The sequence below is a fragment of the Muntiacus reevesi genome, chromosome 1 (genome assembly GCF_963930625.1).
Source record: "Muntiacus reevesi chromosome 1, mMunRee1.1, whole genome shotgun sequence".
In the NCBI taxonomy this organism is placed as follows: Eukaryota; Metazoa; Chordata; class Mammalia; order Artiodactyla; family Cervidae; genus Muntiacus; species Muntiacus reevesi.
In genome coordinates, this window is record NC_089249.1 from 90,978,535 (window position 1) to 91,266,892 (window position 288,358).

Genomic DNA, 288,358 nt, shown 5'->3' on the forward strand with positions numbered 1-288,358 from the left:
ATGAGGGTCTTTTCCAATGAGCCAACTCTTCGCATGAGATGGCCAAAGTATTGGAGTTTCAGCTTCAGCATCAGTCCTTCCAATGAACACCCAGGACTTATCTCCTTTAGGATTGCCTGGTTGGATCTCCTTGCAGTCCAAGGGACTCTCAAGAGTCTTCTCTAACACCATAGTTCAAAAGCATCAATTTTTTGGTGCTCAGCTTTCTTCACAGTCCAACTCTCACATCCATACATGACCACTGGAAAAACCATAGCCTTGACTAGACAGACCTTTGTTGGCAAAGTAATGTCTCTGCTTTTTAATATGCTATCTAGGTTAGTCATGACTTTCCTTCCAAGGAGTAAGCATCTTTTAATTTCATGGCTGCACTCACCATCTGCAGAGACTTTGGAGCCCAAAAAACAAGTCAGCCACTGTTTCCGCTGTCTCCCCATCTCTTTCCCATGACGTGATGGGACCGGATGCCATGATCTTAGTTTTCTGAATGTTAAGCTTTAAGCCAGCTTTTTCACTCTCCTCTTTCACTTTCATCAAGAGGCTTTTTAGTTCCTCTTCACTTTCTGCCCATAAGGGTGGTGTCATCTGCATATCTGAGGTTATTGATATTTCTCACGGCAATCTTGATTCCAGCTTGGGCTTCTTCCAGCCCAGCGTTTCTCATGATGTACTCTGCATATAAGTTAAAAAAGGAGGGTGACAATATACAGCCTTGACGTACTCCTTTTCCTATTTGGAACCAGTCTGTTGTTCCCTGTTTAGTTCTAACTGTTGCTTCCTGACCGGCATATAGGTTTCTCAAGAGGCAGATCAGGTGGCCTGGTATTCCCATCTCTTGAAGAATTTTCCACAGTTTATTGTGATTCACACAGTCAAAGGCTTTGGCATAGTCAATAAAGCAGAAATAGATGTTTTTCTAGAACTCTTGCTTTTTTGATGATCCAGCGGATGTTGGCAATTTGATCTCTGGTTCCTCTGCCTTTTCTAAAACCAGCTTGAACATCTGGAAGTTCACAGTTCACGTACTGTTGAAGCCTGGCTTGGAGAATTTTGAGCATTACTTTACTAGTGTGGGAGATGAGTGCAATTGTGTGGTAGTTCGAGCATTCTTTGGCATTGCCTTTCTTTGGGATTGGAATGAAAACTGACCTTTTCCAGTCCCGTGGCCACTGCTGAGTTTTCCAAATTTGCTGGCATATTGAGTGCAGCATTTTCACAGCATCATCTTTCAGGATTTGAAATAACTCAACTGGAATCCATTACCTCCACTAGTTTTGTTTGCGGTGATGCTTTCTAAGGCCCACTTGACTTCACATTCCAGGATGTCTGGCTCTAGATGAGTGATCACACCATCGTGATTATCTAGGTCGTGAAGATCTTTTTTGTACATTCTTCTGTGTATTCTTGCCATGTCTTCTTAATACCTTCTGCTTTTGTTAGGTCCATACCATTTCTATCCTTTATCGAACCCATCTTTGCATAAAATGTTCCCTTGGTATCTCTAATTTTCTCGAAGAGATCTCTAGTCTTTCCCATTCTGTTGTTTTCCTCTATTTCTTTGCATTGATCACCGAGGAAGGCTTTCTTATCTCTCCTTTCTATTCTTCAGAACTCTGAATTCAAATGAGAATATCTTTCCTTTTCTCCTTTGCCTTTTGCTTCTCTTCTTTCACAGCTATTTGTAAGGCCTCCTCTGACAACCATTTTGCCTTATTTCCATTTCTTTTTCTTGGGGGTAGTCTTGATCACTGCCTCCTGCATAGTGTTACAAACTTTTGTCCATAGTTTTTCAGGCACTCTGTCTATCAGATCTAATCCCTTGAATCTGTTTGTCACTTCCACTGTATAATCATAAGGGATTTGATTTATGTCATACATGAATGGTCCAGTGGTTTTCCCTACTTTCTTCAATTTAAGTCTGAATTTTGAAATAAGGAGTTCATGATCTGAGCCACAGTCAGCTCCTAGTCTTATTTTTTGCTGAGTGTATGGAGTTTCTCCATCTGTGGCTGCAAAGAATATCTGAATTCAGTGTAGTCTGAATTCAGTGTCGACCATCTATCTGGTGATGTCCATGTGTAGAGTCTTCTCTGGTGTTGTTGGAAAAGGGTGTTTGCTATGACCAGTGTGTTCTCTTGGCAAAGCTCTATTAGCCTTTGCCCTGCTTCATTTTGTACTCTAAGGCCAAACGTGCCTGATACTCCAGGTATCTCTTGACTTCCCCCTTTTTCACTCCAGTCCCCTATGATGAAAAGGACATCTTTTTTTGATGTTAGTTCTTGAAGGTTTTTTAGATCATCTTCAGTTCAGTTCAGTTCAGTCGCTCAGTCGTGTCCGACTCTTTGTGACCCCATGAATCACAGCACACCAGGCCTCCCTGTCCATCACCAACTCCCGGAGTTTACTCAAACACATGCCCATCAAGTCGATGATGCCATCCAGCCATCTCATCCTCTGTCGTCCCCTTCTCCTCCTGCCCTCCTAGCATCAGGGTCTTTTCCAATGAGTCAACTCTTCGCATGAGATGGCCAAAGTATTGGAGTTTCAGCTTCAGCATCAGTCCTTCCAATGAACACCCAGGACTTATCTCCTTCAGGATGGACTGGTTGGATCTCCTTACAGTCCAAGGGACTCTCAAGAGTCTTCTCCAACACCACAGTCAAAAGCATCAATTTTTCAGTGCTCAGCTTTCTTCACAGTCCAACTCTCACATCCATACATGACTACTAGAAAAACTATAGCCTTGACCAGACAGACCTTTGTTGGCAAAGTAATGTCTCTGCTTTTTGATATACTGTCTAGATTAGTCATAACTTTCCTTCCAAGGAGTAAGCATCTTTTAATTTCATGGCTGCACTCACCATCTGCAGTCATTTTTGAGCCCCCCAAAATAAAGTCTGACACTATTTCCACTGTCTCCCCATCTATTTCCCATGAGGTGATGGGAACAGATGCCATGATCTTAGTTTTCTGAATGTTAAGCTTTAAGCCAACTTTTTCACTCTCCTCTTTCACTTTCATCAAGAGGCTTTTTAGTTCCTCTTCACTTTCTGCCATAAGGGTGGTGTCATCTGCATATCTGAGGTTATTGATATTTCTCCCGGCAATCTTAATTCCAGTTTGTGGCTAGAAAACTAGCCAACTTGATCACAGGACCACAGTCTTGTGTAACTCAATGAAACTAAGCCATCCCATGTGGGGCCACCCAAGACGGTCGGGTCATGGTGGAGAGGTCTGACAGAATGTGGTCCACTGGAGAAGGGAATAGCAAACCACTTCAGTATTCTTGCCTTGAGAACCCCATGAACAGTATGAGAAGGCAAAATGGATACTGAAAGAGAAACTCCCCAGGTCAGTAGGTGCCCAATATGCTACTGGAGATCAGTGGAGAACTAAGTCCAGAAAGAATGAAGAGGTGGAGCCAAAGCAAAAACAGTAACCAGTTGTGGATGGGACTGGTGATAGAAGCAAGGTTTGATGCTGTAAAGAGCAATATTGCATAGATCATCTTAAAACTGTTCAACTTCAGCTTCTTTGGCATTAGGGGGTTGGGGCATAGACTTGGTTTACTGTGATATTGAATGGTTTGCTTTGGAAGCCAGCTGAGATCATTCTGTTGTTTTTGAAATTGCACCCAAGTACAGCATTTCAGACTCTTTTGTTGACTATGATGGATACTCCATTTCTTCTTAGGGATTCTTGCCCACAGTAAAAACAGACTATAATTATGGAATATTGAGAATGGGGAAAGTGTGTGTTTTGGTGGGTGTTGAAGGGGATGGGATATAAGTTAACTAAAACCTCATTGTCCCAAAAGTCAAAGTGTTAGTTGCTCAGTTGTATCTCCCTCTTTGCAACCCCATGGCCCTCCAGGTTTCTCTGTCCATGGAATTCTCCAGGCAAAACACTGGAGTGGGTAGCTAGTCCCTTCTCCAAGGGTTCTTCCTGTCCCAGGGACTGAGCCTGGGTCTCTTGCAATGCAGACAGATTCTTTAGTGTCTGAGCCACCAGGGAAGCCTCAGCAGTAAATCAGGGATGCATTTGAGTTTTGTAGAGTCAGAGGAACCCATGATGTGAGGGGTGCTCTTTAAGTAAAATAATACAAACTTACATGTTTGAGTTAAGAATGGGGCCTTTAAAAGATCTAAGCAAGTGAGGTAATCAAACTCAAACTGTATTAGTATAAGAAAAAATTTCCGTCTATGGTCAATGGAAACCATCTAAAATTGGAAAATTAAGAAATAAGAGTTTAGGGAATCCCCAGATGGTCCAGTGCTTAGGACTCTATGCTTTCACGGCTGATGGCCTGGGTTGAAATCCTGGTTGGGGAACTAAGGTCTTAGAAGCTGTGTGGTGCAGCCAAAGAAAAAAAGAACTTAAAAAAAAAAAAAAAAAGAAGAAGAAGAAGAAATAAGAGCTTTAAACTTTTTTTTAGAAATACAAGATAAGTACCAGAAGAAAAATCTGAAAGAATTGAATGCTCGAGATTGTGGAAATTGCAGTAGAGTGTAATGTGGCAAGAAATTAGTATTTTTAATGATAAAATTCAGAGTACTGTGTGGCTTTTTGTCCCATTCAAAACCCCTTTCCTGTTTAATTTATTTATTCATTCATTCCCTTTAAATTCCATCACCCAGCCCCAACTCCCCTTTTCTCACATTCTAATGTGTTTAATAGCGTCTTTTGACAGATACGGTGAAATAGATAGGCTGTTGGCTCTTACTCTTGGGATTAACCTTGGAGAAACGATGGGTTTCCAGGGAATAACAGCAAATCATAAGAACCCCCTGAGCAGATAAAAGGTTGTTTTGAACTTTTCATAGGTGTGTACGTTGGGAAGGTGGTGTGATCCACTCGCTTTGTAGTACCTATGGCTCTGCATCCTAAGACTTCTCCATTTCTATCTCCTTATATTTCTTTGGCTTGACAAAAACTGTGACCTGGCTTTCCAACCTTTCCAACAGGCAGCTTCAAAAAGACTTGCCAACACACTCAGGGAAATACATACTCACAGGTTAAAATAAAAAGTACAGAGCTGACCCAAAAGGAAGGAAAAGTAGGGAAGGAAAACACACCTATCAAAAGAAGCAGAGGAATTACAACAGATGCTAAATAATCTAAATAAATATTTTGAAAAGTGCATCTTTGTAGTTGTTTTTACAAAATGTATACAGCTTTTTAGTATGAGCAACAAAGAGAATCATGGATGGTCATACCTCTGATTTCATTTTTTTATTGTGGTAAAAAAAATTCACTGTCTTCACTATTTAAAAGTGTATAGTATCATTCAGTTTCTTACAACTGTTTACTTAGAAATGTGTTTTTAAGAACCATCCATGTTGCTAATTATATATTTAGACTATTGCTACCAAGTTCTACACAGATCTTCATGGTGAGTAACCCGTCTCCCAGCCAGGGACATCCAGACAGCCTCCAGTTATTCATGATCACAAATAACACTGCAGTGAATATCTTTGTTTATTTCCTTGCATAGTCCCATGGGACAATTTGAGATACACACACACACACACACACACACACACACACACACATATATACACACCCCAGAGGGAACCTGTTGGAGGGTGGATATCCTTAGTTTGGCTAATTTGAGCAAACATACTCTCCACGAGTGTGCACCAGGCTACATTCTCCACCAGCAGGGCATGGAGTTCCTGGTTAATACAATAACTAAAAAGACATACCTATTTTGTTTCAAATTAAATGTGTCGGATCATCAATGAATCTGAGCATTTCTTCATATACTCAGTAGCCTTCTGAGTTTCCTTTTCTCTGAATTATCTCTTCATATCCTTTGTTCATTCTTCTGTTGGAGTTACCGATGTTGTTCCCTGTTGCTTTACCAGAGTTTACTTATATTCTAGATGTTTATCCCTTATTGAATTTAAATTGCAAATATCTCATTAAGTCATTTGTTAAATTTGTCTGTGGTGGGCTTCTGCGAACAAAATTGTTTACCTAAAAAAAAGTACTTATTTTGAAGTATTGGGTTGGCCAAGAAGTTTGTTCAGGTTTTCCCATAAGATCTTATAGAAAACCCTAAATGAACATTTTAGCCTACCCAATAATATTGGACTTACAGAAAAATATATTTCAAGTATATAGCAAAAATGCTTCAGAAAACTTTCATTTGAGCCTATGATGCACAACTCTCCTAAATAGATTAGCATGTGATTCCTACAAACAGGATGTTCTCCAATATAATGACATTGCAATAATCAAAATCAGGAAATTAATGCTATGTAAACCCCAGGCCCCATTCAAATTTAACCAGTTGTCCCAATAATATACTTTATAAAAAAATAATCCAACCCAAGAGCATACATTGCTAATGGAAGGGAATTTCCTCAACCTAATAAAGGATATTTATAAAGTCTGAGATCTAGCATCGTACTCAATGGTAAAAGACTGGAATATTTTCCCTCTAAGATCAGGAACAATTCAAGGATACTTGTTGTCACTTCTATTCAGACTTGTACTGGAAGTTCCAGCCGAAGAAATTAGGTAAGAGGAAGAAATAAAAGGCATCCAAATCGGAAAGGCAGAAGTAAATTTGCAGATGACTTGATCTTATGTGTAGAAAATCCTAAAGTATCCACAGGAAAACTTTTACGCTAATAAATGATTTCAGTAAAGTTGCAGGATACAAGATCAATACACAAAAATCTGTTGTATTTCTATATATCAGAAATAAACAATCTGAAGAGAAAATTAAGAAAACAATTTCATTTATAATATCATTCAAAAGAATAAAATTCCAGGGAATAAATTTAACTAAAGAGGTAAAAGGCTTATACTGTGAAAACTAGAGAACACTGCATAAAATAATCTCCTCTGCTGTCCCTTTTCCTCTTCCCTGCTTTATTTCCCATATGGCTCTTAAAATAATCATGAGTTATGTATTTTAAATATTTGGGGGTCTGGCTCCCTCAGGTTAGCATATAAATTCTACAAGAGTGAGGATTTTTGTCTTTTGTATTTATTACTAGAACAGTGCCTAGCACAGAATAAGCAGAAGATATAAATTGTCACAAGTTGGTTAAATTTGTAATGTTCTACCATCTTATAAAGATAACATGTTCTTGTATTACTTGTCAATAAATATTAATTTTAGGAAAAGAAACGCATGGCTGTGTAATGAGGCCTTAAGGAACTCATATCTTAAGAACATATATTGATTGCTTTACAGTGAGTTAAAAGAGAACTCTGGTTCTCTTTTAATATGAACCTAACTAGAGAACTGCTGAACAGCATGGAAAATGAACTTGAAGCTGGGGTAAGATGAACCTGCACAGAACCAGATCAGGAAGGAACTGTGTCATTGGTAACCATGGACCTGTGGTATTCATTGCCTTCTGTAGTAGAAACAATAATTTAATTAAGGATTCTTAGAATTAATGGCAGCTATTCTGAGCAACTAACAAAACGTGGTCCACTGGACAAGGGAATGGCAAACCACTTCAGTAATCTTGCCTTGAGAACCCCATAAACAGTATGAACAGGCAAAAAGATAGGACACTGAAAGATGAACTCCCCAGGTTGGTAGGTGCCCAGTATGCTACTGGAGATCAGTGGAGAACTAACTCCAGAAAGAAAGAAGAGGTGGAGCCAAAGCAAAAACAAAAACCAGTTGTGGATGTGACTGGTGATGGAAGTAAATTCCGATGCTGTAAAGAGCAATATTGCATAGAAACCTGGAATGTTAGGTCCACAAATCAAGGCAAATTGGAAGTGGTCAAAAAGGAGATGGCAAGAGTGAACATCAACATTTTAGGAATCAGTGAACTAAAATGGACTGGAATGGGTGAATTTAACTCAGATGACCATTATATCTATTACTGTGGGCAAGAATCCCTTAGAAGAAATGGAGTAGCCATCATAATCAAGAAAGAGTCGAAATGCAGTACTTGGATGCAATCTCAAAAACGACAGAATGATCTCTGTTCATTTCCATGGCAAACCATTCAATATCACAGTAATTCAAGTCTACGCCCCGACCAGTAATGATGAAGAAGCTGAAGTTGAACAGTTCTATGAAGATCTACAAGATCTTCTAGAACTAACACCCAAAAAAGATGTCCTTTTCATTATAGGGGACTGGAATGCATAAGTAGGAAGTAAAGAAATACCTGGAATAACGGGCAATTTGGCCTTGGAGTATAGAATGAAACAGAGCAAAAGCTAACAGAGTTTTGCTGAGAGAATGCACTGGTCATAGCAAACACCCTCTTCCAACAACATAAGAGAAGACTCTACACATGGACATCACCAGATGGTCAATACTGAAATCAGTTTGATTGTATTCTTTGCAGACGAAGATGGAAAAGCTCTATACAGTCAGCAAAAAATAAGACCAGAGCTGACTGTAGCTCAAATCATGAACTCCTTATTGCCAAATTCACACTTAAATTGAAGAAAGTAGGGAAAACGACTTGACCATTCAGGTATGACCGCAATCAAATCCCTTACAACTATACAATGGAAGTGACAAATAGATTCAAGGGATTATATCTGATAGACAGACTGCCTGAAGAATGATGGATGGAGGTTTGTCTCATTGTACAGGAGGCAGTAATCAAGACCATCCCCAAGAAAAAGAGATGTAAAAAGGCAAAAGGGTTGTTTGAGGAGGCCTTATAAACAGTTATGAAAAGAAAAGAAGTGAAAGGCAAAGGAGAAAAGGAAAGATATACCCATTTGAATACAGAATTCCAAAGAAAAGCAAGGGGAGATAAGAAAGCCTTCCTCAGTGATCAATGCAAAGAAATAGAAGAAAACAATAGAATTGGAAAGACTAGAGATCTCTTCAAGAAAATTAGAGCTACCAAGGGAACTTTTCATGCAAAGATGGGCACAATAAAGGACAGAAATGGTATGGACCTAACAGAAGCAGAAGATATTAAGAAGAGATGGCAAGAATACACACCAGAACTATACAAAAAAGATCTTCATGACCCAGATAATCATGATGGTGTGATCCCTCAGCTAGAACCAGACATCCTGGAATGTGAATCAAGGGGGCCTTAGGAAGCATCACTATGAACAAAGCTAGTGGAGGTGATGGAATTCCAGTTGAGCTATTTCAAATCCTAAAAGAAGATGCTGTGAAAGTGCTGCACTCAATATGCCAGCAAATTTGGAAAACTCAGCAGTGATCACAGGACTGGAAAATGTCAGTTTTCATTCCAATCCCAAAGAAAGGCAATGCCAAAGAATGCTCAAACCACTGCACAATTGCACTCATCTCACATGCTAGCAAAGTAATGCTCAAAATTCTCCAAGCCAGGCTTCAACAGTACATGAACCATGAACTTCCAGATGTTCAAGCTGTATTTAGGAAAGGTAGAGGAACCAGAGATCAAATTGCCAACATCTGTTGGACCATTGAAAAAACAAGAGTTCCATAAAAACATCTACTTTGACTTTATTGACTATGCCAAAGTTTTTGACTGTGGGGATCACAACAAACTGTGGAAAATTCTTCAAGAGATAGGAATACCAGACACCTGACCTGCCTCCTGAGAAATCTGTATGCAGGTCAAGAAGCAACAGTTAGAACAGGACATGGAACAACAGACTGGTTCCAAATAGGAAAAGGAGTATGTCAAGGCTGTATATTGTCATCCTGTTTATTTAACTTCTATGCAGAGTATATCATGAGAAATGCTGGACTGGATGAAACACAAGCTGGAATCAAGATTGCTGGGAGATACATCAATAGCCTCAGATATGCGGATAACACCACCTTTATGGCAGAAAGTGAAGAAAAACTAAGGAGCCTCTTGATGAAAGTGAAAGGGGAAAGTGAAAAGTTGGCTTAAAGCTCAACATGCAGGAAACTAAGATCATGGCATCCGGTCCCATCACTTCATGGCAAATAGATGGGGAAACAGTGGAAACTTGACATACTTTATTTTGGGGGGCTCCAAAATCACTTCAGATGGTGACTGCAGCCATGAAATTAAAAGATGCTTGCTCCTTGGACGAAAAGTTATGACCAACATATACAGCTATTTAAAAAACAGAGACATTAATTTGCCAACAAAGTTCTGTCTAGTCAAAGCTATGGTTTTCCCAGTAGTCATGTATGGATGTGAGAGCTGGACTATAAAGAAAGCTGAGCGATGAAAAATTGATGCTTTTGAGTGTGGTGTTGGAGAAGACTCTTGAGAGTCCCTTGGACTGCAAGGAGTTCCAACCAGTCCATCCTACAGGAAATCAACCCTAAATATTCATTTGAAGGACTGATGCTGAAGCTGAAACCCCAATACTGTGTCTACCTGATGTGAAGAACTGACTCATTGGAAAACACTCTGATGCTGGGAAAGATTGAAGGCGGGAGGAGAAGGGGACGATAGAAGATGAGATGGCTGGATGGCATCACCAACTCAATGGACATGAGTTTGAGTAAACTCCCTGAGTTGGTGATGGACAGGGAGGGCTGACGTGCTGCAGTCCATGGGGTCGCAGAGTCAGACACAACTAAGCGACTGAACTGAACTGATTCTAAGCAACTATTTAAGGGTATAAAAATAATGCATAAAATATATTCATAATACTGAAACATTAGAAATGACCTAGAACCTTTTAAGAGGAGTGGTCAAGAAGTACGGCAAACATTTTATTAAAGTCCTAGAATTCTGCATCATAGAGCATGAAAGAAATGACACATTGGCCTGGGAGACTTGGAGTAAAGGCATTCACAGGGATCCATTTTTCCACTTTGACAACAAAAAACCACATTCATACGGCTTCTGTGTAATAGTTAACTCAGTTCTTTTTTTTAATTTCAAACCTATTGAAAAGTTGAAAGAATAGCACAATGAACATTTTTCACCTAGATTCACCAGTTGCTAATATTTTGCCACACTTGCCTTATTTAAAAAATTTTAATCTATGTATTATTTTTCAAACTCTGTATTACTTCATTTATTATTGCTAAGCCTTTTGGAAGTAATTTATAGATATTATGTTACTTTATTCCTAAGTTAATGGAGTAAAAAATCCTTTTCCTTGGAATAAGGAGATTCTCCTACCACCACATTGCTTTTATCACTTTTAGAAAAACGAACAATAAATAGTGTCTAATCATCTAATATTAGGTTCATATTTAAATATTCACAATTGTCTATAAAATATCTTTTCTACAGCTGCTTTTTTTTCAAGGTTCACAATTTGCATCTGGTGTTATGTCTCTTCACTTTTGAAAATTTTTAGAACGGTTCTCCTGGCTTTTTAAAAATAATTATACTGTTTGAAGAGTCTGGGGCAGTTTTCTTGTAGAATGTTCCACATTCAGGATTTATTTCTTGCATAACATTAGAAGGTACATAATGTCAGTTTGCTCAACTATTGTGATGTTAAGTGTGACCTCAGGTGAATGCACTGAATTTTGTTCCACCAGAATTCATAAGTTGTGACTTCCTTGGTGGTCCAGTGCTTAAGAATCCACCTCCCCCCCACACACAAAAAAAAATCTACCTCCCAATGCAGGGGACATGGGTTTGATCCCTGGTGCAGGAAGATTCCACATTCCAAGGGACAACTAAGCCGGTGTGCGGCAACTATTGAACCCATGTGATGCAACTACTGAAGCCCCAACTCCTAGAACCCGAGCTCTGCAACAAGAGAAGCCTGTGCACCACAACTAGAGAGTAGCTCCTGCTCCCTGCAACTAGAGAAAGCCCATGTGCAGTAACCAAGACCCAGCATAGTCAAAAGTAAACAAATAAAACTTACTTAAAATGCATAAATTAAAGCCCTAACCCCTAAACTGATGGTATTTGAAGAGGTAGTTAGATTTAGATAAGTTCATGAATGTGAAGTCCTTATTGTGGGATTAGTGTCATTAAAAAACGAAACATCCAAAGTTAGTCACAGTCTCTGTCTCTCCCCGTCATGTGAGGATAGAGGATACATCAAGCAGGTGACCATGTGCAAGTCAGGAAAAGAGGTCTGACCAGGAACCAAATTGGCCAGAACCTTCATTTTGACTTCCCAGCCTGCAGAACGGTGAAGGTAAATTTCTGTTGTTCAAGCTACCCAATCTATGGTATTTTGTTATAGCAGCCTCAGCAGACCAATACATTTGTTAGAAGTGGTGACCAGTCCCTCCACATAACACGTATATCTCCTTGTAATCATTAAGTAAACTGAGGGGTGATATTTTGAGACTGTGTGGATATCTTGTTCTCCATTAACCTTTCATAACAATATAAATATAAATTAATAATAGTTCTTGCCTGAATCAAATTTTAATTTGAGGTTGCAAAATGGTGATTTTCCCAATTCTATTATTCCTTTTATATGTATTAGCAGGCATTCTTTTATAAAGCAAAGTTACCCTGTCCCCCTTTATCTAGCCCCTTTAACTCTTTTACTTTTTGTATCTTTCAAAGCAGTCTCTGACACAGGAACTTGGTTGTCAGTAGTTTATTTGGGAGATGATACTGGAGGAACAGAGAAAATAGGGATAGTTAGGGTAAGGAGAAAAGTTAGTAAACAGTGTATCAATGAACAGTTCTGCTGTATATAATTGAGGTCCTGTCCCATGGAGAAACCACATGGAATGCTTTAGAATTGTCTCACTACCCCAACACCCGTTACTTAAGACATGTCCTGGAGGTATTAGTGACCCCACCTTCCTCATCCCTCAGAAACCATGTACTTTAAGTGGTCCCTGAGAAAGATCTCAAGAAGAGGATAAAGAAAACGGGCAAGAAGATGGGAATTGTCAGGGTGATGTGAATTGTGGCTAGAATAAAAATGTAAGTGGGTTGTGAGGGTAAGGTGAACAGGGATTCAGCAGCATCTGCTTTTCTCCCTCTTGCTCTCATATCACTGTGAACTTGTGGAATTAAAAAATAATCTCAGTATATTATAACCCTTTCCCATCATTATGCTGTTTGACTCCCGTATTGCCTCAAATCTGGACAGTGGGAGACCCTTCACATTGGTTCCTTTGACCTTTTGTTCCCAGTAGTCTTTGAACAGTTCCTTGCTTTCTGGCACAACCAAACTTTGCAGGCTTATCTTGTGCTTTCTCTGCCCCAGACCTGAATTCAGCCATTTCTCTAAGGAGTTCTGGTTCTTCATAGTGGAGATAATACATAGAAACTGTTCTGAGTTGTCATTGCTTCTAGGCCTTTTCAGTGGCCTTTTCAAAAGCTAGGAAAAGAACTTAAAACAGGGGCTTCCCTGGTGGCTCAGTGGTAAAGAATCTGCCTGCCAATGCGGAGGACAACAGGTTCAATCCCTGGTCCAGGAAGATCCCACGTGCCGCGGAGCAACTAAATCTGTTCGCCATAAAAATTGAACCTGTACTCTGGAGCCTGGGAATCACAACTACTGAGCCCAGACGTTCCAACTACTGAAGCCCGGGTCCCGCAGCAAGAGAGGCCGTGGACACGAGAAGCCTGTGCACTCAACTAGAGGGTACGTAGCCCCTGCTCACTGAACTAGAGAAAAGCCTGCGAAGCAACGAAGACCTAGTTCAGCTAAAAATAGATAAATACATAAAATTATAAAAAATAAATAAAACAAAACAAAAACCATCGGTTTACATAGACCCCTCCAATTTAATCAAACATCACAAGGTCTTTCCTCACTTTCCCCCATTCCATATTTCCTTTTCCTTCTCTTGCAGAGAAAACTCTGGATTTCAGTCTCAGTTATTTTCTCTTCCCTATGTCACACACAAGAGTTTCAGAGTTACAACACCAATATCACTACCAACAACAAATCTTCTAAGTGAAATTTTAAGATTTCATTGTAGTTCTGTTTGTCTTCAAATCATATCCCACTAAATGTATACAGTGAGAAATGTGTACTCAAAATTACTTGAATTCTTTTTCTCTCCGAGGTTATATCATTGGTATACAATTAAGTTTTTCTTTTTCAAAATTTTATTGAAGTATAGATGATTTACAATGTTGTGTTTAATTTCCGCTGTACAGCAAAATAACTTATTTATACATATATATATGTATATATTCTTTTCCATTATGGTTTATCACAGGATATTGAATATACTTCCCTGTGTTATACTGTGGGACTTCATTGTTTATCCATCCTGTATATAGTAATAGTTTGCTCCTGCTAATCCCAAACTTCCAGTCCTTCCAGGGGTGGGAGAGGGAAGGACTAGAAGTTTGTTTTTCTCTCTATTAAAAATTGAGGTTTGCTTTTAAAGTTCAGGCAATGGAATAATATGTGGCCATTAAAAAGAATAAAGAAGATCTCTATGTACTAACAAGGAGAGAAATTGTAAGCCACAAGGTAATATATATGGTGTGCTAAGTTTTGTATAATAAAAAAGGAGAAATATGAATAAATACAAATTTCCCCCCCCAAAAAAAACAAAACCAACACACATATGCAGCAGGAAGAAAACAGTTCCTAGCTGTCCTATTTCTGCTTTCTTACTAATGAATACTGTGCATCAAATATTTTATACATTCCGAATAGGAAGAAGGAAAAAAAAGAAGCAGCAGCAGACTTCCACTTAAATTTCATTAGCCTGAATTGAGTTGCACCCTCACACTCAGCAACAACAGGGTCTGGGAGCACAAGCCTCTACAGTTAGATGAAGGAAAGCAAAAAGAGTTCAAAAAGAAGGCTGAATGAGCCAACCTATTGTATCTGCCACTCCTTCCCTTTTAGATTTTAAAATATGTAAAAGTAAAACTGAGGATGGTTATTAGTTAAATCTATTAAATTATAATTTGTTTGTCTAGTAAATAGTAAATTATAATCTGTCTTCACTGATCAAGCTTGCAAAACTGCATACTCTTCAAGCTTCACGTAGCTTGGACAATGAATTATAAGACTCACTTCACCGCCTGCTACAGATAGCGTCTCTGGCATGATGTGTGCTCAAGTTGTTTTTCAGGAACTCTGAGTCAGCTTTTGTCCAGTTCTAGCCGGTTGAGACCATGGACCCATTAACTGGGCCTGCTCATGTGCTCCATAGGTGACCTTTTGAGTCAGAAGGCTAAAAATTCCAGCCTTGGATCATACCAAAACTGATATTTTCTGAACACACATCTTATGAAGGAGCATGAAGCCCAGCTGCACCTGTGCAGAGCAACAGTTATTTTGCTTCCTTTTTTCTTACCTCCAATCACCTTCCCCTGCACTTCTGACCATCCTATGCCCTCTACCCATAAATATTTGAAAACTTTCGTCTTTGAAAGAGTTGGATTTGAGATTTATTCCCCTGCCTCCTTTCTTGACTGTCAGGTGAATAAAACCCTATCTCTGCTGCAGACCTCAGCATCTACCTGGCAAATGAACCTGGTTCAGTGACAGAAGGATAAGGATTTAAATAACTAGCAACAGCATTTTTCAAAATTGTAAAGGTAGTTATAATAAAACCAGCCTATTTGTGAGGCAGAAACCAGGTGAGAAGCAAATTTACTGGACTATATTACAAAATAAGATGGATATCTATTAAAATTTATTGTGCCATGTGTCTCTATATCTTTCACAAGTCAATCAATATCTATTTCTCTAGCTGAGGTAGCTGTCTATCCGATTTGTGTTTCAATTTACATCCAATAATATCTGCAGTCAATTAGACCTGTTTCCCCACCCCCCCCAAACATGGCAAAATCGTATGGTGTATAAATAGTTTCTCAGGACAATCACAGCATAATTATTAATAGCATCCCCTTTCATCATCAAGTATTTTGGTTTAGATGATAAATTATATAGTTTATACATAAAGAACAAGGGCATATGAACTGATCCAAGTGGAGCTGTTAGTAATGACCTGAAAAGGGTCAGTAAAGAGTCTACCTTCTAGAAATGATTAAATCATACTTATATTTCATGTGAAGCCCAGTACAATTTCCCTCGTGTTAGTACAAAAGACCTTTAGTTCCTTATAGCCACAATCAAAGTCAAAATTTTTAGACTGAGAAATCCCAGTTCTTCCTGTTACCAAACCAAGTTCCTTTGCCTGACACACAGCAAACCAAACACTGCAATTAGAAATAAGGAAAATATCAGGTAATTGTTCTACACAGGTGAAGGTAAACTACAGATTTCTTTATGGAACAAATGTTCAGAAAATGTTGGCATTAGCCATGTTCTAAGGGTGGAGTTTGGGGCCCTCTGTCATCAAAACGTCATCAGTTGGACGCTTGTACTTGCCTAGTTGGAGGACCCGTGGTCTCAGCCAGTATTAACCAGCTCAAAATGGACAACAGCTGACTCCAAGTTCCTGAAAAACAAACTTGGGCAAACATTTTAAGACTCAGGACATTGTTTAGGCTACATGATGCTTGGAGGATATGCAAGTTTTTGTAAAAACAAAGTGAGCTTGATCAGTGAGAGCAGGTTATTTTATTACTTATTTAGCAAGTTATCATTTAATAGAACTGATGATTACTCTTGGTTTCACCCTCTTTTCTTTCCTTCTTATTCAACTTTGATACTTTCTTTTGTTCTTATCAAAAACAGCTGACAGGATTTCCAGCAAATTAGGCATAGTTGGGGGTAGGACTTGGTAGTGGATGGCAGTGAATGAGTTTCCAATAATATAGACATTACACAGAAGGGAAATCTTAGGACTCTCATAAACTTGGAAAGCATTGTACCAATCTCTTTTATTGAATTGAACTCAACTCCAAGACATAGACTAATCTATTGTACTTGTGAATTGTGTATATTATCTAACAATGCTGCAACAAATGTTCTCATATCTTTGGCTGCTTGTCCAATTACTTCCTTAGAAATCCCTCTTCTATGTATTTTCTAAAATTAAACAAATATACATATTATTTATTTATACTTAATAACAACTTGTACCTCTTGACTTATACATGGGAATACATATATTTTTTCACATCTACAACACTGAATAATATCTCCTTGAACTATCTGATCTGTGACAAATAATGTCACTTTTTATTTGTACAGTTTTCTTTTTTTTTGATTACCAGTGCACCTTAAACATTTTTCATGCACTTAATATGCATTTATTTTTGTTCTTAAATAATTGGTTAATCATGCTTTTTGTCTATTCTACATTGAATGCTTTCTCCTTAATTTTTTTTTTTTTTTTGAGGGGGGACTCTCAGTGGCCTTTTAAAAAAATTTTAGACTTCTTTTTTTATATTCATACTCTTTTTCTTTATGGTTTATCACAGGATATTGAATATAGTTCCCTGTGATATACAGTAGTGTTAAAGGAAGGGGGAGCCCTGCCAGGGCCCAAGAGTGGGCTCTTGTCTAACACTCAGAAACGAACTGTCCAAGGAGACACATGTGCTGACTAAACAAGAGACTTTGTAGTGTAGAGACATCTGAGTGGAGAGAAGCAGGGTAAAGGAACCCAGGAGAGCAGCTCCGCCACATGGCTCACAGACTCGGGATTTATGATGGTGGAGTTAGTTTCTGGGTTGTCTCTGGCCAATCAGTCTGACTCAGGGGCCTTCCTGGTGGTGTGCGCATCACTCAGCCTAGGTGGAATCCAGCAAGAAGGATTCTGGGAGGTTGGTAGGACATACAGGCTAACGTTTCCTCTCTCCTTTAGACCTCTCCCGAATTGCTCTGGTTGGTAGTAGCTGGTTTGTTCTGCTTTCCTTACTGGTACCTTCCATTGTAAAGATAACTCATGCAAGTGGTTTCTATCTTGCCTGGCCAGGACAGGTGGTTTCAGTCAGTGTTTCCCTAACAATAGCACCATTCTTCTTGATTTTTAAGAGTTCTTTCTATATTAGTGTAAATAGTATGATCTGCTCCACAAACTCAAGATAAAAGTGTGGTCAGTTACATGCATAAATTTTCTCTGTTGCTGTTAAGGTTTTCCACGTGCTCTATTGGGGCTTCTCTGATGACTCAGCAGTAAAGAATCCGCCATCAATTGAGGAGCCACAGGAGACAAGGGTTTAATCCCTGGGTTGGAAAGATCTAATGGAGAAGGGAATGGCTACTCACTCCAGTATTCTTGCCTGGGAAATCCCATGGACAGAGAAGCTCAGCAGGCTACAGTACATGTGTTGGGGCCAGTGTGAGAGAAGCAAGAGAGACTCCATCTTGAAGCCTGTCATCCATCTTAAAGACAAGGTGTGATCTGGGCATGAACTTTGCCCAAGAGTGAGGAAACTCTTGCTCATGAAAGCCAGGTCTCCTGGAGACTTCCTTCCCTACAGATGACAAACGGAGATTGTAGTTGAGGTCAGGCTGCCCCTGTTAGATCAACCATGGAGACATCCCCCCTTGATGTATAATCATTGTTCCCCCCACTTTAACCTTAATTGTTTGTTCTCCTAACACCTATTTGTTGTAAAACTCAGTCATATACAACAAAGGGGTTGCTAACATGTAGCCAGTCACTAGCAGCGGAGTATAAACCTGGGCCTCTCAGAAATATCAGGGTCCTTGTTGGGAACTGATTCCCCTTGGACTCACTGGCATGATAAACTGTATTCCACTGTCTTGAGTATCCTCTGGGGTGTATTTTGTGACTCCAGATTCCACAACACATGGGGTCACAAAGCGTTGGACTTGATTGAGCGACTACACTTTCACTTTCGCATGCTCTATTTGAAGACAGTTCAACATCCACTGTTGTCGTTTTCCCTCCTCTCCCTGTTGTCCAAGAATCCTGAAGGAGGCTTACTCAGCCAAAGGGCAACAGATTTCTCTTTTAGTAGTCAAATACAGAGAGAGTTAGATCTCTGGGTCAGGAAGATGCCCTGGAGGAGGAAATGGCAACCCACTCCAGTATTCCTGCTGGGAAATTCCATGGACAGAGGAGCCTGGCAGGCTACAGTCTGTCCATGGGGTCACAAAGAGTCAGACACAACTGAGCATGCACATACACGCACACACACACACACACAGAACTAGAACTGGTATCTACTCAGTCCTCCTTCGCCATTGGGTCTTTGCACATCCACACAAATTCTCCTTAACTTCAGATCTTGATGCGTATAAGGTTTTCTTGGTCTCCTCTTTTCAATAAGTACCAGGCTTTTAAGGCAAACTGCTTTACCTCCTCCTCAGTGACTCACTAGGCAAAACTAAGGTGACACAAGTTGCTAACTGGGGAAGACACACACACAGAAGAGTTTTGTTAGAAACTTCCTGTGGGACAATCTTGCCTTTGCCAATTACATTTGCATAACTGAACCAGACACTTAATTAACTATTTATAGAACAAAGAATACTAACTTCATCTGATTAAAATTTTACAAATAAACAATAGGAAATACTGTGATGTTAAGAGATACTATCCCAGCCATTTATTGTGTATGTTGTACAGATATTTTTCATTTGTGAATTGCTTTTTAGCCTTGAATAATTTTTTTTTTTTTTTTAAGGACAGGAGGGCTATACCTCTTCCAAATGTTTTTGTTTGGTCAAAGATACAGCCTCAACTTTTGTTTGTCAAATCTTCATCAAGATTCAAAAGACATTTCTCATCCCAAATTTATAAAAGACATTTATCCAAACTTTCTTTTGGTACTTTAATGTTTTCATTCTCTCATATTTAAGACTTTCATTTATGCACAGTTATTAGGCAAAGAAGTGAGGGGTGACCTAATTTTCTTTTCGATGTATATGACTGGCCTTTTGCACAAACATCACCTATAACGATTCTAACTCTTTCCCATGATTTGAACTGTCCATTTATTATATATGGGCAGTTTCCACAGCAATTATTTCAAAACTTTACAGCTACTTTATCTCCTACAGACACTTTTCCATCACTCTCAGCAGATAACACTTCACAAATAATTAAGTCTGTAAAGGACACCAACTTTTGCTGCAACTTCATTCTTCATATGAACATAGACCATTACATACCTCTAGAACAGGGCTCAGCAAACATTTCTATAAAGGGAAGGTAGTAAATATTTCAGACTTTGATGGCCAAGAGGCAAAATCAAGGATATAATGTGGGCTATGAAAAAAAAAGTGAAAGGCAAAGGAGAAAAGGAAAGATATACCCATTTGAATGCAGAGTTCCAAAGAATAGCAAGGAGATATAAGAAAGCCTTCCTCAGAGATCAATGCAAAGAAACAGAGGAAAACAATAGAAGAAAGACTAGAGATCTCTTCAAGAAAATCAGAGATACCAAGGGAACTTTTCATGCAAAGATGGGCACAATAAAGGACAGAAATGGTATGGACCTAACAGAAGCAGAAGATATTGAGGAGAGATGGCAAGAATACACAACAGAACTATACAAAAAAGATCTTCATGACCCAGATAATCATGATGGTGTGATCACTCAGCTAGAACCAGACATCCTGGAATGTGAATCAAGTGGGCCTTAGGAAGCATCACTATGAACAAAGCTAGTGGAGGTGATGGAATTCCAGTTGAGCTATTTCAAATCCTAAAAGAAGATGCTGTGAAAGTGCTGCACTCAGTATGCCAGCAAATTTGGAAAACTCAGCAGTGGTCACAGGACTGGAAAATGTCAGTTTTCATTCCAATCCCAAAGAAAGGCAATGCCAAAGAATGCTCAAACCACCACACAATTGCACTCGTCTCACACGCCAGCAAAGTAATGCTCAAAATTCTCCAAGCCAGGCTTCAACAGTACATGAACCATGAACTTCCAGATGTTCAAGCTGGATTTAGAAAAGGTAGAGGAACCAGAGATCAAATTGCCGACATCTGTTGGATCATCGAAAAAGCAAGAGAATTCCAGAAAACATCTATTTCTGCTTTATTGACTATGCCAAAGCCTTTGACTGTGTGGATCGCAACAAACTGTGGAAAATTCTTCAAGAAATGGGAATATCAGACCATCTGACCTGCCTCCTGAGAAATCTGTATGCAGGTCAAGAAGAAACAGTTAGAACAGGACATGGAACAACAGACTGGTTCCAAATCAGGAAAAGTGTACATAAAGGCTGTATATTGTCACCCTGTTTATTTAACGTCTATGCAGAGTACATCATGAGAAATACTGGACTGGATGAAGCACAAACTAGAATCAAGATTGCCAGGAGAAATATCAATAACCTCACATATGCGGATAACACCACCCTTATGGCAGAAAGTGAAGAGGAGCTAAAGAGCCTCTTGATAAAAGTGAAAGAGAAGAGTGAAAAAGTTGGCTTAAAGCTCAACATTCAGAAAACTAAGATCATGGAATCTGGTCCCATCACTTACTTCATGGCAAATAGATGGGGAAACAGTGGAAACTTTGACAGACTTTATTTTTGTGGGCTCCAGAATCAACGCAGATGGTGACTACAGCCATGAAATTAAAAGACGCTTGCTCCTTGGATGAAAAGTTATCACCAACCTAGATAGCTCATTAAAAAGCAGAGACATTAGTTTGCCAACAAAGGTCCATCTAGTCAAAGCTATGGTTTTCCCAGTAGTCATGTATGGATGTGAGAGCTGGACTATAAAGAAAGCTGAGCAATGAAAAATTGATGGCTTTACTGTGGTGCTGGAGAAGACTCTTGAGAGTCCATTGGACTGCAAGGAGATCCAACCAGTCCATCCAAAGGAAATCAGTCCTGAATATTCATTGGAAGGACTAATGCTGAAGCTGAAACTCCAATACTTTGGCCACCTGATGCGAAGAACTGACTCATTGGAAAAGACCCTGATGCTGGGAAAGATTGAAGGTGGGAGGAGAAAGGGATAGATGGCATCACCAATGCAATGGACATGAGTTTGAGTAAACTCCGTGAGCTGGTGAGGAACAGGAAGGCCTGGCATGTTGCAGTCTGCAAAGAGTCGGACATGACTGAGCGACTGAACTGAACTGAATGAGAGTTTTTATATAAAAAGTTTACCTTTTTTCTTTTTTTAGGAATAACATTTTCCTTAATTGAGGGCTCAGGTCAGTTCATCCATTAAATATTCACCCATTAAAATTATTTTTACCTTCTGGGACCATGCAAAAACAGGCCAGATTTGGTCCTGACCTTTGACATCTTACCTTTGTACATTAAAGAGCTGCCTCAGAACACCCCACCTACCCACCAAGGCCATTAAGGATCTCAGTTCTTCCCTGCTTCTTCCATGACATTAGCCATCAATCTACTTAACAATTCTATTTCAATCCCAACTGAACTTCCTGGACCATTCCTTTCAGTAATTAATTTGTATGTTTACGTAATAAAAGATAGTCGTTGAGTTTTTTTAAGGCCAAATAAAATGTAAAAGTAATTTAAAATAGATAGGCTGCACTTTCTGTTTGAAGATATCATATTTACAACTAAGGAAAGTTATTTGTAACCAACTTCTTGTAGTAAATCCACACATTTCTGTGACAACTACAATGCAAAATAACAAAAAAGTTAAAAATCACTGGTAATTAGTCTTAGAATACAGACAGAGTCTTTGGTACATCAGCCTTGCTTTCCTATTTCCATTGTCTTTTCCTTATTATTAACTTATGACTATCTTTCCTAAGGATACATTGTCTGGAGGATGGTGACTCATAACACAATAATGTGCCAAGTAGTTAGAAAAAGCCAACCTTTAACAAATAAAACCCAATATATATAAAAATACATACTTGGAGTCTTTATTATATTAACACTGTATTGACTATGTGCCAAAGTGCTCCAAGACTGTAATCCAGGAGACATGTGCTTAAATCCTGAAGTGAAAACTAACCCAACACTCATTTTTCTCAACTGTATCACAGATGACTGCTCCATTTAAATTTTACCTTTAAATTTTTTAGAGAAATAATCTTAAGTTTTTTGAAGAGTTCACAACACAAAAATGTTTTTCCCTGGATCATTGAGAGCAAACAGAGATGCCTCTTCATTCTGAAACATTTTCATGTATTTCCTACAAACAAGGATATTTTCATGAGTAGCCCTAGGTCAACTGTCAAGACCTGGAAATTAATATTCGTGTATCCCTACTACCTCAGACCCATTCAAGTTTTACTGATCAGTATACTTGCTAATAAAGTTCCAGAAATGTCTTTTACATCAAAACAAATTTATCATTTTAACCACTTTTAAATATTTACATTTAGCCGTTTTAAATATACACAGTGGCATGAGTACATTCACATTGTCATGCAACCATTGCCACCATCGATCTCTAGATCTCCTTCATCTTTCCAAAATGAAACTCCTCCCCATGTTTTTCCTTCCCACACCATGACAACCACCATTCTTTCTGTCTATGAATTTGATTACTCTAGGTACTTCATATAAGTAGAATCATATAGTATTTGTCTTTTTCTGTCTGTTTTTTTTCCACTTAGTATTATTATGTCTTCAAGGTCCATCTATGCTTTTGCATGTGTCAGAGTTTCCTTTCTTCTAAAGGCTAAATAATATTCCCTGATATGTATATACCACATTTTATGTATACCTTCATTCATCAGTGGAGTTCTTTCCACCTTATAGGTATTGTGAACAATGCTGCTATGAAAATTAGTGCACAAATATCTATTAGAGCTCCTGCTTTCAATTCTTTTGGATATATACCCAGAAGTAGTACTGCTGGATCACATGGTAATTCAAAGTACACTTTTTTGAGGAACTGCCATATTGTTTTCCAGAGCAGTTACATCATTTTACATTCTCATCAGCAATGAACAAAGGTTCTAATTTCTCTACATAATAGCCAACATTGTTCCTTTCTTTTCCTTTCTTTTGATAATAGATACCCTAATGTAAGGGCCTTCTCTGGTGGCTCAAAAAGTAGAGTCTGCTGGCAGTGTGGGAGACCGAGGTTAAATCCCTGGGTCTGGAAGATCCCCTGGAGAAGAACATGGCAACCTGTACGTGAAGTGATATCTCCTTGCAGTTTTGATTTGCATTTTGTCACGTCTTTTAGTCTTCTTCAATATGGAATGGCTTCTCAGTCTTTTCTTGATGTTCATGACCTTGATGCTTTTCCTTTTGTTCCTCCAAATGGATATTGGCTCAGGCAGAAATTTAATTATCACTCCCATAAATTCCAAAAACAATCTTCATAATCAGTAGATAGTGATTCAAAATCCAAGGTTTCTTCCATCTTGTAGTTTGCCATCTTCTTAATGTGGTTCCACATGACTGTGAGCCTTTTGAAAATTGGAGACATGCTATTTTGTAGACTGTTTCTCAGTTTGGGTTTATCTGATGTTTCCTCATGACTGGAGGCAGGTTATTCTATTTTAGCAGAAATGTGAAAGAATTGTGTTCTGTTCTCTCGCGCCTTCCTAATACGGTTTTGATTTGTCTCATTATTACATTCAATTTCTTATTAAGGTAGTGTTTACTACTCTCCTCCGCTAAAAAGTTATTCCTTTTTTCTTTGTAAAAAACAAGTACTTTGTGAGTAATATTTTGGTACTTTGGAATTATATAAAAGAAATATTAAATTATGCAAATATATAAACTTGGAGGCTATGTTAATAAAATTTCCTCAACAAACTTTCGATCCATTTACTTATTTTCATCAGTTTGGATTCATGGTTTCCTGTTTTATTCAGCAGGTTATAATCTGTTCCTAAGGAAATGGCAACCAACTCAAGTATTCTTGCCTGGGAAATCCCATGGACAAAGGAGCCTGGCGGGCTATAGTCCATGGGGTCACAAAGAGTCAGTCACAATTTAGCAACTAAATAAGAATAGCAATCATTACTTATTTTGATATTTCAATTGTTTCAGATTTGGTTATTGGAAGCTTATTCAAGCTGGCTTTTCTTACCTTTTTAATGTGTTTCCACCATTTATGTGAACTTCCTTAACTGCAACAGTAAGATGTTACAGGCTCATAATATCTGTTTCTGTTTTCTCATCGGTAGCCTTGGAATCCGGAAAAGGCAATGGCAACTCACTCCAGAACTCTTGCATGGGAAATCCCATGGATGGAGGAGCCTGGTAGGCTACAGTCCATGGATCGCAAAGAGTCGGACATGACTGAGCGACTTCACTTTCACTTTTCACTTTCATGCACTGGAGAAGGAAATGGTAAACCACTCCAGTATTCCTGCCTGGAGAATCCCGGGAACAGAGGAGCTTGGTGGGGTGCCATCTATGGGGTCGCACAGAGTCGGACGCGACTGACGAGACTTAGCAGCAGCAGAAGCAGCCGCCTTGGAATCAGTCATTTCACCAAGAGGCCCTGCGTGCGAGCATCCATGCTAAGTCACTTCAGTAGTGACCCTATGGGCTATACCCCGCCAGGCTCCTCTGTCCATGGGATTCTCCAGGCAAGAACACTGGAGTGGGTTGTCATGCCCTCCTCCAGGGCATCTTCCTGATACAGGGATTGAACCCGTATCTCTTATGTCTCCTGCATTGGCAGTCAGGTTCTTTACCATTAGCTCCACGTGGGAAGCTCCAAGGATCTCTAGTTCTGTTTCAAAAGGGAAGAGTATTTAAGAACTAAGATCTGGGTGCTAAGTGTTTTAACAAAAACTTCTGATTTTCAAAATCTGTAGTTTTAGAATTGTAAATGAGAGGCTGTGAATCTGTAACATCGACTTTTTTATTGTCTTCATGTAATATTTATTATTTGTTTGGGTATTTATTTTTGGCTACATTGGGTCTTCATTGCTGCATACCAGTTTTCTCTGGTTGCAGCAGGGGTTACTCTCTAGTTGCGGTACATGAGTTTCTCATTGTGGGGGCCTCTCGTGGAGCACAGGCTCTAATGCTCGCTGGCTTCAGTAGTTGCAGCATGTGGGCTCAGTAGTTGTGACTCTGGGGCTTAGTTGCCCTGTAGCATGTGGAATCAAACCTGTGTTTGATTCCAGGGATCAAACCTGTGTCTTCTGCATCGTAGGCAGATTCTTATCCATTGGACCACTAGGGAAGTCCTTAATGTACTGTTTAAAGTATTATTGAAGTACAATATGTGCTAGGTGTATTTGTTGCTATTAGGGTATTGTTGCTATGAAGCCTCTCAGTGGACAGGCCTAAGGAAAATAGGTTCTATGTATACACATTATATTAATATACACATAAATATATATAAAGAGCAGCAGAATGTGTCACCCTAAAACATGGTAATAAGGCCTAAAGACTATTTTGAACAAAATATTTTTAAGAAACAGTAGGTGAAGGATTCTGACTTCCCCTTTTCTACCTGAAAGCAGATGAAACTCCCATGTGAAAGATGTCTTTACACCAAGAGGAAGGAAACATTTTCATCACCAGAGATGGGGAGTTGAGGTTGAGAGAATTTTATATAAATAGATCTTGCTAAAATAACTCTTATCTGGGATTCCACGGCCATCCAGTGGTTAGGACTCTGCTTTTCCAATGCAGGTGGCACAGGTCAATCTCTGGTCAGGCAACATAAATTCCACATGCCATGTGGTAAGGCCCCAAAAATAAACAAATAACTCTTATCTTCCTTTAGTCTCCCTCATATTTTTTAGTTACTTTTTCACAATTGCCTCTCTTTGTTCTACCTAATATATAAGCCCTTTCATTGCTATGGGTCTTCATTTCTTCATGAGGGCTCCCATTTCATGTAAAACTTACATTAGATAAATCTGTATGCTTTTCTCCTCTTAATCGGTTTTATATCAATTTAATTCTCAGGCCCAGCCAGAGATCTTTTTTTTTTTTCCAGTCAGAGATCTTAAGAGGATGGAGGTAAATGTTTTGATTTCCTTGTAGATACATGGGCTTCCCTGATAGCTCAGTTGGTAAAGAATCCACCTGCAATGCGGGAGACCCTGGTTTGATTCCTGGGTTGGGAAGATCCCCTGGAGAAGGAATAGGCTACCCACCCCAGTATTCTGGCCTGGAGAATTCCATGGACTGCATAGTCCACGGGGTTGCAAAGAGTAGGACATGACTGAGCGGTTTTCACTTTCACCTGCATTTATTTCTGCAAGTGTATTTATTATTCTCTATCCATTGACACTCACTGGGACACACAGATACAATTCCAACCCAGCATGGCAGAGTTCTGTCTAATTTTCTCTTTCCATATTTGTAACTGAGAAGAATGCCCTCACCCCATCAAGGCTCTGACACATTATGGCAGGCTCCTTTCCTGCACCGATGCCCTCCTTAACCCACCTAGGCTACCCCATGTTGGGCTAACCCCTGCCCATGCAAGGTGGTTCTCCCATTAGATGTCTTCCTTACCCCACTCAGACTCAGAGTTCAATACCCTGCACTGGGTCTTCTTTCTACACAGATGCCTTCCTCATCCATCCTGAGCTCTGATACCAGAGACGGGCCACCCTCCTCACACTGTGTGGGCTCTGAGTCCATGCTAGCTGCCCCCACCCTGGCTTTGACTGTCTGTGGCTGGGAATTCCCAGCATGGAAACCCTTGTCATGCTTCTTGTTCTCCAGACTCCTGATTCCCACCCCCCTACTCCAGCATGGAGAAGCCTTTCTCCCCATCCTGCAGAGGCTGACCCCTGTCCCCATGGGAAAACTCTGCTCTGTCTTGACTCTGCACTGGAGCACAGCTCTTCTCTGCCTCAGGCACAGAACTGCACTTTTGATCCCACTTAATGGCTTCTGGGCACAATTGCTAGGGAAGGGAAAAAGGAAGGGTAAGAAGAAGACGGTTTTTAATAGTTATCGGTTGTAACACACAACACTGATTGCCTTCTCAATAACCATTCTCTCCATCATCTTTCGATACTTATAGCCAAAAGAATTCTGACTGCCCAGCAAAACTTACTGATGCCCCTCTAAGCACGCAGCTTTGCTTCTTCCTCAGAGGATACATAAACTTTTCCTACTCTTCTATCCACACCCCTCAAGGGAAAAAATTACCTACATCTCTACAGTTCTCTATCTTCTTTCCCATAATTTCCAGGCAATGATAGTCTTTCTCTTGCGTGTATGTGTGCTTGCTAAGTTGCTTATTTGTGTCCAACTCGGTATGACCCACTGTAGCCCGCCAGGCTCCTCTGTCCATGGGATTTTCCAGGTAAGAATACTGGAGTGGCTTGCCATGCCCTCCTCCAGGGAATTTTCCGAACCCAGGGATTGAACTTGCATCTATGTCTGCTGCTCAGCTGTGTTCTATATCCTATCTTCTCCCAGATTCTCAGGGAGTCAGCTTCGTTAAAAGTTTTCATTCTTCCCTTTATTTGCAAATTCTGAATTATTATTAGTTCTTTCCTTTAAGCAGAAACATGGTCAAGTCTCTCTTATAAACAAAGGTAACTCTTCCTCTATCAGAAAACATTTACTATATATAATTTTTTGGATCCAATATAATTCTAAGAATCACTTATTAATTTATCAAATTATGAGTACCTATGTACCAGGCACTATGAATAACACAAGCAGAAACAGCTATCATCCCAGCTTTCATGGAGCTTAATGAGAGAGACAAGTATCAATCAGATAATCACACAAATGCATTATTACAAATTGAGACCCTAATGATAAAATGAAAACTTATGTACTTATACTCACTGGAACCCATTCTAAATTCTTTCCATACATTAATTTAATTATAAAATAATGTATTATATGTACTATGCTACATACATACATACATGCTACATACATACTTACATGCTACACATGTGCAGTCATCCAACTCTTTGCAACCCTTTAGGCTGTAGCCCACCAGGTTCCGCTGTTCATGAAATTTCCCAGGCAAGAATACTAGAGTGGGTTATCCTTTCTTCCTCCAGGAGATCTTCTTGACCCAGGGATCAAACCCCACATAGTCTGTGTCTCTTGCATTGCAGGCAGCTTCTTTACCCCCTGAACTATCATGGAAGCTCAATATGTACTATAATATATATATATATATGAAAGTCACTCAGTCATGTCTGACTCTTTGAGACCCCATGGACTGTAGCCTGCCTGGCTCCTCTGTCCATGGGGATTCTCCAGGCAAGAATACTGGAGTAGCTTGCCATGCCCTCTTCCAGGGAATTTTTCCAACCCAGGGATCGAACCCAGGTATCCTGCATTGCAAGCAGATTCTTTACTACCTGAGCCACCATGGAAGCTCAAGAATACTGGAGTGGGTAGCCTATCCCTTCTCTAGGGCATCTTCCTAACCCAGGAATCAAACTGGGGTCTCCTGCATTGAAGGTGGATTCTTTACCAGCTGAGTTACCAGGGAAGCATATATATATATATATGTAATTTTATTATACCCACCACTAATATACACATTTGCAGACAATGAAACTGAGTCAGAGAGAGGTTAAGTAACTTGTCCAATGTTGCACAGTCAATAAGTGATAGAGCTGGAATTCAAACCTGGATAACTTGGCCCCTGCTTTTAACCATTATGCTGTACTGGTTCTCACTAGTAGCTATGAAGGAAAGAAAGAGAGATCAATGGGAATATCCAGCAAAGAAAACTGATCTAGACAGGAGCTCTCTGAGAAAGCAATACTTGAGCTCAGACCCCAAGGTTAAATAGGCATTAACTCTACAAACTGGGTGGTGGTGGTAGGAGAAACAATCATTTCACCTAGAGAGCAGAATGTGCAAAGGCCCTGAGGTGAGAGGGGGCAGAGAACAGGGAAGAAATTGAAAGGCCAGTGGAGCTAGAATGTAGAAAGCAAGGGGGAAGTGGGGTATTATATGGCTAGTGAAGTAGTCCAGGCCATATTAGACATATGAAACAGGGCCTCTTTGACCTTGAGGATATTGTTTTTCATCCTAAGAGCAAGAGAAAGTCATGAAGATAAGGATTGGGGAAGAAAGGATCAGTTTCCTTTGAAAAGACTAACTGCAGTTTAAATATTTATTTTTATTTATTTACTTGGCTGCACTAGGTCTTAGTTACAGCATGTGGAGTCTAGTTCCCCAAGCAGGGATCAAACCTGGGCCCTTTCATTGGAAGCTTAGAGTCTTAGCCTCAAAGTCACTGGACCAGCAGGGGAGTCCCTAACTGCAATTTAGACACTGGATTACAGGGGAGTCATACTGCATGCAGAAATGAGGATTGTGGTATCTTATGGGTGGTAGGCTGATTTAGGGTGGTGACAGTGGAAATGAAGAACAGTGGAGGAATTTGGGGATATACTTAGAAAGTCAAATTGGCAGGACTGGGTAACAGACTGAATATGAATGGTAAGAAGTTGTAGGTTTTAAGGATGACCCTCTTCTGTATCTAATCTGTCAATATGAATGTATCTTCTAAAATCTTCCATTCTAGTGCAAAACACCATTTATTGAGATAGGGAATGTGGAGAAGAAAAGGAAGTTTGGAGAAAAGAGGATTGAGTCTTGGACAGGCTGACTTTGAGGTGCCTTTGAGACATTCTTATTGAGATATTAACTGATCTGGTCTAAAGTCATATACTTGGGAGTTATCATTGTATGGATGGCAAATGAAGGTACAGCATGATGAGTTTTCCCAGGGAAACAAAAATTGATTGAGAAGGGGGTCTAGAGCATATTTCAGAAAGCCCAGCATTGAGTAAGTCTGAGTGTAGCAAACGGCTAACTTAGTAGGCCTGTATCACTCAAACCGTGCACATTTCAAAAGAAGGGCTTGTTTTTAGAATTAGTCCTTGACTGACTCCTGGGAGATAACCCCTGAGCCCTTGAAATAATCTGGCCAACAAGAGTCCTTGGTATACCTGAGGCCTTGGGCCATACTCTATTACTTTGGCTGAATTAGTGTGATTTATGCTAAATGCCTGTTTTAGTATGCTTGAGGCCTTGGGCTATGATGTATCAGTTTGACCTCTGTAGGTTGGAAATCAAACAGCTGAGGTCAGTTAGGTGGGTGATCCCATACCTATGGGACAAACTCTCCCCCACAGTAAAAACCCTGTATACCAAGGCTTGGGTGAACTTCCTGTTTGGTAACACTTCACAAAGGTATCACAAATCATTGCTGGGAGAATTAGTGCATGCAACTTCACTGGGAGGAGACACGTGGAACTTGTGCCTGTTTTCCTGTGGACTTTTCTCCACGCACCTTTTACCTTTGCTGATTTTAATTTGTTCATTTTACTGTAATATACCATAACCATGAGTATACCAGCTTTTTTGAGTCCTGTGAGTTCTTCTAGTCTGTTCTTAGACTAGACCCCAACACATTTGTAAAAGAAAAACAGCAGAAGAGGTATGAGTGTGGTGTCATGAAAACCATGGGAGAAAGTGATTCTAGAAGAGAGAATGGTCGAAGATATGAAATCCCACTGAAAAGACAAATATGGTTAGGAACGAAATACATCTACTGGATTTAAAAAAACATGGAGGTCCTTGATGACCATAGCAAGAGCTGTTGGAAATGGAAGCCATGCCAGAGACTGAGCAGTAAGTGGGATGTGAGGAAACAGAATTTTAGAAACAAATTAGAAACAAATTTGAAAAACAGATTGCACACTAATTTATCTTTATTTGTAGTGGCAAAAACATCAAGCACAATCTAGTTATTTAATAACCTAATAACTTATTTACATATTAAATTTTTTTACAATGGCTGTACTTGTGGAATCAGCAATTCTAGCTTTAGGAATATTCGGAAAAAAATAACTATAGACATCCAAAGTATTATTCATCACAATGCTTATCACAGTATTATTTATAATAGCAAAAATTGAAAACAACCTTATTGTGTAACAACAGAGAGCTAATACACTACAGTACACGCACACTATGAAGTCTGTTTATTATCTAAATTGGAATGTATCTTACTGGTTGCAAGAAATAAAGATAATGTGTGTGAAATCACTTTACAAATTGTAAACTGCTATTTAAATGTTGTTTTTATTACTGGGATTAACCATGTGCCTTGGAAGGCTTTAGAAATATAGAAAAGCCAAAGAGCTAGCAATTAGAATTCTGTCATTTGTCTCTCTTTTCTTGGTACTCTGCGCATGAGGGCTAAGTCGCTTGTTGTATCAGAGTTTTTGCGACCATATGGATTATAGCTGACCTGTCCTTGGAATTCTCCAGGTAAGAATACTGGAGTGGGTTGCTATGCCGTTCTCCAGGGGATCTTCCAAACCCAGGGATCAAACTTACATCTCTTATGTCTCCTGCATTGGCAGGCAGGTACTTTACCACTAGCACCACCTGGGAAGATTTTACTTGGTATTAGCGGTTCTCAAACTCAGAAAACAGAGCACCAGGAAATCAAACTGCACTTTGCCCAACATCTTTTGCCCAAATCTTTTTCTAAGATTTTGTTTTTAATTATCTTAAGCCTTATAATGACATAAGTTACAAATTAGTGCTGATGGCACTGAATTCTGGTATATGCAATCAATTTAAATGTTACACATAAAAGAAGTTGAGATTTCTGTTTTGAAGAAATAAGGAAGTGGGTCAACTAACTACTCATTAGAAGCTCTGAGATAAGCTATCAAGTCTGCCCTTTCTGCCTTCTTAACTAGCAAAGATTATTTTTGTTCCAGGGGTGTACTTCTTGGGATTTTCCAAATACCTTTCTCTCAGGTGATGCCTTTGTTCTTGTTGGCATCATTGTAAGGGAATCCAGGGGCCTCACCTGTCTTCCATCCAGACCATTCCTGTACTTGCTTTGCCTTTCCATGGTGGAGCACTGGGCATGTTTCTGAACAAAAATCTTGTCCTTCTCAACATCACCGATTTAAATTTCAATCTTTTGACATGTGCATTAGGAAGGTCCTTGCTGTGAAACTGAACTTTCTGATTAAGTCCAAAGACATGCTAAACCAAGGTACATGTGCTTATGTACCCCTGTGTTCCGAGAAGTGAACTGTAAATCACAAAATGTCACCTTTATATCCCCTAGTCTCACCCACTCATGATTGTAAGCATGGTGCATTAACAGAAATGCCCCAAATCTTAACTGCGGTTCAGCATTCCTCTGCTAGTCTTTGTGAATTGCTTCCAATCCTGCTGACAACCAAAGCTGCTCTGTCCAAGAGTGGCAGAACTGGCCATTGCAAACCTTCAAGGTACTCTTGGGCTACTCTGCCTCACTGCTGCCAACCTCTTGTACCTAGCTCATGAATTATGGTCTCACCATTGCTCACTCCCAGTGCTCTTTCTCTTTTCTGGATAGCTGGAAAGTTCTTTCCTCTTCTGGTTACCAGCAACATTAGGGCAGTTTCCACCACAGCCAGAGCTACTAGGCACTGATGGATAATCTCTCTTCATTTCAGAACTGTGTTTTTCTTACAATGTTCTTGCAAGGCAGTTGGCATAGAAGATAGCCAACATCAGGGAAATGGCAAGATCCTTACACCCACTGCTCAGTTCAGTCCATAGTATGGTTTCTTTTGAGATTTTTCTCTCGGGTACCTTTGTTTCTACCTCCAGTTGTGTTCCCTTCATGAACCTTTGGGTCTACTTTTACATTCATTTCATGTTTACCACGTGCCAGGTACTGTTTTTCGTTGTTCAGTCACTAAGTTGTGTCCCAACTCTTTGTTACCCTATAAACTGCAGCACACCAGGCTTCCTTGTCCTCTCGGAGTTTGCTCAAACTCATGTCCATTGAGTTGGTGATGTTACCCAACCATCTTATCTTCTGTCACCCATTTTTCCTCCTGCCCTCAATCTTGGAGCTTCAGCATCAGTCCTTGCAGTGAGCATTCAGGACTGATTTCCTTTAGGATTGACTGGTTTGATCTCCTTGCAGTCCAAGGGACTCTCAAGAATTTTCTCTTGAGTTTGAAAGCATCAATTCTTCGGTACTCAGCCCTCTTTACGATCCGATTCTCATATATATATATATGTATACATATACACACTTCTTTTTTAAACGCAGTGACTTAGGTCAATAAAAATGTGATACAGGACTGTATCTCCTCCTAATAATGTTATATACATCTATGTCTACACAAGCTAAAAAAAAAAACCCACTACCTGTCATCTCATTAAGAGGCACTCCCAATTAACATTTTACTTTTCATGTTTAATATTATTTAAGTGGAACACTTTTGATTATGTACTTTTTAAATGGATGATGCTTGTTAAACCACCTGTTTACCTTTCCACTGGGTAGATTTAAAATTAATGTGACAACTGAAAAATGTTAGTAATGCAAAATGTCAGAAATGGCAGTCTCTGCCAACTATTTACACTCTTGATGAAAACTTTTAAGGATCATCTTAAATTGTTTTGAGGCGAGAAAGCAGTTTTTCAAAGTTCTTTTCCAAGACACAAAAGTTTAGCAAGTTGAAGGCCATCTCTGTATGTGACCAGCTCCTTTAATTCTTTAATCTCCTACTTCTCTTTGCCTCTGTCAAGTCACGCCAGTCACACAGACTCTAACAAGCCAAGAATCTGTCTACCTCAGGCCCTTTGAACTTACTGCTTGTTCCTGATTAGAACACTTCACTGCAAGAGAACCAAAGCTTGATAACAGAGGACTTCCCCAATCATCTCTAATCTGAATTTTTTTCCCCTTCACAGCTTTTTTCATTCCCTGCATATATTTACATCACTCTTCCCCCAGACTGCAAACTCCTTGAAAGTCAAGGGTCTCCTTTGTTCCCTGCTGCAATCCTAGCATCTCTAAAACATTACCTGTCACATAGTAAGAGGTCACTGTTTTGAACGAATAAGTGAAAAATGTTTCGAGGTGGCTTATTGTTAAGGACTTACACCAGCTCAAGAATAACAGTTTCTTGGGAACATTGTCAAAAGAGGAAAGTACTTCATGATCTGAACATTAAAACAGCCAGAGTACTTGTTTCCCAAATAAAGACAACCCTTCCTGAAAGCTGCTATTACCTACACTGGTTAGAGTATTTGCGACTCAACTCACGCCAGGATACTAAGTGGGACTCTGAGAACATAATATTGGTTAAGGCGTGACTTCTCAAACCGACGCCCATCAGTCAGTCAAAGCGCTTTCAACATTCATCAGCTCACCCCCACTTCCTGATGCAGGTCTGGGGTGTGGTCCTGGCACATCTCCGCTCTGAAAAAGCCTCTCGGTTGATTGGTTTTCTGATGCGTAGCAACGGCAGAGAAACAATCACCTTAAGAAGCTAAAAATAGCGGTTAAAGTTTTTTTTTCTTCACTGAGTTTTTTCAGCCTATTTCTGGTACGCCGCCAGTTAAAAACAAAAATCCTCTCTTTACTGCTCCCGAGAGATACAATCATCCAAAGGAACGCGGCCAATTAAAGCACAGAGACCCAGGAGGCCTGGGAGTCTAACCCCGCGCGGAGGGAGGTTTCCGCGGAGATGCGCCCACCCTGGGAACCGCGCCACCCGAGAGTCGCTCGTTCCGCGAGAAGCAGCCCCGGCCTTCCACCCTTTCCCGCTCTTCCCCGTATAGTGGCCGCGTCCGAGCTCTTAACCACCGCGACTAAAGGTAGTTCAGCGTCAACAGTCTCTGGCTTTAAGGGCTCACTGTGAACGGAACTGCAGCGGGGCGAAATCTTACGTGCGGGCCCCAGAGGTCGGGAGGGGCAACCTGGACGGCTGCGCGCCCGCGCCCGGAGTTCCCGCCTCCCTCCGGAGGACGTCCGTGCGTACGTGCGCGCGCCGCGCCCGCCCTCCAGCAACCGCGCGACGCGAGGGTGGGGGTGCTGCGTGCGCGCGCGCTCTCGTTCGTTCGTTCTCTAGCTTGCTCGTTCTCGGCGGCCGCTCTCGCTGCGGCTGCGGCTGGGGCTGGGGGCGGCGGCGGCGGCGGCGGCGGCGGCGGGCGGCGCGGGGCGGTCCGGCGGGTTCAAAGAGGAAAACATGGCGGAAAACAAAGGCGGCGGCGAGGCTGAGAGCGGCGGCGGGGGCAGCGGTAGCGCGCCGGTAACTGCCGGGGCCGCCGGGCCCGCGGCGCAGGAGGCGGAGCCGCCTCTCGCCGCGGTGCTGGTGGAGGAGGAGGAGGAGGAAGGCGGCAGGGCCGGCGCGGAGAGTGGCGCGGCCGGGCCCGACGACGGGGGGGTGGCCGCGGCCTCCTCGGGCTCGGCCCCAGCTGCTTCAGCCCCTGCAGCCTCAGTGGGCCCTGGAGTTCCCGGGGGGGCGGTATCGACGCCAGCCCCAGCTCCGGCCTCGGCTCCTGCTCCGGGTCCCTCGGCGGGGCCGCCTCCTGGACCGCCAGCCTCGCTCCTGGACACCTGCGCCGTGTGTCAGCAGAGCCTGCAGAGCCGGCGTGAGGCGGAGCCCAAGCTGTTGCCCTGTCTTCACTCCTTCTGCCTGCGCTGCCTGCCTGAGCCCGAGCGCCAACTCAACGTGCCCATCCCGGGGGGCAGCAACGGCGACATCCAGCAAGGTGAGCGGGAGGCCCGGCCCGAATTCTGGGCCGAAGGGGCTTTGCTGTGCCGAGGAGGATCTGGTGTCCTCTGAGAGTACTCGGGTGCGGGGCTGCTCTGACCGGCGTGATCCTGAGGAGTCTCAGAGGTGAAAGGCACGGCTCCTGGGACAGTTCTCAGAGAAACTGAACCTCCAGAGAGACGGGGAGGGTGAAGGGAGGGGTGCCGGCTGCGAGAGGCTGGGGGAGGGGACGCCGGCTGCAGGGGAGGTTCGTGGTGTGCAGATACGGGCCGGGAAGGCGTGGACTCGGGCCGAGCGCTGGTTCGGGAGCTGATGGAGGAATGGATTGTGGGCGAAGAGAGGGTCTGGGAATCCGCCTGTGAGAAGCGTTTTCAAGGGAGGGCCCGGCCCCGAAAGGTGTTGAGGAGGGAGTAGGTAAGAGATAAGGGCAGTGAGGATGGATTGCCTTAGAGGGAGACCTGTTCAAAGCTTGGGGAAAGAAGGACCAGGAAGGTTAAAGGGCATTGGAGAATTTGGGGCTAAGAAAAGGCGTCTGGTAGAAAGTAACTTTAGAATGACATTGAGAAGAAGGAACTCAGCAAACAAAACTGCTTGAGGGGCCTGCATGGCTAGGGAAAAAAAAACCTTAGGTTTAGGGGTAAAGGAGAGCTGAACTTTAAAGGGAATTGGGTGTTAGGGAGAGTTGGGATGAATTTCAGTTCTTGGACATTAATGGACCCTTAGTGTTTCGGATACCGTGCTGCGATTGGATAAAATGCTCAGTGTGGAGTCGGTTCACTGCCCAACATAGGGGAAACAGACGTATAAGATACAGCAGTGGAGGTGGATGCAGTGGTTGTGGCACAGTCAAGACAAGGTCAGGAAAACTTCACTGAAAAGCAATCCTTGCGTAGGTTTCTTGAAGGGTGAGTAGGTCACTGAGTTGTAGAGTTTTCAGAACACAGGTTTTCTTATACATTCCTAGGACGGATCAGGTCATCACCGGAAATTAAGTTGGTTTGATGGGCTGAGTAGGTAAGAAGTTGCAATCCCTTACCTGAAGCTCTTGGGACCAGGTGTGTTTTAGAGGTCAGAATACTTTGAAAATTTTTCTTTTTCCTGCTGAGGTCTTCAATACTCCAGCGGGGTCTGGGTTAACAATTCATTAAGTGTTAATGTTTCTGTAGTAAGGCATATGAATATCACTAATGGGATAGAGAAATAACCCCTCACAGTTCAGGGTGGGTTTTGTTGCAGACTCATGAAAAATCTTTAAAATTTCAAAGCTTTTGAAGTTTGGGGCTGAAGGTAAGGGATCGTCGACTTGTACTAAAGGGTTTTGGATACATCCTGTGGAATGTATCCTGGCACATTGTAGATAGACTAAAGGGAGTCTCTCACAGACTTTTTTTTTTTTTTTTTAAATATTTATTTCTCCTGCAAGAGTCTTCCTTGCAGCATGCGGGGTGTTTTAGTTGTGGCATGTTGGATCTAGTTCCCTGACCAGGGATTGAACCTGGGCCTCCTGCATTGGGAGTGCTGCATCTTAGCCACTGGACCACAAGGGAAGTCACCTCACAGACTTTTGTATTAGGATAAAAGGATGACATTTGTGATCTACCAGGATTGCTTGAGGCACATTGAAAGGTAAGGGAAGAAAAAAACCTGAGGCAGGACTAGTTAGGAGAATCCTGGCAGTAATCTAGGAGAGAAATTAGCTGGTAAAGGACTGTTGTCAGCTGTTGAAGAAGGAAGTGTTTTGTTATGGGGGAAAGGTATGGACTTCTGGAGAAAACGTTTTTCTTACATGCCTACTTGGTCACTTCTTGCCTAGTTGGACAGATTAATTTTACAAGGACAAAAATTATCTACCTCATAAAGTTATTGATAGAATGAAGTGACTTAACAAAGTGACCAGTACATGGTGCTAGTACATGTAACAAAATGACTGGTACATGGTAGTTATTAGTGAAATGGCAGCTAGTTTATCATGGATGGTAACTAGTTGTAAGTAGCACTGAGAATGGAGATGAGGGGCCAGTTGAGATTGGTGTGAGAGACACAGGTGTCTAGGCCAAGTTCCAGGTTTCTTGTTTGGTGGGTGGCAGTGCTATTAATGCAAAATCAGATAATTCAGGCATAGAAACAGGTGTGTGTGTGTGTGTGTGTGTGTGTGTGTGTGTGTGTGTGTTTTGGAGGGACAATATGATGATTTCAGTTTTGGATTTGAAGTATTATTGAGACGTGTGTGTATGTGTGTGTGTGTTTTGGAGGGACAATATGATGATTTCAGTTTTGGATCTGAATTATTATTGAGACGTGTGTGTGTGTGTGTGTGTGTGTGTGTGTGTGTGTGTTTTGGAGGGACAATATGATGATTTCAGTTTTGGATTTGAAGTATTATTGAGACCTGCAGGGAAGAGTGTTAAAAGTGAGGGTTTAATTGGTGGAGAAGATACTAAATGATAATGGGTATAGGGAGGGTGGATAATGGGTGTATAACTAACTGCTGAGGGCCTCATGAGTATAGTTAAGACTTGTGAGATTCAGTGTTCTTGTGGGAACCTGGATTAGGTGAGAGATTTAGAGGGGATACAAGATGAAAGTTGTGTTTGATTGATGTGGCTGAGGGACTGAGGTTATGAAATTAGTTCTGTTTTATTTATGCAAGACAGAATAATTGTGCGTAAATATCCTCTTCACTTCTTCATCGTTTGTTTTTGAACTAGGAGAAATAAGCAAATGAGACTAAATACTGTCAGTCTTAAGGTAGTGTTGCTTTCTAACCAGTGTCTAGAACAAATTAAGTCTGGAAGCCACCATATTTTTAGGCAGCAGAGTCTAGAGAATGACTTAGTATTACGTCCTGTGTGTATCTTTTGCTTTGCTTTTCAAAAAAAAAATCAAACTTGCCGTCTGGAAGGAACACTGGATTGAAGTTAGGGAACATAGTTCTGCCCTTTGTTTTCTGGTTCCCTCAGGTTCATCATGTTTCTGTCTGTTGGTTTCTTTATCTCTAAAATGTAGCTTATAGTTCTTCACTTATATCTCATTAAATCAAATTAAGTAATAAAAGTGAAAATACTTTCTTAAACTGTGAAATGCTTACCTAGATGCCCATCAGCAGACGAATGGGTAAGGAAGCTGTGGTACATATACATCATGGAATATTACTCAGCCGTTAAAAAGAATTCATTTGAATCAGCTCTAATGAGATGGATGAAACTGGAGCCCATTATACAGAGTGAAGTAAGCCAGAAAGATAAAGAACATTACAGCATACTAACAGATATATATGGAATTTAGAAAGATGGTAATGATAACCCTATACGCAAAACAGAAAAAGAGACACAGATGTACAGAACAGACTTTTGGACTCTGTGGGAGAAGGCGAGGGTGGGATGTTTCGAGAGAACAGCATGTATATTATCTATGGTGAAACAGATCACCAGTCCAGGTGGGATGCATGAGACAAGTGCTCGGGCCTGGTGCACTGGGAAGACCCAGAGGAGTCGGGTGGAGAGGGAGGTGGGAGGGGGGATCGGGATGGGGAATACGTGTAACTCCATGGCTGATTCATGTCAATGTATGACAAAGCCCACTGAAATGTTGTGAAGTAATTAGCCTCCAACTAATAAAAATAAATGAAAAAAAAAACAAACAAACTGTGAAATGCTTTGCAATTGTAAGGTATTATTGAACAGCCTGTGATCCTATCTCTGGTCTGGATAGGCGTGGTTGGTAGTTTGATTTACTCTCTTAAGTGGTTCCGAAGCAATGACATTACCCTCCCTTCTAATGGCCTTGTTTTCCTCTTTTTTCTAACACACCAAAGTTATTCAAAACCTTTAGCTGTTCCTTTTAGATCCATCATTCTCCAAGTGTGGTTTCTGGACTAGCAACATCAACATTATCTGCACTCTTGTTAGGAATGGGCCCCACTCAAGACCATCTAACCAGAAATCATTTTCAGTAAGTCCACCAGGTGATTTTGATGCACACTAAATTTGAGAACCACTATTCTTAAGTGAAGGGCTACTCACTTCAAATGTTGCCTCTGCAGAAAGACCTTCTGACTTTTATTTTTTCTTAAGGTTTTATTTTTAAAGAGCAATTTTAGGTTTATAGCAATATTAAGAAAGATACAGAAAGATAAGGAAACTTCCCATATAACTCTTCCCCCCCAGACCTAAATAGTATCTCCCATCATCAACATCCCTCACCAGAGTGGTACATTTTTGAGAGTTGATGGCCCTACATCATAATCACCCAGAGTCCATAGTTTATGTCAGGGTTTCACGCTTATACATTCTGAGGGTTTGAGCAAATGTAGTATAATAACATGGATTTGTCATAATATCATGCAGCATATTTTCACTGCCCTGAAAAGTCTGTGTCTGGTTGCTCCTTAAAGTACTGTTACTTGGCTATCCCATATCTGACGGGGGTGTTGGAACCAATCCCTTGAGATTACTAAAGGACAATTGTAGTCTTCCAGGTTGCTCTTTGACATATTACCTTTATTTCTTCATTGCACAGATAAAATCCAAAATGTTTTCTTGTTTTTGTTTACTTGTTTGTTCCTTGTTTCCCACTGGACTATTGTAGAGTGAATGTTCAATAAATTGATTTTGGATGAATAAGAATCATATGGAGAGCTTTTTAAAATACCATTTTGGGAGTTTAAGAGATTGTTTCAGTTTAATTGGGGGTGACACTGGGAATTTAAATTTTTAATAAGTATATTGTTAATTCTGATTCTGGAACCTTTCACGCTTTGAGAGGCATGGATTTAAATATTTTGAGGAGAAAAACTGATTTATGTGCTTTTGAAGTATTTGGAAAATCAAAATAGATTAGTTAATATTTGTTGAATCTCAGTAGTCAGCTTTTAAAAGTGCTTTTGTGTTTATTTTTTTAGGTTTGTTTCAGGTTGAGTCAGAATAGGTATCAGTAGTGGGTATGTGCAAATCTAATAATGTATCAATAAAAGTACAAATATGCATTGATGCATCTGAATAGCCTCTCAGATGAACTCTTGAAGGAGTTGAGACTTTTGTAGTAGGGCATAGACAGCATGGTGATGTGGATGGAGATCTGATTTGGGAGTAACTTGCATTCGGTTCTGCTATTAATTTACTGTGTAGCTTTGGGTGGGTCAGCTAGACAGCCTCTCCAGGTCTGCAATATGAATTAGTTGAGTTCTTATCCAGTAAAATTCTGATTCTGTTATTGTTTTTAATGCTAACGTTTCATGTCTACATAAGTTTAATATACTTAACTTTTGTGGGGAATAATGGAAGAATCAACATGGGAAAATGATTCTGTTTACGAATCTCCAACATTTTGTGAAAAGTCTGAGAAGGCAACATCCACGTTGTAAGTGAGAGAGAATACGTCTGGATATAGTGTGAAGAGCTCTTCCTCAAAATGGCTTTATCACTGAGCATGGGCTTCCCAAGTGGTTCTAGCGGTAAAGAACCCTCCTGCCAATGCAGAAGACATAAGAGACGTGGATTTGATCCCTGGGTCGGTAACATTCCCTGGAGGAGGAAATGGCAACCCACTCCGGTGTTCTTGCCTGGAGAATTCCTTGGACACAGGAGCCTGGCGGGCTGTAGTCCACGGGGTCGCAGAGTCGGACATGGCTGGAGGGACTTAGCACAGCACACGGTGAACCACTAGGGGAATCTGCGGTTAGAGCTCTGGAAGTTTTTTCCCCAGCAGTATGTGTAATAAATGACAGTTGGCTAGTTCTGGGTGTGACTTATCTGAGAATTTTTTTAGGTCCTACTTGAGTTTTTGAATGATTATATAGTCATCAGCAATCAGTCATTAAAGATGTATCAAACAAAAGCATTTTAACAACTTCTAGCTTTGTGGTTGGTTAAATGTACACAATTCAGGAATCAGAATGCAGTCAGAATGTCTGCATTTATTTTTGAGCTCTATTATTTACTACTTGAATGACTGTGGGTTTGTTACTTAGCGTCCGTAAATTGAGAAGAGTAATAATACCTGTTTCATAGTGTTATTGTGAGGATTAAATGGGTTAGTACACTGTAAATTGCTTCATATAGTACCCGGCACCTGGTAAGCCCCCAATAAATTGTACTGCTCTTATTTCTGTTGACTTCCAGTTGTCACCCATTGCCTTTGTGATTAACTTCTGTCTCATGATAAGCAGAAAGAAGAGGCAGGAAGGCAAATTGTTGGTGTTTTTCTGACATTTGATGAAATAGAGCACACCTGACAGTTATTTACATTCCAAATCTCTCCAGCTGCCTAAAACTTAGGTAAATTCATATTCTAAATCCAAAGTCTTTACGACGTCTAATATCTCTACACCAAAAGTTTTAGTTAGGAAAATCTGATTGCTTTTCATTTCCTTATGTATACTCCTCTTAACAGACTCTTAAGTGAGAATAGTAACTTAAAGTAGTTTCTCCAAGTTGGTCTTCGGAACTGAGGTGGGGGCTGACTGTGGGCAGAAGATTGTCTCTGATACACTTTCAGGTGTTGGCAGAGTTGAAACTGTTTTCATTGCAACACTGATTCATTATTTGCCTTATTCACTGTTCTGATGTTTGTATTAATAATAGGAAATCAATGAGGGATAAAATTGCTTGACACCTTAGCAGGAATAAAGAGTACCTCCAGACCCCTCTTAAAAGTTATTCTATCTCTACCATCACATAGTTAGAGTAAAACTACCGCCACCAACAGAATCACGTTAGTTTTACTTTTATGTTCTTGAAGCAGTAAAAATTACTTTTAAAATCTTGATCCTTAGTATTGTGTGTGATAAAATGTGATAATGCAAAGTGCTTCTGCAGACTGAAGTGTGGTAAGACAAGTACTCGTGCAGTTGTTTGAATTCCAAGCTGGATTAGCTGCTTTTTTTTCTTGGAAAATAATTTTTACTTGAAAGAACGATTAACAAACTTTGGTGTGGATATATGGCAGCCATTTTCTTAAAAATGAATGAACTGAGCTCTATCACTTTAAGGAAAGCAACTGACATTGTTTTATGTTGCCAGTGATAAAAATTGAGCTTTTAAATGAAAATTAGGATTTTGGGAAACTTGTATCTTATCAATATTTAAAGGCTTTTCTGATAAGGCTGGTAGTGATACTAACATTTTTGTTTTTTTGGTACTGTACGATGAAGTGTCAACATTTGGAAGATCTACATAGTGAGCCAATATTTTCCAAATGACCAATGCATGATATTACAATATCATGCGTAGAATTACAATATCATGCATAGAAAAAAGATTCAAAGTGCAAAATAGACCAATACATTTTAATGTAAGGGAGCAGTAAAAGTTCATCACTGTGGTAAATTTCACATTGCAACTGATGTTTAAGAAATAAAACTCTGCAATTTTCAAATATATTAAAGAAGAGTATCCACACATTGTCTGAAAAGACTATTAAAATACTTTTCCCTTTTCTTAAAATGCTTGTATGAGGCCAGGTTTTCCTTTTATTCTTCAAACAAAATAACCTGTCACAACAGGTTAAATGCAAAAACTATATTCAGACATCTATTAAACTAGATATTCAAGAGATTTAAAAAAAATATGAATCATTGTCACTCTTTACTAAAACTTTTTGTTTTGGAAATTATTTCTGATAAATATTTTACTTCAGCATTCTGTATGTTTATTTTTAAATGAATTAATATTCATTTTAATGAAACATTATTATTAACAATAATTTACTGTTAGCTATACCCCAATACAAAATGTTTTTGGTGTTAAATAAAAATTTTAGCTGGAAATAGAACTGCCATATGACCCAGTGTATGCCACTGCTGGTCATACACACCGAGGAAACCATAATTGAAAGAGACACGTAAAAAAAAAAGAGAGACACGTGTACCCCAGTGTTCATCGCAGCACTGTTTACAATAGCCAGGACATGGAAGCAAGCTAGATGTGCATCGACAGATGAATGGATAAGGAAGCTGTGGTACATGCACACAGTGCAGTATTAATCAGCTATTAAGAAGAAGTTTCTCAATGATTGAGTGTAAGAGGGATTCTGAGAACAAAAGTTTTAGACTTGCTTCTTTAAAGGGGCTATAACAAAGTGATAATATAGAGTCATTAGAAAGAGTGTCAGACCATGGAGTAGCGGAAGACGGCAGATTCATACATGTATAGTCCTTAATTTTGGGGTACCCATCACGATTCATAAAGAGCTTATCCCCAAAAGAATGTAAAGAGGAAAACAGTACTTAATAACTTATAGAGTTGGACCTTTTGTAAATAGCTTGCTGTGGATCTTTTAATTTTGTTTTTTTCCTATTTATGACTGGTCGACTGAGTTCTATCTTATTTTTCAGAGTACAAGTTCTGAGGTTGGGCTCATGGTGTTGGATACATTAATTTTGTCTCCTCTGTGGTCACAGATTATATCACCTTCTTCCCTAGCCAGCTTCTAGAATGGACATCAGTCCCAAGGGGGAGTGAGAAAAAACAAGGATGAAGGAACATAAATGCACCATTTTTAGAAAAATATTTAAAATCTATATCTTAATGATGTGTAAATAGCATGAATTATGTGGTACTAGGGAAAAATACTTTTTGAATGCTTGTTACGTGCAGTTTTTTATTGTTCCTGTGAATAACATGTCCATATGTCTTCTATTTCTCTTTAGTTTGCTAACATTTTAGAAAATTTTTTGATTTGTAAGAATTCTTGAAAAGTTCTGTATACTGATACTTTGTTGGTTATGTAAATTGAAGATTTATGGCTTGGTGTGATAGCCAACCTCTAAGATGGCCCCGGTGTTCTCTTTAGTATTTATACGTGTTTTTAGTCATTGCTCACAGTTCTTGTTTGGGTGACCAACAGAATATAGCAGAATTAACAGTGACTTCTGAGGCTTCATTAAAGGTATACCGCTTTTTTCCTTATCCTTTGGATTCCTTGTTCTGAGTGAAAACAAGCTGTCACTCTGCTGCTGCTGCTGTCGCTCAGTCGTGTCCAGCTCTTCGCTACCCCATGGACTGCAACCTACCAGGCTCCTCCGTCCAAGGGATTTTCCAGGCAAGAGTCCTGGAGTGGGTTGCCATTGCCTTTTCCGGCTGTCACTCTAGCAGTTCTGAAAGAACTGGGGTCTGCTAGCATCCAGGACCAACTTGCCAGCTATGTAAACGAGCCACTTTGGAGGTGGATCTTCCAACATGATCAGGCTTTTAGATAACTGCAGTCCTGGCTGACATCTGACTGCAGCCTCTTTAGAGCATAGAGAGAACCACTTGCCATGTCACTCCCAGATTCCTGATTCAAAGAAACTGAAAGATAATGAAATTGTTTTACTCCACTAAGTTGTGGGATAATTTGTTACACAACAATAAACTAATATACTAGAGTTTTTCTTTTTAGAAAGCCGTGGAGAAGGAAATGACGACCCACTCCAGTATTCTTGCCTGGAGAATTCCATGGACAGAGAAGCCTGGCGAGCTACAGTTCACGGGGTCACAAAGAGTCAAATTCGACTGAGCGACTAACACTTAGAAAGCTGTGTTTTGATAGATGAGAGGTTTTTTAAAAATCAATTTCCCCCCTTTTTTCTACCTTTAGTGCTTTTCATAAAGCTACAGTAAACCTTGCTATACATTAATTTCATCCGCCTCCATATATACCTTGTTCATCCTAAAGATTGTCCTGACTGATCTAGACTTTCAGCTCTTATATTAGAATCATCTTGTGAAAGTTCATTTTAAAAACTTGTCTGTATGTTGGAATTGCTTTGAATATATAGATTAATTTGGGAGAAAAATGCTATCTTTACAGTATGGTGTCTGCCTGTTCAGAAATATTCTATGGTTTTCTATTTGCTTAAATGTTTTGTTTTTGAATATTAATAGTTTTTTCCCCTAGAAAAGTCTTTCACATCCATTATGAGTTGTTCTTATATACTTATATTTTGTTTTTACTGTAAATCTTTCCCTTGAATTATATTTAATTGTGTTTGCTTTGTTTTTCTTGTTTTTCATTTTACTTTTTAAATATCCGAAGTGTATTGATTCATATTTATATTGAAATAATTTCACCTGATAATTCCATTATCTGAAGTTCCTGAAGTCCTGTTTTACTATTACTTGCTTCTGGCTGTTCGTGATTATGGTAGATGGTGTCTCCCAGTGTTTCATAGTTTTGAATTTTGAGCATATGTATACTAGGGCTTTTCTAATTGTGAATCCTGCCAGACCTGGTTTTTGGGAGCAAGTCTCCAAACAGTAGAAAAGAGACTTTGCTTCTGTCTGGTGCCACCATTGAAAAGTCACAGAAGTAAATTTTTAGTTTGGTGTTTCTTAGAACCTGCAAATGTTGATTTAGAGTTTTTATAGGCTGACTTGTATTTGGAACTTCTCAGAAGAAAACTTACTCCTTTACTCTGAAATCAGGGAGTGGCAGTTTTTTCCTTATGCTATTGGTCTGATTTAAAGTTTTACTGCCTTGATTATTTGCTGGTCTGATTTAAAGTTTTACTATCTTGATTATTTGCTTTGGTGCTCTTCTGAGGATGTAATGCTTCAAGCCTCCCTTATGAAGAGAGTCTTGGTTCTAATTACATAGGCTTCCCTATTCTTTGTTTACTCCCTTGTTTGCACATCCCAAGAAAGAATAAGAATAAAATTTCTGAGCCTTTGCATTTTTGAAGTTCTCTTTATTTTATTCTTTTCTTTCAATGATAGCTTTGATACAGAATTCTAGGTTAAAATCTTTTTCTCAGAACTTTAAGCTGTCTCTCCCAGAGTTTTCAAGTGGACAGTGTTGCTGGTGCTAGTTTGATTTTGCTCCTCTGTATGACCCCAATTAGATTTTTTTTTGTTTTATTTATTTCCTCTTGGCACTTTTCAGTGTTTCTTCATCCTTTTCTGAAATAGTGATGTGTCTCTTTTTTCCTTCCGTTGTTTTTAAAGTTCCCCATGCTCTGTTTTGCGCTGTTCCTTTCTAGTGAACAAAGGATAAGCTTGGGAAAGGTTTTGCAAGGACCCTCCCCACGCGCCTCCCCTCACTGTTTTTGGAGTTGTTACTGTTTGAATGTCTGCATTACTGGCTTCATGCTGTCTCCTACCTTTTCTCTTATGCTTTCCTTCTCCTTTTTTTGACCATGCTCCATAGGTTGTGAAATCTTAGTTTTCCAACCAGGAATTGAACCCAGGCTCTCCACAGTGAAAGCATTGAGTCTTAATCACTGGTTACTCAGTTGACATTTTGAAAGCTCTACTTGACTTTATTTTTAATCTTGTTTTTTCCTTTTTATATTGATCTCTTTTTGTTTCAGAGGGGCTTCCTCATACAGTGGATAATCCTTGGTTCTCTTCCTACTGGGTTGGCCAAAAGTTCCTTTAGTTTTTTAAAGTAAAAATTTAAGACACATTTTTCATTTTTGCGAAGAACTTCATTGAACAACATATTCCCCGTTTTGTTCCACTACATTCTGCTATTTTTCAGGCAACTTCATAACTTCATCTTCCCAAAACTTTTATCATTCTGAGCAAAGAACTGTTCCAGGTACCTTTTACAGTCTTCCAGGGAATTGAAATTTTTTCCATTAAGAGAATTTTTAAAAGACCAAACTAAATGGACGTCTGAAGGTGCAATGTCTGGTAAACACAGCAGATGAATCAGAACTTCCCAGTCAAGCTGTAGCAGTTTTGTCTGGTCATCAGAGAAGCGTGTGCTCTGGCGTTACTCTGATGAGAGCGTGTGTCTTCTGCCAGCTAATCCTGGGCGGGCGCTTTCTGTGGTGCGCTGCCTTCAGCTGCTCTAAGTAGGAGCAGTATGAGTTGGGATTCATTGTTTAGATTTTCAGAAGGAGCTCATCTTAGAGAACTCTTTTCCAATCCCGCCATATACACGTCATCGCCTTCCTTGGATGAAGAGCAGCTTTGGTGTGGTTGGTGCTAGCTCATGTCGTTTGTCCCACAGTCTCTTCCATTGCATGTTATTGTACAGTATCCACTTTTCATCGCCTATCACAGTTGGTTTTATTTTTATTTATTTATTTATTGACAATTGGTTTTAAAAATGGAACATTTTTGTTATCTTTAAGCAGACAATTGCATGTGGAAATACGGTCAAGAAGGGTTTTTTTTTTCACTTAACGTGGAATCCTAGCATCAAAACAATTTAACATAGTGAAGCTGGTGCAGATGATTTTTCAGTGCTTGATTTGGCTATTTTGAGTATGTTGGTGAGTTCCTGTGTAGTATACTGTTGATTGTTCTCAGTTAATGTCTTGATTTAATCTCTATCAACTTCAACTGCTTTACCTGACCATGGAGCATGGTCCAGCAAGAAATCTCCAGCACAAAACTTTATAAACTATTTTTGACACATTCGATCGATCTCATAGTACCTTCTCCATACACTGCACAAATCTTTTCTTACACTTCAGTTGTGTTTTTACTTTTCTTGAAATAGTAAAGCATAATATGCTGAAAATGTTGCTTTTTCCTTCTATTTTCAATATTAAAATGGCTACACAATTCACCATTTTAATAAGCTTTTTTTAATGCACACTGATAAGACAGCTGTCACAGCACAATCTGACAAAATTATTTTGAATGAAGTTAAAGACAAGTAAGCATGCTCCTAGAACCATCTTACAGAAAAAAACCAAACGAACTTTTTGCACCACTCAGTATTTGAGTGAGGCAGTAAAATTCTGATCGGAAGTTCAGTGTTCGATCTTACTGTAGATAAGGGGTTGACAATATACTTCCCATGGACCACATCTAGCCTGCTGACTGGTATTTAACGACTTGTGATTTTTACATTTTTAAATCATTGAACAAAAAAGAATATTTTGTGATGTGAAAATTTTATGTTTTCATGAGTTAAACTTTTGGAGCACAGTTATGCCCGTTTGTTACGTATATGACTGCTTTCATGCTACAGTGGCAAAATGAGTAGTTGTGACAGATTGTATGTGGTATTGATTACTTTGTACTGCATTTTGGTGTACTACAAATTGCAGTGATGCAGTTATAACTTGATAGGCACATGTATAACTGTAGCATGATATTTGCAAAAATTTCAGTTATCCATGCATACCTGTCTTTTCAAACAAGAAAAGAGTGGATTTTAAATATCACACTTTTAAGGGACAATGGAATGTGGGTTATTTTGTTTTGAATTAGATGGCAAGGTATTTATTATGCATTTTTACTATAGCTCTGTTAAAGAGTACAACATATGTGGATAATACCAGACTTTAGTATTGGACATGATATTCCCAATTCACAGGAAAGCAATGGGCAGAGAAATTAGAAACTTTAGAATGAAATATTTCATCATGGCAGAATTTCTTAAAAATAAAATAATGAAACCAACATTTTTTTAACTTTCAAATATGGTTCAGAAGTAGACATTAGTCATGGTTAAAATTTACAGTTTTCACTTTTAATGTTGGTTGGGAGGGGTCACGGTCTCCCTTCTCATGTGTATGAGGTGACTGATTTTGGCTCTTAATGCTTTTGACTGTAATCCAGGCTGTCTTAATATTGATTCTGTTTTCTAGCCCCTGTGCTGTCATGTGATTTGAAGGTAGGGTATCTGAATTAGTAATAGCAGGATAGAATTAGATATGGGTAGGTTTATTTGAATCTGACTAAACTTCATGTACCTTATCTGTAAAATAACATCAGCTTCAGGTTAAATTTTTTCATGTTGTTTGCATATAAGAAATCTCTCAAGTAATATTCTCAGGTTTTTTTTTTTTTTTTTAAATAAAGAAACAAACCCACTGAGGCAGAAAGGTAAAATTTTACCTAACTGTGGCTCTCCCATATGGAGGTTAATAGACCAGCCTCAAATAGGTGCCTTTAGAGACCAGGCAGGTAACAAGTATAAGACATACAGAGTATCAAAGCTTGCCTTGCCTAGAAGTAGTAAAATTTAGACTTAAAAAATACTCCAAAAAAAAAAAAAATACTCCTTCCTGACCAGATAATACCTGATTATCAGTTTTCTACCTTTGCCCTTATTCAGAATCTGATTAGTCACTTTTATTTGAGTTGGACATATTAGCAATTTATAATTAGTTTGATATCATAGTTTTAAAAGCTTAACCACTTATGTAGACTTTTTCTTTTAGAGTGTCTCAGTAAGTGATATTGTAATGTTTTAATAAGAATTAAGCATTATTAGAATGATTAGTATTGTTTTTACTATTTAGTTAGATAAGAAAATGGGACAAAAATGTCAAAGTATGAATTGTCTAGTCAAATTGGTAAATTGATTGAAATGCAAGTTCATTTGATTAGCAAGTTCACAGAAGTCTAACTGGTGATATAGATGCCTTCAGAACTTCACTAATTCTGTACCAAGCCATGTTGTAACATACATCTGAAATTTACCTACCTGTTCTTCCTACTTCTGAAAACACTCAAGATTTTGCATGTTAAAAAGGGAGTTAGATGAACGGTTCTCAGCTGATGTGTTGTAGCAGCATATTACACTAGAGCAGTTCACAGGTCTGCTGCCAAATTCTGAACAGCGTGAAATTAATTTTTATTACAGTGGCACATTTGATGTCTGTTCAATCTACTGTTGAGTCCAATGGGTCATTTAATGTGGCATGATGAAACTTGGGGAAAAGGCAATATCATGTCGAAAAGTTGTTTGAAAACTGTCTTTTCAGTAGAGAGCATTGTCCCGGTAGTAATCAGTTTTGCTTATAGAGTAGTTTTGTGATGGGGACTAAAATAACTGGTTTATTTTTAATGATACATAGTTTTTAAGTAAATGTTCTATTGAAATATAGAGGTGTAAAAATCTAAAGCATATAGTTCAGTCAGTATGCATAAAGTAAACACACTTGTAAATTCGACAACCAGAATGAGAAAAGGACATTATTACCCTATAGGCCTGTACTCTCTGAGTCTCCTTCCAGTTATTATATACTACCTGTGAACCTAACTTCTAACAACATAGGTTAATATGCCTGTTTTAAATTTTTATTTATTTATTTGGCTGTGCTGGGTCTTCGTTGCTGGAGAGGCTATTCTCTACTTGTAGTGCAAAGGCTCCTCTTGTTGCAGAGCATGGGCTGCAGGGCTTCAGCAGTCACGGCCCATGGGCTCAGCAGTTGCAGCTCCAGAGTACAGGCTCAGTAGTTGTGGACCACAGGCCTAGTTGCCCCTCAGCCTGTGGGATCCTCCTGCACCAGGGATCGAACCTGTCTCTCCTGCATTGGCAGACAGATTCTTTACCACTGAGCCACAAGGGAAGCCCCCAAATTTTATTTAAATAGAACCATACAGTATGTACTAGTTTGTGACTGACTGCTTTTGCTCAACATTGTGAGATTGTTCACGTTGCTTTTGATTGTAGTTTGTTCATTGTCTCCACAGCATTCATTGTGTGAATGTACTAAAATTTATCCATTCAAATATTGGTGGACATTTGAGTTGTTTATAGTGTGTTTTACTATTATGAAGATGTTTATTTAACTTGTCTCTTGGGGAACATATGCACACATTCTGTTGCTTACATCCTTATTTTAGAGTGGACTTGCCGAGTTTATAAGTTGCACATGAGTTCACCTTTGCTAGATAATGCCAAACAGATTTCTAAAATGGTTGTATCAAGTTATACTACTGCCAGTAGTGTTTTGAGATTTTTAATTGCTTTGTATTCTTAGTAATACTTGATATTATCTGTCTTTGACATTTTAGCCAGTATCCATATCTTGGGGTTTCACATCTATGGATTCAACCAACTACAGATAGAAAATACTCGGAAAAAAATTTTCAGAGTTCTAAAGAGCAAAGCCACCCTCACAACTATTTACATACCATTTACGTTGTGTTAGGTATTAAATGTAATCTTAAGATGATTTAAAGTATATGGAAGAAAAAAAAAGTTTATAGACAGCTGTGTGTAAGTTATATACAAATATTTCACTTATGTAAGGATTTTTATATCTATAGGGGTCCTGGAACCATTCCCCCATGAATACTGGGTGATGACTGTTTATGTGCATCCTTATGCCTGTACCAAATTGTCTTGCTTATTATAGTTTTGTGGTAAGATTTAAAGTTGGTAGTAAGTCTCCATCTTTGTTCTTTTTTGAGATTATTTTAGTTATTCTCTTATAGGTCCCTTGATTTTCTACATGAGTTTTAGCATTGGCCTGTTGATTTCTACAAAAAAATCAGCTGGGAATTTGATAGAAATTATGTTGAGTTTGTAAGCCAGTTCTGAGGAGTATTGCCATCCTAACAACATCAAACCTTCTGATTCATGAACTTAGGACATCTTTACATTTGTAGGCTACCTTGCTTTTGCTGTGCTTTGCAGCTGCTGTGTTTTTTACAAATGCAGGTTTTGTGGTGACTGCATCAAGCAGATCAGCGCCATTTTTCCAGCAGCATTTGCTCACTACATATATCTGTCACATTTTGGTAACTCTTGAAATATTTCAAACTCTCCGCCAGCAAAAAGATTACATCTTGTTGAAGGTTCAGATGATGATTAACATTTTTTAATTGTAAAGTATTTTTAAATTAAGGTATGTGTATGTATATATTTTTGTGCACAGTGCTGTTGCACACTTGCCAGGCTACAGTGTAGTATAAGTGTAACTTACCTGTACTGGGAAACCAAAACATTTGTGTGACTTGCTTTATTGTGAAACTCAATTTATTGTGATGGTCTGGAACCAGCCCCACAAAATCTCCAGGGTATGCCTATATTTAGGAATTCTCTAATTTCTTTCAACAGTATTTTACAGGTTTCGGAATATAGGTTTTACATGTTAAGAAATTTATTTCTAAGTACAGTTTGCCCTTGAACATTGTCGAGGTTGGGATGCCAACCTTCTGAGCAGACAAAGCAAAAATCTGTGTATAATTTACAGCCATTTCTCTGTATATACAATTTGGTTCCTCCATACCTGTGACTCTGCATCCATAGATAAAACCAACCATGAATTGTGTGATACTGTAGTATTAAAAAGTGTAGTTGCTCAGTTGTGTCCTACTCTTTGCAACCCTATGGACTGTAGCCTGCCAGGGTCCTCCATTCATGGGATTTTCTGGCAAGAATACTGGAGTGGGTTGCCATTTCCTTCTCCAGAGGATCTTCCAAACCCAGGGATTGAACCTGGATCTCCTGCACTGCAGGCAGACTCTCTACCGTCTGAAGCACCAGGGAAGCCCACTGTAGTATTTACTATTGGAGAATACTGATGTATAGGTTTACCTGTGCTATTCAGACCCATGCTGTTCAGGGTCAACTGTACTGTATTCTTTCTAATGCTATTATAAATGAGAATATCTTCTTAATTTCATTTTTTTGGATTGTCTATTCATATTCATTATTTACTGCATAAAAATACAACTGAGTTTTATACATTAGTCTTTCATTCTTCCATGTATTCTGGGGACTAGGAAGTACTTTAATTAGTATAACCATTATCTTACTGTTGCTGTTTGTATATCTTTTCTTACCTTCCATTGTTGTTCAGTTGCTCAGTCCTGTCTGACTCTTTGTGACTACATTTGAATCTATTTGTGTATTTGAATATTAATTGTATCTTTTGTATTTTTGTAACCAAAAAAGGTTATTTTTGGTTTTGTTTTTAATCCAGTTTAACAGTCGCTGTCTTTTGGTTGGCTTGTTTATTCTATTTACACTTAATATTACTGTTGATATAGTTGGACTTAGGCCTGCCATTTTGCTTTTTCTTTTCTTTATATATCACATAACCTTTGTTCTTTCATTTTTCCATTTCTGCCTTCTTTTGTAATGCTTATCTCCCCAACCCCCAAGACTGCCAATTGTTTGTTTGTTTAGTGACTTGACTGGATCATTTTAACGAAGTCAAGTTTATATTCCACTTCAAAAGAACTGGACTTACCAAGGGAACATTTCATGGAAGGTTGGGCACAATAAAGGATAGAAACGGTAAGGACCTAACAGAAGCGGGAGAATTTAAGAAAAAGTGGCAAGAAAGCACAGAAGAACCATACAGAAAAGGTCTTAGTGACCTGGGTAGCCATGATGGTGTGGTCTCTCACCTAGAGCCGGACATCCTGGAGTATGAAGTCAGGTGGGTCTTAGGAAGCATTACTATGATCAAAACTAGTAGAGGTGACCAAGGCTAGTGGAGGTGACAGATTTCAAGTTGAGCTATTTCAAATTGTACAAGATGATGCTGTTAAAGTGCTGTGCTCAATGTGTCAGCAGATTTGGAAAACTCAGCAGTGGCTACCGGACTGGAAAAGGTCAGTTTTCATTCCAATCCCAAAGAAGGGCAATGCCAAAGAAAGTTTAAACTTCTGTACAATTGCACTCATTTCACAAAGCAAGGTTATGCCAAAAATCCTTCAAGTTAGACTTCAGCAGTATGTGAACTGAGAACTTTCAGATGTACAAGTTGGGTTTTGAAGAGGCAGAGGAACCAGAGATCAAATTGCCAACATCTGTTGGATCATGGAGAAAGCAAGGGAATTCCAGGAAAACATCTACTTCTGCTTCATTAACTGTGCTAAAGCCTTTGATTGTGTGGATCACAACAAACTGGAAAATTCTTAAAAGAGATGAGAACACTAGACCACCTTACCTGTCTCCTGAGAAACCTGTATGTATGTGGGTCAAGAAGCAACAGTTAGAACCAGACGTGAAACAACTGACTAGTTGTAAATTGGAAAAGGAATGTCAAGGCTGTATGTTGTTACCATGTTTATTTAACCTGCATACGTGGTACATCATGCAAAATACTGGGCTGGATGAAAGATAAACTAAAATTAAGATTCAGTTCAGTTTAGTCCCTCAGTCGTGTCCTATTCTTTGTGACCCCATGAATCGCAGCACGCCACGCCTCCCTGTCCATCACAAACTCCCGGAGTCCACCCAAACCCATGTCCATTGAGTCGGTGATGCCATCCAACCATCTAATCCTCTGTCGTCCCCTTCTCCTCCTGTCCTCAGTCTTTCCCAGCATCCGGGTCTTTTCCATTGAGTCTTTTTCATTGTGTTCTTCACATCAGGTGGCCAAAGTATTGGAGTTTCAGCTTCAACATTGGTCCTTCCAATGAACACCCAGGACTGGTCTCCTTTAGGATGGGCTGGTTGGATCTCCTTGCAGTCCAAGGGATTCTCAAGAGTCTTCTCCAACACCACAGTTCAAAAGCATCAATTCTTTGGCACTCAGCCTTCCTTATAGTCCAACTCTTACATCCATACATGACTACTGGAAAAATCACAACCTTGACTAGACGGACCTTCGTTGACAAAGTAATGTCTCTGCTTTTTAATATGCTGTCTAGGTTGGTCATAGCTTTCCTTCCAAGGAGTAAGTGCCTTTTAATTTCTTGGCTGCAGTCACCATCTACAATGATTTTGGAGCCTCAAAAAATAAAGTCTGACACTGTTTCCACTGTTTCCACTGTTTCCCCATCTATGAAGTGATGGGACTAGATGCTATGATCTTAGTTTTCTGAATGTTGAGCTTTAAGTCAGCTTTTTCACTCTCCTCTTTCACTTTCATCAAGAGGCTCTTTAGTTCTTCTTCACTTCCTGCCATAAGGGTGGTGTCATCTGCATATCTGAGGTTATTGATATGTCTCCCAGCAATCTTGATTCCAGCTTGTGCTTCCTCCAGCTCAGCGTTTCTCATGATGTACTCTGCATATAAGTTAAATAAGCAGGGTGACAATATACAGCCTTGACATACCTCTTTTCCTATTTGGAACCAGTCTGTTGCTCCATGTCCAGTTCTAACTGTTGCTTCCTGACCTGCATGCAGGTTTCTCAAGAGGCAGATCAGGTGGTCTGGTGTTCCCATCTCTTTCAGAATTTTCCAAAGTTTATTGTGATCCACAGAGTCAAAGGCTTTGGCATAACCAATAAAGCAGAAATAGATGTTTTTCTGGAACTCTCTTGCTTTTTAATATCAACAACCTCACATGTGCAGATGATATCACTGTAATGGCAGAAAGTGAAGAGGAACTGTTGAGCCTCTTGATGAGGGTGAAGGAGAGTGAAAAAGCTGACTTGAAACTTGTTAGAAAAACTAAGACCGTGGCATCTGGTCCCATCACTTTATGGCAAATACATGGGGAAAAAGTGGAAACAGTGACAGATTTTATTTTCATGAGCTACAGAATCACTGTGGACAGTGACTGCAGCCGTGAAATTGAAGACACTTGCTCCTTGGAAGGAAAGCTATGATAAACCTATACAGAATATTAAAAAGCAGAAACATCACTTTGCAGACAAAAATCCACATAGTAAAAGATGTATGGTTTTTCCATTAGTCACGTATGTTTATGATAGTTGGGCCACAAAGAAGACTGAGTGCCGAAGATTTGATGCTTTTGAATTGTTACGCTGGAGAAGACTCTTGAGAGTCCCTTGGACTGTTATGAGGTCAATCTAGTCAATCCTAAAGGAAATCAGCTCTGAATATTCTTTGGAAGAGTGTTGCTGAAGCTCTAATTCTATAGCCACCTGAAGAGCTCACTCATTGGAAAAGATCCTGATGCTGGGAAGGATTGAGGGCAAGGGGAGAAGGGGGCGACAGAGGATGAGCTGGTTAGATAGCATTTCCAACTCAGTGGACAAGAATTTGAACAAACCCTGGGAGATAGAGGACAGAGGAGCCTGGCATGCTGCAGTCATGGGGTGGCAGAGTTGGACACAACTTAGTAATTGAGCAGTATGAAGGCTCTGATATTTCTTATCAGAGGGCTTAATCTTGGGCTTATTAGTCATCCTGGCATATCATGATTTTAGGTGTGTTCTGTTTATATTTTTGATCTGTTATGAAATCTACCTCTTTTGATATCACACCAGGCTATGCCTTGGGATATAACTTTTCCCATAGTCCTTTGTAATGAAATTCAGACCCTGTTCCAAGATAGTTTTTGAGATTGTCTTTGAGATTTGTCATGATCCCAGGTGGGTTCCTTTTTAGGTTCCTTGGGTCTCTGATAAACAGTTGACTTGTAGTTTAGCTTATTGTTCTCAAGAAGGTATCAACTTCCTCTTGTTTACCATCAAAATCTTCTGTTTCAGGAAGTGCTCTTAGTTTTGAACTTTTGCATATTCTGTTCCAAGTAAAGTCAGTTGTTTGGGGAAGTACTTCAGAGCTCTCTGTTCTTAAAGTCTGCCTCTTCCCCTGGGTAAAGTCTCTGAGCTGCTGCTCTGGAGCTGTCAGTCAGTTCAGTCACTCAGTCGTGTCTGACTCTTTGCGACCCCATCGACCGCAGCACGCCAGGCCTCCCTGTCCATCATCAACTCCTGGAGTTTTCCCAAACTCATGTCATCGAGTCGGTGTTGCCATCCAACCATCTCATCCTCTGTCGTCCCCTTCTCCTGCCCTCAATCTTTTCCAGCATCAGGGTCTTTTCCAGTGAATTGGCTCTTTGTATCAGGTGGCCAAAGAATTGAAGTTTCAGCTTCAGCATCAGTCCTTCCAATAAATATTCAGGACTGATTTCTTTAGGATTGACTGTTTTGATCTCCTTGCAGTCCAAGGGACTCTCAAGAGTCTTCTCCAACACCACAGTTCAAAAGCATCAATTCTTTGGTGCTCAGCTTTCTTTCTGATCCAACTCAAAACCATAGCTTAGACTAGATGGACATTTGTCCGCAAAGTAATGTCTCTGCCTTTTAATATGCTGTGTAGGTTGGTCATAGCTTTCTTTCAAGGAGCAAGCGTCTTTTAATTTCACGGCTGCAGTCACCATCTGCAGTGATTTTTGGAGCCCAAGAAAATAAAGTCTTATTATTTCCATTGTTTCCCCAACTATTTGCCTTGAAGTGATGGGACTGGATGCCTTGATCTTCGTTTTTTGAATGTTGAGTTTTAAGCCAGCTTTTTCACTTTCAAGAGGCTCTTCAGTTCCTCTTTGCTTTCTGCCATAAGGGTGGTGTCATCTGCATATCCGAGTATTGATACTTCTCCTGGCAATCTTGATTCCAGCTTGCTTCATCCAGCCCAGCATTTCACATGATATACTCCACATGTAAGTTAAATAAGCAGGGTGACAATAAGCAGAATGTCTGGATCTAGGTGAGTGATCACACCATTGTGGTTATCTGGGTCATTAAAATCTTTTTGGTATAGTTCTGTGTATTCTTGCCACCTCTTACTATCTTCTGATTCTGTTAGGTCCATACTGTTTCTGTCTTATTGTGCCCATCTTTGCATGAAATGTTCCCTTGGTATCTCTAATATTATTGAAGAGTTCTCTAGTCTTTCCAATTGTATTGTTTTCCTCCATTTTTTTGCATTGATCACTAAGGAAGGCTTTCTTATTTCCTTGCTCGTCTTTGGAACACTGCATTCTAATGGGTATATCTTTCCTTTTCTCCTTTGCCTTTTGCGTCTCTTCTTTTCTCAGCTATTTGTAAGACCTCCTCAGACAACCATTTTGCCTTTTTGCATTTCTTTTCCTTGGGGATGGTCTTGATCACTGCCTCCTGTACAATGTTACAGTCCTCCATCCATAGCTCTTTAGGCACTCTGTCGGTCTAATCCCTTGAATCTGTTTGTCATTTCCACTGTATAATCATAAGGGATTTGATTTAGGTCATACCTGAACAGTCTAGTGATTTTCCCTACTTTCTTCAATTTAAGTCTGAATTTTGCAATAAGGAGTTCATGATCTGAGCCACAGTCAGCTCCCAGTCTTGATTTTCCTGACTGTATAGAGCTTTTCCATCTTCGGCTGCAAAGAATATAATCAGTTTCAATTCGGTATTGACCATCTGATGATGTCCATGTGTGGAGTCGTCTCTTGTGTTTTTGGGAGAGCTGTAGGTGGGGCTGATGGCTCACTTCTTGAGGTGACTTCCCTACTGTGTGAGCAGAATACTAGGTGGAGTACAGTTGTCTTACTGACTTTGCTCTTCTTAGGCATGCAACCTGTGCATTACAAGCAAATGAACCAGTTGGCCCCAGAATTTTTGTTCTACTGTGTCTAGGGTAGAGTTGTGTCTTATGTTTTGGGGCTGTGTGGAGGAAGGGAGTTTCTGACCTCTTGGTTGCGCTGCCTTGAGTTGAGCATCTGCAGTCCAGAGCTGTCTGTGCAGGATGAGAAACACTGATGGCCTACCCTTGACTTGGAGCCTGTGGGGAAGGTCTTTTTAGTCCTGTCTACCTGGAGTTGTGGGAGGTGGAGAGTGGGTTGTAGCTTCAATGCCACAGACTTGCTGTTTTTTTCCACCAAGCTTTAGTAACTTTCCCTAAATGTTTGTTTGTTCTTTTTTTTTTTTTTTTTTAAACTGTATGGTCTGAGGACAATTGTCAGAGATTTCAAGTGGTTATTAAAACAAAAATTTCCCCAGTTATAGTTATTTCCCTATGAAGGCATCTGCAGAGCTCCTTCCACTACCTTTTCAAAAATTGTTCCTGTTCTGTTTTTTAAGAAAATCAGTATCTTCATGGTGTATCTTCTTTTCCTGTCTTTTTGCCTTAAACAAAAGAGTACTTAACGTCTTTTGTTTGAAGTGGGTTTCTTTTAGAGAATGTATTGTTGGAGCATGTTTTAATTTTATCCATTCTGCCAACTTCTGTCTTTTAATATGTGTATTTAGACCATTTATATTTTAAGTCAGTTATTGATATGCTAGGTATTAAATCTCTTACTGTTTGATTCCTCTGTTTTTCTTTTCTTGCCTTCATGTGGGCTATGTCAACATTTTTTTAAAAAATTCTATCTTAATATTTATTTTTATTTATTATTTGGCTGCACTGGGTCTTAGTTGTGATATGTGGTATCTTTAGTTGCTGCATGTCCGATCTAGTTTCCAAACCAGGGATGAACCTGGGCCCCTTGCATTGGGAGAGTGAGTCTTAGCTGCTGGACTATCAGGAAGTTCTAAGATTCCATCTTTTTTTATAGTGTTTTTATATAGTTTTATATAGCGCTTGAATAGTTTCTTAATGATTGTTTTAGATCTTGTATTATTCATTTTTAACTTACAGTCTATACTGATGATTTATTATTTGGAGTTGAGTATAGAAAATATTCAGATCCTTTTACGCTTTCCTGTTGTAAACTAGGATTATCTTTAAATATTTCCTCTATATATAGCACCTTATGAGATATTGTTATAATTTTTACATCAGCCATCACGTAAGATTTAAGGTACCCATGAGGAAACGTATTGTTTACCCTCATTCTTAGCCATCACAGTGTTCTTTTCTGAAGATTGATGTTCATTCTGTTAACACATCTTCTTTGGGAAGATCCCCTGGAGAAGGCAATGGCACCCCACTCCAGTGCTCTTGCCTGGAAACTCCCGTGGATGGAGGAGCCTGGTGGGCTGCAGTCCACGGGGTCACAGAGTCGGACAGGACTGGGCGACTTCACTTCCTCTGTTTAGCAAACTTCTTTAATCATACATTTAAGGATAGGTTTGCCAGTGATAAAGTTTTGTTTGCTTTGTGAGAATATCTTTTTGATTGGCTTTCTTGCTTGAAGGATATTTCTTTTTGAGTACAGGACTTGTTGATGTTTTTTTCTTTTCTTCTTTGAACAACTTTGTTCCACTTCCTTATGTCCCTCATTGAGAAATCCATTGTTGTTGGAATTGATGTTCTTTGTAACGCAATTACATTGGCTCCTTTCAAGGCTTTTCTGTGTCTGTAAGCTTTCAGAACTCAATGATGGGTCTTGGTGTGGATTTCTTTGGATTTATTCTGTAAATCCTTTAGATTTATCCCTCTAATTCCATTCTTAAGGGTTTTGCATCTGTACGTTTATATCTTGGCAAGTTTGGGAGATTTTTAGTCATTATTTGTTAAAATACTTTTTGAGTTCCAGTGCTCCTCCTAGGATGGCAGTGGTATGAATGTTAGCCGTTTTCTTATTTTCCCACAGGTTCTTGAGACTGTTAAATATTTTTTCATCTATTTTGGGTAAATTATATTGATTTGGTCTGAAGTTCAGTGATTCTGTTCTCTGTCATTTTCACTTTACTATTGAGGTAATTTATCAAGTTTTTTAGTTATTTTAATTTGGTATTGTATAGACTTCCCAGATGGCTCTGCGGTAAAGAATCCACCTGCCAGTGCAGGAGATGCAAAAGATTTGGGTTCAGTCCCTGGGTCAGAAAGATTCCTTGGAGTAGGAAGTGGCAACCCACTCCATGTTCTTGCCTGGAAAATCCCCTGGACAGAGGAGCCTGGTGGGCCACAGTCTGTGGGATCACAAAGAGTCAGACACGACTATGTACCCATGTATGTATGTTAATTTCTTTAAATTCTTTGTCACATCGTTCTAAGATCTGATTCTCTTGAACATATGTCCGTTGTTTTTTCTCATTTAAATTAGAATGTTCCTGGTTGTTAGCTTGGCTGATTTTTGAGTGTTTTGTGATATTGTGGACATTATATTCTGATACTCAGGGTCATATTTAATCCTTTTTATCAAGCAGTTTTCCTATGGAATGACATGATAGCTAAATGGGTTTTGGCTTCTCCTTGGGCCCTGATGTCACCATTTCAGCAGAAGTGGAGTGCTGACTCTTAACTGCCTTGTTGCAAATGAATGAGCTGAAATTTCAGTTTCCACTTGCTCTTTCCTTACAAAAATGGGATATACTAACTTATAAATTTGTTGCCGACTCATTGGAAAAGATCCTGATGCTGGGAAAGGTTTGAGGGCAGGAGAAGGGGGCAACAGAGGCTTAGATGATTGGATGACATCACCAACTCAGTGGACATAAGTTTGAGCAAACTCTGGGAGATAGTGAAGGACAGGGAAGCCTGCAGTCCATATGGTCGCAAAGAGTCAGACACGACTCAGCGACTGGACGACGTATATTGGCGGCTCAGTGGTAAAGAATCTGCCTACAATGCAGGAGACAGGCGTTTCGGTTCCTGGGTTGGGTTGATCCCCTGGAGAAAGAAATGACAACCCACTCCAGTATTCTTGCCTGGGAAAAGCAAGAGTCAGGCTGGACTTGGCAACTAAACAACAATGCTCAATTCCACTGAGCTTCCCTGACACAGGGGAAGAGAAAGCCTAGGGCTGACTCACCCCACTTTTTTGCTGTAGGTTAAGGGTGGAATCTCAGCTTCCCCTGAACTTCAGCATACCAGAGACTGGGAGTAGAGTGATGACTTGCCTCACTTTCCACCATGTTATTCTGTCTTGTCATTGTCTATTGGGGGTAGACATTCAGCTCCCTGTTACTACCCTCTGACCCGGAGGGCAAGATTTAGTAGTTTAGGTAAGAAAGAATATTGGCTTCAATTAAAATGTCCTGTATTTAAGATCACGACAGTGGAAATACTGAGGATTTTTTCCTTTTTTTTCAGCTCTGTTGAGATATCCTCGTGAAGTGATGTCAAAGTTGCTCAGTTGTGTCTGACTTTTTGCGATTCGATAGACTGTAGAGGAGCCTGCCAGGCTCCTCTGTCCATGGAATTCTCTGGGCCAGAATACTGAAGTGAGTAGCCATTCCCAGGTCTCCTGCATCGCAGGTGGATTCTTTACCATTTGAGCCACCAGGGAAGCCCTGGTGAAGTATAGTTGACAAAATTGTAAGGTATTTGAAATGTACATCATGATGTTTTGATACATAGTGTGAAAGGATTCCTCCATGTCTATTCAGTTAACCCATCCATCACCTTGTGTTTTTGTATATATCGGTGAGAATGTTTAAGTTCTAATCCCTAAGGAAATTTCAGCTGTATAATACATCAACTATGGTCACCATGTTGTACATTAGATTTTTCAGTCATTATTCATCTTAGAGCAGAGAATTTGTATCCTTTTATCATAAGCTTCTCTCTCTTCTTCTATTCCCCCCTCCCGCCCCCCCCCCCCAACCCCTGGCAACCACTTCTAGTGTTTCTTTGAGTTTTTGACTTTTAAGGTTGGTTTTTTTTTTTTTTTTTTCCCCAGCTTCCACATGTAAGTGACACCATGCAGTATTTGTCTTTGTCTGGCTTATTTCATTTAGATCCATCTGTGTTGTCACAAATGGCAGGGTTTCCTTTTTCCTCGTGGCTGAACACTGTCCCGTTTTTTGTCTGTGTGACTGTATGCAGGTATGCATCATGCATCCACACCACGTCGTCTTCTTTTTTTTTTCCATTTATTTTTATTAGTTGGAGGCTAATTACTTTACAGTACTGTAGTGGTTTTTGCCATACATTGACATGAATCAGCCATGGATTTACATGTGTTCCCCATCCTGAACCCCCCCTCCCACCTCCCTCCCCATCCCATCCCTCTGGGTCTTCCCAGTGCACCAGCCCTGAGCACTTGTCTCATGCATCCAACCTGGGCTGGCGATGTTTCACACTTGATAATATACATGTTTCAATGCTATTCTCTCAGATCATCACACCCTCACGTTCTCCCACAGAGTCCAAAAGTCTGTTCTATACATCTGTGTCTCTTTTTCTGTCCTGCATATAGGGTTATCGTTACCATCTTTTAAAATTCCATATATATGAGTTAGTATACTGCATTGGTGTTTATCTTTCTGGCTTGCTTCACTCTGTATAATGGGCTCCAGTTTCATCCATCTCATTAGAACTGCTTCAAATGAATTCTTTTTAATGGCTGAGTAATACTTCATTGTGTATGTGGACTATAGCTTTCTTTTTTTTTTTTTTTTTGGTTTGGACTATAGCTTTCTTATCCATTCATCTGCTGATGGGCATCTAGGTTGCTTCCATGTTCTGGCTATTATAAACAGTGCTGTGATGAACATTGGGGTGCACGTGTCTCTTTCACATCTGGTTTCCTCGGCGTGTATGCCCAGGCCTGGGATTGCTGGGTCATATGGCAGTTCTATTTCCAGTTTTTTAAGGAATTTCCACACTGTTCTCCATAGTGGCTGTACTAGTTTGCATTCCCACCAACAGTGTAAGAGGGTTCCCTTTTCTCCACACCCTCTCCAGCATTTATTGCTTGAAGACTCTTGGATAGCAGCCATCCTGACTGGCGTGTAATGGTACCTCACTGTGGTTTTGATTTGCATTTCTCTGATGATGAGTGACGTTGAGCATCTTTTCATGTGTTTGTTAGCCATCTGTATGTCTTCTTTGGAGAAATGTCTGTTTAGTTCTTTGACCCATTTTTTGACTGGGTCATTTATTTTTCTGGAATTGAACTGTAGGAGTTGCTTGTATATTTTTGAGATTAGTCCTTTGTCTGTTGCTTCATTTGCTATTATTTTCTCCCATTCTGAAGTCCGTCTTTTCACCTTGCTTATAGTTTCCTTTGTTGTGCAAAAGTTTTTAATTTTCATTAGGTCCCATTTGTTTATTTTTGCTTTTATTTCCGTTACTCTGGGAGGTGGGTCATAGAGGATCCTGCTGTGGTTTATGTCACAGAGTGTTTTGCCTATGTTCTCCGCTAGGAGTTTTATAGTTTCTGGTCTTACATTTAGATCTTTAATCTATTTTGAGTTTATTTTTGTGTATGGTGTTAGAAAGTGTTCTAGTTTCATTCTTTTACAAGTGGTTGACCAGTTTTCCCAGCACCACTTGTTAAAGAGGTTGTCTTTTTTTCCATTGTATATCCTTGCCTCCTTTGTTGAAGATAAGGTGTCCATAGGTATGTGGATTTATCTCTGGGCTTTCTGTTCTGTTCCATTGATCTATATTTCTGTCTTTGTGCCAGTACCATGCTGTCTTGATGACTGTGGCTTTGTAGTAGAGCCTGAAGTCAGGCAGGTTGATTCCTCCAGTTCCATTCTTCTTTCTCAGAATTGCTTTGGCTATTTGAGGTTTTCTGTATTTCCATACAAATTGTGAAATTATTTGTTCTAGTTCTGTGAAAAATACCTTTGGTAGCTTGATAGGGTTTGCATTGAATCTATAGATTGCTTTGGGTAGTATACTCATTTTCACAATATTGATTCTTCCAATCCATGAACACGGTGTATTTCTCCATCGATTTGTGTCCCCTTTGATTTCTTTCATTAGTGTTTTATAGTTTTCTATATATAGGTCTTTTGTTTCTTTAGGTAGATATGCTCCTAAGTAAGTATATTCTTTTCGTTGCAGTGGTGAATGGTATTGTTTCCTTAATTTCTCTTTTTGTTTTCTCATTGTTTGTGTATAGGAATGCAAAGGATTTCTGTGTGTTAATTTTATATCCTGCAACTTTGCTATATTCATTGATTAGCTCTAGTAATTTTCTGGTAGAGTCTTTAGGGTTTTCTATGTAGAGGCTCATGTTGTCTGCAAACAGTGAGAGTTTTACTTCTTTTCCTATCTGGATTCCTTTTATTTCTTTTTCTGCTCTGATTGCTGTGGCCAACACTTCCAAAACTATGTCGAACAGTAGCACCACGCCTTCTTTAAGCGTTTATCTGTTGATGGACACTTGGGTTGTTTCCATGTCTGGTTATTGTGAATAATGCCATGAACACGGGAGTGCAGTGTCTCTTTGACATCTTGTTTTCTTTCTTTTTTTGGATATATACCCAGAAGTGGAATTGCTGGGTCATATATCAGTTCTCATTTTTTTAAGAAACCTTTGTACTGTTTTTCATAATGGCTGTGCCAGTTTACATTCCCACCATCAGTACACAACTATTTGCTTTTCTCCACATCCTCTCTACTTGTTTGTTATCTTTTTGTTGTTTTTCCAGCCAGGAACAGGTCATGATAGAAAAAAATCAGAATAAGATAAAATATTCTATATTGAGAACAGCTGAGAAAACATTTTTGACTATTACAATTATTTAACAAAAAAGTTCAGTAAGAAAATGTACACAACCCAATTTTTCTCATAAAATGTGGAAAGGGGATGCATGGAAGCAGTTGATTCCTTTGGTGAGCACAGCCATTGTTCATACTCGTTCTAAGGCTTCTAACATGATTATGCTATTTCCTTGTATTACCACCATTCCAATATTGTTCTGTTGCCACTGGTTGTCATCTACACATTCATCTACCACAAGATTCATAAAGGGATCAAATCCCCACAATAGTCCTTGGACATATCTGCCACCATTTAATTTCAATAACTTCTTGTCCATAAATATCTTCAACTCAGGAGAATGAGCTTTGCTCATCATGTCTCCTCTGCTGGTATCTGTCTTTTTGTTGAAAGCCTTTCTTACAGATTTGAGATGATATCTCATTGTGGTTTTGGTTTCTGTTCCCTGATGGATAGTGATGTTGAGCACCTTTGCATGTACCTGTTGGCCAGTTGTATTTCTTCTTTGCAAAAATGTCTATTCCATTTCTTTGTCCATTTTTAAATTGGATTTTATTGAGTTACGTGAGTTCTTTATGTATTTTGGTTATTAACTTCTTACCAGATAATGACTTGCAAATATTTTCTTCCATTCTGTAGCTTGCCTTTTCATTTTGTTGATATTTTCCTTTACTGTGCAAAAGCTTTTTAGTTTGATGTTTCCTACCTGTTTATTTTTGTTTTGTTACATTTGCTCATGGCATCAAACTGAAAAAACTATTGTCAAGACTGATGTCAAAGCGCTTATCCCCTTTGTATCCTTCTAGGAGTTTTATAGTTTCTGGTTTTTGATTTTTGTATATGGTGTAAGATGGGGGTTCGGTTTCATTCTTTCATTCCACATTGCATGTGGCACTTCAGTTTTCCCAACACTATTTGTTGAAGTGGCTATATTGAGGATTTCTTTAGGTCCTGACATTTGACACTTTATAAGTGTGAAATTATAGAATCATGGTTCATTGAATTCTTGCTTCAATTCCTGTTCTATGAAAGGCAGTATTAGGATGATTTCTGCTATTAGGATATCATGCAGTGGTTTGGAAGACCTAAATAAGCACTTAACTTTAACTGTTAAAGGGATGATCGGTATAATTTATTATTTAATTATCTGTATATTTGTATTTATTTTTTTGGTCATGCCATGCACCTTGTGGGATTTTAGTTCCTTGATGAGGCTTTGAACCTGTGACTCTCGGCAGGAGAGCCTGGAGTCCTAACCAACCCTGGATGCGCAGGGAATTTCCAATATGATTTATTTTTTGCAAATTAGAAAATTTGCAGGTCAGAGGGTCTTGGTCAAGGTTATTTAGCTCTGTTTTCCCACTATTTAATGTTTTATAATTATTTTGAAAAAGTAAAACATGGACATGGTTAAAATTTTGAACAAGATAAATGATTATATAATAACTCATTGAAACCCAGAAATCACTAACATATAAAATGCTAGTTATATTATTTTTACCAGAAATTGTAAAACAACTAAGAAGCTATTAAGAGTAGAAGTCATCTTATCTGGTAGGACATATCAGAATAAAACATTTTATTATCATTATGCAGTCTCACTCAAGTACAGTTTTAACACAACTGCCTCTTTAATATTTCTTCTTGAATGACCCAGATGCATCTCAAACTTACCATATCTAAAACTGAACTTGTCTCGAAAATTTTAAGATGTACTCTTTGTAAGCTCTTATTCTTCTTATTCCTAAAGCAAGAAACTTGGGAATGATCCTTGTCTCTCTGTTCCCCAATATAATTTTCTTAGAATACTTTTTTCTGTGATGTCTTTGTCATCTTATGTCTTTGGTAATATTGGCCTCTTAAAATGAGTTGTTAATTGTTCTCTTTTCCTTGGTTTTTAATTTTTTAAGACGTTATTTTTTTCCGTTTTGATTGCATTGGATCTTCCTTGCTGCACATGGGGTTTCTCTAGTTGTGGCGAGCAGTATCTGTTCTTTGTTGTGGTGCATGGGCTTCTTACTGCAGTGGCTTCTCTTGTTGCAGAGCATGGGCTTTAGGTTCTCAGGCTTCAGTAGTTACTGCCCCTGGGGTCAGTAGTTGTGGCCTCTGGGCCCAATTACTCCGAGGCATGTGGAATTCTGGTAAACTCTGATCCAGTCACTGTACCATCGGGGAGGTTCTTCCTCCTCTGTTTTTTAAAGAGTTTGTGTAAGGTTTGTATTATTTTTTTTCTTGAGAGAATTTATCATTGAAAAAACCCAGCAGGCCTGGACTTTCTTTTGTAGAAGATTTTAATTACAAATTTAGTTTCTTTACTGCATAATTAGTGTGTTCAGTTTCTTTGTTTCCTTGAGCCAGTTTTTGGTAGCTTGTATTTTCTAGGAACTTTCTAGTGGTTTATATTTTCTAGGAATTTGACTTGTTTGTTTATGGCTGCACCACTTGGCTTGTGGGAACTTAGTTTCTCAAGTGAAAGTGAAGTCGTTCAGTTGTGTCCCACTCTTTGCCACCCCATTAACTGTAGCGTACCAGGCTCCTCCCTCCATGGGATTTTCCAGGCAAGAATACTGGACTGGGTTGCCATTTCCTTCTCCAGGAGATCTTCCCCACCCAGGGATCGAACCCGGGTCTCCCACATTGTTGACAGACGCTTTACCGTCTGAGCCACCAGGGAAGTCTCTAACCAGGGATCAAATCTGTGCCCCCCTGCAGTGGGAGCATGGAGTCTTAACTACTGGATGGCTGAGGAAGCTTCTTTGACGCATTTAAATTGTCTATCTTGTTGGTATAAAAACTTTTATAAGTCCCTTTGCTGCTCACCTGAAATTATCGCAACATTGTTAATCAGCTATACCCCCAATACAAAATAAAAAGGTTAAAAAAAAAGATGAACATTTTAAATTAAGATCTTTGTTATCAGGAAAAAAGCCTTTCATAATATTCCCTTAATTCTTTTGATTTCTATACGGTTTGTTGTTAAGTCCTCTTTCACTCCTATATTATTGATTTTCATATTCTTTGTTTTCTTTTTTAACCTCTGAATCAATCTCAGTGTGTTTCCGCACACCCATAGCCCCGTCTCTTCCCTTCCCCGTTCCTTTCATTACCTGCACCTTATCTCCCATCCTGCTAATTATCAATTTTGTTGATCTTTTCAAAGAATCACCTTTGAGTTTTATCCCCCTTCCCTCCATTGATACCTACTCTGATCTTTATTTTATTCTACTTAATTTGGGTTTGATTTTCAGAATCACATGATCAGATTATTAGTTACAATTTTTGTTGTTGTTTTCTAGTATATTTTTAAAGCTCTAACTTTCTAAGCCTGTGCTGTCAAATGTGTTAGGTAACTCCCATATGTGGCTGTTAATGCTAAAGTTAAATACTAGATTGAGTTCTTCAGTCATTCTAGTCACATTTCAAGTGTTCTCTGATCTCATGTGCCTAATGGCTACCCCATTTGACTTTGCAGATGTAGAACATTTTATGGCAGAATTTCTTTTGGACTCTATGTATTGCTTTAACTGTATCCAGTGAATCTGTATATATTAATTTTAACAAATATTCAGTTCAAGGTATTTTCTATTTGTTCTCATGGTATCTTCTTTTACCTGTTGGTTAATTAGAATTTGGTTTTTAAACTTTCCAAAATTTGGGCTTTTCAGATTTCTTTCTGTTGTTACCTTCTAATTTAATTGTGGTAGGAGAACATACCATGAATGATCTAAACCCTTTCAAATTATTGAGATTTGTTTTATTAACTAGCACTGCTGCTGCTATTTACTAACTAGGTCGTGTCTGACTCTGCGACCCCAGGGACTGTAGCCCGCCAGACCTCCTCTGTCCATGGGATTTCCCAGGCAAGAATACTGAAGTGGGTTGCCATCTCCTTCTCCAGGGCATCTCCCTGACCCAGGGATTGAACCAGCATCTCCTGCTTGGTCGGCAGATCCTTTACCACTGAGCTACCTGGGAAGCCCATTAATTAGCAAAGGAGTTGGCAAACTATTTCGTTAAAGGGCCAGGTAATAACTATTTTAGGCTCTGTACCCGGCACAAGCTCTCTGACATAGCTTATTTCCTCTTCCTCACAGATACTATAAGTTATGTGTTTTATCTTTGTCCCTGGTTCTGGACAGAACTTGTAAGACTGAGAGATAGGGATGATAAATGCATCTTTTCATTATTAATAAGAGATCTCTTTTCACCACACCTGGGTTCCATCCCTGGGTTGGAAAGAGCCATTGGAGAAGGGTGTGGTAACCCACTCAAGTATTCTTGCCTGGAGAATTCCATGGACAGAGCAGCCTGGCAGGCTACAGTCTCCATGGGGTCACAAAGAGTCGGACATGACTGAGCAACTGAACTGAACTGATCTTTGTATGGAATGTTCTGAGTAGATCAGTTACATCAAGTTGGTTGCTATGTTGTTTAAGGCTTTTATATTTTATTAAGACAGTTTTTATCAATTTCTGCAAAATGAGTATTGAAATCTCCATCTGCAATAGTTTAATTATCCCTTTCTCCTTTCATTCTGTTAGTTTTGCTTCATGTATTTTTTTAGGTACATATGCATTTATAATTGTTAGCTATTTTTGATGTATTGGTTCTTTAGCATATAAAATATTTATCTTTATGTCTAGTGAGTAATCTTTCTTATCTAAGAGTCTTTTTCCTCCACCTTTCATGATTTTTTTCATGGTATATCTTTTTCCTTTTTTTTTTTCACTTTCAGTCTATTGTGTCTTTATATCTAGAAATGTTTCTTTTAGACCCCGTATAGTTGGATTTTGTCTTTTATCCAGGTTGACAATCTCTACCTTTACATTGGAGTACTTTGTCCATTTTTTCCTCATCACTTCATGGCAGATAGATGGGGAAAAGTGGAAACAGTGACAGATTTTATTTTCTTGGGCTCCAGAATCACTGCGGATGGTGACTGCAGCCATGAAATTAAAAGATGCTTGCTCCTTGGAAGGAAAGGTATGACAAATCTAGACAGCATGTTAAAAAGCAGAGATCAATTTTCTGACAAAGGTCCTTATAGTCAAAGCTATGGTTTTTCCAGCAGTCATACATGGATGTGAGAGTTGGACCATAAAGGATGCTGAGCACTGAAGCTTTCAAACTGTGGTGTAAGAAAAGACTCTTGAAAGTCCTTTGGACAGGAAGGCGATCAAAGCAGTCCATCCTAAAGGAAATCAGTCCTGAATATTTATTGGAAGGACTGATGCTGAAGCTGAAACTCTACTACTTTGGCCACCTGATGCAAAGAGTCGACTCATTTGAAATGACCCTGATGCTGGGAAAGATAGAAGGCGGGAGGAGAACAGGACAATAGAGGATGAGATGGTTTGGATGGCCTCACTGACTCAATGGACATGAGTTTGAGCAAATTCTGGGAGATGGTGAAGGACAGGGAACCCTGAGGTGCTGCAGTCCATGGGGTCTCAAAGAGTCGGACACGACTTAGGGACTGAACAGCAACAGCAGTTGTGTGGTTGGATTTAGGTAGCCATTCCCTTCTCCCGGAGATCTTCCCGACCCAGGGATCAAAACCAGGTCTCCTGCACTGCAGGCAGATTCTTTACCATCTGAGCCACCAGGGAAGCCCTGGTTGAACTTAGGATGTTTGTTTTCTCTTTTCATGTCGGGTTTTGGTTCCTTTCTCTTACTAAGCCTTTTGTGTCCAGTATTTTTAATGTTCTTTAAAATTTTCTCTCTTTTTGTTTTTACTTTGTTTTTGTCTTAGTTTTTCCTCTAGCAGTTATATGTCTAATTTAATACAAGCCATTTCAAGGTAATTTTATATTTATTTTGTTAAAATCTAGCAACTTTGCTATAGATCCATTCCTCTCCTTTGTAACTGGGGCTTCCCTGATAGCTCAGATGGTAAAGAATCTGCCTGCAATGTGGGAGACCTGGGTTGGGAAAATCCCCTGGAGAAGGGAATACCTACTCCAACATTCTGGCCTGGACAATTCCATGGACAGAGGAGCCTGGCATTCTGCAGTCCATGGAGTTGCAAAGAGTTGGATACGACTGAGCGACTTTCACTTCTCTTCTCACTTCTTCTCCTTTGTAACTATTGTATTATTCTGTTTATATGTTTAAAAAACTTTATTCTGACTATCAGTTTAAACAATCTTATGTTTTTTGTTTTTTTTTAAAAAGAAATTAAGAGGAAAACAGTCTTTTTTATGTCTTCCATGTTTACCCTTTCTAATGCTTCTATTTTTCATTCTGTGGATCCAGGGTATTGTCTGATTGCAGTTTTTTCAGCCTGAATGAACTTCATTTAGTATTTCTTTTGTGGTAGAGATATGCTCATGACATTCTATTAATTTTTGTTTATCTGAGGATTTCTTTACTTTGCTTTCAGATTGAAGACTATTTTTGCTTTATAAAGAATTCTTGGTTCTACAGTCTTTCAGTTACTTTAAATATGTCACTTCATTGCTTTCTGGCCTCTGTTGTTTCTGATGAAAAGTCAGATGTTAATGTTGTTCCCCTGTGGGTGATGAATTGTTTTTCTGTTGCTGCTTTCAGGATTTTCATTGAAAAATCTTGGCCTTTCAGTAGTTTGAGCATGATAAATCAAGGTTTGATTCTCTTTGTTTTATTATAGTTGAATTTTTCCAACTTTTTGACTCTTCAGATTAATGTATTTTATTGAGTTTGGGACATTTTCTCAAAACACTTTTCTTACTCCGTACACTCATCTTCTGAGACTTCCACTACATTCATTTTGAGATCTTGATGTCTCCCTGGCTGTTCCTCCTCCTCCCCCCATTTTTTTGATCTTTCTGCCTTTTAAGGATTGAATACTTAGATTATCTACAGGTCCACTAAGTCTGCTATTCAGCCTAGATATATGGTTTAATTTTTATTTTGGATGTTCTACTTTTTATCTTATGGATTGTTGTTATAATACCTAGTTCTCTCTTCAGACTTCCTATATGTTGAGTGCTGTCATCGTATTTTACTGTATTCTTAGGAGTATTTTATAATAGCTGCTTTGAAATCTGTTTATTAACTCCAGTGTTTGGACTCAGTTGATTAGTTGACTGATTTCTGCCCCCCCACCCCCCACCCCAGGTTAAGTCACACGTCTCTGTTTCTTTATGATTTCCTATATTATAGCAACTCTGAGTTCTGGTTTATTTTTCTGCAGGTTGTTGCTATTTTGTAGTAACTTGCTTAGTCTTAAGAGTATGAAATTTGTGCAGCTGACAGGCATAGATACCTCCTTTCAGTTATTTTTATTTTTATTATTTAGCTTGGCTTTCTAGGCTTTCTAACTTCTGTTAGTATGTCTGCATAGCTTGGTGGTCAGTCAGGGCTTTAGGGTGGAATTTTTGATCAAATATCTTGAGTTTATCAGCCTCAAACCATTAGTGATCCATCTTTGTTTAGTTTGGGAAACACACTAAAAGTTGCAGCCAGTTTTTAGTCTCATTTGGCCTTTTATTTTTGCTGAGCTTTCTTGAGTATCTCTTTTAGTTAGCCAGGTGTGTGTAGAAGGTTTTATCTTAATTCTGTGACTCTCTGATTTTAAGTGTCTTGTGTTTTCCCAGGGGCCTGCTGCCTGCTTTAGCTGTGACCCAGACTTCAGTGTGTACAGGGTGTTCTTTCCAAACTGGAATACCTACCATTATTAGCTGGCAAATCTGTTCACATTGGCTCTCCTGACCTAATTGATCCTGCTTCATATGGCAGCAAAGCTGCTTTTTTGTTTTTTAAGTTGAAGTATAGTTGATTAACAGTGTTACATTAGTTTCAGGTGTACAACAGAGTGAGCCAGTATTTTTATATATTATACTCCATTTAAAGTTATTATATGAAGAAAAACAAGGAACAGAAAATAAAAAATACAGAAGTTATTATATAAGATTGGCTATATTCTCTGTGCTGTAACTATATCCTTGTAGCTTATTTATCTTATGCCTACTAGTTTGTGCCTCATAATCTTGTGCAACCTTTATCTTGTGCCTCCTCTTTCCCTCTCACTATTGATGTTTTCTGTTTTTGTGTCGGTTTCTGCTTTGTTACATTCATTCGTTTGTTTTAGTTTTTAGATTCTGCATGTAAGTTTAACATAAAGTATTTGTCTTTCTTTGTTTGACTTTATTTCACTAAGCATAATACTCTCCAGGTCCATCCGTGTTGTTTTAAATGGCAGAATTTCATTCTTTTTTTTTTTTTAATGGCTGAATAATATTCTCTATGTATATATATACTTCTTTATCCATCTGTTGATGGTCACTTAGGTTGCTTCCATATCCTGGCCATTGTAAATAATGCTGCTATGAACATTGGGGTGCATATATCTTTTTGAGTTAGCATTTCACTTTCTTTAATTTTATTCCAGTAGAATTGCTGGATGATGATGTGGTAGTTCTATTTTTAGTTTTTTTTTTTTTTTTTTTTTAAGGAACCTCCATATTGTTCTCCAAAGTGGGTGCAGCAGTTACATTCCCACGAACAGTGTAGGAGTGTTCCCTTTTCTCCACGTCCTCACCAACATTTGTCATTGTGGTCTTTTGGTCACAGCCATTCGGATGGATGTGAGGACATATTTTAAAAATAGTATTTCTTTATTGATTTGCCTTGGTCAGGTCTTGGTTGGGACACTCGGAACCTTGGTTGTGTCGTGTAGCATCTTTCGTCGCAGCGCAGACTCCAGCTCTGGCACGTGACTCTCTAGCTGTGGTGCACGCCCTCAGTTGCCCCACAGCACGTGGGACCTGGTTCCTGACCAGTGACTGAACCTGAGTGCCTCAGATTTCAAGGCGGATTGTTAGCTACTGGACCACCAGGAAAGTCCTTCATTGTGGTTTTGATATGCATTTCTCTTATGATTAGCAGTGATGAGCACTGTCAGTCATCTGTATGTCTTGTTTGGGAAAATGTCTATTCAGTTCCTCTGCCTATTTTTTAATTGTTTTTTTTTTTCCTTTAATACTGAGTTACATGAGCTTTATGGGACTTACCTGGTGGCTCAGTGGTAAAGAATCCGCCTGCCATGCAGGAGACTTGCATTCATTCCTTGGGTTGGGAAGATCCCCTGGAGAAGGAAATGACTACCCACTCCAGTAGCCTTGTCTGAGAAATCCCATGGACAGAGGAGCCTGGCAGGCTGTAGTCCATGGAGTCACAAAAGAATCGGACACGACTTCGTGACTAAACAACAGTATATATTTTGGGTATTATTGGTCATATCATTTGCAAATGTTTTCTCCCACTCAGTAGGTTGTCTTTTTGTTTGTTCCTGGTTTCTTTTGCTGTGCAGAAGCTTTTGAGTTAAATCAGGTCCCATTTTTAAATTAAAATTTTTATTTATTTTATTTTTGGCTGCACTGGGTCTTTATTGCTGTGTGTGGGCTTTCTCTTGTGATGAGTAGGGGCTACTTGCTGGTTGCAGTGTGTGGGCTTCTAATTGCAGTGGCTTCTCTTATTACAGAGCATGGACTCTAGGCACTCGGCTTCAGTAGTTGCAGCCCAGGGGCTCATTTGCGGCTCTTGGGTTCCAGAGCGCAGGCTCAGTAGTTGTAGCACACGGGCTTAGTTGTGGTATCTTCCTGGACCAGGGATAAGTGGTGTCTCCTGCATTGATCACCAAGGAAGCCCAACATTTGTTTGTTTTTGGTTTTGTTTCCTTTACCTTAGGAGACAGATCCAGAAATATTGCTACCATTTATGTCAAGAGTGTTCTGTCTACGTTTTGTTTTAGTTTTATGGTTTCTGGTCTTACATTCAGGTCTTTAATCCATCTTGAGTTTATTTTTGTATATGGTATGAGAACAGAGCTCCTGTTTTTTGTGGTCACCCTCACTCTAGTAAAACTACTGATGGTGCATACTAGAATTTTCGAGTGGAAGTAGGGATCGTAGGCTCATGCTCAGGCAAGAAGGCCAATGCCTTCCACTGTTTTTACGACAGCATATTTTTGTAGAATAAGTACTTCTCATTTTGTCTGATAATGATTGTTTCCCAGTGCTTTGAAATGGATGGGTTCTTTTGTTTGTGACAGTTTTGTAAAGTTTTATATCTGCACTTTGAGGGGAGGGTTCACTTTTCATTCTTCCATTAGTGGAAGTTAGCTAGCAGTTGATTTGTGTGTGTGTGTGTGTGTGTGTGTGTGTAATTCCATTTTCTCAAAAAATTAAAAAGTTAATGTATTTTTTTAAAGTAATATCTCAAATATTTTCCTAGGTCTGAATTCCTAGGAACTTCCTAGGTCTTGTACCATTGCACTAGTTAGTTGTGGCTATTTAAATTTTAGTTAACTAAAATTCCCTGGCTATCCATTGGTTCAGACTCTGCTTCCACTGCAGGGGTCACAGGTTTTACCCCTGGTCAGGGAACTAAGATCCCACATGCTGTGTGGCAGGGGTCAAAAAATAAACTTCCCTCAAAAAATTTCTTGAAGAGTTTTTTTTTTAATTCCATTCAGAAGTGTACTGAAAAGTTTCATTATACTTTTGTCTTTGTTATGGTCTCCATTTATTTTAAATTTATTACTTAGCTGTTTTTGTTTCTAGGTTTTTGTTCTTTTTAAAATCTGTTTTTGTATTTTCCTTTGGTCATAGTTAATGCCATTCTGTTTTGAATACATTAGACATTCGTTTTATATTTATGCACTAATTCTGCATCAGTAATCTCTGCTGTTTGTTTTCTCCCCTGTAGTTTGTCATTTCATTTGGTTTGTTGATTCATGTGTCTGTTTTTTGCTTTTACTGCTTTAAAGATGGCATTCCATTAACAACTTCTGGCTTAAAAAATTATATATTTTGGCTGCACTGTGTCTTAGTTGTAGCATGCAGAATATTTTAGTTATGGCATGTAGGATCTAGTTCCCTGGTCAGGGATAGAACCTGGCTTTGGGAACATGGAATCTTAGCTACTGGACCACAAGGGAAGTCCCATGGATTTATAGTTTCTGATGAAAAGTCTGCTGTCATTGTTATCTTTGTTCCTTTGTGTGTAATACGTTCGTACCCACCTCTCCCACTGCTTACTCTTTATTATTAGTTTTTAGCAATTGATTTTATGATGTGCTTTGGTATGGTTTTATTTAGAGGTGTAATCCTCAGGGATTATTGAGATTCTTGATTTTGGATTATTTTTGTTCAAGTTGGAGAAAATTTGGCCATTTTCTCTTAAAATATTTTTCTGATCTTTAAAAATATTGGTATATTTTATTTAAATATTTAAAAATATTTCCTTTCTGAAATACCAATTACACATATATTTAGCCACTTGATAATGTCTCACATTTAGTGAGCCTGTGTATTTTATTCCCCCACTCATTCATTCATCTTCATGCTTTTATTTGTTTACTTTCAGTTTTAGCAGGTTTTTCTTTTAGATTTTGAAGCAGTCTTGCTAGGTACACATATGCTTATAATTATATCTTCCTTAGAATTGCCATTTTTATAATTATAAAATGTTCAGTTTGTGTCTAGTAACTTTTTTCTCAAAAACTATTTTATCGTATATTAGTATAGCTACTCCAGCTCTTTCATAGTTAACAGTTTCCGTGACATATTTTTTCCATATTTTTTCTTTCATCCTATTTATGTTTTTGATCTCTGTGTCTCTTGTAAGTAGCAGTCCTATCTGTTGACTGGAGTATTTATTTCATTCTCATTTACCGTCATCATTTATATCAGCAAATCTTTGTTGGTTTTCTATGCAACATGTTTTTTTTGTTGTTGTTGTTCCTTGGTTCTTTATTTGCCTTCTCTTGTAATACATAGGTAATTCCTAGTATTCTATTTTAATTCCTTTGTTAGCAGTTGCTCTAGGGATTCCAGCATGTATCTTGGTTTATCACAGTCTACTTTAGATTACTACTAACTTGATTTCGGTAAAATACAGAAACTAATATCAGATAAAATAGTTTTTGAGAAAAAAGTTACTAGACACAAACTGAAAATTTTATAATTATGAAAATGGCAATTATAAGGAAGATATTATTATAACCATATGTGCACCTAACAAGACTGCTTCAAAATATATAAGAAAAACCTGGTAAGGGCGTCTTTGTGCTACTTTTGTTTCATACATTGCATCTATATGTTATAAACCCAACAATATTGTTAGTCATTGCTTATACACTGATGGTTTTTAAAGAAGTTAAAGACAAGAATAGGAAAAATATGTAAGAGCTTGTCATATTAACCTGCATTTATTTACCATTTCTGGCATTCTCTAGTTTTTTCTGGGTTTGTGTCATGGTTTGGTGTTGTGTCCTGGCACCAGTGTAAGTCCATTTTCTATCTCCTTTGTGCTATTATTGTTTTATGCAACTTTTTAAATCAATTAAGGGAAGAGAATAAATAAGATTTATATTCTGTGATACATTTATCAGTATAGTTAGCCTTGTTGTTCAGTCCCTGAGTCGTGTCCTACTCTTTAAGACCCCATGGACTGCAGCACGCCAGACTTCCCTGTCATTCACCATCTCCCGGAGCTTTCTCAGACTCGAGCATTGAGTCGGTGATGCCACCCAGCCATCTCGTCCTCTGTCATCCCCTTCTCCTGCTTTCAATCTTTCCTAGCATCAGGGTCTTTTCAAATGAGTCGGCTCTTTGTGTCAGGTGGCCGTAGTTTTGGAGCTTCAGCCTCAGTCCTTCCAATAAATATTCAGGGTTGATTGACTGGTTTAATCTTGCAGTAAGGTTAACAAGGGTTAATGTTACTTGTGCTGTTTATCTCCGTATGCTTTTGAGTTACATCTGAGGTCACTTCCTTTCAACTTGAGGACCTTCTTTGAAGGCAGGTCAGTTTGAAATGAATTCTCTACATTCATGATTATATGAGGATTTATTTATTTCATTTTCACAGGTTAGTTTTGATGAGTATAGAGTCCTTTGTTGGTGATTTTTTCTTTCACCACTCTGAATTGTGTCACCCCACTGGTTTTTGACCTCTGTTGTTCTGCAAAGTCTAATGTAAATCTTACTGTCATTCAATTGTACAAGCCCTCACAGCACTGAAAAATACCCAGCACAACTATAAATAAATAAATAAAAAGAAGGAAGAAAAAAAGAGTTGTACATCAGAAGTTTCTTTTTTCTTTCTTTGTATTTATTTATTTATAGCTGTGCTGGGTCTTTTGCTGCTGTGAGGGCTTTTCCTCTAATTGCGGACAAAACAGGGGCTACACTCTAGTTGTGGTGCTTGGGCTTCTCGTGGCTTTTCTTAGTGTAGAACATGGACTCTCAGGCTTTCGGGTCTCAGTAGTTTCCGCCCGTGGGCTCAGTAGTTGCAGTTCCTGGGCTCTAGAGCATAGGCTTAGCAGTTGTGGCACACGGCCTTAGTTGTTCCATGGCACGTGGGATCTTGCCAGATCGCAGATCGAACCCATGTCTCCTGTATTGGCAGATGGATTTTTTTTATCACTGAGCCACCTGGGAAGAAGCCCCATTTTCTTACTACTTTCAAAAATTTTTTGATTTTCAGTAGTTTAACTGTAACTGTATATATCTTTAATTGTTACAATAAATGCCACATAGGCCAAATATTTTTTCCTTTTGTATTTTACTATGTAGTAATTTGTTATGAAGTAAAATGTAGTTATAAAGTATTTTCCATTTTAGTAATTTTTTTCACTTAAAAATTTCCTGTTTGAATCCAGAATATCATTTCTTTGAGTTTTCTTTTTTGGCTGCACCACAGACATGGAGAGTCTGAGTTCCCCACCCTGGGTGGGACCCGTGCTCCCTACAGTGGAGACAAGGGCTTTCAACCAGTGGGCTGCCGGGGGATCCTCTACCATGTCTTATATATTTTTTTCCCATTTATTTTTATTAGTTGGAAGCTAATTACTTTACAATATTGTAGTGGGTTTTGTCATACATTGACATGAATCAGCCATGGAGTTCCATGTATTCCCCATCCCGATCCCCCCTCCCACCTCCCTCTCCACCCGATCCCTCTAGGTCTTCCCAGTGCACCAGCCCCGAGCACTTGTCTCATGCATCCAACCTGGGCTGGTGATCTGTTTCACCATAGATAATATACATGTTTCAGTGCTGTTCTCTCGAAACATCCCACCCTCGCCTTCTCCCACAGAGTCCAAAAGTCTGTTCTGTACATCTGTGTCTCTTTTTCTGTTTTGCATATAGGGTTATCGTTACCATCTTTCTAAATTCCATATATATCTGTTAGTATGCTGTAATGTTCTTTATCTTTCTGGCTTACTTCACTCTGTATAATAGGCTCCAGTTTCATCCATCTCAGAACTGATTCAAATGAATTCTTTTTAATGGCTGAGTAATATTCCATGGTGTATATGTACCACAGCTTCCTTATCAATTCGTCTGCTGATGGGCATCTAGGTTGCTTCCATGTCCTGGCTATTATAAACAGTGCTGCGATGAACATTGGGGTGCACGTGTCTCTTTCAAATCTGGTTTCCTTGGCGTGTATGCCCAGAAGTGGTATTGCTGGGTCATATGGCAGTTCTACTTCCAGTGTTTTAAGAAATCTCCACACTGTTTTCCATAGTGGCTATACTAGTTTGCATTCCCACCAACAGTGTAAGAGGGTTCCCTTTTCTCCACACCCTCTCCAGCATTTATTGCTTGTAGACTTTTGGATAGCAGCCATCCTGACTGGCGTGTAATGGTACCTCATTGTGGTTTTGATTTGCATTTCTCTGATGATGTGTGACGTTGAGCATCTTTTCATGTGTTTGTTAGCCATCTGTATGTCTTCTTTGGAGAAATGTCTGTTTAGTTCTTTGGCCCATTTTTTGATTGGGTCATTTATTTTTCTGGAATTGAGCTGCAGGAGTTGCTTGTTTTTTGAGATTAGTCCTTTGTCTGTTGCTTCGTTTGCTATTATTTTCTCCCAATCTGAGGGCTGTCTTTTCACCTTGCTTATAGTTTCCTTTGTAGTGCAGAAGCTTTTAAGTTTCATTAGGTCCCATTTGTTTATTTTTGCTTTTATTTCCAATATTCTGGGAGGTGGGTCATAGAGGATCCTGCTGTGGTTTATGTCAGAGAGTGTCTTGCCTGTGTTCTCTGCTAGGAGTTTTATAGTTTCTGGTCTTACATTTAGATCTTTAATCTATTTTGAATTTATTTTTGTGTATGGTGTTAGAAAGTGTTCTAGTTTCATTCTTTTACAAGTGGTTGACCAGTTTTCCCAGCACCACTTGTTAAAGAGGTTGTCTTTTTTTCCATTGTATATCCTTGCCTCCTCTGTTGAAGATAAGGTGTCCATAGGTTCGTGGATTTATCTCTGGGCTTTCTGTTCTGTTCTGTTCCATTGATCTATATTTCTGTCTTTGTGCCAGTACCATACTGTCTTGATGACTGTGGCTTTGTAGTGGAGTCTGAAGTCAGGCAGGTTGATTCCTCCAGTTCCATTCTTCTTTCTCAGAATTGCTTTGGCTATTCGAGGTTTTTTGTATTTCCATACAAATTGAGAAATCATTTGCTCTAGTTCTGTGAAAAATACCATTGGTAGCTTGATAAGGATTGCATTGAATCTATAGATTGCTTTGGGTAGAATAGCCATTTTGACAATATTGATTCTTCCAATCCATGAACAAGGTATGTTTCTCCATCTGTTTGTGTCCTCTTTGATTTCTTTCATCAATTTTTTATAGTTTTCTATGTATAGGTCTTTTGTACCATGTCTTAGTTAGGAATCATTTCACTTTTTTGGGAGGGGTGGAGAATTTATATTTTATTTAATTAATTTGTTTATTTTTAGAGTTAATTGGATTGTGTCCATACATATGGTCAGTAAAACCTTTTACTTCCCGCCTCCCCCCCGCCCCCATCATGGCCAAGTTACATGGTTAAAGTTTTATGGATGTAGGAAAACAAAAATATTTTATTGTTTTAAGTTAAAAGATTTCTGTCATGGATTCAGCTTGGTGTCAGGTGCACTTTGGGATGCATAAATTTTCGTTTTAGAGAGGAAAGATAGTACTTAACCTTTCAGCAGGGTTTGTGATAGTATCTGTGTAAATTGAATAGTTTAGTGTTTTGCAGCAGTATTTACATTAAGCAGGGTAACTAAAGATGTAAATAGTTTCATGCCAGTTCAGATCAGGTCTTTTTCACTGTGTGTTTTGAAACTAAACTTTAATCAAAATTTTCTGGATTTCACAATTCAGATAAAGAAGTTCAGTTCAGTTGTTCAGTTGTGTCCAACTCTTTGTGATCTGCAGCACACCAGGCCTCCCTGTCCATCACCAACTCCCGGACTGCACCCAAACCTGTGTCCACTGAGTCGGTGATGCCGTCCAACCATCTCATCCTCTGTCATCCCCTTCTCCTCCTGTCCTCAATCTTTCCCAGCATCAGGGTCTTTTCAAATGAGTCAGCTCTTCACATTAGGTGGCCAAAATATTGGAGTTTCAACTTCAACACCAGTCCTTCCAATGAACACCCAGGACTGGTCTCCTTTAGGATAGACTGGTTGGATCTCCTTGCAGTCCAAGGGACTCTCGAGAGTCTTCTCCAACACCACAGTTCAAAAGCATCAATTCTTCGGTGCTCAGTTTTTTTAATAGTCCAACTCTCACATCCGTACATGACCACTGGGAAAACCATAGCCTTGACCAGATGGACCTTTGTTGACAAAGTAATGTCTCTGCTTTTTAATATGCTATCTAGGTTGGTCATAACTTTCCTTCCCAAGGAGTAAGCGTCTTTTAATTTCATGGCTGCAAGTCACCATCTGCAGTCATTTTGGAGCCCCCCAAAATAAAATCTGACACTGTTTCCACTGTTTCCCTAGATATTTGCCATGAAGTGATGGCCCCGGATGCTTAGTTTCCTGATCTTAGTTTCCTGAATGTTGAACTTTAAGCCAGTTTTTTCACTCTCCTCTTTCATCAAGAGGTTCTTTAGTTCTTCACTTTCTGCTATAAGGGTGGTGTCATCTGCATATCTGAGGTTATTGATATTTCTCCCGGCAATCTTGATTCCAGCTTGTGCTTCCTCCACCCCAGCGTTTCTCATGATGTACTCTGCATATAAGTTAAAATAAGCAGGGTGACAATATACAGCCTTGATGTACTCCTTTTCCTATTTGGAACCAGTCTGTTGTTCCATGTCCAGGTCTAACTGTTGCTTCCTGACCTGCATACAGGTTTCTCAAGAGGCAGGTCAGGTGGTATTGGTATTCCCATCTCTTTCAGAATTTACCACAGTTTATTATGATCCACACAGTCAAAGGCTTTGGCATAGTCAATAAGGCAGAAATAGATGTTTTTCTGGAATTCTTTTGCTTTTTTGATGATCCAACAGATGTTGGCAATTTGATCTCTGGTTCCTCTGCCTTTTCTAAAACCAGCTTGAACATCTGGAAGTTCACAGTTCACGTATTCCTGAAGCCTGGCTTGGAGAATTTTGAGCATTACTTTACTAGTGTGAGATGAGTGAAATTGTGCAGTAGTTTGAGCATTCTTTGGCATTGCCTTTCTTTGGGATTGGAACGAAAACTGACCTTTTCCAGTTCTGTGACCACTGCTGAGTTTTCCAAATTTGCTGATAGAGTTGAGTGCAGCCCTTTCACAGCATCATCTTTCAGGATTTGAAACAGCTTAATTGGAATTCCATCACCTCCACTATCTTTGTTCATAGTCAAGAGCCACTAAATTTTATATTTTACCATTTTATTTGTGTATATGCATATATTTTTACTTTTTGTTTGTGGGGTGTCATCTCGTGTGTTGCATAAACCTTGACGGTTTTTGAATTGTATCTTTCACTGTTAAATAAAATTTCTCCTTGTCCTGTTTAATACTTTTTGAGGTCAGATTAGGTTTATATAATGCTATTGGGTTGGCCAAAAAGTTCATATGATGTTGTGGAAAAACCCAAAAGAACTTTTTGGGCAAGCTGAAAATACTCTTTTCCTTTTTTCTCTTTGTTTTTTTGTTTGCTCTTTCTCCTGCCACCCATCCCCATTTGCTGGTATTTATTTATCCTTTTCTTTTAAAATCTTTTAAGTATGTTTCTTGATTTGATTAATTTGCTTTTTTCCCCCAGGTCTTCTATTTTTTTTTTAATGAAAATCATGCTTATTTAATTCTAGCAGAACTCATTTCCGTATATGTGTGATATATATTCTAATTCATTTCTCTTCAGAGTTCTTAGTTGGTTTTTTTGTTTTTGTCCTGAAGTTCTCTTTCGTTCCTTCTATTAGTCCTGCCTCTATAGAAGTCAGTCAGCTGGTTCCGATTGTTCACATTGGTCTCCCTCAAGTTACTGAACTTCCTCAAATGGAACACATACACTTGGTCTTTGCCTGTACATGAGTGCGGCTCCCTTTACAGGGTCGATTTTATGGGACTTGTTACTGGTCAGTGGTGAACTGTAAACCATGGAAGACATGATAAACTTTGTTTCAGTGGCTTGTTCTAATATTTTCAAGTTAATTACCTTATCCCAAGAGTAGTAAACCCTTACTGTTTCCCTGCTCAGCTTGTACAGCTGGGATTGGAGCAGTCCTCAGGATCCAAGGACTGACTGACTGACTGTGCCTCCCAGGGGGCCTCCTAGAGTAGGCAGTTAATGAGCAGATGCATTGTACCAGGCAGCTGTGGGAATCCTGGCTCTTCATGGTCAAGGCTTCAGATCCACTGGGCCTTTCCAGTTCCGTGAAGAGAGAGTGGAGAAAACCTAGGTGCATACAAGTTTACTCACATTAGCATATATGTGTATATACCCCTCTCTCCTATGAGCTATATATATCCACAAAGAAGACTCAGATTTCCTGTAGTTTCGGATTTGAGTAGTTCAAGAACCATCTTGAAATTCCCGAGTTAGTGAAAAATCATTCATTCAAACAAGATGTTCAGTACTTTTTTTGCAAAGGACTAGATAGTATCAATATATATATATATACCTTGTGCTTTGTAGTCCAAATACTATCCCTGTAGCTTTTTCCTCCTTCTTTGCTCTTAAAAGTATAAAAGTCATTCTTAATAAATCATTGGCTGAACTGTTTATTTTTTTTTATTGTTTATTCTTTTTTAAACTGGAATTTTAAATAGCTACTAGGCTATAAGCTGAATTACCAATTTAAAAGTATGTTATTTTTCACATAAGTTTAATATTAAAACTTTGGCAACTTTATGTCAAATAATTAGAGTATTGAAATTAGATTGCTTTATTTGATAATGAACTTATAACTTTCTGAGTATGTTAGATTTTTAAATTTTAATTTAAAGATTTATCTTTAAGTATTAGGAAGCTTAAAGAATATCAATAAGCTTTATAGTAACATCTGTGCTTGTTGCTGTGTTTCCTAAACATATTTTGTTATATTTGATAATCGATTTCAGGTCTTGTATGATCATTTGTGCACTTAAGTGGCCATCTATGACTTCAGCTTAAGCCAGTTTTATGTTTAGTGGTAAAAAATACTTTTTTTTTTTTGACTTTTCAAATTTTTGTTTTACTGTGCTTAACCTGCCTATGTGTTATTATTTTTTGTACAAGTATTTAATTTTTTAATTGAATGCAGCATATTAATTTCCAGTGTACAACGTAGTGATTTGATTTTTTATACATTACAGTGATCGCCACAGTGGTAAAACTGAGCTGTGTGATTTATAGGATGCTTACTGATAATTTAAATACATGTTCTCTGTGGTAATTTTTTGTAGGGTTAAGCCAATTTGATTGTAAGTTACTTTAGTTTTCTAATGTAACTCCAGTTTTCTCCTGTATAAAGCAGTATACTTCTTTATTCTGCCTCTCCTAGCAAATCATTCTCTTTACCTCTCTATTGACAATGTCTTTGCTAAGAATAGGCAGCATATTTATCATTTCACATTTCCAGCTCCCCAGTACTCACACACAAATCTTTTTGTTGCTACCTTCACTGTTACCAAATTTCTGTAGAAAAAAATCAGTGACTTGTTGCTTCAGAATCTGGTTATTTTTTCCTTCCTCCTCCTCAGCAGGTGTGTACTGCTTCCTAGCTGCCTGTTATGGTGTACACACAGGGAAGGAATAGAGATGAACAAGAGGTATGTGCAAGGTGAAGGGAGGAATTAGCATTGGGAATGCATATACCTTTCTAACTTGGAACTTTTGACACTACCTGATAATGTTATTCTCTCCAGATTCTTTTTCCTGTTCCCTGAATTATTCAGTGTGGACTTTTAGCACTTAGCTCACAAGACTCACTCTTATCATTTAATCTGGCCTCCCACTTAAGTGATTAGAGGCTGGCTGTAGGTGTAAATTCCCTTCCATTCCCTTTTCCACCTGAAAAACATGTCTGTATTTATTCATTTAGAATTACTTTCTAAGGGGAAGGGAATTGATGATTAAAGATTTGGACTAACTGCTCCCGGGCAAGGGAAAGAAAAGCTGGGGCTGAATAAAAAGATTGTTCGGTCATGCCCGGGTCAGCTGACATTTAAGGATAGTGTGTAATTCTTTTTTAAATGACTAATTTTGCTGTGCTGGGTCTTCATTGCTGCCTAGACTCTTCTCTCGTTGAGCTGAAAGGCAGCTTCTCTCGTGGTGACGCATGGGCCACTTGTTATGGTGGCTTCTTTGGTAGAGCACAGGCTCTTCAGTACTGTGGCTCCCAGGCTCGTGAGCACGGGCTGAGTAGTTGTGGCACACAGGCTTAGTTGTCCTGCAACGTGGGATCTTCCCGGGCCAGGGGTAGAACCCATGTCTCCTGCATTGGCAGGCAGATTTGTTACCACTGAGTCACCAGGGAAGCCCGATAATGTGTAATTCTAAAAGTAAATTGGTACAGTAATGACTAGATTATGAGTAATTAATGGAAAAAGTAGTTGACTCTTGTTTGACTCTCTCCCCCCCCCCCCCGCCCACGTTTGTATACTGGGTTTTAATGTAAAATGTACTTACTGTGATTTGCAAGTTGAAAATGTTTAAATCTGTCCCCTAAATCTGAGACCTCCTTTTCTTTTGTTTGATGAGTAAAGATTGATGTACAAAGGGATATATATTGTCCTTGATCCTATACTCTCTCACTAATCGTAATTGTGCTTCAGAGTTGAACTACTTGTATGCTGGTGGCTATATGTATATGCTAAACACAGTCTACCCAAAACTTACTCATTACATCCTGGCTAAAATTACTTTTCCCTCATTTTGAGTAATTGTGTAATTATCCATGAATTACCCTTGCAGAAACTTGCAAATCATTTAGAATTTTAAATTTCTTCCCTTGATGTAACTGTTAGCTCTCTATTTACATATATGCATTCAATAACTCAATCAATTCTGCCTATAATTTATCCTCTGAAAAGTGAAAGTGAAAATTGCTCAGTCATGTCCGACTCTTTGCGACCACATGGACTATACAGTCCAAGGACTTCTCCAGGCCAGAATACTGGCCTGCTTCCTTCTCCAGGGGATCGTCCCAACCCAGGGATCGAACCCAGGTCCCCTGCGAAGATTCTTTACCAGCTGAGCCACAGCGAAGCCCAAGAATACTGGAGTGGGTAGTCTCTCCTTTCTCCGGGGGATCTTCCCGACCCATGGACCGACCCGGGGTCTCATGCATTGCAGGTGGATTCTTAACCAGCTGAGCTACCAGAGAAGCCATTTATATTATGACTGCCTTAGTTTAATAGACCAGTCTTTTAATTTGAAGGCTAGTTTAGCATAGATTTTTAAAAAGAGTATGGGCTGTAGGCTCATACATTTTAGTTTCGACCTTGGTTTCCTCTCCCTTCCACTTAGATTGTCCTGTGACTTGAGAACATTATCTAATCTCTCTGAACCTCAGTTTGCTCACTTTTGAAATGGATGTAGTAATTGAGATCCTACTTTACAGAGCTGTTACGAGGACTGGATAAACTAAAACAAATAAATTTCTCAGTAAATACTAACTGATCTTACAGTGAAACCTTGTACAAATGCAAATATAGATATAATTTGATATGATTATTTCCTGTCCCCAGCATAGCCTGTATTTTCAAGTAGTCACTTTAAAAATCTTACTGGGATGAGGGCAGAAGTACAAGGTAGAGCAGAGTTGGGCTGGGAAACATCTGATAAAGAATGTGGGCTGGCAGAGTACCTATGTCCCCAATGTTTTTTGAGCCAGTTTATGTGAATCAGACTGAAAAAAAGATGCCAACTAATAGAGGTTCTTTCTTGGAATTTCTGAAACTTGACTCTGGTTTGTGTGATTGAATTTCAAGGCCCTTGCTTATTTTATTAAGGAAAGATTTTATCTTATTTTAATTGACATAATTTTAATCATATCTCAATTTTTCTTTCATGTTTTAATTAGAATAATTTTTAAAGCTGGAGTTTAATTATAATAGAAGAGATCATTATATTTTAGTATTTTATGTTTTTTTAATCTGTCATAGTTATATTTACTTTTAGCCCATGCATGTTAAGATATCAATGTTTTAATTGATGCCTTTGCTAATTACTTTTTGCATCTCACTTCTAAATATTTTCCATGTTCTCAGATACCATATTGAGCTGTATAAAACTGGCATATTTGCAGGTCCTAAGTGGTTGAATACTGGCAGTTTTATATGGTGCAGCCCAATGCTTTATTAGTTCTTAAGCAGTGAATAGTACTGTTTTGTGTCTGGTAATTTGATTTGCTCTTATTGTAGAATAATAACTACCAGGATATAGATTGCCAGTTGACTTTTATTTTCTCCAGCAGTTTTCAAGATAATTATTCCTGTTATTGTTTGGCAGTTTCTTTTTTTTTTTAACTGATGAGATAAGCTCTAAGTCTGATTTTCTTCTATTACTAGTAGTTATTAAGAGTTTTTTGAGGGGTTTCCTAGTGGCCTAGTGGTTAGGATTGTGGGCTTTCACTGCTGTGGCCTGGGTTTAATCCCTGGTGAGAGAACTGAGATCCCACAGTTACATGACATGGCCATAAAAAGAAAACAAAAATTTCTTCTTCATCTTGGCTGATGTTTAGGTGCAGAGGTATTTTTATCTTGCTTAAGAGTTGGATTGCAGTCTGAGGGCTCATTTCTTTAGGTCTGAAATTTCCAGCCTTTATCTCTTCAGCATCTCTACTTTATTTTCTTAATGAACTTCTTTTAACATATGGTGGAGTTTCTCATTTAGTTCCTTTTTTTTTTTTTTTTTTGGATGTCCAGAATGTGTTTATTGGGACAGTTTCCCAGTCATCTTGATTCAGGGTGCTTTTAATGCTGCTTCTAAGGAACATTGTCCTTAAGTCTTGCTTTTCCTCCTATAGGTTGACAGAGGGTAGTAGAGCAGCCTGCTCACAAAACTATTTGTGCATGGCCAAAGATGGTGGTGATTTTATAGCATCTTAGGCATTTCACATCCATGAAAATCGGGGAATTTAGGGCTCCGCACCAGGCACTCCTTATGTTTCCTCTTCTTTTATGGAGAGGGATGAAGGAGATCCTTTGTGAGAGGCTTGTTCTTGTGGGGAGGTTGTCACTGCCAGAAAGGCTCATTGAATTCTTTAGCTTGCTTCTTCTCTTTTGCATTCTCTCTCTCCTTCTCTCTGTTGAATTCTATATAATTTCTTCATATCTGTCTTCTATCTTAATAGTTTCCTTAACAGTTACCACTTGCTTATTAATTAGTGTTTTAAGTTTATTCAATTTCATTTTCTTTTTCATATCTACCCATTTTCATAGATTCCACTTGTCCTTTATCTCTGTGAACGTTTTACACATATTTGAAGTCTATCAAACTGTTTTGTTTTCTGTGGGTTTAGGTTTTTACTTCTTGGTTTCTTGTGTTTGTCTACTTATTCTAACAGTATTGGGTTTCTTCATGTGCATTGTAGTTTTTTTTATGAGCTAGTTTTATTTATGAGCTTATCTTCAGTGGGAGTTCCTCTTGTGCCTTGGGTTGGAAGGAGTTCTAATGAGATGGTTTTTTGTTTATAAGAGTCCAGAAAAGTTTCTTTTGGTTGTTGTTGAATGAATATGTGAATTTACCTAAGTAGAAATCCCAGGAAAAGAAGTAGCTATTGGGCAAAAATAATGACTTCTACTTTGTGAACATTTTGCTTGGAGTTATGAGCTGATTAAAGAGGAGATTTTAAATAAGAACTTGAGCTTAGGATAGAGGACAGAAGAGAAATGTTGACTTCACCCTTTGAGAAGATGACTAGTGTGATGGACTGGGTTCCTTCTGGTTCATAATAGATTTACTTCTAATTTTCCATTCAGTGTTTCTGACATTGCGGAAGAACTGGTGCCAGGACATGAAGCTTCAGGACTGGAGGTTGCATCACTATGTGAACTTCCCTTAAGTCATCCAGCATTACCTCCCGGTTTATTATAAAAGGCCATAGCTCAGGAGTAGTCAGATAGAAGTGATGCATAGGGCAGGGTGTGTGGGAAGAGGTATGGAGTGTCCATGCTTCCTGAATCTCTACCCGTTCACCAACCTGGAAGCTACTAGCATACTAGGCAAGCTTCTTAGTTTCTTGACTTGGCCTGTCTGTGTACTGTGCAAATAGTACATACTTTGTTTACGTATCTATGCATGAAGCTTATTTAGTGTTGAGATTGCTTGTGGGTGACTCCAGGGCTGGTGAGGAATTTTGTTTGTAGAGTGCTTAAAGATTGCCCCATGGCTTTATTGAGGCAGTTCAGCTTCACCTTTTGACCTTTATCTTACTTCCTATTCCCAACAGTGGTAATGACAGCCCCTGAGGCTCACTTATTTCACTGCCTCACCACTTAGGCTTTGAGTGCCCTGTTTTGTTTTTGGCACTTCAGAATTTTGCGTTCTTGGGTGTAGACTTGGTAATTTTTGAGTTTACACTTTAATTTGTTATATGTTAGCTATTTCTGTATTTGAGTTGGGGGTCATGTGGTCTTTTCACATCTGCTTAATGATCCGTCTTGAATGGAAGTCCATCAGTCAATTTACTGAAACTAAATTCCACTTAACAACACTGTGGAGATAAACTAGTTTGTAGACTTGTCTATTTTAGCCTTTAACCCCCTCCCATCCTCCACCCCAATGATTATACATTCTAGTAAATTAACACTTAAAGGAAATTAGTAAGTAAGTATGAATGAGTCTCTCAGAACTGGAGCTCTGAAGTAATGAAATCAGTTCTAGGAACACTATGTGTAAAACTGGCCACTGACTTTGGGTTTGGCTTTGAAGTTTGGGTTTCGGTTTTGTGTAATACTGAAAACAGCATGAGAGCTGGTACTGAGTGACAGACTCAGGAGCACACTCACTTGATCACTCATTATAGGGGATACTTACAAACTCAAAAGATTCTCATTTTCAACAAAGACATTTATATAATCTAAAAATTTATTTATGAATATAGAATACCAAAAAGATCCCTAAAGAAACTTCAGCTCTTTTTGTTTTGGTGATGAGATTCTTTGCTGGGTAATCTGACAGGAATAAGTAGTCAGCATAGGAATGGGGTTTGTTGATGTCTGCCAACTTAAATTTTCCTGTGTCTCTTTCGGAGTTCTTTCATGTTTCAAATTCTGAATTTCAAGCTTCTCTGAAAATCTTTATGAAAAAAGTCTTTCTCAAATGTATCCCCCTACGCTTTGTGTACTTTGGGTTGTGTTTCTTCTGTGGTATTCAGTGTCCTTTTGCTATCTACATTTTTTGAAAAGATGAAGAGTCATAAACTGTGATGTCAGCTTGCTAGGTGGAAATAGAAATTTTAAGAATCTGAGCTTATTGAATTCAGAAATCAAAATCTAGTATGATTTGCATCAAATCATTCTTTTACACAGATATAATGGATGCTTTTATAATAGTGTTTCTTGCTCAGAACAGAATGCCCTTTGAAAGATACTCCTTTAGATGTCACAAATTTCTTAACTTTCTCAATATTTTAGATATATACCTATATATCTGCTAATACATACAGATAGTTTTCTATCTATAGGCTCCTGTTCTTTTCTTTTTTTCTGTTTGTGAACTTTGCTTCTGCTGTTCTTGGTTTGCACACTGTTTCTTTCTTTCTTAGTTTTTTTGGGGTCCCCAAGACCACACTGAGATTTGTGATTTGCTGGAAGGACTTAGAATTAAGAATGCCCCTTATGCTCCTGGTACGTGGTGTGAAGTCCGGGAGGAAGCAGGCGCACACTTCCAGGCGTCTTCCTTCAGTAGAGTTAGACGTGCAGACGCTTTATTCTCCCAGTTACAGTGTGTGATGGTATTCACAAAGAGTGTCACCAACCAGGGAAGCTCACCTGAGCCTCTGTGTCTCTGGTTTTTATTGGGGAATCAGTCATATAGGTGTAGAACCTCCACAGAACTGATACCACCTGCTTGACCTCCAGTCAAATCCAGAGGTCAAACTGAATACTGATGGCCTCAGGCAAACAGAAACTTTTTATGTCTTTTGGGGGGAGGTACCTTTATCAGGCATAATTAATATTCCAAGAGTTCAGAAGGCATCTCCCTATGCCCATCAAGGGCTAGTATTGAAGGCTTTCCTTAGAAATGTGCAGGGTTTAATAAACCCAGACCAACCAAATATACTCTTGCTTGCACATTAGTGAATGCAGTTGATTCTTCAAGATCGTGTGTAACTGTCACCTTCTCAGTGAAGACTTACCTTATTCACTGTAGGAAGTTAATTGCCCATGTATTTTTGCTCCTTACTTATACTTTTCTCCTTTGTAGTTATGCTGTATGTTTCTTGAATGACTTTTTTAACTCATGCCATCTTAGATGTAAAAATATTTGTATTCATTTTTCCATTTCACCTGACCGTACTGTTTCTTCCTTTGCTTTCATGAATTGTTTTATGCATTTCCTTTGAGGGGGATCTCTGTATGCATTTTGTAGTATAAACACAATATTTTGTTTCATATACATATAATTGTAAAATTCTGTGTAGCAAAGTATACATGTTTGCTGAGAGACTGATATTCCTACTTTGATTTATTTTTTAACTTTTATTGTAGCATGGTTGCTTTACAGTGTTGTGTTATAGCAAGATGAATAAGTCGTACATAGATACATGTGTCCCCTGCTTGTTGCACTTTCTTCCCCTTCACATTACTACAGTGCTGATACTCCTTTTAGCGTGACGTTCCATCACAGTTACTATATAAGCTTCTGTAGTTTGTATATGTACAACTCTTTGCAGTCAAATGTTCTACCACTGAGCTATACTTCTTGTATGTACAGCTCTTTGTGTATATCCTTGTCTCTGTAAGTTGTGCATGATATAAACTGTAAAAATTAAATACTAGTCTTAAACCCTTTTTAAAATATATATTGCAGTTTATTTTAGTCGCACATATGAAGTTAGTGTGTAGGAAATTTAAATGAAACAGTATGGTAAAAACAGAGAACCAAAAAATCTAAAGAGGAAGTATACCTAAAGCCTGAGAGCTCAACATTCATTAGTGTTTCATCTTCAATTTTGATTGACACTTGATGCTTACAAATGTTGAAACAAACCTTGATATCATGGTGACTATTCTGAAGAGATTTCAGCACCAGCACTAAGATTTGTACATTCAGTTGGTTTATAATGGACTTCTTAGCAATTTACATAGTGTATAGTACGGATTTGTTACAGGTCAGATCACAGCGTTGAAAGAAGTAATTAGGATCCTTTAAACTGCACTCAGCCTAAGACATTCTGTGTACAAGAGCATGAAAGCCATCATAATAATGTGGCTCCAAGGAACATAGTTTTGAGAAGGAAAATAACCTAAGCTTCTCTTTCCCATTTTAATTACTGAATCTCTTAACAGTGACAAAACTGTCACATAGGACAGTAAATGTATTCAATAAGTCAGACTTCTTGGAAAGCACACGTTTAGCAACCTGGGATAATGTGGAATGTCAGGAAATATAACATGATTCAACACTGGTTATTTTTGTCATTCTACACAGACATCATTTTTCAATGACAGGACTTTTGTTTTTTAAGTTTTTGACCACGTGGGGCAGCTTGAGTGATCTCAGTTCTCCCACCAGGGATCAAACCTGTGCCCCCTGCTGTGGAAGCATGGACTCTGAACCACTGAACTGCCAGGGAATTTGTGACATCATGTTAATGTTTGACCAAGGCACAAAACTTATAAATCATAAAGTTTCTTTTTTTTTTTTAAATTATTTATTTTAATTGGAGGATAATTACTTTACAATATTGTGATGATTTTTGGCACACATCGACATGAATCAGCCATGGGTGCAATGTGTCCCCCCCATCCTGAACCCGTCACCCACCTCCTTCCCTACTCCCAGTTTCTTTTTTAAGATCTAGCATTCTTACTGTAGGCTTCTATCTTACTTTGGACCACTGTGTACCCAGTACCCTGCCTGCCTACAGACTGTTTCACTTAACAAAATCAAAATTGATTTCTGACCAGATTTCTGACCAGACATAAACATTTCTGTTACCAGAGTGTTTGCATAACCAGAAGTAGAATAATAAAGATGAAGATGCCTCCTATTTCTTTTAGAAAATAGTACTTTATAAGCTTGCTGTATCTTTAATGTCATTACTGTTGAATGACAATGAGTAGTTCATAGAAAAAAAAGAACTATATACTTGCATTATGATAACTCATCTATCACAGATTTAAAAAATGAAATTTCTACAGAAATAGGAACTAATTTAACAAGGGAAAATTTTTTCCTTATTCAGACTTCTTTGAAGTGGTAATGGCTGCAAACCTGCAACATTTAAAAAACTGCTATCAAAGAGCTCTGTCTTATGAATTTAGATTCAGTAACTTAAAAAACAGATGAAAGTGGATTATTTCTTAAACAATTTAGGCAAACTATGGATAATCAAAGATTTCAAAGCAACTATGGCACGTAACTCAAGCATAAATCAAGATGGAGAGCTCAAAGACTTTTTAATTTCCTAAAATTAAAAAAAAAACTATCATTGCAACATATAGGATTTCCTCCCTATTTTAATCTTAGGAATTTCAAAGAAAAGGCAGTGGATTACATACACACATGAGTCCCCACACAAAAATGCAAACATGGACACACATAGTGGTAAGTAGAGTGTCTAGTTCCTTCTTCCTACCACCTAACCCTCACTACCGCTGAGCTGTACTTCCTCTATGTACCACTCTTTGGACTGTTTATATCCTTGTCTTTGTATGGTGCTTCCTACAATTGTACATGGTATAAACTGTAAAAATGCTAGTCTTCAGCCCTTTCTTAAAAGCAAGGATTGTGTCATTCTATGTTTTTCAGTTTTATGGCTGGCATATAGTAGTCACTCTGTTGTGTTGACTATGCTGCTGTTTTCTCATTTTTAAGTAACCTGAACTTTCATTTCTTACCTTGGCAGGTTTATTTCTTCTTATAGATGCTAGAACACTGGCAGGTTAAGTCTCAGATGATCTTTCTCCCCACATTATACATTAGGATGAATTTAGGTCGCTCTTAATCAACTCAGAATTCATAAGATGAAGATTGTGTATTTCTATTTCTGCTATAACAGAATTGCCATAAACTTGTGTTTTAGAACAACATACATTTTATTCTCTTACTGTTCTTAAAGGTTAAAGTTTGCAGTCAGTTTTACTAGATTAGAGTCAAAGTGTCGGCATGTCTTGATCCTTCTGGAGGCTCTGAGGAGAGAATCCATTTTCTTTTTTCAGCTTATAGTAGCCTCCTGTATTCCTTGGCTTGTGTCTGTATCTCCAAAGCACATTACTCTAATCTCTGCTTTTATTATCAGTTGCCTTCTCATCTTCTTGTAGTCTAATCTTCCCTGCCTGCCTCTTGTTAGACCACTTGTGATTTTAAGACCTTTTAGAGCTAATACCCAAGAAAGATGTCCTTTTCATTGTAGGGGACTGGAATGCAAAAGTAGGAAGTCAAGAAACACCTGGAGTAACAGGCAAATTTGGAGTACAGAATGAAGCAGGGCAAAGGCTAGCAGAGTTTTGCCAAGAGAACGCACTGGTCATAGCAAACACCCTCTTCCAACAACACAAGAGAAAACTCTACATATGGACATCATCATATGGCCAACACCGAAATCAGATTGATTATATTCTTTGCAGCCAAAGATGGAGAAGCTCTATACAGTCAGCAAAAAACAAGACCGGGAGCCAACTGTGGCTCACATCATTAACTCCTTATTGCCAAATTCAGACATAAATTGAAGAAAGTAGGGAAAACCACTTGACCATTCAGGTATGACCTAAATCAAACCCCTTACAATTATACAGTGGAAGTGACAAATAGAGTCAGGGGATTAAATCTGATAGTGTCTGATGAACTGTGGACGGAGGTTTGTGACATTGTACGGGAGACAGGGACCAAGACCATCTCCAAGAAAAAGAAATGCAAAAAAGCAAAATGACTGTCTGAGGAGGCCTTACAAATAGCTGAGAAAAGAAGAGAAGCGGTAAGCAAAAGAGAAAAGGAAAGATATACCCATTTGAATGCAGAGTTCCAAAGAATAGCCAGGAGAGATAAGAAAGCCTTCCTCAGTGATCAATGCAAAGAAATAGAGTCTTAGATAATAGAGTGGGAAAGACTAGGGATCTCTTCAAGAAAATTAGAAATACCAAGGGAACATTTCATGCAAAGATGGACTCAGTAAAGGACAGAAATTGTATGGACCTTAAAGAAGCCGAAGATATAAGAAGAGGTGGCAAGAATACACAGAAGAACTGTACAAAAAACATCTTCACAACCCAGATAATCATGATGATGTGATCACTCACCTAGAGCCAGACATCCTGGAATGTGAAGTCAAGTGGGCCTTAGAAAGTGTCACTATGAACAAAACTAGTGGAGGTGATGGAATTCCAGTTGAGCTATTTCAAATCCTAAGAGAAGATGCTATGAAAGTGCTGCACTCAGTATGCCAGCAAATTTGGAAAACTTAGCAGTGGCCACAGGACTGGAAAGGTCAGTTTTCATTCCAGTCCCAAAGAAAGAGGATGCCAAAGAATGTGCAAACACCGCACAGTTGCACTCATCTCACACGCTAGCAAAGTAATGCTCAAAATTCTTCAAGCCAGGCTTCAGGAATATGTGAACCATGAACTTGCAGATGTTCAAGCTGGTTTTAGAAAAGGCAGAGGAACCAGAGATCAAATTGCCAACATCTGCTGGATCATGGAAAAAGCAAGAGAGTTTCAGAAAAACATCTATTTCTGCTTTATTGACTATGCCAAAGTTTGACTGTTTGGATCGCAATAAACTGTGGAAAATTCTTAAAGAGATGGGAATACCAGACCACCTGACCTGCCTCTTGAGAAACCTGTATGCAGGTCAAGCATGCAGGTTAGACCTGGACATGGAACAACAGACTGGTTCCAAATAGGGAAAGAAGTACGTCAAGGCTGTATATTGTCACCCTGCTTATTTAACTTCTATGCAGAGTACATCATGAGAAACATTGGGCTGGATGAAGCACCAGCTGTAATCAAGATTGCTGGGAGAAATATCAATAACCTCAGATATGCAGATAACACCACCCTTATGGCAGAAAGTGAAGAAGAACTAAAGAACCACTTGATGAAAGTGAAAGAGTGAAAAAGTTGGCTTAAAGTTCAACATTTGGAAAACTAAGATCATGGCCTCTGGTCCCATCACTTTATGGCAAATAGATGGGGAGACAGTGGAAACAGTGTCAGACTTTATTTTTTGGGCTCGAAAATCACTACAGATGGTGACTGCAACCATGAAGTTAAAAGACACTTACTCCTTGGAAGGAAAGTTATGACCAACCTAGACAGCATATTAAAAAGCAGAGACATTACTTTGCCAACAAAGTTCTGTCTAGTCAAGGCTATGGCTTTTGTAGTAGTCATGTATGGATGTGAGAGTTGGACTATAAAGAAAGCTGAGCACAGAAGAATTGATGCTTTTGAACTGTGGTGTTGGAGGACTCTTGAGAGTCCCTTGGACTGCAGGGAGAACCAACCAGTCCATCCTAAGGGAGATCAATCCTGAGTGTTCATTGGAAGGACTGATGTTGAAGCTGAAACTCCAATACTTTGGCCACCTGATGCGAAGAGCTGACTCACTGGAAGAGACCATGATGCTGGGAAAAACTGAAGGCAGGAGGAGAAGGGGCGACAGAGGATGACATGGTTGGATGGCATCACCGACTTAATGGACATGAGTAGGGTAAACTCCTGGAGTTGTTGATGGACAGGGAGGCCTGGCGTGCTGCAATCCATGGGGTTGCAAAGAGTCAGACATTTCTGAACAACTGAACTGATGACGTTTCAGGGCCTATCAGATATTCCAGGACAATGTTACCATCGCAGGAGCTTTAATAACACTTGCAAAATCTCCTTTGCTGTATAAAGTCATACAGTTTTCCAATGGTTAGGACCTGGATATCTTCGGGGGCCATTATTACCAACCACATATTGTAATAAAGAAGCATCTTAAAGTTTTTAATTTGCATATTAATGCTTATTTTATCTTCCCAAATGGGTGTTATTTTTGCCCAATGAAATAACTCAGTGTAATAGCATTTTACTCAGCTCTTAGCGCTCATTTCTTTCTTCTTATCTATGATATATGAATGAGTAGTTCACGTATAGGCATCATGTATAATTTCCTTATTTTCCTGAAAGTATTTCTTGATGTTGTTTTGTGTTGTAGTTGGTGTAATACGGTGCCCAGTATGCCGCCAAGAATGCAGACAGATAGACCTCGTGGATAATTATTTTGTGAAAGACACATCTGAAACTCCTAGCAGTTCTGATGAGAAATCAGAACAGGTATGCTTCTCAATTTTTCTTTACATTACTTCCTTGATATCAAAATGTAAATTATAAGAAAACATGCTTGAATTGTTACATAATTTAGGGTAATTATGCCCTAGTTTCATCTTTCAATTTGAAAATGAAGAGTATCTTTATTCTACACCCTCAGACCTGGTTAAAAGAGATTAAAAGTTATCACTTAAAAATTCAAAGCTTGTATCAGTTTTGTGTTTTGAGACTTAGGTTTTTACCCACCTGAATGTTTGATCTGGAGGGGAAGGATTTTGTTGAAGAGAAATGGATAGCAAGATGATTTTATTCTAGGTACAGTGATTAGTATATTTGAGAGTAAGGTAGAAAGTTTTTGCTTGTTTATTTTGTGGATCTATGTTTCGTAAATTTAATGTAGGTTAGTATTTATTTCCGCTTCTAGGTATGTACTAGTTGTGAAGACAATGCAAGTGCGGTTGGCTTTTGTGTAGAGTGTGGAGAATGGCTTTGTAAGACGTGTATTGAAGCACATCAAAGAGTAAAGTTCACTAAAGATCACTTGATCAGGAAGAAAGAAGATGTCTCAGGTAAGATAGAAGCAGTTTTAATGATTACTCTTATTCTCCCTCTTTTGCCCCTATAGCATTTCTACTTAACTTGGCAAGCTTTTGATACCAGTATCAGTAAGAATTTATAAAGTTAGACAAAAATTTTGTTTAGTTTAAAAATGTATGTTTTATTTCACTACAGAATCTGTTGGAGCATCTGGTCAGCGTCCTGTTTTCTGCCCTGTACACAAACAAGAACAGTTGAAACTTTTCTGTGAAACGTGTGATAGACTGACATGTAGAGACTGTCAGCTATTGGAACACAAAGAACATAGGTACAGACGTTGTTATTGCTTATCAAGAAATATTATTAAAAGTTATTATAGAATTATTTTTCCTAAAACAAATATTTTTTTGTATTTTTTATGTCTTAGAGCAAGATACATTTTTTGGTAAATTATTTAATGGTTTCTATATTTATATCTAATTGTCTTACGGATATTTGTTGAAAATGTATTAGTACGTGGATTTGGGTTGCAATAATAGAGTTATATTATTTCTTCATATACAGTCCCTCTGGTTCAAACTCACTTGTTTTTTCAAGTGTTCTGTGGTATTTATCACATGGTTATGGGCTTTGGGCTGTTATCTTGTAATATTTTCATGTGTATGACTGATAGCCATTTTAGCATCAAAGTATATAAATATACTGATTTCATGTCAGATTTGGTTTGTAGAAAAACTGGGAATTTATAAACATCTAAGTAGCATAGTTACTAATTCATTAAAATATAGCTTTGTATTTCAACCCTCTTTTACCCTCAGAATGCAATAGTGTTCACTTATTACCAGCTTGTCACTTCAGAACTATTCTGGAAACTACAGAAATTTCTAGTTAGTTGTTAAGTTCACTTAACCACACTTAAATGTTTAGCTCTCATGTTTTAGAGCTTTTAATTTGTTAGAGCCACTGGAATTTATTAAAGTTCTCTTAGAGGATACATGGATCCTATTTGCCGACAAATATTGCATCCAAAGCTTGTGCTGGGCACTCTTCTGAATGCCGTATGTTTGTTTAATTCATACCAACCGTCCATGAACTATTGGTACTGATATCTCAGCTGTTTCAAAGTGAGCAAGTCTACTTACAGAAAGCTTTAATAATGTATACAGCATGTCCCCATAAGTGGTAGAACTAGGACTTGAACATAGTCAGTTGGACTCCAGATGTGTTTTAGCTCATTTGCTCATTTTCTCCCATGTGATATTCAGAATATAGAATACAGTGTGTGGAATCTTTCAAACTTGATCTCATAAAGGTAATGTTTTATTTTCTTTGTCAAGACACCTTTCACTGTTCTACAACCCATTTCTTTGAACTTTCATATTCTTTGTTATAAAATGTTTCATCTTACCTACAGATGAGCTATTGTTTTATTGAAGGTGACTGATTTTGTAGATGCCTTCACTCTGGGTCCAGATCTTATCCTTGTCTTGTCATAAACCTCAGTGAGATAGGAAATTACTTTCTTGTAGCTGCTGTCTGGTTTTTGAGCTCTTAGATCTTTTGTGGCTTTTTACACTGATGGTGTAAAGCAAAAAGAGTAGGAACACAGAAGGTTAACCATAATCCATCCTTCCTTTTCTGTCATCACTTTCCTTTACTCTTTATATCCAAGTCCTGATTACTTCTTGAATGTTCCTACCTTTTCTTTAGTTCATTCACACTTTAGATTTCCTGGGTAAAGTATGGCAGAACCAATGGCATTGGACTTAAAAGCCTAGGTTCCTGTTGCAGCACATTTACAACTAGTGTCCTTGCTTTGAGTTTTACCTTGTCAAATTCATTCTGTCTGTATTGCTGCCAGTGTCATTTGGCTAACATGTTGTTGTGCCTCACCTACCCCAACCCCTTTAAAAACACCCTTCAGTGATACCTCACAAAGTTTAAAGTGTTCAGTATATAGCATTCATTAGTGAGTCTTACCAGACTGTTTCTTGATCATCTTCGCAAAGTTAGGAAACAGTCCTCGAAAACCACCCTCTCTTGTCATACTAACTTCAGGGTTCGTAAAAACCCACATATAGGGGATAACAGCATGCAGTCCAGCTCATTGATATGATTCATTATTCTTCAGTTAGAGTGGTACCCTTCTAAACAGATTGCTTTCTATACACTTGGGAACCATCATCCATAAACCACGCAGCTCTTTGTTAGCCAATAGCTGTTTTTGGAGTACCACCTATGTGATCATAGCATTCAGCAGTTCCTATGGTAGTTCCAAGGTCAAGTTTAGGGGGAAAGAGAGTACAGTGATTCAGACAATAAATAATCTGCCTACAATGCAGGAGACCCTGGTTCTATCCCTGAGTCAGGAAGCCACCCTGGAGAAAGAAATGGCAACCCGCTCTCCGGTATTCTTACCTGGAGAATCCTATGGACAGAGGAGCTGGCAGGCTACAGTTCCATAGGGTCTGAAAAGAGTCAGACACAACTGACTAACACTTTAACTTTCACCTGCTCATAAATATGATAAATATTTCTTTGCATCCTTTTGGTTGCATGTTCCTGCACAAACCATCTCTGTTTTTGTGGAACACTTCTGGACTCTGCCTTCCTTATTCGTTTTCCCCTATCACCCAAGACATAAGGGGTATTTCAGGTTTCTTGGTTATTTTATGCCCTGCAGTCACAGTGTCAACCTCAGTGCCCAGTGGCAAACTAGTAATTTTCTCTTAAATAGCATATGTTTTACCACGGCATCCAGAAATTTTCTGGTCCAAAATTCTGGATCTCTGCTGAGTGGCACTCAGGTTTTTGCCATAAGTTTCAATCTGCGTATGTGTTGCTAACACTTCCAAAATCATGTCTAGTTGTGGATCACAGGGTCCATAAGCATCAAGAGAAAGACTGCTTTTTGCTGTTCATTACATAGTTCAGGCCCTCATTCAAATGATTTTGTTTTGGGTGGTTGTATTGGTAAAATTCCCAGATGTGGAGTATATGTTCTTTAAAATTCAAATATACCAACCAAATTTTGGGGCTACTTGTTTAGTTCTGGGGTATAGGTGGCGGAAGCTGCTTATTTTTTTCACCTGTAGAATGATAAAGGTGGCTCCTACCTAGGTTATTCCTAAGAATTTTATCAGTTTGGGCAGGTCTTTGGACCTTTGTTACGTTCAGTAACAGCCTTCTTGTTCATGTTTGTCACCATTGCATTTACGTTAGTCTTACCTTTATCTTTAGTTTCTGATATTACCGTGAAATCAACATCGTATATTATTATACTCAGGACCTGCATTATGTCTAAATCTCTTCTAAACAAATTATACCAGTAAGCTGGTGAATTGAAATAACCCTGTGGTTAGTATAGTAAACATCAGTTAGGGTCCTTCCACATGAAAAACTGCTCTTGGCTTTTCTTCAGAGTTAGAGGGAAAAGAAATTTTTGCATGTTCAGTCCCTGAATGCCACTTACTAACTGTGCTGTATATATTTTTTCTGTTGTTCAAACCATATCCAGGACTGCTGGTGCTATGGTGGCATTATTGAGTTCATGCTTTAAATAGTGTACTGTTAACTGGATGAACCATTTACTTTTTTCACAGGGTGCACATGGTTATTGTACAAAGAATTCATTGGTACAAGTGAGAGCAAAGCAGCTTGTCATTTGTCATTAAAGTCATAAATTCTTTTTGTCCATTAGGTATCCTGTACTGTCTCAAGTTGACAACTTCTGTGGACTTGGACAGTTTTAATTGTTCTCATTTAGCATATTTAATCAAGACTCGCCTCAAGCTGAACATGTGTTTCTTGTATTTTACAGTATTAGACAATATCAGTAATACCCATTCTAGTAATCATATAAAGGAGAGAGAAAACTCTTCACATAATCTGTTTATATCACTGTGTTCCAGCTTTCACCCAGATTTTCACTTTAATGCTATCAACCATCCCTCTCTTCCCGATCTAACGTTAATGCCCATTGTAACTTCAGCAAGTTTTAGAATCATAGTACATTAGGCTCCCATGTCAGGGAGTCCCAGAAATGTCTTTTATCCAACCCCAGCTGTTTTACCCACCCAAATGCATATTGCCTTGCGTTTTCCAGCTGGACTTTGAGCCAGAAGACCCTGGCCTCTCCTTTAGTTCTCAGTTTGATTAATCCATGGAATAGTTGCTCCAGGGAGTACAAAGTCAGGTTCTCATTGTCCTCTTCACCCTCTAGCTTTTAACATTTCTTCATACTAGGGTAAATATAACAGAGTTGTTTAATGCCTTTTAACATTGAGGACTAGCAGTAGCTCCCATTGGTCCTCCCAACCCCCTAAAGTGCTGTGTTAAGACCTTTGTTTCAACCCCATCATTGTTGGCTTTATTCCTATCTTCCCCCCTCCCCATTTTTAAACAGCCACCTAAAATTTTTCATCCTTTTGGGATAAATTTCTTGACTCTCTTGTTTGTCTTTTCCTGTGTTCTTGTGAATCACCCCAGTTTTCTCAGCATCTGTAAGGCCCATAATGCAGAGACAATAAATCTGATAAGGCATCTCAGATTATTGCTAGGTTTTGCAGCAGTAAAATTACATGGGGGTACCCATGTATAAGGTCCTCCTTAGCTGTATTATTTTCCTTAACCCTAGTAAGAGGCATATTCAGTAGACGAATATCCTGATCTTCATAATGCTAATCTCACATGGCTTGAATAAGAAGCATGTCAGTCAGTTCTTCTGGGGAGTTCTAGTTGACATTTATAGGAGAAGGACAATCACCTGTCTGAGGGTAAAAAAACTTTACAGGGGCTTTTATCCAGTCCACTCAGCTCGCTGTCCCCTCTGGAATGACCTGCTATGTACTGAGGTTTTGGGTAACCATCTGTGGTGGTTCAGTAGTGAGTGCTAGGTCCCACATCAGCTCAAACATTGCTCTTCTATTCTGCAGCCTTCAAAATCAACAATACTACCTCTAAGTGTTGTCACTCTCACAGTATTTTCATAGAGGTATTTTCAGGAAGCATACAATGTCAGTCCACAAAATGAAATAATTCCTTAGCATTGTACACTCTGGTTTCGTTAGTTTCTTGATTTTGTCTTTCCTCAACCTCGACTTCATTGTTATTGGAAGTCGTAGAGGTGCTGCCTGTTTTCCCAGTGTAATTTTTCCATTTGGAATGACTTTTAGGCTTAGTGGCTGTAGCTCAGCCTGGCTGAAATCTAAGCTTTGCCTAGTGTCAGGATCTGTCCCAACACACTCTTCATTTTAGCTAGATGACAATATCCAAGGAATTGTTTAATTACCTTGTTTCTTATTAGTTTGCATTTCCTTGTTTATCCAGTGAGTCAGCTCCTAGGGAGTTGGATCTAGTTTCTAAGTTCTCTTGGTAGCTTTTACCTCTGATAACCACAGCTGCAGTTCCATACCACCATTGAGTAGATAATCATCCAAGAATCAAAGGTTCATAACCCTTGTCATCTTTTCCTCCTTCTTCCCTACCACAAGTTTCAAAGAGTCAGTATCATTCTAGTGAATCCCACTTTTGATGTTAACTATGAAGTTAGAGAACAATTCACAGTTCCTCTCTTACTTCTGATACCAACTGTAGAATTGGGGGGTGATCCCCAAAACCATTCACACTTTTAAATAAAATTTATCTTATTCATTCTCACTCTGGCACCAGTTCCAAGGTTAGAATTTCCCAAGACTACCCTCAGATTTAATAATTTGTTGCAACTCACTGAAAGCTATATATTTACAGCTAACATTTATTACAGTGAAAGGATATAGATTAAAATCATCGAAGGAAAAGGCATGGGGCAGAGTCTAGGAGAGTTCTAAATGTGGGATTTCCAGTTGTCTTTTCTCAGTGAAATTCTTAATGTAATTAACTCCTAGCAGTGATACGTGACAGCATGAAGGGTATATTGCCAACCAAGGAGGCTTGCGTGAGCCTTGGCGTCCAGGAGTTTTATTGGAATTCTGTCATGTAGTTACAGATGGAGTTTACTATCCATGTAATTGACCCGTCTCCAGCCCTTCCTGAGGTTGAGCTGAAGACCCTACAATAAATCATATCATTAGCATGGGGCCTTAAGGCCCCAAGTTGAAACAAAGGTACTTTTGTCAGGCAGTACATTTCAAGGGCTTAGAGATGCCCTTCCAGCTGCTTAGGGCAAAGGCCAGACCTCTCTTTGGGCAAAGTTAAATTCTTTACTACACAATCTGTTATCTCCTATTTATACTCTTAATGGTTAGAAACACCTTGTCTTGAACTTCTTTGCTTTTCTTAACTTACAGAACACTGTCAATAGAACTATTTCTTTTATTGTTGGTTTTTTGTTTTTTTAAATTATGAAAGTATATGATAACACATTTGCAAAAGGCTTGGAAAATACAGAACAAAGTTACATGTGAAAGTGAAGTTGCTCAGTCGTGTCCGACTCTTTGCAACCCTATAGACTGTAGCCTGCCCGTCTCCTCCGTCCATGGAATTTTCCAGGCAGGAATACTGGAGTGGGTTGCCATTCCCTCCTCCAGGGGATCTTCCTGACCCAGGGATTGAACTCAGGTCTCCCGCATTGCAGGCAGACTCTTTACCATCTGAGCCACAAGGGAAAAACTGTAGGTAAAAAGTTACATATAGTTCCACTATATATAATTATTTTTTCAAGTAGATAAATTAAGATTTTTAGTTGGAGTTTTAATATCAAACTCTCAAAAATTAGACTGAATAGCCAGAAAAATAGAAGGGTGTAGTAGACCTGAAAAGCACCACGAACCAATTCAACATAATTATGATTTATACAATTTTCACACAACAGCAGGATACAAATTCTACTCAAGTTCCCATAGACGATAAACCAGGAGACACTGAAACATATCCAGGGATGTAAAGCATGGTGCAGAAATTCCATGGTCTAAAGGTATTGAAATCATACAGAGTCTGTCTCAAGAACTATTTCTTAAAACCAGTTCACTTTGGTATCTTGTCTTCTCCAACACTATCATTCGAACTTATCTACTCTGTTTCTGTGTCTGGACTTAAGGCCTTTTAGGGCTAGTTCAAGGGGCTCAGTTTCTCACATGCTTCTTAATCAAATTGGGTTTCCCATCTCTTCTTGATTCATTCATGTAATTGTGACAGTACATATTTTCTTAGAAAATCCCACCATCTAGTAGAGATTTAAAAAATGTATTTCCTTGGAAATAGACCATAAAAGATTTTACAGAAATCTGTGTTTCTATCTCTTTCTTATTTATAATGTTGAACAGCTAAGTTTATTTCCTTATTTTTTATTAGCATAGCCATAGATTTGAGTCATTGGTCATTTTAGCAATCTAATTTTTAAAATAATTTATTATAGTTAAATATTCTAATTCTTACAGTTCTGTTTTGTTTTTATTCTTTCCTTAGATTGATTTTGTTATACTTTTTCTAGGCTCTTATGAGGAATCTTGATTTTATCAGAAAGATGTGAATTTTTTCTTGATCAAACTTTAGCCTCATTCCAGAATCATTACTGACTTGTACGTGAACTCAGTCACGTCCAATTGTTTCTGGCCTTATGGACTGTGGCCTGCAAGGCTCCTCTGTCCATGGGGTACTCCAAGCAAGAACATTGGAATGGGTTGCCATTTTCTCTTCCAGGGAATCTTCCCGACTCAGGGATTGAACCCGTGTCACTTACATCTCCTGCATTGACAGGCGGGTTCTTTACCGGACTGACTTACATACTCTATATTTATATTTTTTAGTCCCCTCTCACCTGCCCATTCTTTTAAAGGTGATTGCTACATAGTATAGTGATACAAATGGTGAACTCTGGTATGTACGTGCATGAGTGTGTATCTTTCAAATGGAGAAAATGTAGTAGTACCACCCTAAAGTGGGTGTTAGGTTTGAATTGAGAATTGTACCCGTAAAGTTGCTTAACACAGTAAGGGCTCAGTAACAGTCTGACCATTGTTACATTTTGTTTATGGTCATGCTGCCAGGCTTTTGAGTTTCCTGAACAGAGATTGAACCTGGGCCCTCGGCAGTGAAAGCACGGAGTTCTAACCACCAGACCAGCAAGGAATTTTTCTAAAAGCACTTTATTGAGATTTTTGGTTTTCTTAACAGTCTCACTGTTTTCAAAAAAGGAAAGCATCTATAGACTTTTTAAAAATTATTGTTTATATTTATTTGTTTTTGACTGTGCTGGGTCTTTGCTGCTGCGGTGGCTTTTCTCTAGTTGTAGCAAATGGAGACGAGTATGTGGGTGCAGGGCACGGGTTACTCATTGTGGTGGCTTCTCATTTCAGAGTAAGATGTGAAGGTGTCAGTAGTTGCTATTCCTAGACTGTAGAACACAGGCTCAATAGTTGTGGCTCATGGGCTTAGTTGTTCTGTGGCTTGTAGGATCTTCCTGGATCAGGGATTGAACTCATGTCTCCTGCATGGCAGGTGGATTTTTTTTTTTTAGTCACTGAGCCACCAGGGAAACCCTGCATCTATAGAATTTTATGAAATTTTTTTTTATCTCAAAGTACTGCATAGTTTCTAGCTAAAGCGTGGGGTTATTCCTCCTCTCTGTAATAATTCTGTTTACAGTAAATGAGTATGAACAATGTCTAGGGCTTCCCTGGTGGTTCATTGTTTGAGAATTCACCTTGCAATGCAGGAAACACTGGTTTGATCCCTGATCTGGGAAGATTACACATGCTGGAGCAACTGGCCCATGTGCCATAAATACTGAGCCAGTGCATGCTACATCCTGTGATCTCCAACAAGAGAAGCCTGGGCACTGCAACCAGAGAAAACCCAAGTGCAGCAACAAAGATCCTGCACAGCCAAAAGTTTAAAACAAGAAAAAAAGATTCTAATTCATTTAAAAAAAAATAAGTATAGACCTATTTAAGGACAAGAATAAATAAGAGACACCATTGAACATTTCAGTTAATTTTCAAAACAAGGAAATGGATTGAATATTTTTGGATCTGATAATTGACCTAGTAGCGTTGAGTGAACTGCAATCCAGGATCATGCAAATGAGCATAAAGGAAGCCACTTGATTTATTTCCCAGAACCTATGGTGGATCAGGATCTGGAGGTGATAGGTATCACAAAAGTTAGGTCTGTTCTCTGGATAAGTAAAATCAGAGGCTCTGGACTTGGGGGATAATAGGTGTAGATGGAGGGTTGGGATGAGGTTCTTGGTTATAATTGAGGAAATTAAAAGTGTAAATCTGCATACTAAACTGTGGGACGTTCATGTACCCAACTTGATTCCTGATTGCCAGTAGTGAATTTTTACAGTTCACTATCCTTCCCTATGCTTCCCAGGTGGCTCAGTGGTAAAGAACTTACCTACGAGGCAGGAGACACGGGTTTGATCCCTGGGTTGGGAAAATTCCCCGGAAAAAGAAATGGCAACCCACTCCAGTATTCTTGCCTGGGAAATCCCATGGACAGAGGAGCCTGACAGGCTACAGTCCATGGGGTCAGAAAAGAGTCAGACACAACTTAGCAACTGAATGACAACAATAGACTAAGAAACTGAACATGAACAATGGATAGGTTCAAAATTGGGAAAGGAGTACAACAAGGCTGTATATTGTTACCTTGCTTATTTAACTCACATGCAGAGGACATCATTTCAAATGCTGGACTGTATCACCAGCTGGAATCAAGACTGATGGGAGAAATATCAACAATCTCAGATATGCTGATATCAGAAAGTGAAGAGGAACTCTTGACCCTCTTGATGAGGGTGAAAGAGGAGTGTGAAAAAGCTGGCTTAAAACTCAACGTTCAAAAAAAGCTTAAGATCATAGCATCCAGTTCCATTACTTCATGGCAAATAGAAGAGGAAAAAGTGAAGCAGTGACAGATTTTATTTTCTTGGGCTCCAAAATCACTGTGAATGGTGACTCTAGCCATGAAATTCAAAGACACTTGCTCTTTGGAAGAAAAGCGGTGACAAACCTAGACAGCATATTAAAAAACAGACATTACTTTGCCAACAAAGGTCCATATAGTCAAAGCTTTGGTTTTTCCAGTAGTCATGTATGGATGTGAGAGTTGGACCATAAGGGAGGCTGAGTGCCGAAGAATTGATGCTTTTGAACTGTGGTGTTGGAGAAGACTCTTGAGAGTCCCTTGGACTGCAAGGAGATCAGACTAGTCAATACTAAAGGAAATCAACAATGAATATTCACTGGAGGGACTGTTGCTGAAGCTCCAATTCTTTGGCCACCTGTTGTAAAGAGCTGACTCATTGGGAAAGACCCTGATGCTGGGAAAGATTGAAGGCAAAAGGAGAAGAGGGTGACAGAGGACAAGATAGTTAAATAGCATCACCAACTCAAATGACGTGAATTTGAGCAAACTCCAAGAGATAGTGGAGGGCAGAGGAGTCTGATGTACTATATATAGTCTGTGAGGTGGCAAAGAGTAGGACTCGACTCAGCTCAGCAACTGAACAACAATAAAAGCAACAAAAATCTTCTTTCTCACTCAGCTTTCTCTAATTAGAGGTTTTTTTTCACTCTCTGGAGGAAGTAGATGTTTAGAAGAGGCCTTCTAATGTTGCTAATTGGTGTTCATTTCTTATTAAAGACATTACTTTATAGTGAAGCCCATCAGTTCATAGATTCTGTTGTCTCTCACAGATGATTATAAGCAGTTTTAAAGTATATTTAAATAGAAATGTATGTGAATCAATGGAAGGGTCATCCGACTACTGATGTGAGCCAGTGTCATATGCCAGGCATTTTGAGATAGTTAAGAATTCTCAACTTGTATCTCTCGTCTGGCTTCAAATACAGGGACTAGAAAAGCTAAGTATTCCCTTTCTCAACATTTCTGGCATTAAGGTAGCTCTCATCTACAGTTTATGCCCCTAAAATACAAGCAGAAATCTGTTCAGAGCATGATTTTCAGAAAGTATTTACCTTCTTGATAAAAGGGACAGAACTTGCTGGTGTCACCCATCTTCCTCCTTTTTCCTTCCTTGAATTTGGATGATTTCTGGAACTCTGACATCATTATATGTTCATAAGGGTAAAGGCAAGAGCATTTCAGAGGTTCTAGCTTTGATGTTGTTAAACTAACACCATCAGCTGCCCGCGTTTGTTCTTGTTGTATGAGCCACTATTAGTCACTACAGCTGTACATGTCTCTGATTGATATAGATATCCACATGAAAGGACATAACACAGGAACAAAAGGAAATGTAAAATAAAAATTATGACATTCTGAATAAATGACAAGCTGTTAGTTACAAATTAATGACAGAGTCTCTACAAAAGAAGCAATTTAAAGGACTTTACTGGCAGTCTGGCGGTTAAGACTGTGCTTTCATTTCTACTGTAGGTGGTGCAAGTTCCATCCCTGGTGGAGGAACTAAGATCCTACCACATGCTAGTGACACAGCCCCCCCCCCCCCCCCCAAGTGATTAAAATATAAAAGAACTCTTGTAAGTATGATAGGTGAAAAAACTCAATTGGTCTTTCCTTTTTTAAAAATCATTCATTTATTTATGGCTGCGCTGAGTCTTCATTGCTGCATCTGGGCTTTCTCTGGTTGTGGTGAGTGGAGGGTGCTTTCCTCATGGCACACAAACTTCTTGTTGCCGTGGCTTGTCCTGTGGAGCCTGGGCTGTAGGCATGCTCAGTACTTGTGACGTACTGGCTTAGTTGCTCCATGGCATGTGGGATCTTCCCACATGGGATCTAATCTGGGTCTCCTGCAATGGCAGATGGATTCTTAACCACTGGACCACCAGGGAAGTCCAGTCGATAGGTTTGATAAATTCTATTTAGCCTCCTAGAAAACAAAACAAAAAGATTTTTTAAAAGATTTAAAAATTATGAGGTCCTTTGGTTACCAGTATGAATTATAGAAAAAGAAATGAAATTATCAAGTAATATAAGAAATTTTCCTATAAACCTAGAATTGCCAGTCTGAAATGACCCATTTAATGCCCATTAGACTAACAGTAAAGGATTCCTATCAGAGTTATATATCATCATAAAGTGATGATACTCAGGTTAGAATGGAGATAAGCAAAGTTGCCAAAGAATCGAGTAGGTAACTTACAGAGAAATGGGAATCTAAATCTAATCTTTATCGGAAAGAGACACGTGCACCCCAGTGTTCATCGCAGCACTCTTTATAATAGCCAGGACATGGAAGCAATCTAGATGTCCATCAGTAGATGAATGGATAAGGAAGCTGTGGTACATATACACCATGGAATATTACTCAACCATTAAAAAGAATTCATTTGAATCAGTTCTAGTGAGATGGATGAAACTAGTCCATTATACAGAGTGAAGTAAGCCAGAAAGATAAAGAACATTACAGCATACTAACACATATATATGGAATTTAGAAAGATGGTAATGATAACCCTATATGCAAAACAGAAAAAGAGACACAGATGTACAGAACAGACTTTTGGACTCTGTGGGAGAAGGCGAGGGTGGGATGTTTTGAGAGAACAGCATCGAAACATGTATATTACCTATGGTGAAATAGATCACCAGTCCAGGTTGGATGCATGAGACAAGTGCTCAGGCCTGGTGCACTGGGAAGACCCAGAGGGATCAGGTGGAGAGGGAGGTGGGAGGGGGGATCGGGATGGGGAATGCATGTGGATCCATGGCTGATTCATGTCGGTGTATGACAGGAACCACTACAATATTTTAAGTAATTAGCCTCCAACTAAAAAAAATTAAAAAATAATCTTTAAAAGTAGCAATACTGGGAGGTAGAAGACGCTGAAACTGCAACAGTTAACTGCAACAGTTGGGAGATTGACAGGGAAAGATTTTCAACCTGGAATTCTGTATCCAGACTGTTAATCAATGTGAGAGTAAGATGTAGACATTTTGCAGCATGCAAGGATTTTGAAACTGCCTCCCATATATCATTTTCTGGAGAGCTATTAGAGAATGTGATCCACAGAAATGTTAGTAAACCGAGAAGGTGAATGGGAATGCCTAGAATGACAAGTGTATACTAGCTAGTTTAGACTGAAGCATGAGAACTGAGGACCCCATGAAGGATGCCTCAAGGAAAAATCTTGAACTACTTCTATTAAATTTGTTATCTTAGGTCTTTTAAAAAATATTATTGAGAAGTGTTAGACATATCTGATGGAACATTAGAAATGTTTGGGATCAGTATATTGAGAGTTAAGCAAATGAGAGCAAAGGATATTTATCAATTCCAAAAGAAAAAATGTTCAAGAAAATATTATACTCCTTGGCTAAATATTGGACAATGTTTACAATCACTTAGTAATTCAACAAGTAGTTGTGTACTTACTGAGTGCTTGGTATGGTATATTTCTGTGAACAAAGTTCACTCTACCATGACTTAATTTTTCATGGTAGAGTGAAACAAGTAGTAAATACATCAGGTGGTGATCATCATAGAGAAAAATGCTCTGGAAATTGGGACAGAGCATGTGAGCGTGCAGGTTTGCGGGTTTTTATTTTAAATAGGGTGGTTTTAAAAGGCTTTCATGATGGAGTGGCATTTGAGTAGAGACTGAAGGAAGAAAGGGATCAGGCCTTGCTTAACTTTGGCAAGGAGCATGTTTCAGATAAAGCAAGTGCAACAGGCCCAGATAGTAGCATATTTAACATCTTTGAGTAGCTGTATGGTCTGAGTGCAGTTACCAAGGGGTAAATGGTTATCAGATGAAGTCAAGGACAGAAAGGAACAATTTAGCGATTTGTAGGTTATTGTAAGAATGTTGCCTTTTACTGACTCAGATGCTCATGCTTTTGAGCAGTGGAATGGTTTAACTGATGATTGTTTTAAAAATATCACACTAGCTCTAGTGAAGAGAGATTAAAGAAGGAACAAGGACAGAATCTTGAGATTAGCTTGGAGTTTGTTTTCAATAATTTTGGCAAGACATAATGGTGGTTTAGACTAACATTGGTGATAGTAAAGTATAGTCAGGTTCTGTATGTTTTGAACTTGGATTTGATGCCTGAAACTTATATGTGGATTTGTTGATATATGGTTTATGTGAGATACCATGACGCCAAGATTTTTCGCTTTCATCTTAACCAAAAGAGAAAGCCCCACCCTTCTTCACCACCAATATCTATACCCTCTCTACCATTATCTGCTTTAAATCTGCTAGGACTAATATTATAGTCTTTACCCCTGTTTGTCATTCAAGAAAAGCCCCACACTCCCAGGTCTCCCCTCAATTGCTCTGCTTTAATTCCCGTAAAGCCTTCCAGGTGACAGTTTCTGATGCTTGTTCTCTGTAACTCATGGTTTGTCTTCAGCAGGGTCTCTGTTCTCAGCCTCATTTTTGATCCCTTTCTGTACCTCCTTTGCTGTAATGGAAACAGAGCTCTAGGACACTGCTTCCACTGTAGTCTTCTTAACTGGTGCTGTTTTTTCTTTGATATCTCATGTGTTACTGGGCCTAGAGATATGAACTAGGTCTTCTATTTGCTATTTTTTGGACCATTCTTCCTCTTACCTTCCTGAAAAATCTCCAGATGTTAATCTCAAGTGCCATCATTTGTATTGCTCATTGGTACTTTCACATATAACCCGTGGGTCATTCTACTTTCTCTCTTACAGATTTTAGTTCCTAATTCAGTGGTAATCTGTGAAATTCTACAGTTCTAAGAAATTCTAAGAATTTCTGGCAGTTGTAATAAGCACAGATTTGATCCTTCTGATACTCTGGTCTTTTGTGTTTTTGAACTCTTTTGTAAGGTTTATATCGTCTTTATTTGCCACTCACATCTATGATCATGTTCGAGACCTTGGCATTTTCAACAATTATGTTCAATTTTAAGCATTCTTCTTTGTAAACAGTTATCCCATCATTCTAGCTCATTCTGCTTAGTACCAGACTTCAACAGTTATTCACCACACAGTGACTTATTTTAATCCGTTGATTGTACTACCCTTTCACTTTACCTCATTTCTTTATGTTCCCGCTAACCCATTCTCTCTTTAATTTTATGGCTAATCATTTTCATTCCCTGGCATTTAGCCTCCCACTTGGTTGAACTCACTTGGCAGAACCACCACCCTGATGCGTTGCTTATGTAGTTACATATCACAGGAGAAGAAATACTGACCACAGCTGGTTGCTTTCTCAGTTCATGAGCACATAACCTCAGAGACACCCTAGTGTTGCTTGCCATCGAACTGTGCGTTCACACCTTTTCTGTCTTAAATGTCCAGCATGTCACCCTCTGTCCTCACTCCCAGATACTGGTTTTGCTTCCTACTTCATTGAGAAAAATGAAGCAATCAAAAGAGTACTTCTGTAGGTTACCACATTTACATATCTACAAGCACTTGTACCCACAACTCTACATTTCTGTTATCTTATTTAAACCCTCTACCTTTATTGAGCCAGTTGCTCCAATTAATACACAGTTAGATTCCATCTTATTTTATGTAGCCGGAGACATTGGTAGTTTGGCGATCTCTGCCAGTTTCAGTTTTTTCAGTCTCTAGCAGTTATTTACATCAGTATTTCAGTATTCTGAAACTTTTATTCTATCTTTAAAAATGAAAGAAAACACAAGACTCTCTCTTTAACCTACTTTTTCTGCCAACAACTGTCTCTGTTCTTTTTTTATTTTTTGCAACAAAAGTTTTGGAAGAATTGCTTACAAGAATGATCTCCATTTTCTCCTCTCCTAGTCTCCTAAGTATACATATTTGACTATCAGCATTCTCCCAGCATTGTTCTTTTCAAAGTTACTAGTAACCTTTGCATTATTAAGACTAGAAGTCATTTCTCAGTCATTGTCTTAATACCGTATATATCAGCAACATTTGACACAGTTGTTCATTTTCTCTGTACATTTTATTTGTTGAATACTTGGCTACTTAGTTTTCCTTTCACCACACTGATTACTTCTTTTCAGTCTCATATGCTCTTTTTTCTGGATTCCTGATGTTGGATGTGCCAGGCCTTACTCCATGATCTACGATTACAGTCTTATGACTTTAAATACCATCCATATGCCTGCACTGTCCAAATTCATATTTCTGGCTCAGTACTCTCGCCTGAAATTTCAATTTTGTCTGTTCTACAGATTGTAGCATCTCTGCTTGAGTGTCTGCTTTCTCATATAGTACCGTGAACCCTTTAACAGCACGGTTTGAACTGTCCACTTATATGTGGATATTTTTTATTGTTTTTTCACTAAATACATACTGCAGTGCTACACAATCCAAGATTGGTTGAATCTGCAGATATGGAATTATGTAGTTCAAGATTAGCTATAAAGTCATATTTGAATTTTTGATTGGTTGATCAATTGGGGTCCCTAACTTCTGCGTTGTTCAAGGGTCAACTGTATATCCATTGAATTGATACCTACTCCAAGCTGTTTCCCCTGGCAGCCTAGCCCCATCTCAGTTTGTTTCAATTTTTCTGTTGCATAGGCCAGAAATCTTGGGATCATCTTCGACTTCACTATTCTTTCATACCCAAACCCGAACTTACCAGAACGTCTTTTTGGTTGCACTTTTAAAATATATCCCCCAGCCTCACAACTTCTACCTCATTACTGTTAGTTCCATGATACTAACCTAGTCTCAACCACCATGATGGTTGTGATTTCTTGTGTGATTTGCTACAGTAGTCTCATATATCATCCCCATGCTTCTAATAGTGTCCTTCAGTTTATTCTTAGCACAACTGCTAGAGTGAATCTCAAACTGTGTCACTTCCCTGCTCAAAATGTGCTGTGTCCAGAGTAAAAGATTTCTAGAGTCATATAAATACGCATTTCGTCTATTACCATTCGTACCTCTGACTCTGCTACAGCTATACTTGCTATTTCTAAAACATGCTAGGGGTGCTGCTGCCTGCCCGTTTCCTCTAACTAGAACTTTCTTGCTCTACTGATTTGCATAGCAGACTTTCATATATTCATTAAGTCTCTGATTAAATGTAGCTTTGCCAATGAGATCTACTCTGATCACTGTATTTAAAATTGCAGTTTGAACACAACATTGTAAAGCAACTGTATTCCAATAAAGGTTAATTTAAAAATTGCAGTTAACCATTTTACTCCTTATCCTGCTGTTTTTTTAATATAAATATATAAAATATCGCTTTCTAAACATACTCTGTAATTTATAGCTTGTTTATTTTTTGTGTTCTTCCCATTGGAATGTAAGTTTCATGAGGATAGGTATCTGTTTTATTCACTAAATCCCAATATTTTACACAAATTTAGACCTTTCATCTGTTGGATAAATATTTGTTAATTTAGGTATAGGGGAAGAAAGAGGTAGTAGAGCTGCCTGAATATTGGAATTATCTCCCCCCCACCTTTTTTTTAATTGGTGAAAAATTGCTTTACAGTATTGTGTTGGTTTCTGCTGTACAACAGTGCAAATCAGTCAATTACATATACATTGTATATACACACACACACACAGAGGTTTTTTACATGTGTCCTCCCTCTAGAGCCTTCCTCTCCCATTCCCACACCTCCGTATCATCACAGAGCTTCAGGCTGGGCTCCTTGTGTTATATTAGTAGCTTCCCACTACCTCCCTGTTTTATACATGATAGTGTATATGCATATGGGCTTCCCAGGTGGCGATAGTGGTAAAGAACCTGCCTTCCAATTCAGGAGAGTTAAGAGATGTGGGTTTGATCTCTGGGTCAGGAAGAACCCCTGGAAGAAGGCATGGCAACCCACTTCAGTATTCTTGCCTGGAAAATCCAATGGACAGAAGAGCCTGGTGGGCTATGGTCCATAGGATCGCACAGAGCTGGATACTAGTGAAGTGACAGCATGCACGGGCGCCAGCCATTAAACTATGCTAGAGATGTCTGGTCTAGCCCCATACTATTAATAGGGGCTTCCCTGGTGACTCAGATAGTAAAGAATCTGCCTGCCAAGTGGGAGACCTGTGTTCGATTCCTGGGTCGGGAAGATCCCCTGGAGGGGGGCATGGCAACCCACTCCAGTATTCTTGCCTGGAGAATCCCATGGACAGAGGAGCCTGGCGGACCGTGGGGTCACAAAGAGTCAGACACGACTGAGCGACTAGGTGACATAAGTGTGTGTATGTCGGTTCTGCTTTCTCAGTGTTTCCATCCTTGCCTTCTCCCACTGTGTCAGCAGGTCCGTTCTCTCCTGGGTGATCAGTGCCGCGTGTGTGTGTGTGTTACTGATAATATATGATACTTTTCTCTTTCTGATTTTACTCTGTAAGAGGCTCTAGGTTCATCCACTTCACTACAGTTGACTCAGATTTGTTTCTTTTTATGGGTGAGCAATATTCCACTGTATATATATACTACATTTTGTTTATCCATTCATCTGTTAGTGAACATCTAGGTTGCTTCCATGTCCTGATTATTGTGAATATTTCTGCAGTGAGCATTGGAATACATGTGTCTTTGGATTTGTGGTTTTCTCAGGGTATATGCCCAGTAGTGGGATTGTTAGGTCATATGGAAGACTTATTACGAGGTTTTGTTTTTTTTTTAAGGAACCTCCGTATTGTTTTCTGTAATGGCTGTATCAGTTCACATTCTCAACAGTGCAGAAGGGTTACCGGAATTATCAATTAAATGTTGAAGGTTTCTTACTTGCTCTTTTAATTGGAGGCTCTTACTCTTTTAAAGCTATTCCCTACACATGAACCTTCAACTTGAAAACTTTCAAAGATGCAAACATGTGTTCTATCTATGTCAGGCATGAGTGAAAGTGCAGCTTGCCCTCTGTCTCCTATTGCTGACAGTCCTTCAGCTCTGCCATCTCCTCCCTCCTCCTTTCCCTTCCTCACCTGTTCACTTGATGCGACACCTGTATGCCAGCTTTTGTACTGTACGGTGGCTTAGTGGTAAGGCATCCACCTGCCAGTGCAGGAGACTGGGATTCAATTCCTGGGTTGAGAAGATTCCTTGGAGAAGGTAATAGCAGCCCACTCCAGTATTCTTGTCTAGAAAATCCCATGGCCAGAGGAGCTTGGTGGGCTACAGTCTACAGGGTTGCAAAAGAGTTGGACACAACTTAGTGACTAAATAGCTGCTGTTCTTCTCAAGGTACTGTACTGTAAGATTAAAAATGTTTTTTTATTTTTTATGTTTGTTTTCTATGTATTGAAAAGTATTATTGAAAAGTGAAAAGTATTATAAACCTATTACAGTACTATGTCACAGATTGGTTTAGTTGGGTACCTACACTAACTTTGTTGGACTTATGAAAAAATTGGACTTAAAAATGTTCTCTTGGAATGGAACTTGTTTGTATGTAGGAGGCTTATTGAATTTAGTGATGAGGTTAGGTTTAACTTTTTATTTTTTATTTTCTTTTGTGCTTTAAAAAATGTATTTAGTTGTCTGCGGCTGTGCTGGGTCTTTGTTGCTGCATGGGCTTTCTCTCGTTGTGGCGGGGTGCGGGGTGGAGGTGCTGCTCTAGCTGTGGTGTGCTCACTTCTCATTGCAGTGGCTTCTCTTGTTTGGGAGCACGGGCTTCAGTGGTTGTGGCACATGAACTTAGTTGCTCTGCAGCATGTGGGATCTTTGAGGATCAATGATGGAACCCATATCTCTTGCACTAATAGGTAAATTCTTTATCACTGACCCACCAGGAAAGCCCCTCTTTTGCTTTATTATTTTGTTTCTTTCCTGCCCTCTTTTAAGTTAAAACTTTTTGGTAATTTATTTTATATCCACTTTTGGCTTTTTAAGGTATTGCTATTTAGTTGCTAAGTTGTGTCTTAACTCTCTTGTGAACCCTGGTCTGTAGCCCTTGAGGCTTCTCTGTCCATGGGATTTTCCTGGCAAGAAGACTGAAGTGGGTTGCCATTTCCTTCTCCAGGGGATCTTCCTGACCCAGGGACCGAACTTGTGTCTCCTGCATTGGCAGGCAGATTTTTTTTTTTACCAGTGAGCTACCAGGGAAGCCCAATCTTAGACATTACAGGTTTTATAAAAGGTAGATCATGGTGTTCTAAACTACAAATATCTAGTTACAACTGTGAGCTTCTCTCTAGTTGTGGCACAGGGGACTCTACAACTGCTGTGGGCTCAGTAGTTGCAACACAAGGGCTCTCTGGTTGTAAGCCCAGTCTTCATAGTAACACATTTATTACTGTTACTGTTTCTCTACATCTCTTCGGTTCCTTTGCCCTGAAAGCTGTTCTTCAGCATTTCTTGTTTTGCAGGTCTGCTGGCAATGGATACTGTCAGCTTCTTTGGAATAGATGTTTTGAAATGTATTTACACTATTTATAAAATTCTGGACTGCTAGTTTCTTTCCACATTTAAAGTAATTAAAGTCATTACTTTGTATTCTGGCCTTCTTTGTTTTTAATTATATCATTCATACTGGTCTTGACTGAATGTTGTTCGGCAGTTCTCTGGCTGCTTTCAAGATTTTCTTTGGTTTTCACCATTTGAACCATGATGTTTTTATGTTTGTATTTTGTTTATCGCGTGTGTGGTTCACTGAACTTGTACCTGTAAGTTGATGGTTTTCATCAGTTTTGGAAAGTTGGCCATTAAAAAGATTTTTCTCTCTCCGCATTCTTACTGTCTTCTGGGAGTCCAGTTACACATTTGTTAGACACTTGCTTTTGTTACACAGGTCCTTGAGGCTTTATTCATTTTCCTTCAGTCCGTTTTCTCACTTCAGTTGTTACAACTTCTCATTTGTGTTAATTTTCACTCACCCTTTCCTTAAGTCATCTCCCATTTGCTACCAGACAGATCCAGTGAATTATTTCAATTATTGTGCTTGTCTAGAATTTTAGCTTTTAAACAATAGTTTCTATTTCTTTGCTGAGACTTCATTTAAATTTTGAGTAAATATCCAGTAGCCTATTCGAAGTGGTTGCTTAACTGCTGTTGGACTGTCTTGGTGACAGTTTGTATTGAATAGGTTTTTCTTTACTTTGAGGCATACTTTCCTATTTCTTTGAATACCTAGTGATTTTTAATTGTGATTTGGACATTATGGATGATGTAGAAATTCTGGTTTCTTTTATCTTCCTCTGTAGAGTGTTAATTGTTTTTCTAGCAAGCAGTTAAATCATTGGCTGATCACCTTGATCTTGTGTAAGCTTGATCTTACTCTTTGTATGGATCTGTGGAAATCCAAGGTATTTCCCAAGCCTCTCTCAGCTTCTGAACTCTGTTTCTTGGAAGATCTTGTGAAGACTTGATTTTAGACTTCGTTAGGACAGCATAGGCTTATGGTAGAATTTCTTCCAAGTAGCAATTTAGTTTAGTCACTTAGTCATGTCTGACTCTTTGCAACCCCATGGACTGCAACACACCAGGCTTCCCTGTCCATCACCACCTCCCGGAGCTTGCTCATATTCATGTCCATCAGGTCGGTAATGCCATCTAACCATCTCATCCTCTGTTGTCTCCTTCTGCGCCTGCCTTCAGTCTTTCCCAGCATCAGGGTCTTTTCCAGTGAGTCAGTTCTTCGCATCAGGTGGCCAAAATATTGGGAGCTTTAGCTTCAGCATCAGTCCTTCCAATGACTATCCTGAACTGATTTCCTTAGAATTAACTGGTTGGATCTCTTTGCAGTCCAAGGGACTCTCAAGCGTCTTTTCCAACACCACAGTTCAAACGCATCAGTTCTTCAAAAGCATCAATTCCAAGTATAGTTCTTTCTTTCTTTTAGTGTGTAGCCTTTCTGGTTTCTCAGATGGATGCCTGGGAGGTAAACAAAATCTCTTCTTCCACTGGCTCAGCTGGAATTCTATCTCCTAGAACTGCTTGATCTCCACTTTGTCTCTTCACAGTGTCAACTTCATAACAGCTGCTCTTTGTTAATCCCTGCATAATCTCATCCTGTGTACTACTGCCCAGAGATTGGCTAAGGACTTGTGAGGAATTCATTTTTTCTTCTCCTTTACCCCCACTCCCCAATCTCACCCTACACAGCGCCTTCCATTCTAGTGCCCTACTCCATGAATTCCACTGGCTCATGGAGTCCCAAACCCTGATTTCTGCCTCCTCAGCGCAGAGACACTTCTGTGCTCTGCTTAGTTTCCAGCCCTCTGTGCTGTTATCATGTAATTGTCTTCAGAGTGATATTCTCTAATATTCTCTAAAGAATTACAAGATTTTTCTGCTTACAGTCCAATGACTGAATATAGTTGTGTATTTCTGACTTATTTAATCATCTTTGATTGCAGGGCTATTCTGGTACTAGTTATTCTGTGATGGTTTAAGAGTGGAAGTCACCTTTGCTCCACCTTAATATTTTTTATCCCTGATTACAGTTTTCTGTATAGCTAGAGAATGGTATTTGTGGATTGTTTTTGAGGATCAGTATGGTTTAAGAGAGAGTAGTTGCTTAGAATCTAATGTCAGACATTTTTGTTAAAGAGTAACAAAAGAGTATATAGTGATGGTCCCTTGAATGGAACTGTATAAGTGAAATTTCTCAAAAATGTTTTCCTAAAGATAGCTTTTCTTGGAGTTAGGCTTTTAAAAAAAAAAAAGTGAGGATGGACGTTTTGTGATCAGGAAATCTTGAGAAGCAGGCATCAGTTGGCAAAGTGGGGAGGCAGGAACACAGTGGGTAAGGCATGTATCTCAGACCAGGATCCATAGCATCACCCCCCTTCTCTCTTGGTTGGGGAAAGGGATGAGGCAAAGGAACTCCAGTTATGCTCCATCCAGATGCACGTGAAGGCTTCGGGGATAACCCTCCCTGCATGCTTTATCTGAGCCTCCATCTCCAGAATCTCCAGTTTTCGAAAGTGGCCTGGAGAGGGAAGTTGTTTTACTCTTAAAGAAGGGTATGAAATAATGTTTCCAATGCCAGAATGTAAAGATTAATCATGAGACCAGACTGATGGACACAAACCACAAGCTACTATATTCTTTGGGAGGGGGTATCTCAAGGGAAGGCAGGGTCTTACGCATCTTGTCTCCTTATAATCCCATGTTGGGAAGGGTGCTGAGAACTGCCCCAAGCAGTGGGTTGTGAAGATGGGCAAAAGGGATGGTTGAGGGGACAGCTGCAGACCTGCTGCTCCTAAGCTCACTCGCACCCCTTTCGGGGCCAAGAGAGTTTTATTTATTTGTTCCCTTGGGTGACTGTTCCTTGGGTCCCACTTTCTTCAGAATGCCAACCACACTGACAAATGACTTACCTTGTGCATTTTAACTTTCTTTTCATAATATAAATATTCTGGTTTTGTATTTTTGTGAATTTTAATCAGAGGCCCTTATTCTTGTACTGTGTTCTCAGGTATATGAGCAATCTCAGGCATAAGTTTGCAGGAGCTCTGGGCCTGCACAGTTGGAAAACTTTTTGTTGCTGTATCACCAGAAAGAAAAACTATTTGGGGTCTATAGCCTATTGAGCTATCTTATATTTGCATGTTAGAGCTGACTTTTCTTATGGTATCCTCTTAAAACCCATTCATCTTCAGTGTTTCATGGGAGGCTAGTTTTTAACTGGGTTGCCCCCGTGACTTGGTTGCCTTCTACTGAAAGGTTGGAAATTAGTCTGAATAGAAAAAGGTGGTGCAGAGAGGTTAGGAAAGGCTTGGGCCAGGTAAAAAGTGCAGAGAGGGGAAGCCAAGATTAGACGAAGGTCCATCTCTATGTGTGATTAAGGTTTCCTGTTACAAACCTCTAATCCCAGGGCATGGGGGCTCGCTTTACATACCAGATCCATCCTTTGCTTGATTAGGCTAGGCCTACTGTGCCCAGCAGGGTGTATGCATGTATGTGTTTTTGTAAAAAAATATGAGTGGATAAGGATAGGTGTTAGGAACAATGCCTCTGTACCCATCTTGAGCTGCCCAGGGATGGGTATATTAAGCAAGGACAAGATCCTTAACCTTTAACAATTCTGGGCGTTTCCTCCTTGGCTTCCAGAGAGACCATCATTGGTGGCTTCTTTGTAGTTCCCAGAGCCAGTGTCCTATCCTGCTGTAGCAGTGATTAGTGTCATGGAGCTAAAGAAGAAAAGGGGGTTACTTTTACATGCTGTGAGGTCACTGCAAACCTGCCTCACTGTGTTGTAACAGGACAAATGCAGTAGTACACATTGGGTGATGTGTGTCTGATCCTGGGTTCTTCTCTCCCCCAGTTGCTGCCCGATTCTAGTTATTGTGTTTGTCTGCACTTTGTAGGACTTCATGGGATTCCCTGGTGGCTCAAATGTAAAGTGTTTGCCTGCAATGTGGGAGACCCAGGTTCAATCCCTGGGTCAGACAGATCCCCTGGAGAAGGAAATGGCAACCCACTGCAGTACTCTTGCCTGGAAAATCCTATGGACAGACCAGGCTAGTAGGCTACGATCCATGGGGTTGCAAAGAGTTGGACACAACTGAGTGACTGCACTTTCACTTTTCTAGTTATTGTATTTGTCTGTGCTTTATAGGACTTCACAAGTCACTGATTTTGGTGATTGCTTGGTGGCCTAGTTTGTGTAAATGTGTGGTCTTCTCCATGTTCTTTTGGGACTTAATTGTTTACAAACTTTTTTTATATTGAGAAAAATAGCCAAACCATCTTTAACAAAACCCACTCCAGTACTCTTGCCTGGAAAATCCCATGGACAGAGGATTCTGGTAGGCTACAGTCCATGGGGTCGCAAAGAGTCAGACATGACTGAGCGACTTCACTTTCACTTTCTTTCTGTACCAGGCAAAAAGATCTGAAACATAAGCTTGGGGCCCCTCATCTTGAAGTGGGGGGGGGGGGGGGTCTTGAACCATGCTTTCTTTTATGTTCCCTTTCGCCTATTTCCTATTTAGAATAAGATCTTCTGTCCCTAAATGTAGATTCCTGCCCACTCCTCTATTTCACCCTGACATCCCCCACCTCAAATAATCCATATATCTATATGTATAGATTGTAGAATATCTACAATTAAATGCTTTGTGCAAAAATTTGTGATCCAAATAGCTGGTAGAAATGACATACAAATTCATATCTACCACCAGGCTTCTCAGGAAGGGGTATGGCAACAAATCACATTTTCCTATCCAGACAAATTGTTTTCCCGAAGTGCATTTATTTTCAGAGAAAAAGCAGCTTGTTTACGGAAGTTCAGTGTTCATTCAGCTCATTTGTTCAGTAGGTATTTGAGTACTCACCATGTACCAAGTACCATGCTAGGTGATGATTATGCATATAATACAAAAACAGAGACAGTTGTTGATGTTTTGGGAGCCTCACCATCTTTACGAGGCTTGAGATTGAGTAATGGTTCGGTAGTAGTTAATGATAATCTCCAAAAATAGTTCATTTTGGTTTTGCTGAAAAAGCATGGTTAGTTTTAGTATTGTAGTTTGTGAATCTATCCAACTATCTGAGGAACTCATAGGCTCAAAGTTACCTTGCAGAATGTTTGCTATGACTAGAAGTGGGCATGGCTGAGAATTAGCTTGAAACACAGGAATTTCAGAAGATTTGAGAAAGGACCATTCTTCAGAGTCATCAGTTACCATGTGGGAAGGGGACAGATTGGTTGAGATGTATGTTGCTAAAATTCTGTAAAGTAAAATCTTGTATTGGTTGAAACTGGTTGATCACTTTTCCTTTGCAGCAATGTACGCCTGCCTGTCACCATTTATAGTTGATCTCTGATCTCTGTATGGCTGGTACTTATCTTTGAGATCTTAGCATAAATGTCACTCTGTATATCCAATCTATAGTTTTTAACCATCCATATCCTCTCTGTCACATCACTATTTAAATTGTTTTCTCATTAATTAGAATGTAAGGAAAGGAAGAATAGGACCCTGTTTTGTCTTGTTTACTGTTGTATTTCTAGCCCTTGAATCCTTCTCGCAAAGAGAAGAATTCACTGGATACTTTGAAGTCTTATTAATGACATATATAAGTCATTATGACATATATAATATATATATTAATATATACATATCTTGTGACTTCATATATATTGTGATTTTATTATATATAATTATATAATATATATTAATATATTATATTCTATTTATATTATAAATATATACTTATATATTATATATAATACATTTATATTGTATATTATATAATATATAATAATTATATTAATATAATTACTATAATATATTAATATATCAACAATATTATATAATTATTTTATATATAATTATATATATTATATATATGAGTGTGTGTATAGACAAATACAGAAAAGTATCTAAAAGTGCAGTTTAAAGAATAAAATATAAATGAAATAAATAAATAAATGAATAAATGAAATAAAATCTGGATTCTTGTCTTTTATTTTACTTAGCTACTTGATAAATGGAAATATTAGGTACTTTAGTTCTGTGAAAAAAAAAGAGACTGCTGAGATGCTAAATGGCATCATCACCCAAGGAAGTTTGGAAACCTCTTGGCTATAGTTAATTCATTCTTTTATTGATAGTAATTTGGGTTGTTTCTAATTTTGGCTAGTATAAAAAATAATAATAATTTTGGAGTCCAAGAAAATAAGATCTATCACCACTTCCACTTTTTCCCATTCTGTTTGCCATGAAGTGATAGGATTGGATGCCATGATCTTAGGTTTTTGAAGTTGAGTTTGAGTTTTAAGCCATCTTTTTCACTCTCCTTTCACCCTCATCAATAGGCTCTTTAGTTCCTCTTCACTTTCTACCATTAGAATGTTATCATCTGCGTATGTGAGGTTGTTGGTATTTCTCCCAGTAGTCTTGATTCAAGCTTGAGCTTCATCCAGCCTGGCATTTTGCATGATGTACTCTGCATGTAAGTTAAATAAACAGGGTGACAATATACAGTCTTGTACTCCTTTCCCATTTTTGAACCAGTCAGTTGTTTCATGTAAGGTTCTAACTGTTGCTTTTTGACCCCACATACAGGTTTCTCAGGAGACAGGTAAGATGGTCTGGTATTCTCACGTCTTTAAGAATTTTTCACAGTTGCTGTGATTCGCACAGTCAAAAACTTTCTTTCATGTAGTCAGTGAAGCAGAAGTAGACGTTTTCTACTTAGTTTTCACAGAACTGAAGTATCTGTTTTCTCTGATCCAACAGATGTTGGCAGTTTGATCTCTGGTTCCTCTGCCTCCTCGAAACCCAGCTTGTACATTTGGAAGTTCTCAGTTCACATACTGCTGAAGCCTAACTTTAAGGATTTTTGGCATAACCTTACTAGTGTGTAAAATGAGCACAATTGTATGGTAGTTTGAACATTCTTTGTCACCGCCCTTCTTTGGTATTGGAATGAAATCTGACCTTTTCCAGTTCTGTGGCCACTGCTGAGCTTTCCAAATTTGCTAACATATTGAGTGCGGCACTTTAATAGCATCATCTGTCACAGCCTTGATGTAGTGAATGGGCTTGCTCATTCACTCAAATATGCCATATATATATATATATATATATATATAGCTGTTTTAAAACTATGAACATCTCATTTTCCTTTAAAATTATTTATGCAAATACTTTGTCTAGAATTTGATGCTTTTCTTCAGTAAAGGTTTGAATTTCCTTTTGCCAGTTCGTTGAAGCACTGCCAGGTTGAGGCTATTAAACATCCAGAATGAGATTGTTTCAAACCATCAGATGATGTGTACGTGGTCTGAAAATTGGCATGGTGCCCTTTGTGACGACTACTCCTAAGGATTTTTTCTCGTCCACAACTTACAGTAACTTTCCTTTAGTCCTGTAGAGGCGGTAAAGGAGCAGGTGGATATTGGCGACAAAGTTAACACACTTGTGAAACCATCGACAGTCAGAATAGTGAAAGTATTTTTATCATTCCCAAAAGTTTCACTTTCATATTTGAAAGCTGTTTTTGTATATCTAATTCTAAGTTGACAGTTTTTCTTTCAGTACTTTAAAGATGTAGCTCTACTCTGTTATGGCTTGAAATGTTTCCAATGAGAAGTCTACTCTTTTTTTAAAAATTAATTTATTTTAATTGTATTTCATTACAATATTGTGATGGTTTTTGCCATACATCGGCATGAATTGGCTACAGGTATACATGTGCTCCCCCCATCCTGAAGCCACCTCCCTCCCTGCCCTGTCCCTCTGGTTGTCCCAGAGTACCTGCTTTGGTTGCCCTGCTTCATTCATTGAACTTGCACTGGTCATTTATTTTAAATATGGTAATGTATATGTTTCAGTGCTATTCTCTCAAATCATCTCACATTCACCTTCCCCGCCTTGAGTCCAGAAGTCTGCTCTTTACATTTGTTGCCTTTGCTGCCCTGCATATAAGAATTGTTGGTACTGTCTTTCTAAATTCCATGTATATGTTGATATACAGTATTTATCTTTCTTTTTCTGACTCACTTCACTCTGTGTAATAGGCTCCAGGTTCATCTACCTCCTTAAAACTGACTCAAATGCATTTCTTTTTATAGCTGAGTAACATTCCATTGTGTATAAGTACCACTACTTCCTTAAACATTCATCTGCTGATGGACCTCTAGGTTGCTTCCATGTCCTCCCTATTATAAATAGTACTGCAGTGAACATTGGGGTACATGTGTCTTTTTCAGTTCTGGTTTCCTTGCGGGGGAGATGTATGCCCAGCAGTGGGTCTGATGATAGTTCTTTTCGCAGTTTTTTTTTTTTTTTTCTTTTCGCAGTTTTTTAAGGAATCTCCACACTGTCTTACATAGTGACTGTACCAGTTTTCATTCCCACCAGCAGTGTAAGAGGGTCCCCTTTTCTCCACACCCTCTCCAGCATTTCTTGTCTGTAGACTTTTTGATGATGGCCATCCTGACTGGTGTGAGATGATAACTCATTGTGGTTTGATTTACATTTCTCTAATAGTGAAGTTGAGCATCGTTTCATGTGTTTGTTAGCCATCTGTATGTCCTCTTGGGAGATATGTCTGTTTAGGTCATTTGCCCACTTTTTGATTGGGTTGTTCATTTTTCTGGTATTGAACTGCGTGAACTGCTTGTATATTTTGGAGAGCAATTCTTTGTCAGTTGATTCATTTGCTATTATTTTCTACCATTTTGAGGGCTGTCTTTTCAGCTTGCTTATATTATAGTTTCCTTCATTTTGCAAAAGCTTTTAAGTTTTATTAGGTCCAGTTTGTTTGTTTTTATTTCCATTACTCTTGGAAGTGGGTCATAGAGGACGTTGCTGTGATTTTTGTCGGAGAGTGTTCTGCCTTTTTTTTCCTCTAAAAGTTTTATAGTTTCTGGTCTTAGATTTAGGTCTTTAATCCGTTTGGAGTTTATTTTTGTGTATGGTGTTAGGAAGTTCTGATTTCTAATGTTCTGATTTCATTCTTTTACACATACAAAACTATAATAAAAAATCTTCCAACAAACAAAAGCCCAGGACCAGATAGCTTCACAGGTGAATTCTTCCAAAAATTTAGAGAAGAGCTAGCACCTGTCCTACTCAAACTCTTCCAGAAAAATGCAGAGGAAGAAAAACTCCCAAACTCATTCTACAAGGCCACAATCACCCTAATACCAAAACCACAAAGATGCCACAAAAAAAGAAAACAACAGTCCAGTATCACTGATGAATATAGATGCAAAAATCCTCAACTAAATTCTAGCAAAAAGAATCCAACATATTAGAAAGATCATACATTATGATCAAGTGAGCTTTATGCTGGGATGTAAGGATTCTTCAGTATTTGCAAATCAATCAATATGATACACCATATTAACAAATTGAAAGGTAAAAACCGTATGATTATTTCATTAGATACTGTTCTGTCTTTATTCCTCTGTATGTAATACATCTTTTTTCCTCTAGGTACTTAAAATTTTTCTTTATTATTCACTTTAAGCAATTTGAACACAATATATCTTTGTGTAATTTTTAAAATGTTTCTTGTGCTTGGAGGGTGTTGAGCTGCTTAGATATATACAGGTTTTATAGTTTTTGTCAAATTCGGGAAATTTCATTCCACTGTTACAGTTTTTTCTAATATTTATTGCCTCTTCCCTCTCCCTCCCTATTTGGGGATGCCAGTCATACATGTATTAATTTTATTACAGTTGTCCTAAAACTCACTGTTCCTCTATTTGTTTCTCCTCCAGTTTTTTTCTATTTGATTTCAGATGGAATTAAGAGCAGGTTAGATGTTACAGAAGAAAAGATTAGGAAATTTGAAGAAAGGTAGCAATGTAAAGTAACAGCTTGTTCTACTAATGAAGTCTTAAGTAACTGAAACATAAGTTGATGTCATTGTGTTACTTTTGTGAGTTAAAGTTAGTTTTTGTTCTGTTCCTTTTTCTATTTATGTGAGAATCCTAATGTCTTCCCCGAGATTTCTGTCCTTTTGGTTCTTATCATGTGTGCTCCGAGTGCATGCTCTCTTCAGCTGTTGCTGAATCCTTATGGCATTATCATCTCCCTTTCACATACTGTCTTGAGTAAGGAACATAACCTCAGTTTAAAATTCTCCCAGCACTATTATGAGGTCTTTATGTACACTGTAGGTCTTTTGTTGTTGTTGTTGTTGGATTGAGGTTTTCTATTTTAAACAATGCAAATGGTTTTAAAATATTGCTAAAAATAGCAGTGATAACAAGCTTTAAGCCTTTACTGGGCTTTAATAAGCAAGATAGTATGTTTATTTAAGTGCTTTATATTTTTTTTAATCAATTTAATTCTTGGACTAATCCTGTAAGATATGATTATTACATATTTTTCTGAAGAAGACCTGAGACATAGAAAGTTGTCCAAATCATCTGTTATTGTGACGACTGTAATATTACTTAGTTATTAAGTCTTTCTAAAGATTTAATGAGAATCCATGTAAGATACTTAGCAAAGTGCCTGAAAACATTGTATGTTCTCAAAATGGGCTAATTGTTGTTATTTCTAGATTGATAAATCCTTAGATAAATTATGTTTGGAGTATTTTTCAGAGTAATCTTGAGGATAGAATAGGTGGGTATACTGAAAAAATTAGCTATAAATGGATACTTTTTGCAAGTGGATAATTGGTTCTGTGGGATTGAATCAGTGCTTTAATCTATGCTTGAAAATTTATGTAATTTGTACTTATGAAATTTTATAGATAACTGATTTAAGGAAGAAACTGAGTCAGAATTACTACATATCAGCTTTAAAGGATGTTTACCTAGACATTCAGTTTGCATACAAACTAAGATGATATATTTCCCCTGAAAGTGCCAGAGTAAAATCTTACCAACTGTTAAACACTCTGACAGTTACTAAGGATAATTACTTGGCCAAGAATAATTACTTGGCCAATAGAGTGGCATGCTTTTACAACTCAGGACCTGGTAAGACTTTACATGTGCATTCAGCAGTTACAGTTTGCAGTTTCAGCTAAGCGATTCTCAGTTTTCGGAAGAATCCTTTTCTTTATTCACTTCCCATACTGATGAGAGCCCTCTTTTCAAAACTTAGCAAACAGCTTTAAATAATAATTTATTTCTCAATAAATTTATATATATATATATATAAGCATAATGATTCTGTCCAAAACATGATAATTGGTAGTATACATGTTATACTGAGTTTCTATCATTCTAGCCAAAAGGACAAAAAGTCTTAACTTATAAACCCATCATTACTAAATTGTGGGTATGCGTAATTTTTATGTAGGCATTTTGAAATACACAAAATAACATGGTGAAGAATTCCCTGTTAAGAATCACTGCTTCATATGCAAGATTAAAATCTAAGAAACTGCATATTACATACTAACAAAATTATGCTTAATCCATTTATTAGTTGTTCTTCCCCTTCATTTCTGAAGTATTTCAACTATTACATTGATTAGTTCAAAAAGAAAATTCAGTGTTTTTTCTGTTAGCTAAGAGAATCAGGTGCTTGTAGTCAAAACTACTGTATTGTTCATTTGTTTTTCAAGCCCAAGTTCGTATTTTTCTTCTAATAATACAGTAGATATTCATTCAAGTGAGTGGAGGCAAATCTGATTATCAGATTTTACGAGTCTCTTGCTGGTTAGCTGTTACTTATTATCTGAGTCCAGCTTCAGCAGAATGCACAGCTCTGTTTAACATCTGGCGCCTCTCTGATTTTCTAGCGTTGTCTTTTCCTTAGCCCTGAAATTGACAGATGTCTTCAGAGCTGTGTACTTTTGTGCATTCAGATTGTTTGCCCCAGTGAAAGCTCTTACCTTTCTCCCAGGTTTGTTTACCTAGAAAGGTCTTACTCACCCTTTAACATCCAGTGTAGGTGTCAACGCCTGTATGAAGGCAGGAAAGGGAATATACTTTCTCCTAGGTGTATCATGGTGTATTTGCTTCCTGCTTGTTCATATGAATGCATTAAGACACTTCTAGAAGTAGGATTCTGAAACATTATTTTGAGTTGAGAAAAGAAAATTGTACAGATTTTAATTTCATGAATTAAAATTTTGTGAGTTATGGTACTAGTTGACCTTTCTGCCCAATGCCTTCTTATTTGCTGACATATTTAAACTCTGGGTCAAAAGATCTTTCTTCTTTACAATGTAAAGCTTAAGTCAAAAGGGTTAGCATGGAAATCTCATATTCCTGCTTTATCCATACAGATTAAACAAAGTAAAATTTCATTTTGGCCTTTGAGAAATAAATGGTATAGGAAATGAGTCAAATGTTGTTTCTTTAATGTTTCTTCAGTGAAGGAAGAGTTTGGCTCACCTTTTTAACAGAACCTCTTTTAAAAGCCTTTTAAATTAAAATACTCACATGCTTTCGTGCTGTTTAGTTAATATATCATGCAAGTTATCATGTGCTAGACTTGTAGATAGTTTTTTTTTTTGGCTTTAAAATTTTTCTCCTTGAAAATCATAAAATGATGTGCCTGTTATGTATATTTCACTGTAATAAAAAATTCTTAATGCACAAAATAAAAACCTCCTTTGCCAGCTGTTCTGTGTAACCACAATCACCCTATTGCTCTAAACTTTGCATTCTAATTCTCTCAGTTTTTCCTTTACATCTTAAACCCCACCACTCAGCAAACTTTCCTTTTGTTAACAACTTCATAGCCTTTCCTCCTGTATTTACCATAACACAGACTTTTACTAAAGGTACAAATGTTTAGGTGCTCATAGCCTTCCTCTGCATCTCAATTTAATGATCCGTGTCCACATAGACAATGAAAACTTCCTCAGTACCTTGAGCTTCTCTTTTCTGGCAATCTTTTCTTGATTCTGCCTTAGCTAGGTGTTCAGTTTTTAGGTTATACCATGGATGTTACGGCTCCAGTTAAACTTTCAAATTACCAAAGTTTTGAAATTACAAAAGATTACCAAAGATTTTAAATTTGGTAATTTCAAATTACCAAAGATGTTGATCACTGTGACAAAGTCAGAGACCATTGTTCAAGCTTGTTTACTCAGCTATACCCATTAGTACCATACCCTAATCATCTGAGCTACTGTCTTAGAGTTCTAGCTGAGTTCTCTCTTTTTCAGATCATTTATATTATATTTCTGTATGATTTTCCTGGCAGCTCAGATGGTAAAGAATCTGCCTGCAATGCAGGAGGCATGGGTTTGATCCCTGGGTCGGGAAGATCCCCTGGAGAAGGAAGTGGCAACCCACTCCAGTATTCTTGCTTGGAGAATTTCATGGACAGAGAAGCCTGGTGGGCTACAGTCCATGGAATCGCAGAGTTGGACACAACTGAGTAACTAACACACATATACATTACAAAGTAGCACTGATTTTATGAGTTTGGAATTGTGGGTGATTTTCCCACCTTTGAAAGTATTTTGTATAATGTGATTATATTTTATGATTTAAAATATATGCAACTCATGCCAGTATTTGGATTTTTAAAAAAATGCAATCCTGAATCAAAGCTCGAACACTTGAGCAGTTTTGAGTAATTTTGTTTGTTTGTTTGATAGTGGATTCACTGGGTCAGGTTAAGAGTGAAGGATAATTGATAGTTAAAAGTTGCTGGTGATGTAAGGGGTGTGTGTCCTTAGAGTGTTGATCATTTAAGTAAGGTTTTAAGATTGACTCATCCAGCAGTTGTTCATTCCCAAATGACAGTCATAAATTTTTTGTTTTAAATGTAATTTTTTTTTTGAAGGTATCAGTTTTTGGAAGAAGCTTTTCAAAACCAGAAAGGTGCAATTGAGAATCTACTAGCTAAGCTTCTTGAGAAGAAGAATTATGTTCATTTTGCAGCTACTCAGGTGCAGAATAGGTAAGTGTGGTTCCTTAAAACCAAAATTTCACTTTAAGGATTATTAAACTCAGTGGGTCCAGTTTAAATTTGTTTTCCTTCTATATTATATTAAGCATATATAGAAAAGATTTTTTTTTGGAGGAGTAAATGATTTGAGTTTGGATTATGATATTTATTAAAGAAAATTTAATTCACTAAAATTTTGGATACTCATTTAGGATACATCTTTGACTATTAATATAATTAATATCACTCTAGTCTTCGTAAGGCTTATTAGTTAAATGTAGAAAAAGCAATTAATGTATAAAGAGTTGAATTATAAAATTTTAACTAGAGACTGGAAGACAGAGGAGAGAATATGAAGAATGGTGGACAAATTTTCCATCTGTAAAACAAGCATTAAAAACAGTACTTATCTTACTTGTTTTATTATGAGAACACAGTTTCTGGCACATAGTTAACCTTCAAATTTTAGCTTTTTAAAATCACGAACACTAGTTTTTAGATATCCTATTTTCGTTAATTTCTGAATTAACTAAATTTATTGATAAAGCACGTGGGACTGGGACTTCTCTGGTGGGCCAATGGTTAAGACTCCATACTTCTACTCCAGGGGCCATGGGTTCTATTCCTAGTTAGGGGACTCAGATCGTGCAGTGTGGCCACAAAAAACCAAATAAAAACAGACACACAAAACCCATAAAGGCTGTTGGGACTAAATTCATAAGTGAGTAGGTTAAGAAGATTAGGACTCTTAAAGGAGTCCTTGCAGACAAACACTTGGAGCTGGCATAATTAAACCCCTATGTTCTTAGAGGTATGAATAAGGGTTCATATGTTTTTATTCTTCAGACTCACAAAATTAAGACTTTCAGGTTCTCTAGAATATTAAAATTAATTTTTGATGATTTAAAAAGACACAGTAAATACTTAAAATATTGAAGATGAATAAATGGTGATTGTATAGTATATTAAATAATAATACATTAGGCATTAAGAGATGTTATAACTTTGACCCTGAAAGGTTATACCAAAGGAAAATAGGGGCTCCTCAGAGGTTGTAGATAATATGTAAATATATATACACAGATACTAGTCATGGTTTGTTCTTGTGGTTATGTCAGGATGTTTTTTATACTGCTGTTATATTGTAGACGATATTGGAGAACATAACTGTCTTCTCATAAATTACAGATGGTTATCCTTTTCAGAGAAAGGATAGAGAATTCATATTATGGTCCCATATTTTTATACATATATTTTGTACATATTTTGTATAAATGTTCCTCAATCTGTATAGACAGTTGAGGCTTATGTGTTGTATGATTACAGATAGTTGGAGAATTTCATCTCCAGAAAGCTTTAAAATAAAGCATTTAAGATTAAAATCTATAATTATACTTCCTTTAAATTCTTTGATGACTTTTCTCCATTTTTTACTGTACGTTCATTTTTTTACTTCCTTTACAATCGAAAAATGTGTACTATCCATGCTTAAACCTAGGGGTGTTTTACTCTACTGCCAGCATGCTTGATTTCAACCTTTGGCTGAATCTTTTTTTTTTTTTTTTTTTTTTTAATTTATTTATTTTTAATTGGAGGATAATTGCTTTGCAATGTTGTGTTGGTTTCTGCCATGCATCAGTATGAATCAGCCATAGGTATGTGTATGTTCCCTCCCTCTTGAACCTCCCTTCCTTTCCGAATCGTTTTGAGTCATGTGTTTCTTAGCACAGTAATTAGCACTCTCATTTAAAAAAAATTGTCCTCCACTCACTTTAATAAGATAAGGACAGCACTGAGTAAAAATTTCAAATCAGTGCCTGATATACCAAGGAGGGATAGCTACATTCTTGACCCACTGTATTCAAGTTATTCAAATTTGTACTTGATAAATGAAAGGCAATTTTAGTGGTTGAAAGTGTTAGTTATAGTTTGTACAAAAGTAGAATGTGTAAAAGTTGATTACCATCTTATGACTGTTTGTTAACATTTTATGTATTTATATTTGTGGGATTTTTCTCTTCCTATTTTATAAATAGCAAGATATTGGCTATTTCATATTTGCAACCAGAATTTTCATAGCTTCATGGTAGCTTATATTTATTTCTAAAACATTTAACAGCTGTTTTTATAAAAGGAATGAAAGTGTTTTATTTCTTTAAAACATTCTGAGAAGTAAGTCATTTTGAGAAAAACCCATGCAATGAGTATATATGAATTCACATTTGAAGTAGTTACAAGTGAACCTAAATGCTTCTACGCTTCCTATTATTTCAAAAGATAATAGTATTGGTTGCAACATTGGTTCTTTGCTCATTGTTCTTGAAAAGCACTATGATTAAATAGAACCAGTGTGCCATATTTAACACTAACCAGCAATCATTGATGGCAGATATTTGTATATCACTTTTATGTCATAGAAACTAAAAGGGATTGCCACGTAGTGTAACAAACTGTCCTTTATGAACTTAATTTAAAATTACTAAATATTTAATTCATTCTTTGTCTACATATATAACTTGTTTGGGCCAAATTGAGTGGTCAGGTCTGCCAAAACATAAGTTGTACATTTGACAAAAATTTAATTACTCGTTTAAGTGCCCAGTTGGATGAATTTCTGTTACAGTTGGTAATTCAGAGACGTAGGATAAGTCGATAACCTAATGATGCATTTCTCTTATTCAGGATAAAAGAAGTAAATGAGACTAACAAACGAGTAGAACAGGAAATTAAAGTGGCCATTTTCACCCTTATCAATGAAATTAATAAGAAAGGAAAATCTCTCTTACAGCAGCTAGAGGTATGGTTCAAAGCCAAAATAAAACAAAAACTGCTTCTCTTGCTCTTTAGCTGTTTTTAATGTTTATTGAAAGCTCTTTTAGATTGGTTGCGGGGGGGTATGAAAGTAAAGTCAGTTAAAAATTTTTTCGTGTGTTTTTTTAATTGGAAAATCCTTTTTTCAAGTTACTTTCTAGCCCAATTTAATTAATAATACTTCAGCTGTATCAGTTAGGAGATAGTGTTGGCCTCTTAGAAATGAAAGAATTATTACTAAAAGGTGATATAAATGAAGACAAAGCTGACCTGCCACACTCCCTCTTCTCCCCTCAAGATGGGCCCTCAGTTTAACTTTTACATGTGAATGTATATTGGGAGTCTTACTGACTCATGTGGGTGTTTCACTTTATTTTTTAATGTTCCATAGTTTTCCTAAAAATGCTATTCATTTTGAAATTTATAAACTTTAAATTTACTGGTAATTTTGTTGTATTATGTCTTTATGTTGCATATTTTGAGGTTAATATATGAATGTAAATTTCTAGATGAGAAGCCAGTCAATTTGTGAAATCCAGATTGTTTTAATCAGAGACTCTACTGACCATAGTTGGTTGATCTCAAAATTTTGTGGTTTGAAATTGATTTAGGCAATATGGGGTTACACTTAAAGTACAATTGAAAAGTAATAATTTAAATTACATGGATATTTGATTATTTAACTTTTAGTACTGTTAACCTCAAATTTTTCATAGATTTTTTTCTGTTGCTGTTGCTTTATAGAAAATTGTGAAATATTAAGCATAGTTACATATAAATATATGTCAGCAGAGTATTATTTCTGAATTTCTGTCTTGAAATACATGTTGCCATTGTTCCACTATTGTCAGATTAAAAGTATTCTCACGCATATTGTTAGTTTGAGGTTTCTTGTGACTGTTTTATATCCAGCCTAGTTGCATTTAACCTTAATGGATTTTTGTTTTCAAAAGGACCTTGTAAAGGGAGAGCATGAGCAGGCAGTTATTTTTGATCCCTTTTAACTTACAGTAATACATTTTAATTATAGGTCTAAAGTAATGTTCTGAAACCATTTCAAAACTTTTGAATTAAAAGTTTTGAAATTAAGTGCCTCTTATTGCTAAAATATACACAAATACCTAATAATAAATCTGCCCCATATTTCTAACATGCTGAAATTTAAGCAATAGATATTTTTCTAGTGTACTGTGTTTCTAAACTTTGTAAAATAGAGGTTTTCCTTAACCTTATAAAAGGGATGATTTTCTGGGAAGTTGTAAATAAAACTCCCATCAGTTGAATATTTTTATTTACTGATTTAACATTATAAAGTGAGCAACTTATTTCCTTAGGAGAAAAATTGTTCAGTAAACTCAGATGAATCATTTTTGTAAGAAAGTGATTAAGACTGAAGAGGCAAGTTGTTTAGCATGCTGAAAGTCAGAGCATCCTCTGTTCCTTCTGGCAGGTTTCATCCCCAGAAAGCAGTTTATTTTTCCTTTGCAGTATTTTCCTCAAATTGGTCTTTGCTTCCACTCTGCAATTCATCTTTCTAAACCCTTTGTCTTAATACTTAAAAGATTTTTTCAGCCTCATTGCCACACCAGTAGATGGCACTGGTAACACAAAATTTTCTTTGGCCTGAGAAGTGTACTGAGTTAAGATAATAAAATTATTTCTAAAGGTCAGCTCATATGTCATAAGCTCTATATATTAGATTAGCGTAGTGGAAGGACACTATTTTTAACAAAGACTTACCATCTTCTGAAGGAAAAGGGAGACATAACTAACATTAGTTTCTGTGTATACAGTGTCTAATTTAGCCCAGAGAACTAAGAACTAAATTTTAGTCCCTCTTTTGTTAATAACTTTGTCCTTGATAATAGACTCATTAAATAATGAGGAACTTAAGTTATCCCATATTTAAAGAGAAATATAAGTATTATGTTCATTTGCGATAGAAATTGAACTGATGTACATATAGTAATTCCTCAGTGAACCTCTTGTTCTGTTTCAGAATGTTACAAAAGAAAGACAGATGAAGTTATTACAGCAGCAGAATGACATCACAGGCCTTTCCCGGCAGGTGAAGCACGTCATGAACTTTACGAACTGGGCAATTGCGAGTGGTAGCAGCACAGCGCTACTGTACAGCAAGCGATTGGTGAGACACACAATACCTTCTTCTTTAAATTGACCTTATTAAGATGTTACTTATGCCTAAAGAAGTTTCCATTACCTGCAAAAATTTTTTTGTTTTTCTCTACCCCTAGCATTTTGCAGCCACTAGTCTAAATTTCCGTCATTTTCTACAATTTCATATAGATGAAATCGTACACTAAGGTTTGAATCAGTCATAGGTTTTGGAAATACCTACTTGTATAATGTAGTTTATCTCCAGAAATGGCAGACATTCAAGCATGTGCATTTGATTGTTAATACAGTTTTTTTAAATACTGATTCTCATCTGAGATGGACACTCTGGGGCTATATGAGTTTTTATTATGTCTTTATCTTGTTTGTTTTCTCAAGTGGTATTTAATTTTAAGACTAATGTGATTTTTTTTCCCTTTAAGATTACTTTTCAGTTGCGCCATATTTTGAAAGCACGGTGTGATCCTGTCCCTGCTGCTAATGGAGCAATACGCTTCCATTGTGATCCTACCTTTTGGGCAAAGAATGTAGTCAATTTAGGTAAGAAATAATGAGTTGTATGGCTATAACTTGGAACACTGAATTAGGAGAAAGCAGCTAAAACAAATCTTAGATACTTCAAGATTTTAAGTGTCATTCTAACATGTAAACTTTTGGAAGATAAGTTCTTTTTGGAAACTCACTTCAACTTTGTTCATTACATCTTTAAGAAAGTTGAGAGTCGTCTTTGTATAGTTTTCAACAGTAGGTATCATTTCTAACTTTTTCCTCCACATCTTTTAAAATTGCTATTTACTGTTACATGTCAAAAACTTAGCAAATGAGTTTTTTCTCTAAATAATTTCTTACATGCTTAGTAGCTTATATATTGTACAAAATCGTGCACTTGTGGAAGGCCTTCAGCATGCTAATGTGTCCAAATCCCATGTTCTGAGGCATGTTTGAAAGATAAGAGTAGCTCTTTTGACATAGAAGCCAAGTGGGCTTTGCTTTTGTTACTCTATATAGTATGGACCTAAGGACTGTAGGTGAAAATTATAGATAAACATACAAACAGCTCAGTTTACAATACAACATCGCCCTCTCTGCTCCCCCCCCCCACCACCACCCCCAAGCAACAATTAGAGCTGTCTAAGCTTGATTAAACTTATTTTCAGAATAGTCAAGTCCTCACCACTGGAAGCTGTAAAATCAGAGATGAATGGCTTTTTGTAAAAATAATAATAATCTTTGTGTATATTCAGGTTTGGCTATACCTGTAGATCAGGCATCAGCAGACTGTTTTTGTGTGATGTGGTAGCTAAGTTTGGCTTTTATGTTTTAAAGAGTTGTTAAAACAAAAAGTATATGACAGATCTTATGTGGCCTGCAAAGCCTAAAAATCTGGCTTACTATAGGAAAAAGGTTTGCGAACTCCACTTTAGATCAAACCTTCCTAAAATATGCCTTCTATTCCTAGAAAGTACTTGACTCTGGAAAAAGGAAGGAGAATTTGTCATTTCCAAGGATATAAATAGTAATAGTTTAAAACATTCAGCATGTCCATAGAAGACAGTGTAGTACTCTGCTGCACATTTTGACAGTTCAAAGGCAGATGGAATCGGTATTAGCAGTCTCAGATATCCTTGAATCTCCTTGGGAGAGAATTTATTTAGACTGACTAGGTGGGCCTCTTCTCATAGTATATCTTTCAGCTCTTTAATTTTCTGTACATTTGTGTAATTAATAAGGGCAGATAATATTTTCTGAGTAATCAGAAGTCAATTAATTGGCTTTGGACTATATTAGGTTTCTGATCGTTACCATCTTTGAACCTAGCTCCCTTCCTTGTTGTCCTGTTAGAAGCTTTGAGTGGTGGTAGTTGTCAGAGGAGAGAGAAAAATATAATGATTAATCCATGATGTAGATGTTAGTTGATTATTTGCAAATTATTCTCATTTTTTTTTAAATCCTTCAGGTAATCTAGTAATAGAGAGTAAACCAGCTCCTGGTTATACTCCTAATGTTGTAGTTGGGCAAGTTCCTCCAGGGACAAACCACATTAGTAAAACGCCTGGGCAGATTAACTTAGCACAGCTTCGACTTCAACATATGCAACAGCAAGTGTATGCACAGAAACATCAGCAGTTGCAACAGATGAGGATGCAGCAGCCACCTGCACCCGTACCAACAACAACAACAACAACACAGCAACACTCCAGACAAGCAGCCCCTCAGATGTTGCAACAACAGGTGAGTGTTACATCACATTACTGATAAAGTTATGAAGACCTCAAGGCCATATATATTCTGTCCTATATAGGTGAGTTACACATTTCAAAGTTACTGATGGGGACAGAGCTCAAAGATCAGATTAAATATTTTCCTTGGATATGGCAGGGATGTGGGGGAGATATGAGGAAAGACAAGAGATAAATAGTTAAGATGGGAAGCAATTAACTCACTAGTATTATGGAGGTATGCAGGAAACAAATTCTATCACTGGGTCAGGAAGATCCCCTAAAGTAGGAAATTGCATCCCACTCCAGTATTCTTGGCAAAGAGTCTGACATTAAGCGACTGAGCACACACACCATGGAGGTATACACATTTTTACCCCTATATACCTGATCTTTTTTATTCTGTACCTGTGGTTTTGGGTCAAAAAACCGTGTTGTTTCTGTCTAGTATCTGATATGTTCTTTAGGCTTTTGGTCAAATCATTTCCTTTCCTGTATCTTCCCTGCTCTCTTCTCTCCCATCCAAATCAAAACTGTTAATCTGGGGTTGATTAAGTTAATGCTGACAGGCTTTGAAACACAGTCTAAGAGAAGGAGATTGGGGCAAGAGACGAGCAGAATGACTTACACTTCTTACTATCCTGAGAAAATTTTTACTGTAACATTTTATAATTGAAAGATAGATTTATAAATATTATTACATAAATGCAATATCTACCTTTTGCAGCCTCCAAGATTGATCAGTGTGCAAGCAATGCAAAGAGGCAACATGAACTGTGGAACTTTCCAAGCCCATCAGATGAGATTGGCTCAGAATGCTGCCCGAATACCAGGGATACCCAGGCACAGCGGCCCTCAGTATTCCATGATGCAGCCACACCTCCAAAGACAAGTATGCCTAGAGTTACGGTTGTAAGAATCATACAATTTTAAAACTAAAAGACAGCGATTTTCTTAATCAGTTGTAGCAGGGAGGAAGGGTGGTCATGGATACCTTTGAGAATTTGACCAATGCTGTGTTATCTTCCTGTGCCAGGAAAATACACATAAAATTTGTATTAAATTTTAAGAGCTCCTTTGATGTCTTTAAACCCAATGTATGCTTTGTGTTGAGCATCCCTCATTTAGTCCAACCAATTCATTTTACAGAAGTAAAAAATAAAGGAGCTTGTTGTTTACCCAGAGTTCCTAGAGGTAATGGTAAAATTAAGAATAAAACTTCAGTTTCTTGAAATTGTTCTTCTCTTTTAATGTGACATTTTGACTTTTTTATTCCTCTCTTTACTCAGTGTTGTTAATTTTAGGATGGATATGCCTACTCTTGTGTCTAGAGAGGCATGTTTTCTTTCTAATCTTTGCTTGAATAGTAGATTGTATAGGAGGTATGATTACTTTTACATAAGATTTCTAATTATATATAAAAGTCATTTTATCATTGTTAGAGTGATGTTTCTCAAAGTATGATTTAAAGGCCATGAGAATTACTGGGGCACCTTGCCATAAATACATTCTGAGCCATATCTATTGAATCAGAATTTACAGGAGGGGAGTACTCAGAAGTACGTGAACTTGTACTGATTTAGGTGGACCTGCATACGAAAGTTGCACAAATACCATCCTAGAGAAGTGGTCCTCCAACTTTTTGGCTCAGTTACCTCGGAAAGACTTTTGAAAAATACATACTATAATACCTCACATTTGAAGGTTGACATTTAAAACTTCCATTACAAGTTTAAGTTTAAATAGTTGCAAAGGGCTTACTGTCTACCATATTATAAATACTGACATTATAAAGTAAAACCCTTGCATTATTTTTGTAAGTGGATCCACTGGAGTGGATATTACTCCAAGTACTGTAGCAGATTGTTTTTTTTGTTGTTGTTTTCCTAAACTTTTTTATTTTCTCTTGGATTGTAGCCTATTTACGGTGTTGTGATAGTTTTGGGTGGATAGCAAAAGGATTCAGCCATAAATATACGTGTCTCCATTCTCCCGTAAATTCCTCTCCCATCGAGCTGCCACATAACATTGAACAGAGTTCCCTGTGCTATCCAATAGGACCTTGTTGGTTATTCATTTTAAATTCAGCAGTGTGTACGTGTCGGTCCAACACTCCCTGACTATCCTTTGCCCCCATTGTTCCCTCATGGTAACCTTAAGTTTGTTTTTTAAGTCTGTGAATCTGTTTCTGTTTTATAAATAAGTTCATTTTTATTATTTCTTCTTAAATTCCACATATAAGGGATATCATACAATATTTCTTTATCTTAGCAAGTTATTTTTTGAAAGTCAGAATTACATACTTTTTTCTCCTTGGACTTGAATTTATCATCTACTTTTATAGAATTTTATCTTAATTTATTTATGTTTGATAGACTTGTGAATCAGTTTGTTGTTTTCTGCTGGAAAGATATCTTTTGATTTTAAAATTCTGATTTCTGTTTATAATGCTCTTATCAAGCATTGATACTTTTTCTTTAGACCAAATTTTCATTACAATTATTCCTATACAGTTTAAGATGCATATTTACATGGTTTAAGAATATTAGGGAACAAAAGTTAAATTCTTTGAGATATACATTTCTTTATGCAATAGAGCCTTTTTCCTTTCCTATTCGTTTATGCATATTTGTATGTCTGTTACCTTTTACTGTTAAGAGTAAGTCAGAATTTAACATTTATCAGTTGACAACTTCTTTAGGCCTTTTGTCATTTTTGTTGATCATTAAGTATCAGAACTCAATTCAAAGATTTGTTACCCAGGTTTTAGAGCCGGACACTTTCTCCGCCGATTCATGCCTTTATTTTCAACTGTACATTTGCCTATCTCTTCAGGTTTTTTTTTTTTTTGGTTTTGTTTTTTGTTTTATGCTGGGGTGGTATGCTGGATTAGATTATGGATGAGTTAGAGATGTCCTGTGTTATATTTTATTTTTGGAGAAGGACAGTTTTGAAAGAAATAGTTGGAAAAAACTCACAGACCATGGTACATTCTTAAGTAAATTGGATTTTCTTCAGAAAAAAAAGTATATATGAAGGTTGACTATCTAGATTTTAATTTCCTTAAAAGTATTCACATACACAGTGACCACTTAGTTCTTGGAAAGCCTTTAAATAGTACCAGGAGGCAGGTACACCCTTTAGAATGGTGCAGAAGCTACAGAATCAGACCAACCATCTTAGAACATTGTTCTTAGACTTTGGGTCCTACAGAAATCACTGACTGTTAGAATTTTAAGTTTTTGGGTCCTACAGAAATCACTGACTGTTAGAATTTTAAGTTTTAAAATATTTCAGATGATTTATATGTGTATACTAAGTTATTTCCCAAAGATTTTAATCTGTTATCTTTTTTTTAACATAACACATATATATGTATGTTTATCACACACATAATAAATTTATCTTGAGAAAACAAGAACATTAAACAACTCTTATTAGTTTAAATCACCACATTAAGGATCATCTCAATGGATCAGAAAGGTATCTGATAAAAGTTAGTAATAATTCATGGTAATCTTGTAAACTGAATATAAGAAATTTTCTTTATCCTGAGGAAATATATCAGAAACCTACTGCAAATATTTCATTTTGTTTTTTAATTGAGATGCAGTTGATTTTCTATAGTATGTGTTTCAGGTGTGCAACATAGTGATTCAAAATTTTCAAAGATTATACTTCATTGATAGTTATAAAATATTAGTTATATTCCCTGTGCTATACAGTATATCCTTGTAGCTTGTTTATTTTGTATATCAGTTCAGTTCAGTTCATTCAGTCGTGTTTGACTCTTTGCGACCCCATGGACTGCAGCACGCCAGGCTTCCCTGTCCATCACCGACTCCCGAAACTTGCTCAAACTCTTTTCCATCAAGTCAGTGATGCCATCCAACCAGCTCATCCTCTGTTGTCTCCGTCTCCTGCCTTCAATCTTCCCAGCATCAAGGTCTTTTCCAGTGAGTCAGTTCTGTGCATCAGGTGGCCAAAGTATTGGAGTTTCAGCTTCAGCATCAGGCCTTCCAATGAATATTCAGGACTGATTTCCTTTAGGATTGACTGGTTTGATCTCCTTGCAGTCCAAGGGATTCTCAAAGAGACTTCTCCAACACCACAGTTCAAAAGCATCAGTTCTTCTGTGCTCAGCTTTCTTTATAGTCCAACTCTCACATCCGTATATGACTACTGGAAAAACCATAGCTTTTTTTCTTTTTTTTAAAGTCAATTTATTTATTTTAATTGGAGACTAATTACTTTACAGTATTGTGGTTTTTGCCATACATTGACATGAATCAGCCATGGGTGTACATGTGTCCCCCATTCTGAACCCCCCTCCCACCTCCCTTCCCATCCCATCCCTCAGGGTCATCCCAGTGCACTGGCCTTGAGTGCCCTGTCTCATGCATCAAACCTGAACTGGCTATCTATTTCACAAATGATAATATATATGTTTCAATGTTGTTCTCTCAAATCATCCTACCTTCGCCTTCTCCCACAGAGTCCAAAAGTCTGTTCTTTACATCTGTGTTCTTTTGCTGTCTCGCATATAGGGTCATCGTTAGCATCTTTCTAAATTCCATATATATATGTTAATATACTGTATTGGTGTTTTTCTTTCTGACTTACTTCACTCTGTATAATAGGCTCAGTTTCATCCGCCTCATTAGAACTGATTCAAATGCATTCTTTTTAATAGCTTGAGTAATATTCCATTGTACATATGTACCACAACTTCCTTATCCATTTGTCTGCTGATGAACATCTAAGTTGCTTCCTTGTCCTAGCACTGTAAACGGTGCTGTGATGAACATTGGGGCACAAGTGTCTCTTTGAATTCTGGTTTCCTCAGTGTGTATGCCCAGCAGTGGGATTGCTGGGTCATATGGGAGTTCTATTTGCAGTTTTTTAAGGAATCTCCACACTGTTCTCCCTAGTGGCTATACTAGTTTGCATTCCCACCAACAGTGTAAGAGGATTGCCTTTTCTCTGCACCCTCTCCGGCATTTATTGTTTGTAGACTTTTGGATAGCAGCCATTCTGACCAGCGTGAGATGGTACCTCATTGTGGTTTTAATTTTCATTTCTCTGATAATGAGTAATGTTGAGGATCTTTTCATGTGTTTGTTAGCTATCGTATTTCTTCTTTGGAGAAACGTCTGTTTAGTTCTTTGGCCCATTTTTTTAATTGGGTCTTTTATTTTTCTAGAATTGAGCTTCATGAGCTGCTTGTATATTTTTGAGATTAATTATTTGTCAGTTGCTTCGTTTGCTATTATTTTCTCCCATTCCGAAGGCTGTCTTTTCACCTTGCTTATAGTTTCCTTTGTTGTGCAAAAAAACTTTTAAGTTTAATTAGGTTCCATTTGTTTATTTTTGCTTTTATTTCCATTACTCTGGGAGGTGGGTCATATTAGAGGATCCTGCTGTGGTTTATGTCAGAGAGTGTTTTGCCTATGTTTTCCTCTAGGAGTTTTATAGTTTTTGGTCTTTCATTTAGATCTTTAATCTATTTTGAGTTTATTTTTGTGTATGGTGTTAGACAGTGTTCTAGTTTCATTCTTTTACAAGTGGTTGACCAGTTTTCCCAGCACCACTTGTTAAAGAGATTGTCTTTTCTCCATTGTATATTCTTGCCTCTGTTGTCAAAGATAAGGTGTCCATAGGTGTGTGGATTTACCTCTGGGCTTTCTGTTTTGTTCCATTGATATATATTTCTTTGTGCCAGTACCATATTGTCTTGATGACTGTAGCTTTGTAGTGTAGTCTGAAGTCAGGCAGGTTGATTCCTCCACTTCCATTCTTCTTTCTCAAAATTGCTTTGGCTATTTGAGGTTTTTTGTATTTCCATACAAATTGTGAAATTATTTGTTCTAGTTTCTGAAAAATACCATTTGTAGCCTGATAGGAATTGCATTGAATCTGTAGATTGCTTTGGGTAGTATATTCATTTTCACTATATTGATTCTTTTGATCCATGAACGTGGTATATTTCTCCATCTATTTTTGTCATTGATTTCTTTCATCAGTGTTTTATAGTTTTCTGTATATAGGTCTTTTGTTTCTTTAGGTAGATTTATTCCTAAGTATTTTATTCTTTTCGTCGCAATAATGAGTAGAATTAATTTCTTTAATTTCTCTGTTTTCTCATTGTTAGTGTATAGGAATGCAAGGGCTTTCTGTGTGTTAATTTTATATCCTGTAACTTTACTATATTCATTTATTAGCTTTAATAATTTTCTGGTGGTGTCTTTAGGGTTTTCTATGTAGAGGATCATGTTATCTGCATAGAGTGAGAGTTTTACTACTTCTTTTCCAATCTGGATTCCTTTTATTTCTTTTTCTTTTCTGATTGCTGTGACTTAAACTTCCAAAACTATGTTGAATAGTAGTGGTGAGAGTGGGCACCCTTGTCTTGTTCCTGACTTTAGGGGAAATGCTTTCAGTTTTTCACCATTAAGGATAATGTTTGCTGTGGGTTTATCATATATGGCTTTTATTATATTGAGGTATGTTCCTTCCATGCTGGCTTTCTGGAGGGTTTTTTTTAATCATAAATGAATATTGAATTTTGTCAAAGGCTTTCTCTGAATCTTTTGAGATAATCATATGGTTTTTATCTTTCAATGTGTTAATGTGGTGTATCATGTTAATTGATTTGTGGATATTGAATCCTTGCATCCCTGGGATAAAGTTCATTTGGTCATGATGTTTGATCTTTTTAATATGTTGTTGGATTCTGTTTGTGAGAATTTTGTTAAGGATTTTTGCATCTATGTTCATCAGTGATATTAGCCTGTAGTTTTCTTTTTTTGTGGGATCTTTGTCTGGTTCTGGTGTTAGGGTGATGGTGGCCTCATAGAATGAGTTTCGCAGTTTACCTTCCTCTGCAGTTTTCTGGAAGAGTTTGAGTAAGATAGGTGTTAGCTCTTCTCTAAATTCTATATGTTATCTTAGATGATCCTCATAACAACCTTCAGAAAGACAGGTGTCCATTTTCATTTGTCCTTATCCACATTTCTAAATTACCAAGATTGTGATTTTGCCTAAAGTCACACAGAATTAAGAGTTAGGAATTGATAACCAGGTTTCCATTTGTAAATTCATCATTCTACCATATTAGTTACACAATGCACAGTTGTTTTTATTTACTAAAAGACCAAAGTGTCAAAGTGAAATATAGACAGAACAGAGGTTTTCTGTGTCTGATGATTGAAAACTTTAGGGACTTCCAGATCATCTATTTTTATATATCTTTGTTCTCAAGTAAAATCATATCACCAGACTGACAGGGTACAATTATTGGCAAGTTTTTGTTTTTTTCCTAAATACTATACAAAAATGTACAGAAAATGATTAAAAAAAAAAAAAAAAAAAGGGACAGAAAGTGAAATGGCTGTTTGAATTTTATTTTTCCTGTGTAAGTTTGAGAGGGCCTACTTCTTTGTCTCTCAGCCACAGGTATCAAACACTGAATTTGTGTATCCTTACTAAACTGAAAATTGTTGTCAAGATACTGCTCATACTAGGCCATCCTGGCAGATCAAGTAATGATAATATCTTCTTTTCCTAACAGCATTCAAACCCAGGGCATGCTGGACCCTTTCCTGTTGTGTCAGTGCATAACAACCCAGTCAACCCAACCAGCCCTACTACGGCTACTATGGCGAATGCAAATCGGGGTCCCACCAGCCCATCTGTTACAGCTATAGAACTAATTCCCTCAGTTACCAATCCAGAAAACCTTCCATCGCTGCCAGATATTCCACCTATACAGGTTTGTATTTAAGTTCAATGAGAGATTTAAAACCTTGTGTTAATTAGGGAGTTGAATATGTATTTCTGGTTGCTTTTGTATTTTTTTTTAATTCAGCTGCAATATTTCTTTTGAAATTTCAAAAAAAATTTGGTCTAAATATTCGAATCTTAAAAATTTACATGTGCTAGACCTAGTACTTCTTAATATTTTAAAGCTACAGGGTGTCAGCTTTGCTTATCTATCATCTACCAACAGGCAAACCTAGTGTTTAATGCAGCACTTTTGCTTCATTAGATCCAGAGAGAAGACCCAGGACCAAAATAAATTAAATTTTTGGGAATCTTCTGTTAGGTGCAAAAGAGACTTATGCAAATAGGTTCAACTGAGAAAGGAGGTTGGAAGGTTTAGATATCAGGCATGTACAGGGGTGGTACTGAGAGAGGAAGTAATAGTGAGGAGTAGAAGATGGGCAGGATGGGTCTCTGAGCTGTTGTGTCCCTTTCACCTATTTTTCTGAAGAAAAATATCATTTGGTGCCTTCTAAAATTTTAAAAGGGTATTTGAATTAAAAGCGTTTTTAGAAAATGAAATATAAAACTTGAAGGTTGTATTGAGTAATCCCATGTATAGTATGAGTTATTCAGAGTCAAGGGTCACTGTGGGAGCAAGGAGCAGTGAAATCACTCAAATATTAGGACCTGTGACTCTCGTGGCTGCAATTTAGTATTATGTATTTGGTGGATTTATAGTATTAGTTTTAAAGGATGTTTCTATAACTTCAGAATTGTTTCAGAATCACTAACTTGTGAATTCTCTTAATCTGATTGCTTCCCTGGTAATAGGAGAAATCTTTCGGCTAAGTGATTGGTAGGTGTAGTGGTGTTGAGAGTACTGGACTGTACAGTATAGAATTTTGGAATATATCAATAAAAAATAAAATTTGTAAGTTGTAAGCTTATAATTTATAAATTTTCAGTTTAATGCTTGAAATCATCTCATATGGTATCTATAGTATCCCTATGTCATGAAAGAGAGTGAGAGAGGTTAGTTACTTCTCAGAGTCACCCAATAAATGGTAAGTTGCATTTCAAAGCCTAGCACCTGATTAGAAATCCATTTCTCTCCCACTGCTGTCCATAGAGATAGCGGGGAGATGGTTTGGGATTGTAGGTGTGGAAAAGTAGAGTATTGAGGGGCTCTGGGCAACCAGGGATAGGTAGGTACAGTGTTAAAGGAGTCATTCAAGCACTCATTGCATGCTGAAGTGGATGCTGAAGGTAAAAGGAAACAAGACTTGGTTCCAATTCTTAAGAAACTTTCAAAGGGAAAGAAAGGTTGCTAATGTCAAACTTAACATAATTTTCTAGGGCCACTCTAACAGAGCACAGATGAAGGAAGGATGGATGCTCCACATTTTTGAAAAGCCTGGGTATCATAAGGCAAATGAGCCGTTATTAGACTTTTCTTGTTACCTTGCGCAAGAGCTTTGAGATCAAGACAGGAAGTTCCAGAATATATCCCTTTCCCATCTTTAGTTTTTCTAAGTGCGATAGGAAGAACAGGATCCATGTTTTCTGTTATGAAATTTTTCTTCCTTGCAGACATATGGCCTAACTTTATTTTTATTACTGTTTTATTAAAGTATTGTCTGCTCTAAAAAATTTAGATATAATTCTCGTACCATGAAATCCAACTTTTAAGAAATGGACAGTATAGTCCGTGGTTCTTGGTATATTCACAAGATTGTGCAATCATCACCACTATCTAATTCCAGAACATTTTCGTCACCCTAAAAGAAACTACCCATTTGCTCTCCATTTCCCTTTTTCCAGTCCCTGGAAACCACAAATTTATTTTGTTTTTATGAATTTGCCTATTCTGGACATTTTGTATGTATGAAATTATGCAGTATGTGGCCTTTTGTTTCTGGCATCTCTCACTTAGCATAATGTTTACCAAATCCATCTATGTTGTAGCATATATCAGTACTTAATTCCTTCTTTTGTCTGAATATTTTGTTCTGTGAGTATACCAAATTTGTTCATCCTTCCATCAGTTGATGGACATTTGAGTTTCCACTTCTTGACTCTTAGGAGTAATGCTGCTATGAGCATTTGTGTGTAAGTTTTTGTGAACATAGATTATCAGTTTTCTAAATTTCTGGGAGTGAAATTTCAGAGTCATAGAAGTTTTTGAGAAACTGCCCAACTCTTCACAGTGGCTGCACCATTTTATATTCTCACCAGTGTCTGTGTATGAGGATTTCAATTATTCCACATCCGTGCCAACACTCTGGGCTTCCCTTGTGGCTCAGATGGTAAAGAATCTGCCTGCAATGCAGAAGATGGGAGTTTGATCCCTGGGTCGGGAAAATCCAGGAAATGGCAACCCAATCCAGTATTCTTGCCTGGAGAATTCTACGGACAGAAGAGCCTGGTGGGCTACAGTCCATAGGATTGCAAAGAGTCGGACATGACTGAGCAGCTAACATGCTTCCTTTGCAAATACTCATTGACACCTGTTTTTAAAGCAGTTTGAGATGGTTACCACAGAAGTACAACCAAAAATAGAAAGGGAAGTAAACCTATAGTCTCTTGAAGAATTGCATACTTTTTCTCCTACCCTGTAGTTTTCTATGGTATAGCGAAAAGAAGTGTGGGGGAGGTTACACAGGAAGCAGACAAGGGAGCATTAACTATGCAGTGCAGACAGGAAATAAATACAAAGCAATCTCAGGTGTTCGCTGATATATCTTAATACTGGTCATTACAGCTATCCAGTGTAGAGTAGAAGTTGATTTAAATAGACTTCTCTCAAGTTGAATTATTTTTTTAATTTCACTTTATTATTCATCTCCAGAAGAATTGTAATATGTGTTAGTAATTTTGACTTTGAGGGAATATATGATGAACCTGGATTCTTTTTGAATAGAATAGATTTATTAAACAATAGATGTGTTAAATTATTATTATTAGATTATTAAACAGTAGATGTGTTAAATTCTTTGTAAATAGTTTTCCATACTTGACATAGTAATTTATTTGGATACTATACTGGATAATATGAGGTCTTGGGAAAACCGTATGTGTCTTTCTGGTATTCATGTAAATTTAAATGTTATAGAATACCCATTCTGTACTGTGTTCCTGATAGTGGCTGTCTTCCATCTTTACCAATGTGATAGGTAAAAATGATGTTTGTTGATTTCATTTATATTTCTTTAATTCGTGTGGTTTTTTTAATCTTTTTTTAGGTTCATTGACCTTAAACATGTTTACTGACTCATTAATGGCTGCACTGGGTCTTTGCTGCATGGGCTTTCCCTGGTGGTGGTGAGCGGGGGCCACTCTAGCTGTGGTGCTTGGACTTCTCGTTGTGGTGGCTTCTCGCCGAAGAGCACAGGCTCTCGGGCACGAGTCACACACGGTGTAGAGCGTGGGCTCAGTAGTTGTGGCACGTGGGCTCCGTTGCCCTGTGGCGTGTGGGATCTCCTTGGACCAGGAATCAAACCCTTGTCTGTTGCATTGGCAGGCAGATTCTCAACCACTGGACCACCAGGGAAGTCCAGTTCATTGATTATTTACATTCCTTTGTAGATTGTCTTTTTCCTTTGAATTCTTAGAGATTATTTATATAACACCTACCTGTTCCATGCCATTATTCAAGGACACTTAACTAACATTGGTTTAATAAATAAGTGAATTAATATTTTTCCGGTTAGACTTCTGACTTTAGTTATAGTGACTCAATCCATGCATGATGAAACATCGAGATAAATACTTGCACTGGCATTCCCCTTTTGGTGCTGTAGTGGCATCAGAGAAGCCCTTTTATGTACTTGAAATTTGCCTCTTCCTAATATTTTCACTCTTCTAACTCTAGGGTTGTCACTAGGGCCAGAGATACAAACTGTAGGTGGGAGGGTATAAAAGGAGTGGTAATAGAAATAGGTAACATGGACCTTTCATGTCTGTTTTGAATTCTCTTATCCAGTCCTTTACGTTTAGGTGAGATATAGCTCAACTTCTGTCTGTGGCCCATGTTGGGAACTGCTCCTCCTCACAGATTCTCTAGGTAACTAGTTACAGCTAGGGATTTTTTCCTGTAGTTACAGCTTAACAAGTGAATCCTTGGCCAGTAGCGGTGACCATTGAGCAGGCACGACTCTTCATATCTCTTAATCATCCCTCTAGCTAGCCCACAGCATGCTCTCACTTTCTGCCTTTTATTTGTGACTTTAAAGGGCTTTATGAGAAAGGCCTATTTACCTTTTTTTAAAATTAAGGTATGATTGACTTAGTTTCAGTTGTACAACATAGTAATTTGATATTTATATACGTCACAAAATGATTACCACAGTAATTCTAGTTAACATCAGTCACCATACATAAAAATTTTGTATGTGTGAGAGGAGGACTTTGAAAGTTGCTAAGAAAGTAAATCTTCAGATATTTAATAGAGTATTATTAATAGTCACCATGCTGTACATTACCTCCCCATGATTTATTTTATAACTGGAAGTTTGTACTTTTTGATCCCTTTTACCCACTTACCACCTCTGCCAACCACAAATCTATCTGTATTTATAAGCTTGTTTCTATTTTTGTTTGTTTTTAAATTCCACATATAACTGAGACCATATGCTATTTGTCTGATTTATTTCACTTAGCTTATTCATTCATTTATTTCACTTAGCCATTCATATTGTCACATGTGACAAGATTTCCTTTTTATGGCTAATATTTATTCTGTTGTGTATATGCGTATATCACACAATTTTATTCATTTATCTATAGCTTTGTTTCTTCATCTGTTGATGGACACTTAAGGTTATTTTTATATCTTAGTTGTTATAAATAACATTGCAGTGAAATGGGGGCACATATATGTTTTCAAATTTGTGTTTCGGGTGATTTCCCTGGTGGTCCAGAGTTTAAGACTCCATGCTTCTACAGGGGGCACAGATTTGGTCCCTGGTTGGGGAGCTAAGATCCTGCGTGCCTTGATGTGGCCAAAAAATTAAATTTGAAAAATATTATTGTTTTTGTTTTCTTCATGTAAATACCCAGAAGTGAAATTGCTGAATCATGTGATAGTTCTGTTTTTAACTTTTAAAGAAATTTCTATACTGTTTTCCATAATGGATGCACCAATTTACACTCTCACTACAGTTCACAAGGGTTCCCTTTTCTCTACATCCTTACCAGCACTTGTTATCTCTTGTCCTTTTGATAATAGTCATTCTAACTAGGGTGAAGTGATACCTCATTGTGGTTTTGATTTGCATTTCCCTGAGGATTGGTGATGTTGAGCACCTTTGCATGTACCTGTTGGCCATCTCTGTGTCTTCTTTGGGAAAATGTCTATTCAAATTCTCTGCCCAATTTTTAATTGGATTTTGGGGAGTTGCATGTAAGATTTTAGTTCCCTGATCAAGAATCAAATCCACATCCCTTGCAGTGGAAGCACAGAGTCTTAATCAGTGGACTGCCAGGGAAGTCCCTAGATGGTTTAGTTTTTTTTACTGTTCAGTTGTGTGAGTTCTTTATGTAGTTTAGATATTAACCCTTTATCAGATATATGATTTATGGATATTTTCTTCATTCCGTATGTCTCCTTTTCATTTTGTTGATGATTTCCTAAAGGAGCTCTTTAGTTTGAATGTAGTCCCACTTGTTTAATTTTGCTTTTGGAATCAGATCCAAAAAATTATTGCCACAATCAGTGTCCAGGAGCTTATTTTACTACCTATGTTTTCTTCTAGGTCTTACATTCAGGTCTTTGAGTAATCCACTTTGAGTTGGTTTCTGTGTATGGTGTAAGATAATAGTCTAGTTTTATTCTTTTGCTTGTGGCTGTCCAGTTTTCCCAACACTGTTTATTGAAGAGACTATCCTTTCCTTGGTGTACAGTCTTGGTTCCTTTGTCTTATATTAATTAACCATACATGTAGGAGTGTATTTCTGGTGTCTTTATTCTTTTTCATTGATCTGTATGTCTGGTTTTATGCCAGTATCGTACTGTTTTAATTACTGTGACTTTGAAATTCTGGCCTATGATGCCTCCAACTTTCTTCTTTCCCAAGATTGCTTTGGCTATTTGTGTTTTTTTGTGGTTCCAAAGAAGTTGTAGAGGATTGTTTGTTCTGTTTCTGTGAAAACTGCCATTGGAATTTTGATAGGGATTGCACTGAATTTGAAGATTGCTTTAATTATTATGAACATTTTAACAGTATTAATTCTTCAATCCACAAGCCCAGAGTATCTTTCCATTTATTTGTGTCTTACAGTTTCTTTTATCAATGTTGTACAGTTTTCAGTGTATATATCTTTGACCTCCTGGTTAAATTTATCCCTAGGTGGTTTATTCTTTTTCATGTGATTTTATTTTTTAAGTACTCTTAAAAATTATATATATTCATTTTTTAAATTTTTGGTTGTGCTGAGTTTTTAGTTGCAGTGAGTGGGGGGCCTCTTTATTTATTTGGCCATGCCACCCGGCTTGCAGGTTCTCATTTCCCTGACAGGAAATTGATCTTGGGCCTGATAGTGAAAGCCTGGCATCCTAACCACTAGGCAATCCAAGGAACTCCCCTGGGATTGTTTTCTTAAATTCTTTTTCTGATAGATCATTATTAGTGTACAGAAATGCAACAGATTTTCATATATTGATTTTTGTGTCTTGCAACTTTATTGAATTCATTTATTCTTACAGGTTTTGGGTGAAGTCTTTAGGGTTTTCTGTATATAATGCCATGTTCTCTGCAAATAGTGACAGTTTTACTTCTTCTTTTTCTTACCTAGTTGCTCTGGCTAGGCTTCTAATACCATGTTGAATAGTGGTAGTGAGAGTGGGCATGCTTGTCTTTCCTTATCTCACAGGAGAGGCTTTCACTTCAGCTTTTCACTGTTAGGTATGATGTTAGCTGTGGGCTTACCATAAATGACCCTTATTGTCTTGAGGTACCTTCCCTCCACTTTGTTGATAGGTTCAGCTTGTTTTTATGATGAAAGCTGTTTACTTTAGGAGAGTCCTTTCTTGCCTGTAGTGTGGTGTGGGCTGCTTTGTTCTGATCATTGTTATGTCATTCCGGTTCTACCTTGGTTTATATTTGTAGTTTTTCTTCAAGATTTGATGTCACTCTTTCCTGTTTTATAGCCTTGAAAATCAGTGTGATTTTGAGGGGAAAAGGAGAGTGCAAAGTAAATGTGCCAATATGTCTTCGGTTTTCGGGATTTTTTTTTAAAGACTTATTATTTTTTGGCTGTGGTGGGTCCTCACTGCTGCACGTGGGCTTTCTCCAGTTGTGGAGAGAGGGAACTACTCGCTGTGGCGCGCGGGGGCCTCTGTTGCAGTGGCTTCTCCTGTTGCGGCGCACAGGCTTCAATCATTGTAGCGTGTGGGCTCAGTAGTCGCAGCGGAGGAGCTCTGGAGCACTGGCTCAGTAGTTGCGGCACATGGTCTTAGCTACTCCACAGCATGTGGGATCTTCCTGGACCAGGGTTTGAACTGTCGTTCCTTACATTGCAAGGTGAATTCTTAACCACCAGGCCCCAGTTTCCTGTTTTGAATGAGAAGTAGATTTGCCTAAAAAGTGATCTTGCCTCTAGTAAGAGAGAAGATTAAAAGAGGCAGGTATGGGTAAAAGTAGATCAGTAAGTAAGCAAGAAGATCAAGAAGATGAGCAATTATTTAATTAATAATTTGACCATTTCTGATATGGAATAGTGTAAAATTTTTCTTAAGGTAATTTTCATAAATATTTTTTGCTACTACTTATTTTTCTACATAAATATTTTTCCGTTTCATCATCACAGTTCTTCCTTGTGAGTGGGACGTTTAAAGATAGGGAACTGATGTTCACATTGGGAACTAGCCTAAAGTCACAGTGCCAGGTCCTCTGGCTTTTAACTTACTGCATCCAGTGTACTAAAAGGTCTTAGTTTTTCTGTTGAGTGCCTCCTTTTTTGTGTGTAATAAGGGACCTTATACCTCAAGCTAAAGGCTTTCTGTTGAGTAATAGACTTTTCAGAACTTTTAAATTAGATACAGACATGATCAGGTATCTAATTAGTTGAATGATTTTGGCACAACCATGGATGTTGAAATAAACTTAGGGGGATGCTAGAGGGACAAAGATGCTGAAAACAGGATCCTACATCAGCCTTGAGAAAAGGCAAAAGTGTAAGGGTGTGTCAGAGCTATTTTCATAGTAAAACACAAGGGATTTAGTGGGTTATTGGGCTTTGTCTGGAGCTGCCAGGTACTTATTGAATCGTTTTAATTATAGCTATATTTGCATAAACTATATTGTGTGGGTCTTCAGGAGGATAAGGAAGCAACAGTTAAGCTGAGTTTGATATAGGATAATCTGTTTTAGTAAACTGAGTATAAATGATTATATTAATGAAATAAGTTATCTACTTTTAATCAAAGCAAATTTATCTTTTTGTTCTTTTTCTTTAGTTGGAAGATGCTGGTTCAAGTAGTTTAGATAATCTACTAAGTAGATACATCTCAGGCAGTCACCTACCCCCACAGCCCACAAGCACCATGAATCCCTCCCCAGGACCCTCTGCCCTATCTCCAGGATCATCAGGTAAAGTCAGTTGAGGTACCACCTCATTTCTGTAACACCTTAAAAAAGTATCTCTCAGTGTATGTATTAGGGTTCTCCAGAGAAACAGGACCAGTAGTAGAGGGGTGTGTGTGTGGGGGGGGAGAGAGGAGACAGATTAAGGAATTAATTTGCTTATGTGATTGTTAGGACTGGCACGTCTGACATCTGCTGGGCATGTCAGGAGAGTAGACACCCAGGGAGGAGTTGATGCCAGTCTTGAGTTGAGGCTAAATTCCTTCTTGCTCTAGGGAACTCAATCTTTTAAGGTCTTCAACTGATTAGAGACCCACCTTCATTATGTTTTACTCAATATCTACTGATTTAAATGTCAGTAACATCTATCATGTTGATGCAAAAGTAATTGCGGTTTTGGACCTTGACTTTAAATCATTATAGCTAGGCTCAAACGCATCTTTATTAATCAAAATAGGAACCATTACAATCAGCACATTTTTGCCAATAAGAAATAAGTTTGTTTATTCCTGTAGCATAAAAATCGTGCTTCAGGATTCAACGAACTCTTGGAAAGCATTTTTTTGCATCCTACTAGTTGTGGAAGCATTTTACCTGCAAAAAGTTGTTGAGATGCCTAAAGAAGTGGTAGTTGGTTGGTGAAAAGTCACTTAAATATGGTGGATAAAGCAAAACTTTGTAGCCCAATTTGTTCCAACTTTTGAAGCAGTGGTTGTCTGACATGCGGTCAGGTTTGTGGAGAAGAATTGGGCCCTTTTTGTTGACCGATGCTGGCTGAGGTATTGCAGTTTTTGGTGCAGCTCATCGATTTGGTGAGTATACTTCTCAGATGTAATGGTTTTGCCAGGATTCAGAAAACTGTAGTGGATCGGACAGGCAGCAGACCACCAAACAGAGACCATAACCTTTTTTTTGGTTCAAGTTTGGCTTTGGGAAGTGCTTTGGAGCTTCTCGGTCCAGTCACTGTGCTGGTCATCACCAGCTGTTGTATAAAATCCACTTTTCATCAACATCACAATCTGATAGAGAAATGATTGGTGGTGTTGCGTAGAATAAGAGGAAACAACACTTCAAAATGACAATTTTTTTGATTTCTGGTCAGCTCATGAATCACCTACTTATCAAGCTTATTCACCTTTCCAACTTCTTCAAATGCTGAATGACTGTAGAATGGTTGATGTTGAGTTCTTTGGCAACTTCTTGTGAGTTGGAACAGGATCAGCTTCGATGATGACTCTCAACTGGTCGTTGTCAACTTCCAGTGGCTGGCCACTATACTCCTCATGTTCAAGGTTCTTGTCTCCTTTGCAAAACTTCTTGAACCACCACTGCACTGTGTGTTTGTTAGCAATTCCTGGGCCAAATGCGTCGCTGATGTTGCGAGTTGTCTCTGCTACTTTACAACCCATTTTGAACTTAAATAAGAAAATCTCTCAAAGAGGAGATAAATTTGGTTTTTGTCTAACATCATCTCCCTAGTCTAAAATAAATATACAATAAACAGCAAGTAATAAGTCATTAGCAAAAAAAAGTGAGAAATTAGCAAAAAAAAGTGCATTAAAATGATGTATGACATAACCACATTTATTTAGAATGTATTCCAGTATCAAATGGCAAATCTCAACAACGCAAAAACCAAAATTACGTTTGCACCAACCTGATAAATACCTTTCCACAAAGAACTGGGTACCATATTCTAGTCAAGTTGAGACATAAACTTAGCCATTATAATAATTTTTTTCCCTGATTGCTTTAATTATTTTTCTTCAAATGTTGTTGGCAGTCTTCAGTGAATTGAAATAATATGTATCTGTGGTGTATGCTCTTTAGAAATCTGATGTTCCCCTCCCTCAGCCTCCAGCTATATTTATGTTTTTTGCTGGATTTGTAGATGTATTTACTATCCATGCCTTCTATTTTACAGTACAGGTTGTCAATTGAAGAGTTCTTTGGTTTCAACTCAAGTTTAAAACACTTTGTTAAATAATGAAAAAATTGAAAATTTGTTCAAAAAGCAAGAAATGAGAAAGGGCAAGTGAATTTTCAGTTTGCAGTTAAAATGTGGCCAATCAAGTCCATGAGATACCCAGTTTTATTAACCCTATCACATGAACAAATGATTAAAGCAGCTCGAAATAGATGGACACTGTGGAAGTGGTTATGGAATGTATTTTTCATGTTTCTTCCTGAAACATACCCCCTCATTATTTCTAGAGTTAGAACAGTTCAGACTTAATGATGCATCTCATGAAAAATCCACATTTAATACATTTTTTGATTAATACTATTTTTAAGGTTTAATGAATGTATGCCAGGACTTTTAAAGAATAATTAATATAGGTAGGATATTTATCAAATGACTTTGGGTGGGATCGCAAATAGCTTTCTCTTGATATGGTAGTTTCCATTGATTGAATAGTGTTGCTCTGAGAGGATTCTGAGAATGCTTTCTGGGCTCAGCTAAGAGAACCTGATTGACAGCTGCCAATGATTACACATGAAATCCTTGACTTACAGACTAAGACTAGGTCTGATTTCCAAGAATTGCTGAATTGTTTTATAATACTTGAATTCTGTAGTGGGTAGATAGAATTCTGAATTTTCTTACCTGCATAGATATTCATTTTGACTTATTAATTTTCAGGTTTATCCAATTCTCACACACCTGTGAGACCCCCTAGTACTTCTAGTACTGGTAGTCGAGGCAGGTGAGTATTACATTAATAGCTTTTTTATTTTTATTAAGAAAAATCAAATATGTATTTTGAAAAATAGACTATTATAATGAACTCCCATATACTTTTCAGCCATCGTCAACAATGATCAGGTTATGGCCAGTCTTTATTTATTCTATACTCCCACCCATTCCCCAGTCTAAATTTATTTTAAATAAATTTCAGACATTTTGTCATTTTATTTGGAACTGTTTCTATATATATCACTTAAAAGGTAAGGATTTAAAAGTTTCATAACCATTGAACCATTACACACCTAAAAAAAATTTGGTAGCTAACTCTAATCAATAGAGCTCTAGTTAATGTTCATATTTCCCAATTTTTCTCATAAATACTTTTTTTTAAAATGATTTTTGTTTAATCAGATTCAGATAGGTCCTATATATTGCCATCAACATGTACATTGAGGTCAAACTCATTGTATTTGTTGAAGAGAAATGTATTGTTTTTCTTAAAGAGTTTTCCTCATTTCACCATCTTTTCATGTAAAAACTACCTTTTGATTTCTTCTCTGTATTGCTGTTTAGGTCAGGAGGTTTGATTAGATTCAGGTTTGATTTGAGGGAAAGGGATTGGGGATACTACTTCACTGTGGTAATGTATACTATCAGGGTCACAAAACATAGATTTTTTTGTGACAGCAACCATTGATTGTCAGTGCCTCAGCTTTTTTTTTTACTGGCTTGAAAATGATATTTTAATTACTGTATTATACCTTCTTTGAATACTTACGTAAAGAAAAATTTTCTGCCAACTATTTGATTATTGGAAAGGCAGAATAAATTGATTCTCTTTATTTACCTATTTTAATAGTAATGAGTTGATTCCCAGCACCCTCCAGCAGTGACCAATGAATATTAACTTTAAGAGCTCATATTTTTAAACATATTTTATATATTTTAGTATTATAGATGTTATTTTTATTGAAGATTAAATTGTTCCATATTTGGCTTGTCAGAACTTTTTCTTAGTTATTTTGCTATAACCCCAGTAGTCATTTAAACATTCTTGCTCCCTGTTGTGAAACGATATCACACGTTCATCTTAGACAAATAGCTGATCTCAGGCCTGAGGCAAGAAATGTATAAGGAATCCTGGTCATATTAGTGGGGAAATAAATGGTGCTTTGAGACAACCTTGTGGGTACTAGGGGCTACTGAATTCACTGCTACTGAATTGTTCATGGTTTCTTTTACTTTTTTGGTGGACAGAGAGCTAAGATATTATAGTGTGGGAAGAGAGAATGTATTGTGCTGAAGGTAAACTTAATAAATATTGACTGATTTTTCTGTTTTTAATTTGAATAATTTAGTGCAAAGTAAGGATTTTATTTAAGATACATTGAATGTTTTTTTATTTATATGTATATGTATTTTGAAGACTGATTCTATATTATTTACTTGTTTTTAAATTACACTTTAAATAATCAGTACTTTTAGTAGAAAAGTACAAATTGAGTGAAAAGGGTTTTCATTTTTGGCAGTGATACAGTCTTAAAGTTAATTCACTTCTCTTGCCGGTGGTTTGCTCCATGATCTAGATAGAGCCGATTAGTCACGCATCTGTCCCTCTTAGCCTTTGGTTGTTGTTCAGTCACTAAGTCGTGTTTGACTCTTTGCAGCCCCATGGACTGTAGCATGCTTGGCTCCTCTGTTCTCCACTATCTCCTGGAGTTTGCTCAAATTCATATCCATTGAGTTGGTGATGCTATCTAACTGTCTCATCTTCTTCTGTCCTCTTCTCCTTTTGCCTTCAGTCTTTCCCAGCATCAGGGTCTTTTCCAGTGAAGTCTGCTCTTCACATTAATTCACATTAGGACTCAAAAGCTGAAATAGTGATTCCTTTGGAGGGCACTTCATGGACCACTGTTATTGATGTTTCCTTTAGATGTTTGGAGATAGAAAACAAGTTAAACTTCTATTATATTTAGAGAAGCAGTCACTATACTAGTAACCTAGGGAAATGATCATTTACTAGATCCCCTAAATGATGTAGTGTAGGTTCTTCAGACGATGAAATATGTTTAGGGTCTCCTGAAAGATTGATAAACGTTTTTTAAGATTTGATGATATGAGTTTATAATACACTCCTGTTAACCATATTATGAAGTATCCTTATCTGCCGTGAGCTTAACAAATTGCTTTTACTTTAATGAACATTTCATATAACTTAATGAACTTTGCATATAATTGTTTCATGTAAATGTACACGATGCAGTCAAACATATGTGACCTTTATTTGTTGTTCTTGTTAGCTGTGGGTCATCAGGAAGAACTGCTGAGAAGACCAGTCTTAGTTTTAAGTCTGATCAAGTGAAGGTCAAGCAAGAACCTGGCACTGAGGATGAAATGTGTAGCTTTTCAGGAGCTGTGAAACAGGAGAAGACTGAGGATGGCAGACGGAGTGCCTGCATGGTAAGGCTCCAGGGGAACCGTTCGGTGATGCCAGGAGGCCCCTTCACTGATCCTTTCATCTCTGCCTGTATAAGTCTGAATAGTAATCCTGTGGGCCTGGATTCATTTCTAAATTTTTGTGCCTGGTATAAGCCAAATATCTCTTTTTCTAACTGATCTTTTTCCATCTAAGTGTCAACTGTAATTGATCAGAAAAGACTTGTATTAGAATTCCTTTCAAGCTATCTTTTGGTTTGTAATTTGTCATGTAATTTTGCTGTGATTCTAAATTGGGTTCTAGCTTTTTCTAAATTTATTAATCATTTCATTAGTCACATTGAGTCTCAAGCCACAAAAATCCTTGGCCATTTTCCTACACCAGTGAGTTCAGGATTAAGACTGCTGACAGGAAAGAAGTTCAATGCTCAGAAGAGTTTTGTAATGAGAAGATTGCCTTTGGCCTATGAATTATTAATAATTTTGGCCTATGAATTATTAATAATTTTTAATCAATTTTTAACCAGTTCCTCAGATGGAACATTTTATAAAATTTATAATATAGAATGAAGGCAGGCCCAGTTTCTCTTCATTTAGAAATTTTGATCTTGGTTCTTTTCTTGGTACCTACAATTTATGTCTTAATTTTCTACATGGTTGGCACGTAGAAATTTCAGCTCTGTAGATTTAGAGAGTACTGTTATCTCTTCATTCAGAATTTGGTTTGGAAAGTTCCCCTGAAAAACAGTACAAAAAGGTGGTGAAAGATTTTACGTTGTCACAGTCTTTCTATATTAGTAAGATGATAAGTGGGCAGAAGAATATTTCAAAACGCTTTTCGAAAGCTGTATGACAAGGAAGGACCTATCATGTAGGAAGCACAGTGAACTGTATTCAGTATCTTATAATAACCCATTAAAAAAAAACTGGAAAAAAGCACATATGTAACTGAATCGCTTTGCTGTATACCTGAAACCAACAACATTGTAAATTAACTGCACTTTAATTAAAAGTAATTATACTTTAATTAAAAGTAATGGTTAAAGAAAATAAAGCCAATAGAAAGGGGAAAAAAATCTGCGCAACAGATTCTTGAGTGAAAAATTAGTGTATCATAGCCAACTGTCTATAGGAGAATACCCGATACTTACTTCCCAATCAACATGCTTAATAGTTTAATTCTTTTATTACCAAGTGAACCAATAGTATAGTGACTGCTCCCTAAAATAATTCATTAACATGCCAAAATAATTTTGGGGTTATTTTCAGTTTTTATGTTACTAGTATGATTTCAAGCAATTTTACAATAAATTCCAAAATAATTTTAAGTTCTGTCAGTATATCATGTTGGAAACACACCCACAGCAGCACACACAATGCATACCATAAGGATTAAATGATTCTTCAAGAATTTGTCCTTGCTTTGTTTTAGTTGAGCAGTCCTGAGAGTAGCTTGACACCACCTCTTTCAACCAACCTGCATCTAGAGAGTGAGTTGGATGCATTAACAAGCCTGGAAAACCATGTGAAAACTGAACCTGCAGATATGAATGAAAGCTGCAAACAGTCAGGGCTCAACAGCCTTGTTAATGGAAAGTCCCCAGTTCGAAGCCTCATGCACAGGTCAGCACGGATTGGAGGAGATGGCAGCAGCAAAGATGATGACCCAAATGAAGATTGGTGTGCTGTCTGCCAAAATGGAGGGGATCTCTTGTGCTGTGAAAAATGTCCAAAGGTCTTTCATCTAACTTGTCATGTTCCAACACTTCTTAGCTTTCCAAGGTACAAGTGAAATAACTGTATAATTTTGTTGTTGTTGTTTTTTATAAGCTAAAAAAATTAAGTTATTCTGGACAGATGGCCTCCTTAACCAATGCCTAGTATTTATGTAAAACAAAGAGCCTATTACTCCATTGTGTGAAGTGAAGTGAAAGTTGCTCAGTTGTGTCCGACTCTGCTACCCCATGGGCTGTAGTCTGCCAGGCTCCTGTGTCAGTGGAATTCTCAGGCAAGAATACTGGAGTGGGTAGCAATTCCCTTCTCTAGGGGATCTTCCCAACCCAGAGACTGAACCCAGGTCTCCTGTATTGCAGGCGGATTCTTCACCACCTGAGCCACCAGGGAAGCCTATTACTCCATTACATTCTAGAGAAATTAACAGCTGAATGAAGAAATGTCCAAGATCTAAGTTGTACATTAGTGATAAAAAATAGACTATTTATTCACCTTCAGTTTATACTTCATATAAGCAAGTTAGATGAACCTCTCAATTATGAGGAGCAGTGGACTAGAGCATTGAGAAACTCAGTTAATTTCCTCTTGAAGATAATTTCTTAATCTGTTGCCGTCAATTTTGATAAGGTCTGTAATAATTATGAATAGTATTCAGTTTTAGGCAACTCTATTGGCTCTTACCCAAAACTTACTTTTTTAAGGTTTGAAAGCTCTTGGAAGGCATTTTAGAGAAAAAAATCCTTTGTGAAAACACCTTTAATGTCAGTTTTTTTTAAGAATAGCTTCATCTTCACTATTGGAAGCAGTTCATTAGTAGTGCCTGCCTGAGGCACCATGTGCAAAGTTCTCAGACTTTTTCCTTAATCCTCTAGTTGGAATGTCTTTTAGTCATTATAGAGTGGAAAGTTACTGAGTTCCTTATTTAGAAGAGAGTAACATGGGGGTAAAGATAAATAAAGATTTGGGCAGCATATGAGCACTGTCCCTGGATTGTATGACCCCATGGCAGGTAAATCTGGTTTCAAGCATTAAAATATTAATTGATGAGCACTCAGGACAAGGTGATGATACCAGCTAATACAGTAGAACAAATATGCTGGGCTTGGTTATGATGCCTGTAGTCTCGTCACAATTCTGTAGTGAACTAACTAACTTGAACACTTCACTGATTTTCAGGGATTAGTTTCTTCATCTACAAATAGTAGAATTTGGATTAGAAGAGCTGTTTTTCTCCCCTTCCATTTAACATATTTATGTTTATGCTATTTCATCTCCAGTTGATTTCAGAGACCATAAAATAATAGAATCATACTTAATTCTTTGAGCCTTCCTTCTTCTCCATCTCTAACCTCAAAAATTTTTAAGTGTCCTTGGGAAAGCTCAGCTTCTTTTTACCTCTAGATAAAGATTCAGATTTTCTCTCAGATTCCTAAGAAGCAATGATTTTAGTTGAGTAGTGCTACCCTTTTTGAAAAATTCTACCTTTAAGATTAGAAAAGTACTGGGTATATAGGAACAGTTCCAGAATATTTTTCTGAAGAATTGTAATTTTACCTAAATTTTAGAAGGTAAAGTCACTTACCATAGCTCTATTAAGGCATTTTGGTCTTGAAATTAAAGCTTTTCATATTTTTGTTTCCTTTGGATGGTAACATCTGCTGGAACGTTAGAATTTTGCCACTGAAAACTTTCTCTCAAAGGCAGATGCTTTGGGAGGAATTGAAAAGGTGATGGAGTGTTAGTATAATCCTTAGAATATAATGAGGGAGGGAAAGGAGAAAATGCATACGAAGGAATCAAATTGGAGTTTATAGCTTGATAGAAATCCTGATGTAAACAAAACTATTAACTGAGCAGATTTAAAAGACTAGCTATGAAAAAATAATTGTTTTATTTTTGGCATTGCATGCCAAAACAAGATACCTGAGGACCTGTGTATCCTGTATTCCTTTCTGCTTCATGCGTATGAAGTCACTGTGGTGGTAATACTGGGGTCTTGAAAAATTGGTCTTATGCTGCAAGTGCTGATCATCAGCTTTGTGCTATGATGAGACCCATCTTTAATGGAGGTAGTGGTTTTATATTGCTTTCCAGAAGGCTTTTCATTCAATTGAAGAATGAAGACATTTTGGGACGTTTTTAATCACATAACTTCACTTTATGAGATTTGGCAAAAATAGTACCTGTTGAGTTCCACAAAAACTGGAAAGGAAAGAAAACAAAGAAACTGAAAAAAAAACCCAAAGAAACTGAAGACTTAGCGCTAGAGAACTAGCTTTCCTGGAGTGAGTTTTGTTATAATTACAAAGACTGATTGCCTGTTTCCTTCTTTAGTGGGGACTGGATTTGCACATTTTGCAGAGATATTGGAAAGCCAGAAGTTGAATATGATTGTGATAATTTGCAACATAGTAAGAAGGGGAAAACTGCACAGGGCTTAAGCCCCGTGGACCAAAGGGTAAGTGTCAAGTTGATTTGTTATTAGGTATTTTGTAGTTTTCTGTCTATACATTTTTTTTTCCTTAGGTGTAACATACATATAACCTGGTAAATTTTCATATTTTAATCACATTATCTGATGGTATATACGTTCATGACTTCGGAAATCTTTGTCTCTAGAACTTAGAGCCCTTAGCTCTAGGCTCTTGAATTTTGCTTTCTCACACTTAACATTTCCCAGCCTAATCTTGATCTCTTCTCCTATCCTTCAAAAAACAAAAGCAAGAGAATAATGACATAAAAACTGCTTTCCTGTCTCAGTAATTTCCATCATCTAATAGTACCACCAGTCATCTCTTGCTCAGGCCAGAAATTAGAAGATCTCTTCACCAAACTTCCTGATTCTACTCTTGCCCCTTACTGTCCATTTTCTACGCAGTACATTGTGTTCTTTTTAAAATATGTAAACAGGTCTATCGCTTCCATGCTTAAAATCTCTAAGCACCCATCATATTAAGAATGAAATCCAAAATCCTCATTATTTCACTCAGATTTCTGCTGATCTGTTCTGTACTCTGATCTCCAAAGACAGAATATCTTTCACAGACTTCTGTTATAATTATGTTTGACTTTGATCTGATGCATAAATCCATCTTCCACTATCTTTGAGGAGAAAGTATGTATTTAGAGTGTTACAGAATATTTCTGATTGTATAACAAAATTCTTGAATTGGATTGAGAAGACAGTTTTTATTTCATTTTGAACCTGAGTGGAATCCTTTCAAGAAAGGGAATAGCACGTGTCTTGCCTGCCTTGGGAAATTAGAATGAGTAGCAATGGCTAAGAGGTAATAGTAGGTAAATAAGTTATATACAGTAGGACAGAAGGTAATCATGGTCTCAGAACTAAGTGGGAAACAGGTAGTTTTGTATTTACAGCTAGTATAGCTATATGTAGGAGGATAGTTCATATGTAGAGAGCTTATCTTCAGTTTATTATAGTAATACTTTATACTGATAAAGTCCTCATTTTCAAGAATATCTTTTAAGGGGGGAAAACAGTTCATGAGTTTTCTTTTCTTTTATTGGGCCAGAAATGTGAACGTCTTCTGCTTTACCTCTATTGCCATGAATTAAGTATTGAATTCCAGGAGCCAGTTCCTGCTTCGGTGAGTTGTTTACCTTAGTACTTTCCTGGTGAATAAGTTTAGTATAATATTTAAGACTATGGGCTCTGGCTTTAGTCTGCTAATGTTAAAACTCAGGCCTGAATAATCTCTTCATCCAGTTTCTTTTCTAAAATGGTTTCTTCCCTCATTGGGTTATTTTCAGGATTCTATACAATAACCTGTGTAAAATAATTTTAGTATAGTATTTGATAAAATTTCTAAGTAATAAGTACTTATGATGTTATTAGGGCTAAATGGATTTGAGTTTCACTGTTAAAATTGCAGTTTGTTTTTAAAGACTGGCTCTGATCAAAACAATTTCCACATCTTTTATTTTTAAAATGGACATAAGAGTTACAGCTACATACATAATTAAGAGAGTCTTGAACTCGGAATCAGAACACTTGACTTCAGTTCTGCCATTAACCAGCCTTATAACTGGGGAGATATACATAATTTTCTGCCTCTAGTTTTAACTGTAGAGGGGGAATTTGAACGAAATTATTTCTAAAATTCTAGTTGTACGATTGATTCTAGGATTTGTACCTTGGGGAGAAAAATCTCTATGCAAGTGTTAATTTGAATAAAAGTGTAAAGTTGATCCATTTATACTGGTTTTGCCTTCATAAGCCCTCTTTTATGAACAGTCAAGATTAAGAGAAGACTGTGGGGAGAATGTGGGGAGAATTTGTAATCTGTTGCGCTTTGTTTTTCTTAAAGCAGGTTTTTGTAAGGAATAAATTTAGGCTCTAAAATCCTGTAGCAAAAGGAATACCAGGGATACCTTAAAAATGTGATAAGAATATGCTATACATATTGTATTTGCTTGCTGTTGATTGTTGAATTAAGATATTATTGAATACCAGACCTGTTATATAGGGTATTGAATAGTAATTTATTTACTTAGGGAGGCTTAGAAATGGAAAGTATAAAAGGTTCTAGATACAAGGAAGACATTTTGTTCAGATAGTAGTCATCTGACACCAGGAAGTCTGTCTGGTTTTCAAGTTCAGGGACTTTATGGTAGAAATTTTCTTTCCAACAATTTCTTTTAATGAACTTTTAAAAATTGTTTCTCTGTGTTCAGTTATTTTTGCAAAGATACAAATTTCTGGCCAGGAGTTGGGTCCAGAACTCCCAAGGATGACCACTAAGTGGATAATAAGGGGCTTTCTTGGTGGCTGAAGATGGTAAAGAATCTGCTTGCCATTCAGGAGACCCAGGTTAAATTCTTGGGATGGGAAGATCCCCTAGAGAAAGACATGGCAACTAAATGGTTAATAAAATTTTTTCTTGTGTCACTACAGTCTCTTTCACCTCTATTGCTATATTCAGAGTTCTGTGATAGAAGGTTTTATCCTTTTTAAAGTATACCATATTCTATTAATAGCAATACATTTTGTAATCTTCTTTCCTTTTAAAGTCATACAGTTCTGATGGGCAAGGTGTGTCCCTAACACTAGTGGTTGGGTATCCTTGCTGATTGATTTTTTCCCCCTTAATTTCCTTATTAAACATGGAACTTTGGGTCCTTCATGGAGACCACCATGAAGGAGACTACCACATATTCTGAATGTGATTTGATTTTTGTGTGATTGTGGCAGAAGATTTCAAGTACAATTCACTATACTCAAAATTTGCAAACAGCTGGCTTAATCAACATATTTTTCTCTAAAATTAATATACTTCGCATTTTCAAATTAAACACTTTGGCATTTTTGGAGAATCCTTATCTATCCTTATTTGTTTCTTTAGATACCAAACTACTATAAAATTATAAAGAAACCAATGGATTTATCCACCGTGAAAAAGAAGCTTCAGAAAAAACATTCCCAACACTACCAAATCCCAGATGATTTTGTGGCTGATGTTCGTTTGATCTTCAAGAACTGTGAAAGGTTTAATGAAGTATGTTAGCTTCCAAACTATAGAGTCTTGGATTATTAGTTTTTGTTTGTTTGCTTATTTTGTTCCTGGATTTTGTTTTCCCTGCCAAGAGATATTTTCTAAGTTGATTTGAACAAATTATTCTGTTCCAGGTCTGTCAAAAGTAAAATTTGATTGCATCCACAGTTCCAAAGAATAAAGTTTACTGTATATAATTTGAAATATATACTTATATATAATGTAATAAATTAAGAATATTATTGGATATTTATTGGATATCCCTTCCTGAATATGTTGAGGGTTGAGATAAGTATAGAAAATAGTCTGTAGTTAAGTACATTTTGTAGGAAATGATTACATCCAAGCCTACATTTTGGATACATTTAGGAAAGGGACTTGTACCAGTGTCTTTGATTTCATTCTTGACCATGTAAATATAGAACCTTAAAATTATAAACTCAAGTGGCTCATCTTGACTAGTAATCCAGAGTATATAATGTTGAGTTTTCTCAACATCTCGGTTATGACTTTCATTAACTTTGGTTATGTATTTTTTTGAGAATAAAGATGAGCTATCCATACCTTTAGTAGAAATGTGAATGTGATCTGTATCACCTTCAAGGATGTTTTTGTTATCTTTGGGAAGGTCAGATTTCTTTTTGTTAAGGAATATTTTAATTATCATAAGAGAAGAAAATGGATGAGAATCCACAAAATCTTCAGATTACTAAAAGTTTCTTTATTCCTGATAAAATTCGAGTGCCATATGAATATTACTAAAAAATTCACATTGAATCATGTGAAATGTACTCAGAGTTGCCTCTGGGAGCATCTAGGTGGCTTTTTAACTTCATATTAAAAATATTAGTGATAAGTCTTGTTGCCTTTATAGCACTGTGTCACAGAGAATGTAGTAAAATCTCATTCTCCCGAAGTTAAATTAATACAGTCCCAAATTTCTTGTCTTATTTTCTAATTCAGTTATTTTCAAATAAGTATGCTTTCATGAACCATAGCTAATAACGTTTGCCAGGGAGAAGACCTATTTTAATGATTGTTTAACAATTTGTGATTAACAATTTACCACACAGATGGAATTCTGATTGATTGTTGAAAGCTTGTCGGTTTAAAAAACAAAGCAAAACATTTCTTACATTATTTGTTTCAAATAATTTTTTGCAACTCCTATTCAGGTTGACCTCACTAATTCAGAATTTTGAGAAAATTTCACAGTAGCTTTAGTAATAGCTTTGCAAAGAAAGTGGGTCCATGTTCTGTATAATTTTAGGAAGCACTTGATCTGGTCATAGCAGTTTGTTCCCCCTAATATGGCTGACTTTCGTCGCCAATCCTATGCAGTCTTATAACTTTAGAAAGGATTATAATTTCCCTTTTTTTTTTTGACTCTGGTATCCTTTTTAGATGATGAAAGTTGTTCAAGTTTATGCAGAAACACAAGAGATTAATTTGAAGGTAAGCTTTTCAGACCATGCAAACTTGGTGAAGGAATATGCATTACCAATAGGTGAATATTCCTATCTTTTGCTTGCAGGCTGATTCAGAAGTAGCTCAGGCAGGGAAAGCAGTTGCATTGTACTTTGAAGATAAACTCACAGAGATCTACTCAGACAGGACCTTCGCACCTTTGCCAGAGTTTGAGCAGGAAGAGGATGATGGTGAGGTAACTGAGGACTCTGATGAAGACTTTATTCAGCCCCGCAGAAAACGTCTAAAGTCAGATGAGAGACCAGTACATATAAAGTAAAATGACATGAACATAAACCAGTTGTTCAAAAAAGAAAGAAAAACTTCTATTTAAGTGTTGCTGGAATATCCTGCCTACAGTGGGCTCCTTCTTGAAGAAGCTGATAGCTTTTACACAGTATTAGATTGAAATAATGGACAGAAAACACATTCTGGTCAAGAAAGGGGGAAAGGACTCTATTTGCAACTTTAAAAGTAAAAACAAAAGTGAAAGTGAAATGATTTGAAGATTTCTGTTACTCAGAGAATGGTTCTGATTGCTAGAATGGGCTGATGTTGATCATTTGGTATTGATTGGTGCAAATACTGAGTGTTCAAGTACTTAAGGGTCATGTCACTGGTTAAATTGTCTCTTTGGACTAGAGTGCACATTTACTAAAACAACTTTCATGTCTCTCCCTTCACACATATACAATACTGGGTTATTTTCTAGTCAAAAATCAAAGTTCTCAGATTCCACTTTGATATTAGTGCAGATGTGCATTGGATCATGCCATTATATTTTCTCTTGTTTTGATGCTGTTGGGCCTTAGTTTTTATATTGGTTTAAATAATTCAACAGTAGTTTTATTTTCTGTTCATACTTAAAGAATTTGGGAAACATGCCCATTGATCATCATTTAATCAATTCTAGTGTTCTACTGAAATAAATATGGTAACTTTTCAGTAGCAGATCATTTATAATAGTCATTTACAGAAAACACTTCCACAGAATTGCACTTCCCAATCAAATCATCTGATCACACATTTATTCCCATGAAAGGTAGAATGGTTGTTTGAAAATTAATCTAGTTTTCTGTACATTTAAAATTTGATTGAGGTGACAGCTGGCTCTTACCCCGTCTTCCTTCATATCGGTTTTCTGATAGACCACTATTGGCAAACAGTTATCTGTCAACTACCAAATGTGTAAAATTTTCTGTATTTCACTTTGTCTTATTTGTAAATAGTGAACTAAAACTTCTGGCAGATCAGCAACATTTGCTGAGCCTGTTTTTTAAGCTAATATGTATTCTTACTAATGTTCCTATCAAGAATGGATTTGTAATATATGCTGTCTATTTCTAATGTTCACATTCATATTTTGAGGTTCTATCTTATTTTAATAGAGAACAGACTTCTCAGAAAATCTTCAGAAGCAGCTTATTATTAAAATATCGAAATATTGAAATAAACCCGGTGGGGTTAGATTACTCATCCGTCCACCAAGTGGGACATTTGCATGGACTAGGGGCTTTAAGGACTTAGAACAGACCTATAAGTATATCCTGAAGATGAGCCGATCAAATCCCCACTTGAATGGTTACTGGAGTAGACCCACCTTCACTACCCTGATTTTAGCACCCGAGGCAGATAAAATCACCTTGGCTCTGTTCATTTTTCTTCTCTTCATTTGTGATGCTCAGATCCAAGATGTATGTTCTAGACTGTGTACAGGCTTCTCTTTTGTTGAGTTAAAAATTTTAGTCCTACTTTTGTATGGACATATTAGAATGTAAAGTGACCAAAATAGAAGACTTGCCATTAGATATTTTTCAGATGTCAGCAGATTTGTGGCAAATCATTTGCCTTTTTAAAAATTCAGCTTAAACAGTTCAGACAGTAGACTACTCAGAAAAACTTATTTGACATAATTGTCTAAGAGGTAAATATTTTTAGTGCGTATTGAATCAAATAAAGTGCTCTAAAGAAGTTATTACGCAAATTTCTTTGGGTTGTTTTTCTTTATCATGTGGTGGGGGTAAACATGAATATGATTCAAGCCTTCTAATGTTGTATTAGTTTTATTATTGCTGTTGACTTCATTCTGTGGCTTTCTTTTAGCTTTTTCAGTTGTTATAAGTTAAACTTTAAAACATATACCAAACTTATCAATTTACTCAAATTTCAGATTCTTCAGAACAGATTTCTTATGAAAAGGAAAAATTATTATTTTAAAATAATTTTATCTATGTGCGTTTTCCTCTTCCTGACAACATTTGTGATTTCTGTTTATCAGGAGACTTAGCTAAGGGCACATTTGGGAAGTGATCAGTAGCAATGTAACTTCATTTTGCCAAGCCATTGAGTTCTGATAGTTTGTGCTTGCTCTTCATGTGAATCCTTTTCATGGTCTTAGATAACACGTTCTACCAGAAACAGATTGTAAGTAAAATATTTGATATTTGGGGCCTTAAAAGCTAATGTATTCCCTTAAAGACAGTTACATGTTAGATGGAGATTTTGGTTTTTATTTTCTTTTAATACTGATTCTTCAAAAGCCACTTATTGCCAGCATTTAATAGGTTCCATTTCTGTTAACAGAAGGTAGGTTCATACTGATGAGGAATCACTTTTCAATTATATAACTTATCAACAAACCACCATTATATGAAGGTATTCACTGTAGATTTCATTAAACTTTTTTTTCTTTCACATTTTATCATTCATTGTGTTTCTAAGCTGATTTGTTCACTAAATGCCTGTTAAAGTATAAAAAATTTATATTCAGATATCTTACGTTTTCCTATTCATTTATGTTTTAAAAAGACAAACAGTGAATATCAATCCCTGAAGTCAGTTTATTTTAATACTCCCTTAAAATTGTATTCTTTGTTAAAAGGTAGTATTTTTGATTTGAAGATGTTAAATGTTTCCTTAAAAGCTTGCAAACTTTCACCACAGTTCATTTTTCATTTCCACTAAGAACAAAGTGTTCCTGGGTCTGTTCCTCTGGCCTGAATTTGCATTTTTTAGCACCTGGCTCAGCTGATCACTGAGCAAGAACTGCTTTGCGAGGGTAAAACGTGTGTGTTCCCAAGTGTGGTTCAGTTGTAGGTCAGGCTCTACCAAAACATCAGATCATTACCAGAGAGAGGCTAAGGCATTGAATCCACCGTCAAAATTATTCTTTTTGGAATCAACAAGGTACTTTTGTGACTTCTATTCTTATATAAGGAAATTTTAAATAAATTTTAAAGTTAGTTAATTCTAATTTTTTTGTTACAGCATTGAGATTTTTAGTTACTCCAAAGAAATAACACTTTTAAATAGAAGCAAAAGGTTTATATCGTGCAAATTGTAAATTTATCAATTACCTCAGCAGGTATCCTGCCATGTAACTATGAGTGATTAGTTTTAATAAGCCAGTAGACTTAGGTTTTTGGACTATGCTCTTGGGTTGTGGCCTATCATCCATTATTCTCTTCGTATTTAAAATGGAGTAAATGCTGTGGCCCCTTCTCCCTTGGCCTTTTAATATCCCTTACCCATGCCCACTAATATACAACACATGAAGTATTAAAAAATGTCATTTCTTGAGGTCAGCACTGCTTATTTGCATACTTAACATTGGATCAGTGAACAGATTTATAGTAGTCTACCCTCCCCAACTTCCCTAATTCAAACAATCAAGTTCTTAAGTCATGCCATGAATTCTTAACTCATACTGTCTATATTAATAATCTGCTGGAGGTGATCCAAGGTGTAAGGTGAATCACAACTTGATCATCATATACCAGATCTGGATGTTTTATTTCTCACAGTTATCTTCTTGATAAAGCAATAACACTGCTTTAAGTCTGTTGCCTAATAGCATGTCATAATCCTCTCGTGGATGGTGATTTTATAGGAAAGTTTGTATGCATATCACCCAATCTATCTTTTAAAAATTAAGGAATTTAAATGTATGCTGGACCTAATGACAATATATTGTGGCATTTTATTTTAAAAATTGGGGAAAGTTGCATATTTTTTTAAAAGTAGGCATTTGAGTAAAAAAATCGAAGGTACTTTTTTAAGAAAATTTATATGCCACAGTTTACATAGACATTTCAGATTTCAACATATACTCTTGATATAATGGTTTCTTTTACTTGGTCAAAATGCACGTATAGTATTTCTTCCATCTTAGTTCCTTGTGTTTGCCTTTGTGGTCTTTTATATATTTTTATTGTATCTGAGAAACAAAATTATCTTCAAAAATAAGTCAATTTGGAAATATTTATTATAATCAAACTCCAAAATTTACAAAATTAAGTTTAGCCCTTTTCTAGCAAGTGATCTTTAAAGTTAAAAATGCTGTTCTTTTAAATTCTCCAGATTTGTATGTGGGAAGGCACTGAAATGATCTTGCAAGTGCCACTGCAATATTCCCTTTCAAGTGTGGCCTAAATTTCAATCTTAAGAACGAAATGCATGTCTGCTCCTGGTCTGAAAAATGTAGGCATTAACTATATTTTAAATCACAGTGAAACGTGTATATAAGCCTATAACAAGAAAATTTGTGCAATTTGAAAGCCTTTTGATTTTCTATGTAGACATACCTACACACGAAAGGGTTAAATTCACAGCCTTACTAGTTCCTTGTTTCCCCTCATTATTATTCCCCTCTTCTCTCCCCTCATTATTATTACTAATACTACAGTTACTTTTTTTTGCACATAGTTAACTACCCTTCAATATGATTCTGAAAGAAAAAGTGCTGTTTCTGTGGTATTGTATTCTCTAAATAATCATATTTAATTTTTTTGAAACAAGGTTGCAGTTTCTAATTGTTCTGTTCCTGTGTTTTTTGCTGGTGTGTAATAAAAGCAAGATTTTCTTTTCATGGTTATTTAATACATTAGCTGCCTGTAAATATTTCTTGTTATAATGCTCTGGAATGTGTTGTAGAAGTTGTATTAGATCAGTTTAAAACCTTGTTTGAAAGCCACATTGTTTTGGTTATTTCTATTAAATTAGAAAATTGAAAAAGTTTTCAAATGAATTTCTTTTTTCTTCTTCCTCTTTGAGACTTAATCACTTAGATTTAAAAAATTTATACTCTGTGTGAGGCACTGGAGATACTTTCATGAACAAGATAAGATACAGTCCATGCCCTCCCAAGTGTTTACACTCCATTTGAGAATGATAGAGATTAACACGGAATATAGTTAGTAACACAGAGAAGGACCTAACCCCAAATTTTGTTGATCAGGGAAATGATCTCTCTCACTCTTAAAAGATAGGACCAGGTAAAAGAGAAAATGAAGAGAATAAATATACAGAAACCTAAAAGTAAAAGAGAACATTTTTGTATTCCAGGACTAAAAGGGTCAGTTTAACTGGGATAGAATGTAAATTGGAGTAGTAAAATATTAAGCTGAAGAACGGAGCAGGATCCTTTTCAAGCAGAATGTCTTGGAAGTTATGATAAAATGGCTTGGGGCTTTTTCACTGAGGTCAACAAGGAATCCCTGAAGAATTTTTAAGGAGGATGGGGCTTGGTTAGTTGACATAATTAAAGTGATCTTTCTGATCTGATTACGAAGAATGAGTTATGGAAGAGATTGGTAGTGGAAAGGCAGTTTTAGGCTATGAGTAATCTAGGTGAGCCCTAAGTTATCTGGCAGTGGAGATGGAAAATGGCAGTCAAATTTTAGAGAAATATAAGAAGTGAGCTATCTCAGTAACTATCCCAGTGGCCCAGTAACTGAGGCCATGTGGTTGCCTAAGACATTTTATGTGGTACCTATTAAAATAAGGGGAGAAAGGAATAGATTTGAAGATTTGCCGAGTTTAAAGTTCCTCTGGAGAATTAAGGAGAAGGTAGGTGTCCTGTAGGATAGTTCTGGTGCTTATCCTGGGCTGCAGATAGAATCTGTAAGATGTATCAGGAATCACCTCTGTTGTATTCACTGAATATGCCTAGCACGTGGTAGGCATTCACCAACAAATGTCAGAGTTGAGCCACTTGCATGATAGTTGGTAACAGTGCAAGAGTATGTTGTTGCCTAGGAGATTTATAGAATGAGAAGGGCAGAATCCTTAATGCCAGGAAATATTTAAGGAATAGGGGGAAAAAAGACCAGAAGTGCACTATGGTTAGTCATGGAAGAAAGCCAGGAGCGCTTTGGAAGACGAGAAAAAGGCACAAGCAGGGATGTGAAATAATCAGTGATAAAGTGTCGGAACAAGAGATGAAGTAATGCTAAAGTGGCCATTAACTATAGGAATTTAGAAGCCATAGATGACCTTTTGATAAGACCTGCTCCAGTTTGGACAGCAGCAAGGGTTCAGTGGGTTAGATTAATGACTGAGTGTAGGTTGTTCTTTAAAGAAATATGACTTTGGTTTTTCTTGAGGTTTTTCAGAGCTAATGGTCATGAATAATTAAGTAAAACATCAGAATGAAATTTCCAAATTGTTATCTTTCTATATGCATAGTATAGTGGGAAAAGAATGGATTTTGATCATTGGGCAGTCTTTGGTTGAAACCTTTTAATTTGAAGTGATAAACTTAGATTTACTGATCTGTGTGTACTTCGATTATTTATGTTGAGTAATAGGGATATTCATATCCAGGTCATGGAATTGCTATAGACACAAGATCCTTTGTACCCGCAGGGCAGACTCGTAGTAAGTTCTCAACAACCATTTAGCTTCCTTTTTCCTGTTTCTCCTGCCTGTTATTACCATGAAAAGGGGCAGCTTAGAAATGTAAATTTCTCCCTTTTTACTGATGAGGTAAAAGACTCTTCAGTACAAGACCTTAAGACTTGTAAATCTATCCTCTTGAAGTAGTTAACTTGTCATTCACTAATTTAGTTGGTAGTTAAGACTTCTAAATCCCAGCAGATACTCATATTTTGCCTTAGATTTTTAGGGAATAATAAATGGAAAAATTAACAGGATACAGTACCTAGTGCCAGCTTTTGTCTCAAGCTTCCCTTTCATATTACTTGAGCCTCAGGTAGTGGTAAATATAGCACTGTTGTTTTGTTTACAAATATGTTGGTGATTTGGAAAGGCAACATACAAGGACATCAGTTTCCGCAATATGGCAGACTGCATGCCCTGAGGAACCCTGATGGTCCAAACATCTGAAATGCTTAATAAGACTCAGTTAAAAACAAAAACCTTGTTTAAGTGTATTGCTGGGTTAGGAAGACGATGCTCAAAGCTCCACCCTGTCACCTGTAGCATTTTTGCCAAAAGTATTTGGCCTGAATCTAATCATGTGGAATAGACATAAGTGGAATATAAGACATTTACAGAGATGCTTGATACAAATTCTTAAAGTAACTGTTTTGTAAAAGAGATGTGGAGACTATTCTAGATCAGTTACATGTAGTGCATGACCTTAGATTTGATCTTGAATTAAGTAATCCCAGCCATTAAAACATTTTAGGCACATCTGTGAAAATCTGTATATGAACTCTTAAATGATATGGAATGTTTAATTTCCTTAGGTGTGATAATAGATTTGTGCTTATATAGAAAATCCCTTTTTTCTTGGGAGATGGCATGCTCTAATATCTAGGGATGAAGTATTATAAATGGTTAGGCAAAATATGTGTGTATGTATGATAGTGCAAATGTGCCAGGAAAACTGGTAAGTCAGTTAAAGGTAGATGAGTGCATATTGTTTCAAACTTCTGGATACTTGAAAATTTTCAAAATAAAATGAATGAAGGGTGGGACAAAAAGCATGAATCCAGAGAAGAGTTAAGAGGATCATTGCTCCAGGTGTCCTCAGGACTTTGGAATGAGATCAAAGTATAAAGCCAGTGTAAGTGTGAGGTCAGAATGAGGTGTTTTTCTAAAACCTGGTTCCTCAAAATATGATACACTCAATGAAAGAATGAACCACAATAGCCTACTGAAGAGGAAACTATGTACAGGGAAGGAAAAAAGTCTTCCCTAAGAATTTGTACCCACAAGCCAACACTGACTCATATTATTTATCCAGTCATAGAAATTGAAGTTCAGGTTAGAGGTGATTGCAGCCACGTAACAGAATTAATGTTAATACTCTTACGGAAACCACTTGAGACCCAATCGCCAATAATGTTCGCAGGTAATGTGCCAATAGTCTTGGATTCATTCAGAATGGCAAAAATGAGAAGTTTTTCTTAAAATTGGGAGAAACAGCGAATTTTGACCTATAATGACCATACTGGATGAGTGTTTGAAGACTTTTTTTTTTAATTAACATGTCTAAAATTGGGATGGCATTGTAGTATATTTTGGTTATGTTAGTGGTCAAAAAAAAATGGCATATCCTTCAATATTTGATGGCTTAGATTCATTGAAATACAATACCGGAAATAGAGCATCAACAATTTGAGAAGGAATAAGAGTATTAAACGTGGTGGAGGTGCAGGATAACAAGAGTTCATGGAAAGAAAAATAACCAGTCAGACCTAAAATATTTAGAAATAAAAAATAGATGAAAGACCAAGATGAAATTATACAGAATGCAGTGTATTACAGAGTATATGAAGGAGAGGTTAAAGGACATCGAGAAAAAAAAAAAAAAGGACATCGAGAGTATATGGAGAAGGTCAAGGAACATCTAATAAAGTATGAGATGGAGATGATAGAATACTTATGGATGATACTTGAGGGCATCTTGCTAAGAATTTGCCAAATATGAAGTAAAAACATCTTCAAATTGGTGGCGTCTGGGAAAAATCATTATCCAGATCTACTGAGCTAAGTTGTGGAAGACAGACAAAAAAGTGAGAAGTTCGAGTAATACTCTTACAAAGCAAAACCACTGAAATAGAAGGTCTTAAAAGAGTAAGAGAAGAGCTCTCCTGAAAGTAACAGTAGTCTTTACAGCTGTTTAAGAATAACAATGAAAACCAGAAGACAGTGGAATAATATTTTAGATATTGAGAGGAAACTGTTAGGCCAGAATTTTGTACCCAAAACTATCAAAAAAGGCAAGCACGTTTTGGCTAATAGGGTTTAAAAGGAAATGGCAACCCACTCCAGTATTCTTGCCTGGAGAATCCCATGGACGGAGGATCCTGGTGGGCTACAGTCCATGGGGTCGCAAAGAGTCGGATATGACTGAGTGACTTCACTTTCACACCAATATATCTGTCTACATTAAATGAATGTGAGGGTTTACTCCAAGAAAAGCAGAAACAAAAATCTAAGACATAGTAAGGAATGGTGACCAAAGAAAATGTTTAATGAAGGTAAACTTTATAAAACAATAATGTCAGTTTTTGCAAGTTAAAAAAAGGCTGAATGATTTATGGCGACAGCATTTCCGCTTCCTGGAAACTGGAAAAAACATATAAAGCCCCCTGAAGGTGGTTCTGTGTGCAAACAGCAGATGAAGAAACATCTCTTCAAGAAAACATGTGAAAGTTCTGTTGGTTCAACTGTTAACAGGTTCTAAACATTCCATGACTCCCTCCTCTCCCTTGTAACCTCTGTGACATAGAGACTTCAGATTACTGCAGCCCAAAACACAGGCTTCCTCTCAACTCCTAGGTGGAAGGCTCTTTTCCTAGGAAAAGCAGGACATATCTCTAACCCTGCCCCCAGCTACCTGTTGTTGGTGCCAAGTCTTGAGTGGTTAGAAGTGGGAACACTCTCCTATTCAGCCTCCACTCAGAAAGGAGGCCCCACCTTGAATGTGGCATGCTTGAAATACTGAGACACTGATCACCTTTGCCCTGTCTCATGAAGTGGTGGTTCCATGCCAGGAGAGGCAAACCAAGACCTCAGGCTGCTTTCCTACCTCCTCCACTGAGCTTCAAGGGGTATCACACTCAGAAATTTGACATTGTCTAAGCTTGGGCTTAAAAGATGCTGCCTTGAAGGAGAAGCAGTTTATGAAACCAATATCTCCTTTTGTGAAAGAAGTGACTTCATTTTTCAACAGAGCGTTTATAACTTCATGCCTGAGGGCACAACAGTAGCTGTTCAGTCGTCACGTTGTGTCTAACTCTTCATGACCCTGTGCACTACAGCACACCAGGCTTCCCTGTCCCTCACAATCTCCTGGAGTATGTCCAAGTTCATGTCCATTGAATTGGTGATACCTTCCAAATGTCTCATCCTCTGTTGTCCTCTTCTCCTGTCTCAATCATTCCCAGCATCAGGGTCTCTTCCAGTGAGTCAGCTGTTCGCATCAGATGGGCAAAGTATTAGAGCTTCAGCGTTAGTCATTCCAATGAATATTCATGGTTGATTTCCTTTAAAATTGTCTTGTTTGACCTCCTTGCTTTCCAAGGGACTCTCAAGATTCTTCTCCATCATCACAGTTTGGAAGCACCAGTTCTTTTGTGCTCTGCCTTCTTCATTGTCCAGCTTTCATATCCATACATGACTACTGGAAAGACTGTAGCCTTGACTAAACAGACATTTGTTGGTAAGGTGATGTGTTTACTTCTAAACACAGTCTAGGTTTGTCATAGCTTTCCTGCCAAGAAGCAACTGTCTTCCAATTTCATGGCTGCAGTCACCGTCCACAGCGATTGTAGAACCCAGGAAGAGGAAACACTAGAGGTTGTGACGAGACAACTGAGATGAAATTCAAGATACAGCCTTAAACTGTAGGTCACTAGTTTATAAGGGCTTCCCTGATAGCTCAGTTGGTAAAGAATCCACCTGCAGTGTAGGAGACCCTGGTTCAGTTGCTGGGTCGGGGAAGATCTGCTGGAGAATGGAAAGGCTACCCACTCCAGTGTTCTGGCCTAGAGAATCCCATGGATTGCTTAGTCTGTGGGATCGCAAAGAGTTGGACACACCTGAGCAACTTTCACTTTCAACTAGTTTATAGGGAATAAGGTAGCTTGAAGGAGCTATCCTTAGGATTGTAAGTTTCGAACAGATTTCTACCTTTAAAGGCGCCAGAATACTCCAACATGATTGGAGTATTTCTCTGCCTTTAAAGGAGCCAGAATACTCTAATATGATTGGAGTAGTTTATAGAGCACTCTTATGCCCACAGCATTGTTGAAAATAGTACATGAGTTTAATAGCTGAGCATAGTCAAACAAGACTAAGCCCCTACTAAACCCCAGGAATTTGTGATTATACCCAAAATGTGCTTCTTGAGGTACATCGGAAGCTTAATACTAGGAGAGGGGAGAAGGTAACATTTCACTAAATTTCAGTTCAGTCACTCAGTCATGTCCGACTCTTGTGGCCCCATGGACTGCAGCATGCCAGACCTCTTGTCTGTCACCAACTCCTGGAACTTGCTCAAAACTCATGTACATCGAGTTAGTGATGCCATCCAACCATTTCATCCTCTGTTGTCCCCTTCTCCTCCTGCCTTCAGTCTTTCCCAGCATCAGGGTCTTTTTCATTGAGTCAGTTCTTCACATCAGGTGGCCGAAGTATTGGAGCTTCAGCTTCATCATCAGTCCTTCCAATGAATATTCAGGACTGACGTCCTTTAGGATTGACTGGTTTGAACTTGCAGTCCACGGGACTCTCCAAGAGTCTTCTCCAACACCAAAGCATGAGTTCTTCAGCACTCAGCTTTCTTTATGGTCCAACTCTCACGTCCATACATGACTACTGGAAAAACCATAGCTTTGTCTAGATGGACCTTTGTTGACACATTAATGTCTCTGCTTTTTACTATGCTGTCTAGTTTGGTGATAGTTTTTCTTCCAAGGAACAAGCATCTTTTAATTCCATGGCTGCAATCACCATCTGCAGTGATTTTGGAACCCAAGAAAATAAAAGTTTGTCACTGTTTCCATTGTTTCCCCATCTATTTGCCATGAAGTGATGGGACCAGATGCCATGATCTTAGTTTTTTGAATGTTGAGTTTTAAGCCAGTTTTAAGGCACTAAATTTCAGACAGTCACAAATAGGAATCCTTGGAGGTGAGAGAGGGGAAGGACCCATTGCTACAATGCATTATCTAAAATCTTCCGTTCCTGGCAAATAGTCATGCAAAGAAACAGGGGAGTGTAACTCATACACTGGAAATAAAGCATTCAACAGAAACTGCCTGTGAGAGTGACAAGAGACACTTGAAAGTAAAACTAAAGGAAACTATGGTTAAAAAATAAATGAAGATATGATGACCACATTACATCACATGGAGAATATCAATAGAGACATATTCAAAAGGAATGGAGGGACTTTGCTGGTGGTCCAGTGGTTAAGACTCTACACTTCCACTGCAGGGGACACGGGTTTGAACCCTGTTCAGGGAAGTTTTGAAAGCTGTGTGGTGCAGCAAAAAAAAAAAAAAGAACCAAATGGAAATTTTGGAGTTGAAAAGTACAATTTTAAAATTTCACTAGAGAGGCTCCAACTTCAAGTAAACTTGAACTGGAAGAAGAACAAATAGATGAACATGAAGATGGATCAATAGAAATTTTTTAAAAATGACTGCAGCTTCAGAGAAATGTGGGACACAATTGAAGACCTAACATAAGCAGGATGGGAATACCAGAAGGAGAAGAGAGAAAGGAGAAGTAAAAATACTCAAGGAATTTTCACAAAGTACTGCAAATCAGTAACTTTATAGTTCAGGAAATTTAGTGAACCCAAATATGATAAAATGTTCAGAGATAGCAAATTTAAAAGTGTCAAAGGTAAAGACACAGAAAATCTTGAAAGAAGCAGGAGAACAACCTACTTTCAAAGGAGTAAGGTTACAATTGACTTTGCAACAGTAACATTGGAGACCAGAAGGCTGTAGATACAATTCAAAATGCTCAGAGGAAAAGAATGTCAACCAAGACTGCTATATCCAGCAAAGATCCCGTTCAGAAGCAAAGGTAAATTAAAGACATTTTCAGATAAAGCAAGATGTGACAGAATTTGTTGCTAGGAGATCTGCCTTACAAAAAATTTAAAGAGGAGTTAAGGTTGAAAGCAAATGACACCATGTGGTAATCTGAATCTGTTTCAGTAAAGATAATTGTGTAAGATGTTACGTAACTATATGAACATAAATGCATATTTTCCTTCTCTTAATTGTAAATAGCAACTGTATGGAACAATATGTATATTATATGTCATTGGACCCAGACTGAAATACAAGATATGTATATTGTATTTGCTAATAACAGCATAAAGGAGGTGGGTAGGAGTTATATTGGCTTAAGGAAATTACTATACAGTTGACCATTGAACAACATGGGGTTGGGGCACTGCATTTGAAAATCTGTGTGTAACATTATAGTTGGCCCTACGTATCTGCTGCTCTGCATCCAGGGATTCAGCCAACTATGGGTTGTGTGGTACTATAGAATGTATTTATTGAAGAAATTCCATGTATAAGTGGACCCATGCTGTTCAAACCCATGTTGTCAACATTTAAATTGGTTAAATAATTATAATAGTGTATTGTTGGGTTTATAACATTAAAGAAGTTTTATGTATAATATTACAAAAAGGAGGAAACTGGAATAGAGCTTTAAGAGTAATATTCCTATAAGGAGTTAGCTAGGAAACCTGTAGCTGACCATGTTAAGATGTGTATGGTAAAGGCTAGAAAAACTTAAAAGCCCTCAAATGTACAGTGAGAATTCAAAGACAGTAGAATACTACTTTGGAAAATATTTACTTAAAGCAAAAGAAGGCATTAAAAGAGGACTGAAAAAAAGACATGGGACATAGAAAGCAAAAATTAAAAATTTAGGCATTCATCCAATGATGTTAATAAAAAAACAGTAAATGTGATGATTAAGCAATCCAACTAAATGACTGAGATGGTCACACTGGATGGATAAATATATATTGTCTGCAGGAAATGTAGATTCAGAGACACAAATAGACTGAAATAATAGAATGGAATAAAATGTGTCCTACAAACAGCAACCCCAAGAAACTTGGAGTGCTTACACTTTGAGAGAGAGTAACTTCAGAACAAGACATAGTATGAGGAACAGTTTATAAAGTGATTGTCAGTCCACATCAGGGAGATTTAACAATTACGCATTTACCTACTAATAGCACAAAAATACAAGACAGCAAAAAACTGATATACATGAAGGGAGAAATAGTACAACAATAATGGTTGGAGATTTCAATATCCCACTTTGAATAATGGGTGATACAACCAGAAAGAACAGTGAAACAAGATGAACAAAACTATAAACCAACTGATCTATTAAGTCTAAGAGGATAGAAATAATGCAAAATGTTTTTCATCAACAATGGAATGAAGTCAGAAAAAAGTTGGAGAAAAATCACAAATAAGTGAATTATTAAGTGTAACACTCAAATAACCAGTGGTTCAAAGAAGAAATCAAGGGAAATCAGGATATACTTTTGAGATGAATAAAAGTAACACAAAATATAACAACTTAATGAAATTCATTTAACATTGCTTAGAGGGAAATTTATAGCTATAAATACCTATGGTAAGAAAAAAATTGAATCAATAGCTTAACGTTCCAGTGGGCTACCCTGGTAGCTCAGATGGTAAAGAATCTGCCTGTGTTGCAGGAGGTGGTTTATTTGCTAAGTCGTGTCCAACTCTTGCAAACCCATGGACTGCCAGGCTCCTCTGTCCATGGGATTTTCCAGGCAAGAATATTGGAGTGGGTTGCCATTTTCTCCGGTTCCTTTCCTGGGTCAGGAAGATACCCTGGAGAAGGGTTAGGTTACCTGCTCCAGTATTCTTGGGTTTCCCTGGTGGGGAAGATCCCCTGGAGAAGGGAATGGAAACCTGCTCCAGTATTCTTGCCTGGAGAGAGGAGCCTGACAGGTCATAGTCCATCACATCACACCGAGTCAGACACGACTGACTGACTAAGCACAGCAACCTTCCAACTTAAGACACGGAAAACATATAGCGATCTGCACCTAAAGCAAACAAGAAAGGAGAGACCAGAGCTGAAATTTATGAAATACATAAAGACAATAGGGAAAAAAAATCAATAAAACCAAAAGCTGATTCTTTGGAAAGATCAACAGAATTGACAAACTTTGGGCTAGATTAACCAAGGGGGAAAAAAGATTCTAATTACTAGAATCCAGTGAAGGATGGAATGTTACCACTGATCTTTTTTGCTTTGTTTTTTTTAATTGAAGTACAGTTGATTTAAAATACTGTGTTAGTTTCAGGTGTATAGCACAGCTATTCAGTTTCATGTATATTTCATATATATATTATATGTTCAGATTTTTTAATAGGTCATTACAAAATATTGAGTATAGTTCTCCATGCTATACAGTAGGTCCCTGTTGGTTACCCATCTTATATATAGTAGTATATATTTCCTTCCTACCACTGATCTTATTAAAAGCAAAAGGATTATGGGACTTCCCTGGTGGTCCAGTGATTAAGACTGTTCTTCCACTGCAGGGGGCACAGCTTCCACCTCTGGTGGGGGAACTGAGGTCCTGAATGCTGCAAGGTATCGCTGTCTCACTCCCCACCCAAAAAAAGGCTAAGAGAATACAATAAGTGATTCTGTGACAACAAATCAGATAAACCTAGATGAAGAGAATAAATTCCTAGGAAAACAAACTATTAAAACTAAAGAAAAAAATAGATAAGCTGAATAGGCCTCTCACAAGTGAAGAGTCTGAAGTAGTAATTTTAAAAACAAAAAACTACCCATGAAGAAAAGCTTGGCTCCATTGGTTTAAAGAATTTATATCAATTTTTCACAAAATGGTCTCAAAAATAGGTAATAAAGGAATACTTTCCAATTTTATGAGGCATTACCCTGATACCAAAACCAGACATCATAAGAAAGGACTACAGACAAATATCTATTACTATGGACACACAGGTCAACAAAACACTAGCTAACTAAATGAAGCAGCATAAAAATGAATTATACACCATGACCAAGTAGGATTTATCTGAGGGATGTAAAGTTAGTTCAACATCTGAAAGTCAACATAATATCAATTGAATCAATACAATAAAAAAAATTTACATCATCTCAGTAGATGTAACAAAAGCACTTGACAGAATCTAGAACCCCTTCATGATAAAAAAAAAAAAAAAGATATTCAACAAACTAGAAGTAGAAAGGCGCTTTCTCAACCTGACTAAGGGCATCTATGAAAAATCCGTGATATTGAATATCACATCACGGTAATCCAAGTCTATGCCCTGACCACTAGTGCTGAAGAAGCTGAAGTTGAACAGTTCTATGAAAACCTACAAGAACTTCTAGAACTAACAACCAAAAAAGATGTCCTTTTCATTATAGGGGACTGGAATGCAAAAGTAGGAAGTCAAGAAACACCTGGAATAACAGGCAAATTTGGCCTGTACGGAATGAAGCAGGGCAAAGGCTAAAAGAGTTCTGCCAAGAGAATGCACCGGTCATAGCAAACACCCTCTTCCAACAACACAAAAGAAGACTCTACACATGGACGTCACCAGATGGTCAATACCGAAATCAGGTTGATTATATTCTCTGCCGCCAAAAATGGAGAAGCTCTATAGAGTCAGCAAAAACAAGACCGGGAGCTGACTGTGGTTCAGATCATGAACTCCTTGCCAAATTCAGACTTAAATTGAAGAAAGTAGGGAAAACCACTAGACCATTCAGGTATGACCTAAATCAAATCCCTAGCGATTATACAGTGGAAGTGAGAAATAGATTTAAGAGACTAGATCTGTTATTTAGAGTGCCTGATGAACTATGGGTGGTTTGTGACACTGAACAGGAGACAGGGATCAAGACCATCCCCAAGAAAAAGAAATGCCAAAAAGCAAAATGGCTGTCTGAGGAGGCCTTACAAAAAGCTGTGAAAAGAAGAGAAGCAAAAAGCAAAGCAGAAAAGGAAAGATATTCCCATTTGAATGCAGAGTTCCACAGAATAGCAAGGAGAGATAAGAAAGCCTTCCTCAGTGATCAGTGCAAAGAAATAGAGGAAAATAATAGAATGGGAAAGACTAGAGATCTCTTCAAGAAAATTAGAGATATCAAGGGAACATTTCATGCAAAGATGGACTCAATAAAGACAGAAATGGTATGGACCTAAGAGAAGCAGAAAAACATCTATTTCTGCTTTACTGACTATGCCAAAGCCTTTGACTGCGTGGATCACAATAACCGATGGAAAATTCTGAAAGAGATGGGTATACCAGACCACCTGACCTGCCTCTCGAGAAACCTATATGCAGGTCAGGAAGCAACAGTTAGAAATGGACATGGAACAACAGATTGGTTCCAAATAGGAAAAGGAGTACGCCAAGGCTGTATATTGTCACCCTGCTTATTTAGTTTATATGCAGAGTACATCATGAGAAATGCTGGGCTGGAAGAAGCACAAGCTAAAATCAAGATTGCGGGGAGAAATATCAATAATCTCAGATATGCAGATGACACCCACCACCCTTAGGGCAGAAAGTGAAGAAGAACTAAAGAGCCTTTTGATGAAAGTGAAAGAGGAGAGTGAAAAAGTTGGCTTAAAGCTCAACATTCAGAAAACCAAGATCATGGCATCTGATACCATCACTTCATGGCAAATAGATGGGGAAACAGTGGAAACAGTGGCTGACTTCATTTTTTGGGGCTCCAAAATTACTGCAGATGATGATTGCAGCCATGAAATTAAAAGACACTTACTCTTTGGAAGGAAAGTTATGACCAACCTAGACAGCATATTAAAAAGCAGAGACATTACTTTGCCAACAAAGGTCCATCTAGTCAAGGCTATGGTTTATTCCAGCAGTCATGTATGCATGTGAGAGTTGGACTATAAAGAAAGCTGAGCGCAGAGGAATTGATGCTTTTGAACTGTGGTGTTGGAGAAGACTCTTGAGAGTCCCGTGGACTGCAAGGAGATCCAACCAATCTATCCTAAAGGAAATAAGTCCTGAATATTCATGGGAAAGACTGATGCTAAAGCTGAAACTCCAATACTTTGGTCACCTGATGTGAAGAACTGACTCATTGAAAAAGACCCTGATGCTGGGAAAGATTGAAGGTGGGAGGAGAATGGGGATGACAGAGGATGAGATGGTTGGATGGCATCACCGACTCAATGGACATGAGTTTGAGTAAACTCTGGGAGCTGGTGATGGACAGGGAGGCCTGTTGTGCTGCAGTCTATGTGGTTGCAAAGAGTAGGACACGACTCAGTGACTGAACTGAGTGATGAAAAATCCACAGTTGCCATCATGCTAAGTGGTAAAACACAATGCTTTCTCACAAATATTAGGGAAAAGATGTGCATATCTACTCTTACTACTATTCGGCATTTTACTGGGGGCTCTAGCCAGGGCAGTTAGGCAAGAAAAATATATAAAAGACATCCAAATTGGAAAAGATGAAGTAGAAATATCTCCATTCACAGATGACATGATTCTATAATAAAAATCCTAAGGAATCTAGTAACAATATATTAAAGCTAAAAATCATGTTCAGCAAGGTTGCAGGATATAAGATCAATAAATAAAAATCCATTGTGTTACTACACATTTCCAATAAATGACCTGAAAATAAAATAAGGGAAAAAGTTCCATTCATAATAGCTTCAAAAATAATCAGTTCAGGTCAGTTCAGTTGCTCAGTCATGTCCTAATCTTTGCGACCACATGGACTGCAGCACACCAGGCCTCCCTGTCCATCACCAACTCCCAGATTTTACTCAAACTCATGTCCATTGAATTGGTGATGCCATCCAACCATCTCATCTTCTGTCATCCCCTTCTCCTCCTGCCTTCAATCTTTCCCAGCATCAGGGACTCTCGAGGGTCTTCTCCAACACCTCAGTTCAAAAGCATCAGTTCTTCAGCACTCAGCTTTCTTTATGGTCCAACTCTCACATGCGTATATGACTACTAGAAAAACCATAGCTTTGACTAGATTGACCATTGTTGGCAAAGTAATGTCTCTGCCTTGTAATATGCTGTCTTGGTTGCTCATAGCTTTTCTTCCAAGGAGCAAGCATCTTTTAATTTCACGGCTGCAGTCACCATCTGCAGTGATTTTGGAGCCCAAAAAAATAAAGTCTGTCACTGTTTCCATTGTTTCCCCATCTATTTGCCTTGCATGAAGTGACGGGACCAAGTGCCGTGATCTTAATTTTTTTTTAATGTTGAGTTTTAAACCAGCTTTTTCACTCCCCTCTTTCACTTTCATCAAGAGGCTCTTTAGTTCTCCTTTGCTTTCTGCCATAAGGGTGGTATATAACACTTAGGAATTAAATTTAACCAAATGAGTGCAAAACTTAAATTCTGAAAAGTATAAAACAGAATGAAAAGATCTGAGTACTTAGAAAAACATCTCATTCATGGATCAGAAGACTTAACATTGTTAATAATGCAATACTCCAACTGATATATGTCAATAGATTTGGTATAATCCCTATCAAAATCCAAGATGACTTCTCTGTAGAAATTGATGTGGTAATTCTAAAGCTCACATGGAAATGCAAGAGACAAGATAGTTAAAACAAGCTTGAAAAGGAATAAAGCTTACACTTCTCATTTCAAAACTTACCAGAAAGCAAAGATAATCACGACATTATGGTATGGGCACAAAGATAGAAGTAGATCAATGGAATAGAACTGAACTCCAGAAATCTCTGCTCAGCTAACTTGTTAACAAGAGTGCCAAGGCAATTCAACTGGCAAAAGAATAGTCTTTTCAACCAATGAGTGGTTCAACCAGATAGCCGTGGACAAAATCATGTAGTTGGACCGTTACCTTGTAACAAACAAATTAAGGTGTATCAGAAATGTAACTATAAGAGGAAAGAACCCATCTGCCAGTGGGGAGACATAAGAGACATGGACTCAATCCCTGGGTCGGGAAAATCCCCTGGAGGATGGCATGGCAATCCACTTCAGTATTCTTGCCTGAAAAAATCCCATGGACAGAGGAGCCTGGCAAGCTACAGTCCATGGGGTCGCAAGGAGTCAGACATGACTTAAGTGACTTAACACACACACACATAAAAGTTTTAGAAGACAGCACAGGGAAAAATCTTCATTACCTTGTATTTGTCAAAGAATTCTTAGACATGATACCAGAAGCATAGCAAAAACAAAAAGATAAATGACTTCATATGAATATGAAATTTCATATTCATCAATGGATACCATTAAGAAAGTAAAAACCCACAGAATGGGAGAAAACATTTGCAAATCATATATCTGAAAAGGGACCATATCCAGAATTTACTCCTCTCTTAAAATTCAATAAAAAGACAACCTAATTAAGAAACAGATAAAGAATCTGAACAGACATTTCTCCAAAGAAGTTATACAAATGGCCAATAAGCACAAGAAAAGAGGCTCAAAATCATCAGGAAAATGCAGAGCAAACCCCTAGGATGGCTAGAAGTAAAAAGTCAGATAATAATAAGTGTGAGCATGTGGAGATATCAGAACCTTCATACACTGCTGGTGAGACTAATGTGGTACAGCTGCTTTTGAAAACAGTCTAGCACTTGCTGAAACTATTAAGCATAGCTTTACCATATGATCCAGAATTACACTCTTAAACAGAAATGAAAACCTAGTTCCACAAGAAACTTGCACACAATTGTTTTTAGCAATATTATTCTTAATAGCCAAAAGGTGGAAATAATCTAATGTTCATCAATGACTAATGTATAAACAGTATGTGATATGTTTATACAGGGAAACCGACAGGAGACAGAAAATAGATTTGTAGTTGCTTAGGGTTAGGGATTGACAGCTAAAGGGCATGGAGTTTCTTTAGGAAGTGATGAAAAATGTTCTAAAATTGACTGTAGTAATGATTGTGCATATCTGTGCACAATATACTAAAAACTTTGAATTGTATCCTTTGAGTGGGTGAATTGTGTGGTATTTGAAATAGCTTAATAAATATTGAGGGACTTCCCTGACAGTCCAGCGTTTAAGACTCTGTGCTTCCAATGCAGGGGTCACGGGTTCCATCTCTGGTCAGGGAGCTAAGATGCCACATGGTACAACCAAAAGAAAAAAAATTGGAAAAATAAAGAAGCCTGTTCATAAACAATAAGAACTGAAATACTGAGCAAAAGTAGCATGGAAGCAGGAAAGAGAAACTCAAAAGTATTTTAAGGGCCTTGAGTTGTTTGACAGTAGAGTCAAGATACTTAGATCTTAATATGCATAATAACAACTCAAAAATAATAGACTGTGTAATAAACATTCAGGGAAAGAGGGAAACTTAAGGAAGGAAGAGGGGAATAAAAAACGAGATGAATAGAAAGCACAAAATAATATGGAAATAAATCCAAATATTAATAGTCAGTAAATATAAACAAACCAAACTGCCTAGTAAAAAGGAACTTTGTCAAACTATATTTGAAAATTTGTAAACTTATTTTTTTTACAAGGATTATACCTAAAATGAGCATGTGGAAATATAAATTTCAACGAGGATTTATAGAAAATAATATCCAATAATTGGAAAGTATACATTTCTTTTGAATGGGTTAAACTAATGTATGGTAATAGAATTTAGATGAGTGGTTGTTTCTAGTTGGGGGGATTAGATTTACTGAAAAAGGTCATAACATTTTCGGTAGTGAAAATGTTTTACACTTTGGCTGGGGTGGTGGTTACAAAAATGTATGAATTTTTAAAAATTCATCTAGCTGTGTACTTTAAATTGAGGTATTTTATGTAAATTATCTCATTTTTAAAAGAATAATTTTTATTTTTTTTTATTTTTTTTTTTTTTTAATCATAACTACAGTTTATTAAATACTTCTCTGTAAAGACTATGCTGTGTTACATGGATCATTTTTAATTCTTTTTTTTTTTTTTTTTTTTTTTATTTTATTTTTTTTTTTTTAAATATTATTTTATTAGTTGGAGGCCAATCACTTTACAACATTTCAGTGGGTTTTGTCATACATTGACATGAATCAGCCATATAGTTACACGTATTCCCCATCCCGATCCCCCCTCCCACCTCCCTCCCCACCCGACTCCTCAGGGTCCTCCGAGTGCACCAGGCCCGAGCACCTGAATCATGTATCCCACCTGGGCTGGTGGTCCGTTTCACCATAGATAATATACATGCTGTACTTTCAAAACATCCCACCCTCACGTTCTCCCCCAGAGTTCAAAAGTCTGTTCTGTACTTCTGTGTCTCTTTTTCTGTTTTGCATATAGGGTTATCGCCACCATCTATCTAAATTCCGTATATATGTGTTAGTATACTGTAATGTTCTTTATCTTTCTGGCTTACTTCACTCTGTATAATGGGCTCCAGTTTCATCCATCTCATTAGAACTGTTTCAAATGAATTCTTTTTAACGGCTGAGTAATATTCCATGGTGTATATGTACCACAGCTTCCTTATCCATTCATCTGCTGATGGGCATCTGGGTTGCTTCCATGTCCTGGCTATTATAAACAGTGCTGCAATGAACATTGGGGTGCACGTGTCTCTTTCAGATCTGGATTCCTCAGTGTGTATGCCTAGAAGTGGTATTGCTGGGTCATATGGCAGTTCTATTTCCAGTTTTTTAAGAAATCTCCACACTGTTTTCCATAATGGCTGTACTAGTTTGCATTCCCACCAACAGTGTAAGAGGGTTCCCTTTTCTCCACACCCTCTCCAGCATTTATTGCTTGTAGACTTTTGGATAGCAGCCATCCTGACTGGCGTGTAATGGTACCTCATTGTGGTTTTGATTTGCATTTCTCTGATGATGAGTGATGTTGAGCATCTTTTCATGTGTTTGTTAGCCATCTGTATGTCTTCTTTGGAGAAATGTCTGTTTAGTTCTTTGGCCCATTTTTTGATTGGGTCGTTTATTTTTCTGGAATTGAGCTTCAGGAGTTGCTTGTATATTTTTGAGATTAATCCTTTGTCTGTTTCCTCATTTGTTATTATTTTCTCCCAATCTGAGGGCTGTCAAAAAGAATAATTTTTAGTTTATTTTGCTTTCCTAACTGTTCCACAAAAGAAGTCATTATATCTAAGCTAACTTATGGTCTTGAAATATTATTCCCAGCAAAATTAATCAGATTTTTTTTAAGTGACTGATTCTAATTTTGGTGCGAGAAATGTATAAGCCTGGAGCATCTTATCACATGAAAATGAAGGAAGTTAATCACTACTGTGGTCATATCATAAGGACTCAAGAGCCAATGTTAAGAGATTTCAACTTTCCAAAAATGATACAATTTTAATTTCAAAAAGAATAATTGCAATTGATTGAAACCCATAAAATACATTTATATTTGAGTTCTTTAAATAATATAAAAATCAGTCACCTTTAGAAGATGGGAACCAATATATTAACTACAAACATGGTACATACATGGAGAGAATCAAATACTGTATCCTTCTTTCCTATATGAACTGTATCATTGAGTAACCAAGTAGCAGATTAGGGAAGCATTCCTTTACAAAGTTGAATGGAAATCAAATTATGGAATCAAAATATCATTTTGCAACCTTCAGTGAATTGGTGGATTGTTGCAATGAGCAATCCATAGTTCAGTTTAGTCGCTCAGTTGTGTCTGACTCTTTGCAACCCCATGAATCACAGCACGCCAGGCCTCCCTGTCCATCACAAACTCCCGGAGTTTACTCAAACTCATGTCTATTGAGTTGGTGATGCCATCCAGCCATCTCATCCTCTGTCGTCCCCTTCTCCTCCTGCCCCCAATCCCTCCCAGCATCAGGGTCTTTTCCAATGAGTCAACTCTTTGCATGAGTTGGCCAAAGTATTGGATTTCAGCTTCAGCATCAGTCCTTCCAATGAACACCCAGGACTGATCTCCTTCAGGATGGACTGTTTGGATCTCCTCGCAGTCCAAGGGACCCTCAAGAGTGTTCTCCAACACCACAGTTCAAAAGCATCAATTTTTTGGTGCTCAGCTTTCTTTACAGTCCAACTCTCACATCCATACATGACCACTGGAAAAACTATAGCCTTGACTAGACAGACTTTTGTTGGCAAAGTAATGTCTCTGCTTTTTAATATGCTGTCTAGGTTGGTCATAACTTTCCTTCCAAGGAGTAAGCGTCTTTTAATTTCATGGCTGTAGTCAACCATCTGCAGTGACTTTGGAGCCCAAAAAATAAAGTCTGACACTGTTTCCTGTTTCCCCATCTATTTGCCATGAAGTGAGCAGACCAGATGCCATGATCTTAGTTTTCTGAATGTTGAGCTTTAAGCCAACTTTTTGACTCTCTTCTTTCACTTTCATCAAGAGGCTTTTTAGTTCTTCTTCACTTTCTGCCATAAGGGTGGTATCATCTGCATATCTGAGGTTATTGATATTTCTCCCGGCAATCTTGATTACAGCTGGTGCTTCCTCTAGCCCAGGATTTCTCATGATGTACTCTGCAGAGCAGTTAAATAAGTAGGGTGACAATATACAGCCTTGACGTACTCCTTTTCCTATTTGGAACCAGTCTGTTGTTCCATGTCCAGTTCTAACTGTTGCTTCCTGACCTGCATATAGGTTTCTCAAGAGGCAGGTCAGGTGGTCTGGTATTCCCATCTCTCAGAATTTTCCATCGGTTATTGTGATCCACACAGTCAAAGGCTTTGGCATAGTCAATAATGCAGAAATAGATGTTTTTCTGGAACTCTCTTGCTTTTTTGATGATCCAGTGGATGTTGGCAATTTGATCTCTGATTCCTCTGACTTTTCTAAAACCAGCTTGAACATCTGGAAGTTCGTGGTTCACATATTGCTGAGGCCTGGCTTGGAGAATTTTGAGCATTACTTTAGTATCGTGTGAGATGAGTGCAATTGTGCAGTAGTTTGAGCATTCTTTGGGATTGCCTTTCTTTGGGATTGGAATGAAAACTGACCTTTTCCAGTCCTGTGGCCACTGCTGAGTTTTCCAAATTTGCTGGCATATTGAGTGCAGCACTTTCACAGCACCATCTTTCAGGATTTGAAATAGCTCAACTGGAATTCCATCACCTCCACTAGCTTTGCTCATAGTGATGCTTTCTAAGGCCCACTTGACTTCACATTCCAGGATGTCTGGCTCTAGGTACGTGATCACACCATTGTGATTATCTGGATCATGAAGATCTTTTTTGTACAGTTCTCCTGTGTATTCGTGCCACCTCTTCTTAATATCTTCTGCTTCTGTTAGGTCCATACCATTAGCATTATAAACTTCCTGATGAAAGAACACAACCCAACCTACTGTCTTGTCAAAAGATTCATGAAAATGAATCTGATGAAGCCTCTGGATTCAACTGCCAATTTGTAGAAATTACAGAGCAGAGAAGAACATGTTGAATTGCACCATGACTATGCAGTCAGCAAAATACAGATTGTATGGAACTGTGAAGGAACTGTCTTTGTTCAGTGCAGATATATTGTGAGGAAAAGAAAGATGAAAGTTGAAATTTGTGTGTTAAAGGGGTTTTAAAAGACGTGTCAGTTTAAAAAGAAAACATTGGAAAGGCTAAATTAGATTATTTCATAATGTATTCTTGGATTATGAAAAACTTGACTAATAATTTAGGATGGTGGTTACATTTAGAGGGAGAAAATGGGCAGTGATAGGAAGAGGCATATGGAGGGACTCCTCGGGTGACTATCTATTGTTCCAATTAGTAGTTGCAAGGGTGGTGTGGACCTTGTCAAAGTTTACTAAGCTAAAAAAAAAATTCACTATACTTGTTTGATTTTTCTGTATTTTTATAATTAGTAAGTTAAAATTAATTTTAAGAATAGGTATCATGGGCAACTTTCTGCCAGTAAATTGGAAAATTTAAATAAAGTTTCTAGACATAAAAACTGATACAAATTCTTACAACTTTTAAAGAAAGTCTATAATTTAAAATTTCTCATTAAAGAAATTCCAGGGACAAATTAATTTATAAACTAATTCTAACCATATGAAGAAGTAATTTTACCCAAGTCCTGCCAAAGAATAGTAAGAAATGGATTATTTACCAACTCATTTTTTACTCACTTTCTTCTTCCAAGATAAGAAAACCTAGCTGAAGGAGCATGTTATATAACATTTCTTTCAACACATTTTCTTTGTTGTCTCCATATATACACAGATCTTTCATATGGATTATCCATTTAGCAGACCTCATTATCCAGTGCCTCATCACAGTTCCATTCCCATTCCTTTACTTTCCATATGTACATTTCCTTTCATGTCAGACCAGACTAAGTCAGTCAGTATGTGACTATTCCTATGGTGATACGTGCAAGAGATCAGCTAACTTGTGAGTCTCAGTTGTCCTACAAGGTATCTGTTTTAGGTAAGGATATACAGACTGGAATTCCAAAACTGCGTGTCATGACTGGAAGACTCCTGATTGTGTTTCATTCCACCGTATAAACTGCTACTTGCATTTACAGAAACAGCAGACTCTGGTCTTTGAAGATGAATTTTTGTCTCTTGGCATCTTCTATTCCTGGTCATCAATAGTCTTTGTCACCCTGGCTATCTAATCTCTTTAACCTGTCCACAAAACCGGGCCCTAACAGGAGAATTTCATGAAAGTCTTAAAGCCTAAATTTCCTGGAGGAATGTTTCAGTTGATCAGAAGGCCAAAATGTTTTCAGAGAGATGTGCTGGAGACTTGAACGGCAAAGGAGAAGGCAAGGTAAGTGAGAGGGTGGATTCAGTGGAACAAAAGTAATAGCCAGGGCCTTGGTAGAAGCAAGAGGAGAGAGTCTTCCAAAACCAAGTCGTGATATACTTTACGAGAGATTCCTCACTCTTGCAGGAGACTGGCCACCCCTATGATGCTACTGAGTGCTTCCCAGGTGACGCAGCGATAAAGAATCCACTTGCAATGCAGGAGATGTGGGTTCAGTCCCTGGGTCAGGAAGATCCCCTGGAGAGGGAAACAGCAACCCACTTTTTTCTGTGCATTATGTTGGGGGTCATCAGTTGCAAGTAAGGGGTTGTGGAGAGGGTTGAGGCAGCAGATCGGATATTTGAGAAGAATAAAAGTTTGAAATAGTTGTAGTGGAGAGTAAAATAGCTGTAGCTCAGGCATTGATGAGGCATTACTTGAGATTAGTGACCATGAATTTATAAGTTCATGTTTTTGTGAGACTTTATGTAAGAGGCAATTTAATGTAATGACCAGAGCTCAGGCTTCTGAGCCAGAAAAGCCTGGACTCTGTGACTTTGAATGGGTTACTTAATGTCTCTGAACTTCATCTGTACAATGAAAACAATAATAATCCTTTTCTCATAGGATTGTGGAAGAAGTGAATGAGTTGTTCAATGAGAAGCACTTAGGACAGTGCCTGATATACTTTTCTAAGTATATCAGGTCTTTATTTTCTCTAATATTGCTCAACCGGCTGAGGGCAGCTAGAAGGATACCAGAATCATCCAGGGTTAGGATGGAGTTTGCCTGACTGGTGCATAGAAAGTACAGAAGGCAAACGAGTTGACTGAAATTAATGATGTGATGAATCACAGACTAAGATGAACCATAAGTCGAGAGAGGTAATGACAGAAGTAGTCACAGATGTAGAAAATTAACACATGGTTACCAGGGGGAAAGGGGTGAGGAGGGATAAACTGGAAGATTAAGATTGACATATACACACTACTGTATATGTAACAGATAAATAAGGATTCTGGGCAGCACAGGGAACTCTACTTAATATTCTGTAATAACCTATATGGGAAAAGGGTGGATATATGTTTAACTGATTCACTTTGCTGTATACCTGAAATTAACATGATATAAATCAACTGTATTCCAATAAAAATTATTTTAAGAAAACCAGAGGTAATGAGAAGAAGTGATGGATAAGGAGAACACTATCTGGATGAGCAGGATATTTTAATGAGATTGAAGATCTGTTATAGTTGGGGTAGCAATTAGATAAGCTGGAAGGATGGAAGGTTGTCCTCAGATAATGGGACACGAGTTAGTGATTTTTCAGGGTGAGGAAAATTGGAATGACACTATCCCCACTATGAACATAGGAGGATGTAGAAAGGCAGGAGAAGAGGTCAAGGTGGTAAGAAGCCAGTGACTGGATGACTCATCCACCAGGACAGTGAAGTCCCCCAGGACTATGGTGGCAAGAGGGGATGGAGAGGAAGGAAGTGCCAAGGTTGTGGTCCCTCATAGAACTGATATGTGGGAGCTCCTCGCTGGAGTGTCTTTCCACAGAGCCACGCATTGTTGCTATCCATTACTAAAATCCAGAGGCCTCTGGAAGGTAACAATAGCCAATATTTACCAAATGCTTTGTGATAGGCACAGTTTTGGGCTTCCCTGGTGGTTCAGTGGTAAAGAATTCATCTGCCAATGCAGGAGACATGGGTTCGATCCCTGGGTTGGGAATATCCCCTGGAGTGGGAAATGGCAGCCCACTCTGGTATTCTTGCCTGGAGAATCCCCATGGACAGAGGAGCCTGGCAGGCTACAGTCCACGGGGTCCAAAGAGTTGGACACGACTGAGAGATTAAACAACATGGCCCAGTTTTAAGCACTTATTTAACGCAAGCAATTTTTTTCATCCTCTCTGTGAAGACTATGAAGTGTGTTCCCATTATTAGTCCTATTTTATAAATGAAAGAGCTGAGGCTCAGAGGTGTTAGGTCATGTGCTCAAGGCCCCAGAGCTAGTAAGTGGCAGGTCTTAGATTTAAATCGTTAGCCTGACTTCAGGTCTATGTGCACAACCACTATGCCACCCTGCCTCTCAGCACATGAAGTTACCATTACCTTAGTACCAATTCGTCTCTAGCGGGGCATTCCTCCATGTGAATTAACAGGCAAGTGCCGCGGCGGGAGGTGTCTGTCTACAGTAACTGTGGGTGTGGCCCATTGTGTCTGCCAGTTCTCTGGGCTTGACATGAGTCAGAAGAGTGTCCATCACATCAGGGGTGCAGGGGCTGCCTGGGGATCAGCGCCTGAGGGTCCTCCAGGGGTGCCGGCTGCGGAGGACCACGTGGGTTGGGCTGGCACGTGGGCTTGTGCTTGAGGTCCCTGGACGCCTCCTGTCTTCTGCTGCTTGCCCTGGACACTGCAGACACCTGCCTCCCCCGTGTGGCTGGTCACTGGGCCAAGACTGCTGCACAGATGGGCGGGCTGTAAGGGGGCTGAGCAAAGGCCGGCACAGCCTCAGTGCCCTCTGACCCCACACCTTTTGGCCTGTGGGAGGCCGAAGGGAACAGGCTGTTTGGAGGAGGCTGGGAAAAGCCCTGGAGGCAGTGACCAGCCTCAAGATGCTCCGGTGTTGCCGGCAGGGGGTCGGAGGAGGGGTGGTCTGGTGCAGGGCTCCATGCACCAAAATACAGCGGAAGGAACGGGGGGCAGGCATACAGGGATGGTGAGTAGGCAAGGGGGCTGTGCTGGGGGACACTGCAGAAGGATAGGTGAAGCAGGCTCTCACTGCCATCAGCAGTGAGACCCCTGCCATGATCCGCAGCCCCCTCACCATTTGCCTGGGTGCAGGGAGGCTCCAGAGTTAGAATTCCTGAGACGGGACAGAAGAGGGAAGGAAGCTCTTGCCTGGGAGTGGAAGAGGCTGGCCTGACACGGTCCCCGTCACTGAGTGTTGGGGGCTGTCTGCTCCCCGCTTTCTCATGATAGGAAAGGCTCACCTGGTCATGTGGCCATCGAGCCAAGGACATTTCCCAGCCTTCCTCACTTGAGCCCAGCCCTGCCAGCAAGATGGGAGCTGAAACAACGTGTCCTGCCCAGGCGCACACTTAACAGGACTCAGTGCGCTTCCTTCTTCCCTCCTTGTTGGCGGCCTTGGCAAGAATCACATTCTGCGCTTGGACTGCAAGTGGAAGCCGTGAGGGCAGCAGAGCTGCCCACCTGGTCACCTGTTTCTGAACTGTTACCTGAGAGACAAGAAGCTTCAATCTCATTTGAGCCCTCATCTTTTCAGATTGTAGCAGTTGTAGCAGTTTATGCTATGGGGCTTCCCAGGTGGCGCTAGTAGCAAAGAACCCGCCTGCCAAATGCAGGTCGACATAAGAGACACAGGTTCAATCTCTGGGTCAAGAAGATCCCCTGGAGAAGGACAAGGCAACCCACTCCAGTATTCTTACCTGGAGTATGCCATGGACAGAGGAGCCTGGTGGTCTATGGTCCATGGGTCACAAAGAGTTAGACACGAGTGAAGTGTCTTAGCAGTATGCCCTAAGATATGGCCTTCTCCTTGGAAAGGTGCAGTAGAGATGTTCTGATGCTTTGAACCCGAGCCAGGCTGTTGGTATGAGGGGCTTTGCTCAGCTCTGGAGCTGGAGCCCCCATTCTCATGTACAGGATTTACTTGCTCCACACCAGGCATACAAGTGTGATTTTGGGAACACCCAACGCCCCTGTGGGAGGGCAACCCTAAATGAGCCTCTGGCTCCCAGCTCCACCTTGGGGGACTCAGGTTGGGCTGATCCCAACGTGATGCCCAGTGCCTGAGCTGGGCCCCAGCCTGCAGAGATCGACTAGGTCCATCCAATCCTCCCTCTTGGACTGGAAAAAAACCAACAATCTGTTTGGTTATTTATGCTGGAATAACAGACATGGATAAATCAAGCTGCAAAGTTGATGGGAAACAATATCTCCCAAGGATCTGCTGCAGCTGAAAAATGTCACCATAACGTCCTTCTTAGAATGACTGTTTTCACTCACCGAGAAACGTTGTTCTCTGAAATCATAGATGATCAGAAATGTCACTGTTTGAAAATTTTCAATGTGAGTGAAACATCACCTCTTGCCTGGAGGGTCTCAGTCACCTGACACAGGGAGGCAGCTTGGGTTTACAGCCCAGATGCAGAGCGGCAGTTAAGGGCTTTCTGGACACAACTGTCCACCGCTGTCCTGGCTCTGATTCTGAGGAAAGAAGAGGCTCTTGGTTCTCTCTGCAGTCCAGACCTGATCCAACCTCTTCCCACTCAGCTTGGCTTTCCTGTGAGCCTAACAAAATCCCGCTCATTTAAATGTCACCTACGCTCTTCCCCAGCACTTTCAATTTAACTCACTAACCCAGTTTCTCTTGGATTTGGTGAGATGCCTCTGGGCTCCTCTGCTGTGAGCGTTCTCTCTCACTGTTCACAGGTCAGGAAACCTGCTTTGTCAGATCAAGACCCAGGTTTGTCCCTTGTGGTCTTAGGCTGATTGGTGCAAGAGGCATTTGAATTTGGGAATATGGATAAAATCAAAGCTCATGGGGTGGGGCAAGATCAAGAAGTAGAGTTAGGGCTTTGAGGGGTCTTGCCAGGCTGAAGTGATGAGGAAATAGAAACTACAATGAGGCAGGAGCTATAGGAGGTATTAATAAATAAAGGCTAGAATTGATAAATGAAGGAAGGAGCAGCTGCAGTGAGTCTGAGTTTGAAGGAGAACAGCGCAGATATTCAGAATGAGCCCTGCCCGTGAACTGAGGGTGGTGGTGCTTGGCTAGCTCCCTCCTGATTCAGCACCAGGGCTCCCAGGGGTGTGGTTCTAGGTTACCTGTGAGGTTATCTCTTTGTTCTCAAGACTCAACTAGCTTAGCTGAAACCAGTTACCTCTCCCATGCTACCAATACTCAGATGTGAGGCAGTCCAGACCATAAACAGGACTCTTTCTGGAAGAGGCCTTCATTCATTCCTCATTCTCTCAATCTAGGTATGTATTAAGCAGTCTCCTAGATATTCCCTGGTAGCTCAGCTGGTAAAGAATCCACCTTCACTGCAGGAAGCCCTGGTTTGATTCCTGAGTCAGGAAGATCCGCTGGAGAAGGGATAGGCTACTCACTACTGTATTCTTGGGCTTTTCTAGTGGCTCAGCTAGTAAAGAATCTGCCTGCAGTGCGGGGGACCTGAGTTCAATCCCTGGGTTGGGAAGATCCCCTGGAGAAGGAAAAGGCTACCCACTCCAGTATCCTGGCCTGGAGAATTCCATGGACTGTATAGTCCATGGGGTCGCAAAGAGTTGGACACGACTGAGCGACTTTCACTAGATAAAAGCTTTCTTAGCACAGACCTTTTAAAATTCACCACGGGAGAAAAAGCCACTTTATCAATAAATCCACTTCTTACTTGTCACTTTGTCTCTCACTGAGTTCTTTTGTAATGAGATATAAAGAACCTGAGCTTCATTAAGTCCTGAGTCAGGTGTGCAGTCTCAAGAGTCAGTGGGTTCAAGTTTTGGCTGGGTTTGAATCCCATCTGAGTTGTGTGGTTTCAGTTCTAACTCTCAAATGTATTCTTTTTTTTGGTGACATGTCTTTAGAAGTATAATCTAGTAGTTATGAGTGTGGGCTCAGAGCCAGACTGCAGGGGTTGAACCCTAGTTGTGAGGCAAGTTACTTATCATTCTACCTGTGACTGAACCCAAGTTGGGTTTGTGAGGCCAAGCGAGCTACAACATTGGAGTTGGGAGAAGAGAAAGGTTTACTGCAGGGCTGAGCAAGGAAAACAGGCAGCTCATGTGCAAAAGACCCAGACTCCCTGATGGCTTTCAGGGAAGGGTTTTTAAAGGCAACATTTGGGGTGAGGGTGACAGGGAGGTATGACTTTTTAGATTGGTTGATGGTGAGATAACAGGGTGGTGGTCCAGGAATCTCAATCAGCTTCTGGTTCCACCCAGTCTGGGGTCCACATACTTGTGCTCAGCTTGACCTCCACCTAGGTGGGCATCTTGATATGATCTCCAGTGGCCTCAGCCTGCAGTGGTTTGGGTTCCCAGGGAGAGAATGAGACCGAGTCCCAGCTGTGAGAACACCAGATCGAAGCCGCTAGACCAGCAGTCAGTGACAAAGGCCTTGGCCATTCAACTTTTCAGAAAAGAATTTCCACAGAAAGTAGTGAAGCAAGTATTTATTCAGAGGTAATGAGTACAGTATTTGTGAACAGACACGCATATGGACTCAGAGAGGGAATCACGCCCTTGTGGCAGTTTAAATCACTTATATGGGGTATTGCTTTCAGGTTTCCTTTGGCCAAATCATTTTGATTTGCCTGGTTCACAGTCCATATTTGTTGTATCTCAGGACCCTCTCATATGTGTGCACACATCTCTTAGCCAAGATGGATTCTACCAAAGTGTCCTAAGGGTAGTTATCACTCCTCTTTTGATCTCCAAGGAGCTTTTCTGCATGCATGTGTGGTCAGGGAAATCTCCTAACTTTAAGAATGAGAAATATGTGGTCTGGGCAGGGCCCAGCTCCCTCTCTACTTGTCCTGTTATTCTCATCTTGGAGTTTTGGTCCACAGGGAATGAATCTTCAATTGCTTTACCCTGGAGAGGGAGGGGTGGGCATTTACCTTCTGCCTCAAATCCTCCTTGAGAGATACAAAACCCCCAAAAACCTTTATTGGGAAGATGAGGGTGAAGATCTTCCATAACTTCAGGCTGGCAAGGGGCTTCTACACCCTACCTAGTTGGGGTCATAAAACTCTTGCCCTGTCATTAAAGGGCCCCCAGGGGGCCTTTGTTGTTTCAGCAGAATCTGCTTCGGGGAGTGGTTAGAATCCCTGCATCACCATTGTTCTGTGATGCCCCAGAGAAAACTAAACAGAGAAGCAGGAGCTAAAGATCAGCAAAAGACTATTATAATCAGAGCCTCAAGCAGGGGTAGGAATCTGGTTGTACAAGATCAGCATATTTTTGTTAATCTCCAGCTTAAAATTTAGTATCTATTTCTAAAATGGAAGGTCTAAACCTGTTGATCCCTCCTTCTTGGACTGAAAGGTCTTAGTTGCAGATCTGCAACTGTATGGAAGCACTAAGTGAAATAAAAATCACTATGGCTGAGAAGAGGAGATTATAAGAAAATGGAAACCTCCCATCGCTATGGCTCATGATGGACTTTGTTGTTGTTATTAAGTCGCTAAGTTGTGTCTGACTTTGTGATTCCATGGATTGCAGTTTACCAGGCTCCTCTGTCTTCCATTGTCTCCCGGAGCTTGCTCGACTTCATAGCCATTGAATGGGTGATGCAATCTAACCATCTCATCCTCTGCCACCCCCTTCTCCTTTTGCCTTCAATCTTTCCCAGCATCAAGATCTTTTCTAATGAGTTGGCTCTTCACATCAGGTGTCGGGAAGTATTGGAGCTTCAGCTTCTGTATCAGTCCTTCCGGTGAATATTCAGGACTGATTTCCTTTAGGATTGACTGGTTGGATCTCCTTGCAGTCCAAGGGACTCTCAAGAGTCTTCTCCAGCACCACAGTTCAAAAGCATCAATTCTTTGGTGCTCAGGCTTCTTTATGGTCCAACTCTCACATTGTACATGACTACTGGAGAAACCATAATTTTGACTATATGGATTTTTGTCTGCAAAGTGATGTCTTGCTTTTTAATACATTGTCTAGGTTTGTCATAACTTTCCTTCTAAGGAGCAAGAGTCTTTTAATTTTGTGACTGCAGTTGCCATCCACAATGGATCTTTAGGTTCCTGGATATATGAACCCAGCTGGTGATCCCCTGGAATTTGACTGCTATCAGGGTGCTCAACCAGACAGGTTAAGGATCCTTCCATTTCAGGAGCCACCAGGGGACTCATTCTTCCAGGTCTTTAAAAGTACCCAGTCTTCAGGTTTTACAACAGGGTAACTGGGACTGTCATCTGCAGAGAGCTGCACTGTCGCCATATTCTTACATACCCTTCTGGACCTGGCCCAGATTTATATTGTATTTAAGATGAGCCTGTGTTTCTGGGTCAGTTAGCATGTGCAGAGTAAGGAATGGCTGTCTGTATGTCATTTCAAAAGGTCTTAACTTAGTGGTTGTTTTAGGATCTGTGTTGGCAGCAGGTGATACCATGGCTCTGACGTTTCCTGACAGTTTGACTAAAGTTTTTCTTTCGAGTATGATTAGCCTTTTTCCACTTTACCTGAGGACTGAGGTCTTCAGGATGGATGGAGGTGCTATTTGATTTCCAAAGCCTGTGAAAACTGTTGTGTGACCTTTGCTGCAAACCAAGGTCTTGGGACAATCCAAATCTAGGAATAATTTCCTTTAGGAGTGCCTTAGCTATGCTACTTCAGTTGCCTTCTCTATTCTATTAGGGAAGGCCTCTATCCATCCAGTAAAGCTATCTATGAAGATCAATAAGTATTTGAAGCCCTGGACAGAGGGGATGTGAGGGAAACCTACTTGCCAGTCCTCTCCTGGGTAAGTCCCACAGGGCTGGACTGGACTAGCAAGAGGCGGAAGCTTGACATGGCCTCCTGGATTATGGGTGACATGAAGGCACAGGCTCCAGTGACTCTTTTGTCTCCAGGAGCCCTTTCCCTGTAAAAAGCAGGGAAACAATCATAGACATTGCACCTTTCCCCAGATGGAATCATGTAGCACTTTAATAGTTTTCCATTGGTCAAACAGAGAATATGAGCAATTTCTGATCAATGTGCCATCAGCCAACTGTTCCCTTCATTCCCCCTCTGTCTCATACCCTGTTCTCCTTGGAAGTCGAGTATCTGGGTATAACGTTAGGAGGGGTGAGGGGTGGGATTAGAGCCATTTCGTTTATGGGCATCAGGGTCTCTTTCTTTGCTTCCCTATCTGCCCTGTCATTTCCTCAGAAAATTTGAGGAGTTCCCTTTGGGTGCCCATGGCTATGGATGACTTTTACCTGTTTTGGTTTTCGGACAGCTTCTCTGAGGTGTAAAATCTCAGCCCCATACTTTATAGGGAAGTTTTTTTTGCATTTAGAAGTCATCTTTCTTTCCAGATAGCTGGGTGGGGAGGTAAAACAAGTCTGTGTGTATGTATACAATCTTTCCTTCACCTAGTATTAAAGACTCAGGTTAGAGCTATTAGTTCAGCCTTTCCGACTGAGGTGTTAGGTGGCAAAGGTTTTGCTACTCTGATGCTATGAGGGCTCACTATAGTACTTCCTGCAGAACTCAAAGACATGTAGAAGATTGTTAGTATATATCCCTAGGACTGTTTTATGGCTGATTTATTGTTTGACTGCTCTTCCTTTGTTTCTGCATTCGCTCAGTCCCTGCTTAGCACCTTCTTAAATCTGCTCTTTGGACTTCAGGCCTAGGAGACTAAAGCCTTTTTCTAAAAATAAGAGATAGGGGGCATGGAGGGGCCTTTGTACCCAGGAGAGCCCCACAGTGTTCTGCTTGTTTCATGCCTCAGCCTCCTCATCAGTAAAATAAGAATAATGGTAAGATTACCTGCCTCACAGGGTCCTTATGGGAGTTATGAGCAAAGATGATAGCTGGCACATAGGAATCAGCAACTGTTACGTGCCGTTCTTAGATAAATTGTGCTCATTTTGTAGCCTCAGATGTAGATGAGTTACAAATGCAGTTTAGCTGTCCCTGAAAGCTATTTTAAAAATAATTTTATTTATTTCTGGCTGTGCTGGGTCTTTGTTGATGTGCATGGGTTTTCTCTAGTTGCAGTGGGCAGGCTTCTCCTTGGGGTGGCTTCTCTTGTTGCGGAGCACGGCCTCTAGGACGTGAGGGCTTCAGTAGTTGTGGCTTCCTGGCTTCAGTGCTCAGGCTCAGTAGCTGTGGCACACGGGCTTAGCTGCTCCACGGCATGTGGGATCTTCTATGACCAGGGATCGAACCTATGTCTCCTGCATGGGCAGGCGTATTCTTTACCACTGAGTCACCAGGGAAGCCCCCTCTAAAAGCTATTTCTTTTCAAATAAAGCACATATTACAATAACTGAGGGTTAGGTGTCTTGTGTGAAAGGGAGTTTCTCACCATTATGTATGCCCCACCTGCACTGGGGCTTTAGCCACTCTCCGGATTGAATGGCCTCAGCTAGCCCCACCTGGATGTTTCACCCAGGCCCTCGTGACCAAGGATGGCCCTCAGGGTACCTCTGAGGGGCAAGCCTGAAGAGTGTTATTGGACCAAACTTGGGTCCACTCTCTTGCTCTCAGTAAAGCCAATCTACCCTACTAACACTGGGTTGTGGTCAAGGAAAGCTGATCACAGGGCACCAACCATGGAGTTCTGGGCAACTAGTGCTCAAAATACCTTCCCTGATGGGTTTCAGAAAAGTATTTTAAAAGATCAGCTGACGGAGGCACTCCCAGGGTATGGGATCAGCTGGTGCACAATTCTGATTGGTTGATGGTAATGAAGGTAAAGGGCTGGGTCACAGGGGTTAACATTATCAATCCTTAGGTGCTACTAGTAGGTCTGAGGGCTACTGTGCTCATGGTCATCATGTAGTTAATTTCTTCTATTGAGTGGGGGTCTTAGCATCTGTAAAACAGCTCAGGAAACGGCACCAGATACTGTTATCTAGGTATTTCAGAGGGGAGCTGAGGCAGAGGATATGGGGAAGGGTCTGTCCTGGGAAGGCCCCAGAGGGTCCTGCTTGGTTACAAGAGAAGAGAGCAGCAACCGTGGGCTTCCTGGCCTTTGAATGAGGAAGTGAGTCTGAAGGCTTCTGGCTGTGTAAGCTCAGACCTAAGCCAGGGATCCCTTATGTGTAAAGGTCACAGCAGGCACAGGCTTCCCGAGTTCACAAGAAGGTCCTGAGGATGAAGACAGAAACCATGTGAGCATCCCCAGACAGAAACTGAAAGTTCAGTGCAGCGCAATCTCAGCTATGGCCTCTTAACGCAGCTGGCTTCGCTGGTTGCCCTGGGCTCCCAGGAAAGGTGGGGCTCTGAAGTGCCAAGCCCTGGAGACCAGAACCTTGATGGGGGAAGGGGAGGCGGGAGGACGCTCTGGCTCCTGCAGACCGTTGACACCGGAAGCCTGGGAAGCTTTCAGCCTTGCCCAGGGCAAGCATCCTGCAGAATGTGGAAGGAGCCTGGAGGGTAGGATGTCTGCCCCACAGAGAAGACCCCTCAGGGCAGGCCAGGGGTGAGAGGCTGGAAATTGTTGCTACAAGTTAGCAGCTTGCTGCCCCAGGAGAGCTGGGCCCAGGGGTGCCTGAGTGCTGGGAGCTGCTGTGGTCTGCAGTGCCTCAGAGGAATGCAGCCCCACAGCCCCCTGCTCAGCCTGTTCTGGCCCAGTCTGGAAGGGACATGAAGTGCCCAGGCCACAGGTGGGCCTCCCCCTCAGGGTGGTCAGGCATGGTTTGGAGAACACAGAATGTGTCTGGCAGGAGCCCCTGGGAAACTTGCCCTGGGCCTGACACCCTGGGGCCTGGCCACTGGCCCCATGGCTCCCAACCTCCTTTCCCAGGTGCAGGAAAACCCTCTCTTGAGGACAAAGAGAACCAATGCAACTTGGACGAAGAGCTGTGAGGGAAACAACAAAGCTGGTGCTTGATGAAAGGCACCCTGTAAATGCAGCATATTTCAGTGATTGTCCTTGTCAGGAAAACGGAAGCGAGCAAAATTTTTTGAAAGCCACCTGATTTAAGTCTTTGAACCACACTCACACGTGACAGCAAAATGCAAATGACACTGTTTCTTGGAATCTGACTGCTTTCTTTTACTTGTGAGACTGTTATTATGAAAGGCTGCCAGAGCCTGCCCACTTCCCTTAGAGAAAAAACAACTTTTGTCATTAATCTGATCATTACATTGGATAATCCTCAGGTGTGGCATCTGGGAGAAATAAAACAGGAAGCTCAGAGCTACCCCAGAGGGGCTGAGGATTGAGAGATGGGATGGGGGTGGGGAGTTAATGTAATAAAGAGTAAATTGCAGAGAACTATTAGCTATTCATGCATGTGTGTATGGTAAGTCGCTTCAGTCATGTCTGACTCTGTGACCCCATGGACTGTAGCCCACCAAGCTCCTCTGTCTGTGGGATTCTCCAGACAAGAAGGTTGGACAAGAAGGCTGGAGAGGGTTGCCATTTCTTCCTCCAGGAGATCTTCCCAACCCAAGGATTAAATCCACATCTCTTGCATCTCCTGCATTGGCAGGTGTGTTCTTTACCACTAGCACCACTTCAGTTCATTTCAGCCACTAGGTCGTATCTGACTCTTTGTACCCCCATGGACTACAGCTTGCCAGGCTTTCCTGTCCATCACCAGCTCCCAAAACTTGCTCAAACTCATGTCCATTGAGTTGGTGATGCCATCCAACCATCTCAACCTCTGTTGTCCCCTTCCCCTCCTGCCTTCAGTCTTTCCCAGCGTCAGAGTCTTCTCCAGTGAGTCTGTTCTTCACATCAGGTGGCCAAAGTATTGGAATTTCAGCTTTAGCATCAGTCCTTCCCATGAATATTCAGGACTGATTTCCTTTAGGATTGACTGGTTGGATCTCCTTGCAGTCCAAGGGACTCTTAAGAGTTTGCTCCAACACCCCAGTTCAAAAGCATCAATTCTTTGGTGCTCAGTTTTCTTTATAGTCCAACTCTCACATGCATACATGACTACTGGGAAAGTCATCGCTTTGACTAGATGGACCTTTGTCAGTAATGTCTCTGCTTTTTAATATGCTGTCTAGATTGGTCATAGCTTTTCTTCCAAGAAGCAAGCGTCTTTTAATTTCATGGCTAAAGTCACTGTCTGCAGTGATGTTGGGGCCCAGGAAAATAAAATCTGTCAATGTTTCCATTGTTTCCCCATCTATTTCCCATGAAGTGATGGGACCAGATGCCATGATATTAGTTTTTTGAATGTTGAGCTTTAAGCCAGTTTTTTCACTCTCCTCTTTCACTTTCATCAAAAGGCTCTTTAGTTCCTCTTTACTTTCTGCCATAAGGGTATTGTCATCTGCGTATCTGAGGTTATTGATCTTTCTCTCAACAATCTTGATTCCAGGTTGCACTTCATCCAGCCCAGCATTTTGCATGATGTACTCTGCATAGACATTAAATAAGCAGCGTGACAATAGACAGCCTTGACGTACTCCTTTCCCAATTTGTAACCAGTTTGTTGTTCCATATCCGGTTATATCTGTTGCTTCCTGACCTGCATACAGATTTCTCAGGAGGCAGGTCAGGTGGTCTGGTATACCCATCTCTTTCAGAATTTTCCACAGTTTATTGTGATTCACAGAATCAAAGGTTTTGTCATAATCAAGGAAGCAGAAGTAGATGTTTTCCTGTAATTCTCATGTTTTTTCTATGATCCAGCGGATGTTGGCAATTTTATCTCTGGTTCCTCTGCCTTTTCTAAAACCAACTTGAACATCTGGAAGTTCACGGTTCACGTACTGTTGAAACCTGGCTTGGAGAATTTTGAGCATTACTTTGCTAGCGTGTGAAATGAGTGCAATTGTGCGGTAGTTTGAACATTCTTTGGCATTGCCCTTCTTGGAAAGCCCTTATTCAATACCCTGTGATAAACCATAATGAAAAATATGAAAAAAAAATGTTTAAATTAAATAGCTGTATAGCAGAAATCACTGTAATCGTCTGAGGCCACCAGGGAAGCCTGTAAATCAACTAGACTTCAACAATTAAAGTACATGGCAGATGTGGGGGCGGCACACGGAGTGTGTCCACAGCCACAGAGGTCACCTCCCACTCCCGCTGAACAGGGACACTCTCCCGCGGGTCTGACCTTTCAGCTATCTGTTCTCACAAGTAATTGTTAGATCAAACCACCGAGTCTTGGCTGTGGAAAATTTGGCTCCCGATGATCTCAGGTGGCCTCGGCCTGCAGCGGCTTGAAGGATTTTGGTTCCCTGGTCAGAAATTGAGGTCAGGCTGCCACAGTGAGAGTGCTGAATCCTCATCACTAGACCACCAGGGACGGTGGCCAGTGACAAGGCCCCTGGCCTGCTGACTTTGCAGAAATGAATTCCACAAAGAAAAGGGAAATAGTGAAACAAGTGTTTATGAGGAGGAAAAAGAATGCGTGTGGATAGACAGGCTCAGCAGACTCAGAATTGTGTCCTTGTGGTGGTTTGAATCACATACACAGGGCATTTCCTCCAGTCAATCATCTTGGTTTGCCTGGTTCGGAGTCTGTATTTAGTTTACCTCAGGATTGTGCTCGCTTCAGCAGCACATATAGTTTATTTCAGGATCCTCCCTTGTGTGCACACATCTCTTAGTCAAGATGGATTCAAGTGAAGAGGCCTATTGGTAGGTTGACATCACTCCCTTCTGACCTCTAAGGAGTCTTTCCAGGCATGTATAGTCAGGGAGTTCTTCTTGAGAATGAGAAACATATGGTCTCTATCTGGACAGGACTCAGCTCCTCTTCATCTTGAGGTATCTATCCACAGGGGACAAACTCCAGCTGTTCGGCCTGGGGTCCATCTATCTCCTGCCTCACTGAGAAGGGGTTTGTTGGCATGGAGAGAAGGATGGGGCAGGGCTCTAAGCTGGCTTTGGTGAGAAGATGTGTGCTCTGACTTGACTGATAAATGGAAATCTTACCGAATTTGTCGACTGGAACTGCACCAGGGTCCTAGACCAAGTCAAGATCTCTTGTCTCAGTCAGGCCAGGGAGGTTCTTTTTCTGATTGGACTTGAGTAGCCAATAATAAAAACCAGCATTGAGACTGGAGCAGCACAAGTTTTATTCAATGGTCAAAGAATAGAGAAGCAGGAAACTGGTTCATAAGTCAATTTCCACCCAAATCAGACAGACACCAAATATATAGGAGGGGGCTTCCCAGGTGGTTCAGTGGTGAAGAATCTACCTGCCAAGCAGGAATGCAGGTTTGATCCCTGGGTTGGAAAGATCCTCTGGAGAAGGAAATGGCAACCCACTCCAGTATTCTAGCCTGGGAAATCCCATGGGCAGAGGAGCCTGGTGGGCTACAGTCCATGGGGTCACAAGAGTCAGACAAGACTTAGCGACTAAACAAAGTTGAGAGAGAGGGAAATGGAAAGAGTGTGAGGAATATTCATGACTTATCTGAGAATAGGGGTGTGGTTTGGACCCCAAACTGGTGCAGTTCTCCTTTCTAGTCCTTGTAGGGATCTTACTGGTTGTTGTCATGGCAACTGTCAAACACTCACAGTGCTGGTGGGGGTGTCATTTAGCATGTTAATGAGTTACAGTTACAGGGCACGTATAATAAGGCTCAAGGTCTCCTGGAAGTCAAATCTTTCACTGTCTTGGGCCTTGTAGTTCAGTTGCTCAGTCATGTCTGACTCTTTGAGATCCCATGGACTGCAGCATGCCAGGCTTCCCTGTCCTTCACTGTCTCCCAGAGTTTGCTCCAACTTAGGCCCATCCAACCATCTCACATCTTCTGTCGCCCTCTTCTCCTCAGGCCCTCAATCTTCCATTCACAGCATCAGGGTCTTTTCCAATGAGTCGGCTTTTCGCATCAGGTGACCAAAGTATTGGAGCGTCAGCATCAGTCCTTCCAATGAATATTCAGGACTGATTTCCTTTAGGATTGACTGGTTTGATCTCCTTGCAGTCCAAGGGACTCTCAAGAGTCTTCTCCAGCACCACAGTTCAAAAGCATCAATTCTTTGGCACTCAGCCTTCTTTATGGTCCAACTCTCACATTATACATGACTACTGGAAAAACCATAGCTTTGACTATACGGACCTTTGTCAGCAGGGTGAAGCCTCCTTTTTAATACGCTGTCTAGGTTTGTCATAGCTTTTCAAGGAGCAAGCGTCTTTTAATTTCACGACTGCAGTCACCATCCACAGTGGATGGATTTTGGAGCCCAAGAAAATTGTCTGTCATTGTTTCCATTTTTTCCCCCATTTTGAATGTTGAGTTTTAAGCCAGCTTTTTCACTCTCCTCTTTCACCTTCATCAAGAGGCTCTTTAGTTCCTCTTCACTTTCTGCCATTGGGCCTAGTTGGTTCTAATTGGTTCTTATTTCTCTGTGCAGTTTCCTTCTGAAACTTCAAAAAGAATAATGGTTTCCTTTTGAGGGCAGGGCAAGGCAGGGCAGGGCAGGGGAGAGGAATGATTCTGGGGCAATAGCCTTGGTGAGACAGGAGGGAAAGGGGCGGGGCATAAACACTAGATAAAGAAGAGGTGCAGGAACTTCCCAGTGGTCCAGTGACTAAGACTCCACACTCCCAGTGCAGGGTACACGGGTTTGATCCCTGGTCAGAGAACTAGATCCCACGTGCTGTAACTAAAAGATCCTACATGCCACAACTAAGACCTGGTGCAGGCAAACAAATATTGAAAAAAATGGTTGAGAGGTACCATTGCTGGCAAGTGATAAAGACTGGCTGGAACTGAGGTAGCTTTGACGACAGTCTGGTTATTGACCTTTAAAGCTCATTATACCGTCATTGTAATACTAACAATCACTCTCCCTTCCACCATGACAGACCCAAGGAAGACCGTGAAAAGCCAAAAAATGGGCAGTGGCTCAACTCCTGGGAAATTTCCACCCTATCCCAAAGTAGCAAGAATATTCGTCCCACTCGTCAGCCTATGAGATCACTTAATCCATAAAAACCCGCGACCATGAGGCATCTGCATTCTGCTGTGGAATGTGCTCTCGATAAATAAACTTGCTCTCCGTTACTCTGACTCTATCTTCTTTCCTCAGGAAGCCAGGGCCCCTCGCTTGGCAGTTGGTCCCAAGGACGCCTGCAAGTCCCAGAAGGTGACATCTCTCTCTCCTATAGTACTGGTAACATAACCTGTTCACCCCAACACAATCCAGAGCACTTTTGCCCCAGCTTCTACCTTCCTGACAACCACTGGCGAGACCAAGAGAGCTTCACACTGTCTCCTCAGAGATTATTATTATGCCCATCTCTGCAGTGCTCAGCCCAGGAGCTGGGGTTAACGTGGTGCCCAGGGCCACCCAGATGTGGGCAGGATGCGGGCCAGAGCCTGCATCTCCAGAGGCCAGTCTGGAGAGCTCATCACCTCACTGCCCCGTTTCTACGCTGGCTCTCAGCCCCTTGCTTTGGGGAAAGAGTCTGGTGCTCTCATCCACGCTCGCCCTGGTGTCCATATCTATGTGACAGAAAATGTCAAAGGAAGGATGTGTGATAAAGCACAGCAAGTGGATACACATAGGATTGGGGAGGCAGAAGGCCAGGGTTGGAGATGGAGCGCCTCGGTTCAGGTGAGCTTTATTGGCTGGAGGTGTCTTTCCAACGACAGTAATAGTGACCTCTGCAATCTTGTATGTTCATTCAAAAAGGGGGGAGGGGAACAAAAGATTTGTGAAGCCTAAATGAGATGTTTTTTGAAGAGTACTTTAAAATCTAGACAGGTATGCAAATACAAACCAGAATTTTGCAAAATATCCGAGGGAGGGGTTTAGTCCCCCAAAGGTCATTTTCCTTTAAGAGGAACAGCTAAGGAAAGATTCTTCTGGGCCGGAAAACTCCCTGGGCAAAACTCCCTATCAACATCATCATCACTATTATCTGAGACAGCCTGCCACAAGGGATGTAAAATAGTTTCAGTCTAAAAAATCCCTGGGCTTCATGTTCAGGTAAAGGTATAGCGGAGGCCTTCTGTATCTTCAATACAACACCGTGCTGGCTTCAGTGGAGTCTGGAGTCGTCTGAAGAGTACCGGCGCCCTCTGGTGGACACTTGGGGGAGAACCATCTCGGCACCGCAGAGGCGCGACGGCTGAGAGGTCGCTAGGGGCGCTGATGAGATGCACCGGACAGCTAGAGCCACGCGAGAGGCTTCCAGACAATTGGGCAGGTGTCAGAGACTGGCAATTATGTTTTCGTCTTTTCATGTGCATAGAATGGGGTCTAGAGGTTTATAAATAGAGAAAAAGCTTACTGGTTCGCTCGTGATCATTTAAGACTTGCAATAATCCCTGTTTATCAAGGCACAACTTTGTTCCAGGAGTACACAAAGCATTTGCTAAACAAACTAAGCCTAGGATTTCTTCACACGTGAGTGTCTGCTGTTAAAAGTCCCAGAATGCCTTGAGAGGGCGTTGGGAAGAAGCGGAGGGGGAAGGAGGGGCTGGAAGGCAGGAAGTCCCACCTTCTCCTGGGGCCCCGCCCCCTACCATCCCTCACTGGATGTCCAGGGTGGGTTCTGGGCACTGATGGGAGGTGGGGGCAGGGAGGCCATCACGGTCAGGCTCTGGCCACATGTCCCTGTGGCAGGAAAGGTGGCTTGTGAGCTTCAGGCAGAGTTGTGGTCCCGGCTGCAGGTTAAATGCACTGGGTGCAGCTAGAGGAGGGGTCTCTTTGGGGAAGGCCTGGCTCACCTGACTCGTGGATGCTCCTGGTGCTCGCAGAAGTCTCTTGATCTACTCACGTGGCTCCTCCAGCAAACAAGGAGGTGCTTTCTTCGGCAACTTTCTGCAGATCAGAATCTAGGAATGGGATCCTGTACAAGTACCTCATTCAGTAATCCATCCTCTGCTTCCAGCCCTTCTTCAATTCCCTCCGCTCATCCTTCCACCTGAACCCTCACTCAGAGCTCTGAACCCCTTTTCCTGTACAGTAGGCCTTGATGGTCCAGAAAACCAGAGCTCAAGTCTATGGCATCCACAAATTGGTCTTTTCTTTCAGGTGAAGGCAAAACTGGGTCATTCTTTCCTGCCACCAGAGTGGGTTGAATCCTAATGCATTTAGGAAAAGAAATGAAAAGGCAACTTGATTTCCACATAAAACCAGACTGAAATTCTTACTAAACTATACTATTAATGATTTTTAAAAGCCATTATTTGAGTGTCTACTATATACTAGGTACTTTGCTCAATACTTCTAGTGTTTATAACAGTCCAGGAAGTATTGTTTTCTCCATTTTCTATTTGGGAAAGCTGGCATTCAGGGCGGTTAAATGTCTTGCCACAAGCCACACAGCTATAGATAATCAAAATAGGTAATAAATGACCCCTGCATCCCAGTGGCTTCAGTTCAGTCACTCAGTCGTGTCTGACTCTTTGCAACCCCATGAATCGTAGCACAACAGGCCTCCCTGTCCATCACAAACTCCCGGAGTTTACTCAAACTCATGCCCATCGAGTTGGTGATGCCATCCAACCATCTCATCCTCTGTCGTCCCCTTCTCCTCCTGCCCCCAATCCCTCCCAGCATCAGAGTCTTTTCCAATGAGTCAACTCTTCGCATGAGGTGGCCAAAGTATTGGAGTTTCAGCTTCAACATCAGTCCTTCCAATGAACACCCAGGACTGATCTCCTTTAGGATGGACTGGTTGGATCTCCTTGCAGTTCAAGGGATTCTCAAGAGTCTTCTCCAACACCACAGTTCAAAAGCATCAATTTTTCGGTGCTCAGCTTTCTTCACAGTCCAACTCTCACATCCATACATGACCACTGGAAAAACCATAACCTCGACCAGACGGACCTTTGTTGGCAAAGTAATACCTCTGCTTTTTAATATGCTGTCTAGGTTGGTCATAACTTTCCTTCCAAGGGGTGTCTTTTAATTTCATGTCTGCAATCACCATTCTGCAGTGACTTTGGAGCCTAAAAAAATTAAGTCTGACACTGTTTCCACTGTTTCCCCATCTATTTCCCATGAAGTGATGGGACCAGATGCCATGATCTTAATTTTCTGAATGTTGAGCTTTAAGCCAACTTTTTCACTCTCCTCTTTCACTTTCATCAAGAGGCTCTTTAGTTCTTCTTCACTTTCTGCCATAAGGGTGGTGTCATCTGCATATCTGAGGTTATTGATATTTCTTCCAGCAATCTTGATTCCAACTGTGCTTCTTCCAGCCCAGTATTTCTCATGATGTACTCTGCATATAAGTTAAATAAGCAGGGTGACAATATACAGCCTTGACGTACTTCTTTTCCTATTTGGAAACAGTCTTAATTGAAGCCATTTAACGGTTTACTTCTCACAAACATTTCAAGTCCATTGGTTTCCTCTGCATTGTCCAGGCTCTGAGGTCCAGTCTCATGGAGCTGCCAGCCTCGGGGTCCTGCTGAGTGCTGGGTCAGAGGCAGGAGAGCTCTGGAGGGTCCTTGCCAGCAATTGCATGAGGGGCACAACTCCCTGGCCCAAAAAATGACTTAACCCCACCAACTGCAGTCTGTGCTGCGCTCAGGAGTCAGAGGCCAGCAGTGCTGGGCAGCAACCTTAGAGACAGGGAGCTGCCCCTGTCTTTGTCTCCTTTATCATCTGGGGTTCTCTCTCCCCTCCTTCCTTCCTGTTTCTCTGCTCCTCTCTGCATCCTAACACTGCTCACATTTTCTCGCGGGTTAGCCTAGAAATATATACGAGTTCTCAGGGTGTATCCAATTCATTCTAAACGTTACTAAACACAGCTGACAGTGGTATACTTGATAGAATTTGTCACTGAAAATTCACAGGACAACAAATTCTACTTGGCAAGCTTTATCAAGTTTCATTAGAAAAAATGGTCATAAAAGGAAATTCACAATTGTGGATGCTCTAAATGGGTAGAATATATAGATCAGAAGCTGATGATGAATCAGTTTTGATGTAAGTGGGAAAGAATTACTGCCAACGAATTTCAAGATTGTAGAAGTGAAACATGGAAAAAATGTACTGCTTAAGGGCACAATAGGGGAAATACATTAAGAAATTAAGTTGGATTAGAGGAATTTGCTCTGAAAAATGCTTGCTGAATGAAAATGCATCTGTGTTTTCATCTTCTGTGACCTCTGTGTCCAGGTCAGTGACTTACACCCCTGGTGGCTTCTGTGAATGTCACCAACCCTCTTTGTACCTTATTTCCATATAGAACAACTCCAGTCTCGAGTATTGAACCTGAAACTCCATCTCTTTGCACACGATCTCTTCATTTCCCACGGCTCCATTAGCCATCACCCCTCCTGCTCCCGTGGGCCCGCCTCCGGCTCACTTCTCCTCTACACGCTCTCCCTGGGCGATTTCAAACCATCTCATATATTTACTGCTGCTTTGTGCTGATGACTTCAAGAACTGATAATCCTTAACTATAGGTCATGCTTCTTAGATTTAAACCACAACAAGACAGATTAGCTTGAGCAGAAAAAGGGAATGTATTGGAAAGACAGTAGGTTTCTCAAGAACTCACCAGAAAGCTGAGGAGATTAGGCTTAGAAAAGGAGCAGGAATCAGAGGCCAGGACCTCTGCCAGAGGGTCGGGCCATTGGTATCATTGATCTAGGACCTCTGGTCCCCTGGGCCGCCGGCTCCACGGGTCCTGGATGTGGGGATGCTGCTGAGTCCCCTGAGGGAGCTCCAACTGCCCTCCCTGTCACTTGCCCAGGGTTGGGCTAGGCTTGGGGGGGGGGACTCCCCATGTTCTGGATGCCAGGGTGAGGGAAGAGCGACATCCCGTCTTGGTGGGGGCAGGGGAGGCGCCCTTCCTCTCCCCAGAAAATTTACACTGTGGCAGATGTGGCAGATTCTGCAAACGTAGGAAGCCGAATCAGGGCCGGAGAGCACGCAAAGCCTCAGTAGCTACCAGGTGGTCCTTTATGTGAGGTTTGCAGACCTCTCTCTGAGGTTGATCAGTCACAGACTGGAGGGTTGACCCGTCACGAGAATTTTCAGGCCAGACTTGGCCTCCTGTGTATTTGCTTCTGGTTGGTTGCAGGTGAAAGTACCAGCGGCCCCCTTTCTTGTCGAGGCAGAGATTTTTAAGTCTGAAGGCTCTGGCTATTTGCTTACTGACCTTTGTGCCCAGTTTATTCATTCAGCCTACTCCCAGTTTAATGGTGGTTATCTTCAGGCCTTTGGGAACAACTGCTTTGTAGGGGAAATCAGTGCCCCTACATTCCGGGCCACTGGGTGATTCTCTATTCTAGGAGAGAGATCCCAAAGGGAGATGCTTGAGAAAGGATAGAGCTATGCCACAGACTTATTTCTTGCTCACAAGCTGTCTCCTAATTTAGAAATGCTCCACTTCAGTGATTCAAATCAGTTAGCTTTGCTTTTTGACCCACAAAAGCCCCAAATTCTGCAAGTTGAGTGCAGGCTGCCGGCAGAATTGTACTGCCTTCTGCCCCTCACTGCAGACTAAGTTTCTCCTATGTTATTCTAAAAAGGGACAGAGCACCCCAAATAGCAATAACCTCAGATATGCAGATGACACCACCCTTATGGCAGAAAGTGAAGAAGAACTAAAGAGCCTCTTGATGAAAGTGAAAGAGGAGAGTGAAAAAGTTGGCTTAAAGCTCAACATTCAGAAAACTAAGATCATGGCATCTGGTCCCATCACTTCATGGGAAATAGATGGGGAAACAGTGGAAACAGTGTCAGACTTTATTTTTTTGGGCTCCAAAATCACTGCAGAATGGTGACTGCAGCCATGAAATTAAAAGACACTTGCTCCTTGGAAGAAAAGCTATGACCAACCTAGACAGAATATTAAAAAGCAGAGACATTACTTTGCCAACAAAGGTCCATCTAGTCAAAGCTATGGTATTTCCAGTGGTCATGTATGGATTTGAGATTTGGACTATAAAGAAAGCTGAGCACCAAAGAATCGATGCTTTTGAACTGTGGTGTTGGAGAAGACTCTTGAGAATCCCTTGGACTGCAAGGAGATCCAACCAGTTCATCCTAAAGGAAATCAGTCCTGAATATTCATTGGGAGGACTGATGCTGAAGCTGAACCTTCAATACCTTGGCCACCTGATGTGAAGAACTGACTCATTGGAAAAGACCGATGCTGGAAAAGATTGAAGGCAGGAGGAGAAGGGGATGACAGAGAATGAGATGGTTGGAGGGCATCACCAACATGAGTTTGAGTAAGCTTCAGGAGTTGGTGATGGACAGGGACGCCTGGCGTGCTGCAATCCACGGGGTCACAAAGAGTTGGACATGACTGAGCAACTGAAATCAAAACCAAATATTTTGATTGTTTCCAGAACCACAGGCTGGATTCACACCTCTCAAGGTGTTGTAGGTGACAATTTGACCAAATGTTTTGCGTGGTATAACACACATCCCTGGTTTTTGGCATGAAATGATTCTTTCTGGCTACTTCTAAATCAGCGCCATGCTTTTAGGGACCAGCATAGATGGTGGTGGTTTAGTCTGACTCTTGGCTGTGGGCTGCCAGGCTCCTCTGCTCATGAGAGTCTTCAGGGAATACTGGAGTGGGTTGCCATTTCCTCCTCCAGGGGATCTTCCCGACCCAGGGATTGAACCCGGGTCTCCTGTGTGGCAGGCAGATTCTTTACTGACTGAGCTACTAGGGAAGTCACATAGGATACAGATATCCTATCCTAGACAGCATAGGATACAGATTTTTCTGGGTATGAGAGAGACCCCAAACAGTGATTCACCTAGAATTTACCCATTTCTCATGTCATTTTCTAAAGGTAAGCAGTCTAGGGTTGGTATGGCAGCTCTGCTTTAACAGGTTGTCCAGGGATTTCCCTGGTGGTCCAGTGGCTGAGAATCTGCCTGCCATTGCAGGCGACATGGGTTTGATCCCTGGTCCAGGAAAATCCCACATGCTTGGAGCAACTAAGCCTGTGGCCACAACTACTGAAGTCAGTGCACCACAACAGAGAGTAACCCCCACTCTCTGCAACTAGAGAAAGTCTTCGAGCGGCAGCAAGGTCCCAGCACAGTCGGAAAATAAAGAGGTTGTCCAGAGATCCAGACTCTTACCTTGTTGCTCTACCCTGCCTCAGGTGTTGCCCCCGCCCCAGACCATTTTTCATGCCATAGGATGGAGTGAATATGGCATCTTCCCCACCCCCCACTCCCCTTTAATATGGGTTTGATCCTTGGCTGGGGAACTAAGATCTCATATACCGTGTGGCACAGCCAAAGAAAAAAAAAAAATAATAATAAAAGCATTCCCTGAAAATGGCCTACCTATCTTTCTTTGCACATCTCACTGGCCATAAGTTAGTCATATAATGACACAGAGCTGAAAGGGGACTGAAGATGCAGCCTACAGAGAGAGTTGATGATGGTGGACAACATAATCAATTAGTCCCCACCAATTCAGGTCAGAGCCTTGATTACCACTCCAGCCCTGCGTCTACTGTAACTACCATGATTATCTTGCTTTTGGCAGTTGAGTGCCTGAAATCAACTGCTTCCACTCTGTGGCTTTCCTTTTCCATTAAAATCAAGGATCCTGTTTCAGCTGCATCTAAATGTATCATTGGTTTATGGAAATTGGTCATGAAATTGCTTTTTGGAGATGCTGGTAATCTATGCCTTTTGATCTTCTGGGGATAGGATAGGTGTATGGGCAGGTCATACATGATACATCCTCTACATTTCTATAGCACTAAGTTTTTGAATTCTTTTCCCCATCATTCCATAGAATTTCATTTTGCATGAAGCACTGTTGAATCCGGATTAAGTCAACAACTGACATGGCCGTTAGGACCGCTTACAGTGACTGGAGCTGGGACACTGACCCCTGATTTCTGGTGAGCACACTCCTGATTAAGTAATGATGTGAAATTACATGCTCCCAGAATGCAGCGCCCTCCCCTCTTAGGAATGAAGGACTTGCTTCCTCAGCAGCTGGGAGAGTTGCTGGCAGTGGGCCTCAGCTGGCAACCCCCTCAGGGCTGAAGAAAACATCACTGCCCTGGGTCACACCCCTTCCTGGAGCAGCCACAGCCAAGGTTAGTCAAAGTTGGACACTTAGCCCCAACTTTTGTGCAGTTCTAAATGGCCGTCTCAGTTCCAAAGCCCTCAGTGGGGCTGGCTGAAGCCTCTGCTGGGGTGCACCCAGCTCAACCTCTCTGCCCACCTCTGCTTCTGTCCCTTCTATTCCACAGACGTGGTCCCCAGTGAAAGTCACTCAGTCATGTCCAACTCTGGACTGTAGCCTGCCAGGCTCCTCTATCCATGGCATTCTCCAGGCAAGGATATTCCAGACTCAGGGTTTGAACCTGGGTCTCCCGCACTGCAGGTAGATTCTTTACTGTCTGGGCCACCAGGAAAGCTCTCCAGAGCACTTCCTGATTAAAGTTCTGCATGCTAATAATTCCCATCTAAGTCTGATTCTCTGAAATTCTTTTGATGAAGATTTAACTTTATAAGTACAGTTGACCTGTGAACAACCCTTGGGTAGGGGACTGACCCTCCACACAGTTGAAAATCCAAGTATATATTTGGCCCTCCATGCAGACAGTTTCTCCCTGTGTTCTTTCCTATCTGCAGATTCAACCAACCGCTGAGTTGCAGCACTGTGGTATATACTGTTGAAAAAATCTGTATATAAGTGGACCCATGTAGTTCAAATCTGTGTTGTTCATGGGTCAGTTGTAATTATTCCCAACCCTCCCCACCCACCCCCTACTTCCAGGCTGTGCTGGGGTCTGACTTTAGTTACAGAGTGATAAGAAATGAGCGATGGAGGGAATTCCCTGGTGGTCTGGTGGTTAGGACTCTGAGCTTCCACTGCACGGGGCATGGGTTCATCCCTAGATGGGGAACAGATCCTACATGCCATAATAAAGAACAAGAAATGATGGGGCAAGGAAGGGCATGAGTAGAACTGGCTTCCTTCTGTGCTGAAAGGTGTGAAGGGAGTTATACATCTCTAACTTAGGCGTCAGACAGGGTGGGGATGTGTTTCAGTTGGCAAGGGAGACATGGTGGGGGTTCATTGCTCAGAGTTCTTTGAGTCCAGATTTCCCCAAATATCTTTATTATAACTTTTTGGGGGGGGTCACAATCTTTCCTGAAAGATACTCTAGCCTTCCCATAATATACCTAGGGAACTTAGTCAATTCAATAGATACTGAAGTTTGTCAGTGCAACTCTGTGCTTAGTTTTCAGCTATTTTAGCCTCAAAAGAGTGTAGATAAGACAGCACAGTATTAGACAGCCTATGGGTTGAAAATTTAGCGATTTAAGCATGTCATTTAAAAAAAAACTGTCCAATCCTCTTAGGAAAAAACCATGCTTCCTGAGCCCGTATGACTCATGTCCCTCATTTTGTTCTATGCAAGTAACAATATGGCCTTCAAAGTTTTGCTTTAATGAGTTCATCCCTCTAGGTGACTAAAAGTGATAACAATTCTAGTGATTTACTGCTGCGGGTCAGGGGCTGCCAGATTCCCTCTCCTAAGTATTTACTGCTCTCTCCTCTGATTAGCCAGAGAATCAGTCCCCTAGTCAACTCTCCAATTCCTTGCATCTCCCCTGTTGCTGGTTTCTTTACTAGTCAGGGCTCTGGACTCTAAACAACAGAAACCCACTTTGGTTGACTTCAGAAAAGGTGTTGATTTAGGGAGGTTATTGGAATTTCCAGGTGGCACCAGTGGTTAAAGACTCTTGTCTGCCAATGTACGAGATTCAAGAGATGTGGGTTCAATCCCTGGGTCGGGAAGATCCTTGAAATAGGAAATGGCAACCCACTTCAGTATTCTTGCCTTGGAAATCCCATGGACAGAGGAGCCTGGAGGGCTAGAGTCCATATGGTCGCAAAGAGTTGGACACAATTGAAGCTACTTAGCATGCATGCAGGTCACATCCAATTAATTACCCCATTGTTTAGATTCTGCCTCCTAGGGACTTCATGAGTTCACCTCTTTCTTGTTTTTACTGCCACTACCCTAATTCAAGCCTTCATTATCTTCTCACTGAGCAATTTCCATAGTTTAACTGGTATATCCATTAGCTATTGAAGCAATAATTCTTACAGCAAACCACCCAAGACTCAGGGGCTCACAACCAGCATTTACTCCTTACTCAGCACCTACTCATTGACTATGGTTCAGTGATCTCGGATAGGCTTGAGCGGACCTGCTTCAGCTGCAGGTTGGGTTTAGGTCTGTTTCACTGCTCTGTCATCCTTCTTGCAATACAGATTACCAGAGGAATGCAGAGGTAGGCTCTCCCCATGGTGCAGGCAGGAGCACCGGGGGTTAGCTCAACCACACAAGTATTTCACAATTCTGCTTGTGCTATGTCTGCTAGCATCCCATTGGCCAAATCAAGTCCAAGATCAAAAAATGTAGTGCCTCCACCATGCCATGGGAAAGGCTTGGATGTGTAATGCTATTACGTATCCAATAATTAAATCACAATATTAAATCACAGCTGGTTTCCCTGTCACCAGTCTTGTCCCGCTCAGATTCATCTTCCAAATTACTTCCAGAAGTATCTACCAAAATGCCAATCTTACTTTGTAACCTCCCTGCTTAAAACCCTTGTTTTTATATTTTCTTATAAAATATAACACACACTTTTCTGTTCAAGGATATATTAATAGGTTCTTAATAATTTGGCTGCTGGCTGCCTCCATTAGTTTCACCTCTTGCCACCTTCACATCACCATCTACACTCCCTGACTTGATTTTTAAGGTCCAGAAATGTAAAGCCACCAAGGTGTTGTCTTTGTCCCTTTGCTCACACTGTTTTTTCATGCCTCTCTGCCTCCTTTCAGCAGGCTAATTCCTACTCTGTCTTACCCAAGCATCATTTCCTTTAGGTTGCTCTCTGCAACGCTCTCCTCTAGATTTTGTTGCTGAGCTCCAGTACGAGCTCGATGTTTGTGTTCCTCTAAAACTCCCATGTTGAAACGTAATCCCCAGTGTGATGGTATTTGGAGGTGGGGCATTGGGAAGCAGATAGGTCTTGAGGGTAGAGACACCATGAATGGGGCTGATGCTTTTACAAGGTAGTGAAGGGACTAGAGCTTTCTCCACCGTGGAAGGAGGCGACAAGGAGGTGTTGTTTGCAGTGTGGGAGCGGGCCCTCATCAGAAGCCAACCATGCTAGCACTTTGATCTCAGGCTTCCAGCCTCCAGACTGTTAGAAATAAGTATTTGCTTTTTAAGCCACCTAGTTTGTGGTTCTTTGATATAGCAGCCTAAGATAGCATCACAATGACACTCCAGATGTATTTGTTTTCCTTGTCATTTTCTCCCAGGAGGCCTTTGGATCTTCATGCTGGTGTGGTGTCTGGTTCATAGGAAGTGTTTAGTAAATATTGATCTGAACTGAACTACCTCACATCTACTGATTTCTCTCTTTTGGCCACACTGTGTGGTATGTGGGATCTTAGTTCCCTGACCAGGGGCTGAACTTGTGTCCCCTGCAGTGGAAGCATGGAGTCTTTTTTGTCTTTATTTTTAAACGTTTTATTCCATATACAAAATTTAAGATTTTTCTTCTTTTATAGTAGGTCTTGGAATTGTTGATCTGAAATGAAGAGTAATCCAACATCTCATAATTTTCAAGCTGTCCTCTCCACTGATGTGTTGCATTTCATTTCACTAGCCAATTTTTTTTTTACAATTTTTATTAAATTTTTAAATGAAACAAACATTTTTAATGATAAAAGGTACAATTCAGAGAGAGATGTCATAAACCATTAGACACCAAACAAAGAAACAAAGATACTTAAAGCAAAAATAAGAACTATAAGGGAAAAGAAAAAATATATAATCACTGTGAGACATATTAACATTTATCTGAGAATATTTTGTCAAGTGCAGAAACTAGGAGCATCTTGAATGATGTCATTAATAATTTAAATATAATATATTTCTACTTATATTAATTTATATTAATCATATCCTACAAATATATTTAAAATTTTATATCTCATACATTGTTATTAGACATTAGGACATTTAGAAAAACTGGCAAAAAGATAAACATTACTAAATTTTAAGAAGTAGGATTTTGTGATCCAGTTACATATATACACACATATTATTTTTGAAGTTATTTTCCATTATAGGTTGTTACAAGATATTGACTATAGTTCCCTGTGCTGTACAGTAAACCTTTATTGCTTGTGTGTATATTTTTTTATTTAGAAATCTAGCATTCAAAAAAAAAAAAAAATAAAAAAATAAAAAAAAAAAAAAAAAAAAAGAAATCTAGCATTCATATTAAGTCAAACAAGTGGAATCAAAATGTCATAAATTTTTAGTTAGGCAAAAATTCATAAGTTTTCTAAAATATGCATTATACATATTATTTATACAGCAAAGCCGAAGAATGCTCAAGCTACCGCACAACTGCACTCATCTCACATGCTAGTAAAGTAATGCTCAAAATTCTCCAAGCCAGGCTTCAGCAATGAACCGTGAACTTCCAGGTGTTCAAGCTAGTTTTAGAAAAGGCAGAGGAACCAAAGATCAATTGCCAACATCCACTGGATCATCAAAAAAGCAAGAGAGTTCCAGAAAAACATCTATTTCCGCTTTATTGACTATGCCAAAGCCTTTGACTGTAGGGATCACAATAAACTGTGGAAAATTCTGAAAGAGATGGGAATACCAGACCACCTGACCTGCCTCTTGAGAAACCTGTATGCAGATCAGGAAGCAACAGTTAGAACTGGACATGGAACAACAGACTGGTTCCAAATAGGAAAAGGAGTAAGTCAAGGCTGTATATTGTCACCCTGCTTATTTAACTTATATGCAGAGTACGTCATGAGAAATGCTGGGCTGGAGGAAGCACCAGATGGAATCAAGATTGCCGGAAGAAATATCAATAACCTCACATATGCAGATGACACCACCCTTATGGCAGAAAGTGAAGAAGAACTAAAGAGCCTCTTGATGAAAGTGAAAGAGGAGAGTGAAAAAGTTGGCTTAAAGCTCAACTTTCAGAAAACCAAGAACATGGCATCTAGTCCCATCACTTCATGGCAAATAGATGGGAAAACTGGAAACAGTGGCTGACTTTATTTGTTTGGGCTCCAAAATCACTGCACATGTTTACTGCAGCCATGAAATTAAAAGATGCTTACTCCTTGGAAGGAAAGTTATGACCAACCTAGACAGCATGTTAAAAAGCAGAGACATTACTTTGCCAACAAAGGTCCGTCTGGTCAAGGCTATGGTTTTTCCAGTAGTCATGTGTAGATGTGAGAGGTGGACTGTGAAGAAAACTGAGCACCGAAGAATTGATGCTTTTGAACTGTGCTGTTGGAGAAGACTCTTGAGAGTCCCTTGGACTGCAAGGAGATCCAACCAGTCCATCCTAAAGGAGATCAGTCCTGGGTGTTCACTGGAAGGACTGATGTTGAAGCTGAAACTCCAATACTTTGGCCACCTGATGAGAAGAGCTGACTCATTTGAAAAGACCCTGATACTGGGAAAGAGTGAAGGCAGGAGGAGAAGGGGATGACAGAGGATGAGATGGTTGGATGGCATCACCGACTCAATGGGCATGGGTTTGGGTGAACTCTGGAAGTTGGTGATGGACAGGGAGGCCTGGTGTGCTGCGGTTCATGGGGTTACAAAGAGTCGGACATGACTGAGCGACTGAACTGAACTGATACAAGGGTTTTTCTACTGTGCTTGATAAAGGCTTGAGAAAGACTATAAAAAAGGAAGAAATGGAGAAATTGAAAAAACAAACTAAATGAAATGGAAGCAATGAATATGAAATAGAAAAAGTAAAACTAGATAAAAGTTAAAGATGCTCATATAGTCCAGTTGTTTTTGAACATGGTTGCTCATTAGAAACTTATCTGGAGCTCTGGCAAAAATACCTGGAGCTCTGGCAAAAACAACTCTGGACATTTGTATTTTTCAAAAAATTCCAAGATAATTCTATATACTTTTGGCTTTTAAAAAGTGATTACAGGTTTTTCTATTAAATGGTAGTTTTGGTGATATAGAATTCTATTATTTTTCTGTTGATCAATCATGATACAGTGGTATTAAGTAATAGTTACATAATCATAATAGTGAAAGATGTTTATTAGTTTTCACAATTGATAGCCAGACAAAAAATAAAAGATAATTACAATTGCAAGCCATAATGGGAACATGATTAACCTAACAGTATGAAATAATTACATACAATTTGGGGGGGGTCAAGCAGAGTGATGTGGTAAGTGGAAGTGCGTTCATGCACATGTTTTCATCTGTTCAGCCAGTCTGTCTTTTGGCTGGTGCATTTAATCCACTTACATTTAAGGTAATTATCAATATGTATGATCCTATTACCATTTTCTTAATTGTTTTGGGTTTATTTTCTGTAGGTAGGTCTTTTCCTTCTCTTGTTTCCTGCCTAGAGAATTTCCTTTAGCATTTGTTGTAAAGCTGGTTTGGTGGTGCTGAATTCTCTTAACTTTTGCTTGTCTGGAAAGCTTTTGATTTTGCCATCAAATCTGAAGTAGAGTCTTGCTGGATTGAGTATTCTTGGTTGTAGATTCTTCCCTTTCAAATATGTCATGACATTCCCTTCTGGCTTGTAGAGTTTGTTCAGAATTCATCTGATAGCCTGATGGGGGTCCCCTTGTATGTTATTTATCATTTTTCCCTTGCTGCTTTTAGTATTTTGTCTTTAATTTTTGTCAGTTTGATTCCTATGTGTCTTGGTATGTTCCCCCTTGGATTTATGCTGCCTGGGACTCTCTGTGGAAGCAGGGAGTCTTAACTACTGGAAAGTGAAAGTTGTGTCTGACTTTTTGCAACCCAGGGACTGTAGCCTGCCAGGCTCTTTTGTCCATGGAATTCTCCAGGCAAGAATACTGTAGTGGGTAGCTATTCCCTTCTCCAGGGGATCTTCCTGACTCAGGGATCAAACCTGGGTCTTCTGCATTGCAGGCAGATTCTGTACTGTCTGATTCACTAGGGAAGTCCTGGACTGCCAGGGAAGTCTGTCTATTGATTTCTTATCCCCTAGACTGCCTACTTTCATTTTTCCAAGCAACTAGACTTGGAAAAAATGGAACTTTGAGACTTCTTTAATGAGGAAGGAAAAGTCTTAGGGTAACTGAAGAATAACTCATTGGACAAATTAGGGCCTGTCGTATGCTAATGTGATAAGGAACTTTGATCTGAAAATTTGGGTTTCAGCTAGTCATAGCCTAGTGGGAATGTCCAACTACCTGGAAGCCAATGATGGGAAATGTTTTGTTCATAAAAACAGGTCAGGACTTGAGATGTATATTTGGCATCATCTGTTTTGGGGTGATAATGGAATCCACTAGAGTTACCTAGAGAGAAGAGCAAAGCTCCAAATAGAGGGCTTTGCAGTCAATTCTTTACAGTGTGATGGGGACTGAAGCCTAGTAAGCCATCAATTGATCAGATGAACAAGTGTTCCAATATGTTACTGATTGTAAATCTTATTGTTACCAGTGCAGAAGTGGCAGGTGAGCTGTAATGTGAAACCTTTGAAGAAAATGTCTCACTGGAAGGAGTAACTGATGGTGGACTATCTGCTCCTGGGATAGGGTTTTTGTGACCCTCTCAAATTCCATCACCTAGGTAGTTGCCAGTCAACATCCATTCATGGAGGTTCCTACAATAATAGTATGTGAAGTTTAAAGCCCATGCCATGTGGAAATTGGTTTTGATTTTTAACGACTTCAGACATCCAGTAGGGGCATTGGAGACTAAGAGAAGACTGAAAACAATCTAAGACTAGCAATAGGTTCCTCCAGCAATCAGACCATAGCAATTTACTGAAAAATAAAACCGCAAACTTTATTAACATGAATGTTCAGGGGAAACCCCTATGGACCCTCTGGGTTACAGACTAAAGATCTGTACTGCCAACTCTTCCTGAGACAGGAATAGAAAGTGGTCAAAAAGTTCAAATGGAGAAAAAAAAAATCAATTAACTTTGCTCTTGATTTCCTCAGAGTGCGACAAAATGGTGCTATGAATATACACTGGACTGAAACACTTGTTAAAGTTGCATTGACTGTGCTTAGTTAGATGCACAGTTCAGAAAAGTCTATCATCCAATCCTGCTTTATGAAGTGAAAGTCACTCCCAGGGGTTGAACCCAGGTCTCCTGCATTGCAGGTGAATTCTTTACCAGCTGAGCCACATGGGAAGCCCAAGAATACTGGAGTGGGTAGCCAATCCCTTCTCCAGTGATCTTCCCGACCCAGGAATCAAACTGGGATCTCCTGCATTGAAGGCAGATTCTTTTCCAAATGAGCTATGATGGAAGCTCTCCAATCTTGCTTTATTGGCCATGAAGTGATTTTCTTTTCATACATTATTGAAAGCCCCAAGTTTAATAAAGTTGAAGGCATAAAAATGCTAGAAACGAGTAGAGTTGCTTTTCGTGATCTAATAGAGAAATTTTTAAGAGCAAAGCATGTGGAGCAGGGAGAAGCTGTTACATCAGGGATGAAAGTAGGGGATGGGCCAGCCTCTTGGTTACACCTCTCCTTTCTGCATTAGGAGGAATAATCTTTTTGGTTCATGCTGTTTTCAGTTTTGTGCTGAGATTGAAGAGATAATGTGAGCTAGAAAGTTGGAGTTTAAGCTATTTCACTTCAGTTTAAGTAGAACAAATCAGATACAGACTTCAAGACAAAAAGCAGAGACAGGAGAGATGTTTCATAATATCAGCTCATTAGGAAAATATAATTGTTGTAAATGCTTATGTGTCTAGTAACAAAACACATGAAGCATAAATCTCTTTTAATGATTTATTAAGCCACTAGACAAAAATCAGTAAAGACAAATGATCTGAACACTCTCAACCACCTTAACTTACTTGATATTATTAAATCAACACCTTACAGTTGCAGGATGCTCGTTATTTTCAAATGCGCATGAAGTGTTCACAAAGATAGATCATATGAGGCCATAAAACAAGACAATAAAAAGGATTCAAATCATAGAATGTTCACTGACTACCATGTATTTATATTAGAAATCCATAGGACATTTAGGAAAACAAGATATTTGAAGTAAATCCCATGCTTCTAAACTACCTATCACTGAAGAATAAAGTTAGAATAATACTTTTAACTGAAATAAAAATCCAGCTTTCAAATTTTATGGGATGCAGCTAAAACAGAAGTTAGAGGGAGATTTACACATTTATATGTAGCGCTGGAGTGGCGAGTGGCGGCTGTGTGGTGCTGGAGCGTCTGAGAGGAGATACCCTATGTCCAAGGTAAGAGAAACCCCAATAAGAGGGTTGGCACTGAGAGAGGGCATCAGAGGGCAGACAGACTGAACCACAATTACAGAAAACTAGCCAATCTAATCACATGGACCAAAGCCTTGTCTAACAATGAAACTATGAGCCATGCCTTGTAGGGCCACCCAAGACGGACGGGTCATGGTGGAGAGTTCTGACAAAATGTAGTCCACTGGAGAAGGGAATGGCAAACCACTTCAGTATTCTTGCCTTGAGAACCCCTTGAACAGTATGAAAAGGCAAAAAGATAGGACACTGAAAGACAAACTCCCAGGAGGTGCCCAATATGCTACTGGAGATCAGTGGAGACATAAGTCCAGAAAGAATGAAGAGATGGAGCCAAAGCAAAAACACCACCAAGCTGTGGATGTGACTGGTGATGGAAGCAAGGTCCAATGCTGTAAACAGCAATAATTTTACAGGAACCTGGAATGTTAGGTCCATGAATCAAGGCATATTGGAAGTGGTCAAACAGGAGATGGCAGGAGTGAACGTCACCATTTTAGGAATCAGTTTGAACTAAAATGGACTGGAATGGGTGAATTTAACTCAGATGACCATTATATCTATTACTGTGGGCAAGAATCCCTTAAAAAAATTGGAGTAGCCATCATAGTCAACAAAAGGGTCTGAAATGCAGTACTTGGATGCAGTCTCAAAAATGACAGAATGATCTCTGTTTCCAAGGCAAACCATTCAATAACACAGGTATCCAAATCTATGCCCCAACCACTAATGCTGAAGAAGCTGCAGTTAAATGGTTCTATGAAGACCTAACACAACCTTTTATAACTAACACCCAAAAAAGATGTCCTTTTCATTGCAGGGGACTGGAATGCAAAAGCAGGAAGTCGAGAAACACCCGGCTGCTTTTGCTGCTGCTAAAGCGCCTCAGTCGTGTCTGACTCCGTGCGACCCCATAGACAGCAGCCCACCAGGCCGCTCTGTCCCCGGGATTTTCCAGGCAAGAACACTGAAATGGGTTGCCATTTCCTTCTCCAGAAACACCTAGAGTAACAGGCAAATTTGGCTTTGGAGTACAGAATGAAGCAGGGCAAAGGCTAAAAGAGTTTTGCCAAGAGAACACACTGGTCACAGCAAACACCCTCTTCCAACAACACAAGAGAAGACTCTACACATGGACATCATCAGATGGCCAACACTGAAATCAGATTGATTATATTCTTTGCAGCCAAAGATGGAGAAGCTCTTTATAGTCAGCAAAAACAAGACTGGGAGCTGACTGTGGCTCAGATCATGAACTTCTTATTGCCAAATTCAGACTTAAATTGAAGAAAGTAGGGAAAACCACTAGACCATTCAGGTATGACCTAAATCAAATCCCTTAAGATTATACAGTGGAAGTGAGAAATAGATCCAAGGGACTAGGTCTGATAGACAGAGTGCCTGATGAACTATGGATGGAGGTTCGTGACATTGTACAAGAGACAGGAATCAAGACCAACCCCAAGAAAAAGAAATGCAAAAAAGCAAAATGGCTGTCTGAGGAGGCCTTAAAAATAGCTGTGAAAAGAAGAGAAGTGAAAAGCAAAGGAGAAAAGGAAAGATATACCCCAGATGCACACGCGGACTCGGCCTTGGGGGCGAGCCGCCCATTTGAATGCAGAGTTCCAAAGAATAGCAAGGAGAGATAAGAAAGCCATCCTCCATGATCAGTGCAAAGAAATAGAAGAAAACAGTAGAATGGGAAGGACTAGAGATCTCTTCAAGAAAATTAGAGATACCGAGGGAACATTTGATGCAAAGATGGGCTCATAAAGGATAGAATTGGTATGGACCTAACAGAAGCAGAAGATATTAAGAAGAGGTGGCAAGAATACACAGAAGAACTGTACAAAAAACATCTTCATGACCCAGATAATCACGATGGTGTGATCATTCACCTAGAGCCAGACATCCTGGAATGTGAAGTCAAGTGGGCCTTAGAAAGCATCACTACGAACAAAGCTAGTGGAGGTGATGGAATTCCAGTTGAGCTATTTCAAATCCTAAAATATGATGCTGTTAAAGTGCTACACTCAATATGCCAGCAAATTTGGAAAACTTAGCAGTGGCCACAGAACTGGAAAAGGTCAGTTTTCATTCCAATCCCAAAGAAAGGTAATGCCAAATAATGCTCAAACTATCCCACAATTGCACTCATCTCACATGCTGGTAAATTAATGCTCAAAATTCTCCAAGCCAGGCTTCAACAGTATGCAAACCATGAACTTCCAGATGTTCAAGCTGGTTTTAGAAAAGGCAGAGGAACCAGAGATCAAATTGCCAACATTCACCGGATCATTGAAAAAGCAAGAGAGTTCCAGAAAAACATCTATTTCTGCTTTATTGACTATGACAAAGCCTTTGACTGTAGGGATCACAATAAATTGCGGAAAATTCTGAAACCTGTATACAAGTAAGGAAGCAACAGTTAGAACTGGACATGGAACAATTGACTGGTTCCAAATAGGAAAAGGAGTACGTCAAGGCTGTATATTGTCACCCTGCTTGTTTTACTTATATGCAGAGTACATCATGAGAAATGCTGGGCTGGGGGAAGCACAAGCTGTAATCAAGATTGCCAGGAGAAATATCAATAACCTCAGATATGCAGATGACACCACCCTTATGGCTGGAGGTGAAGAAGAACTAAAGAGCCTCTTGATAAAAGTGAAAGAGGAGAGTGAAAAAGTTGGCTTAAAGCTCAATATTCAGAAAACTAAGATCCTGTCATCCGGTTCCATCAGTTCATGGCAAATAGATGGGGAAACAATGGAAGCAGTGAGAGACTATTTTTTTGGGCTCCAAAATCACTGCACATGGTGACTGCAGCCATGAAATTAAAAGATGCTTACTCCTTGGAAGGAAAGTTATGACCAAACTAGACAGCATATTAAAAAGCATAGACTACTTTTCCAACAAAGGTCTGTCTAGTCAAGGCTGTGGTTTTTCCTGGGGTCATGTATGGACGTGAGAGTTGGACTATAAAGAAAGCTGAGCACTGAAGAATTGATGCTTTTGAACTATGGTGTTGGAGAAGACTCTTGAGAGTCCCTTGGACTGCAAGGAAATCCAACCAGTGCATCCTAAAGGAGATCAGTCCTGGGTGTTTATGGGAAGGACTGATGTTGAAGCTGAAACTCCAGTACTTAGGCCACCTAACGGGAAGAACTGACTTGTTTGAAAAGACCCTGATGCTAGGAAAGATTGAGGGCAGGAGGAGAAGGGGACGACAGAGGATGAGATGGTTGGATGGCAAGACCGATTCAATGGACATGAGTTTGAGTAAACTCTGGGAGTTGGTGATAGACAGGGAGGCCTGGCATGCTGCAGTCCATGGGGTCACAAAGAGTTGGACATGACTTAGTGACTGAACTGATGATTATGTTAGAAAAAAAAGTCTAAAGAGTAATAGATGTAGTCCTAACATTATTTTAGTAGATAAATTAATATCAAGTACTTAATTGGGTATAGAGAACTAAGCAGAACAGACATGGTTCTTTACTTCCTGGTGCCCACAGTCTAATGAGACAAGATAATTAAATGCAGATAAAGGTTAAAATTATGATAAATGCTTTGAAAGGTCCCTGGACAGTGGTCCAGGGTCAGAGACCAAGAGCACTACCCTGCCTGGGGATGCACTATGACATCCCCGTGAGGTGAGACTGGTTCAGTCCCAGATGGGGAAAGGGGCACAGGCAGTTGCCCATGTGGGATGGGGGGTGTGGGGGAGCACACATGGGACAGGGCGAGGGCACTGGCCAGGGACCAGAACGACAAGAGGATGAGATGGTTGGATGGCATCACTGACTCTGTGGGCATGAGTTTGAGCAAACTCCAGGAGTTGGTGATGGACAGGGAAGCCTGGCGTGCTGCAGTCCACGGTGTTGCAGAGTTGGACATGACTGAGCAACTGAACTGAAGAAGGGAAAGAATGGACACTTGGAGGGAGAGGTGGCTTAAATTAGACTGAAATAAGTCCTTTGAGAAAGCAACATTTCAGTTCGGCAGGACATGAGTGAAAGCAGGAGACAGTCAAACTTTGAATGATGGTAGTGTCCCTGGTGGAAGGAGCTGTGTGTGGAGCAGGTGGCTCTCTATATGGGTTAGGGTCTCAGAGGAGACTCCATCAATCTTCTCAACAGGGTTTTGCATTGTAAGAGTGGATAAAAATTATGTTGCTCAGTCGTATCTGACTCTTTGCAATCTTATGGACTGTGGCCCTCCAGGCTCCTCTGTCCATGGAATTTTCCAGGTAAGAATACTGGAGTGGGTTGCCATCTTATCTAAGGGATATTTCTGACCCAGGGATTGAACCTGCCATCTCCTGCACTGGCAAACATACTCTTTATACCACTGAGTCACCTGGGAAGCCCATGAATTATATGAAGTGTTAATCTATTTTCTACTCATTTCCCCATCTTTTGCTTTGGGTACTCAACAGGATGGCTTCTCTCCTATAGCTTTTGAGAATTGATGATTTTGAACTATGGTATTGGAGAAGACTCTTGAGAGTCCCTTGGACCTCAAGAGGATCCAATTAGTCCATCCTAAAGGAGTTCAGCATAAGCACAGGTAGTGGCTCAAAGATGCAGCAGGTAAAGGCCGGACAAAAATGTCTAGTGAGTGTGTGTAGATTGACGCTTTCTGCCCTCAAAGACTAGTTAGGACTAGAGTTGGAGGAAGGTAGTCAGAAGGTAAAAAATCAACTTGGAAGGGGGAGAGGGGAGTAGAGACCGAAGTTCTCTGGTAGAGAAAGCTTTTGTCTTGTCTTATAACAAAGCAAGACCCTATGGGCCCTTCCTATCCTTTGCTTTAGCTCTTGACATTGTGTTCGATCCCTGAGTGGAAGATTCCTTGGAGAGGGAAATGGCAACCTACTCCAGTATTCTTGCCTGGAGAATCCTATGGACAGAGGAGCCTGGTGGGTCACAGTCTATGGGGTTGCAAAGGGTCGCACATGATTGAAGTGATTGAGCACACATATCTAAAATACTTTCTCCAAATTTTTGTTGAGTTGAGTTTTGCTTAGATGGACTTCATTGAACATCCATTTCAAATAGATGTTACGGAATATGTCAATCACTTCTAGTCTGAAGTGCTGATAAGGCAGGCAATCCAAAATTTCTTGCTTCTTGGTGTTTGCTAGAGATTAAGGCTTTTAGGGGTTAAAATTATAACATTGTTATAAGTTGTTGGTATTAGTTGTGTCTGACTCTTTGTGATCCCTTGGACTGTAGCCTGCAAGGCTCCTCTGTCCATAGGATTTCCCAGGTAAGAATACTGGAGTGGATTGCCATTTCCTTCTCCAGGGGATCTTCCCAACCTAGGGACTGAACCCAAGACTGCTGCATTGCAGGCAGATTCTTGCCACTGAGCCACCTGGGAAATGACTAAAATTATAATTGTAATTACTAAAATAAGGGAAACATTTCAGTATGCCAGGAAGGTAAGATGTATGTTTTTAGTAAAACATGTGAAAAATGAAACTACATAGTTTTGTCAAAGAAAAAAAAAAGGATAATTTATTTCCTAGAGGTGGTTGATTGAAAGATAAGGGATAAACTCATTACGGATACAGAAAATTATGAAAGGTTTGTTTTAAAAAAAAAAAGGAGCCTTGAAAAAGGAGTTTTATCCGTGGTCAGGCTGGAGTTAGGTTAAATTTAATCAGGTAGATGGATTTTTTTTTAAATCAAAAAGGGCTGGTACAGGATTAGATTTGGTTTCTTTCTGTTAAAGGAACAAAGTTTTCTTGGAATGCAGCTTTTTATAACAGATGTGTGAACTTCCTTACTTTTAAGTAATTTTTATTTGCTTTTGAAATCTTTTGTTACTTTGGTGAAGTGAATAAATTTTCATAATGAACCTATGATCCTATTTGACCAAGTATTTTGCAACTTTGATTTTTTGACAAACTTTTACATTTTGACAAATGTGCTATCAGATCCTAATTAAAGTTCTTTTGACTTCCAGCTAGCTTTGAAATGCTTGAGGGCCCCTAAGGCATCTCAGGGAGAAATAAAAAGCTAGGATTGTTTGGTATGTTAAATTACATGGGAAGCATTGTCAAGTGAGTTATAAGCCTTCTCAGATTACACCTCTGGGTAAATGTTTTAAATATAGATATCCTTGAAATTAAAGTTTCTAAAATTTGGGTATATCCTGGTATGTTGTTAGTCAAAATTCTAGCTGTTTATCTTGAAAAGAATATCAAAGCAACTTGGTTCAGCTTCTTTGCCAAAAACATCGTAATCAGATTTTTAATCTTGCCTTCAAGTCTTTTGTCATTCATGAACAGTTAAGCTGATGCTTTGCAAAAATGCTTCATCTTCAGGAAGACTCATAGAAAGGACTTTGACAAGCACAGGTTTCTGTTACCCAGTTCAGCAGTTTGAGCTATAAGAAATTTAAATATTAATTGGCTGTAGCAGATCTTAGTTGTGGCACTCGGGATCTTTAGATCTGGCATGCAAACTCTTAGTTTATGGTAGGAGGAGTCTAGCTCCCTGACCAGGGATCAAACCCAGGCCCTCTGCATTGGGAGCACAGAAACTTAGATACTGGGCCACCAGGGGAGTCCCTGAAAGCTAGGAAATTTAAAAAGTCTAATGAAGAATGATTTCATAAAGCTTACCAAAAAAGATTAGTCACCTGGGATTGGGTAACCGATGAATGTGGCTATACGTTCTGGTTTTGTCTGAAATGTTGGTGGCTTTTAAATAGATGTTCATTGTTGGCTGCACTGGGTCTTTGCTGCTGCACACAGCCTTCCCCTAGCTGCAGTGCCTGGGCTTCTCATTCTGGGGGCTTCTCTGGTTGTGGAGCGCGGGCTCTAGGGTGTGCAGGCTTCAGCAGTTGTGGTGCACGGGCTTAGTTGTTGTGCAGCATGTGGGGTCCTCCTGGACCAGGAATTGAACCCGTGTCCCCTGAATTTCAAGCAGATTCTTAACCACTAGACCACCAGGAAGCCCTGAAATATTACAGGTGTTTAATCTGTGTTTTCCAGATGTAGAAAGACTTTCCCCATTAAAGTAATTTTTATTTGTAGCACCTTGGTAAATCATGCCTTTGTAAGTAGAATTAACCACTTATCTTCTATCTGATCCCTCCAGAAATTGGAAACTCTGGTTCTAGGCAGCTTGATCAGGTGAATAAATAAGGCTGCCTCCTCTAACAGGTGCAAGAATCTCAAAGTATTTTTAGGATCTTGGAAAGAGGAATTCATCCAAATCTGTAAGGTGAAATCTGTAACAAGTCTTTGGTGCGGCATTCCTGGTCTTGATGGGCCTTTAAGAGTTCAGTCTGAGACTTATAAAAAGTTCCATCACAGCCAATTTCCAAGATCCTATGTGGGTCAATTAACCAGACTTATTTTGCATAGAAGTTAGTCTTAACTTTGGCCATATGGTAAAAATGAGGGTAATTTCGGAGAAAAAGACTGTTTCAATGGACATTAAATACTAGTGTTAGTTGTAATGTGGAATCTGAATCTATATCAATGAACTTTCACACTCAGTTACATTAAAATCTGTTATCGTTGCACTTTGAATAGATCTTTTACTTATGAATGATTTTATTTCACATATTGGTCATTTGGAAAATATTGGTTTCAGGAATTATGCAGATTTTCTAAATGTTGGTACATTTCATTTTACAGTATTGAAAAGTCATGTTTGATATTACAACAAATTTCATGTGATAGCTCCCTGATACTTTAAGACTTTTCTAACACAAAGTTGAGGAAATACATTTTCCAAAATTCTAATTTGCTTGAAAGCTCAAATTTTGTCTTTGGCTACAAATTCTTTGAAAGGACAGTTTTCATTGAAAAGACAGTTTAACTTGTCCATTTTCAAAAACTTGTCTTCAGTTCAGTCGCTCAGTCATGTCTGACTCTTTGCGACCCCATGAATCACAGCATGCCAGGTTTCCCTGTCCATCACAAACTCCCAGAGTTTACTCAAACTCATGCCCATCGTGTCGGTGATGCCATCCAGCCATCTCATCCTCTGTCATCCCCTTCTCCTCCTGCCCCCAATCCCTCCCAGCATCAGGGTCTTTTCCAATGAGTCAACTCTTCGCATCAGGTGGCCAAAGTATTGGATTTCAGCTTCAGCATCAATCCTTCCAATGAACACCCAGGACTGATCTCCTTTAGGATGGACAGGTTGGATTTCCTTGCAGTCCAAGGGACTCTCAAGAGTCTTCTCCAACACCACAGTTCAAAAGCATCAATTCTTCTGCACTCAGCTTTCTTCACAGTCCAACTCTCACATCCACACATGACCACTGGAAAAACCATAGCCTTGACTAGGCGGACCTTTGCTGGCAAAGTAATGTCTCTGCTCTTTAATATGCTATCTAGCTTGGTCATAACTTTCGTTCCGAGGAGTAAGCGTCTTTTAATTTCATGGCTGCAATCACCATCCACAGTGATTTTGGAGCCCAAAAAATAAAGTCTGACACTGTTTCCACTGTCTCCCCATCTATTTCCCATGAAGTGATGGGACCAGATGCCATGATCTTAGTTTTCTGAATGTTGAGCTTTAAGCCAATTTTTTCACTCTCCTCTTTCACTTTTATCAAGAGGCTCTTTAGTTCTTCTTCACTTTCTGCCATAAGGCTGGTGTCATCTGCATATCTGAGGTTATTGATATTTCTCCCGGCAATCTTGATTACAGCTTGTGCTTCCTCCAGCCTGGCATTTTGCATGATGTACTCTGCATATAAGTTAAATAAGCAGGGTGACAATATACAGCCTTTGACGTACACCTTTTCCTATTTGGAACCAGTTGATTGTCCCATGTCCAGTTCTAACTGTTGCTTCCTGACCTGCATATAGGTTTCTCAAGAGGCAGGTCAGATGGTCTAGTATGCCCATCTCTTTCAGAATTTTCCACAGTTTATTGTGATCCACACAGTCAAAGGCTTTGGCATAGTCAATAAAGCAGAAATATACGTTTTCCTGGAACTCTCTTGCTTTTTTGATGATCCAGCAAATGTTGGCAATTTGATCTCTGGTTCCTCTGCCTTTTCTAAAACCAGCTTGAACATCTGGAAGTTCACAGTTCACGTATTGTTGAAGCCTGGCTTGGAGAATTTTGAGCATTACTTTAACTAGTGTATGAGATAAGTGCAATTGTGCGGTAATTTGAGCATTCTTTGGGATTGCCTTTCTTTGGGATTGGAATGAAAACTGACCTTTTCCAGTCCTGTGGCCACTGCTGAGTTTTCCAAATTTGCCGGCATATTGCATGCAGCACTTTCACAGCATCATCCTTTAGGATTTGAAATAGCTCACTATAGCTTGTCAATCAGTCTTTTAAGTAAAGATGATTCCGTGAAAAAGTGGCTAGTTCAGCTTGCAACTCAATAACCACACAAATGCTTTGCCTGGAGACAATCTTCTCATTTCAGGAGGCTGCAGAGGTGCTTTTTGAATATTTCCCATTTTGACAAATAGAATTTTAAGAAGTACATATGAGTCAAGATTTATTAATTCTTACTCTTTCAAAAAGAAGTGATTTATAATATTGTTTCACATATACAAAACGATTATTACATATTTTACATATATTTTCAGATTATTTTCCATTAGGGGTTATTACAAGGTATTAGCTATATTTTTCTGGGTTATATGGTAAATCCTTGTTTATGTATTTTCTATGTTGTAGTAGCAGTAGTAACACGTAGTATGTCCCTGTTAACGCCATACTCCTAATTTATCCTCTTCTCCCTCCTCCCTTCCCCACTTTGGTAACCATGAGTTTGTTGTCTGTTTGTTTTGTATATAGATTCGTTTGTATTATTTAGAGTTTACATAATGTCGTTTGTCTATGACGTACTGCACTTAGTTTGATATTCTCTAGGTCCATCCATGTTGCTCCAAATGACAACATTTCATTTTTTCTGGCTGAGTAGTATTCCACTGTGTATTTGCCACATCTTACTAAACCAATTGTTGTTGGGCACTTGGGTTGTTTGCATGTCTTGGCTATTGTAAATACGCTGCCAGAAACATTGGGGTGCAAGTGTTTTTTTGAATTAGTTTCTTTTCTAATACGTGCCCAGGTGTGGGATTGCTGGATCATGTGGTTATTAGTTTAAGAAAACTCTACACTGTTTTCCATGGTGGCTTCATCATTTACATTCCCACCAACAATATAGGAAGGTTCTCTTTTCTCCACATCTTCTCCAAAATTTGTTACTTGTAGACTTTCTGATGATAGTCATTCTGACTAGTGTAAGGTGATGTCTCATAGTTTTGATTTACATTTCTCTAATAATTAGTGATGTTGAGCATTTCTTCATCTGCCTCTTGGCCATCTATACATCTTTGGAGAAGTGTCTGCTTAGGTCTTCTGCTCATTTTGGTTTTTTAATTGTTGTTAAGTTGTATGAATTCTAAGTTTTATTAAGTTTCATTTTTAAAAAGTGGGCCAATTTTATTTATTTATTTATGGCTGTGCTCTGTGGCTTGTGGAATTTTAGTTGCCTGACCAGAGATCGAAACTGGGTTGGCCCTCAGCAGTGAGAGCAGAGTTCTAACCACTGGATTGTCAGTTACCTCCAATTGTTTTTTTGCCTTTATTTATTTATTTTTTACTTTTATTTCTTTTGGCTTGGGAGACGGATCAAAGGAAATATTGCTATAATTTATATCTGAGACTATTTGCCTATGTTATTTTCTAGGAGTTTAATGGTGTCAAGTCTTATATTTAGCTCTTTAAACCATTGAGTTATTTTGTTTTTTTTTTTAATTGAAGGATAATTGCTTTACAGAATTGTGTTGATTTCTGCCAAACATCAACATGAATCAGCCATAGGTATACATGCCCCCTTCCACCTCCCTCCCCATTGAGTTTAGTTTTGTTTATGATGTGAGGAGTGTTCTAATTTACATGTAGCTGTCCAGCTTTCCAATAGCACTCAGATTGTGTTCTCTACTGTGTATTTTTACCTTCTTTGTCAAAGATTGACCATAAGTCTCTGGGTTTATTTCTGGGCTCTCTATTCTGATGAGATCAGGTGCATTCAGGCTATGGCCATAGAGGAGGCACTCTATTCTGTTCTGAGGATCTATGTCTGCGACAATACCATGCTGTTTTGATTACTGTAGCTTTGTATTATTGTCTGAAGTCTGGGATGGTTATGCCTCCAGCTTTGTTCTTTTTCCCTGGTGGTGCAGCAGTAAAAGAATCTGCCTGCCAATGCAGAAAATGAGAGACACATTTTCAATCCCTGGGTAAGGAAGATCCCTTAGAGTAGAAAATGGCAACTCATTCCAGTATTCTTGCTTGGGAAATTCCATGGACAGAGGATCCTAAGGGGCTACAAAAGTCCATGGGGTTGCAAAGAGTCAGGCACGACTGAGCACACACACATTGCTTTAGTAGTTTTGGGTCCTGTGATTCCATACAAATTTTAGGATTATTTGTTCTAGTTCTGTGAAATTTGTCATGGGCATTTTGACAAGGATCATAATAAATCTATAGGTTGCTTTGGGTAGTATGGTCATTTTAAAGGTACTAATTCTTCCAATCCAAGAGCACAGGATATCTTTCTACATCTTTCAATCCTCAATTTCCCTTGCTAATAGTTAATAGTTTGTAGCATATAGGTCTTCCATCTCTTTGGTTAAATTTATTCCTAAGTAGTTTATTCAAAAAGAATATCGTAAGTGAACCTGGCTTTGATTCCTCTATGAGGGCATGCTGATAAAGACAATGCTTCTATTGCAGTTTGGTGCCATTGCCTTGATTTGTGCCAAGGCAGCAGCTATTTCAATCATTGCTTATGTATCAGTGAAAATGTAACACCATGAAAAAGACAAATAATGTCTCAGTAATTTTTTGAAAATAACTCATGTTGCAGACCTGAAAGTGTCTCAGCAACTTTCAGGTGTCTGACGACCACACCTCAAAGCCACTGATATCTGGTGTCTAAAAGCCCTTGGTCCCTGACCAAGGTGAAACACAGCAGAGCTGATCAGAATCTTTCATCTGAGTAGGGCTGGGAATGGACAGGCCTTCATCAGAATAGAAACAAATTTTGGATTATGTGGAAAAGTGACTTACTGAATTGACACTGGGTAGCCCATGGGATCAACAAGAAGCCTTGAGAGCCAGGCTTGTGAATTGGGCAGAAAGAATCAAAAGGAGGCTCAATGTCCAAAACTTGGTCCAACATCGCACCAGCAGACATATGAGGAGACGCTGCCACTGCAGCTGCTGTTGACACGGCATGTTGCATCTGGTACCTGACACCCCAGCCCTGGTCCTGGTAGGGTGCTGCCAGAGTGTCATCTTCACCTTTGTCACCTGGAGAGATGTGGACTGAGTCCCTGAGTGAACCTCTGATTGGCTGAACTGGGTCACTTGCCTCAGTCCTTGCTCTTCCGTAAGCTGCTGCTGCTAAGTCGCCTCAGTCGTGTCTGACTCTATGCGCCCCCATAGACGGCAGCCCTCCAGGCTCCCCCACCCTTGGGATTCTCCAGGCAAGAATACTGGAGTGGGTTGCCATTTCCTTCTCAGTGCATGAAAGTGAAAAGTGAAAGTGATGTCTCTTAGTCATGTCCGTCTCTTTGCAACCCCATAGACTGCAGCCTACCAGGCTCCTCCATCCTTGGGATTTTCCAGGCAAGAGTACTGGAGTGGGTTGCCATTGCCTTCTCCATCAGTAAGTTGAAGAAGCCTTATTACCTGATATCTCTATAGCTTCTCTGGAAGACTGCAACTCTGCTTCCTAACAAAACTTATAAGAGGAATTCTCCATAAGTAAAAGTGTTTGGATGCTACAAAGCAGCCAAAAAAATATCACGAGCTCATTTCAACTGCAGTCAGAATGGGAGTAATCAGTCAAGTGTTGGCCATTGACGACATGGCACCAAAGACATTTCCTAGAAGGAGACCGTTTAAAAACATTTAAATATATTTGACTTACAATATTACATAAGCTTCAAGTTTACAACAGTGATTTGATTTTTAAAGATTAAACTCCATTTATAAATATTTGTTATATTCCCTGTGCTGTACAGTTTATTCTTACAGCTTATTTCATGCACAATAGTTTTTACCTCTTAAATCCCTACTAGGTTGCCTCTTTTCCACTCCCCTCACTGGTACCCACTAGTTTGTTCTGTATCTGAGTATGTTTGTTTTCGTATATTCACTAGCTTTACTTTTTGGATTTCACATATAAATGATATTGTACAGCACTTGTCTTTCTGACTTGTTTCACTAAGCACAATATCCAAGTCAATCCATGTGGTTGCAAATAGCAAAATTTCATTTTTTTATGACTGAGTAGTATTACTTTGTATATATGCCTATATACACACACACCTGTTCACTGATGTAACTGGGGTATTATAAAGTCCCCTACTATGATTGTGTTAGCCAATTTCTTCCCTTTTTGTCTTAATATTTGTTTTATGTACTTAGGTGCCCCTATGTTGGGTGTATATATATACATATATACAGTTGTCTTCTTGGACTGATCCCTTGATTATTATGTAGTATTCTTATCTCTTGTAACAGTAAAATAGTCTATTTTGTCTGATATACATATTGCTACTCCAGCTGATTTACTTTTGCTTGGAATATCTTTCCATCTCCTCACTTTGTCTGTCTGTATCTTCAGATCTGAGGTAAGTTTCTTGTAGGCAGCTTATATACAGGTCTTGCTTTTGTATTCACTCAGCCACTGTAGATCTTGCAGCATTTGGTTCATTTAAAGTAACTATTGACGTGTGTGTCTTTATTGCCATTTTGTTAATTGTTTGGGGTCATTTGTGTGTTTTTTGTTCCCTTATTCTGTTATCTTGTGATGACTATCTTTAATGTTATGTTTGGATTCCTTTTAATGTTATGTTTGGATTCCTTTTTTTTTTTTTTTTTTTTTAAAGATTTTCTCCCCCTGAATTACTTGTATTAACATTTTAAAAACATTTCTTTTTGACTGTACTGGGTCCTCACTGCTGCTTGTGGGCTTTCTCCAGCTGCGGTGCACAGGCTTCTCATTGTGGTGGCTCCTCTTGGAGCACAGGCCCTCAGGCATGTGGGGCCTCAATAGTTGCAGCTCCTGGGCTCTAGAGCACAGATTCAGTAGTTGTGATGCATGGGCTTAGTTGCCACATGGTACGTGGGATCGTCTCAGACCAAGGATGGAAAGCAAATTCCCCTGCATTGCAAAGCAGATTATCAACCACTTGACCACCAGGAAACCTGGATTCCTTTCTCTTTTGTGTTGCAGATTTTAGGTTTGTGGTTACCATGGGTTACATATAAATATATGTATATATGATTTAATTTGCCAATCTGTTAATTTCAAACACATTAACACTGCGTTTTTACTCTTTAAAAGGCTCTTTTCCTTATTTATTTTTGACTGTGCTGGGTCTTAGTTGCTGCTCACAATTTTTCTCAAGGTGAATAAGGGCTTATTCTAGTTGTGGTGGTTTCTCTGGCTGCAGAGCAAGGGCTTTATGCTATGTGGGCTTCAGTAGTTGTGGCTCCTGGGCTCCAGAGCTCAGGAACAATAGTTGTGGCAAACAGGATTAGCTGCTCTGGGATCGAACTTGTTTCTCCTGCATTGACAGGTGGATTTTTTTCCCCCCACCACTGAGACACCAGGGAAGCCCCTATTCTGGTTTTTGACTTTTTACATCTAATTGTTTTGTGCATCTCTTAACTGTTCATCGTGGATATAGATGATTTTACTCCTTTTACTACTTTGGTCTCTTGCCTTTACCTGTGAGCTTTTTCCTTTTGCAATTTTTATGTTTCGAGTTGTGGCCTTTTTTATTGCTTAGAGAAACCCATCCGACTTTTCTTGTAAAGCTGGTTTGGTATGCTAAACTCTTAGCTTCTGCTTGTCTGTAAAACTTTTGATCTCTCCATCAAATCTGGATGGGAGCTTTTCTGGGTAGAGTATTCTTGGTTGCAGTTTTTCCCTTTCATCATTTTAAATATATTGTGCCACAGGAAGTGAGCATTGAATGAGACAAGGAAAGGGGCTTGGAATGTTCCTTGAGTCCTCCCAGTTACCAAAAGGCCGAGTGGAAGAAGATGAACCTACCAAGACAACTGAGAAGGAATAATAGAAAGGAAGTAGAAAAGTGTTGTATTTCAGAAGCCAAGTGAGAAGGGTGCTTTCAGAAGGGTGGCATTGTTACAGGCATTGAATCCTTCCTGGAAGCCCAGAGAGCTGAGACCTGAGAGGTGCCCACTGAAGAATTATATGATCTTAAATCTGCTCTTTTCCTTTTCCTCCCATCTGTTACACTGGAACGTGAATTATTGTTCCCTCTCAAAGTCTGGGAGATGGGATGTCATTTATTAGTCACTAGATGTACTTATTTTAGAAGAAAAAAAAAAGAATTTGGGTACTATTTGGCCATCGTTCTCTAGCACTAAGCAATCCCTTCTGCACCCAGTGCCCAGGCTGTCTTACCAACAGGAAGCCTTTCAGGCAGCATATGGGTGCTACAGAAAGATCTCTTCTTTAGCACATTTGCAAGGGGTTGTCATCTATTTGATAGCACTTTATAGAGCATTGCACTGCTCGTGCTTACTAAGCTCTGTCAATTGGGTACTTCAGAGAAGACAATAGTACATGAGGTAGAACACAGATAGGAATTTAAAAGCACATACAAAGCAAAATAAAGAGGCACAAGTGATTATAGTCCTGCTTCCTCTCTGGTACTTGTTTGAGTTCTCTAGGATGTAGTCCCTGGAAACCCCAGGCACCTTTGCACGGGTCCCTACTGCACCCACATTCACACTTCCCCGGACCTGCCCAACACCCACTAGGTTTCAGTGAGGGATCAGTCATTCCTTGACGATTCTGACTCCCGAGTCTGCTTAATGATCTTGAGTGCCCCTGTACCATCTCGACTTACCTGTCTTCTCACTTATCTACTTGCTTGCTGATCTTCCCGACTAGATGGAAAGTAGGAATGTAGGACCTTGTTTATCTTGTTTACTAATTCAGGTCTTTCTCACAACTGCATCCCCAGCAGCCAGCATGTAGTATGTGCTCTATGAATATTTATGGAATGAATAAGTGAATCAATGACAATGAATAAATCAAGAGCCTTTGAGTACTGACAAGATTCCGTGTAGCAGGATAACTGGAACTGTGTAGAGGAGCCAGAAGGACTTGTTGGAAGGTGAGGTTCTGTGCAGGCTTTTGGAGGCAGACGGACCCAGATTAGCAGGGGCCAGAGATGCCAGATTAGAGAGTGTTGATACCTTTTGAGTGGGCTGGGGAAGGATTTGCATTGCTGGAGGGAGGTATCTATTTTGGGTTGTAACTAAGTTTTCTAAATATTCTAGGTGCCACTGGGAGAGCGTGCTCCTTCCAAGCCTGCCATAGTGCGCTATGGTAAGTGGAGGCGTGGAACCAACCCCTACCTTACTCTGCCACCATGTCTGCAGCCCTGCGTGGTGGTGGTGGTGGCCGGAGTGGGGTGCAGGTGCCGAACAACTAGGACCCAGCTCCCTTGACTGAAGGGCTCTGTGATGCGAGGGATCCAGCCAACCCTTGGCCACGTGACAGGAGCGCCATCTGCACTCTGGGGTGCCTCTATTTTGCAGCTGCCACAGCCTACTCAGGCAGATTTGACACAAGCTTAGCAAATAGCTTTTCCAGGAGGTTCGTAAATTTTCAATCTGCTGCGCTACGTTTTTCCCCTACAACTGCCACCAACCAAATGTTAGTTTGGATTCAAGATCCGAAGGGCAATCAGTAAACATATGGGCTCATCACAGACTTGGAAAGAGGACTGAGGCTCAGGTGCTCCTCTGAATGGACAATTCCTAGACTATGTGTAATTGTCAGATCTTTACCAGCATGTCTGTCTTACGTAGACGTATTCCTCAGATTATATGTAAATTGAATTTATGTTCAATTTAATTTTAAGCACCAAGTTAATGCAATTTTAAATGTTATTTTAAGGAATTCTGTGCTGAGTATTCCATTTACCAAAGCAAATGACTCTCAATTTGTCCTTTGTATTAATTGTATATGCTGCTGCTGCTAAGTTGCTTCAGTCGTGTCCGACTCTGTGCGACCTCATAGATGGCAGCCCATCAGGCTCCCCCCCACCCCGTCCCTGGAATTCTCCAGGCAAGAACATTGGAGTGGTTTGCCATTTCCTTCTCCAATGCATGAAAGTGAAAAGTGAAAATGAAGTCATTCAGTCGTGTCCGACTCTTAGCGACCCCATGGACTGCAGCCCACCAGGCTCCTCCGTCCATGGGATTTGCCAGGCGAGAGTACTGGAGTGGGGTGACATTGCCTTCTCCGATTAATTGTATGTAAGTGTAGATATATTTATATTTGTGCTTATATCTTCTGTATACTTATGTTAAGAATCATATCTTTTGAAAAATACAGAAAATGTTGGCGAATTTCATACTTAATTTACAAGGCTGGAGAAAATGTTGAGTTGTATACACTATGAGTTGGCACTAAAATGGTCTTCATTGCTATCCATGCAACTTCATCCTCACAAGAAACATAATAAATGCAGAACTGTACAGCATACTGGGATAAATACATTATAGCTAGGAGCCGCATTTCAAATATAGCTTTTTGATATCTTACTACCCAGGGAGATTAAAAGTATGAACTGAAGAACTAGGGGAATTTGTTGCTATTCCTGAACACAATAGAAAAAGACAAGTTTATAAGATAGAAGTTTTCTGGAATGATGGTAGTGTCCCCAATCCCTGCCCTGCTCGACTGCAATAACCATTCCTTCTAACATGTCTGTACTAGTTAACAAGCAACTTCTGGAATTAAAGTTTCAAGTGATGTTGAGTAACTCTGGAAGCCAGGGTAATATCTTAGAAAAAACTAAATATCCAAGTTCGTGAGAAACCAGTGATTTGGTCTCTAGAGAATTAGAGGGAATCACAATCTAAAGTTGTGAGCCAAGAGAAAAGCAAGCGTATTTTAAGGTTCTTGGAAGAAGTTATTCATGTGAATTTTTTCTTTAGGATTCATCTCCACACTAGTGCTTCTGGTGGTCCCATGGACGTGCCTCTAATGGTAGAAGTTCCTCTAATTGTAGAAGGGCCCTGTAGTTCAGCAGCTAATGATAGGGACCATGTTTAATCTAGTATGCTCAGCTCCCAGTGCAGGGCATGGCACATGGCAGGCTTCTTGCTGAAGAAATGAAAGAACAAATGACCAAGTGAAGAGTAGTTGAGGCTTGACAGTGCAATGCAGTGCTCTATAAGGTGGGGGAGGCAATGGGCGTACACAATTCTATTCATTTAACATGAAGATTACACTTGTAGTTTTTCATACCCCTGGCAGAAAGGGGTCAAGTCACGTGACTTGGGCAGGATTGTTAATTTCTTGACCTGATCGGGAAAGGATGTAGGGCGGACAGTGGAGAGATGAACCTGGGCCTGTCACTGGAGTCTTGGATCCAGCTCTTCTTAGGGTCATAATGATTCAGGGTAAGCTGGTTAGGTGGCCCCTTTTTAAAGCAGTGTCTTTTAAAAACGGGTTTAAATTTTATTTTATCTGTACTGTGAGGCATGTGGGATCTTAGGTCACTGACATGGGATCAAACCCATGCCCCCTGCAGCGGAAGCATGGAGTCCTAACCACTGGATTGCCAGGGAAGTCCCAACAACTTTTAAAAGCTTCATATTTTATGTTGGGGTGTAGCCTTTAACGGTGTTGTGATAAGTTTCAAGTGGACACAAAGGGACTCAGATATACATATACATGCATCCATTCTCCCCCAAACCCCGGTCCCACCCCAGGCTGCCACATAACATTGAGCAGAGTTTCCTGTGCAATACAGTAGGACCTTGTTCAATCTTTTGCCTTAATTTTTCTCACTCTTTTCCTTCTCTTTCTCCTACTCTTCCTCCCCTGCTTCATTTCTTTACTATTTTTTGGCTGCACTGTGTCTTTGTAGATTTGCAGGACTTTCTCTAGTTGTGGCAAATGGGGTCTGCTCTTCATGGGGGTAACTTCTTGTGGAGCACAGGCTCTAGGCACGCAGGCTTCAGTAGTTGCAGTTCTTGGGCTCAGCAGTTGCTGCCTGCGGACCCTAGATCACATGGGGCTCAGTAGCTGTGGCACACGGACTTAGTTGCTCCCTACACGTGTGGAATCTTCCTGGACCAGGGATCAAATCCATGTCCTCTGCATTGGCAGGTGGATTCTTATCCACTGCACCGCCAGGGAAGTCGCAACAACCTGTTCATTTAGCTATTGCTGAGTTTCTCTCACTTGCAACCAATATGTTTTGGATAATTAAATTTGCACTTTCTGATTAAAAGTGAACATGCATGTGCTTTTATAAAAAACAACAAAGGAACACACATACTCACAGGCCCACACTTAGGTCAACCCAGCTCCATTTCTGATTTGAGACAAAGTAATTTGAGACAAAGTATTCTCCCTGAACTTCCTCACCCAGCTGTGTAAAATCCAGTTTGGGGAGTGGGCAGGAATCAAATTACTGATGCTAAATGCCACTCTACTTTTGTAGCACCAATTTCAGCAACATCCAAATCTAACACAGTCAGGGAAAAACACCAGGATGCTATCAAACAACATCTCCCATTGGATGGGAAAGCTTCCCGAGTCTGTGGCCTTAGAAAACTTTACCTTTGGAATCTTCCCACTCTAGACAGTGCTCATCTTTCTTTTCTTAGGAGTCTTGAGAAGCTGAAGTTTTAAACTTGATCAAGTCCAATTTATTTTATGACTAGTGCCTTTGTTTCCTAACAAATCTTTGCTTGCCCTAAGGTGGAGAAAATTTCTCCTGTGGTTATCTTTAGACATTTCATTGTTTAAAAGTGTTTAGATTTAGGTCTATGATCCATGTCAATTTTTTTTGTATGGTGTGACCTAAGAGTCAAGATTTACTTACTCCTCCATATGTATACCCAATTAGTCTCAGCACCACTTGTCCAAAAGACTGCCCTTTCCCCCATTGAATTACCTTACCAAATTGGCTGAAATTCTATTTTTAGATCCTGTTATATTCTATCATTCTATATATTTAGCCTAGTGTCAAAGCACATATTCTTGATCACTGCGGGTCTTGAAATTAGATAACACATGTCCTCCACCTTTGTTTTTTTCCCAACATTCCTTTGACTCTTACAGGCTCGTTGCATTTCTTTGTAGATTTTAGAATCAACTTGTCAGTTTAATACCAAAAGGTTTACTTACATTTAAATTGTGTTTTTAAATCTATACAATTTAAGATGTGGCACCTCAACAGTATCAAGTCTTCCGGTTCATGGTACTTCTCTTGATTTATTTAGATCTTTAATTTCTCCCAGTGATATTTAGTGTACAGGTAAATTTCAATGTAAGTTTTGTAGATTTTATCCATTGGTATCTTATACTGTAGATACTGTTGTAAATGATATTTTAAGATTCCAGTTGTTCATTGCTATTCATAGAAATAGTTGATTTTCAAATGTTTATCTCATCCTGTGACTCTGCTAAACTCATTAGTTCTGGAAACTTTTTGGTAGATGCCTTAGGATTTTCCATGTACACAAATGTGTCATATGTAAATAAAATCAATTTTTCCTTTTCTAAAGTCAATTTTTCTTTTATTGTATTGGTTTGGAATTCTAGTACAATGTTGACTAGAAAAGAACGGATGCTTGTCTTGTTCCTGATATTTGAAAGAAAGCATTCAGCCTTTCACAACTGTGTATGTTGTTAGCTGTAGATTTCTCATAGATGTAAGCTTTTTTTTAAAAAAAATATTATGGGTGGGTATTGAATTTTGCCAAATGCTTTCTTTGTATATATTGAGATGATCATATATGTTCTCTTAGTTCTGTTAATATGGTAAGTTACATTGCTTGATTTTTTAATAGGAAACCTATCTTGCATCCCTGGGATAAATTCCACTTGGTTGTAGAAAAACCTTTAAAAATTGAATCAGATTTGTTAATGTTTTGTTAAGAATTTTTACCCTTATGTTCATGAGGGACATTGGTCTATAGTCTTGCCTATTTTGACATCAAGGTAATGTTGGACTTCATAAAACAAGATGGCAATTGATTTTTCTTCTTTTCCTGAAGAAGTTTGTGTAGGATTAACATCATTGCATCCTTAAATTGTTTGAAAAGAATTCACCATTTAGAGAATTTCATTCTCTGGATTGAAAACTGGAGTTTTCATTTTGGTAAGGATTTTAATTAGGAGTTACTTTTGATATTTTTGTCATTTTTATCTGTATCTCTTTAAAAATTTCATTTCAATGAGTGGTCAAATTGGCATGCAGCTGTTCATAATCTTATTTTTTAAATGTCTGTAGGATCTGTAGTGATCTCTTTCATCTTCCATGATATTGGTAATTCTCTCTGGAGTTGATTATTAGAGTGAATGATGTGGAAAGAAAGGAAATGTGAGCACAGGATGAGGAATGCTTGCAGTTACAAGCACGGGGGTGTGTTGTGGCTGTTCAGTCGCTAAGTTGTACCTGACTCTTTGTGACCTCATGGACTTCAACATGCCAGGTACTCCTGTCCTTCACTATCTCCTGGAGTTTGCTCAGACTCACGTCCGTTGAGTCAGTGATGTTATCCAACCACCTCATCCTCTGCCACCCACTTCTCCTTTTGCCTTCAATCTTTCCAGCATCAGGTGGCTAAATTATTGGAGCTTCAGCCTCAGTCCTTCCAATGAATATTCAGGATAGATTTCCTTTAGGATTGAATGGTTTGATCTCCTTACTGTCCAAGGGACTCTCAAGAGTCTTCTCCAGCACCACAATTTGAAACCATGAATTCTTCAGTGCTCAGCCTTCTTTTTGGTCCAACTCTTACATCCATATATGACTGCTGGAAAAGCCATAGCTTCAACTATATGGACCTTTGTTGGCAGACTGATGTCCCTGCTTTTTAATATACTGTCTAGGTTTGTCATAGCTTTCCTTCCAAGGAGCCTCTTTTAATTTCATGGCAGCAGTCACCATCCAGTGATTTTGGAACTCAATAAAATGTCTTTGCTGCCATTTTCCCACCTTCTATTCACAGTGAAGGGTTCTGAAAAAATGTGGCCTACTGGAGGAGGGAATGGCAAACCACTCCAGTATTCTTGCCACGAGAACCCCATGAACAGTATGAAAAGGCAATCAGAGGGGTGTATTTATTGATTATGACAAGGAATACAGCCATGGGAGTGGATGACTGAGGTTTGGCAGAGGACAAAGTCCTTGCAGAAGGGGAGGTCAGGGAGCTGAGAGGCCAGAGCACTGGAAGGAAATCTCCGAGAATAACGATGGGAAGAGTGGTAGAAAGACAATGAGCCTAGGGTTGAACTCTTCAAGGAACAAAGGAAGCAAGTTGGAAGATATGTATGAGGGGCCCCTGGGTAGTTTATTGACATGAGAAACAAAGGAGCTGGGGCTTTAGGGTGGATGTTGGCAAAATGGCCTGTAAATAATGTCTGATGAAAATTCTGCCCCCTCCTCTAGACTCAGTGGGAAGGTTTTAGGGGAGGTCATATCCTCAAGGGGGAGCCAGATATCCACCACTGCAGCAGGGTGACCCAGCTGATCAGAGAAGAGGGTGAGGGTCTGGGGTTGCTGGCTGAGGGCAGCTGGAGTCCCAGAAAACATAGAGGATGATTTAGGGAAGCCTGAGTGTCTCATTTCACACACTGTTGGCTGAACCCAGGGTAGGCAAGGTTCGAGCAGGGAAGCTGGAAGAAAACTCGAGGAGCCATAGGGACTGCCGACATGTTTACTCTCTCTGGGCTGGTGCAGCAGCTGCTCCGTATTCTCTCATGGCTGACCCAGAGGACACAGCCATAATGCAGCCTCAAGAGCTTTCCAGGTGGAGCTTATAAATGTATACAGAACAAAAGTGGCCTGTGGCTGAGTATAGTTATGTGCATGGGCAGTACTATAGATGATCTCAGCTGTTACATAGCCATGCCATGTCATTATTTACAAAATGTGGGACAAGAGCGAGAGGCCGTGGGGTGAGAGAGCCTGACTGATGCCATCTTGGCTATGTGCTATTTCCCCATACTAAAAAAAAAAAAAAAAAGGATGCAAGAACCACAGGGAACTGAGGGTCTGGGTGCCTAGTGGTGATCTGGGTTTAGCTTTGTGAGGTGAGTGAGACAAAGAGGGATAGTGACTTGGTGGGATCCTGTTGGGCACTTTTGAAACAGAGGACTTTCTGGGGCCCTCCTGGCCAGAAAAGCCTTTCCATATCCCATCTCTTGTTTGTAGGAAAAAGGCTTTCAGCTTCTTATATTCCAAACAGTTACTGGTTAGGAGAGTGAAGGAACTCCAAAAGAAACAAAAGTTCAGTGATGGGGTAGAGGCCTGGTTCCTCCCTGGGGATGTGTTAACAGTTTGCTACATATTCTGAGTTATTCCACAGGAACTAAGGCCTCCATCCAGGTAGAGGATGGTAACTTCATGCTGAATACTAGCACAAGGACCCCAGGCTCGTTGGAACCAGAAGGCCGACAATTGAGATTCCTGGAATAGCACCCTGTTACTGCAACACCAACCAGTCAGAGGGGGGTCATACACCCTGCCTCCCTCTCCCCAAGTTTTGTCTATAAAGACCCCTCCCTGAAGCCTATCAGGGACTTTGGGTCTTTTGAGCATGAGACACCCATTTCCCTTACTTGGGCCTTGCAATTAAGCCTTTCTCTGATCCAAGCTCTGGTGTTAGTCTGGTCTCAGGCACAGAAAATGGGTTCAAGAACACTGCATCGGTGAGCCTCAGTGTTGAGGGGCACTCTTGGGCACACATGATGTTGGAGTTAACATTTGAGTTCCAGGCACCATGGTAGGAAATATTTTCCCTTCATCTCCACATTTGTTTCAACTTGTAGCGGATTAATGAGCTGAAGCTGTGGTTGATTTCCTGAAGCCCATGCTCCAGGGCCCACTGAGGATCCACAGCCACCCGAGGCCGGCCAAGGCACTAGCGCTTCGCTACTGCACTCTGCACGTGGCGCCTTACACCGCCTCAGCTGTGGGAAGGCCCCTAATGCCCAGCTCTCAGGCCCACCTCCGTCCCAGCATTTCTTTCTGCTGCGAGTTTTGTAGAGGTCTGCTCTACTGTTGGCGTTTCTATTCCCTTGCTCCTCTTAGGAAGGAAGGGAGTCTCTGACAGCTTAACCCTGAGTGGTCTGTTCTCTTAACCACTGCCTGCTGGAGTTAAATGCTGTCCTTTCTTTTTCGCTTTCTGTCATTTAAAAAGAGATAGTGTTTTTCATTTTGGCTTTGAAACCTCCCAGAGAGAAAGACACTTAATGAGATCTGAGTGTGCTCAAGTCATGTAATCGGTGATTACATAAGTCATGGCCACCCTCACCTCCCCGTCAGATCATCCCACCCAGGAGAGGTTCCCGATGGCCAGCATTCAGTGACAAGCCTGATCTGACTGTAACTGGCCTGTCTCACTCTGCTGTGGTTAGTCTTGCTTGTGCGGCATCTTCCTTTGTGCATGCCAAGTTGCTTCAGTCGCGTCCAACTCTTTGTGACCCTATGGACTGTAGCCCGCCAGTCTCCTCTGCCCATGGGATTCTCCAGGCAAGAACACTGGAGTGGGTTGCCATTTCCTCCTCCAGGGGATCTTCCCAACCCAGGGATCGAACCCTGCATCTCCTGTGTTGGCAGGCGGGTTCTTTACCACTAGAGCCTCCTGGAGAGCACCTTCCCTTAGTGTCCCTTATGCTGGTTTCATGAGCCAATATGCACATTCCCTCAGGACACAGACCCCGTCTCATCTCCCCTTAAAATGACTGCAGCATTTTACACGAATTCCTGGTGTTGCTCCCTTAAGTTGGTCCAGCTTCCCTAGCTCTTTGGCCCAGTGGTCCTCCAAGTTTACAACTGTTAGTGTATTATTCCCCCAACTGTCCTCACTACAGAGCTTAACAGATGTAGGCTTAAGAGAGCACCTCTCAAAGAATTTCCCAGAGCCCAGCTACTTCTAGTGAAGTCGTTTCTGTCTTCTCCCTCATTTTCATCTACTCGATTTCATCGAATGCCAGCCCTGTTTTCTAACAGGTAAAACTCCCACTTTCCCACCCTATTTCCTCCCTTCTCTTATGTCAGCCTATCTAATCTTCTGAGATTTCAGCTTTCCTTCAAAGTATTACTGAGCAAGGACTCACTACCTAAACCACATAGAGGCCAAAGTTTGAGGGAAAAGAGAGCTTTATTGTGAGGTCAACTGACATGAGTGACAGGACTCCAAAATCTGTCTTGTGGATCTGGGGCCTGGGCTTAAATTTAAAGGGTTAGAGGAATTTCAGACTTGGAAGCTGATTGGTTAGTTTTGAATTAGTCCATATGAGTCACTGGTGCTGCTGGAAGCCAGATTTTCCTTGTTGGAGGACTTCTTAAAGGGCTCCAGCTCTAGTTTTTAGTTCCTTGGACTGAAGATTCTTGGTCCTGAGATCATTCAGGAGACTGGGGTTCCCTCTTGTGCATGTGCCTGTTGTTTATGTAAAATAACTCCAGGTTTGTTTAATCAACAACCAACTTAAAGAGGCAAAACCAGTTTGAGTTTTATATGGTCACTGTTTTATATGCTGTTTTAAAAGGAAATCTGTCTCCTTCTATTATTTAATTGGCCTTATTTTCATTTGTAATCTTCCACTACCCTGAGTGTGAGAATGAGGCATGTTTTTAAAACTGCTCTTCTTCTTCCTTGATTTCTTGAGACAAATCTGACTCCTAAAAGTCAGAAGATTTCATGCACAGGCCTTTTATGTTGCTTTCTTATTCTTTGGTTTTTATAATAATTTCACTGAACTGTTTTTCTTTCTGTCTCACCCAAGAAGCTGCTGTATTGTCTTTAAAATAAGGCCCCCCCATTCTTCTTTGTTCCTTCATTAATAAACACTATTTTCTCTGTCTCTTTTATACTTTAGTAAAACATTATTACACAAAAGCTCTGAGTGATCAAGCCTCATCACTGGCCAGGGGTTGAATTCTTCTCCTCCGGAGGCCAAAAATCCCGGAATCTTTTGTGGTTCAGCAGCAACCTTTTATCTTGGGGGCTCGTCCGGGATTCTTCAGGACAAGGTAAGGATGCTTGGAGCTCTAGTTCTTTGTTCTCCTAGCAAACATGTTTTCTGCTGTACTTTACTATCTCTATGGTGTGTTTGTGTGAATGACACTCCCTGTGTCAGTTTGTGTGAATGACACTCCCTGCAAATGGACTTCCCTGGTAGCTCAGACAGCAAAGCATCTGCCTACAATGCAGGAGACCCGGGTTCAATCCCTGGGTCGGGAAGATCTCCTGGAGAAGGAAATGGTAACCCACTCCAGTATTCTTGCCTGGAAAATCCCATGGATGGAGGAGCCTGGTAGCATATAAGTCAGATACACCTGAGTGACTTCATTTTCACTATCACTCATAGATGAGACCACAGTCTGGGTTCTTGAAACTCCACACCAGAGTTGGAGTTTATGTCTACAAATCAGAGCCCCCACTGAGCCTCTTGAGCCTGCGGTGACCCTACAAGTGTTAAATTCAGTGTTCACCACCTGATCTCTTGGCACCGAGGACAATTTAAGACAGTCTAAGAGGAGAACTGAATGCAGGGCAGCTCATCTTTCTCTTGATCGTCTCTGTCTGGTGCAATAATTTAAAACCGGAACCACACTGCTGCTCTCCAGCAACATGAAACTAAGCCAGGTCAGAGTACGTGGACTGGAAATGAGGACTCCCGGCCATGTGACTTCAGTATAAACTGGCAGGACCACTCTGTAGACTAAAGTTGCAGTATTTAGTGAAACTTAGGGTCCATCTGCCCTTCAACACAGAAGTTGCTGTCTAGACAAAATTCTCATGTAAGGGAACATGAAAGCATTATTCTTGGAGAGGAATTGGAAGCAACCAAGACTCCTCCATTAAGAGGTGGATAAATCAAGTGCAGCCCAAGATATACGACACACAGTCAAATGTTACAAGCTAAAACTAGATGATTATCGTGCAGCATAGAGGACTCCATAAGACATAATGTTGAATGAGAAAAGAAACAGGTACTGTCTATGCACATTAAATACTTTAGAATAAGGTTGTAATGGAAGGGGGAGGGAGTGAGAGTGGAAATTAGGGATTTGTATTAAGCATTTTTTTTTTATTCTGATGTTCATTTATTGCAGATATTCTCAGAGTTTTTGGTACATTGTGCATCTCCAGGAAGACCACACGATATGAAACTTTTCTGAAACATGCTTTCTTTTTTTTTTTTCTTGTTTTTCTTTTTTTTATTTTTCAGTGGGTTTTGTCAAACATTGATATGAATCAGCCATAGAGTTACACATATTCCCCATCCCGGTCCCCCATCCCACCTCCCTCTCCACCCGATTCCTCTGGGTCTTCCCAGCCCACCAGGCCCGAGCATTTGACTCATGCCTCCCACCTGGGCTGGTGGTCTGTTTCACCACGAAACATGCTTTCTTAGAAGGCTTTATTTTTGTGTAAATCTAGCATCCTGAGAATCGTAGTTGGGGACTACTGTGATGGAAGAAGATAAGCTGGTACATGAAACAAGTAAGAAAATCTTGGCTCACAGAGAAGGGACTTCAGGAATTCATCTGGCCATTTCTCAACTTTCATTAAGGAAGGTGTTGTCAATGACACAATTCAAGACATATATGGAGAACTGAAAATAGGACCTTGGTCTTCTTTCGTGTAAGACAGCATTCTACTACATGGTGATATTTTCTGTAAATGCTTAAGTAAGCATTGTAAAAATTGTATTAACTATACTCTGTTATGGAGAAGGAAATGGCAACCCCTCTAGTGTTCTTGCCTGGAGAATCCCAGGGATGGGGGAGCCTGGTGAGTTGCCGTCTGTGGGGTCGCACAGAGTCAGACACGACTGAAGTGACTTAGCAGCAGCAGCATACTCTGTTAACTCTAGTACATGATCTGTAGCATTACACTTTATGGCATTGCATTTACTTTTTGATTTTTTCTTTAAAAAGTTTTTGATTTTTTCTTTATAGAATAAATACAAGGTGGTTAGCTTTTATGGTTGGAAGTTAGCCTATTTTTATACAAATTTCCTAAATTACAAGTTCCATCAGAGTTAAATAGTTACCTTTTGGTATACTTTTATTTTTGTCATATCCCTACTGATGTTGATCCCCAAGTCATATTTTAAAGGTTAACTCTCTATTTTTCTTCATTTCTATCTGCTTGGGATAATTCTGAAGGACAAAAGAACTTGACTTGAAAAATGAGTCCTATCGATAGTAACAACTCACTTAAATTTGGGGGAAAAGAAGAAATTATGAGGCAAATCTTACATAAGCATCATGAGGATTAATGGAGTTAATATACATAAATCGGTTGGAACATTGCTAGCATAAACATTATATATAAGAGTTCGTTAAACAAATGAAATAAAAAATTTAAAAAGCAAGTAAGACATTGGTGAAGTGATGACCATTTCTTATCTACTCTCCAATAAATACAAATTCCAGAGGACTCCAAGAGAATAAGCAGTTTTCTGCTTTTTATAGTAAAGAAAGAAGAGTCTTTTGATGCTATTTTTTTTGATGCTATTTTTTATAACCAAGGAAAAAACTCCCCCAAATCTCAAAGCTTTAAATAAAACTATTTTCTTTGAAAAAGACTTGTTATTTCTTGGACAGAAAAATCAAGTGGCTTTCATTACTCACTAACAGAGAAACCACATGATTTGAGGGTAAAAACATTGCCTACTAAAACTGAGTTGTTAGCCGGCTTTCTTATTTTGAAGGTGTTGGCTCAGTCAGCTTTACAAACCAATATTATTCCGTAAAACCTACATTTTCTTCATGTATCAGAAATGACATTAGGTGGAGAGCTTCCAGAATTTACTCCATCAAATCTTGTGAGTTACATCTTAAACTATTCTCTACAATGACTTCTAGTTAATATTACGTGTTTGTGGCATAACTAGTAATTGAGGAGGAAGAAAATTCCAGGGGTTATTTTCTGCACAAACATAAAGAAATTTGTGGAATTTGAAAAATTGGACTGAGAATATTAAAATCATAATGTAAATCTGTTATGTTTCCCATCACCTAGCAACATTTGTCATCATAAGACTTTTGATGGCAAGTTTTCAAAAATAGATATTGGGAAATCCAAAGTCAAGTTTTGATGAATATTTTATTCTGTGTCTAAAAAAGGCACTCTTAAACCACCAATTCTTTCTGTGAGAAAAAAATTCTACCCTACCAAAAAGATCATATTTCAGAAAGAATAATTTAGGGATTCCAGGGACCTCAGAAACTATCAAGAGGCAAATAGAGTTATATAGTGACCGCAAACCTTTCACTGCCTTGGAGAGAAAATAGCAAATGTATCTTATAAGGAAAATTAATTTTAATATGTCAAGTTTCACTTCAGTGGATCTTGCTTATTTTTTCATATTTAATGTCTTATGGAACTAGTTCTATGAAAATGCCCTTTTTATATGTATAATATTTCAAAAGCCTTTAAGGAGAATGATGTCTTCTGACCCATGAATCTAGACCCAGAATTCTATTTCTCATATGTTACTAAATGCACTTTGTAATTTAAAGGAGTTTATTGAACTTGGAAAATTTGACAGAAGATAATAAGGTAAAGAATTTAGTAGCTCTTCTTTAACATGAATAAAATATGGCCTTAAAAATATAGATTCTCAATCTTTTTGGAGATGGTACACCAAATTGTCCTGGAAAAAGGAGTGGCAACCCACTCCAGTATTCTTGCCTGGAAAATCCCATGGACAGAGGAGCCTGGCAGGCTACAGTCCATGGGGTTGTAAAGAGCTAAACACGGCTGAGCACACAGCACAGCACACACCAAACTGATTGATTTTATATCTCTGTCTCAGTCATGCACTTTAATCCTTCATAGACTTGCTCTCTGAAATTTTTTTTCAAGTTTATTTTGTTTGGATAGACCCTGATAAAACAGTTTTAAAAACCATCATTTCAATTGTTGAATATATCCTGAGTAGATTTCAGAGTTAAACCTGTATATGATCAGACTGCTTAAACCATTCTTTCCCTACTAATTGGCACTGGGGATCTCAGATTTCTTCAAGCCCTACCACTTTTGACTATGAGTATTCTGCCCCTTTGGGGTTTCTCTGGTGGCTCAGACAGTAAAGAATCTGCCTGCAATGCTGGAGATCTGGGTATAATTCCTGAGCTGGGAAGATTCCCTGGGGAAGGGAATGGCTACCCACTCCACTGTTCTTATCTGGAGAATTCCATGGACAGAGGAGCCTGGTGGGACAGAGGAGCACGGGGTAGCAAAGAGTCAGACACGACTGAGCGACATTAGTTGCTCAGTGTTGGTATTAACCAACATTCTGCCCCTTCATTAGCAAAACTATTTCAATTTGAACGTCAAGTGGAGAGCTATCCTATCTAAATATTTCAGCTATACCAGAGGATTTTTCTTATTCTTTAAAATCCTCTGGTGCTATTTTGATTTTTAACAGCAACAGTAAATTTTTATTACTTTGCAAGGCCCTAAAAAGTAAGAGTTGTGGTATTTCCTTGATTCTCAGATGCCCTGATCATTTAAGGGAAACTTTTGGGGAACTATACATCTCTAACATGAGATCTCTCTTAACTTCAAAAAGCTAAGTTGTAGAAATAAAGTACAGCTTATAAGAAATTATAGTATTTGTACTGACATGGAAAAACATCTGATACATATTTTTAAGTGAAAGAAGCAAGTTACAGAGTAACATGTTAGCTAATATAACAAATAGACCCCTAATGTACCCAGTAGAAGTATAATTCTTGTTCACATCACAATCCTGAGCAGGTGAACATGTTCTTGGGTTGACTCTCCTTCAAGTAGTCATGTAGAGCTTAGGCTGAAGAAAGTGTCATCATCTTCAACATGTGGCTGCCTCCTTCCCAACCAGTTAGAAGCATTGTATGCATGAGAGCTTTCCATGGCCAGGCCTAGAGGAAGTGCACATCAATTTTGCTCCTGTTCCATTGGCTAGACTTGGTCATATGACCACATCTAACTGCAAGGCAGGCTGGGAAATGTATTCCTGATGTGTTCTCAGGAGGAATAGAAGAACACAGATTTTATCCTAGCCATCTCTTTTGTGTGTATATATGTATACATGTCTTACCTTCAGTAAAAATGGAGAAATGCTAGCTGTATTACTCAGGCTTTCCTAGAGAAACAGAACTAACAGGAGATCTCTGTCTCTATCATTTCTACCTCTAGCTCGACTCCCCTGGGAATCAAAATCACTGCTGGTTGAGAACCACTGACTCAACCCCTATGAATTTCAATTTCCTCATTGGTAGATTAGGGATAATAACAGTTTTCTGGTATAACAGTAAGGAAGGCAACATTAGCTTTTATGATAAACAATCCCCAAATCTCAGTGGCTTGCATCCTAAGTCACTTTAGTCGTGTCTGACTCTTTGTGACCCCATGGACTGTAGCCTGCCAAGCTCCTCTGTCCATGGGATTCTCCAGGCAAGAACATTGGAGTGGGTTACCATGCCCTCCTCCACGGGATCCTCCTACCCAGGGATCAAACCCACATCTCTTATGTCTCCTGCATTGGCAGGTGAATTCTTCACCACTAAGCCACCAGGGAGTAGAAGCTTATTTTTCGCCTGTGTTCTACCAAGATGACCATTTGTGGTCTGGTAGCTTTCTCTGTGGAAAAATTCAGGAGCTGGGCTCCTTCCATTTTGTGAACTGCATTGTATGCCCTCCTCTAACTAGGTCTTTGGAATCTTCTCTATTCAACTGAGAGGTGGAGAAAAAGGTAGGACATAGCAAGTGGGGGATTATTATGGGCCAGGCCTAAAAGTAGCACATATTTCTCCAGCTTCCACTCCATTTGCCAGGACTTGGCCACTGTTAGACACCCAACAGAATCGGCATAAAGGTTTGAATAATTTGTCTACTGATTGTGGAATGTATATGTGTCTGAGTGTCCCAGGTTCCTCTCAGTGGACGGAACAAAAGAAGTGATATTGACATTGACACTGGAACTTCTTTAGAAGAATGAAGGATTTCAATCCAACCACCATTTAAAGTCTCCTGCAGGTGTTTCTGTGAGTCTCCAGGGACAACTGACAGGTACTCAGACAGAGTATCCTCGAGTTCTTTTGCTTGATATTCTCATGGAAGCCCGTGGTGCACAAGTCCTCGAAGGCTACTGGCCTCTGCTGATGCTGGTGACTCTTGGGAGAGCAGGTCTTATGCCAGGAGGATGGCCACTGCAGTTGTTCCCTGCAGCTTTAAAGCCCCTGCCAGGGCCCGCTGGTATGTTGTGGTTACAGAAACAGGAGTGATGACCCCTCTCCCCCAGCTTGGCTGTGTTTGGCTGCCACAGTCTCAGTGGTGTCAAGAATTTCACCAGAACTTTCACTGAAGCTGCTCCTTTGGCTTTCTGTCCTAACCCCTCTCTCCACAGGAGGTAAAAATCTCCTGCACAATTACCCTGCACAATTGGGAGGAGCTGGGCAAGGTGAGGAGACTGTGGCAGGGACAGAAACTTCTCATTTCCTTCCTTTTCTCTGCTACTTTAGTACCTCTGGCCCTTCAAAAACTCCTCTCATGACCAGCGCATGCAAATAGATGCCACAGGGGTCACCAGCCCACCAGTTCTGCATCTTGGGTTGGCTCCACCAGGACTGTTATGTATATATTAGATTTATGTTTATGTTAGATTTAGCACCATCTTTCCTGAGAATCCCAGAGTGCACTCAAAAGGGATGACACTGCCATTAAGAGCATCTAAATGAAGTGGAAGACAGGGTAAGAAGGCGGCATCTATTGTGTCTGCCCAGTGACACAGACTTACTGCTGATTTAGTTCACGGGAACTTCAGGGCTCCTTGAGCTGAATAATACTTTGGTTACAGCATATGAGGCACACGTGATAAATTAGATGCTATTCACACTTAACTAAAGCTGTGGCTTTCTAAAATAAATCACCACCAGCAGCGATTTTGGGGAAATTAAGCCACCCACTTCATTTGTCTGCTCACTCACCTGTCCTCCAACTTAGAATGGGTACTTAAGCTCAGTCACCTAATTAGGTTAACAAGTGTTTTTAGCGAACTCAGCTTCTTACCACCTGTGATAAAGATCATATTTGAGATTTTTAAAACTCAAGTAGAAAACTTGGGGTTTCACTTTGTATTGTATTCAAGTCTATTTAGCAGACTGTAAATTTAGTCTTTTGGTAAGAAGGATGAAGGCAGTCAGTTACTCTCCTGCTCTCACCCAGGCTGGTTTCTTTTGACCCATGGAGTTAATTGTCTCTACATTTTAATTGAGTTGGCTACCTTCCAGACCACTGTGATAACAAATAGGATAACATTTTGGAGTATTTCTGTGAGGAAATACTGTTTCTTGATGTCTAATAGCAGATTTTTTTTTCTTTTAATAAGAAGAGTTTAAGAGAAATGTATGCATGAATGAGTGAGGGTGAACATATGTGTGTATGTGCATGTCTGCATATATATGAAAGTGAGTGTGAATATGTCTGAGTGCATGTGTGTGTGTGAGTGCTCATATGTTTGTGCACATTGGTGTGTTAATATGTGTATACATGTAAAAATATGCATGTTTGCATAAATGTGTGCATGACCTTGAGTGAGCGAGAAAGAGAGCAAATAAATGCTTAGAGAACTTTAAAAAAATCAAAGAGCTGACTGGCCTTACCTGGATCAGTCAAGCCTGCTTTTGGAATCCTCCTAATCAAGGGCTTTATCTTATCTTTCACATGCATTTGAGTCTGTTGGCTTATTTTCTTTGGAAGAGAATGGAGTCTGCTTACTCTCAGAGGGCTCCTAGGTATGTGTTACTCTCAGGGCTCTTTAAGAGACAGGAAACAAGTGGCTTCCCCCCACTGCTGCCCCCATGGATTAGTCTGGATTCATATCAATCTTAACACACAACCCTGCATCCCTTGTCCCTAGAATGAACAAACAAAGCTGGTTTCTACTCCCGCTGAGTCTGGTCAATCCTGACACTGAGAAAGTTTGAAAGAAAAAAGTGAAAAAAGGTCTAACACTTTCTGAGTATTTATTATTTGACAGGCAACAAGTTAGCCACTTTACAGGTGAAGGAATGAGGCTGAATGAGGTTAAGTACTGCCCTAAGTCACACAACTAGGAAGTGGTAGGGCCGAGATTAAAATCCAGTCTATATTCTTTCCACTAACCACATTGCCTTGTGACATCCTGGGGGAGACTCAGGAATTTTTTAGTTTGTGCCCCAAAATCTTGACCAAGATTTTGGTCAAAGATCTAACTTTGGTTAGATCAAATGTAGCTCAAATATAAAGATCTTCAAAAAATAATAATAATAATAAAGGGAAGGAGAGAACTTTAAAAAAGCAAGCTCATAGACTCTTCCTCTGCAAAAATTGTGTAAAAACCAGCAAAAACTACAATAACAAAAACAACTCACCCATACCAAATAAGCAATGATGTGGTTACAAATTCATGCCACAAACTTCAAAATTAGATGACAAAAAAAAAAAAAGAAAAAAAGAAATAGGAGATTCTGGTGCAGCTCAGTGAGGCCTCAGTCAGAATTGTTACTGGGGAAAGAATGTGAGTCAACAAAATCTTGAGGCTTGTCTGATCCCTCTCTGTCTGGACAAAAGTGGTCTGAGGGAGTGAAGAGGAGAAGCACAGATGTGTCACAGAGAGAGTGGAGGAGACTCGCCAGCCTGAGAGAACAAGAAAGAAGAGTCAGAACAAATAACCACACACACTAGTTGTCCCAGCAACAAATAGAAACTTAGCATTCTGGTTTGTTTGTTTGTTTTTTGGCCCATGGGCATGTGGGATCTTAGTTTCCTGCCCCGGGATTGAACCCACGCCCCCTGCAGTAGAAGCCTGAAATCTTAACCACTGGACCACCCGGGAAGTCTGAACTTAGCTTGCTTGCTTTATCTTTTGCCCATGCTGGGTCTTTGATGCTGCTCAGGGGCTACTCTCTAGGTGTGGTGCACGGGCTTCTCGCTGCGGTGGCTTCTCTAGTTGCGGAGCAGGGGCCCCAGGGCTTGCCGGCTTCAGCAGTGGCGGCGCCTGGGCTCTCTAGCACAGGCTCAATAGCTGTGGTGCGCGGGCTTAGTTGCGCAGTGGTATGTGCGATCCTCGCAGACCCAGGATCGAACCCATGTCTCCTGCCTCGGCAGGCAGATTCACGACTGAGACACCAGGGAAGCCCCGAATTTAGCATTCTTGAAGACAAAAAAGAAAATAAAGGAGGCAAGATGCTTAGGGGCATCAGGAAGCCAGTCAGAAGAGAACCGGGACTCTGAAGCACAGTTCCTCTCCGGTATGGGAACTGTTGACACCGGGCTGACTTCACAGACACCTTCCCCTTTCCTCATCTGGCTTCCCGCTTGGGAGGGGAAGTGGAAAGGAATTCTCAGGAAGGGAGATGGGTGAAGTGAGGAAATGAACAATTTAGGGCTGATGTTAAAGCATAAGCTCTGGGGCTCCCTCCACAAGGGATAGCATTACCTTGCTGGGTGGAACAGAGCCTAGGAACAGATTTTTAACAAAATTAACAACAAAATAAAAGGAGTTAAGAGTCTATATATATATAAAATTTTTAACAGTATAGAAAAATTTTTTCCTAAAGGCCAAGCATTCTTGTATCATAGACTTATTTTTTGCCCCATTCAGGTGCCACCTGTTCTATTTATATACACAATATTTTCTTTAAATCAGCTCAGTTTTTAAACCTAAGAAATTTGTTTTAAAAGGAAACTTTATATCACCTAAGTTGAAAACCAATATAACGTGTCAAAATAGAATAAACTAAAATCATGGAAATAAATGAACATGATTAAATTCTGTCTCCACATTGTCGCCTATTAAATGTGCTGAACCTTAAGGCCTACTCTCTCTTTGTTAAAAGGAAGAGTAGATATCTTTGGAAACATGTTGAAGATATATGAGAATTGATTGAGACTTTCTCCTTGATTTAAACAGAACTGAAAGACAGTGAAAAGGAAATAACTTTCCCACTATGTGATTTAGTATTATTTAATTCTATTTCCAGGTACTAATCGAGAAAAATTGACAGAAAGGAAAAGGCCTGAGATAACGGTAAATACAAAGCAAAAAAGCTGGGAGACCAAAGCAATCAGAGAAATAATATTTGATAGTAATCAAAAACTCTCTCTTGCTGTTTTTTTCCAGTGGGGAGGATACATGAGGTTAAAATTCACCAACCAAGTGACAAAATTAGGAGTTGAGAGCATGTGGTAAAGAAATCTCATGGTACACATTTTACTATTTAAATATGTAGCTAAGACTAAATAATCTTGGGTTTTTTTTTTTTTTTTTTTTTGAAATATCAACAGCTAGAGTCAATTAAGACGTTCTAAAAGTGAAATAGATATTTGAGAAACTCTACTTCTTAAACTTTCCCTCTTGTTTTTCTTAACTATAAGGGGATTTTGTTTCTGTGATCTATTGTTGCATAAGAAACGATCTCAAAGCTTAGTGGCTTAAAACACAACAACCTTGTATTTGATCACAATCTGGCAAGTTGGGCAGAGCTCAGAGTAGGGACAATTTATCTCTACTACGCCTGGTATCAATGGGGGCTGGAGGAGTTGCTTTAAAAATGGCTCACTCATTGGGCGGGCAAAGTTGATGCTGGCTGTTGGCTGGGGGTTCCGTTTGTGGCTGTTGGCCAGGTGCCTCAGTATTCCTTCTTGTTGCCTTTTCTGTGTAGTTGCTTGGGCTTCCTTGAGGCATGGTGGGTGGACTCCCAGAGGAAGGAAGTAGAAACTGCTAGTTCTACTAGCAACACTTCCACAGTATTCTATTGGTCAAAGCAGTCACCTGCCAGGCTCAGATTCATGGCTGTGAGAAGAGTGACAAAGAATTTGTGATCATTGGCCACTGTATCTGTCACTGCATATTTCTTGTGATGGGGCATTTCTAGTTTTACTTCAGTTTCTTTTTCATGTTAAATTAAAAAAATATTAAATTGGATAATTTTACAAAAATAAACATACAGAAGTAACTATGTAGATTATACCATTTCTGAAAAATTTACATTTACCTATCCACTCTTATATATGAATACATGCACAAATGATGTCTAGAATAACATTTAACAATATTAATGAGACATAGCTAAATAATAATATTTAGGATGATTAAAATTTTTTTGGTGTGTATTGTTCTATTTTGTTTGAATTTCTTATATGTATTATTTTTTGGTTTCTGTTTGCTTTTTAAAGATTTTATTTTTAAGAGCTATTTTAGGTAGGTTCACAGCAGATCAGAGGAAGGTACAGAGATTTCTATAAAGCCATAAAGTTGTTACCTTAATAAAATCTAGAAGGAAGCAAGTTGTTGAAAAACAAATTTGCCCCTAGACAACACTCACAGTGTCAGTGAGTTGGAGATGTCCTTGTGGACCACCGAGTGACACTTTATTGTGTAGAAGAAGAAAATGCGGTCCAGAAAATGGTTTGCTCAGGCTCGCATGCCTAACATTCAGGGAGGTATGTGGTGGGCTAACTGAGTGACCGTCATGGAGTTGTGTAAGACGTCCCTTTCCAAAATGTGAAGGAGTAAATTGATCTGGATTTTATCTAACATGAATCTTTGCATTTGGATGTAACACGTGGAGCAATCAACATGTTGTGTTGAGATAAGAATACAGGAAGAATTCAGTTAATAGTTTGATTTCTGGGCACCTCCCATGAACTTAGAAAGGGTTTCAGTATAAGTTTCTTTTCTGAAGGTCCCCCAAATGCAAGACCCATTCAGAAAGCTGGTTTACCTATGGCCTGAAAACCACCAAGACATGCAGAAGAACACTCCCAGGGGGAAGAACTTAAAAGTCCCTTTGAAAATGGAAGGTATTGAGGTGGGAGGTCTGGCCAGGCACTGCTGTTGGCCCAGACAAAGGGAAAGCACATTTCAGGGGCTTCAGTGAAGGAGAAGAGAGTGTATCCATTTGGTTCCATGTTGCCAATTGTGCTGCCTATCTTCTGTCACTGACTGAATCATTCCTTGAGTTTTGCTGAAAATGTTTACAAATTAATGGTAAACAGATGTCTGGGGGCTCCTGTTGACACTGGGTGGCTGGTTGCAGGGATGCTGACCATGATGGATTCCCACCCTCAAGGACCTCTTTCACTTGTTGAGGTTCCCAAGCAGGCTTTTCCTTGCCCACTAGGACTTGGCCTCCCAGGCCTGGTCTAGCCTGCCCTGGCCTTTGTGGTGCCACGCTGGGCTCCGGGTGTGTGGTCTCGGCCAGCTCGCGTCCTTACTGAGTGGCACAATGTAGATTTCATTTCCACTAAATCTTCACTGAAATTCTGCTGAAGTTACCATTTTTCAGCATCCAACAGTTCTCTGGTGACCTTAATGGGAAGAGAGCCAGCCTCCAGCAAATCTTTTCGTGAGGGGTGAGTAGCAGGACCATGAAGCCGGCAATAAATAAAGGCCCAGCGCAGAGAGTGCAGTGAGGATGGAAACCGGCTGTTTTGTCCAACTGCATCAAGAAATAAAAATGTCTGTGAATCTATCATGTCCAATTTGCTTGCCGTTTCATTTAGAGGACATTTCCCTGGAAAGGCTAATTCTGCTTTCATTCTTGCTTCTTTCTGCCACCACAAGAGGGCTGGAGAGGTTTGGCTCTGTAATCTTTCTCTCTCCCAGCCTTCTCCAATGAATGGCAGAGATTACTTCAGGAGCTAATATGATGTCTTTTTAAAAAGTTGTGTCTCATTCAGATCATGTTTGAGAAGCCATACAAGGAAACATGATTAGCAAGCGTATTGCATTGCTCGGGAAACAATGCATCCTTTCAATAACTAACATCCCAGACACTTTAATAGTATATTCTATGTGCCAGGTATTGTATTCCACAGTTTGAAGAGGGCAGGGAGGTGTGGAGATCTTATGGCACTGGGAGAATTATAAGTAGCTCTGAGTAGCTAGAAGAAGATTGCATATGATTTTTTTTATTGTTTTCCAAGAGAAAAGGACAAAAACATTTTTCCTCATGGAGTTCCCATTTTAATGAAAAGGACAGAGAAGAAAACAAATAACATGCTATATTCTTTAATAAAAGTATGTGTGGTGTCTTGAGAGCTGAGATGAAAGGAGGATTAAATTAAATCAGCTGGGGGTGGTGGAGCTGGAGGTTGGAGGGGGAGGGCAGGGAGGTTCGGGGAGGGGCGGGAGGGTTCCGAGCTCAGAAGAACACTGAACTGAGTGTGGATGGGTAGAGTTGATTTTTCCTCAAGAAAACCATGACTGAAGGGGAACTCCAGACAGTGAAAACAGTATGTGCAGATGCTGAAATGCCCGAGGAGGCACTGCTGTGGGGAAATCACAGATATAACACAATGTTTCTGAACAGCCAGCATGTAGATTGTGGATCCCAAAAGATCTTGTGTGTCATTGAGCGGTAAAAGCCTTAACTCTGGGGTCAGCTCTGAGCTCACACCTGACCCAACAGCTAGGGTGCTGTATGATCTTGGGCAAGTGACTGTCTCAGGGTTTTTGTTTCATTCTTTAGAAAACGGGGACTATAATGTCCACGTCACAGATGGCCCCGTGCTAACCCCAAAGTGTGGTTTCCCTTCCCTCACTTTTCTTCCCTGGTTGTGGGGGCCCAGGTGGCCCGGGATGAAGGGCTAGGCCGGGGGCAGGCTTCCCCCAAGGGTCATGCTGGGTCCAGGACTTGAGGTGCAGTGGGGGGCCCAGGGAAGCAGAAAAGCAGTTGGACTGACCTTCACCTTGGCCGACACCCATGGCCACTCCCAGCCAGGACATCTCAGAGTTCCCCATGCTTATTTACTCTGGTGATATTCAGGGAACCCATAGGGGAAGCTGGGTTTCCCAGGTGGCGCTAGTGGTAAAGAATCCACCTGCTAATGCAGGTGACATGAGAGAACCAGGTTTGACCCCTGGGTGGGGAGAGATCTCCTGGAGAAAGAAATGGCAATCCACTCCAGTATTCTTGCCTGGAGAATTCCATGGACAGAGGAGCCTGGCGTGCTATAGTCTTTGGGATCACAGAGAGTCAGACATGACTGAAGCGCCTTAGCACACAGATGGGAAGTTGCCAGCTCTTTAAGGCAATGCCACATTTTGAGGGACACAGACTTCTGGAAATCCCCCCAGACACATTTGCACTCACATTAAAGCCTGCAGACAATTTCAGGGCCCTTGTGGACCCCTCTGAGGCCCATCCCTGGCCCCCAGGTAGCCAGCCTCTGATAACTTCACAAGCAGGTGAAAAACCATCCCCTGGGGGAGGCAGGCGTGTTTCCCTGATAGCGCCACACCTTGCTTTCCTGGGTAGTAAGCGCCCATCCAGTCTGGCATTTCCCCAGCCAGAGAGCAGACCTTTTCCACCAGAATCTCATGCTGCTGTCTCTTTGCTCCTTTATGCAGTTTTCTGAGTGGCAGCAGCACACATTAGGTCATTGGAAGTGATTTTATTTGTACGCAGCAAGTGGTGGCAGGAAGCCACTGAGCATCCGCAGCCCCACGCGGGCGTCTGCGGCCATCGATCCATAGCAGCTCCAGGACCTGACCTCGCTTCATGGGCTCAGGCGCTGCGCTGGAAGGAGTTTTAATTAGAACACTGAAGTGCATTTGTCTTCTAAAGCACATCAGGGATAAAATATTAAAAGGGCAAATACTCTTCTCCAAAAGAATGAGTTTTTCTGCCAGTGTATTTTATTGGAACAATAATCTTGACGAAATCAAAGGAAAACCCAAGTTCCTGCCAGGGGAAGCTGATGAAAGGAGAGGCAGTTTGTCATTACAACTACTCTTTGTTTAGCACTGAGTTTGTGCCAGCCATATTCTACATTTATTGGTTTACTTAGCCCTCCTGACAACCCTGGACTTCACAGGTGGCTCAGTGGTGAAGAATATGTCTGACAAGGCAGGAGATGCAGGTTAGATCCCTGGGTCAGACAGATTCCTTGGAGGAGGATATGGCAACCCACTCCAGTACTCTTGCCTTTCATGGACAGAGGAGCCTGGCGGGCTACAGTTCATAGGGTCGCAAAGAGTTGGACATGATTGAGCGTGCATACACTGCCTGATGACCCTAAGGTCATCTTAAGGATCCATCTTACACCTGGGGAAGATGAGATTCAGAGAGATGTGTTCAAGGGCACACAGCCAGGAAGTGGCAGTGGTGGAATTTAAACCAGAGCTGCCTGATTGTAAAGCATATCAGCTTTTCCTTTTTAACCATTTAAAAATGTAATCCTTTTTCATCAAGGTAAAAATGTACACAGTCTAAAAGATCAAGTGTTAACCAGGTTCATAACAAAAACACCCATCTTTTGCTGGGTGCCTCACACCAGTCCCAATCCAGGTGACATCCACTGCATCGGTCAGGGTTCTTCAGAAATACAGAACAAATAGAATGTGTCTACATAGAGAAAGAGATTCACTTTTAGGAATTGGCTCATGCTGTTATGGAGGCTGGCAATTCCAAAATCTGTGGGGTAAGTAGGTGTACTGGAGACCCAGGGAAGAGCAAGTGATACAGTTCAAGTGTGAAGCCTATCTGTTGGCAGAATTCCTTGGTGGGGGAAGTCAAGCCTTTGTTCTAGGAAGACCAACTGATTGGATGAGGCCCACCTGCATTGTGGAAGGTAACCTGCTTTACTCAAAGTCCTCTTATTTAAATGTTAATCTCATCCAAAAGCACCCTCAGAAATAATCTTTGATTAAATATCTGGGCACTAAGGCCAGTCATAAGTTGACACATAACAGTAACTATCACAACCACTTTCAACTCTATTAGGTGTTTAATCTTGTACTCACTTCCTTATTTCTTAAAATCATGCTTTTTTGTTATTCCTTTTTTTTTTTTCCTGCTTAAAATATTGCCTATTGGTTTTTTACCAATAGATTAACTGTAGATTTAGCTCTCTCATGCTCTTCCCTAGAAGTCCTGTCCTTGCATCAACCTCTTGATACTGTTAAATCAGACTTTACAGCAAAGGTCAGAGTTTACATTCTTTATTTTTTGTTTTTAATATTTATTTATTTGGCTACATCTAGTCTTAGTTGTAGGAGAAGGCAATGGCACCCCACTCCAGTACTCTTGCCTGAAGAATCCCATGGATGGAGGAGCCTGGTAGGCTGCAGTCCATGGGGTCACTAAGAGTCGGACATGACTGAGCGACATCACTTTCACTTTTCATTTTCATGCATTGGAGAAGGAAATGGCAAACCACTCCAGTGTTCTTGCCTGGAGAATCCCAGGGGAGGGGGAGCCTGGTGGGCTGCCGTCTATGGGGTTGCACAGAGTCGGAACGACTGAAGCGACTTAGCAGCAGCAGCAGCAGCGGCAGTCTTAGTTGTGGCATTCCAGATCTTTGTTGTGGTGTGCAGGATCAGTAGTTGCAGCACAAGGACTTAGTTGCTTCTTGTCATATGGAATCTTAGTTCCTGGACCAGGGATTGAACCCACGTCCCCTGCATTGGAAGGTGGCTTCTTAACCATCGGACCATCAGGGAAATCCCAAAGTTTACACTTTTATTATTAGTCACAGCTGAAACCTATGGGTAATCCATTACAGTTCCTTTCTTGTTTATCTCTTTGCTCCCTTTTTGGTGTTAAAAATTCACCTCATGTTTAGTTTGCTTAGTTGACTGCTTAGTATCCATCACTGATTAATGCCTGCACTGTCAGAACTGGGGATCCTCTCAGGACAGGAAGACTGAAGATTCTATCCGTTCCTCATCACACCCGTTCCCCCACCCCTTGTCCTTTTCTTCCTTACTTCCCACTGATGGTCCTGTGCTGCTCATCTCTGGATTGGCTTTTCTCTAGTCTACACAGCTTCAGCCCTGAAAATTCTCAGCACACATCCTGGGAATTCCTTCCTTTTTGTGTGTTCATTCCCTACTCCTGGAATATGAGAAAATTTTCTTCTTTCTTGATTTTTCTCTTATTTTGGTGGAGCTCATTTTCTAGTACTTTCCTGAGAGAAAGTATGTGGAAGTACATTTTTTTCAGGCCTTGCATGTCTGAAAATGTCTTTCTTCTGCCCTCCTACTTTACTGACAACTTGGATAACTTGGATTCTATATTGAAAATAATTTTTGTTCAGAATTTTAAAATCTGTGTTCTAATGTCTTCTAGTTCCCAGTATTGCTATTGAAGGAATCATTGTCATCCTGATTCCTGACCAACTTTGGAAATTTGTGATCTCTTTTCCAATTTCCCCCTCCTAGAAGCTTTTTAGTATCTTTTCTTGGTGCACTGAATTCCATGATTATGAACTCTGGTGTGGGCTCTGTTTTTCATTCATTATGCACTTGAGGGGCTCTTTCAGACTGGAGGCCTATGTTCTTCTGTCCTATGAAATTTTCATGCACTGGTTCTTTGGTAATTTCTTCCCCTTTATCTTTGCTTTCTCTTTCCGGTAAGTCTATTATTCAAAATTGATCCTCTGATTGATTCTCTCATTTTCTTACCTTTCACTTTCCATTTGTTTATTCTTTTGATTCTAATTTTCCAGAAAACTTCCTCACTTTTATCTTTCAAAATTCCTGTTATATTTAAATTTTTTATATATTTTTGACTTCCAAGAGCTCTTTATTATTTTCTGAATATTATTTTCAAAATCTCTTAGTCTCAAATTCAGGGATGCAATTATCTTACCTTACTCTGGGGGTAATATTTATAGATTTTAGAATTTTTTCTGTTCTCTTTACTGTCTCTTTCTCCTCTAAGTTTCTTTTATCTCCTGATTTGTTTTGATCTCTTTTACATTATAGGTATTCCCCAAAAGTCAGGTAATCCTTGACTGTCCATTTTTAAAATACCAGTGTTTTAAGGCACTGCAATCCAACACTCTGTAAACATGCTAGGGGCTTATTGTCTGACGGGTTTTACTGTGCAGTGGTGGTCAGATGGGGTCAGCCTGTTTTGTTGGCGGTCTCTCAAAGTCATTACTGGCAGGCATTTTATCTTGTGTTGATCCGTGTCCCTGGAGAGGAATGTAAGCCTGCTTCTAGCATTCTGGAACAAGCAGGGGAAGTGGACTGGGGTTTAGAGTATGTTGGTTTTCGTACAATTCCCGTTTTCAGCAGAGAGGGTGAAACCCGTCATCAGTTGGACCTAGTATCCCTAAGTTTGGCTACTGTCTGGTTTAACTTTCCAGGGGGTAAATCCACAGCCTTTGCTGGGGTGGGTTAGGAGTAACTGTCTACTTGGGCAAGGCAAAGGAGAGGACGGATAGGTCTAATTGCTTCTTTCAGTCTCGTAACCACTGGCCCTTTTTCCGGCCCCACTGGAACTGGGAAGTCTTCGGTGCCTGAGCCTTTCTAGGGATGTGCCATCCAGTCAGTCTCGCTTCTTCTTAACTTCCTCTCTCTCTGCTGGCTTTGTTCCTGGTTACCTCTGGTCAATCTGCTCCTCAGCTTTGGAAATTTTATAGATATTTATTATCTGCTGAATTTCCTCCCCATTATCTTAGTTTTTGTAGTTTTTTTTTTTTTTTTTAATACTATCATCTTAGTGGACTTTTGGTGGGACACAGAGATGAAGGTATGCTTTCTACTTGTTCTGTTTAACCAGGAGTTCCCCAAAGCAGTCACTCTTCATTCCTGGGTTTAGAAGAGGCCGAGGCAGCGGGTGGTGGGGGAGCGTGGAATGCCTCCTGGTTGTAGAACCTGAGCTCATCCTATCTCCAAGCTAGCCCACACTGCTCTGTTTCACAGTACACATGAAACACGGTATACACAAGATTTGCTGTATTAACTAGTCTTTTAGCAATGTTCCTTCTGGCTTGCTTTCTGGAGAGGTTCAAGAAGTCAGATTTTAAGCACCAGGTAGAGCATCCTTAATGGAATAGGAGCCATTTGGCCAAGTTGGCTGTAAAGTGAATCCCTCTCCCCATTATTCTGGTTCCAGCTGGCTTGGCTCGCTGAATATGTAGCTAAACAGCTGAAGTGGCTGGTCCACTGTAAATGGGCAGCAGTTGGCCCTGTAGGACTTCTTGGCAGGTCTCAGAACTAGCATGTTGCTTTGGTTGTGGGGGGGAATTCCAGGTTTTATCTTGGCTGAGTACGGCTTTATCCCTGAGAGTGTAAAATCATCTTGCATGCTTGTCTAAATACCACTCTCTCTTTTTCCACTTGTTGTTTGACAAGCCTCCCATCTTTTAAGGTCCAGATGAAATGTCGTCTTCTATAGCATACTTCCCCTGGCCCTTACCCCCATGTCCGCAGGTTGCTTTTTATAGAGCACTAGGATAAGTTTTTCTATAGGACTCATTCACTTGTTCATCAGTTGCTCTCTCTCGTTGGACAGTGAGCTCATCAAGGCCACACACCCCATCTTTCCTTTTCTCCCGTGCTTATCAGGGAGTCTGCCTCGTGCACCAAGTCCATCAATGCTTATTTGTTAACTAAATGAAGGCTCCTCTATCTGCAGAGTCTGTGTGTTCTTTTGCCAGGAATGGTGAGGTGCTTCTGTTGACCTACCTTTTGGCTCTACACTGTAACTTCAAGAGGCAACTCAAGGTTTTCCATGGCAACATCCCCTCCTTCAACAATTGCCACCCTCCCCCCTTGGCTAGGAGAAGGGGTTTGGGTATGAGTCAAGAACAAAAATAGAATACCAAGATGCCATTAGCCTCTGCATTGAGGGTGCACTTGGAAGGCAGGATAGGAGACAGGGGTTGAAAAAATGTAGTTGGAATTCCACAGCTCTCTATTGTCTTGATGTGAAGTGTGCATCAGGCTTAAAATTTTTTTCATTTTCGTTTAACTCCTTTGTCTTCTCGCCCTTGGAGAGGAGGAAATGGCCCAGAATACTCCTTCTGCTAAAGACGGTGGAATCAGAAAGGCAAAGTGAGAGTCACATTTGGCTCCCCTGAGCTGCCTCCCCCCACGTAACCTCTCAGCTCTCCCGGCCCGACAGTGTCTTCAGCCCCTCTTTTAGCTGTGACTTTAGTCATCCGAGTGCCGAGCACAAAGACCTAAATTATCAGTGTGAGCAAGTTCAACCTACACATGTCAGCTCCAGTCTCTTAAAGACTCCCGTGCTTCCTTGAGAGACGGCCCTGAAGGGGCAGCACTGAACGAGGACTTGAGGGGGGCCCCGGCCAGCCTGAGGGTGCACGTTGCTGACTGGTCACTGCTGTGACTGGTGGGACGGTGGGTCAGGGGTGTCCAGATCCCTGAGAAAAAGTCAGGCCCACCAGGATGGAGAGGTGAATGCAAATAAAGGAAGAACAGACTAGAAAACATTCTCATGATACTAGATCACATCTACCTATCCTTTTTGAATACTTTGCAGAACTCTTTCCTACTATCTTCCTTAACCCTCACAAGCCCCAGGCAAGATTGCCATCAATATGGCAATCGTCCTGGGGAGTTAACTGAGGTGAAGAAGTAAGAGAATCAGTAACAGAGCTGGAGACTCAAAGTCAGTCCTTTTAAAAACAGCCATATGATATTATTGTATGTGGGATCTAAAATATAACACAAATGAACTTACCTACAAAACAGAAATGGACTCACAAACATAGAGAATAGATTTCTAGTTGCCAAGGGGGAGAAGTGGAGGGGGAGGGAGGGACTGAGAGTTTGAGATTAGCAGATGCAAACTCTTAGGACGGATAAGCAACAGGAAACTATACTCAATATCTTGTGATAAACCATAATGGAAAAGAATATGTAAAATATATATATATATTTACCTATCTATCTATCTATATATGTGCTAAGTCACTTCAGTTGTGTCTGACTCTTTGTGACCCCATGGACTGTAATCAGCCAGGCTCCTCTGTCCATGGGATTCTCCAGGCAAGAATACTGGAGTGGATTGCCATTTCCTCCTCCAGGGGATCTTCCCAGGGATGGAACTCGTGTCTCATGTTTCCTGCATTGACAGGTGGATTCTTTACCATTAGCACAACCTGGGAAGGGTATATATATAACTGAATCACTTTGTTGTACAGTGAAAAATAACACAACATTGCAAATCAACTATACTTTAATAAGTTTTTAAAAATTCAGTCCTTTTGAGTTTAACTATGTATACTATGCTATACTGTATACGTGTGTGGCTTCTCAGGTGGCATAGTGGTAAAGAACCTGCCTGCCAATGCAGAAGATACAAGAGATGAGGGTTCGACCCCTGGGTCAGGAAGATCCCCTGGAGGAGGAAATGGCTACCCACTCCAGTATTCTTACCTGGAGAGCCCTGTGGACAGAGGAGCCTGGCAGGCTATAGTCCATGGGGTGGCAGAGTCGGGCATGACTGAGCCTATATGATATATGTACTATACATGTATACATATAATGTATATACATATTTACATGTGTGTGTGTTTATGTATAGATAGTTAATAGATATAGATAGATCAATCATATATGTGTATATTAGGCCTTGTTTTAAACCTCTTACACTGAGTCCTCCTCATAACTCTGGGAAGCTAGTTCAGATAAGGAAACTGAGGCACGGAGAGATAACATTGCCTAAGGTCACACATTGCCCAGGTGGCAGAGCTGAGATCTAAATCTACACTATCCAATGTGCTTTCCATGACACCATGCTGCCTGCCTCCAGGCCCGCCATGTTGGTGAGTTTTGGATTTGATTTCTGGGTACAGACTACACTCAAATCCTGGCTCATGTAGCTCCAGCCTGTCATCCTTGCACTGCCTTCTTCTTTCTACTAGGACTTCACTTCCTGCTATCATGGCAGCTTTCCTACTGTCAGTCTCCTAAACACTTAACAGTTTGTCTCACTCCCAGGCTTGGCTTCTGTTTTCATTGCTGCCATAGTGGGGTCCCAGGAGGAACTGGAAATGCATATGGATTTTACAAGCCTTTGGATTTTCGAAGAGAGATGAGTGTTGATTTACTAGCTTCTCTGCATGTTGATGTGGTCTTCTAAAAACTTTATGGATATATTTACATGGAAATCTTCCAACTAAAGAATATACTGTAATACAAAGAAATTTGCTGCCAATATTGTTTCATTGCAAAGTGACATTGAAACAGGTCTGAGTAAATATTTATGATTTCTTTTGAAATGTGACAGACTCATGACATGCTAATTAATTTTACTGTAGGCTGAATTCAGAATGACTTTGGTAATATATGAGTAGGTGTGTAAAATGTTTATAGGGCTTTGAAAAATAAGCCCAAGGCTTAAATGAAACCTTAACCAGACAACCGAGGAAGAATAAAATTGCAATTCTAATTTTGCTGGTAGAATTTCTGCAGGAAGCAAGGCATTTTAGTGATTGGTATTCATTGCAGAGAATCATCATATATTTTATGTACTGTTAGACTATTTGGAAACTTCAAATATACTTAACTTTTCAAGAAATGCATGCATTGAGCAATGGTTAAAAAAGAAAGGCTAAGTTTAGAAAATTGGCTTTGGTTTACGGCAAAGACTGCAAGGAACACATATTTCCTAGCTCTCTATAGGAGGCTAAAGGGTAGCGGCTCATCTGAGGCCTCCAATTTTGGGTGCTTCTTTCTCTCACTCCCTCATTGAATCTGTCAGTAAATCCTGTACTTTCTACCTTAAAAAGATATCTCGAATCTGGGTACTTCTCGACACCTCACCCCTCCTAACCACCTGGCCGAAGCCCCATTATCTCTTATCTGGGTTACTGTAACACCCCCTCCCCTGGTCTCCCCACTTCCTAACTCCTCCTTCCGTATGGACATGGCAGCAGCATGATTGAATCAGAGCATAAGTAAGTTCATGTCATTCCTCTTCCTCCACTGACTTCCTCTCACTCAAACTAGAGGCCAAATAAGTTCACAACCAAGAGCTCCACTGTATCCAGCTCTTTCCGTGTTTCCTGCCGTTATGTCCCCTGCTCACCGTCACCCTCCCTGAGCCAGGTCTGCAGCTTTGGCCCCTCTATCTGGCAAGCTCTTCCTCCAGTATTCCCCTGGCCTCATCCTCTCCTCCTGCAGGTTATATGCACGTGTTGCCTTCTCAGTGAAACCTCACCTGACTTTCCTTTTAATATGTGTAACCCACTTCCCACCCCCACCAAACTCACTGTCTCCCTGTCTGCTTTACTTTTTTGTTCAGCTTTTATCACTATCTGATGGGCTTCCCAGGTGGTGCTAGTGGTAAAGAACCCGCCTGCCAATGCAGGAGACATAAAAGACGCAGGTTCTATCCTGGGTCGGAAAGATCCCCTGGAGGAGGGCATGGCTACCCACTCCAATGGGTTCTTGGCTGGAGAATCTCATGGACAGAGAAGCCTGCAGGGCTACAGTCCGTGGGGTTGCAACACACCTGAAGCAACTGGGCACACACTATCTGACATTATGCATTTTACTTATTTTGCTTGATGTAAGCTCCATGAGGTCATGAATTTGTGTCTGTTTTGTTCACTGTTGTATACCCCATATCTATTGATAGGATAATATCATGTACATCATGGGCATAAGGGAAAACATTATTATAGGAGGGATGGAAAGTAATTTTCATCACTGTTGTGTAAGGGTTGTGCTAAGTCCCGTCAGTTGTGTCCAGCTCTTTGAGACTCCATGGACTGTAACCTGCTCTGTCCATGGGATTCTCCAGGCCAGAATACTGGAGTGGGTTGCCATTCCCTTCTCCAGGCGATCTTCCCAACCCAGGGATCGAACCCGGGTCTCCTACATTGCAGGTCGATTCTTTACTGTCCAAGCCACTAGGGAAGCCCTGTGTAAGGGACAGGCATTCTGAAGTAGGAGCCAGATGCTTAGTGAATGTTCCAGAAGGGACCATTGAATGGATATGGAAACCTCTGGAATCTCAGTGTATGATCTGCAGAATGATGGGTCACTGGTCAGACTACTTCTATGGAATAATAGCAGATGTAGCAGAATCAAAGGAGCTAACTAGGAATGATGTTATAAAGCCGATTCTAGAATCAAGGGTGCAACAGTAGAGAGAACAAACCTATACATATGTATTACACCTTACCTGGGTAACATGAAATCTAATTTCAAAGTGGCCTTCTAAGTACAGAGACCAGTTTCTTGTTCACCCCACAAAGTGGCAACTGGACTCTTGATTTTCCTAGGAGATTAGTTTCCACAATGGAAACTGAAGAGTTCTAAACCATAAATTAATGTACTGTTTTGCTGTTTACAATGTACTATTGATAAATAGTGAAGTCAGGATGACCGAGTGGTCTAAGGCATTGCATTCAGGTTGCAGTCTTCCCTCAAGGGAAGCACCTTGGTTTTAGGGGTTTTTTTTAGCACTTTGGTTTTAGGGTTTCCAGGGTGGTGTCAGTGTAAAGAACCAGCCTACCAATGCCAGAGACATAAGAGATGTGGGTTCAATTCCTGGGTCTGGATGATCCCCTGGAGGAGGGCACAGCAACCCACTCCTATATTCTTGCCTGGAGAATGCTATGGACAGAAGAGCCTGGGTGGGGGGTGGTTTACAGTTCATGCAGTTACAAAGACGTGACTGAAGTGACTTAGCACATTGAAAACTATCAATAAAATTGCTCACTGATTGAGCAGTTATATAATCTTACACAATAATATGTATATTTATTGAGAAATTACCCTGAGCTAAGTGCTTTAGTTACTGCATCAGATTCTTTCAGGTTAATTATCCCCAAGAATGTATTCATTTAACAAAATTTATTGAGCACCTCCTATACCAGGCACCATGCTTGGCAATGAGGCTGCAAAAATGTATTGGTTCTGCCTCAAGGAACCTACAATCTTGTGAAAGAAACAAACACAAACATATCAACATTGCAGCCAATGATAACATGTGTTGTGGAGTAGGATGAGACATAACTCCATCACCAGGCCTGTGGGAAAAAAGGAACAGTAACTTAAAAAAAAGTCCCATTATCCCCTTCCTCAATCATATATGGTTATTTTTTAATTTCCTCTTTTGCCTTATGAATGGATTTCTCCAGAGAGGTCAGTTAGCGTATAACCACTATTTTTATTTTCAATGCTCAGAAATTGGATTAATGGCTGTCCTGTGGCTAAAGTGAGGGATAGCCGATGGAAAACCTTCTGCGTCCTGTCCTTTCCCTTCTAGAGATTTTTCTGAAGTCTTTGTTGCCATGATGCAAAGTTTGAGGTCTGTGTAGGTGACCTGACTCAGAGGAGGATCAACACCCCACCAACCTACCCATAGATGTGGCCCCCAGTGGCACCTCAGACTACGAGGACATGGCCCTGGTACCCAGAGAGGGGACTGGGCATCTCAGGAAGTGCAAAATGATGCGTCAGGGATACAAGAAGGAAATATTGGAATGCTTGCATGTATCTTAACTAAAAATAAGAAACGAGTCAAGCTTTGATCACGTTTAACACAAAGAGTGATCCATACTTGCTCGTTTGGTCTGTATGTCTGTCGGTCCCATGCACATGGACCATAAGGGGTCACACTGAATGTCACACATACACACATACACGTGCACACACACACACACACACACACAGAGGCTGAGGGTTATACTTTCTTTCACTCATCTGCTTTCAAAATACTATAATATTCTTATTTGTGCTCCTTGTGAGGATATATAGATTGCACGGTTTCATTTTAATCAAATGAACCCTCACAAAACGGCTTAAGAACCCTGCAAAGAAGAAAAGAGTGTGTTGAAGATAATAACATAAGTCCAAGTGGACAGGTAAGCCTAGTGTGCTGCAGTCCATGGGGTCACAAAGAGTTGGACACGACTAAGTGACTGGATTGAACTAAACAGCAGGAAAATAGCACTGTCCCTAACCTGATATATGCTTACTGTCAAATATATTATGAAATTAGAAACAGGGACCATCTAATCAGATCAGACTATAAAGTTGGCAGAAACAGTGTTGAAGTTATCAAGAGGACATTGCCTTGTTCTCCACTGGCATTTATGATAAACCTCACTCGACGTGTACATTAAGCCTTGTGATATTAGCTAGTGATAGAGGTATGTGTGCTAAGTCACTTCAACCGTGTCCTATTCTTTGCTACCTCATGGACTGTAGCCTGCCAGGCTCCTCTGTCTGTGGGATTCTTCTGGCAAGACTACTAGAGTGGACAGCCATTCTCTTCTCCATGGGATCTTTCTGATGCAGGGACTGTAGCCAGGTCTCCCACATTGCAGGCAGATTCTTCACTGTCTGAGCCACCACTTATCTATAATTTATAGATAAATAAACATAGTGCTTCTATTAGGTACGTGTACAAATATTTTTACTGCTAAAGTTGTATGATTGAGAAAACTTGAAGGTCACTGTTTTAGGGAACTAGGCTTGCTTTAAGATGTTCTGGCCCTTTGAGATAACATTCTCTGTCATGTGGGCAGAAGCAGATGGCTATTTTGTGTGGACCTGAGATCAAGGACTTGTTGCTTATTTACTTACAAACTGGATTTTTTAAACAGCGTTATCTGTATGCTGCTGTTCCCTGAAGAAGTTTCCTGTGTGCTATGAACCTTTAGAAAAATAATCCCATATTTTATAGCAAATAACCATTTTATACTTTACAGTAATGGGAAATACTGAAAATAGTTTTGTATAATTTTTTCTTCATCTTGTGAGATTTAATTTATCTTTTTAACGTCTCCTGTCTCCTATATGTGTTATTTTTGTTTGTGTCTTTTCTTAGTCTGACAATGATTTTTCTTTCTGGGGAAGAAAATTTACATAACTGCTCCACGTGTAAAACAGTGTTGCTTGGTGAATCATGGTCACAAAAAGTTCTTTTAGAGCCTGTGAATAACTCTCTGCCTCAGCCAATTTTTTTTTTTGTGTGTGTGTGTGTGTGTGACAGGCCTCTTTGACACTCCAAACACAGAAGTTCTCCTCTGGCCTGGCCTCTGTTCTCCGAAGGCCAAGTCAGGGGGTTAGACGCTTTTCCAGCTGTCTTCTGGCCCTTGAGGATGATAACTGAGAACAGACCTCTGAGAACAGGGCAGCAGGTCACCTATGGGCCTTCCTTGAACCTTGTAAAGCAGGTGCCACTTAATTCTATGAGTTGAAAGTTAGCGTGGCACCAATCTCCTGCCTGGAGTCCTAATCAGGGCATAATGCTTTGCTGCCAGTCTGCTCAAGAAGTGTCTTTCCACGGGATGTGGGGATTTCACTGGTGAGTCACTTAAATTAGGCTCTGCTGTGTGGGCATATGACTTATCCTCATTGTTTACCAGTCTTCTCATCTGTAAACTGGGAGACTCTGCCTACTTCATGGACTTGTTGTGAAAGATGAAATGAGAATCCATATAATGCATTTAGCATAATAGATATAAGTTGTCACAAACGTGCATGATTGTTATCATTATCATGCATTAGATATCCAGACTCAGTCTCCAGCTGAATAAGTGGGGGGTGGGGGCTTAATGACTAAAGTAGAATTAAAATTTGACTATACCTATTTAGAGGGTATAGTCTCCCACCCTGAAAGTGGATAATAGGATCTCACACTATTTTTCTCACTTAAAACAACATATATATAATTTATAAAAATGGGCTTATGAGAACAGAGAGACTTGCATTCATATAGCAACTCTGCCACTTACATGATCTTGGGCAAGTCACTTAGCCTCTGTGACAATCTATATAGGGGTTGTCACCAGTAATATTGAATATGATGGACTTCTTTGGTGGTCCAGTGGTTAAGAATCCACCTTGCAATGTAGGGAACACGGGTTTGATACCCAGTCAGGGAGCTAAGATCCCACATGCCACAGGGCAAGCCAGCATGCCACAAGCCGGCATGTCACAATAAGATCATCCTGGATGTCACAACTAAAATACGATGCAGTCAAATAAATAAACACATAAAGTAAAAATATATTGAAAAAATACTGAATTTTAGAACATGACATAAGCATGACATCCGGAATAGTATCTGGCACTTAGTGGGATCCCCACACATTGCCCCTAGGGGACAATATCCTTTCTTTTTTAAAAATGTATTTATTTGGTTGTGCCAGGTTTGGGGCTTCCCAGGTGACACAGTGGTAAAGAATCTGCCTGCCAATGCAGGAGACAAAGGAGATGTAGGTTTGATCCCTGGGTGGGGAAGATACCCTGGAGTAGAAAATGGCGGCCTATTCCAGTTTTCTTGCCTGGAAAATCTCATGGACAGAGGGGCCTGGCAGGCAATAATCCACGGTGTTGCAAAGAGTCGGACACGACTGAGTGACTATGCTATACGCATGCAGGCTCTAGGTCTTACTTGCGGCATGTGGGATCTAGCTCCCTGACCAGGGATTGAACCTAGGTCACCTGCACTGGGAGTGCAGGGTCTTTGCCACTGGACCACCAGGGAAGTCCCCTTACTCCCTCTCTTAACAGCTGTTAAATAAATCAAGTGATAAATACTTAGGCTGTAAAAAGTGAGGATATCTTTATTGTCTTAAGTAAGGCACACTGTGATACTGTGATATAAAAAGAAAGGTATATTTGGTTTTTGTCTTTGGAAAGTGTTTCCTTGGGTTCTGTGAATCATTACAGCAAATTATCAAATCCAAGGAAGGGGTAGTGGGAACACCTGATTTGTAGCCAAGTTGGACAGAAGTGTGGGTAACCTGGGGGTCCACTACTTGCATTTATCATCTGACATGGAGACAGTCTTGTGGGAGTGAGCCCTTCACCTGTGGGCTCTGCCCTAACTCCGGGTAGTTAGTATCAGAACTGCATTAAATTGCTGGGCGCCCAGTTCATATCTGCAGAGAATTGGAAAATTTCTTGGTGTGGAAAATACTCATTTGGTGTCAGAAGTATTGTGAGTAGAGCAATAGTTTTCATTTACCTGTTAGGAATCTCCAATTAGATGGAGACACCTGTAGACATGGATTAAAAAATAAACATTTACTGAATCCTATTAGGGGGCCTCCTAGGAGGCACTAGTGGTAAAGAATTCACCTGCCAATGCAGGAGACATAAGAGACGCTGGTTCAACACCTGGGTTGGGAAGATCCCCTATGGAAGGGCATAACAACCCACTCCATTATTCTTGCCTGCAGAATCCCAAGGACAGAGGAGCCTGGCGGGCTACAGTCCATAGGGTCGCCAAGAGTCAGACACGACTGAGCGACTTCACATGCACGCACGCACCCTGCTATGTGCCACGCACCGGTTAGGCAATTTGTAATTTCATGTATTATTTAAAACTGTGTGAAGAACAAATTAATAACACAACTTTATAGATGAGAGAACTGAGTTTAGAGAATTTAAGACTTTGTCTCAGTCAATCTAGTGGTGGAAAGTCCACTGTTCTGAACTCCTGCTTCCTTGCACCAGCCCAGATCTCTGAGCCAGCAGATCCTATATCTCTAAAGGAAAACACCTAGTTTCCCCTCCAGTTATATAGGCACTGGTAGTTAAACCAGAACCAGCGGATAAAGTGGTCATTTGGAACTCCTCCACAAAGCCTAGAGGACACTTTGTGTCACCAGCAGAGACCGGGGGCCTTTGGTAAGGGGAATGATCTTTAGTTTCCCCAGTTCCCAAACACAATGAGTTCTAAGCCACAGTCATCCAGCCAAAGCTTCTATCTAGCTCTCTTGTTACCAACCCATTGACAGCCCTGTCTATTTGATCCTTTCATGGTGAAATTCAGGGCCAATTCTCTTATTGGGGCACAGAATCTTACTGTCAGGACCACAGACAGCAGTTTTCTGGGATTTCATGGGTGGAAAATTCAGTTGGCAATCCAGGGCAGACTGTCAAGAAGAAAGATGGAGAGAGAAACCTCTGTAATGACCACTAGCTATTAAATTTGACCACCATCTGAAATCAATACCCCCTCAAGTTAATCCCAGACTGCCTAAATCAGTTACAGTCCACTACAATTTATATCACACAGGAGCCACTGGGAGTTACAGAGTAGTAGAGTGTGGGAAGGTGAAGAGCACGGGATCATGTTGGGACCCAGGCAGAACATCCCTACACTCCTGGGATTGTTGCAGGATGGAACTCCCAGCCTTCTTTTTCAAAATGAAAATACCTTTTTCTTGTGTTTTTAAAGTAATGCATAATAATGCATGTGTGTTTTGTCGCTAAGTCATGTCTAACTCTTTGTACCCCTATGGACTGTAGTCTGCCAGGCTCCTCTGTCCGTAGCATTTTCCAGGCAAGAATACTGGAGTGGGTTGTCATATTCTCCTCCAGGGGAACTTCCCAACCCAGGGACCAAACCCATATCTCCTGTGTTGGCAGGCAGATTCTTCACCACTGAGCCACCTGGGAAACTCATATATATACATATACATATATGTGTGTATATATATATATATATATATATATACACTTGATAAATTATGGCTATATATGTTGGCTGTGTCATGCAGCCAGTGGTTAAGCATTATTATTCGGTCACTAAGTTGAGTCTGACTCTTTGTGACCTCATGGACTGCAGCACTCCAGGCTTCCCTGTCCTTCACTACCTCCCAGAGTTTGTTCCTATTCACGTCCACTGAGTCAGTGATGCTATTTAACCATTTCATCCTCTGCCACTCTCTTCTCCTTGTGCCTCCAATCTTTCCCAGCATCAGAGTCTTTTCCAGTGAGTTGTCTCTTCACATCAGGTGGCCAAAGTATTGGAGTTTCGGCATCAGCATCAGTCCTTCCAATGCATAATATTACTATTGTTGTTTTAAAATCAGACATTAGGCAATGTTTAAACAAGCAAATGAAAATCTCACTCTTACTCCTGCCAACTTGTAATAACATTCTGGGTAAACCCTTCCAAATTCTTGGCTGTTCATATACCTCTAGTCCCCAGCAGTTGTTTTAAAAACAGGACTATATTTTGTAATTTTATTTGATCACTTATAATATCAATGTATCATGAATATCTGTCCAAAAAGATATAGATTTCTGTTGCTGTTTTAATGGATTTAGGATATCCATTATAGAGGTTTACCCTAATTTGCTTAGCCATTCCTCTCTTTTAAATGGTTTCCAATTGCCATTGTTATACAGAAAGTTGCGACACACGCACTGGCACATTTTTTGTAAATACTTTATCCTGTGGTCGTTAATCCTAAATCTGAAATTCCACAAGACTCCAGGAACCTCAGTCTTATCTTTGCGCACCTCTTTGATAAATTATGGCAAAATGTTCACTCACTCAACAAATATTTATTGGGTGTTGCTCCAGGCACAGGCCTATGCTTGATGGATATGCAGTGAGTAAAACAGATGAAACCTCTGCTCTCAGAAAGCTCACATTTAGAGGGGTGAAGTTAATAATAAAATAAATGATATTGCATAAGAAGGTGGCAAGTGTTAAAGAGAAAAATTAGAAAAGGAGATTTTCTTCTATAATAATTCAGCATTTATTCTATCATATGCTATTCAGTTTAATTCACGAAACATCCATTGAGCACCCACATTATGTTCTAGATAACTGTCCTAAATAAATGGGGCAGGTAGAGATGAAATATGAGCCCTAGTATAGATAAGCTCACAATTATTTTCTTGCTTATGACTTAACCATCTCGTGTGTATGTTTGATTCACAACTAGATTAGAAAATCCTTGAGGGCAAGAGTTCATGTTTTATGCTTTTCTTGT

General features: G+C 39.5%; 1 protein-coding gene and 2 pseudogenes across 2 annotated transcripts; 1 reads left to right on the top strand and 2 right to left on the bottom strand.

Annotated features, from left to right (window-relative positions):
- Positions 1–31,356: 31,356 nt before the first annotated feature.
- On the bottom strand, positions 31,357–34,779 carry LOC136144678 (cytochrome c-like; annotated as a pseudogene).
- Positions 34,780–35,461: 682 nt separating this feature from the next.
- TRIM33 (tripartite motif containing 33) lies at positions 35,462–172,364 on the top strand. Of its 2 annotated transcripts, XM_065906627.1 has the most exons (20): positions 35,462–36,081; positions 98,293–98,411; positions 98,830–98,974; positions 99,138–99,270; positions 132,925–133,041; positions 135,712–135,826; positions 137,840–137,986; positions 138,399–138,516; positions 139,934–140,208; positions 140,923–141,087; positions 147,766–147,966; positions 156,415–156,547; positions 159,186–159,249; positions 161,531–161,690; positions 163,099–163,448; positions 165,735–165,858; positions 166,934–167,008; positions 168,764–168,916; positions 170,318–170,368; positions 170,448–172,364. In XM_065906627.1, the coding sequence occupies exons 1-20, from the start codon at positions 35,556–35,558 to the stop codon at positions 170,658–170,660; spliced, it is 3,384 nt and encodes a 1,127-aa protein (XP_065762699.1). In that variant the 5' UTR covers positions 35,462–35,555; the 3' UTR covers positions 170,661–172,364. The 2 variants fall into 2 exon arrangements, with proteins under 2 accessions (XP_065762699.1, XP_065762703.1); XM_065906631.1 differs by lacking the exon at positions 170,318–170,368.
- LOC136147292 (small nuclear ribonucleoprotein G pseudogene) lies at positions 65,832–66,095 on the bottom strand (annotated as a pseudogene).
- Positions 172,365–288,358: the final 115,994 nt, after the last annotated feature.

What these genes read in the sequence shown, in the direction of transcription:
- TRIM33 (XM_065906627.1), top strand. Translation starts at nt 35,556, where the DNA reads ATGGCGGAAAACAAAGGCGGCGGCGAGGCTGAGAGCGGCGGCGGGGGC. An exon ending in GAAGAAAGAAGATGTCTCAG is followed by an intron (nt 98,975 to 99,137) that starts GTAAGATAGAAG and finishes ATTTCACTACAG; the next exon opens with AATCTGTTGGAGCATCTGGT. An exon ending in CTCAGATGTTGCAACAACAG is followed by an intron (nt 140,209 to 140,922) that starts GTGAGTGTTACA and finishes TACCTTTTGCAG; the next exon opens with CCTCCAAGATTGATCAGTGT.